Here is a 255883-nt window from a genome sequence, read left to right as displayed (position 1 = left end):
TGGCCCAGGACATTGAAAAATATATTTTTTGAGTGAAAGGTATTTCAAAGAGAATCACCCACTCTAACGAAAAAAAGTTTAACTTTTACTTTTAATGGTCAGGAACCATGACAAAAATTTAAAACGTTTCTGATAAAACACATAAGAATTGGTCACGTGATATATTGTCGGATCCCGACAAAAACTAATTGAGCACTTTATTTCACTGCTACTAATAATTGGCGGACTTTTTCGAGCAATGGCTCAAATGAAAGCTTGTTACTTTCTCGACCCCAATCAAAATACCTATTGAATTTTAAATTAATTTTTTTTTGTAAAATCAGCCAAAAATCTGAAATAGCATCTTTAAATGACGCATTGGTTGCGTTTTAAAATGTTGTTATGCTCGATGTGGACGGTCATCCCCTTTTAAAGTAATTAAGAAAAAGACAACTAAACTGTTTTGCGCTTTAGAAATTATTGTCTCACATTAATTTAAAAAAAGATAAACCTAAAATCAGGCCCTCTATCTCTATATTTTTTTTTTGCATGCGGACTCAGCAGAAAAGATGGTGCCTATAGCCTGGGTGCCTGTTTGTTTAGGGTGTATTTAATCATAGAGAAAAAATAGAGAAACTAATTCACCAAAACCTTAAATAGTGTCAAAGTATAGTGTGATGTGTCCACCATTTATAATTATCTCAAAAGTAAATAATGATTGGTGTGATGTGTCACTAGAACTCTTTTGGCGCGTAAAGTCATTACCGTACGATCAGTATACCGCCCTCTATCAATTCTACCCATGCGCATGCACGAACTTATCATGACCAATGTTTATTTTGAAAACAATGTAATTCTGGGGGGAAACACATGAAATTGAGTGTTATCGTGTGTGTGTATCTTTAATTTGTTAGGTATTAGGTTTAAAAACTTAAAGTTTTCGCTCTATTCGAAGTTACAGTTTTGCAGCAGTTTGTACGGCGAGCTACGGTCGAAATTTGCTGAAATCTCATTGGACAATTACTTTTGGACCGTCTGTAAAGCACAAGCTATTTGTTCAACAAATTTTATTTATATGGACAAATAATAAACTTAATTTGTTTTATTTTTCCCTTTCATAAAATATTCATTTAATTTTTAAATGAAATTGTACTAAAATATTTATCAAATACTCTTTTCTTTAGGTCACTTGAATCAGTTAATTGACCAATCGCAGCCAGCCTTCTGGCGCCTTTGGATTCAGAATTTAGGGACATTTCCCGGCAGTTGTTGCAAGAACTAACTGTGCATGAACTGTGCATGCGCTATACACACATGTGTTGGGGAAGGGCTGTACGAACGATCTTTTTCGTGGATAAATTTACAGATTGAATCCTGATTTCTGTGAACAAAAACACCGCACCGTCAACAGTTGAGACATTTGAGAGTGTTTGTTACAATTTAACTTTCAGTTAGTAAAGAAACGAAAATGGATCTCGTCACTATTCTTCAGCAAACAGTATCTCCTGGTAAGATTTTTGAGAGTTTCTGTGTACTGACTAGCACTGTGGTGTACGACATAAAATGAACATGTGAAATGTCAATGACAATGTCAACTGTGTGTGTGTGTGTGGCATTCAATGCTTAATGAACTTGGTTTCAAAATGACCTCAAAAGACAAAGATCCAGCTACATACGAAATTTACCTTTGGTCATTCAATCAGTGTATCAATCAGTGTAATGTATGGAACCTAGAAAGTGGAGTAGTAGGCAGTGAGAGTGCAAAATCAAACCAACCAACTAACTTGTGCCAGGTGGCAATTTCACAACTTCACTAAATTGAATTTGAAATTAAATATAAATACTAATTTAATTTGTATAACTATTTGTTACCTTTCATCAACTTAATTACTCAATTAAAACAAGCAAGATTAACAGGGCCGCTTTAAAGCCATGTTGTATTGTAAGGAAAAATGTCTGTTTTAATTCTGCCAGTTCCACCACTTTTTAAAAACTATTTGTTTGTTGTGAAATAAATTTAAGATCTAGTTTTACTTTAAAATGAGATATTTCTTTTGGTAAAAATGATTAAAACAGCGCAGTGATGGCAGGATACAGAAAACCTTTTCTCATCAGGACGAGTGTGTCCCTGTCAGTGTCAACGTCGATTGTGTTAACTGTTATAACTTATATTCTTTACTTTTTTTTACATTAATTAAACAAGTCTAAGTTTAGAGGCCCTACACTAGCTCAAATTTTAATTTTGTTTATTGTTTTGGGCATGCCACTAGGCCGAGTAAAAAATAAACATGTTTAGTGTCCGGATTTCTCAAAAAAAGGAAGGAGGAGGGGCTTTTTATTTTTCATTTCAAGATGGCTGCCATTCTTTTTAAAATGTAAAATATCCATTTTTTTTCTTCTACTGCTCAAACACACAATACATAAATAAAACAGATCGTTTTAGCTGAGATCGTTTAAAATAACCCTTTTTTCCCTTTCATAAAAATAAAAGAAAAAAAGGAGGCAGCCTCTAAAAAGGAAGCGGGCGGAACACTAAACAAGTTTCTCTTTTTACTTGGCCTTATATGATCCACCATCATCATCATTCAGGCTGTGTTCACCCAGTGAAGGAAGTAGCCCTCATGTAATAAATGTCATTAGTTTCTATTTCTTGCAGTTCTGGTCTATGTTGTTTCTTCATATTTACCCTGATGTCATCTCTCCCTCTTCTTCTCTGTCTACCTCTTTTCCTTGTCCCAGTCCCTGGTTGCCAATCCATTATTTTTGTTATCAATCTTTGTCATTTCTTCAGGCAGTGTATCCAGTCCATCTACATTTAGCTTGTTTTATTGTCCTTGTGATGTCTACTCCAGTTTTCTTTCAAATTTCTGTGCCATTATGAATCGATGATATACTCTAGTGGTTGTGTACATGGTTGACTTTGTTTCTGTCACAGCACCAGGAGCGTCACTGAGTGACGGACATGTGCGCTATATAAGAAGCCACAATTATTATTATTATTATTTATTGTTGGTAAAGGCAACTTTTTGATCATAATGAATGAAAAGTTGTGTTGGATTCTGCCTCAATTTCTCACCTTAGCTAGACGTAGGATGTTAAGTTAGCCTCTTTGTGCCATTCACTTGACTCCATTTTTTGGCCCTACTTCCTGCTCACAAAGTACATGTACTTCTAAAAACTACCGGTATACAAGTGCTCTCCCCTCAGACTTATAAAGGACAGTCTAGGACACCTCCATTTTGGGCTTCTGTATTGCTATAGCTAGTTGGGAACTATTTATGGGAACTATTTATGGTGCTAGGGCTAATTATGCCTGAATAACATTTCTTGCTTTTTATACAATCTGAACAGGCATTATTAGCCACCATAACTTAGTCAAATTCATAGTGTACTAATTGTGTTGTCTTGTTTTGTTTTTTACAGAAACACATGAATTGGAAGTTGCGCAACAATATTTGGAGCAGGCTGCTCAGAAAGACTTTGTAAGTGGCCATTTTTTCCCACCAAAAATAGTGATTCTGAACATAGTAAATGGCAACTGGATTTGGCACTTTGGAGCAATCAATTGTGGATCCTAGATTCACATGGAAATTGATAATGCCCGCTATTGACCTTTATCATGGTGCAGCCATCTTGAATATCTCCCATTGGTGACAATGATACCACACTGAGGCTGGACGAACACAATAGTCTGGTTTCTATTTGCAAAATGATTATTAGCATTGATTATTGTTATTCGATATGAGGAACATGACCAAGATGGAGGCAGCATGGTAATTTCCAAACAAGGTAATGTATTTCTGGTGATGCACAGAATCTGAAAACTTGTAAACTTATACTTGGAGGTCTAACACAGGGGGAGGGGTGGGGTCCAGGACCGCAGACAACTTTCATGAACATTCACATATTTTAACTTTATTCCCAATGAATGGACTCGGTGCTCTAATCAAGACCACAGGGCTTGTTTGTCAAAATGTTTACTGGACAAGATTTTCTTTTTTTTTACAATCACAAAGAACCAAGCTTGTTCTTAACTGCAAATCAATTGTAGCTGCTAAGTAAAGTGTGGTGTCACAATACAAATCACTACGGTAATACTGACAACTTTATCGTGCAATGACTTTGATTGCTTTGATCCGAGTGAAATCGGCCCTAGGTCTGAATCTTTGTCCAGCCTTCATTTTTTGATCTTTTTTAAATCAATTTTCAGATCTCTCGCATCAATTTTCAGATTTCTCTTATCACTAGCTCTTATTGTTGATCAAATTCAGGAGCAAACAGTCCAATCAAACTGACTTCATAAAACTTCATAAATATGATATTAATTTGACACCGTACTCTCTTCCAGCCTCTCTACCTTTTGGAACTAGCCAAGGTCTTGGCTAACCCTCAACATGACCCGGTACCTCGCATGGCTGCTGGACTTCAGCTCAAAAATGCACTCACGGCGAAGTGTCCAGTAGCACGACTTCAATACCAAGAGCGATGGCTACAGCTTGAACCAGGCTTACGTCAGAACATCAAGGATTTGGTAAGTGTTTTGATTTAGCATTTTGGGACTGGTCAAAAGTAGTGGTTTCTTATATCAAATAATTTCTGCGAGCTACAGTGATTATGTTTTCATTACTGTACATATACAATTTGAACCTTTTCTTAAACATTTTTTTAGTCAATTAGTAGGCCACACTTGTACATGTAAATGCCTGATGCTTCGCTGTTGAAATGGCAAGGCGTTTTTTTTCTTGGTAAAGGGCACCTCTCTGAGGAAATAGTAAATTTCGGAACAGTTCAAGGGGCACAGAGGCAATGACCAGGGCCCATTTTCATAGAGCTGCTAAGCACAAAAATTTGCAAAGCATTAAAATTCTTCCTTGATAAAAATAGGATAACCAACAAAATTTCCAATTGTTGCATATTGCTTGTTATTGATATTCAGCTGTTGTTTGCTCATCCTGAAAATCATGTGGAAATTTGATTGGTAATTCTGTTTTTATCGAAGTAGAAATTTCATGTTAAGCAAATTTTTGTGCTAAGCAGCTCTATGAAATTGGGCCCAGAAGCAACAGAGGGTAACATGAAGTCTATTAGGCCTTCATGTAAATCCATAGCACAAAATTATTTTGCAGGACAGAAAGACAAGGGTCTTAGACTTAGGAGTCATATTCGGAAAGTTTCTTACATGTGGAGGTGTCATGACCAAGCGGTTAGAAGCATCGATTTCAAACTGGTGTTTCTGATCAGCGGAGTGTGGGTTCGAGTCCCAGTCGTAACACTTCTGTCCTTAAGCAAGACACATAACCATTGCTTCATCCTTCGCTTTGGTCCTGTGTGTTGTGTAACGCATGTGAAAGAACCCAGTGCACTTATCACAAAGAGAAGGGGTTCGCCCCGGTGTTCCTGGCAGTGGCTGCTGAATGCGCCATAGCACCTTGTAAACCCTTATACGGTGCTAAATAATTGGGTCTCAAAATTCATAACTTTCAATAACCTCTCTTTCTGTACAAATGTATATACTCGGCGCCTTGAGTACCTTGTTGGTAGATATGTGCGCTATATGAGACGATATTATTATTACTTGTTTTCCCTATTTGTTTTGTGCAGGTCTTGCAGTCACTAGGAACAGAATCTCAGAGACCAAGTTCTGCCGCACAGGTAAGTTTTCAAATCTTGTAAAGTTTTTAATCTGAATGGAAGTGCGATTCATGTAAAAAAAAAAATGTTTAAAAAGTAAATGAAAGTTTAAAAGAAAGGAGCTTTGTTAACCTTCTCTTACCTCTGATGTGAAGTACAGCCTGATAACGAAACGAGTAACTCGTCCTAACTTAAGATGGGTGCATTGCATTCTAACGTCTATGGTTAAGAAGTTTACTTGTCCTTAGTTCTAAGATACAGTCACTGTGGTCAAGTGGTTAGACTGAAGGACTTGCAATCACAAGGTTGTGGGTTCGAATCCCCAGCTAACCGCTGATTACACAATCACTAGAATAAATATTGTCATCTAGTTAGTGAATTTAAGTTTCTTGATTTGTGTAATTCATAATCATAGACAATAAATCAATGTTTGTATGAGAGAGATTTGGTGTTGCCAGCTTAGTGTTTATATCCCTTTGTGGGAGTTTGCCAAGTTCCCTTGATGGGAAGATCATTCAATCGAACAAATAGATCAATCCTAAGTTAGAAAGAGTTTGGTGACTTCGACGGCAGGACAAGAAACCAGTTTAAATCCTGTTGTTTTGTTTTGTGTTTTTAATCTCCATGTAGTGTGTTGCCTGCATCGCGTGCTCAGAGATTCCAACCCAACAGTGGCCCAATCTGATCAAGAATCTTGTATTGAACGTCACCAAGACAACCAGCACAGAGTCACTCAAGGAATCGACACTGGAAGCCATCGGATACATCTGCCAAGATATCGTACGTTTACACAATCAGTTTTATTTTCAGCAGGCAAAAGATGTTTGAATTTACTCATGAAAACAGTTATGAAGATGGTGTTTCGGTTTTAGATGATACCTGCCAGGAGTCGTTTTTATTAAAGTGAGGTATGTGGTACAAGATGACTAGGAGCACGCTCGTCAAAACGTTGAGACCAATTTAAGAACTCTCTCCGCAGTAGTGTAGTTAATAAAGATCCTACAAGCTAAAGTAGTAGTCCTAGCCAATTTTCTATACCGTCCGCCCAGGTAGTAGTTAAAAAATGACCCAAGTCTGAGGGGTCGGGACTCGTTTTGTTGGGAAGGTTTAAATGCAGTTTCTATTTTTCCTTTTCAATGCATCAATAGGAGCCTGAACACTTGGAGGCGCAGTGTAATGAGATCCTTACAGCCATTGTACAGGGAATGAGAGTAGAAGAAGAAAGGTAAGATGTTGTATCTTCTCATAATGATGTTTTATCCTCTCAAGTTTTTCCTGACTTGCTTGCTACAGTTGGGACTGGTCCCAACTTCTGTTGTGACAATTCTAAAGTAGGGACGGAACAGAGATATGGGGATAGGAAAATAATCAAATTGTTTGTTTGTTAGTTTGAATGATCTTCCCATCAAGGGAACTCGGCAAGCTCCCACAAAGGGATATAAACACCAAGCTAGCAACAGCCAATCTCTCTCATACAAACATTGGTTGAAGGTCTGTGATTATGAATAACACAAATCACTAGACGACACTATTTATTCTAGTCATTGTGGAATCATTGGTAACAGCGATTTGATCCCACAACCTTGTGATTGCAAGTCCTTCAGTCTAACCACTTGACCATTGTGCTAGAGGGTTTTCTCAAAAGGATACGAGTCAAAACTTATCATGTTTAAAGGGGAACAAACTATTATAATATTGTTTTCAATTTTCATGCTTTTCTTTTTGTTTTTCTTGTGTCAATTTAGCAATGGGGTTAAGTTAGCTGCAACAACCGCTTTGCTCAATTCACTTGAATTCACAAAAGCAAACTTTGAAAAAGAGGTAAGCCGTCCTGTGTAATTATTACTTAGTCCCTTTTTTTTTTTTTAAGTGAGCATTTCACTGGCTTCCTGTTGGAGACCATATTATCTTTAAAAACACTTTAAAAATAAACAGTAATACAAAATATTGAGGAAACCGAGCGGTTAAGAGCACCAAATTCAAACCTGGTGTTTCTGATAAGCAGAGTTGTGGGTTTCATTCCCCAGCCGTGACACTTGTGTCCTTAAGCAAGACACAGAACCATTGCTTCGTCCTTCGGATGGGACGTAAAGCCGTTGGTCCCATGTGTTGTGTAAACGCATGTAAAAGAACCCAGTGCACTTATCGAAAAGAGAAGGGGTTCGCCCCGGTGTTCCTGGCTGGATTGGCAGCATATTGGGCCACAGCACCTTGTAAACCTTTACATGGTGCTTAAGGATTAGGTCTTATATCTCAAAAATTCGCCCCACTCCTTGCAGTAATAATACCTGGCGCTTTGTACCCTTTGGCAAAAGGCGCTATAAATACAGTTATTATTTGCAGACATGTTGCACTATAAATGTTCTGTTATTATTATTATTACTAATGGTCGATTTTATAACGCTGTAACAAACTTTGTCCGATTAAAAATCTCCTTTTTTTCTTCCTTTTTCCCCTGACAGACGGAGCGCCATTTTATCATGCAAGTAGTTTGTGAAGCCACACAGTGTAAAGATGTCCACATACGAGTTGCAGCTCTACAGTGTTTAGTCAAGATCATGTCACTCTACTATCAGTTCATGGAATCGTACATGGGACCTGCTCTCTTTGCCGTAAGTTCTTAGGAAATGTTTTCCGTTTTTAACTAACTAATTGATAAACTTTTGATTGCAACACTAGAATTTTTTTTACATGGGTAGGACTTGAAAGTTTGCATGGTGGAGATATCATCTAGTAAGGTTTGCAGTAACACCATGTACATGAGTAGGATTTGAAACGTTGTATGGTGGAGATACAATCTAGTAAGGTTTGCAGTAACACCATGTACATGAGTAGGATTTGAAACTTTGCATGGTGGAGATACAATCTAGTAAGGTTTGCAGTAACACCATGTATATGAGTAGGATTTGAAAACTTAAAATAAAACAAAAACTCATTCCAATTACACAACCCTGCCCCACGCCCAAAAAACCTGCTCATGGTTTATTATATCGTCATGATTACTTGTATTACGAGGCGAGATATTTTGCCTACTTAAGTCTTATTTCTATTTTTTGGGCCCTCATAATAATCAGCAAAGTTGTTTAATAGCCTGAAAAGCCAATTAAAGACTTGGCCATAATGATGTGTTATGAACATGTAGCTATTGTACACAAAACAATTTTCCAATATACTTTTTTATGAGGACCAAATATTATGATTGTGTTGAGGAAATTCATTGTGAAAATCTGCAATAGAATGATTTAGTTTGTTTAAATTTGAATGTTATCGATCGGTAGATTTCCGTTGAGGCAATCCGGAGTGACATCGATGAGATAGCGCTGCAAGGAATTGAGTTCTGGTCCAACGTTTGTGACGAGGAGATGGATCTTGCTATCGAGGCATCTGAGGTGAGTTTCACGAAATGTCATCCCATAAGGTTATTTAACTTGGTACTCAACAGACAGAGGCAGTCGGAGTCAGAGGCCTTCCGAGGAGAGGACCCGTGGGGGCCAGCAGAGCACAGTCCCCCACGAGCCTGCGTGACCAAATCAGTCCTGTATTTAAGTAGGACCGAGAGTGCGGGCAGGGCCCTAGGGCCTTCTTAAGAGGGCCACTTGCAATTACAAGCGTACAAACCGTACGTTGGAGGGGGAGGGGTATTGCCTGCCACATCTTGTTCACAGGAAATTCTGGTTTTGTATATCAATTTAAGATGTGTATATCTTTATATATTTCTTTCATCTGTGATTGTATTAAGCATGTGTTACTGGCTCTATTGTATGTTCTTGTGTTTATTTTCATTATTGTCTTGCTCTGTATTGTTTGATTGTCTTGTGTGAATGCCGAATAAATAATAATACTAATAATAATAAATTATTATATCTGCTACAGGCACAAGAGCAAGGACGTGTTCCGGAGCACACAAGCAAGTTTTACGCCAAGGGTGCGCTGGAGTACCTGGTGCCAATGCTTACACTTAAACTCACGAACCAGGTACGAGATTTTGTTTCATTTCATTGATTTATTCTGTTTTCGAAGCCAAGGACTCTCAGAGAATCCAACTTAAAGGGCCTGGGTACTTTTTGTAGGACTCAAAACACGATTTCCACAGATTCACACTAAACTAACACAGTTTGAAAATGATGATAGTAGAAAGCTTCCCTTAAAATATTACTTGCTATGTGATTTAGTTTTTTATTATTTTTTTTTCCTTTGTCTAATATGCAAACATGACAACCAAAAAGCCGAATTGCAGATGCATATACAAAGAGTAAAAATACTGCAATTTTAACAATTTTGTTTGCTGATTTCATCGAAGGATGAGGGTGACGACGATGACGAATGGAACCCATGCAAAGCTGCCGGTGTCTGTCTCATGCTCCTTGCCAACTGCTGCGAGAACGATATCATGAAGCACATTGTTCCCTTCATCAACGACAACTTTGAGAACAACGACTGGAAAAAGAGGGACGCCGCTGTGATGAGCTTTGGTAATTATTCATTTATTTATTTATTTATTTTAAAGACAACTGGACACTATTGGTAGTTGTCAAAGACCAGTCTTCTCAACATATGCATAAAATAACAAACCTTTGAAAATTTGAGCTCAATTGGTCATTGAATGAAGTTGCGAGATAATAATGAAAGAAAAAACACTGTGTCACACAAAGTTGTGTGCTTTCAGATGCTTGATTTCGAGACCTCAAAATCTAATTCTGAGGTCTTGAAATAAAATGCATGGAAAACTACTTCTTTCTCAAAACTATACGTTGCTTCAGAGGGAGCCGTTTCTTACAATGTTTTTTACTATCAACAGCTCTCCATAACTCGTTACCAAGTAAGGTTTTATGCTAATAATTATTTTAGTAATTACCAATAGTGTCCCTTGCCTTTAATAAAATCTTTAGACGTACACACAATGATTACAAGTTGGACAGGGGCTGCCGAGTTTATACAAAAGTATAAAAACTGTCATCTAGAGATGTGTAAAACAACTATTACATATGTTGTAGGCCGCATGCACTTGACGTCATTTAATAATAATAATAATAATTTTTTTATATTGCGCTGTTCACACCAGTAGGGCTTTTCAAAGCACTTCCATCAGTAGCACGCTGGGTCACTTGGCCATTTGATTTATTCCTTAAACCATCTCAGTTCCCAGTGGAGTATAGAGCCTGTGCAACAATTATGTGCTACTAAGCTAAATCAAACACAAGAACCACCTCTGCCCGCACAGGTACTCGAACCAAAACTCTGCTGAACAGAAACACGAGAGCTTGAGTTCGGTGCTCTTAAAGCCATTGGACACTTTCGGTAAACAGTATTGTCCAAAGGCCCACACTTCGTGTATCACAATTGATATAAAAAATAACAAACCTGTGAAAATTTAGGCTCAATCGTTCATCGGAGTCGGGAGAAAATAAGGGGGAAAACCCACCCTTGTTTCCGCACGTTTCGCCGTGTCATGACATGTGTTTAAAATAAATCCGTAAACGAGAATTGATATTGTTTCGATGTTTTCTCAAAAAGTAAAGCATTTCATGGAATAATATTTCAAGAGAAGTCTTTCACCATTACCTTCTGTAAACCCTGTAAGTTATTTAAAAATCTGTGAACTTTTTTTTTTTCCTGTGCCGAAAGTGTATAATGGCTTTAACCACTCGGCCCAACTCATGCTCCTTGCCAATTGCTACATTCCCTATGCACTAGACATGTATCGTACAAGATTTGTTGATTTATACAAATTGTTCTTTCCGTCCAATTACAGGGTCTATCCTAGAGGGTCCAGATCCTGAACAACTGAAGCCATTGGTAACTGACGCAGCAGAGAAGCTCATCGCTCGTCTGTCCGACGAGAGTGTTGTTGTGCGAGACACTGTGGCGTGGACGTTAGGCCGTATCTGCGAGCTTCTTCCGGAGGCCGTTCTGAATGACCAGAACTTCCCACCTTTGCTGATCGCCCTGGTGGAGAGCTTAGATGCCGAGCCGAGAGTTGCCGCTAACATTTGCTGGGTGAGTAGTTGACATTTTGTTGCGCCAGTGTTGTGGTGAGGCTGTCAATCACACTGGATCAAGTTTTGGTGTTTCTGAATAGATATGGGTTCAAGTCCCGATCATGACACTTGTGTTCTTAAGCAAGACACTTAACTATTATTGATTCGTCTTTTGGATGGGACATGAAGCCATAGTTCTCATGTATTGTGTTTTGTATGTTAAAGAACCCAGTTACATTTGGCGCAAAGAGAAGGGGGGTTTGTTTGTTTGTTGTTTGTTTGAATGATCTTCCCATCAAGGGAACTTGGCAAACTCCCACAGAGGGATATAAACACCAAGCTGGCAACAGCCAAACCTCTCTCATACAAACATTGGTTTGGTGTATTTGATTATGAAATGAACAAATCAAGACATTGGGATTCAGTAACTAGACGACAATATTTATTCTAGTCATTGTGAAATCAGTGGTTAGCTGGGGGATTGCAAGTCCTGCAGTCTAACGACTGGACCATTGGTTAGTCCTGATGTTTCTGGTTGTGGCTGCTGATTAGAAACCGCTTGGCCACAATACACAATTAGAGCAGGGAATAACCCCTGTGTTTTTGGTCCACATAGCAAGCACCCTTTTTGTTCACAGGTTTCCTCAGTCTTGCGAGCTACAGTGATTCAATTCACATTGGTCTGGTTAAGTGTCATGGTCGAGAGGTTAAGAGCACCGAATTCAAACGGTGGTGTTCCTGATCAGCAGAGTGTGGGTTCGAATCCCCAGCCGTGACACTTGACCATTGCTTTGTCCTTTGGATGGGACGTAAAGCTGTTGGTCCCATGTGTTGTGTAACGCATGTAAAAGAACATAGTGCACTTATCAAAAAGAGAAGGGGTTCGCCCCGGTGTTCCTGGCTGTTGCTGCTAAATGCGCCGTAGCACCTTGTAAACCCATATCAGTTGCTACATAGTTGGGTAAACAGAATTCTTAACTTTTAATAACCACTCTTTCTGTTGAAAATGTATATACTATAGCGCCTTGAGTACCTTGTTGGTAGATATGTTCGCTAGTTAGAAATATATAATGATAATAACAACATTTGTTTCTTTGGTTGACAGGCTTTTTCCAGTCTGGCTGAAGCAGCTTATGAGACGGCCATTGCTGTCTTGGCCGACGGTGAGGAGCCTGAGACCTACTGCCTGTCGGGAAACTTTGAGGTCATCGTCGATAAACTTCTGAAGACCACGGATAGGTAAATAAGGCAAACCTCTTTTTTCTTTAAAGGCACTGGAAGAATTTGAAAAGACTAGTATTCTCACTTGGTGTATCCCAACATATGCATAAAATAACAATTCTGTGAAAATTTATACTCAATTGGCCATCGAAGTTGCAAGAGAATAGAGAAAGAAAAACCACCATTGTTGCACAAATTTGTGAGCTCTCAGACTAAAGAAAGGCTTCAGCTGAAGTCTGTTAATATTTGAGCGAGAAATTACCTCTTTCTCAAAAACTGCTTTACTGCAATGGGAGTTTCACAAGGTTGTGGCCGTGCGATAAAAGCCCTCGCCTTCGGCTTGGGCCTTTATCGCACCGCCACGACCTTACCGGTTTTAAACGACCGTTTAAGAGCTCGTCGCCACTTTTTTATTCCCTTATTTATTCTATTTTCCACCCATCAGAACGGATGCACATCAAGCAAACCTGAGAAATGCTGCATATGAAGCCTTGATGGAGTTAATGAAGAACAGTGCACAGGTTTGTGGAACCCATTCCTCCCGTGTGTTGTGTAATACATGTGGAAGTGTCGTGGCCGAGCGGTCAAGAGCAACGGATTCAAACTCTGGTGTTTCTGATCAGCAGAGTGTGGGTTCGAATCCCCAGCCGTGACACTTGTGTCCTTAAGCAAGACACATAACCATTGCTTCGTCCTTGGGATGGGACGTAAAGCCGTTGGTCCCATGTGTTGTGCAATGCATGTAAAAGAACCCAGTGCACTTATCAAAAAAGAGAAGGGGTTCGCCCCGGTGTTCCTGGTTGTGGCTGCTTAATGCGCCACAGCACCTTGTAAACCCTTATAAGTGCTACATAATTGGGTCTCAGAATCCATCACTGCAATAACCTATCTTTCTGAAAGTTTGTATATATTCAGCGCCTTCAGTACCTTGTTTGGTAGATACGTGCGCTATACAAGACTTCGATATTATTCGATATTATGTAAACGAAACCCAGTACACTTTTGGTCATATGGGCCATCCCTTTCAAGGTGTTGAAGCAAATGCATTGTAAAAGAAGTGATGGAACCACTGAGCAAATTGTTTTCTTTATCCTCTACGCAAAACAAACATCTATTAAATATTATGATTTTTTTCTAGGATTGTTACACAACTGTTCAGAAGACCACCTCAGTCATCATGGAGAGAATAAGCATCATTTTACAAATGGAGGTAAGCACGTTATCTTTAGCGATATTCTTATGGTAATTCAACATGCATTAAATAGTTGATGGCCTGACGTTTCGACCCTTGCAGAGTTTTTCTTGAAGGCTAAAGGAGGGTAAAGGAGAAGGCAAGGAAGGACAAAGGGTTATCAGTCGTTTGCTTCTTGGATGTTCAGAACCATGGGGTTGAATGGTCTGGTTGACGCCTTATCCACAGTTTCTCCCTACTCAAACGAACAATCTCTCTGTGGTTGCCTAGTGCCTCTATGCCCTGTAAAATCATGTCAGAAATGGAGTGATTAGGAAGATTGAAGTGCTGTCCTACAGGTGTATCCAGCTTGTTATTAATGGCAATTGAACATAGACCTTTTCGCAAATACTGAGGCGTGCGCGTAAAGCGTGGAATTAGGTGCATTGTGGTCTAGCTGGTGATCAAATTTGATCCATATCTATCCCACCATGCACCTCATTCAACAGTCGGCGCATGCGCAATGGTATTTGAGAAAAGGTCTACGTTGTACATGCAAGCTTTTTGCTTCTTCCCAGTTGCTTTTGAAAACTCAAACAAGGGAATTCATTTTTTAACAGTAGGTGTTTAACCACTTTGGGTTGGTATTTGAAAATACACCACAATAGATGATCATAGTTTAACTAGAGTTTTCTTTTTTTCCCTCAGGCCCAAAAAGGTCTATGTTATACATGCAAGCTTTTTGCTTCTTCCCGGTTGCTTTTGAAAACTCCAACAAGGGATTCATTTTTTAACAATAGGTGTTACACCACTTTGGGTTGGTATTTGAAAATACACCACAATAGATGATCATAGTTTAACTAGAGTTTTCTTTTTTTCCCTCAGGCCCAAATCCAGTCTGCGTCAGATCGTATGCAGTACAATGATCTGCAGTCATTGCTATGCGCTACATTACAGGTAAGCAAGTGTGTGGGCTTATATTTGTGGCGTGTCACGGCCGAGCGGTTAAGAGCAACGTATTCAAGCTCTGGTGTTTCTGATCAGCAGCGTGTGGGTTCGAGTCCTGGATTTGACACTTGTGACCTTAAGCTTTCTGCTCTACCAGCCAGGGTTCTGATGGATGATACCCAAGCCTTTTATTATACATACTATGTTTTTGTATCTTTTATTCTACCCTGTATTTTTCTTTTTATAGTATTGTGCAAGTGCAGAAGTGTAATAAAATCAAATTAAGTAATTTGTTTTAAATATGTGAAGTTCAGCAAAAACAAGTAATTATCCGTTGGTAAAAACCAAACAAGACACTACAAAAGCAAAAAACAAACCCCACAAAAACAAAAACAAACAAACTACGGACAAACAAACAAACAAACAAACAAACAAACAAACAAACAAACATCAACGATGACTCATTCTTACTGTTTCTTATCTCACCCCAGAGTGTCTTAAGAAAGATGAAGCGGGAAGATGCCTTGATTATATCAGACCAAGTGATGACGTCCCTGCTCCAGATGTTTAAGTCCAGTAACATGAGGGCTGGTGGTGTACAAGAAGATGCGTTGTTAGCCGTTGGAACTCTTGTAGAAGGTGAACAAACTTAATATACATATACATTTCTGGTATATTTCTGGTATATTTCTGGTATATTTCTATGCAATTTGTGGGTAGCAGAGAAGTACATTTATCATATGTAGGCCAGATCTAGGTACACTAAATAAGAGAAGCGACATCGTCTACAAGTGCAGGCATCGGAGAGGTGTGGCTTGCTTCAGTGACTTGAACGAGTACTTGATTAGAAATACATTAAGATGGTACTTGTATTCTATTTTTGCCATTCTGCTGATGAATGCCTTATGGTAGGAAACAGTCTGTCCAGAAGAGAGATATGCCAAAGTTTGGTTAGCTCTTATTCGGAATATTGTATATTTCTGGTATATTTATTATCAACAAATTGAAATTCAAACAGATGGCTCGAAGGCCAAAATCGATTCAATGTACAAAGTTAAAAGAAAAAAAATTACAAAAAATACAGCTGAGGTCTGGAGTTCAAGCATCTGAAAGCACACAACTTGTGCGACAAGGGTGTTTTTTCTTCCATTATTCTCTCTTATCTTCAACGACGAATTTAGTTCAAATTTTTACAGGTTTGTTATTTTATGCATATGTTGAGATGCACCAAGTGAGAAGACTGGATTTTGACAATTACCAAATGTGTCCAGTGCCTTTAAGGAAGCTTGTGTATTGGACCTGATAATTCTTTATGTTGTTATGTCGGTGCAAAAATGTTGTATCTTCAAAAGTATCCTGATGCACTTACAACAGCTTAGGTGCCAAGTTACATGTTTGCAGTGTGCAAGATACAACGTTGATCACATTATAAAGATTTAGGGTTGAACAAAGACAAATTGACTTAAAGCAGGATTCGAACCAACAAACTCCGGATTGATGGGCTGGTGCTCTACCAAATGAGCTTTTTTGCCCTAGGTTGGTGGTCTCCCTATTTTGTCAATAACTTTGTATGGGGTGCCAGTCAGAAACCATAAAACCGTTAGCTGCTGGTAGCAATCAGGAAATCCGACACAAGTGAATATCGAAGGTAGTATTTGATTGTATATATTTTGTTTATAAACACCTCAAACGATTGTCGAGAATGATGCAAAATTGTATTTTTCTTTCAAATGAAACAACACCTATAAGAGATGTTAAATTTGCATCAGGGATAAAGAATAATAACACCCGCTGCCAAAACATAGGATTCGAACTGCCTCTAGCTACCGGGCAACCTCTGTAGTCTAGTTGGTATGACACTGCTCTAGAATTGCAAGGGTTGTGGGTTCGAATCCCACCCGAGTAACATGCATGTGATATTTTTTCACAGGACTCGGGAAAGTACCGAGTATACAGTGCTAACACACATCGGTGTATGGGTAAAAACCAAAATTATGAAACGACACCTGGTGAAATGATTTCACTGGATACTTGGTAATAGTATAGGTTTTCTCGGTCAATTTCGGCAAATGAGCAGCCAATTTAACCACCAAGCTATTCTATTTTGGCAAAATCGAATGCTACTGAAAAGGGTAATTCGATTTCGTTTTATGATTAGTCAAATGTAATGTTGTGTCATTCGATTTAACAAAATAATCATTCAATTTAACAATTCATCAAAGCAGCATTCAAATTCGCAACGCTTCTTGAGGCGTGTGTGCCACGAAAAAGAATGACGGTACGCTAAATTGAGTGCTAAAGGAATTTGAATTGACTTAAAACGAAATTGAATGGCCGAATTCTGATTTTGAAACGCAGTAACAACTGGAGAGGCAAAACAGCTTCAACTCGAACGCATGAAAATGAAATTGACTGCTCATTTTCTGAATTTGACCGAGAAAACCTATATGTACATTCGGCGGAAACATTTTATTTTCATCCCCCTCTCGTCTTGTTTTCAGTTCTCGGAATGGATTTCTACAAATATCTGGAGGCCTTCAAGGTGCATTTGTTCATGGGCCTGGAGAACTTTGTGGAGCATCAAGTGTGCGTAGTGGCCGTGGGACTCGTAGGGGATATTTGCAGGGCCATGAACACCGCCATCCTGCCCATCTGTGATGAAATCATGAAATATCTGCTCACAAACTTAAGGGTAAGCATAAATGTTTATTTATTAAATCCACACCTCTCCTGCGGCCATTGGTGCCTCTTGAACCAATTCCGTACGGACGCAGGGCCATGTCGCAGCAGTCTACACAAGTCTACACAAGTGGGACTACCTTGCATCTTCGCCCACTCTCTCACCTTGATGGTGTAATTGAAGCCCTTCACCGCGATGAGGACCTAGCTATAAACTTGCTTACGGACTTTAGAATGAGATCAGCGTAGCATACGACATCATCATCAATATATCCATTCTTCAGCTTCTCCATTCAATTGACAGGAGATCACATGGTCTTGTTGAAGCATTTAGTAATGTAATAGTGTAAACTTGTATTGCGCCAAAGTCCGCCTAAGAGATGTTTAAGGCACTAGTTGAGACATGGGCCCAATTTTTTATAGAGCTGGGCAATTCCAAGCAAACATGGACATGACACCAAAAAAATGAAATTTGTGTCACAACTATCTTTCCACCTGGAAGTTATAGCTTACATATAAAATCAATTTAGTTAAGTTGTTGCCAAGGAATGAACCCAATTTTGCCAAATTAGAACTTAGCTTGGGCTCTATGTAGGCTTGACTAAATTGACTGGAAAAACTGCAATGCGACTGACCGTAATGCGACTGACCATGGTTTTGCCATGTATACCTAAAAGTTCAAGTTGCTGACTGTTTATAAGTATCCTGTTGGAGACTCATGTATAAGAGTTGTGTGTTACATGTAGTAAAACTTTTGCAAGTTTTTTAGTTAGAGGAAACTTTTGAATTGTGACTAGTGTATTTTATACCATGTCCTTTCTGTATAATGCGACTGACCGCTTTTAACGATGTTATAACATCCAGAGTACCAAGCCCACAACGTTTCTAATACTATCACTTCAAAGCCTTGGGTGTCAAGTTCAAACCAGTCGATAAACTTAGTGGAAAAAAATATCTAATTTAGAACTACTAGCACCAAGATCAAGAAATGACACAGAAAAGTGTAATGCGACTGACCTTGGAGTTGCCCAGCTGCTTATGGTGAAATTAGTACTTACAAATTCTCTGCTAAGGTCGAAAATGAGCAGGGCCCAATTTCAGAAAGCCTGTAAGCACAAAAATTTGCTTAGCATGAAATTTCTTCCTCGATAAAAAACAAGATTACCAACCAAATTTTAATTTGTTGCATACTGCTTGTTACTGGCATTCAGCTGTTGTTTGCTTATCCTGAAAATCACGTTAAAATTTGGTTGGAAATCCTGTTTTTATTAAGGAAGAAATTTCATGCTAAGCAAATTTTTGTGCTTACATGCTTTATGAAATTGGGCCAAGGATACCAGTCACAGGTGATATAATGTGGAATGTACTGATATAATGTGGCTGGTAATTTTGAAAGTTTTTTTTATATTTTTCTTGTTTTGCAGAATGACCAAGTTCACAGGTCGGTTAAGCCACAGATTCTCTCGGTGTTCGGAGACATCGCTCTAGCTATCGGTCCAGAGTTCAAGGTGTACCTTCCCCTGGTGTTGGAAACACTGCAGCAAGCGTCACAAACACAAGTGGACAAGGTAAGCAAATTCATGTCAAATGTTTGGCTGCTCACATTCTATTTGTTTGCTTCCATTTTGTTCTTTCCTTTGTCCCTGTAGCTATATAATAATAATAATAATATTATCGAAGTCTTATATAGCGTTTAACTTGTTTTGCCTAAGACTTTAAAGTAGTGTTTGGACGTTTAACCTTAAAAACAAAAACACAATTGAAATCCGTTTCTAAACTCGTTACTGTTTAAGGCAAAGTATGTTTTAATCCTATATTAATGTAGAAGTATTCGACAAAACTAAAATGTAAAAATTTCACATTTTTTGCGATGTTGCTGAAAATTGGGAGCGGTTTTTATGTCCATGCACGAAGAATAATTGTAATTAGAATATACAATTTGAGAATTGTTTGTAAAAAAAGTTTTGTTTCTCAGATACAAAGTTTTGGGGGTTTCAATCTGATATCTTTGTCCATAACCACATTTCTCTGAAGTGAAATGATACTAGAAAAGAAGTGATTACCAAATGTGTACCACCCCTTTAAAGTAAAGATTGAGGGAAAAGTATATGCTAATCTTTATTTGAATGTGTACCTTTTTTGGGTTGTCGTTGCCGAGCGGATAAGAGCACCAAACTCAAGCTCTGGTGTTTCTGTTCAGCAGAGTGTGGGTTCGAGTCCCGGTCGTGACACTTGTGTCCCTGAGCAAGACACTTAACTATAATTGCTTCCCTCGACCCAGGGGTAAGTGGGTACCTGTGAGGTCAGAGATGGTTCTTGTGGTTAGTTTAGCTTAGTGCGCTACATATTTGGCGGCACAGGCTGTATACTTCCCAGGGTGCTGAGATGGTTTGAGGAATGAAAAGGCCCAGTGATCAGGGGTAATAATGTTGGAAGCGCTTTAAGACATGGTGTATAAAGCGCTATATAAAAACTGAATATTATTATGATTATTTTTATTATTAGTATGATTATTTTTGTTTATCTTATCCAGAGTGATTATGACATGGTTGACTGTTTGAACGAATTAAGAGAAGGGTGTTTGGAGGCGTACACAGGCATCGTGCAGGGTTTGAAAAGCGATGAAAACAAAAGCAGTCGTAAGTATGACACTTGCCACACTTTTCGTATTGCTATGTTTTATAGCCTATTGATAAGTTTTCTCTCTTGAACAAGTGCCACTGTGCAAATCTCGCACGAATTCAAATTTTCGGGGACCATGTTTGGCTCAACGATATTGAGTGCGTGAATCTATTTCTTCAAATACTTTATTGTGAAGCTTTGGGAAGAAATATTATATCATCTGTTTTATTTATTCTGAAAGCACCATTGGCGTACAAGTACAAACTTTTTTGTGTGATCAAAAAGTGTCGTCAATCGTACATCTCTGCCCTATAGTATACTTTAGGATGTACCAAGGCAACACAAATCAGCAAGATTATATGTTATGGAAAGGATTGTGGTAACAACATGTAATGACTATCTCTAATGACTTTGGGTGGTTCTGGAAGGAACTGTTCGTTTCAACTCGACGTTTTGATCAGTATGTTTTGATCGTCTTCTGCCTTCTCAAGAATACAATCAAAGCATACTGATCGAAACATCAAGTTGAAACCAATGGTTCTTTTCAGAACCACCCCAACTCATTAGAGATAGTCATTACATGGTGCTACCGCAAACCTTTTCATATTGTATTTCCACCATGCAAAGTTTCAAAATCCTACTTAAGATTATTTGTTGTTTTCTTAGAATGATTTACTTGTTCATTTGTTATACAGACCCATAATTATAACCTGATTTTTACTCCAAGTAGATTTTAAAATTTTGTTTTGTTCTTTTTGTTGCAGCTGAGCTTGACTTGGTGTTTTCCCACGTGTCTTTCATTATCGCCTTTATTGAACAGATAGCCGCTGATGAGGATCACACAGACGGCAATGTGGCTGCGTGCACCGGTTTGATCGGGTAGGATATAGTTAGATATTTGGAAATGGTGGGCATGGTTGGCTTATGCGTAAAGCACTCGCCTCTCGATACCCAGCCAGGGCCATATGTGAGTTGAGCTGTGCGCTCATTCTCTGCTGTGCCACAAGGGTTTTCCAGACCATCTGGTTTCCACCCTCGGGGAAAAATCAAACACTTTCGATCTCTGGCTGTGCTCCGTGATCATAATGGTATTTTTTTAAGGCACTGGACACTATTGGTAATTACTCAAAATAATTTGTAGCAGACAAAACTTACTTGGTAACGAGCAATGAGGAGCACTTTATAGTATGAAACAATGAGAGTAACGGCTCCCTCTGAAGTAACGTAGTTTTGTAGAAAGTGGTGATTTCTCACTCAGATATTCAAAGACTTCAGGCCTGAAGCCTTTTTTAGGCATCTGAAAGCACATCAATTTGTGCAACAATGACGCGTTTTCTTTCATTATTCTCTTGCAACTTTGATGACCAATCGAGTCCAATTTTTTTTTACAGATTTTCTCCGATTTATTATTTTATGCATATGTTGGGATACACCAAGTGAGAATATCGGTCTTTGACAAATACCAAAGGTGTGACCAGTGCCTTTTTTAAGGAAAAATTTCTGTAAAACATCGCAGCTTCACACTACTTCGGATAGAGATATTCAGACTGTTGAGGATGGCTACCGGCATGAAATTTGGAATTTCAAATAATCGAGTTTCATAACTGCAAATCCTGTCTTGATGCTGATTATGCTCATTCCAATTCCATTTCTCTTCCCAGTGACCTTTGCTCTACGTTTAAAAACGGCGTGGTTGAGCTCATGGATCGACATTTAGTTCAAGAAATCCTGACGGAAGGTCGAAGGTCAAAGGTCGGCAAAACAAAGCAACTTGCGCTGTGGGCCACCAGGGAGGTCAGAAAAGCCGCAACAATGAAAATAACCCAGGTTGGTACAAATTAAAATTTTGGTTTACCAAGATACACCGATGTGTGTAAGCACTGTATACTCAGTACTCTCCCGAGCTCTGTGGAAAAAAAAAATATCACAGGCATATTACTCGGGTGGGATTCGAACCTATGACCTTGGCAATTCTAGAGCAGTGTCATACCAACTAAACTACCGAGATTGTGCGGTAGCTAGAGGCAGTTGGAATCCTATATTTTTAGCAGCAGGTACTGCAACTCTATTAAATTAAAAAATATATTACACCCGTTTTAGACGGCGCTCCAGAGTCGTGCTGAACAAAGTTCTAAAACATAAAAAGTTCGACGTCTGAAACAGTTAGGAGCGACTCGGCACGCAAGAAGTCGAAAGATTGACTTTTGCAGTCGATCGGAATGATTCTGGAGCGCCTTGGTTTCAGACATGGATCTTGTTATGAGATGAACCCAATGTAAATGTTGTTTTAAGTTCGCCTGTCTGAAACCACAATTTTTTCGTCGACCTAGAGTCACTCCTGATCGATTTGGTTTGGCGCTACTCTGTCTCGCCAGTCTGAAACGGGTGTTAGCTTAGCACTGCAAGTTTGAAGCTACTATTTGTTCTGTTATTAATTTCCCCTTTGACTTATTGAGGAATTACTAAATGCAAAATTGTTTTGATTGATAAATGAGTGCCCTGTCCAATTCAGTGTACACTCATATACAGGATTTCAGGCATTGCATGGTGAGGTATCAATATACAGGGTGTCTCAAAAAAAGGTAATCCTACTTTAAAGGGTAAAGGGTATTTATGGCCAGACTATTATGTTGGCCTTCAGACAGAGTGTAAACCTAGGGTTGTCACAAATGGTTCAGCTAATAACAGCAGAGTGGTCAAGAAAAGGTATTAAACCAGAGGTTTGCTGGGATCTCTCTCACACCGCTCAAGAAGCCACTCACAGAAAGTATGTCTTCTTGCAAGATCAGGAAGCAGAAGTTCATGACGGATGTGAGGATGTGGAACAGATGGAAGTGAAGGTCCAGATGAGTGATCCGATCAAAAGTGGTGTGGCTCAGTCCAACACCATTCCGTCTTGCACTTGTCTCCCGTGGGTGGTCAATCAGTTGCTGTCGTAGGATAGCGATGTTTTCCTGAAATCTCGCTGTCCTTGGCCTTCCTGAACTTCCTTTGTTGCGATTGAGGCTGGTTCCTGATGTGCTTCATACTTTCTCACATTGGCCCAGATTGTTTCTTTGCTGGTGGTTCTCGATCTGGGAATGCTTCTCCAAATGCATCCTGTGTAGCCTACAAAAAGTTCTGGTTTCATACCATTTCTTGACCACAAATATTCTCTGTTCTGCCGTTAGCTGAACCATTGTGACAACCTGAGGTTTACACACTGTCTGAAGGCCAGAATGACAAGGGTTTAAAAGTGAACCAACTGCATTTTTGCACCACATTTTCAAGACAATGGTGCTCGCTGATGCATGACCCTGGAATGTAACCAAATGTATCATTGGAAAGCACAAGGTTTCAGCTTCAAGATGATGCCATACTTTCTGCTGGTAAACATAATAGTCTGGCCATAAAAACCCTTTAAAGTAGGATTACCTTTTTTTTGAGACACCCTGTATATTTGGTTTGCGGTAACACAATGGCAAGTAGGTACACACATGGTGTTACCGCAAACCAAATATATAAGGATTTGAGGCATTGCTTGGTGAGGAATCAATGTGTATTTGGTCTGCGGTAACACCATGTGTACATCTACTTGCCAGGTAGATTTTGTTCTTCTGAGAACTTGTCTTGCTATATTCTACCATTGCGGAGTAGATTTTCAGAATTCGGGAGACATCTCCAAGAGCTTTTTCCGAGGTAGTAGAATATAAAGGAGAACATAATCTACCTGGCAAGTAGATACACACATTGTGTTACCGCAAATCAGATATAAGTAATCACACAAACGTGAGTTGGATATGGGACGCAGACGCGCTATATTTGTTCGTATTCAACGAGCGCGCATGTGATAACACTTATATCTTCCAGTCTCACATGAAATGCGCAGTTTAAAATTTCAGAACGTTATTTCACGACGAACAGCATGCACACCCACAAAGTCCGTATACGGAGCATGACGCATTGACACTTACAATAAACGCACTGTGCAATCAAAACACTAGAAGTAGTATATAGGTTTCTGTACCACCCTCCAGTTCGAGCATCTGGTTGGTGGATTAGCGCGTACCGGAAGATAAATATTAATACCTTACCGCAAAATGCCTCAAATCCCATATAGATGAGGAATTCTTATGCAAAATTTTGTCCAAACCAAGTTAGTTTTTATAGTCATTCATTTTGTGGAGTTTTAACCTATCTCTGACCCTAATTTTAAGTTGTATAATCAAGTATTCATTTGTGTGTGCTTTGATTGCAGTTCACGCCACCACCAGCAATGTGATTGTTTACACACAGTGGTGGCTTCGCAAACAAACAAACAACATGAGATATAATCACCTCATGCCCTGCCAGCAGACCAAGCTGTGACGACGGACTGATGGCGACGGCAAAATAAAACCAAATGGCCATACAGTCAAAGCTGTATGATCAAGAGTGAGCTGAGTGTGAATGAGTGAGCGGGAGGTGTAGTATAAACTGAGTGAGGATGAACTGTTACTATGGTTACTGTGAGTCCAAATAAACAAAATGTGAGAGTTAGGGGCAAGATTTTTTTCTCATCTTGTGCGCTTTTGTGACTGATCTGCAAAAGCGTACTGAGTGAGGAAGTGTTACTATGGTTACTGTGAGTCCAAAATAAACAAAGTTTTCTTTTTGGACCGATACGTAAAGCGGTACTTAAAATGGTACTGAGTGAGGAATTGTTCCATGGTTTCTGTGTGTCCAAAATAAACAAAATTTGAGAGTTTGGGACAAAACAAAAATTTCATCTAGTGCTCTTTTGTGACCGATATGCAAAATGGACTGATCTGCAAAAGCGTACTGAGTGAGTAAGTGTTACTATGGTTACTGTGAGTCCAAAATAAACAAAGTTTTCTTTTTGGACCGATACGTAAAGCGGTACTTAAAATGGTACTGAGTGAGGAATTGATACTATGGTTTCTGTGAGTGTAAAATAAACAAATTGTGAGAGTTAAGGGCAGGATTTTTTCCAATCTTGTGCCCTTTTGTGACCGATATGTAAAATGGTACTACAAGCGGTACCGAGTGAGGACTGAATAGAAAGAAATATAATGTATATGTTTCATGACATTTAATGATGGAATTTATAAAACCTTGTGTTTCAAATCTCTAGTAGCAATTTTGATGAATTCCTTGGTTAAAACCCTGTGAGACTGCTATTGTTGTGCGATTAAGAATTTCAAGTTTTTTTTCAATGGCTTCTTTCATTAGGCAAAATTCAGAGGTGTCATTCAATAACGGACCTTGACCCACTTTTATGGGTCTGCTTACCATAAGCGAAGAATCAGCGCTTGCAGAAGCAGGGAATTCTGTGCGTACGGCAAGCGTGTTTCACGGGTTAGCAGGGAATTTTCACTTGTGTTTGTGCGTGCTTCACGTTACTAAGCACTTTCTGCTTACGCTGCTAGCGCAGAAATTCGGCGGTTGCCGTGCAAGCGGAAAATGGTGATCAATAAGAGCAGAATTTGGCGGTAAGCAGAGCCATGAAATTGGGCCCTGTTTTTATGTGGAAAGTCTGCTTGACTTCAAAGATTTGCTCTGCCAATGAATTTAGTCCTAAATACTGCTAAAACGGAATTTGTTTGGGTGCCTAGCTAGTTTGAAACAGATTTGAAAAAGTAAAGAACCGAAAAAGTATGAAACGTGAAAATTGTGCACAAGATTCAAGTGACGTAACATTTTGTGAAATATGTTGATGCACTAGAGAGACTGGTTCGACAAATTTACTGCAAGCCCGATAAGGTCAAGCTTTTTTTACCCCCCTCAGTAAAAATTAATTCTATAACGCTGTGAGGAAGAGGAAAATGTGAATTTGCACCAGAACAGTTTATTGTGGATTGAAGACGATGACAGCTGGCATTAAAACATTATACTGTTGTGCGTGTGCGCTGAGTATCTGGCCAGGGTCCAATTTCATAAAGCCTGTAAGCATAAAACACTTGCTTAGCACAACAACAATTTTCTTAACAAAAATATGTTGCCAGCCAGAACACCATACATTGACCATTGCTGCGACTGGTACCCTGGTAATTTTTTGCTTAGCCAAGAAATTTGCTTAGCAGAATTTTCTGCTTAACAGTTTTATGAAGTTGGGCCCTGTGACTAGCAATAATTTGCTTGATATTGTTCAGACTTTTGTTCTCGTATTTCATAAGCTTCTTCAGAGGAGAGCCAATTTCTGAATTCCTATTCCTCTGTTCGAGAAACAAACCATTTCTTATGAGGGGGTGACTGGCTTTGTTGATGTTTGTCCTTTGTGATCCCGTGCCTTTTGATAATGTGTGAAAGAAATCCTGTGTATAAACTGCAATATTGCAATGTAATTCAAATTATTACTGAGACGTTTTCTCGAGAGTTTCACAAGTATACATATCATCACGTCAGTGCACAAACTTTGTATCTTGTTTTTTGAAAAAACCTAAAAAGTTCTTCTTGCTAAAATGTTGTATCTCGGCGCAAACTTGTTTTTGTGTGTTCATCCAGGCTATTTTAAGCCAGATGTGATGGCAATTTCAAGCTCGCGCATAACGTTGGAGCTTTTTTTAAGGAGATATACAATGTTTTGTCTCTGACACAACGATATAAGGGTTGGTGTGTCTGATGTTGGTGTCTCTGAGTGGGTACGGAATCCAATTGTACAATATACTGTTAAAACAGTGTATAAAATGTTTCCAACCAGGGCCCAATTTCATGTCTCTGCTTACCATAATCAAAGAATCAGCACTTGCAAGGAACTCTGCGCTTACGTCAAGCATATTTCACAGGTTAGCGGGGAATTTTTGCTTGTGCTCGTGCATACTTCACGTTGCCAGGCATTCTACGCTTTAAAGGCAGTGGACACTATTGGTAATTACTCAAAACAATTATTATCATAAAACCTTTCTTGGTTACAAGTAGTGGGGAGAGGTTGATGGTATAAAACATTGTGAGAAATGGCTCCCTCTGAAGTGCCATAGTTTTTGAAGAAAAAAGTAATTTTCCACGAATTTGATTTCAAGACCTCAAGTTTAGAACTTGAGATCTCAAAATCAACCATCTAAACGCACACAACTTCGTGTGAAAAGGGTATTTTTTTCTTTCATTATTAATTCGCAAGTTCGATGACTGATTGAGCTCAAATTTTCACAGGTTTGCTATTTTATGCATATGTTGAGATAAACCAACTGTGAAGACTAGTCTTTGACAATTACCAATAGTGTCCACTGCCTTTAAGACAGCTAGCACAGAAATATGGCGCTTGCACGTAAGTGGAGAATCGTGATCATAAGCGCAGGATTCAGCGGTAGGCAGAGGCAAGAAATTTTGCCCTGATCTTCAAGTAATTTAGTCCCTCATTACACAAAAGTCTCTTTCTTGAGTACATTTGCTTTGAAGTTTCCATATCCTTTTCACTTGAAGTCTTAGTTTTATTTGTTCTAAATAATTTTGGCCAAATGTTTATAGATCTGGGCCCAGTTTCATTGAGTCGCTTAAGCGGAAAGTAGTGCTTAACAATTGTCTGCTAAGCAGAAATAAGCAGGACACCAGTTACAAATTGTACATGTGACGTGGTAGATTGGCTGGTAACCATTTTCTGGTAAGCATAGTTTTGTTGTGCTAAGCTACTTTTTGTGCTAAAGCAGCTCTGTGAAACTGGGCCCTGCTTGTTAACTGAAAACCTTGCTTTAAGGTATTTTGAAGGATTGGTAAGGATACAAAGTACAATTGTTTAACAGCCCAAAAATATTGGACGCTTTGTGGTGTCAGAATTACATGCTTCCACATCCTTATGCCTTACACTCTTTGTCTTCATCAATTGGTGAGAAAGCATGGGCGAGAAGTTGTGAGAAACGGTGAGAAATTGTGTGTTTTCGAGAGTGTGACAGAAAAAGTGAGATGTTGGTGATGGTCATGTGTGTGCTTTATTACTGAAGCCAGAAATAATGAATATATGCAAGCTTATGGTTGTGTTCAAACCAGTCTACGTTTTTCTATGGTGATTTTAAAGAAATGTGTGCGTAATTCTTTTTTTGATATTATCCACCCATTTTGAGAGTTTTATGAAAAAGAGTATTGTATATGAAAGAAAATTTATGCTAGTGGTTTTAAGATTGTGAGCGAGTGAGAATTTGGTGCGAGTTGTGTACAGTGCTAAGAGTTTAATCTTGAGACTACAATGTCATAATAATAAACGGTTATCCACATTTTGTCAATAATTATCATTAGTTTAAATACACAATTCATAGCTTGTAATGGGGTTGATTTTCTAGGTGATTAATATTAAAAACTATTTTGTAAAGTTTGTGTTTTGTTTTTGGAAAGAGCTTTTGTCGGGTTACTTATGACATTCTTTCCAATTGTGTTACACTTGATAGGAAAAGCAATTGTGTCCCCAATGTATGATCTTACTCAGTATGTAGCAAGTACTGACTTAAAGTTAAACAGTTTATTTCTAGTTTCATTTTCTTTTTCTTTTCTTAAACCGAGTTATACGAAGTAGTGTAATGAAGTAAGTAATTACATTTAAGATTAAAAAAAAGATATGTATAGATCAATGCATTGGTTTACCTTTACAATGGGTTTCGAATGTGTATGGAATAACAATAATTGCAAAATTAAATTTGGAATATTGTGTTTGTTTGTCTTCTACAAGTTTTATTATTTTTAAAGACACTGAACACTATTGGTAATTGTCAAAGACCAGTCTTCATAGTTGGTGTATCTCAACATATGCATCAAATAACAAACCTGTGAAAATTTGAGCTCAATCGGTCATTGAAGCTGCGAGATATTAATGAAAGAAAAAACACCCTTGTCACACGATGTTGTGTGCTTTCAGATGCTTGATTTCGAGACATCAAATTCTAAATCTGCTGGGGTCTCAAAATCAAATTCGTGGAAAATGAATTCTTTCTCGAAAACTATGCACTTCAGAGGGAGCTGTTTCTCACAATGTTTTATACTATCAACCTTACCCTATTAATCAAGAAAGGTTTTATGATAATAATTATTTTTAGTAATTACCAATAGTGTCCACTGCCTTTAAATGATAGATTCGCAATATATGCTCCCACCAACTTATTGTGTGACCTATCAAAAGTAAAGAACAAGAAATAAAGAGATTATATTACCAAAGATACTCCTAACAAACAAGCTTACAAAGACACAACCTTACATATCCAGTTTGTGGGGTCCTGCCATAGTTCTAGTATTCCCTTTTCTGAAGAATTACCTTGTGGGGTACATTGAAAGACCCCCACAAGGGCACACATCTCTGTGTTGCAGTCACTCTGTGGACATTCCTTTGTTCACTTCAGGAAAATCGTATTCTTCAACTCTGTAAATAGCACTGTGCGGACGTGTGTAAGTCCACATAGTGTTCCAAGACCCTTCACTATGTGGACCTCTTTTGTTCACATCATAGCTATGGGTGGATGTCACACAAAGTGTTTAAACTAGTCTCATCTCGATTTTTTTTTTCAATAAACCTTGAAGATATCTGGTTTAGTTTAAGAAAACTACGGGCCTTTTCGAAACTACGACATTGGTATAATTATAGGCTTAGGCTCGGTGATTTTGAAAACTACACTCGTCCGGCCTGTTTTTATGGGACTTCAGCAGGCAGCAGACGATGCCTAGACCATGCAGAACTTAGGCTGTTAATAACCCTACTAGTGACACAAAATGCATCTTGATTGCACCATAGAGCCTCTACTTAAAAAAAAAATCCCGGGCACGACATCGGCGGGCCCTCCTACCCTGCCATCCGCGCTTAGCAACTTAGTCCATAAACCCTTTTCAAGACCCACCCCCCGTGTTTCTCTGTCCTTTTACTCTATATGGTTAAACTAATATTCTTCCTCACCACGTGCTAATTAAATTGATTTTGGGTTTTAATAAAGGACGAAGGAGATTTCCTTTCAAGACGTAGTTTGCCGTTATCTTGATGATGCACAACCATTTAATATGCAACCCCTCAACCTCGGCACAAAGTGCCAAGTAAAAGTTCGTTCACCTTGACATTGCAATAGGATAAAGCACCCTTTGTATAGAACAAGTTTTTAACCGTCCATGTAGCCGACCTACGTCAGATATTAAATTAAAAGGAAGTATGTAATAAATATTATAATCGCCAATACGTATAACAATCAGAATGTGAAAATGATTCATCAACTAAAAATACTTTAAAACAATTCGAGATGGAATCTGCTGTTCTGTGAAAATGATAACTTTCACGGTTTGGGATGTAGTTAGTAACAACTCACAAAGAGTGCTAAGACTAGTCCTAAAAGTTAGGACCTTTGTGAAGATTGACCTCCTATTTCACAAAACTAGTCCCAAGTTTAGTCAAGACAAAAAGTTACTCCTCGAGATAAGACTAATCTAAACTCTTTGTGAAATAAGCCTAAACCAGAAACCTTGGTTTCGAAAACGAAAAGGGCAATGGATCTTTTTTTGACCATTGTTAATTTTCATCAATAAATAACATAATTTCAAGGCCATTGTCTCATTAATGGATACACATATTCAATGGCAATCCTGACACGGTCAAATAATACAATGGGTGAAAGAAATTCTGCCTTGACAGTAAACAACCTTTATTGTTCATTTTGTTATTTGTTTTCTTTTTGTTTGGTCGACCTCTCTCTAAACACGGTTGGACAGTGATGGACATGTACCTAGACGTATTTCCTCTTGTTGGAAGATATAACTTCGGATTGAAGAAGACCAGACTATTTTAGACAGCAGGCAAATGGCTGAGCTGGTGTAAAAAACTGCACACACAACCATGACGAATTAAGGCTCAAATTTGCTGGAAAAGAGCAGTTATTAGTTAATAGTTGAGCTCTAAGATTGCCGAAGTAATGTTTAATAATGTGGTGTTTTATCAGCGAGTCGCCATATAATGTGCGGGAGTATCATCTTCCCAAGTTTTCTAATGGACAAGCCTTGATGGATAAGGTAGGTAACGACAACGTTGGCACGGTTGGATACGTCGTTAGGCGAGGTTGGAATTAGAATTGGGCTTGATTTTTTACTCTATTCTTTAGTCTAGTTCTAACTTTCTCCTAAATAGGTATCTTGTTATTCTTTTGATTTATAAGTTATGCTATAATAGTAAGGCTCAAATTTTTGCTAAAAAATGTTTACCATGTTTATTGGGCCAGAAGTACGGGACCAGATTGAGAATCAAAACAAGAAAGAAAATCCTGATTCCTGATTCCTGGATTATACATAAATGTAGTACAGTGACAGTGTCAGTGACACAGGTAACGTATTTAACCTGTTTCCATCTGAACAATGACAAACTAAGCCACAGTTGAACCCTTATAACACCATTGAGAAAATAATTTGAAGAATAAGGACACAAAAAAACCAGATCCCGGAGCGAAACAGTCACAAGACACAAATTTCCCTGGTTGATATTTGAACCTGTACACTGTAGCATCACATGTTTTTTGATTTCCTGATATGTTCAACCCTTTATTTTTTGGTCACCAAGTGCTGAACCAGCAGGTAGTCCAGCCTGTTCGATTGAACTAAGCCACAGTTGGGAAAAGTTTCCGTATGGAGCCACCACTTATCATTCGATATGAAATAATATAGTATCTAATTTACCTCAATGATACTTCTAGAAACTATAAGGCTCCCCTGTGAGCCTTATAGGGGTCTAATATTTTGGGCCTCCTTGACGCTATACGTTTTACGAGCAGAAAGTAGCATTTTTTGATGATGTTTTTTAATATTACTCAACAAACAGGAAATACAAGCATTATGAATGTATATTGAGTATGTGGGGAAAGTTTTGGTAGTGTAGTACAAAAGAAACTTCAGATTGCTGGCTAACGGTTGTAAAACGTATAACGTTAAGGAGGCCCAAAATATTACACCCCTTTAGAAGTACCTCAATGAGATATCCCTTTTTGTAAAAATGAGGTTTTTTTTGTTTTGGTTTTTCAGCCTTGATGTTAGTTGTGATAATGTAACCTTCCTCCCAACAACGAGGAGGGTTACGTTATTGCAACTAACTCAATGTCAACAATTGATAGGTGTGTTACTATTCAAGATTTTGCACAGTGTACATGAGTAAGAATGTTGCTCAATTGAAAGACTCAAGATCGCTGTAATTTTACTGGCTCTACACTAAAATTACTGGCCTTTGGCCTGCATTCTTGTAAAATTTGAGCCTTGAATTTTAGGCTAGTGTTTTGTTTAGTCTAGTGTTTTGTTTAGTATAGTTGCGATGACAGAACCTTCCTCCTGATGGCGGAGCCGGCGGTTTACGAGCTAAATTCGAATCGTACAGGACGAAATGGTCAAACACGTACAATTTTGACAGCTAGTCAACAGATTTGTTCCATTTTTACCACTTTTGAAAATCATGACACAATTCTAGGAACATGATCTTAATCCTCTATGTCTAATGAATCCTTTTATAACACCATTAAGAAAATATTTTGAAGAATAAGGACAAAAAAGTACCAGATCCCGGAAACAGTCACAAATTTCCCAGTTTGATATTTGAACCTGTAGCATCACATTTTATTTTGACTTCCTGATATGTTCAATGCTCTATTTTTTGAACACCAAGCGCTGAACCGCAGGCAGTCCAGCCTGTTCGATTGACGAACAGCCGAGCCGCGGCCAAGTTGGACTAAACCATTCTGTGAGAGAAGTGTTACAAGCCAGTAAGGCAGTGTGGCAATGCGCTTTATGTCAGGGCGAGCTTGAACGGGACAATATTTTTACCTCAATATCAAAGCTGTTGTCCAAATAAGGACTGGAAATTATAGGCCTAAATAAGGACTGGAAGTTATAGGCCTAAAACATAGTTTAGGTCTTTGTGTAAATTGCCTATTTGTTGAATTCAAAGTAGAACTTGGGCAAGTTGGGAACTCTGACCTCCGTGTAATTTTCCACGAATTTGATTTCTGATACCTCAAGTTTAGAATTTGAGGTCTCGAAATCAAGCATCTGAAAGCACACAACTTTGTGTGACCAGGGTGTTTTTTTCTTTCATTAATATCTTGCAACTACGACAACCGATTGAGCTCAAATTTTCACAGGTTTGTTATTTTATGCATATGTTGAGATACACCAAGTGAGAAGACTGGTCTTTGACAATTACCATTAGTGTCCACTGTCCCGTCCATTGCAGCTTAAATCATTGGTGCCCTCACATCATAAATACATCAAGGATAAAATGACAAGACTTTGGCAGAAAGGGCACAGATTTATAATGACAACACAAACAATGACTGGCAGGCTTTGTATTTGTGCAGGCAAGTTTTAGACTAGCCGCGGTTCCTAACTTGTGTACAATTCTCCATCGTATAAATCGGACCAGTCCAAAGTGGACTGCAGGGGTGTGCAAAGAAATTTAAGCAGCCTGAAAAAAAAAAATAAAGGCCAATAAAATCACACAGTTTGTCTATCTGCTGAGAAGTGTGGCTCTGAACATCTTAATTCCAATTCCTGTACGGTGAAATGTTAGCAAGCTTAAATATAATCACATTAATCACTGGATTTATTTTCAAAGAACCAGGTCAGAAATCTGCGTTCCTGTTCCCAAACTTAAATTTTTCACATTCAAAGAACCAAACACAGTTTGGGAGATCATGCCTTTTCTATCACAGCACCAAAGATGTGCAAACATCTTCCTCAGAACATCAGGCAATCTACTTCATTAGCCAATTTCAAAAGTTTGCTTGCTCACCCTTTTTCAAAAGCCTATGATTGATTGATTGATAGAGCAAAGTGCTTTGCCAGTGTAGCAGTAGATTATGTCCCCCTCGGAGACTCTGTCCCCCCATATGGCGAACTGTGGACAAACTTCTTCTGATAGCGCCCTCTTTTGAACCCTCCTCCTTCAACCCATTTTAATTTACCATATGGGGGACAGAGTTCGGCGGACAGACTTCCCTGGGACACCAGCAATTGGAAAAAATTATTGCTGATAACCACAATGACACACTATGTGACTCAACTTCAGGATCATACCTTTGAGCATTCTCACTCTCATTCAAGTATTTTGAAAAAGCATCGGTGAAAAGTTTAATCTGACATAGTTTTTGATGGATTATTAATTTTGAGTCCAAGTTTGAAATAATACTAAAACAGTTACTACACTTTACACAGAGTTGTTAAACATCCTTTATTTTCAGGGGGATCAGCCTAGCTAGAAAGTTAACCATATTTCATGTATGACAGCAAAGGTCTACTTGTATTAGTTTACATGCCCATGTAAGGAAAAGTATTTCTGCAGAGGTCATGGGGCCATTGAGAAGGGCCCCCATATTGAGCTAGATCAGCTGCTGAGTTAACCTGATGAAGCCTATTGGAAAGTGTTCAGCACAGTCCCAGATATGATGAATGGCCACTCCAGACTTCAATAGTGGGAGAGGGGGGGAGGGGACTGCGATATGCGCCCAACTGACCACAACCTCCCATATTGAGCTAGATCAGCTGCTGAGTTAACCTGATGAAGCCTATTGGAAAGTGTTCAGCACAGTCCCAGATATGATGAATGGCCACTCCAAACATCAATGGTGGGAGGGGGGGGGGTACTGCGAGATGCGCCCAACTGACCACAACCTCCCATATTGAGCTAGATCAGCTGCTGAGTTAACCTGATGAAGCCTATTGGAAAGTGTTCAGCACAGTCCCAGATATGATGAATGGCAACTCCAAACATCAATGGTGGGAGGGGGGGGGGGGTACTGCGAGATGCGCCCAACTGACCACAGCCTCCCATATTGAGCTAGATCAGCTGCTGAGTTAACCTGATGAAGCCTATTGGAAAGTGTTCAGCACAGTCCCAGATATGATGAATGGCCACTCCAGACTTCAATAGTGGGAGGGGGGGGGGGGTACTGCGAGATGCGCCCAACTGACCACAACCTCCCATATTGAGCTAGATCAGCTGCTGAGTTAACCTGATGAAGCCTATTGTAAAGTGTTCAGCACAGTCCCAGATATGATGAATGGCCACTCCAAACATCAATGGTGGGGGGGGGGGGGTACTGCGAGATGCGCCCAACTGACCACAGCCTCCCATATTGAGCTAGATCAGCTGGTGAGCTTACCTAATGAAACATATGGGAAATGTTCGGCATAGTTCCAGGCGGCTACTTTGGTGGGAGGAGGGGGGGGGGTTGCCTACTAGACTTTATGTAACCAGACAGTACAAATAAATTGAGCTACAGTTCCCCAGCTCCCCTGGTGATGAAATCTACTCGAACATTTTCGCCTAATGTACAATGTAGGTTTCCCTACCCCCTACCCCTCTACCACAACCACTGAAAATGTAGTGGCCATTCATTGCACCTGGGACTATTCTGAACATTTTGCAACATATTTCATCAGGTTAACTCACCAGCTGAGCTACCTTAATATGAGGGTGGGGCAAGGGGTGGGGCAATTTGGGCGTGTCTAACAGGCTCCGCCCACCACTAAAAATGTGTCTGGCTGTGGCCTTTCAGGATACCTGGGAGTATGTTTAATGTTTTTTCAGTAGGTCTCATCAGATTAACTCACCAGCTGATCTAGCTCAATATGGGATGTTGGGGCCAGTTGGACACCCCCTAGACACACCTACCCCCCCCCCCCAAAAGTGTACATTTCAACCTAAAAGCCTTTAAATACTGCCTTTTCAAAGCATTTTACAGGCTCTTCCAGTTTAAAAAGGTCAAAAAGTCAAGAGGAGGTCACCAACATACCCATTTTTGTGGAATACGTGAGGCCCTTTCATATGATGTATAGATTGTCAAAATAGCTTTTGTGTTTGAGAAAACGTGAACTGATGAATAATGGCGACTGGAGAAGAGACTAACTAACCAGGAGGGAAATGTTTGTTGAAAACGCCTTGAAAACAGACTACGTACGTAAAGCCCTTTCATATGATGTATAGATTGTCAAAATAGCTTTTGTGGTTGAGGACATAGGAACTTATGCATAATGACGACTGGAGAAGAGACTAACTAACCGAAAGGGAACTGTTTGTTGAAAACACCTTGAAAACAGACTACGTACGTAATGCCCTTTCATATGATGTATAGATTGTCAAAATAGCTTGTGTGGATGAGGACATAGGAACTTATGCACAATGACGACTGGAGATTAGACTAACTAACCGAAAGGGAAATGTTTGTTGAAAACACCTTGAAAACAGACTACGTACGTTAAGCCCTTTCATATGATGTGATTGTCAAAATAGCTTGTGTGGTTGAGGATATAGGAGCTTATGCATAATGACGACTGGAGAAGAGACTAACTAACCGGGAGGGAAATCTTTGTTGAAAACGCCTTGAAAACAGACTAAAGCGAAGCTATTTATAGGAGGAAAAAAAATTTAATACAAAAATAAATAGTACAAATTTTGGTCGCCAAGTGGTCTCCCATCCAAATACTGACTGGGCCCGATTTTGCTTAACTTCAGTGACCGGACGAGAACGCAGACTAAAACGATCAACACGTGGTGCAGAGCGTGACTATGCTCCTCAATGCACCGCATACTTACACGTGGTGACCGCAATGCACCGCATGCTTACACGTGGTGACAAAGTACATGTACATGTAATTGTAAAATCTTTACGCGCAATCAATGGGGGAATTTTGTAGTTCTTTATACATGAATTTTTGAATTTTCAACCTCGATTTTGAACCAGAAGACAAGATCAAAAAGGGGTCATGTCTGTGAGGCGTTTAGGGAGTTTTTATTGCCCTTTCCGATGATGTATTGATTGTAAAAATCCCTTATGTAGATCAAAAGTTATGATTTTTTGAAATAATAAACTTTGAATTTGTGTATCTCGTCAACTGATGATGTCATCGTGACGTAACAACTTTTGCATCATCTACTGGTTATTGTCTACCTGTGTGCAAAATTTCAACTTAATGCAAGCTTCGCATCTATGCTTTTTCTTGCGGACAATCGACAGCGAGAAGAATAAGAAAAACCCCAAAAAACAACCAAAAAAAACGAACAAAATCAAAGAGTTGTTCGGGCTGTTGCCCGAACACCTAAAAAAAAAAAACGAACAAAATCAAAGAGTTGTTCGGGCTGTTGCCCGAACACCTAAAAATTGTGTCTTTAGAGGGCGCTGTTTGACTTGTCCATTAACTCAACACCCATGTTACTATTATACATACTAGTACACCATGTATGAGTCTAGCAGTAGAGTACAGTGTGTGTTTGTTTGTTTGTTTGTTTGTTTGTTTGTTTGTTTGTTTGTTTGTTTGTTTGTTTGTTTGTTTGTTTGTTTGTTTGTTTGTTTGTTTGTTTGTTTGTTTGTTTGTTTGGTTGGTTGGTTGGTTGGTTGGTTGGTTGGTTGGTTGGTTGGTTGGTTGGTTGGTTGGTTGGTTGGTTGGTTGGTTGGTTGGTTGGTTGGTTGGTTGGTTGGTTGGTTGGTTGGTTGGTTGGTTGGTTGGTTGGTTGGTTGGTTGGTTGGTTGGTTGGTTGGTTGGTTGGTTGGTTGGTTGGTTGGTTGGTTGGTTGGTTGGTTGGTTGGTTGGTTGGTTGGTTGGTTGGTTGGTTGGTTGGTTGGTTGGTTGGTTGGTTGGTTGGTTGGTTGGTTGGTTGGTTGGTTGGTTGGTTGGTTGGTTGGTTGGTTGGTTGGTTGGTTGGTTGGTTGGTTGGTTGGTTGGTTGGTTGTTTGTTTGTTTGTTTGTTTGTTTGTTTGTTTGTTTGTTTTTTGCTTGCTTGCTTGCTTGCTCGCTCACTCGTTTGTTCGTTCGTTCGTTCGTTCGTTTGTTCGTTCGTTCGTTCGTTCGTTCGTTCGTTCGTTCGTTCGTTCGTTCGTTTGTTCGTTCGTTCGTTTGTTTGTTTGTTTGTTTATTAGTTTGTTTGTTTGTTTGTTTGTTTGTTATGATGATCTTTCCTCCAAAATGTCCAAAGGAATTAGCCAAACTCCCACAAGGGAATATGAGCGCCAAGCTGGAAACAGCCAAACTCTTTGATACAAAAATTGCTTTTAATGTCTATGATTATGAATTGCACAAACCAAAAATGTTGATTCAGTAACTAGAGGACAATAGTTATTCTAGTCATTGTGAGATCAGCCGTTAGCTTGGGGGGTTTGAACCCACATGGGGCTTATTCGTTAATGAGTTTACTGGCCTGACGCTAAAATCACTGGCCTCAGGCCTGAGGTCCAGTGTTACTTTTCGAGCCCTGGGGAGACGCATACACCTGGGGGACAAAATCTCCTACGACACTGGCTCATAGGCCTTAGTGCACACTTTGTTTTTTGAAGGGGCAAGGGCACCAAGGCATTTTCATCTTGGTAAAGAGCACCCTATGAGGAAACTTCAAATTTCTATTGGAGCATTTCAAGGGCACCGAGGCAATGAATGACCAGGGGGAATGGAGGCAATCGCCTTCGTTGCCTCTGTGAAGTATCGGGTCTGGGCTCGATTTCACAAAGCAGAGTTCTTCATCGCTAGACAAATTGTTAGTAATGCCGTTGTGATTTGTAATGTGACATCACACTTTACTTAATAGCAGCTACGATTGATTTGCAGTTTAAGATCAATCTTAGCTCTTTGTGAAATCGGCCCCTGCCGGGTCTCAAAGTCACTGAAGTCACTCAAGCAAATCACTTATTTCATGCCCCCTTTCCCCACAGGTTTGCGATGATGTCGGCCTTGTTGAACGAGAATACTTTGGGTTGCGATACCGCTCCAAGAAAGGAGATTTGCTGTGGTTGAATCTGAGGAATCCGCTGAATCTGCAGCTGAGTACGAGAAAGTCGCATCACAGACTGAGTCTCCAGGTCAAGTTCTTTGTGACACCACAGGAGCTTCAGCAAAGCATCAGCAAGTATGTTGTCAGTTTTGTTTGATTCTTAATAATAGACCAATCCATTAGGCTCCGCCTACGGCGCTCGTGTGAACAAGAACACGGAGCCTCTCCAATGCCATTCTGCACAACTCTGCCGCGCGCGCCAAGCATATTTGCAGGCATGTCGGACCTTATTTTGTCGGACTTTGGTAACACAATGGATTGTGGTTGGTCAATACGCAATGGGGCTGAGCTTAATGGATTGGTCTTGTATGCTAACGGTCAACAAAATAGTCGAAATAATTTAATAACAATAACTACGCAGTTCTTGACACTTGTGTCCTGAAGCAAGACACTTAACCACTTGAAGCCTTGGGACTTGAAGCCGCAGGTCCCATGTGTTGTGTAACGCATGTTAAAGAACCTAGTTCATTGTCGTTAGAGGAAGAGATTTGCACGGGTGTTTTCTGGAACAGTCTGCACCTTGTACCAATGCATTCCACTACATGTGTACCTTGTAGAAAAATAATGAGTGCTTTATTGAGATGCCCTAGGTGTAATAAAGTGCTATTAAGAACTGCGAAAAAATTTGAGATGGCTAGTGATAAACTACTATTGTTCTGGCTAATAATATGCTAACCTTGTTGCACCTTGACCTTTAGTTTGACCCATTATATAACGGAGACCAAACCCAAATCCGTTTATTAGGCAATATCTGAATGTTGTCATGGCCGAGCGATTTAGAGCACCAAACTCAAGTTCTGGTGGTTTAGACATTGGGATGTGGGTTCAATCCACGGTCATGACTAGTGTGTCCTTGAGCAAAACTCTTCACTAAAATTGCTTCTCTTTACCCAGGAGTATGATAAATGGGTACATGTGAGGGTAGAGGAATCATTATTGTGTGTTTAAAAAACCTAAGGAGCGCCACGGCAGCTCGGGGCTGTATACTCCCGAGTGAGCTGAGAAAGATTAAAGAAATGTTACTGGCTCAGTGCCCAGGGCACTTATTTAGGGCCTAAAGCATATTTATATTTTTTGTAGAATAGGCTATTGACCCAAATCACCTGATGTAATCATCAGAATAATCTTGCATGCGCCATGTTGGTGGGCAATGTCATTGTGCGTTATTCAGTGAAGTGCGCATTTTAGGCAGCGCAGCGTTTACACATAAACATATTGCAAACCAAAATGGTGAGCGTGGCACAGTCGCCATGTGTGAGGTACATGCAAGGGGTCAATATTATTATTGTTGTTGCAGGTATGGCTAGGACTGTTGCTTAACGTTGTTGTTAAAGATGCTTTGTCAGATTTTTGGCCCCAAACATTAAAAAAAAAAAAATTTTGAGTGAATGGTATTTCAAAGAGTATCACCCGCTCTATCGAAAAAAAATTTAACTTTTACTTTTAATGGTCAGGAACCATTGCAAAAATTTAAAACGTTTCTTATAAAACACATACGAATTGGTCACGTGATATATTGTCAAAAACTAATTTTGAGCACTTTATTTCACTGCTACTAATAATTGGCAGACTTTTTCGAGCAATGGCTCAAATGAAAGCTTGTAATTTTCTCGACCCCCATCAAAATACCTATTGAATTTTAAATCAAAATTGTTGGGTCAAATCGGCCAAAAATCTGACATATAGCATCTTTAAGGACTTCCTATACTTCAACGCATGATGATGTGGCGATCTAGCCGTAGCCATAAGCTGGCTATTCGGACAAGGCCTTTTCAGCTTGACTGATTGGGACTATCGTTAGTTTTCTTTTCAGAGCTGAGAAGTCTCCCAAATTCTGAAAATCTACTCCGGGGTAGTAGAGAAAGCTCCTGAATTCCAAAAAATCTACTAGTGAAATATAAAGCAAGACAAGTTCTCAAGCAAGTAGATATACACATGATGGTACCGCAAATCAAACATCAGTTGATACCTCACCATAAGGTTTATCGCGATTCAGGTTTATCGCAATGCTTTGTGGGTAGGCAGATGGGGCATTTGCTACTGCGGTGTATGTTGTCAACCATGATAGGCGCACACATGGCCTATATCTTTTTGAGGGTTCAAAAGCGCCCTCTTGATATTTTGCTTTTTGCAATACCTCAATCCCATCCCATTCTTGTTGTATCTCTTGTTAGGCACTTGTACTACATGACACTGAAGAACAGATTACTGCTGAGCCACTACAGAGTGGAAGATGATGAGAAACTGCAGCTGTGCGTCTTGATGGTCCATGCCGAGTTGGGCAACGAGGGCGCTGTTCTAGATTCGCAGTATCAGTGCATCTTGCCTGAACTGAGGTGAGTGTATAATATAAGCACAATATTTGAACACATTCATTTCCACAACATTTATTACTTTTGTTCTGCTATCGTTAGGACGCATGTAGTAAATGCAGGTGTTAAATGTCTGTGGATAATTTTAAAAAGGTGGATTACAGGTACAGGCGCCTCTATAGCTGTTTTCACACTACTCTATCCCCTGGGGGCAACCCTTGGGAAAAAACGGCTAGCCCTTTCACACTTGGATCTCATTACCCCTAATCTACCCTGGCAGATGGGCATACCCTGAGGATTAGCATTCCCTGCTCTGGAGTAGGGCTTAGCAGTAAAACCATGGTGTATTCTTCAAATGTGCAACTGCAGCACCATGGAATAGAGACCTAGGTGGGGACAAGAGATACAGTGTGAAAAGGGCTTAGAGGGACACGTTGCCTTGGATTGGACGAGTCTATGAAAAGCGTCTGAAAACCGTTTGTTATAAAATGCATGGTTGGAAAAATGTTTTAAAAGTAGTATATAATGATCCACACAATAATGCCTCGAAAGTGCATGGTTTTCCTTATTTGTTGTGAACTAACATGGCACGCTTTTTTGTGGAGTCAAAATTTTGACTCCACAAAATGGCCGACCGTGTTACTTCGCAAACTAAAAGGAAAACCACGCAATTTCGAGGCATATTTTGTGTGGATCATTATATTCTACTTTTTAAGCATCTGTCTAACCATATGCATTTTATAACAAACTGTTTTCAAACGCTTTTCATTGACCAACTCGTCAGATACAAGGCAACGGGCACCTTTAAGTTGTCAGCTAATAGATGTCAGCTAATCAATGTAACCAAATCGAGGCTGAGGAAGTGACAAATGTTTTAGGGAATTACTAACTCTTCAAAATAGTTGCAAGATTAAAAACATGTTGACAATTCTGTACAAATGGAAAATGTCGGCTTTATTTCAGAAAAAGGGGTAAAAGCACAACAAAATTATGTTTACTAGAATATGGTTACTAGCCAAAATATCATTCAACATGTAACATTTGTGACTGGTATCCTGCTCAGCCCTGTTTCAGCCCCAGGAGTTGGTGGCAACGTACTGCTGGTGACAGTTGATTTGGGTCAACAGCCCAAATCAGTTAAGCATAGCCCTCATCTTGAAGTGGCTGTCCGGCCTTGCGATGTAAGGCGATTTATCATAAATGTTTTTAATTATTTTCTTTTAAATTTGTTATCAGCGAGTCCAGACTCATACAAGTACGAGAGGCCCATAAGAATGACGAAAACGAAGAACCGGTCACAAAGTCCCAGGCTAAAATCCAGTTCATCAATAAGATTAGCAAGCTGCAGGGGTATGGTGTCGAGTATTTCTCAGCCGAGACCATGGACAGGACGAGTGTCGTCATCGGGGTATACAGTGAAGGGCTCCAGATATTGAGCAAAGAGAGGGATATTATGGACAAGTAAGACACTTTTTTTTCATAGCTAAGGTTTCAACTTGAGTAACATTTATCCATTTGAAAAGATAGATTTTGTTATCAATTTTCTACCAGTTCAATTTAGGGTTTTTGTAAGCGTTGATTGTTTTTTGATTAATCCAATAAAACTAACATCTGAAAGGTCGCACTTTTGAGATATCGCCGAAAATCCGTATGCGAAATTATGTCCACACTGGAAGAATAATCCCTGATGGGAAAACACAATCTGAGAAGAATGATTACCTTTCCTTTAACCACTCCATGTCTGTACTAGAAAATGTTGGCTGTGCCCATAGAGTTATATATAAGAACTAGTTTGCGCACTGGCCTATATACGCGCTCCGGCATGCGCGCAGGCGGCCATTTTCTAAGTTGACAAAACTGGCATCTCACAGCGTGCGGCCATTTTGTAAGTTGAACAAACAGCATCGCGTGAGCGTTCAATAAAAAAAAACTCAAACGTGTATTTCATATTCAACGCGCGTGCAGAATGACGCGCTTGTCATCTTGCGGTCCCGTGGCGTTTGTGCACGAAGTATCACTTGTGCGCCCTCTAGTTCTTATATATAACTCTATGGCTATGCCCCTGAGTGGTATTATTTTTCAGAACTTTTCAGGGCTTCTTGAGCAACCTCGTTCCCAGGGGTGATCGATCTCGCCACTCCATTTTTTCCAAACATGCCTTGCTCGATCATAACCCCCTGGAAGTGTGACTTCAAAATATCCAAATATATGCAATATTACAATTAGTCCTTTGGTGGATCTGTTCTGTGTTGGGCATTAGTCGCGCACAGGCTGGATGCACAGTGTGTAATAAAAGTCATAAACTTGCCTTAGCGTTCAGTGTTGCGTGACAAAAAAGTGAATACGTACATCTTTATACGCGCACGTTTCGACGTATAGAGCTTTTTGGAGACGCACGGCGTTTCCAATTTTGCGCCAATCAAAGACACAGATCGGAGTTTCCCTCCCAGGGGTTAGAGACGTACGCAGAGCTAGCGTGATATGGCGCGCTGCTCATGGCGAGGTCGCTTCTGGAGTAATTGTTGTCTCAATAGAAACCCTGACTTGACAAAGTTAAGACAACAAAGGTTCTCATAATGAGCATCTGAATTTTTTGTTCTCTTCTGAAATATTGCAGTATCAAATTTGAAGACATCAGCAAGGTATCGTACCACCAGAATCGTTTCTCTGTGCACTTCTACTCCACATCAACGGAGACGGAGGAGACTGACGTAGTCTCTGTCCGGAAGTTCCGTCTCACATCCAGAAAAAGTGCCCAGGCCCTCTTCCGTGCCTTCACTGAATCTCACACATTTTTCAGGGTAAGCGTTTATCTGTGTCAGGCCGTGCTACATCTATGGCTACGGCTAGATTTCTGCGTCATTATGTGTTGATGTATAGGATGTCCTTAGCAACAGCCTAAGCAACCGCTGTAGCCGTAGTCGTAGTCGGATTTGGCCTTAAGTTAGGGTTGGGATAAGAATACCAGACTCAAGCTCTGGTGTTTCTGATCAGCAGAGTGTTGGTTAGAGTTCGAATCGTGACACCCGTGTCCTTAAGCTAGACACTTTTAAAATACAACACAATACAATACAAAAAGGCATTTAAATACCGCTGTTTCATTTAGATCACAGCGTTGCTTTGTCCTTCGAACAGGATGTAAAGCCGTTGGCCCGCGTGTTTGTGTAATGCATGTAAAAGAACTCAGTGCACTTACCAAAAAGATAAGGGGTTTGCCCCATACAGTGTTCTTGGTTTGATTAGCAGCAAATTGCGCCACAGCACCTTGTAAACCATTACATGGTGCTATGTAGGGAAAATACTGAATGTTGAAACTGATATCGATACTGATATTGATATGTGCGCTATATAAGAAGCCACTATTATTATATTGTTTTCTTTAACAGTGTGAGAATGTAGAGAGGGTAGTGCGTCAACAGCACTCCCATACCGGCTGGGGCTCCCTCTTTGCCCTCGTCAGGCCAGACACGGACTACGGTAAGATCTATCGATTTGACGTCACCAAGACGAGACGCCAGACTTATGACAACGCATGGCATCATCTCCACCATGACAGTAGTCCACCCCCGGTATGTCTCTGCTTCTTTCTCACGTCTAATTTGCTCAGTCATGTCAATTCCTTTTGCTTTAAATTTTTCAATTGTTTAATTTTCACTTTAGAATCAGAAGTCTTTTATTCCTATCTGAAAACACACAAATTCGTCAACATCGGTGTTTTTTCTCTCATCATTTTCTCGCAACTCCGATGACCAATTTAGCTCAAATTTTCACAGGCTTGTTAGTTTATGCTTATGATAGACCAAGGGCCAATTTCATAGAGCTGCTTAAGCAAAAAATCTGCTTAAGCACGAAAATAGCTGGCTTTGTTTACACATGTTACTGGCAAAAATGTCATGCCATGTACATTGCTTGAGACTGGTATTTAGCTGTTGTTTACTTAGCATAACAATTGAGTGGGGTCTTGGCCGATAATCTGACTTTACTAAGCAAGGAATTTTTTGCTTAAGCACAAATTTTTGCTTAAGCAGCTCTATGAAATTGGGCCCAAGTGAGAAGACTGGTCTTTGACAATTACTAAACGTGTACCTTCCCTTTAACCATTAAAAATACTTTAATGTAAGAATTGTGTGGTAACATCATGTAGTTAGATCTGTCTTTTGAGTATGTGTGGTACCGAATCCACTGGTTTCTTTTCGAAACTACATACACATACCCAAAACAGAGATTTAACTACACAGTGGTCACCAATGTTATTTTTTTTTACATTAGGCTTATTGTCCTTCCGCTTACTTTCGTTAATAAATTTTTCATTTTGGCAGCAACGCTTCTCAGTGGATCTGGACGCTCATCTCTCCAGCAATCAGCCCTACTCAACCCAGACTCTGCGAAGTACGCACTCCCAAGAGATAATGCTGAGTAGACAGCCGTCCCGCGTCGGTGATCTTCGTATGCCGCAAATCAAAGCACACAGGGAGGTTAACAACTCGGATGGAACAGCAGCAGAAGAGACTGAGGGAACAAAGGTAGGATAGCCAATGTGGCAGACATTACAATAGACCCCTTGCATGTGACGTCATACGTTTAAAAAACGCCCTCACTAGGGTCAAAGGAGGCCAATGATTGGACATAGCTGTTCTTTGTGCGTAAAAACGTGCGCAACAGTGTAGCGTTTCGCGTTATGCAAGGGTTCTATTACATTAAAGGCAGTGGATACTATTGGTAACTACTCAAAATAATTATTAGCATAAAACCTTACTTGGTGACGAGTAATGGGGAGAGGTTGGTAGTATAAAACATTGTGAGAAACGGCTCCCTTTGAAGTGGAGTAGTTTTCGAGAAAGAAGTAATTTTCCACGAATTTGATTTCTCGACCTCAAGTTTAGAATTTGAGGTCCCGAAATCAAGCATCTGAAAGCACACAACTTCATGTGACAAGGGTGTTTTTTTCTTCCATAGTTATCTCGCAACTCCGACGACCAATCGAGCTCAAATTTTCACAGGTTCATTATTTTATGCACATGTTGAAATACACTTCAGTGAGAAGACTGGTCTTTGACATTTACTAATAGTGTCCACTGGCTTTAAATTCAACCACTAAAGGGATTGTATATGTTTTGTTATTGGAACCCACTGTTCGTTTCAATCCTTTTTGGTTCAAAAGGTGCTAGTGTTTTTGAGAAATTGTTGAAAATCTGGAGCGGCCATTTTCTGGGAACTTTCCCATTCAATCCTGCGTCTATGTCTATCTCTATTTATGTACTTCCACTTCATTGCTTATGTTACGTTCATGTACATTCATGTACGTTGTGTTGACATTCAGCCTCGAGAAAGACTCTGCTAGGGTCAAAACCTCAGGCTCTTAACTATTAGCAACAGCTAATTTTACTAGATGTTTAACTTGCATCGGAGCTAATTTTACTTTCTAAAATTTCACATTTGTCGAATTTCAACCCCGGTGTATCTTTCTTGTTGAATCCAGGAGGGAAATAAAGAGGGTCCAAGTAGAACCAAGAGATCATCAGAGGCTGAACTCGTCAACTGCCTCCAGGACGAGTTGGCCAACATCCGCGACTCGCATCTCTGCCAAGTGTGTCTGGAACGTGACATGTCCACCGTCTTCTGCCCGTGTGGTCACATGATCTGCTGCGAGCGTTGTTCCCCCGAGTGCTTCCGCTGTCCTATCTGCCGAGCTGACGTAACCTACATTCAAAGAGTCTTCTTCTCTTGAAATGGTGGGTTCTGCTTTGTCTTTAGCCCTGGACCCAATTTCATAGAGCTGTTTTATATCCCGTTCACACTGCTTGTACGATAGTAGGGAGTTTTCGTTTTCGACGACAGATGGTTCAGCGACGGTTTCTCAGCCAACCGTTGTCGTTTTCAGCACACTGAAGATTCATCCCAAGTACTGTCGTAGAAATTGAGGGACGACCATCCTCAAAGCTGATGCATGCGTAGATGACGCCAAATGTCATCATTACCGTCGCAGAACCATCCGTCGTCGTAAACGAAAACTCCCAAATGGCATTCCTTTTCCCCGCTTAGTGTTGGCTATACCTAGCTCAGCTACATTTCTATCTTAGTAGAAGCAGCGTCTATGTGTAACCGGGGTGTAAGCAGAGAATTATGCTTAACACCTTCCTACTAAGCAAAAATAAGCAAGATACCAGTCGCAAATTGTACATGTGACATAGCAGTTTGGCTGGTAACCTTATTTTGGTAAGCACAGTTTTGCTTTTGCTTGTCAACTATTTTGTACTTAAGCAGCTCTATGAAACTGGGCCCTGGTTTGTTTTTTTCACTGTGAACCCCGTCGGTGTCTTTGGCTAATAAGAAGGGCCTTGTCACACGAGGGAACTTTTAGCAGGCAACTTGGAGGCAACCAACTGCAGTGCATGCTACAGGACCACTTTGGTAGCAAATGAGTAACTTTTCAAATAATGTATTAAAGGAACACGTTGCCTAGGATCGGTCGAGTAGGTCTTTGAAAAGCGTTTGTAACCGGTTTGTTATAAAATGCATACTATTAGATATTTTAAAAGTAGAATATAATGATCCACACAAGTATCACTCGAAATTGCGTGGTTTTCCTTTTACCCAGTCGACTAACACGGTCGGCCATTTATGCCTCCCATAAATGGCCGACCGTGTTAGTTCGCAAAGTAAAAGGAAAACCACGCAATTTCGAGTCAAATTTGTGTAGATCATTGTATTCTATTTTTAAATCATCTTTCTAACCATATGCATTTGATAACAAACGGTTACATACGCTTTTCAAAGACCAACTCGACCGATCCAAGGCAACATGTTCCTTTAGGGTCCCTGAGAATAATATGTGAACATTCAAATTTGTGTAGATTCTCTTCTAGGAGATTGCCTGGAACTGGTTGCCTGTAAATTGCTTTGTGTGACATGGCCCTCAAGACTGTGCAAGTCTTGCGCATATCGAAGCGTGAAAACAACTCAAACCAAGACTATATTTTTCTATGAAAATTAAAACTTTTTTTTTTAATTCTGTAAATACAATTTAAATTTTTATGTTATACAAATAATTTGTTCCAATTAATAATATTGAAACGAAAATAAAACTTGGAACGAGGATGCTTTTTATTTAAGAAACCCCATTTGCTAATCACGGCCAAATTTGTGTAGCAGTTGGGAAAAATTCTTTTTTTTTTTAATTTTTTTTTTTACAAATATCCGTAAACAAAGGTCAACTATTTTTCTCTGATTTTCTTCGTTGATTTGTTAAAACCTTTCCTACCTTTGTGTATTTCATGGCTAAATTTGTCTTAAGCCAAAAACCCTGTTAATAAGCTAAAGTATTGGTACCAACAGAATCATGCACACGTAAAACTCAGTATGGTTGGGACCAATGTGGTTCCAGAAATTTGATTATGCGCTAGACTTGCACAGTCCTTCTGCAGCTTGATTGTAAATTGTGTATGTATGCAATGTGAACTATGCAAAGTTGTTTTGTGAGGAAGAAGTGTTATACAAAAAGGAACACACTGCTTAGATCGGACGAGTTTGTCTTTGAAACGCATTGGAAACTGTTTGTTATGAAAAACATATGGTTAGAGAGATAATTTGAAAGAAGAACATAGTGATCCACACAAGTATCATTTGAAATTGCACGTTTTTTCATTGACGTCGCAAACTAACACGGTAGGCCATTGGACGTTTTTTCATTGACGTTGCAAACTAACACGGTAGGCCATTTGATGGAGTTAAAATTTTAACTCTACAAAATGCGTGACCGTGTTTGTTGGCGACGTAAACGGAAAACCGTGCCATTTCGCGGCATGTTAGTGTGGATCATTATATTCTACTTTTGAATTATCTATCTAACCATTCGCATTTCATAAGAACGGTTTCAAACGCCTTTCAAATACCAACTCGCCCGATCCAAGGCAACGTGTTCCTTAAAAGAGCAGTTGATTTGCTATAAATGCTGAGAACCAAACATGCGTTTTTATCTGATATGACGCAATTTATATAATACTTAAGTAGCAGTGAAAATGGTGTACACAAACTGATGTGATGTGTGGTGGTGAAAGTTTTCAAATGGAAATAGTTTGGGTAAAAATTGCTGCCGGTTAACTTAGCTTCAAGCTCATGGTTAATCCGGAGGTTGTTCGTTCAAATCCTCCGCCGTAACTTTTTCTTTCTTTGTTCAGCCCCAATTTATTTGAAACTTACCCGGTCAGTTTCGCTTGTGGTTTATTACTTGATATCAGTATTACATCGACTAGAAGAAGAAACAATCTATGACTCTGACTCTTTTTTTAACCATTTGATTATTTTAATCCTTAATAAATGTACATGTTCATGTATCCAAGAAAACTAACATGTGAACATTTCATTTCAAAAGGTCATCACGTTTTTTTTTATAAATATGGCCGAAACTCCGGAGAAAATATGTTCACTCAAGAATATAAAATCTCTTAAAGGAATCTACAATCTGCGCTACTTACATTCAAATTTTGGGGCATAAAAATTTAAATATTTTTACATAACCACATTTTTTAAAAGTGAAACGTATTTCAAAAATGCTTTATACTATCGCAAGCTGCTGTAAGCTTCTAACCAAAGAGTGTTTACTGACATTTTTTTATTTAAGAGTGATTACCAAACTTATACAGACCCTTTAAAGCCATTATACACTTTCGGTAAACAGTATTGTCCAAGGGCCACACTTCGTGTATCACAACTTATATATAAAATAACAATCCTGTGGAAATTTAGGCTCAATCGGACATCGGAGTCAGGAGAAAATAACGGGAAAACCCACTCCTGTTTTCGCGCGTTTCGCCGTGTCTTGACATGTGTTTATAACAAATCCGTAATTCTCGTAAACGAGAATTTATATTGTTTTACCGTTTTCTCAAAAAGTAAAGCATTTCATGGACTAATATTTCAAGAGAAGTCTTTCACCATTACCTTCTGTAAACCCTGTAAATTATTTGTAAATCTGTGAACTTTTTTTTTTTTTCTGTACCGAAAGGGTCCAATGGCTTTAAAGGGACACGTTGCCTTGGATCGGGCCAGTTGGTCTATGAAAAGTGTTTGAAACCGTTTGTTACAAAATGCTTGGTTAGAAAGATTTTTTTTAAATAGAATATAATGATCCACATAAATATGCCTCGAAATTGCATGGTTTTCCTTTTACGTTGTGAACTAACACGGTCACAGCATTTTGTGGAGGAAAGTTTTTTACCATAAAATGGTCGACTGTGTATAGTTCGCAAAGTAAAAAAAAAAAAATGTAATTTCAAAGCATGTTTGTGTGGATCATTATTTTCTACTTTTAAAACATCACTCTAAACATATCAATTTCATAACAAACGGTTTCAAATGTTTTTCATGGACCAACTCGACCAATACAAGGCAACGTGTCCCTTTAAGAACCAACATTTGTATTCAGAAATTTACAAGGAACTCTAATTAACTGTAGACATCCGAAGATTGTATTCATGCCATGTCGGTTGTCATTCTTCTTTCATGAGCCTTAGATTTATTTGAATCAAAATTATGATATTTTATTGGTATTAATACTGCCTTGTATAAATTATGATTTAATCTTATTTAAGTAGCCCACTTAATATTTTAAAAACAATAATAATGACAGTGGTGAACCTTTTATGAAATATTATAATTTGTAGATGTTAAATTTGCGTCAGGCAGGATAAAGTATATTGATTGTGGTTTTTACCCATACACATTCCATACTTAGAGGCAATCTCGATGGTCTAATTGGCATAACACACTGCTCTAGAATTGCAAAGGTCGTGGGTTCAAATCCCACCTGAGTAATATGCTTGTGATTTTTGTCACCGATCTCGGGAAAGTATTGAGTAAACAGTGCTAACGCACATCGGTGTACATGGATAAAAACCAAAATGAATATTATAATTTGTCTTAAATGCTTTTCTGAAATAACCCAAATGAAAGGTTGTCACAATATAGATGTGAAATTAGCCTATACAGATACAGGTAGTGAATATTTGTACTTGCTTTGTATTACTGTATTAGAGATAACTTTGTTTTTAAGATACTTTATGCACAGCTAGAGTAAAACTTTGGAGGGGGGGCAAGATGTAGAACACCAGCTGTAGAACACAGAGTTATTCCAACAGTTTTGTTCCTCCTACTGTCTCTTTGGAACTCCTTGCCTGGTTCATGTTTTTTTCTTTTTACACAACTAAGGGATGTAAAGTTCACCCCATGGAACCTTACAAGGCGTCATATAAATGGGTCTAATAATTGAAAGTAGCTCTGTACAGCGATATTTAAAACAAATTGTGTATTATTTTGGGTAACCTGTTTTGTCAACTTATTAAGGTTGGACCAATGTTTTATTTTATATTTTTAAATGATGTAAATGGCAGTGCAGCTGTAAAAAAAGGAAAATATTTAGAGCTCAAATTATCGCCTTGTAAATTCACTATGTGGAAAAATGGGAAATAAGAGAACAAAGGACATTTCATTTACTTGAAATCTAGAACACAAAGACACTGTTAAAATGTTTAATATTTCCAATGTTTAACATTACCAAGTGGCTAATTATGTACAATAATACAAATACTTCAACAGTAAAAACAGAAAAATCAATCCGTTGGACTTTTTATTTCTTGTTTAGAAATTATCGAGAAACAAAAAGAATGGATTTAATTGATGTTTTGTTTTTGTTTCAGTAGATACTAATGTTAACAGAGAAATTATTGTAAAAAGAAAAACATAATCTATTTTAAAAAGAAGGTGTTTAAGAAGGTATAAATTCAATTAAGTTAAATTTGTCATGGGTGCAACGTTTACAAACGGGGCTCTTGATTTAACCCTTGCTAGGTCACAGATACTATCCTTTTCCCCTGGTCACATTAATGTCACATTTAGTATGTGTAGGCCTACTCTTATACTGTTGCTACAAGAGCAGGGCCCAATTTCATAGAGCTGCTAATCACGAACATTTGCTTAGCATGAAATTTCTTCCTCGATAAAAACAGGATTACCAACCATATTTCCACATGGTTTTCAGTATGAACAAACAACAAGCATTATGCAACAAATGGAAATTTGGTTGGTAATCCTGTTTTTGTTTTTTTCAATGAAGAAATGTCATGCTTAGCAAATTTTTGTGCTAAGCAGCTCTATGAAATTGGGTCCAAGTCTTGTGTTTTACCAAACCAATGCTGTATGTTTCTTCCACAACATAAACACAAAAATTGTGAAATAAGCTTCAATTTCATAGTGAAATCCAGTTTTGTTATTGATGTTTTGTACTGAAAACCTACTTAACAAATTATTTTAATTTATGGTTTTTTTTTTAAAGGAACACGTTGCCTTGGATCGGTCGAGTTGGTCTTTGAAAAGCGTTTGTAACCGTTTTTTATAAAATGCATATGGGTAGAAAGCTGTTGTAAAAGTAGAATACAATGATCCACACAAACATGCCTCGAAATTGCGTGTTTTTCCTTTTACCTCGTCGACTAACACGTCGGCCATTTATGGGGGTCAAAATTTTGACTCCCATAAATGGCCGACGGTGTTAGTTCACACAGTAGAAGGAAAACCACGAAATTTCGAGGAAAACTTGTGTGGATCATTGTATGCTACTTTTAAAATATCTTTCCAACCATATGCATTATATTAAAAACGGTTACAAACGCTTTTGTTTTGACCAACTCGTCCGATCCAAGGCAACGTGTTCCTTTAATATTAAATAATACAAGTACCAGTCCTCTAGAGTTTTTCCGAAAGTAGTATTTTGGAATGGTCCAATTAAAAATGAGTCCAAATATGAATTGACACAAACTTATTATAAAGCATTGGCATGGTTGTTATTTCATTAAGTTTATTACTGCTAACAACTGGGACCATTGTAGACTACAACTTACTGTAATGGTTGCATGTTTACCATTGTGAATTATTCATTGTGTCTTATATATCACAACTGCTGCGCAGTTTTATCATTATTTTCATTTGTAATTGTAATTAGTATGACAAATAATGTAATTTAAAAGTTACTGTTTGTCTTTGTTATGCCTTACTTTATATTGTTACCTATGTACACTGTGTTTACTTTCTAGGATAAAAACAATCCTTGTTACATTATCATTTTTGATGGGAAGGGAACATCATCTTATGATAAGAGCGAAAACCGGCCTGTGATCTTTAAGAGGGCAAGGCCATTTTCATTTTACAAAGGGCACTTCTATGGAAGATCTTAAAGTCTGTGGGGACTTTTAAAGGGCTTTAAGGCCAATACCAGGGGAACAGATGTCACGGCCGGCCTCCGTGTAATACCATCTCTGTGAAAATATCCGTCAATCCAATTAGCCTTAAACCTAATATACATGTAGTGTCATACACTCTAAAAACTCCCGGGTCAGAATTGACCCTGATTTGGGTCCCAGGGGGCAAGACACATTTCTAGGTAAGTTTAACCCGGAATCTGTGTCAATTTGTCCTGGAATCTGAGTCAAAATCCCCGCTTTTAACCAAATTTCTGGTCACAATGACACAGATTCAGGTTCACACTGACACGGTTCAGGATCACACTGACACGGATTCAGGGTCAAACAGACCCAGAAATGGGTCTGGCCCCCTAGACCCAAAATTAATTTTGACCCGAGAGTTTTTACAGTGTATGACACAGTGTGTCCATCATTATCTCAAAATGGCTCATTGCATTTGGTAACCTTTCTGAAACCAATGATGTACAATTTCATCGAGACAAACAGTTGTCAATGTTTAAATGAATTGAATGTTGTCCGTTGTGTTGAACTGTTGAAAGTTTGTTTTGTTCGCTCAACAAAAGAGTCTGACGCACAGTGTATTTGTAATGTAAAATTTAATGCACTTATTAACATGACAGTAAAGCTATCAACGGACACTCCTATGTATGTTGAGGGCATGTTCAAATAAGACACGTATTCAGTTAAAGTTAAATGTCTTAGTCAAGGCAATTGACACTATTGGTAATTGTCAAAGACCAGTGTTCTCACGTGGTATCCCAACATATGCATAAACTACTATGTTTGTGATTTTTATTTACTCAATTGGTCATTGGAGTTGCAAGAGAATGATGAAAGAAAAAACACAATGTGTGCTTTCACTCAGATGCCATAAAAGGTTTCAGTCTATAAGTCTTAGTATTTGAGTGAGAAATTTCCTTTTCTTCAAAAACTATGTTACTTCAGAGGGAGCCGTTTCTCACAATACGTTATACCTTCAACAGCTCTCCATTGCTCGTTAGGCTTACCAAGTAAGTTGTTATGCTATTAACAATGATTTCGTGAGTAATTACCAATAGTGTCCAGTGCATGCCTTTAAAGACAGTGGACACTGTTGGTAATTGTCAAAGACTAGCCTTCACAGTTGGTGTATCTCAACATATGCATAAAATAACAAACCTGTGAAAATTTGAGCTCAATCGGTCATCAAAGTTGCGAGATAATAATGAAAGAAATCAAATTCGTGAAAAATTACTTCTTTCTCGAAAACTATGGCACTTCAGAGGGAGCTGTTTCTCACAATGTTTATGTTTTATACCATCAACCTCTCCCCATTATTCGTCACCAAGAAAGGTTTTATGCTAATAATTATTTTGAGTAAATACCAATAGTGTCCACTGCCTTTAAATATTGGATTACAAACCAATTTGCCAAACGACAGTGTATATATACAATGGTACTTCTAAACCTTTTAGTTGAAAGTAGTCGCCGGTATGACATATTTTTGTAACCAAATTATTATGTATAGCAGATATTAACATGGCGTTATAGAAACTCATGTTTATATTTTTTGTGGACACAGTGTGATGTCAAAATGAAGTATTTAAAATGAGTGGCCCATCATATTTTGTAGCATGCATTGTTATCTGGACTGTAGCATTGATGATGTATATTCACATAACATTATAACAAGTTAAGTAAATAAAAACAAAGGGTGTCTGAAATCTAACTTTTTTGTGTTGCGTTTATCATTAAAGTCACCTGGAAGTGGTATTTTTTCAAAATAAAGCTTTTGTCACTAATATATGTGTTTTGTTGAGTGGAATGTGAATAAACAGTTAACTAAGGTTTTAAAATATTAGTTCTTATGTTATTTACACATTTAAGAGTAGACCCCGACCCAAGAGGGCGCTGTTCGTGACGTAAATCGAGGCAGACTTTGCCTGTAATGCGTAGAGTAAACACAATTGCAAAGTACATGTACGGACCAAGTCGTGAGTTTGTACGTTTAAAAAAAAAAAAAAATTGTTTTTTTTTCCGGCAATGCCGACCAGGTGTATTGCTGCTGAATGCAGAAAAACACTTTTTGAAATGTACCAACTCACGACTTGGACGTACATGTACTTTGCACGTGTGTTTACTATACGCATTGCAGGCAAAGTCTGCCTCGATTGACGTCACAAAAGGGGTAGGCGGAGTCAGCCCCCCAAACAACTTTATATATTTTTTAAACATATAAATCGTGACAAACAATTACTTAAAAAATTGTGTTATTGTTCGTAAGCATGTACTCTTATGTTTGAAAGAAAAAAAATCTATTTCTAGGTGACTTTAAATTAAAATACTTCATGGAAAATCTTGCTCGTTGGTACGGGAGTATTGTAGTACAACAGGGCCCAATTTCATAGAGCTGCTTAAGCATAAAGTATTGCTTAACAACTCTGCTTAGCAGAAATGAGCAGGATACCAATCACAATGTTACATGTGACAGGGTAGTTTGACTGGTAACCTTATTCTGGTATATCATAATTTTGTTGTGCTTACTTTGTTGTGCTTTAAGCAGCTCTATATGAAATTGGCCACATAGTTCTCCAGAACTCCACTCTTAGTGTTTTTTTTTAATTTACAATTCAAATTAACAATGGCAGAGATATGAATACGAAACGTGTGTTGTGTCACGGCCTAGTTGAGAGCACTGGACTCGAGCGCTGGCGTTTCTGGTCAGCATGCAGAGTATGGGCTCGAGTCCCAGTCGTGACACCTGTCTTTTTTTTATAAGCAAGGCACTTAACCATGATACTTCGTCTTTCGGATGGGACGTAAAGCCGTTGGTCCCGTGTGTCGTGTAGCGCACGTATAATCCAGTGCACTTATCGTAAAGAGAATGGGTTCGCCCCCGTGTTCCTAGTTTGATTTGCGGCATATTGCGCCACACATCACCTTGTAGACCATTACATGGTGCTATGTAAAAGGAGCAGCAGATCTCATAATTTCAAACTTAGGGTGCGTTCCTTTAGCGTCCCTGGGTCGACCCCGGTCTGCCCCGGTACGTTCGAATAGCTTTGACGGTCACCTGGGTCAGCCCCCAGTGCCCTGCGTGTGAAGTGGGTCACTTGGGGATGACTGTACGCCGTCACCACGAGCTAGTGTGATCGTTCTATAAGCTCTTGTCAGGGTGTCACCCGAGTGAGCACTGCGGGGTCGACCCAGGGAAGCTAAACGAACGCACCCATGGTTAAACACATACTAAATGTTGAAGCACCTTGTATGAGCGATACTGAGTGACGGAATCACGAGAGGGTGAGCGGTTGTTCGATTAACTCGTGGGAGGGGCTCATACCCGGATGAGCACAGCAGTGTCAACCCGGGGAAGCTAATCGAACGCACCCACTAACTATTTAGTGTGATACTCCCGACGTTGGCAACTCTTGGAGGCGTGGAAGTGAAGGTAATACAGAGCATTTTCATTAAGCTTCAGTTTGATGCCCAGTAGTCATTGACATGTCCCTTCTAATGTTGTGTGTTTGGCATGTTCGCCATTTTTTTCTTCTTCTTACAGCTATCGTGCCTTGCATACCCCTATGGATTAATTTGAACTAACCGCGAGTGTTCATTGAATGCTTGTGTCACGACAGTAACTCTCGCCATTGTTGTACGGCGATTGGAGACCATTATTGTATTGTGTCGTATGATATGCCAGGTAATGCACTCCAAAAGGTTCCCAAATGGATGGTACATTTGTAAGAGGTGGTCTCTCGGGAGACCAGACAACTCGTCCGTCAGACAACTCGTCCATTCGGACAACTCGACGGTAGTTTGTCTTATGCGTTAATGTGGGTCCGCATTGCAAACAAACTTTCATTTCAATATGTATTCAAACTCCAGAAATTGTGACATAAAACAAAGGTTAAAACAAAGAGGTCGATAGATAAAATGATTGTTGATTTCTACCGAATAACTCATGTAAAATTTGACAACAAATCAAAGCAAATCGATCCAGGTGTAAATGGGTAGGAGCCTTGGGGAAAGATAGGTATTGTAGCACATGCTGTATTACACCTTTAGGTAGCCTGACTATCTCACGTCAACTCCGAGACCGGCGTATACGCCAGAGTTGCCCGGTAGTCCACGTCCATCATCACCTTTGACCCCTTATTGTGTTCACATGGTCCCAGAGGTTCGCAGTTAAATCAAACGTGTATTCATATAAAGTAAATGCACGTGAGCTCATAATATAAAGCCAATACCTGACTTTATCCTTGCGGATAACAAATAAAGACATGAGTCCAGTCTAACACCTCTGACAGCATAGAAGGTGTCAGGGAATAAATAACTGACCCAATAGATATCTGTGGTCGTCAATACGGGAGCCTAATGGTGCATCCGCAATGTCCAATTTTGTAATATTTATTTTAGCATTATTTATTTAACTACAAGTATTTCTTGTAGTGTGGGTTATGCAGGACGAAATTTTGAAAATGTGTCGTTGGTTAGACAAGCATTGCCACACAGTCACTCAGTTAAAGGAACGGGCGATTTGGTCTGTGACAAGCAGTTATAAAATGCAATATGGTTAGAAAGATGTTTTAAAAGTAGAATATTAATAGTTACACGCCAACACCCCCAACAAACAACTTACAAGCAAACAAACAAACAAACAAACAAACAAACAAACAAAAACAAACAAACAAACAGACAAACAGACAAACAGACAAACAGACAAACAGACAAACAGACAAACAGACAAACAGACAAACAGACAAACAGACAAACAGACAAACAGACAAACAGACAAACAGACAAACAAACAAACAAACCAATTCATACAATCATAAAAAATAATAACAAATCTATCGAAATGTAAACCAAAAAGGAAGAAGAAACAAAGAACAAAACCACGACTTATTCATTGAATGTCCAAGATGGCATTCACCCCATACTTATTGATTTATTCTTCTCGATTCTTCTCATCCACTTTTTCCCCCACCCATAAAATGTTTACTTCCGACAGAAAATCCAGCCACAATCATTAATCTCGTTAAAAAACAATCCCTCACACGCAATTCATTACAAATTAATCATATTTCACGATTTTATTTACGTTTAAGCAAAAAAGTCCTGTCAACTAAAACAGTCCATTGCAAATGGATGGACACTCAATCATAATAAATTATTTTAAAATGTTACTCAAAAAGTGAGAGATCTGGAATGAAGGATGGAACCTTTAACTTTCACTTTCAAATAAAATATGACATAATTTGTCTGTGTGATTTTGATATAAATTTTCGTGTACTTCACACACTTTTTTTAAACATAAATTGTCGACAATGTTATGATTAACAATATCAGAGTCGTGGTCCCCAAAATTGTCAATAGTTGTCACCGACTCACTGATGCTAAGCCGTTTGAAAATAGTAGTCACTGTACATCGCGTGTATACAAGGAATCGAAGCTGTAGTTATTTTTGGGGTGAGTCTCTTTCGTTCACACGTCATCAATCAGCAGAGCTGATCATATTATTTTTTATGAGATACTTGTGGTGTATACACAAAAGACTTAGTTGTCACCAGAAAAAGAAGAGAGAAAAAATTGAGTATAAAAGCGGCGTGGATTTGCTGGCGTGTTTTCAAATCGAGGTATCTCGGCCCGCTCTCTGACGACGACGAAATGGAGACGAACACAAGAACTATTTGCTGTTTGGTTTTGTTCGCTGTGACAGTTCTACCAATTGGTGAGTCTTTATGCGAGTTCTATCTCTATTTGGGGATAAAAGTTGAATACTTTCTCTGTTTGGGGATCTCAGTTGAGATACATATCTTTGTGATTCTTCTTACTGTTTTAGTTTCTTTTTATGTTGGGCTTTTTGAACTACTTTTGTTATAGTTATGGACTATTGTGAAATGATATATTGTTTTAGGCTTATGGTAGAATGCTCATACTTTTATGGAATTTCTTTTTCTGCTTGGGGATTTCAGTTGAGTTGTAAACAAATACATATCTTTCTTCTTCTCCTGACTGTTTAAGTTTTTTTTTATGTTGGACTTTTTGAACTACTTTTTTTAGTTATTGACTCGGAAGAAATCGTAAGTTAAATAGTAAACTTTTTGGTTCAAACATGTACAATATCTTATTTGAGGGAGTGTTGGCTCTGAAAAGAACCGGTGGTCTCAACGTTTTGAACACTCTGCTCGTCTTCAGGAGTAATAGATTCGTTGAATGATATCTTAATTTTGGGGGTTTTTACCCATATACACCGATGTGTGTAGCACTGTATACTCAGTACTTTCCCGGGTCATGTGAAAAAAATCACAGGCATTTTACTCGGGTGGGATTCGAACCCACGACCTTTGCAATTCTAGAGCAGTGTCATACCAACTAGACCACCGAGATTGCCCGGTAGCTAGAGGCAGTTCGAATCCTATGTTTTAGCAGCGGTACTGCAAACGATTTAATAGATGTTAAATTTGCATCGGGGATAAAGAATATTAATTTTTGGTTTTTACCCATATACACCGATGTGTGTAGCACTGTATACTCAGTACTTTCCCGAGTCCTGTGAAAAAAAAACACAGGCATTTTACTCGGGTGGGATTCGAACCCACGACCTTTGCAATTCTAGAGCAGTTTCATACCAACTAGACCACCGAGATTGCCCGGTAGCTAGAGGCAGTTCGAATCCTATGTTTTAGCAGCGGGTACTGCAAACGATTTAATAGATGTTAAATTTGCATCGGGGATAAAGGAATCGTTAAATTATATCATGCTGTAGGTTTGAATGTTCATACTTTCTGACTTAGTTAAGTTGCATGGCCAGTTTTACGTCAACTTATTTTCATTTATTTATGTGTTTAGTTACAGCAATTTTATTTTTTGAAATTTATCTTTGAACGAAATATGGCGGATAAACATACAGAACTGTCGCATAGGGTATGCCACGGATGCACAAAATACAAGTAACTTGCATACATGGTTTTTGATTCGGACAATACTTCATTATTAGGTTTTAATTAACTACCACTAATCATTGGCGGTTGTCTTTTATTTAATTAAATTATTTTCTTTCTCGGGGGAAAACACTTTTTATTCAATTGTGAAACGTACATTCCACTCGCAAATTACAATACGAAAAGGTTATACATATATTAATTGTACACAGAAGAAAAAACGTTATTTTATTAAAGAGGATATCCACTTGCAAATTGCAATAAAAGAGAAAGTTGTAAAATAAATTATTTATTGCATAAGAGTAGGAAAACAAGTTCTATTTCAAATCAAATTTGGCGAGTTTGCCAATATGTACCTTATATGAATTTTTTTAGCTGAAAGGACAGTTTTAATTTTTTTTCCAAGATTAAAAAGACTGTCTTAGGTTTCACAAAACTCTTTTTAACTTAGGATTAATCTTAGGACTTTCTGTATCCATAACATATGGGACGCATTTGAACCCATCCGAAGGATATGACGAGAACTCGAGATTAGATTAATCCTAGCGTTTCGGGAAATCGGGTGCAGGTCTCCCGTTCATCTTCATTCTATAGATACGGTATCGGCCTGCAATAGACCTTTCTTTTGTTGATAAACAACAAACCGCCTTGGTTGGCATGGCCGGCCGAATGTTAGTAAAACGCTCTATCATACTAACAGTTGTCTCAACCATAATTCAACACTTTCTGCAAACTTTAATACCTCCCCTTATTTCAACAAAATCAACACTATGTTTAATTGTTTAGCAACATTGTTACAAACAATTTAACGACCCGCTTTTGATTTGCATTTTATGGCTCTCCGTAGTTTTACGTGAACGTAAACGTAAAAAAATGTGTTGTTTTTAGGTGACGTCACCACTTAGTGCTTATTTATTTTCATGCTCACGTATGACACTGTGCACGAACGTACTTGACGTGGAAGTGGAATTTTCACGTATGCTAAAAGCGTGAGATTCTAATAACACAATGACTGACGTTCACGTTCACGTTGTTCGCGTACGTGCAGCTAAACCTCCCTAATGGTAACTTCACGTATGCTGAAAACGTGTGATTTTTATGACACCGTTTTCTGACGTTCACGTTCATGTTTGCTCAGAACGTGCAGCTAAACCTCACTATTGTCTCTGGTCCAGTTTTTCCTCGCGATCTTCACTATGTCATCACCATAATTTTGTGTTGTCTCTTATTGTTTGGTGAGGTTCCGAGCATTATTCTTTCCATCTGAGTGGTAAAATTATACTTTACTTTGCCCTTATACAAGGCACTGGACACCTTAGATTTTCAAAACACATTGTTATATCTCGGTAACAAACTGTGTAGTTTGATTGGTCGAGAACCAATCATGTGACGCGCAACAAAAACGCATGTTACATGGCTCGATGGGCCGGGTAACATGAAAGTGATGTACACCGGTGTACATCACCTTGATCGTTCCCAGCGTTGGTCGATTTCCAGCGCTGTGTACGAAACAACCGCGGGTTCGAGGGAGTTGTTTCTTGTTCGTCTGCTTAAACAATGAATAGTCCGTCGTAATAATGTTTGAAGATGACAACATAACTTCGAGAAGAGGAATAACAATTATACAAAGGTATAACAAAACAATTGTTGCACGTTGTGACTGGGGTCCATGGGTTTTGTACACCTTCGAGGGGAAATGGCACCCTCGGCTTCGCCTCGGGTTCCATTTTCCCCCTCGAGTGTACAAAACGCCATGGACCCCGTCACAGCGTGCAACAATTGTATAGTGTTTACACTTGGTGTATCCCAACCCAACATATGCATAAAATAACAAATCTGTGACAATTTTGCGTAATTTTTTTCATCAAAGTTGCAAGAAAATAATGACAGAAAAACCCACAATTGTTGCATTGTGTGCATTCTGGTGTAACAAAGGGTTCAGACCTAAAGTATTTTAATAATTGAGTGAGAAATTACCTCTTTCTCAAAAACTCTGTTACCTCAGAGGGAGCCGTTTCTCACAATGTTTTATGCTATCATTAGCTCCCCGTTGCTCGTTCAAAAAGTTTTCACGCTTACAATAGTCAAAATCAAAATCAAGGCGCACAGGGGCGGCACCCCCAGGACATGTCAGGCACGAAAAATACCAACGCGAGCTTAGCCGCTCGCGCTGGTCTTTTTTCGTGCATGCCATCTTGGGGTGTTACCAATAGTGCCCAAGTGCATTTAATGTGAAACAAGCTTGCTATTTGAAGGAAGCGAAGTAGTTACATTATCGATTGTTTAAAAAAGAATAGATACCGAAGTTGTAGAAGTACTTTTAGAAGACAGCTCGAGGAAAACAAGCTTTGGCGTGTCATGCGGTTTATTGCATCGGACTCAACTCCTGATTGCTGGGGCATCAGGGTGTGGGTTTGAGTCCCGCTCATGACACTTGTGTCCTTGAGCAAGACACTTGACTGTAATTGCTTCTCGTCCCCCGGGGGCTAAACATACACCTGTGAAGGCAGAGATGATTTCTTGTGATTGATTTAGATTTAATAGTGCGCTAACATGTACTCGGCAGCACAGGTTGTGTACTCCCCGGGGGAGCAGAGATGGTTTAAGACATGTATTTAATGGTCATAACGGATAATCATTTTCGAAGCGCAATGATTATTCTTTGGAATTGCGCTACCGGAGTCGATACTTATTATTATTGTTAATACGATAAACGAAATCAGTAATTTTAGAAATGAAATAAATTATGCTGTCATCTGGAAATATTCAAACTTGATAGGGAAACAAAAACAAGGAGATTTCTAAAACGATGCGTTGTTTCCACGAAGATTAACTTGCCAGCTCGGTTTTCATTTACTCAGATAATACGAACAATGCAAAGGCCGAAAGGTTAGAATGGATGAAATTTGTTGAACAAAACACACAGAGATCACGAACAAAAGCTTCCTTGATTAAAAAACCCACAAATTGTGTGGTTTTGAACACGTCACATGGGCTCCATTACTTGCCAAAAAAACCGATTTTGTATTTAATTAGCTCTTTGATTGTAATAAAGGCACATGACATGACACACACATTCATACACATACCCTTTTAAGTCGTAACAGTGTATCTGTGTGTTTTGGTATGACTCTTAGAATGAAAAACAATAAAATTAACATAAGAAGAACAGCCGCTTTGGATAGTATATTGAGAAACGTTTTAGTTCTAGGTAATGCAGTTACGAAAAAAATATCACTTTTTTTTTGTCCCGTAAAAGTTGAATATGAGAAGCGTTACTGAAATATGTTTCTAAGGTTGTGTATTCCATTTGCAGCTTAGGGAGTTTTCGTTTTCGACGACGGATGGTTCTGCGACGGTTTTCAGCCAAACATTGTCGTTTTCATCCCAACGAAGATTCATCCGAAGCCCTGTCGTAGAAATTGAGGGACGACCGTCCTTAAAACCGACGCATGCGATGACGCCAAATGTCATCATTACCGTCGCAGAACCATCCGTCGTCGAAAACGAAAACTCCATTATAGGGAGTTTGGACATAACCGCTCCAGAATTTCGTCAATATTATCTCAAAAACGCTACCACCTTTTGGAATGAAATGTTCACAGATAAATTTTGATATGGATTGAAACAAACAGCGAGTTCCAATTACAAAACTGATGAAATCCGGGGCGCACGAAACGTACTTGCACACACCACAAATCTAGAACTTCTCGGAGAATACTGTGCCGAGGGGCTCTACGGAACGGAACACTGGTTCATATTATGGGCCCCATACAGAACACTGTGCCAGGTTGAACACTGGTACATATAATAGTGTATATGGAACAGAACACTGTGCATAGGGCCTACGGAATGGAAGACTCATGCCTATTAGGGCCTACGGAACAGAACACTGTGCCAGAGCCTATTTTACGGAACGGAACACTGGTACATACAATAGTGCATACGGAACAGAACACTGTACATAGGGCCTACGGGATGGAACACTCATGCCTATAGGGCCTACGGAACAGAACACTGTGCCAGAGCCTATTCTACGGAACGGAACACTCGTACATACAAGTGCCTACTATACGGAACAAGACATTGTACATAGGGCCTACGGGGTGGAACACTCATGCCTATAGGGCCTACGGAACATAACACTGTGCCAGAGCCTATACGGATGACTGGTACCCAATAGTGCCTACGGAACATTGCCTAATAAAGGGCCTACGGAACGGAACATTGGTGTCTATCATAAAATTATAGGACTTACACGGAACAGAACACCGGCGATTTACGGAACAGAACACCGGTGCTTACGGAACAGAACACCGGTGCTGACGGAACACCGAAGAATCAAGCACAGTCCGTACCTTTCTCATAAAAATTATGCTCTGTCTTAGAAACTCACATTGCTGAATGCTCAAACACGCGTGTTTCGTGTTGTTTAATAAACCGCTTTTCCTTAATAAATTGAATATACTAATCCAATGAATACGTAGTTGTTTTATAATGCATCTATTATCCCTGCTTCCTTTATGGAATTAAAGCATAATGACCACATTTAATTACTGTCTCTCAAAGGATTTCTATTTGTAGAAACTGTAAATTTCGTTTCACGCATTTAATTAACAATGATAACAAATAGTAGTAGTTATTACAAATGAGCGATAAGATTTTATGAACAATTCTTGTTTTAAACAAAATTCTTGAGACAAAAACCACTTTAATTTGTTGTAAGTTTCATAATTTGTATAAATCAAGGAACTTCTTAAAATTAAGATTTAAAATGAAAACTTGGGATGAGGATGCATGTTCTTTTAGAAATCCCATTTTGCCAATCAGGCTCGATTTCGTGCGGCCATTACTTGGGTTTATTGTATGAACACCCGTTGGGAAAAACTTCTTTAGGCCTGTTGAATTTTTTATTATAAATGTTTTTATTTACCTAAAACGGGGTGAAGTTTTATTTTGGATTTTCTTTGTTGCAATATATTTATCTCATGCAAGGAAGTATTTTACTTTCTCAACTAATATCAAAAGCCATGAATGTTAAATCAAAAGTATTTGAATGAACAGAATCGTGCACAGATAAAGTTCCTGTATGTGTTTTAGACTTGACTCAAGTCCCAATCCTGTGCCATCGCCAGAAAACTATTGTTTTGTGATGCTCACCTGTTCCACACACGGGACAGGTTCCACTCTCGGGACCATAGCTACATTTTGACGGCGGATATGCTTAGGGACCTCTCGCACCAGAACGGGACTTGAATCAAGTCTATATGTTTCGAGACAGCTTGGTCCCGCCGTTGCTCTAAATGTACTTTCAAAGTCTATTAATATTTCACTCATTGTTTAAAATAATGATGGTTAATATTAATTAGTATTCTTTTGTGTGTTCTTTCCCGAATCCTCCTTCCCTCTTCTTCACATCCCATTTTCACCGGGAAGTCATGGCCGTGGACTGCAAACAGGCGCCCGATACCGGCCCGTGCTTAGCCAACATGGTCCGGTGGGCATTCGACTCGTCAAAGGGGAAGTGTGTGCCGTTCCCGTACGGTGGCTGCAATGGTAACTCAAACAACTTTCTCACGTTGAAGGCATGCACCAGCTCTTGCAGTAATGGTAAGATAAAAAGCGTTTTTGTTCTTTTTGACCTGAACATGTTGAGTTTTGAAAAAAATTGAGATTTATTGATAACAATTTCGAGAACAATTTTTAATCTTAAGCTTAGTTTATCAGCTACATAGAAAAACGTTTGCCATAAGGAGCGGAACCGAACAATTTAAAGACACACCGGACAATTACTTAAAGGAACTGTTTAGCATAAAAACTTACTTGGTAAACGAGCAATGGAGAGCTGTTGATATCATAAAACATTGTTGGAAACGGCTCCCTCTGTAGTAACGTAGTTTTTGAGAAAGTGGTAATTTCTCACTCAAATAGTAACAATTAATACTTCAGGCCGGAAGCTTTTTTAGGCATCTGAAAGCACATAAATTTGTGCAACGAGGGTGTTTTTTCTTTCATTTTTCTCTTACAGCTTCGTTGACCAATTGAGTCCAATTGTTCACAGATTTGTTATTTTATGCATATGTTGGGATACACCAAGTGAGAATGCTGGTCTTTTATCATAATACCAAAGGTGACCAGTGCCTTTAACAGATTGTTTCCGTCTTTTCCACCCCTTTTCTCTTTTTTCCTTTCGATTGTACAGTGAGATTTTACGCCAACAGACGCCCAAGAACGTGGATGTGGCCAAAGGAACCAAGGGACGACAACATGTTACTCACTTCATCAGAGACCCTATAAATTTAAAACGATCGGGATAGAACCACAAATTTTAAGACATCAAAATGACTTGGCGTATAGGATGATACAGCGATTATTTCACATGGCATTCCATGTCACTGTAATTAGTTTTGTGTTAATTAGTTTGTACACTAATTAAGTTAACAGTCAAGTGAACAGTTAATTAGTTTATAATTAGTTTGTACACACTAATTATCTCGAGGTATTTTGACAATTTTTCGTATGAAGCGACAACGAGATGAACATCTCCCGACGTATGGCTTGTTGTAAATACAAAACATCGGTACTAACAGACAGTTCTTATGGATCTGACATTACAAGCCTTATTCAAAACCACGGCTTCGGCTTCAGATTCGGCTAAGGCTAGATTGGCCCCGCGACTGCTTTGCGTATACATGCTCAGGGCTTCAGATGGGCTGAAGCTGAATAAGCCGAAGCCGTGGTTTCGAAAAGGGCCTTAGTCTTGATGTATTATGTTTAAAAAAGAACTTAGTGCGTTACACTGCCAATTAGCAACTGGCTAACTAAGCATTGATTGTAATATTACTCTGTGTATATATATTTAGTTAAAATCCCTGATTTTACCCGACTTCTATGAACACTTGAGAACCATGTTAAAGATTTAGTGGCGAGGGCAAGGTCGTTTACCCTCCGGATTGTTTTACAACATAGACCGGTCCGCTGTCTCAAAGGGAATTACACTGTGTCTCGTACACAAACGACCCTATACAGTCTGCCGTGCAGCAATAATATTTGTTGATATACCTGACCACACCCATGCAAATATTCATGGGAACACATATTCAGTAAAGGAACACGTTGCCTTGGATCTGTCGAGTTGGTCTTTGAGAACCGTTTGTAACCATTTGTTGAAAATGCATATAATTAGAAAGGTATTTTAAAATTAGAATATAATGATCCACCCAAGTATCACTCGAAATTGCGTGGTTTTCCTTTTACCTCGTCGACTAACACGGTGTGCCATTTATGGGAGTCAAATTTTTGACTTCCATAAATGGCCGACCGTGTTAGTTCGCAAAGTAAAAGGATAACCACGCAATTTCGAGACACATTTTGTGTGGATCATTGTACTCTACTTTTAAAACATCTTTCTAACCATATGCATTTTATAACAAACGGTTACAAACGGTTAAAGACGCTTTTCAAAGACCAATTCGACCGATCCAAGGCCACGTGTTCCTTTAAATTGTGAATTAAAGATTGTCATGTAGCGGTAATGGTTTTGTTATGTGTAATTTGATAAAGCTATCAAGTAATGAACGACTAGTCGTATGGAATGTTATTGACCCAATGACAATGACACTAATGTAAAACGTATTGAGACGGTAATTTTGGATGCGCTATATAATAATTGGCTATTAATATTATTAGTCAAAGTGCTATCCAAAATGCTTAAATGCATTATTCATAACAAGAAACGCAATTCTCGGTCCATAAAAGCAATGATTTTTTTCACATTTTGAGGAAACGGCGCTTTCGATTTGATACCGTAATTCAATTGGAAATACCCTCAAAAGACTATTTTATGTAGTTATAAGTTTGCAGGACAAAACATTCAATGTTCCCACAGTATAGAATCTTCCAAAGGAATAATCTTAAGTTCTTACAATATTTGAGGTCATATTTTAAAAAGAGAAAACGTCTAAACATTCAAGACGCCCCATTAAATTAGTAATTTCCAAAAATAATTTCCTGTTTTTTAGACTGATTTCAGGAGTATCGAAGGCGTGCATATCCGACAACTTTCCTCATAGGAGAAATATCTGATGGAAACCCGATGTTGTGACCATGTTCATATAGCTCATTTTATTATAAACACCAAAATCTAGCTAAGAACAAACCATTTGCGTGCTTACCGGTAAATGGTTATCATCCAAAACAACATGTCACTGTTTGCAATTTGTGCTAAGCAGATATATTTAATTTTTGCTTAGCAGATGTATTTAATTTTTCGCTGAGCATATAAATTAAATTTTTGCAAAGTAGATATATTTCAATTTAGTGATTTTTTGTTCTCTTTTTTTTCCACAGCTAGCTCTCAAAAACTTTTTTAGTAACAAAAAAAGTTTAAAATGTAAAAATATAAATAGAAATAATGACACTTGTGCGTGTGGTCCACTTATCTTTAGAAGTTAAATTATGTGTAACACGACAACCTTAATGTGTACTTTAACAAAAAATAAATAGCAAATTCAATAAAATAAGTTCCTCCAAAGAGAGTGTTATGATTCTGTTGTATTTTATTTCAAGAGATGATCTTCGACGAAACAATTAGTGTTGTTTGGAGTTTCGTTGTTGTTGTTATTATTGTTTTTGTTGTTGTCGTTTGTATTGTTTTTGAAGGACTCTGGACATTATTGGCAATTACTCAAATAATTGTAAGCATACAAACGTGCTTGGTAACGAGCAGTGGAGAGCTGTTGATTTATAAAACAGTGTGAAAAACGGCTTCCTTTGCGAAGCAACGTAGTTTCTTGAGAAAGAGGTAATTTCCTAATCAAAAAAATAAAAGACTTCAGGCCCGAAGCCTTGTAAGGTTTTTATGATGGATCTGGAAGCACACACTAATTTTGTGCAACAGGAATGTTATTTCTTTCATTACTCTCTTGCTCTTTCATTACTCTTTTGCAACTTCGATGACCAGTCCCAATTGTCACAAATTTCTTGTTTTTATGCAATTGTTGGGATACACCAAGTGATAATTTTGACAGCTCTCAAAGGTGTTTAGGGATCGATTTCACAAAGAGTTAAGAACTTAGGACTAAAATCCTATAGGATATATTAAAAACGTATGGCTATAGTCGTAAGTTATAGGACGAGTAACTCGTCCTACTCGAAATAAGACTTATGGCTTATTAACTCTTCAAAATAAATGGGGTTGGAGTTGAGGTGGTCACTGTTGGTGTGTTTCCTTTTGTGTTTAAAGTATGTAATGGCATGGTCTTACTTGGGGCAAAAGGCGCTGGGCTGACATGTAAGGGCCTAATGGCACATTGGACCCTGGCCCTAAAGTTACCCTTTCCTGTTTAGAAAATTATTCGACTATCAATAATAATGTATAGCACCTCATCAATTGTGTTAACCCATTTTTTTTGTAAATATTTGATCGTTTCCATAATCAATCCGTACATTATTTATGATTGTGAGCATTGCGCCGATCTGCTGTACAATCGTTCCCACAATGCATCATGACATCCTGAACCAGAATTAGTGGGTGCGTTCGTTTTATAGCTTCCCTGGGTCGACCCCGGTGTGTGGCGTTTTTGTTCTTCTTTTCTTTTCTTTCAGGACAAAAGTGGGTAATTATCTGCACACGTTCGTCTTGGGAAACAAAACCGCCACACTGGGATCGACCCAGGGAAGCTAAACGACGTACCCTGTATAAAGCACAAGCATCAGCCCATCCCAAATGTACACTGGGTGCGTTCGTTTAGCTCCCCTGGGTCGACCCCGGTGCGTGGCGGTTTTTTTTAACCAGGATGACGAACGTGGGTAATTATCTGCACACACTCGTCCTGGGGAAAAAAAAACGCCTCACACCGGGGTCGACCCAGGGAAGCTAAACGAACGCACCATAGATTGAGACTCGAACCCACAGACCGAGCTTTGCCAAATGGAAAACTATGGAAAGCCATGAATGCAAATTAAAAAAAGATCGCTGTATATGTATACTGTTTGTAACAACGTTACAAAATTATTCAAAAATTGCGTTGATTTTGTTGTAACAAAAAATTAATTATGAGAGTTATTTTATTAATAATATTGAAAGCTTGCAGAAAATTTTGAATTTGGTTAAAACATCTGTTAAAGGAACACGTAGCCTTTGATCGGTCGATTTGGTCTTTGAAAAGCATTTGCAAGCATTTGTTATAAAATGCAAATGATTATAAAGATATTTTAAAAGTAGAATATAATGATACACACAAGTATCACTCGAAATTGCGAAATTGCGTGGTTTTCCTTTTACCTCGTCGACTAACACGGTCGGCCATTTTCAAACTTTTGACTCCCATAATGGCCGACCGTGTTAAATCGCAAAGTTAAGGAAAACCACGCAATTTCGTGGCAAATTTGTGTGGATCATTGTATTCTTCTTTTAAATCAACTTTCTAACCAAATGCATTTTATAACAAACGGTGGCAAACGCTTTCAAAAGACCAACTCAGCCGATCCAAGGCAACGTGTTCCTTTAAAGGAACACGTTGCCTTGGATCGGACGAGTTGGTCAAAACAAAAGTGTTTGTAACCGTTTTTTTATAAATGCGTATGGTTGGAAAGATGTTTTAAAAGTAGAATACAATGATCCACACAAGTTTGCCTCGAAATTGCGTGGTTTTCCTTCTACTGTGCGAACTAACATGGTCGGCCATTTATGGGAGTCAAAATTTTGACCCCCATAAATGGCCGACGTGTTAGTCGACAAGGTAAAAGGAAAACCACGCAATTTCGAGGCATGTTTGTGTGGATCATTGTATTCTACTTTTACAACATCTTTCTACCCATATGCATTTTATTAAAAAAAACGGTTACAAACGCTTTTCAAAGACCAACTCGACCGATCCAAGGCAACGTGTTCCTTTAAAGGCAGTGGACAATATTGGTAATTACTCAAAATAATTATCAGCATAAAACCTCACTTGGTAGCGATTAATGGGGAGAGGATGATAGTATAAAACATTGTGAGAAACGGCTCCCTCTGAAGTGACGTAGTTGTCGAGAAAGAAGTAATTTTCGACGAATATGAGTTCGAGACCTCAAGTTTAAAATTTGAGGTCTCGAAATCAAGCATTTGAAAGCACACAACTTCGTGTGACAAGGGTGATTTTTTCTTTCATAGTTATCTCGCAACTCCGAAGACCAATCGAGCTCAAATTTTCACAGGTTTATTATTTTACGCATGCATATGTTGCGATACACCAAGTGAGAAGACTGGTCTTTGACAATTACCAATAGTGTCCAGAATCTTTAATACGGGTCTTTCACATAAGGAGACCCGTCCACCCTTCACCACGAGTCCCTTCCACAATGCCGATTATAGGTTGGAAGTATATATAAGCCGTAATGAAAATATTTGGGAAATGGCAGGGGTTGTGATCCACAGACTGTTTAATATAAAATCCATGTAAAGACTTGTCAAAGTTACCAACCAGTGTTTAGTAAAATGTGATTGGAAATTGGAATCTGTTTGGCAAATCCATATGATATTGACGAAAGTTATGACCAGTGTGTTGATGAGTTTGGACTTTCAAAAACAGCAGGATAGGCTACACTTTTTGTAAATGTCAAAGACTATAGTATTCTCACTTGGTCCGCCCAACATAAGCATAAAATAACAAAACTGTGAAAGGTTGGGCTCAAATCGTAAAAAAAACCGGCTCAAATCGTAAACAAAATGCAAGAAATTAATGACAATCATCTTTGTTGAGAAAGATTTCATGGCTGAAGCCTTTCTCAAATTCAAAATTTGTGACGGGTGAAATTATATACCAATTTCTCTTAAACTCGGTTACTTCAAAGGGTGTCGTTTCTAACAATGTTTTGTAAGAAGAAACTATGAATAAATAGTAAACCTGTGGGTACAACCATGTGTTAATCTCTCAGGGTGAGCGTTGGCTCTGAAAAGAGCCGGTTGGGTCTCGACGTTTGGAACAGTATACTCTGCTCGTCTTCAGATTCTCCTGAAGACGAGCAGAGTGCATGTACACTGTTCGAAAAGTCGAGATCCAACCGGCTCCTTTCAGAGCCAACACTCACCTTAAGATATTTACACATGGTCGTACCCGCAAGTTAACTATTTACTTATAGTTTCATCTTATGTCTCCACAAAATGCAAAGCATCAAACTATACTTCATGTTTTGTAATATCAACAGCTCATCAGTATCCTTTAACCAAGTTAGTTTGTATGGCCGTATGGACCGTTCCGGCTTTCCACTAAGCTCCGCCCACCGCGCACGTGAGCCAAGACACGTGTACGAACACTCCCAATGACATTCTGCACGATTCTGCCGCGCGTGCCAAATATACGTGCATGACCGAGTTTGTCCGACCACAATCATTGCTGTGATTGGTCAAAATGGGTGAACGCGCACAGTTTGATTGACAGGCCGGATCGGTCCATTGAAGTGATTGCCAAAGGTGTAACCCCCATAAGGTTTAATTGTTATAATAATTGCATGGGGATAAGAGAATATCGCTTTGGCTTGACTGTTACATTGATTAAAGACAGTGGACACTATTAGTAATCGTCAAAGACTAGCCTTCACAGTTGGTGTATCTCAACATATACATAAAATAACAAACCTGTGAAATTTTGAGCTCATCGAACTTGCGAGATAATAATGAAAGAAAAAAACACCCTTGTCACACAAAGTTGTGTGCGTTTATATGGTTGATTTCGAGACCTCAAGTTCTAAATCTGAGGTCTCAAAATCAAATTCGTGGAAAATTACTTCTTTCTCGAAAACTATGTCACTTCAGAGGGAGCCGTTTCTCACAATGTTTTATACCATCAACCTCTCCCCATTACTCGTCATCAAGAAAGGTTTTATGCTAATAATTATTTTGAGTAATTACCAATAGTGTCCACTGCCTTTAAGGTGATGTGTCTGGATACTGTGGGGGTAAACTCTAAAGACTACACCATTATAATTCGAACCCATGACCCCACATTATATGGAACAGATCGGATCCTGTTTGGCAAATGATTTTAATCGAAGCGATAATTGCATTTGGGGATAAAGAACACACGGATGTGTGATAAGTATTTTGTATTTAATTGTTTCTGAGGCCTGTGGGGAATAAAATTCACAGACTAATACCCGGATAGCCTGTGGAATTCAAAGGCACAGGACGTTAGGTAGTTAACCAGCAATGGAGAGCTGTTAGTGAACACATTGTGAGAAACGACTAATCCTACCTCCATGCTCTAAAGAAATGTAGCTTTTGAGAAAGAGTTTTTTCTAAAATATTCGAGTCTGGGTGAGAAAGCCTTCAACATATAGGCCTGAAGCCTTACGCAAATTTTGTGCAACAAGGGTGTTTTTTTCTTTCACCATTATCTTGCAACTTCGATAACCAATTAAGTCCAATTTTTCACAGATTTGTTACTGTTTGCTTATGTTGGGGTCGTCTTTGACATTTACCAAAGGTGTCCAGTGCCTTTTAAAAGATTTTTTTCCGTAATCACCCGTAAAATTAATGGTACTAAAAACCACCGAAAACTGACAGTTAAACGTCTCTCAGAGTGTGTGTTGTTATTTTTCCTTGGGGTGTCGAACTAATCGCTCTGGATTTTCTGCGACGTCTCAAATTTGTCCAACCACATTAATAATATAGGTTCAATAATAACATGACGTCACAACTGATTTCGAAAAGCGAATCCATTTACGTTAAAGTCCTCGGTTTCAACCGGTTGGTAGGGGCCTACAATGCACGCTCAGCCGCAGCTTGCTCTGTGTTGTTAGTCACTCTGTGAACATTTTCTATGTTACAAGTTTCAGGAAAATCATATTTTTCAACACTTAAACAAAAAAAATGTATGGACATAATGCATGTCCACATCGTTACACAACCCTGATTTGTGTGGACCTTTTTTGTTTTCGGGTCCGTGCACACTTCGTATAATGCCTATCAACATACACACACCGAATTTTCCACGTAGCGAAGTGGATCAATGATAATGACTCATTAAAAAGAATTAAATGATAGTTAAATGGAAAAAGCATATAATGCACTTTTAATTTCTAGTGTGTTTTGAAAGTGTTAAACAGAACAAATTGTATTAAAAGTTTTAATGCGTTAGAATAACGCAATCGTGCTCCTAAATTAAGTGCACATTTAGCGTCACAGATGACGTGCCCCTTCGTTATTCGCTGTTAAGAGTCAGTTCAGGTAAATAGTTGACATACTTGCTCACGGTCAAAAAATGAATTTTTAGGGCCAACAGTGGTCTTTCCATATCTGGTGTCAAAAACTTGGGCAATTGTATCCTGTTGTGACAGTACTGCCTCAAAACTAGACTTTTTTCCCAACAACATGAAAAATGCCTTTTTAAGGGTCTTTTCACATAATATCGAAATACGTGTCCACGGTAAAAAGAAAAAGAATATTTTTCATTTTTTTGTGGATGGTAGGATGGTAGGGACTTGGGGTCCAAATAAACAACATTTACATTTCAAATCATAATATAACACGTTGCCATGGTAACATGTGTGTTTAGGCCACTCTAGGCTGATCTTGGGGAATGAAAAACTGTTTTTTTAGTTAATATTTACAACTCCACCCCACCAAAAAACAAAATTATTTCATAAAACCTTTTACATCACTACAAATTATCATCCTTGGCTTTACTTGAGACAAAAAAATATTGCTGGTAACCGTTCATGTGTGTTTAGGCCACTTTAGGCTGATCTTGGGGAATGAAAAACTGTTTTTTTAGTTAATATTTACAACTCCACCCCACCAAAAAACAAAATTATTTCATAAAACCTTTTACATCACTACAAATTATCATCCTTGGCTTTACTTGAGACAAAAAAATATTGCTATAAATTTCCCCCTTGTGCTATTTTTAGAACGTGCATTAGAGTATGTTTTTAGAACTTGCAAAATCAACATTTTTACCATATTTTTTGCCCTCAAAATTTCATTTTTTTCAGGGGTCTCAGAATATTTTCCTTTCGGTTTTGATCAGGGCCAAAATTTGTCTTTTTTATTTCTGGTAAGAAAAACTTGGCAAGTGTATCCTGATGTTAACAGTACTGTCTCAAAAATAGACTTTTTTCCTCAAACAGAAAAATGCATTTTGAATTGTTTCTTCTTCATATTGAATTTCTAACATTAAAAAGTAATAATTCTATCAATCTTGCAGCTTTTCCTTAGCACTAGTGGATTACCCAACATTGATCAGGAACTGTTGATGACCTTAATTTTACAATTTGCCCGGCCCAGCCCCAATCATATTTCTTGACATTGCATAAAACAATGTTTTGTGAATAGCGCCTCTTTTTGTGAAAGTGTTCGGTTGTTATTGGTGTTTTCATGTCTTCTGGGCAGAAACACTGTGTTTATTGTATCCTGTTGTGACTGATCATGCCTTAAGTATAGTAATTTTTCCAAAAACAATGCATGCTCGTTAAAAATCTGGTACTGTTTCCATGCCCTTTGAGTAATGAACACAAAGTTTTTATTTAAACATAATGGTATCCAACCAAACCATAACCAATGCTTTGCCACTGAGAGTTCTTGATTTGGCTACTTTACCTATTGTACAGGTATGATTCCCATTGCAAGTAGAGTGCGATGAGCATTCTTTACAAGTTGTCTTTAATACAGGGCCTACTCTCCTTGGTCCCTGCCTGCTACCAAATGTAAAACTTTTCTTAGAGATAGAGATCATAAACAATGTAGTTTTTGTGCTTGCGGCAGATGGTTTGGAGCATCCAATCATATCCAACACAAACGTGGGAAATTAAAAAGCCCGCTTAAAAGTGTTGGAAAAGTTTGCCAAGATCTTATTAAAAACAATGATACTAACGATTTGCAAGATGAGCGTAAGAGATTATTTAAAAGGAACACGTTGCCTGGGATCGGTTAAGTTGGTCTTTGAAATGCGTTTGTAACGGTTTGTTTTAAAATGCATGGTTAGAAAGATGTTTTTGAGTGATACTTGTATGGATCATTATATTCTACTTTTAAAATATCTTTCTAATCATATGCATTTTTTAATAAACGTTTACAAACGCTTTTCAAATACCAACTCGACCGATCAAAGGCAACGTGTTCCTTTAATGAAACAACATTGAAAGAAGTTGTAAAAACTTGCACCTGCTGAACATAAATAAGTAAGATGCATTTGCAGTGACAAAAGTCTATTCAGGCTAGTTTGATATTTTTTCCATTCACTATCTTACTAATTCATAATTATTATATATGTCTCTAAGAACGACCAACAAAAAACATTGAATTGTTTATCACGTTAAATAAACCAACTCTTTTATTGTTTGCAACAGTACAATTGAAAGGAACCCCACCATAGATGGGGGAACTGCTTACAGAAGGCCAAAGCAGGTGAATGGCCATTTAGCCCTTTAGTCCCTGCACCGCCCGAGTTTGCTGAAATCCAATTTCTCAAGAGTCTTGCAGTAAATTACTGGAATCATAGTTCAAATTTTAAAGATAGCCATGGCTTAATATGTATGCACAATTTTTTACCCTTTCGGTAATATTTGTATAAAAGTTCTCATGGGAACAATAAATGCCTCTCGTTAAACGGCTACGGTAATTTTTATGGCGAATATTTTTGTGCACGGATAAAATGAACACAATAGCTTTTCAAGGCTTTTTTCTGGCTCAATGCTCATACTGATTAAATGCGAAGGCGTTATTTTTTGACAACATCATAAATAATGAACAGTTTCCTGTTTACAAATGAGCGTTTTATTTTTCGTAAGAGCTAAATTATTTCATATTCATCATTAGCTTCGACAAGTCAACTGTGAAGGGAGAATTAATAACGATCTATAACAACTATGATATATTAACAAATGCGTAGACCTACTAATGACTATCGAGTTTTCTTTTGATGTTCCTTTTTTCTACAAACACAAGCTAGCGAGGTTTCCTCGTACCGCGTTACAGTGTATCGCTATAATGCGGCTGGGCGGTACAGCGGCTAAATGGTTAGATACTTTGGATACAGTACTTGCTCACTTTTAGAGCCTCTTTGTTCTGATTATAGGATGATAATGTTTAGTTTGGTAGCGGGCAGGGGACCAAGAAGACTGTTATAAGGCCATGTAAAGACAAGAACAGTAAAGATTGCTCATCGCACTACTTCTCTTCTTGCAATGTGAATCATACCTGTACAACTAGGTAAAGTAGTTATGACAAAACAAGAACTCAGTGGCTTAAAGAGCATGGAAACAGTGCCATATTCTTTTAACAAGCATGCTCGTTTTTGTTTTTTATCAATTCAAACTAAGGGATAATTTCAAAATGCATTTTTACTGTTTTTGGAAAAATTACCATTTTTGAGGCAGAAGTGTCACAACAGGATACAATAAACCAAAGTGTTTCTCCCCAGTAGACGTGCAAACCATAATGATAGCCCATCAAAACAAAAAGGGAAATATTCCGAGAACCAATAAAACATTAAAGACAGTACAAACTTTCTTGATGTGCAAGGGGAATTAAAAAATGTGACTTTCAAAAAAGAGGCGCTGTTCACAAAACTGTTATTTTATTTTATGCAATGTCAAGAAATATGATTGGGCCAGGGCCGGGGTGGGGCAAATTATAAGATCCTGATCAATGTTTGGTAATGCACTAAACCTACAAAGTGCTTATAAAAAGCTGCCAGATTGATGGAATTATAGCTAACTTCTTCATGTTATAAATTCAAAATGAAGCAAATATTTCAAAATGCATTTCTCTATGTTTTCGGGGAAAAGGGTCTATTTTTGAGACAGTTCTGTTACATCAAGATACAATTGCCCGAGTTTTTCTTACCAGAAATAAAAAGACAAATTATGGCCCTGATCAAAACCGAAAGGAAAATATTCTGAGACCCCTGAAAAAATGGAATTTTGAGGGCAAAAAATATGGTAAAAATGTTGATTTTGCAAGTTCTAAAAACATACTGTAATGCACGTTCTTAAAATAGCACAAGGGTGAAATTTATAGCAATATTTTTTTGTCTCAAGTAAAGCCAAGGATGATACTTTGTAGTGATGTAAAAGGTTTTATGAAATAATTTTGTTTTTTGGTGGGGAGGAGTTGTAAATATTAACTTAAAAAAACAGTTTTTCATTCCCCCAATATCGGCCCAAAGTGGCCTAAACACAAATGAACTGTTACCATGGCAACGTGTTATATTATGATTTGAAATGTTAATGTTGTTTATTTGCACCCCAAGTCCCTACCATCCACAAAGTATAGGAAATATATTCCTTTTCTTTTACCATGGACACGTATGTCGATACTATGTGAAAAGACCCTTAAAAAGGCATTTTTCATGTTGTTGGGAAAAAAGTCTAGTGTTGAGGCAGTACTGTCACAACAGGATACAATTGCCCAAGTTTTTGACACCAGATATAGAAAGACCACTGTTGGCCCTAATCACAGCCGAAAGGGAAATTTTCTGAGACCCCTGGCAAGTTGACATTTTGGGGTCCAAAAATAGGGTAAAAATGTTGATTTTGCAAGTTCTAAAAACATACTGTAATGCATAATGCAAAAATAGCACAAGGGTGTTATTTAAAGCAATAATTTTTTATCTCAAGGAAGGCCAAGGATGATACTTTGTAGTGATATAAAAGGTTTTTTGAAATAATGTTGCATTTTGGTTGGGTGGAGTTGTAAATATGAGCTAAAAACCAGTTTTTCAGACCCCAAAATCGGCCTAAAATGGCCAAAAAACAAAATGAGCTGTAACCATGGCAACGGGCTATATATAGAATTGAAAATGCAATTTTGTTTACTTGCACCCCAAGGCCCTTCCACCCACAAAGTATAAAAAAAATTCATTTTTTGACCGTGAGCAACTATGTCAACTATTTACCTGAACTGACTCTTAAGAAGCTTCTTTTTTTTTTGGGGGGGGGGGGAGGCGCTTTCAAAATAATTCAATTTCTTTTCAAAATCACTTTAAATTTCGAGAAAGACAGCAACAATTGAGAAAAAACAGTTTAACTTTCTCCTGCTCAAAACCTAGCAAATCTTGTCTCAGTTTGGGGCAATAGTGAGACTCCTCACCGTTCATAATAATGACTCCATGACTTCGAGCCACCTTACGTCATATTATGATTCTTATGACCTTTTGCAACCCCATTTTAAACAAAACCTCTAATTTGTTTCAAATCTATTTCAGTCGACGTGCTTATTTGGGATGGACCACAACAAATCCACCACGACACAGTAACCATAAGGATTTCATAATAATTGCAGATCACCGTCCAGCCGAACTCATGACGTGCCTATTAAAGAGATCGGGTACTTTTTATAGGACATAGATTTCCATTAAACTTTCGGTTTGAAGAGAATAATGGTAGAAAACTTCCCTTAAAAAGTCACCTGGAAATAGGATTGTTTTCCTTCAAACATAAGAGATATGTTTCTGAACAATAAAGTAATTTTGTGAGTAATGTTTAAAAAAATAAATAACGTTGTGTGGGGTGACTCCGCTAACCCCTTTTATGACGTCAATCAAGGCAGATTTTGCCTCGATCGAACATCGAACACACGTACGTGCAAGTACATTCAAGTCCTAGTCGTGGGTTTGTACGTTTCGAAAAATGTTTTTTTTTTTTGCATTTTCCCGGCAATGTCGACCAGGTTTATTGCTGCTGGATGCAGCAAAACAACTAAAGATGCGGTCAAACGGGTCCGGTCCGACGTCTTTTCCAGCGCTGTGCAGCAAACACTTCGAGCCGTCGTGCTTCGAGAATCCGGAGTACACTGCACATTTTGACATGAAGAGAAAAGTTCTTTTCTAAAACATGACGCCATCCCAACAATTTGTCCAGCTTGTGGGGAAGTCGAAGAAGGTACCTGAAAGACGTAACGAACCTAAAGGAGCATTTGCCTAACACTATCTTGTGTTGGCACTACATGCGATTCATCGCGCCTCGATTGACGTCACGAACAGCGACCTCTCGGGTCGGGCTTATTTTCAAATTTGTAAATAACATGGAAACTAATTTTTTTAAATCTTAGTTAACTGTTTATTCATGTTCCCCTCATCCAAACACATATTTTGGTGACAAAAGCTTTATTTTGACAAAATACCACTTCCAGGTGCTGAAGTTTTTAAGAAATGAGTAATAAAATAATTTTCGTCTCAGGAGACCAACTTATTTTAGTGTATTACGCAACTCTCTTAAATAAATATCGCTCTGTGATTGTTAAAAAATTTTCTTTCTAAAAAACTTGACGACTGATGAACCTGAAATATCTACATGTCAATTATATTACATACAGTGCATCTTTATTCACAGTACGTATAGTTTCATGTCATGGCAACAAACTAGATCTACATAAGGTATCGAAACCCTTTAATGCAGAAAACACAGATCTCTATTTTTGGCGCTTTATTTCCTCGTCAAAAAACACATGTGACAAACAATATGCCTTTTTTGATCACAGGCATCGCGTTGTATAGAACGAACGGATTAATGTATGAGACTTCAATATCAACCCATCTAACGCGAATCATTTGATTTGACATAAACGTGGGTGGATAACGTATCTAACCTAAGATCAAAAGATCGGGAAGGGTGTTCTTTAGTTGAGCCCCTTTTGTGAAAAATGACGAAATGTTAACCGGCTCTATTTTGTTTATCAAAACTCTTTTAGACATTGTGTTACATGTTCGACCGAAAACGCATAAGCGCCCGATGTTTGTGTGTGCTTCTGTGTGGCCCTTTTTGAAATCCACAGCTTTGGCTTTAGATTCAGCTTCAGGCTCCGTTCTCTGGGCCCAATTTCATAGAGCTGCTTAAGCACCAACAAGTATCTAAGCACAATAAAAATATGCTTATCAGGGGAAAAGGCTATCAGCCAAATCCAACATTTAATAGTTGTCACTGGGCTCCTGTTTATTTCTTGTTAAGCAGCAACTTTTTTTTATAAACATTTTTTGCCTATTGGTAATTACTCAATATACTGTTTAGCTTAAAATTTTATTTGGTAACGATTAATGAGAAGCTGTTGATATAAATGTAAAACATTGTTAGAAACGGCTCCCTCTGAAGTAACGTAGGTTTTGAGAAAGAGGTTATTTCTCACTCAAATTATTTGAATTGAATTCGAGACCTCAACTGAAGTCTTAAATTCAAGCATCTGAAAGCACATGCACAACTTGTGCGACAGGTGTGCTTTTTCTTCCATTTTGCTCTCAACTTCGACGGCCAATTGAGCTCATGTTTTCACAGGTTGATATTTTATGCATATGTTGAGAAGACTGGTCCTTGACAATATTTCCAAAGGTGTCCAGGGATCGATTTCACAAACTTAGGACTACATTATGTAGCCCTTGGAGATATCAAAAACGGATGGTTAGTTCCAAGTTAGGACGAGAACCTTGTCCTAACTGGAGATAAGACTAGTCCTAGCCCTTTACAGGATTCTTCCTCTGTTACACAGATACAATACGAAAGTGTAAGACCACCAGGGCTAAGACTAGTCCTAACTTTTTTGTAAAACCCACCCCAGTGCTTTTAAGTGCCAGAGGTTGGTGTGTGCTTCTATAGGCTTTGGATTCAGCTTCATACAGGCTCCGTTCTCTGGGCCCAATTTCATAGAACTGCTTAAGCACCAAAAAGTAGCTCAGCACAATACAAATATGCTTACCAAGATAAGGCCTACCGGCCAAAATAAAATTCGACATGTAACAGTTGTCACTGGCAAGGTTACTGCTTATTTTTGTTGAGCACAAACTTTCTAAGCAATAGTTGTTGCTTGAGCATCTCTATGAAATTGAGCCCTGGTCTGAATCCCTGAACGTTGATAGCACGCGTGCAAAGTCAAGCAACTGAGGGGCCTAGCTATAGACCTTTATCACAGTGTGACCATCTTGATTTTACTCCACTCCAACTCATTGTAACCAAACTGAGGCTGGACGAAATAATAGTCTGGTGCCATGTTTGCGCAATGGATGTTAGCATTCATTACTTTTATGGAAACAGGGAACATGACCAAGATGGTGACAGTGTGATAAATGTCTGTAGGCTGAGCCGAAGCCGAGCCCGTGGATTCAAAAAGGACCAATGAAGAGTTGATCACCTTTTGTTGGAAAAGTTACGTAGACGACACTTTGGCCCAAGGCAAATAAAAAACACAAACGTCATAAGATGCATTTCTTTTTTAAATGGAAAATGTACGCCCTACTGTTAAGGGGCTTCACGCCGCATCATGGCCGATAGCTTTTAGCAGATGATTTAATAAATATATATTATCTTTTTGTGTATCTAACGTCTTGCATGTCCTTCAGTTGAGAAAATTGAATTTTCCTGTCGGCTTTGTCTTGCTGTGTTAACTAAATCGCGTCTCGCCTTTATCAAAATGATTCCATGGCTAACCCGCTAACATTTTAATTGTTTTCCCGGTATAGTTTGTTGAAAACCTTGAATTTTCTTCCTCAATTATCCGAGAAATGGGATTTGTATACGAATCATAAAACGCCTTTAGGGACGCTTGACAATGGAAATTCCAATTTCAGAAAGGTTTTACGGGGCATTAAGATAAATGCTGCAAAAGATTTGCGTGGTGGTTTGTTTTATACCGTAGTTTTGTTTTTATACTGTTTCATTTATTGATTGTGGTGGTGTCCTGTCAAGGAATTCAGTGCATATGAAGAAAAAGTGTGTGAGTGTGTACAAAGCACTTGCCATCGTCAAACATGTCAAATTCTGAGCCCAACTAAGTTATTTATGTGACAAATTGGTTGGAATTGCTGTGAATAGCGTCTGTGGAGTGGGCCGACGAATTTATAATTTACCATCGATATGGTTATCTGACATTCCCAAACTGTATTAGTTTCTTTGTTTTATGGGAGCATCTATTATTCAGTAATTCATGTAAAACTGTCATGCACCGTCATCAATATAGTCCTACCCCTCGAAATTATTAATCTGTGATGATAATAGAGGACAGGCTTTAAAAAAAATAGTTTGAATTTAAAAGTATCCATTGATTTATATACGTTTTCTTTCTGTTTGTCTTCCTGCTATTTATAACACAAAAACAGTGCGGTTTAAATCATTTTGTGGCTTTAAAGTCACCGGCCACTATTAATAATTATTTCAAATATTAGTCGTTTTTGAGAAATAAGTAATTTCTCACTGAAATCTTTAAATTGAATTCGAGACCTAAGATGGGGTATCGAATTCATGCATCTAAAAGCACACAACTTATGCGACAATGGTATTTTTTCTTCCCTAATTTTCTCGCAACTTCGACGACCCATTGAGCTCAAGTTTTCACAGGTTTTTCATTTTATACAACATGTTGAGATACACCAGGTGAGAATACTGGTCTTTGACAACTACCTAAAGTGTCCGGGTGACTTTAAAATGTTAAAAATTAGATCTACCGAAGATGTATTTACGGGAAAGGACCTACCTCCTCCTGCCGGCAATATTTGTCCTGTACACCAAAATTGCCACTGTCGTAGTGCTTTTCAACGGGGAATTTTTGTTCCTTTAAAATCGATTCCAAAAGGGGAATCCTTAAAATAGAAACCAGGAAAATTGTTGAGGATGACAATTTTATACTTCAAACAAAAAGTACTCACCGCCAGGGGAGCTCAGAGAAGATGCCCTCTCATAATAATGTAAATCATGGCGAAAGCATGGGATGAAAACTACATTATGTGTGGCTTTTATCATGCTAGATTTCGCATGAAAAAAACAGGTGCCTTATAATGAGTGAAAATTATATAGTGAGCTTTTACTGCCCCCAACCCCGACCCCCACCCCACCCCCTCCAAAAAAAAGGGGGCGGCCGGGAAATTGAGCTAGTAAATTAACGTTTTCTATTCAACAAATCTTGAGTCTGTCATTATAGTGTAAACACTATTGATATTATTTAATTGCATTTTCTCGTTTCAATTCCGTGTGTAATAACCTCAAAAGAGACAAATAGATCACCCAGTGATTTCAATATATTTCTCGTGATCTGTATCACTTTTCTGTGTGGAATTTAAACGCTAAAACGGATATGGCCTTAAAACTGAATGCTGATACAGGTGTAACTTAACGATGTAGTGTACTTTAAAGGCTGACAGATTTTGTTTAAAGGTTGGTCTAAATATCATAGCACAGTCCTAAATAGATAGGTCAATTCCCGTGAGTTTCCGACCACATAAACGAGGGAGCCATTTTGTTAAATAAAACTGTAAGCGCAATAAAAACATGACTGATTGTTTTCTTGCCTCAATTTCGGGCAATTTTCAGTTTGCAATCGGGTGATTCTAAAATAATCGATTTATGTCTCGTGTTTTTAATGAAGACAAAGTGGCTGATTTCGCATGATCTTTTTGATGTTGTCGATTAGAGTCCGTTTTGTGGAGGGTTTACTGAGTGAAATTCCAGGCCCTATAGATTTGTTCCTCCGAGAGCTTCGCATTATTGTTCTACGCCAAAAGGAAGAGTCGTTTTGATTGAGGCTATTTATGCCGGGTACACGAGGCGAACGGACTCTGATTGTGTTTTTTCTCTGGCAAACTTGTCATGATGTTTTCGGCCCCTTACAGGCACTGGGCACCCTTCGGTAATTGTAGTATTCCCACTCGGTGTATCCCAATACATACATGTAACAAATCTGTGAACATTTTGTATCAATATTGTTCATCGAAGTTGCAAGAGAATCATAAAAGAAAAACACCCTGGTTGCACACGTTAATTTGTGTGCTTTCAGATGCATAATATTAGGCTTCAGGCCTGAAGTCTTTTATTATTTGAGTGAGATAAAACCTCTTTCTTAAAAACTACGTCACTTCAGAGTGAGCCGTTTCTCACATTGTGTTATAAACAGCTCACGATTTCTCTTTACCACGTATGTTTTTATGGTAATAAATGTTTTCTTTTAAATAGTAATTTCCAATAGTGTCAAGTGCCTTTAATTTGAATGCAATATAGTATACCCATAGTTGATGTTCACGGCTTGAGTTACTAATGCGAGGATTATATTTATGTCGTTCTTAAAGACAAAACTGGGTTTTAGTTTTCACTTTGCTGCCGTTTGTGCATCGGATTATTGAATGGATTGTGATTGTGGCACATTGTTGCACATCATTGCGATTGTGGCACATTGCGGCACATTGTGGCAAATCAATTGCGATTGTGGCACATTTTGTGGCACATCATTGCGATTGTGGGTTATTGCGGCAGATTGTGGCACATTGCGGCACATTGTTGCACATCATTGCGATTGTGGCACATTGCGGCACATTGTGGCACATCAATTGCGATTGTGGCACATCAATTGCGATTGTGGCACATTTTGTGGCACATCATTGCGATTGTGGGTTATTGCGGCAGATTGTGGCACATCATTGCGATTGTGGGTTATTGCGGCAGATTGTGGCACATCATTATTGCGATTGTGGCACATTGCGGCACATTGTGGCACATCATTGCGATTGTGGCACATCATTGCGATTGTGGCACATTGCGGCACATTGTGACACATCATTGCGATTGTGGGTTATTGCGGAATATTGTGGCACATCATTGCGATTGTGGCACATTGCGGCACATTGGGGCACATCAATTGCGATTGTGGATTATTGCGGCAGATTGTGGCACATCATTGCGATTGTGACACATTGCGGCACGTTGTTGCACATCAATTGCGATTGTGGCACATTGCGGCACATTATGGCACATCATTGCGATTGTGACACACTGCGGCACCTTGTTGCACATCAATTGCGATTGTGGCACATTGCGGCACATTGTGGCACATCAATTGCGATTGTGTCACATTTTGTGGCACATCATTGCGATTGTGGCACATTGCCGCACATTGTGGCACATCATTGCGATTGTGGCACACTGCGGCACATTGTGGCACATCAATGCGATTGTGGCACACTGCGGCACATTGTGGCACATCAATTGCGATTGTGGCACACTGTTGCTTATTAATTTGGATCATTGAGGCACATTGTGGCACATTAATTGCGATTGTAGCACATTGTGGCACATCAGTTGCGATTGTGGCACATTGTTGCACATTAATTGCGATTGTGGCACATTGTTGCACATTAATTGCGATTGTGGCACATTGTTGCACATTAATTGCGACTGTAGCACATTGTGGCACATTAATTGCGATTGTGGCACATTGTGGCACATCAATTGCGACAATTGTGGCACATATATAAGTATCACCCAAATCGATGTCACACCTTCTACGACGCTCAGCTCTTGAGAAGCAGTGCTGCTTTGTAAACTTTAATAGCAAGTGAACTAGAATTTCATGGGCGTCGATTTCTGGGGGTAGCCGGGCGGGGCATGTCACCACCACTTTCTGATTGCACGGTGTGAAGACGGTGTAGCTTTAATACAGCATATTTGGATGAAATCTATAAAATTTAATGTTTAAACCTTCACAAAAATTGTGAAAGATGTTAGTTTGTGTCAAGTATCACAATTCTGCTCGTCGGAGATTCTGTCTCCCATATTATTGTTCAAGTGTTGTGGCCGAGCGGTTAAGAGCACCGAATTCAAACTCTGGTGTTTCTGATCAGCATAGTGTGGGTTCGAATCCCCAGCCGTGACACGTGTGTCCTTAAGCAAGACACTTAACCATTGCTTCGTACTTCGGATGGGACGTAAAGCCGCTGGTCCCATGTGTTGTGTAACGCATGTATAAATAATCCAGTGCACTTTTCGAAAAGAGAAGGGGTTCGCCCGGTTCCTGGCTGTGGCTGCTGATGCGCCGTAGCACCTTGTAAACCCTGATAAGGTGCTTAATAATTGGGTCTCAAAATTCATCACTGCTATTAGATTACCTATTCTGAAAGTTTGTATTATACTCAGCGCCTTGAGTACCTTGTTTGGTAGATACGTATACGCTTATAGGACTTCGATATTATGATTGTTACGGTGCTATTATGGGGTAACGCGGGCTGTGTTGAGGGTGTTTCACAAGGATGGCGATATAGAAGTAGTTTGTACACAGTTCACCATTATGGGGGCGGGGGAGGGGGCACATACTTTCCGGAAGGACAGAACCTCCTGTCACACCGAACTGAACAGTGCTTTGGGCTTACATAGTTCAGCTCTATGCAGACAGATCGCATGTTTCGTCCGAGACAATGAACAAACGTGCCCCCTTTGACAGCATACTTTATGTTGGCAGATACGCATAATTTTTTATACCTACTGGAAAAGTCAGCCTTGCTGATCATAATTTGCCGCGCAGAGAGCTAACACTTTCGGTCACAAAAACAACACACCACTATTATTTTAACAAAGTGACTGAATGTGAACGAAATGAATGAAGGGTGCTTATACTTGCATGCCCCAGTGGTTTAGAGAGGGCGCTCTTTACTTCTATCGACTGATTCTCACCCCTCGATCCCACTGATCTCTACAAAAGAGATGCTCGATCCCTACAAAGGAAAACAAACTCGACTGTAAAGGCAAATAAAACAAACTCCGACGTGAGGTTCTCGGACTTTATAGCTTGCTAGTCGCAAATAAATGACCACGCTGTTATTTCATAATATACTGACTTATACAACGTTGTATTTTTTTTAATAAATGGCCTTGGAAAAATCTCATACAGTAGGCCCACCGGTTTAGCTGAGCACGAAATACTGCTTATGCTTACCATAATAAAGTTACGACTGCGAAATTTGTGGGGTTTGAAATTACACACTGGTGTCGTCCTAATAGTATGTTTGCGGTAATTGCGGTAACACCATGTTGTTACCGCAAACCAAATATATATTGATACCTCACCATGCAATGCCTCAAATCCTATACACATAATTTTTTATGATAGATATCGGGATTCAAAAATGATCACCCCAAGGTGAAATGTTGATTTTGTTGTTTGTATGTTATAAGAATAAACACAAAATTTACACCATGGGTGTTGCCACATGGTGTACATTTTTAACACCCCGCCAGTTGTTGCAGTGTACAAGCCAAAATACCACGTCACGTGTATGACTGGTGTCCTACTGTACAATATGACACTGACTATAGCACTCATAACGACGTCACTGTCTTCACAATGCACTGGTCACACTCGGCCCTGGACACTTTGATAATTACTTTTACTTGGTAATAGCAATGAGGAGTTGTTGATAGTGTATACATTGTGAGAAACGGCTCCCTCTGAAGTAATGTAGTTTTTGAGAAAGGGGAAAATGTAACAAAAACTTTCGGCATCTGAAATCACACAAATCTTGTGCAATAAAGGATTCTTCAATTTCTTGCAGCTTCGATGACCAATATTGAGTCAAAATTTCACTCGACAACTGTCCTGATTTTTGGGAAATCAATATTATCTGGGTAAGCTACGTATTACAGGCCTAGCTGCTTTTTACATCCACTCTTGCACCCCTTGTAGTGTCCTTCCGATCATTTTACATGCCACTAGAGGGGAAAGACCTAAAACATTCTCCCGAGGTGCACAGCCGTGAACTCACAGTGAACGTCACTGTGCTGTAATTTAATAGTCCAAGAATCATGTCCGAAGCTTTGCATACAGTGCCTATAATTATGCTAATGGTAAGGAAACTATAGTGGTAAACTTGCGGGTAAAAACCATAGAGATAATAATGATAAAACCAAGTATTATAGCTCTGAGGGAAAACCACCGGGAAACAAGGGCCCAATTTCATGGCTCTGCTTACCGTAAGCACAGAATCGGCGCTTACGGAAGCAGAGAATTCTGTGCTTACGGCAAGCGTGTTTCACGGGCTAGCGGCGAATTTTGGCTTCTGCGCGTGCGTACTCCACTTTATTAGGCATTCTACGCTTACAAGGCTAGCGCAGAAATTCGGCGCTTGCACGTAAGCGGGGAATCGTGATCGTAAGCGCAGAATTCGGCGGTAAGCAGAGCCATGAAATTGGGCCCAGTACTTGTTTCCGCCGGAGATTCTGTCCCCCATGGTAAATAATTATGGGCTGAAGGTAGGAGGATGATTCAAAAGAGGGCGCTGTCAAAAGATTTGTGTGCACAAAATATATGTTAAAATAATATTATCAGTGGGCTTTAAAATGGCGTTCATTGACCAGCAATGTGATGAGTAAAACGGAGCGGGAAAAGGAGTGGGCTATTTTTTCAAAATGGAGTTAGGTCTGAGATGGTGCTTGGGGACATGGTCAGCAATTTGCAACCGTGAAGAAATCCAAAGCCGGACCATGCCACACTTCCATGCAGAGGGGTGCCAAAAAGGGGGTGTTTGTGATTAATTGGTCAGGAGGGGGCTGGACTTGATTTCAAATTTGAAATCGCGGTTATTTATCTTCATCAGCTAGCTATATACTACCAAAAATGCTGTCACACGCCCTTTAAACTCGCAATCTTAAACGGAGGTTAAGCCACAAGAGGGCGCTACTCAGGCTATTTGAGCCACAGAGTCTGTGATTTGAGCGGAGTGGCTACCACGAAGAAAATCCAGATCGGGTGTCTATGAGGGGCATGATAAAAACTTTGTCAACAATCCTTAATAGGTCTTGCCGGTTTGTCAATTCTCAATAGTAGATGTAAACAAAAATGATAAAACTATAGGCGGGAAAAAAAACCTGAAATTAACCCAGGCATTACCTCCCTATTCAAACAACATTATTAAAACAACAATGGGAAAAAAGTGCAAAACAAACCCTCTTTATCTCTGAAAAAATCTTTGGGAAGTGTCGCTCAGCCCATGGAGGAAAAATTAATTGTTCCTCCACACTCAGCCCTACCGGTGTTTAAATACCTTTGTTTTGTTCGATTGCTGAGCATGCTTAACCCCATGACCATGCACATCACAAAACATGAACCCTTCGTTATTTGTTTTCACTAAAACGGGATATGCATGGAGTCACTGCAGCGAGCGCCCTCTTGAAGATTTCGGTCTCTTTCAAATTCACTCCTCTAAACTTGTTTTATTATTATTATTTTGTTTTATATAATGTGAATAGCCCCCCCCCCCCCCACACACACACATACGCGAACCGTTCCAGCAAAGCAACAACGTTTGTCGAGTGAGGGCGTCTTTCAAATCAGGTTTTCGAGGTCAACATTTTTATCACAGCAAAATGTCAATGTGCTAGATTGGTGGTTTCTAGTAGCCCCAAGTTTTGTTTTGGCGCTAAAAAATAGCTTTACACGTATCTTCCGATCCGTTACCCGATGACAACTAAATTTACACAAGGAATTATGTTTACTGCAGATGGTATGAAATAATGCTCTTAATATTGTATGTGCAAGGCTTTTGCCCCTAGAAAAGAACACATACACGGTTTATTTACATCCGGCGAAGGACATTAGAAACCGTCGATATAAAATCAGTAGTATCTTTCATGGGTAGGTTGACCTGAGCATCCATCTTGGAAGTTTATTCCTTGTTTTCTCTTCAATTTCGTTGGAATTTTATGTGTCTTGGAGGGGCAGTGAAGCCACGGCAACCTAGATGGACAATACGTCCATTATTACTCAAGTCAATCGGGATGAGGAGCCCTTGAATACCTTCCCTACTGCAGATTCGGGTGAGTTTTTGTGTTGTTTCCAAAAATCGGAAGATCGTGTCCGTGTGTGTGGTTCACATAAATTGTTTTCGAATTTTGATAGCTCGTCCCTAGCTGAAATTGTTTTTTTAGACAACACACGGTGATTGTTAATGACCTATTTATTGAGTACACTAGTTATTCATTGTTTAGGCTAGTATTAGTCAGTGTTTCGTTTCGAGGTTTAGACAGGACGTATGTGTATGAAATGAAAATATTGAGTAGGCCTACATTCATGGCTGTTCATGTTTGTCACTTGTCCTTGCCGTGGCCATTCAAGCGAGATGATTTGCGTGGCCTTGGAAATGTTGGTCGTTTTATTTTTCGATGGTCAATCAACACTTGTTATGGTTGTGTTGTAGGTTTTATCTACCTCCATGGTATGGTTTTATCATGGAGAAATTGCTCCATGGTTTTATGGAGCTTGGTTAATAGGCTAGTTGTATTAAAGTTAACCCTGTCTTTAATAATTGACTTTGATTTTTTTGAGAAATGGTGTGTTTTTATAACGCCAAAGTATAGACTTTTGGTGTGGTTTAACCATGCCATGTGAACTGGTTCTTCCTACAACGTATCCTATTCCTAGACCTTACGACATTGTACGATACAAGTGATAAGACACAACACATTGGTGCCCATTCGGTAGGCATCAGACCTAAAAACCTAGTGTCTTTTATTTGACTTATTACAGCCTGCTTATTAATTTAGAATGTTTACTTGTATTTAGTTGCGATACGGGAAAGTAATCCTCCGGGAGGAGGGCTACATTATCGCAACTAGTTTAGTATGGACTGCGCGATTGCAAATATTGATGTAATTATTGCTAAAAACAATTTCTTTTGGCAGGTTTGATAAATTTGTTTCTTTCATTCAGGAACAGAAGTTGGTTTCAGTCCAACTCTAACTCTAGATTAATGTAAGTATAACCGTGGTCTAACTAAGTAAAGATACAAAAAATACAATGTAAGTTTCTAATGTGGAATATTTTAAAACTAAACAATATAAGAAGGATACCAATGACAGGGGCAGCAGTGGCGAGGGGCATGTACATGTACTCCAAGTTGACTGACATCAGCATAGAAACTGCTGTACTGCCTGACTGACACACTGTAAACATCAACTGCACTGTTTTTACCTTATCCCCCTTCACCTTAAAGCCATTGGACCCTTTCGGTTCAGAAAAAAAATAAAAGTTCACAGATTTACAAATAACTTACAGGGTTTACAGGAGGCAATGGTGAAAGACTTCTCTTGAAATATTATCTCGTGAAATGCTTTACTTTTTGAGAAAACAGCAAAACAATATAAATTCTCGTTAACGAGAATTACGGATTTATTTTAAACACATGTCATGACACGGCAAAACGCGCGGAAACAAGGATGGGGTTTTCCGTTGTTTTCTCCCGACTCCGATGACCGATTGAGTCTAAATTTTCATAGGTTTGTTATTTTGATATAGAAGTTGTGGTACACAAAGTGTGGGCCTTGGACAACACTGTTTACCGAAAGGGTCCAATGGCTTTAAAGGGGCACTGTCATCATGATCAAAGCAGGCCTAGGGCTGTACAAAGAAACTATGAACTCTTACGCCGTTACTGCATGCGCCCCCCTCCCTTCATTAATGGAGGGCACACGTGTAGTAACCGGGTGGAAGTTCATAATATACAGCCACAGGCTTACTTTGATCATGATGACACTCATGACCAGTGTTGTAGCCATGGTGGGCGGCGCCGCCGGGCAGGCCTCCCCTAAACTACAAATTTCAGCCAGCACTCTGAGCAAAATGCACTATGCTGCCCCCAGCACAGATATCTCATAGATTGCACTTTGAATAGCAATGATGGCCCCCATATCTAAACATGAATAATTTTGTTGAACCGCTCGCCCATGGTGGACTTAAAGGAACACGTTGCCTTGGATCGGACGAGTTGGTCAAAACAAAAGCGTTTGTAACTGTTTTTTTATAAAACGCATATGGTTAGAAAGATGTTTTAAAAGTAGAAGACAATGATCCACACAAGTTTGCCTCGAAATTGCGTGGTTTTCCTTCTACTGTGCGAACTAACATGGTCGGCCATTTATGGGAGTCAAAATTTTGACCCCCATAAATGGCCTACGTGTTAGTCGACGAGGTAAAAGGAAAACCACGCAATTTCGAGGCATGTTTGTGTGGATCATTGTATTCTACTTTTACAACATCTTTCTACCCATATGCATTTTATAAAAAATGGTTACAAACGCTTTTCAAAGACCAACTCGACCGATCCAAGGCAACGTGTTCCTTTAATTGGATTTAGAGCCCACCACTAAAATTGGTCTCCAGCTACAACACTGGCTGCTCATCATGACAGTGCTCCTTTAAATGTGGACACTAAGGTGGTCAAGTAATCTGTTGCATGCATCGACGACCCGACTGACCGTTTTGTTTACACCCGCCGCGCATGAGTGTTTTGCATCCAATGGCGAGCTATTTTCTACGAGGACACCACGAATCTTCAAACATATGACGCCTGTCAATTGACAAGTTCTTTGAATGTGTTCCGTTTTTTGTTTCTATCCTGGTGACTCGGAATTGTACTGAACACTTTTCCTAATCTTCTAGGAATGTAGTACATTATTTTAAATTCCCTTAAAATATTTTGCACTATAAGTTGTTAGGTGAGGTTGGGTGTGATATGGACTTTATCTAGTCGAGGAGTCTGTATCAAGTGACGGCGCTATGTCCGAATGTTTCACTGTTCACAACTGCAGAATCAAGTCTGTAAGTTTACTTTAAAAAAGTTTTTGAAAGTAGGGTCATACATGTATGAAAGTGGGGTCATACATGTATTTCTTGAGAACTTTACTGCCAATAAATCAACATTACATGACAAAAAACCACATCATGACATCACCTTTAAGCACAAGTGGAGCATTAAAACTAGTGTACCATATTACCATATAACTGTCAGTGTTACATTGTCTCTGCTCTTGTGGTTGTGTTGTGTTGATTTTTTTTAACAACAGAGAAACATAACACCTTTATTGTTGACCTGGGATTAAGGCCACATCAATCACCAGGCACCTCACCACATCAGTAGCCTATAGTTTTCCTGATGGTTGTTTTTTTTGGCCATGCAATAGTATAATTTTGTTTGTGGTATTTTTGAATGTTACTGTTATAAATTACTTAATCCTAGTACGACCACTGTCAAGTGTTCCTTCTTTTGGGTTAAAAAACTACAGACATTTTTAACCTTTATTTTAAAACAAAGATTGAGTGAGCACATTCAAAATAAATTACCTAATTAAACAACTTGTTTATAAAGACTTTATGAATTAAGTATTATGAAACATTTTTGAAAAAAAAAATTAATGTGTGTTTAAGCCCTATTAGTAGACACTTGAAAATAAGGTTACTTAAAAGTACTACAACTAATTAAATAACAGGTGATAACAATTTGTATTGTTAAAATCAAATTAAATAACACATTCCAGGATGTTTGTTTTATGAGTGCAACTTTTGATGCATTTTCACCTGTGTCAGTTTATGAACAACACTTCCTGTCTGATTGAGACAAACTCTTCAGAGGTTTGCTCGTCCAATTCATTAAGAATGTACTATTCAAAGTATGGCTGCATGAAATGATACCCAAGTTGAAATACAATTTCTGTTATTTTTTACTCCCCAATTTGTCAGTTAATTTTAAGCAGGGTGGTTCTTAGTGTGAGAAGAAAACATCAAACAAACAACAATGCAAATAAACTTAACTGAAAATTAATTTAGAGTTTTACAAATAATAATCTGGGCTGGGTAGAAAAATGCTTGCACATAATGTGGGTGCATGTATATGAGAAATACCACATGTAATCCTCCAACATGGAGTACGACAAACAAGTTTATTTTGTTCATCAGCTTCTTAACCAGATTTTGTAGGAAATAACAAAGCAGGAACAGAAAACCACAGAAGTACATGTACATGTAAAATACTCCACCACATATTGACAGCGTTAGGCCTGGGTGACTTTCTGTCCCACAAAATGTGGACCAGGCTGTAGTACTAAATGAATCCCAATGGTATTGTGGTATTTTCCAGCAATGCTGTTATTGTTATTGTGTCAATAGTTTTAGTGAGACATTTCTATTCAGAAAGTTGTTGGGGGAAGAGCTTTGATCAGGAGAAGAAGACTTGGTTTGGGCGATGGTTTGGGTTTGATGTTTTGGGGGCGTCAAGAAGAGGCCCTGGGGGCGCCAAGAAGAGGCCCTTGGGGAAATTTAGTAGGAGGAGTGGCTTTATTGAAGGTAGGGTCAACATGTGGTAATGACCCCGTAAAAACAAATTGTATAATTTCTGAACTAAAAGCTTTGAAAATATGATAGTGGTAGAGGATAACAACCATCCTGAGAAATTATTTTGTCTGAAATGCCCCATTGATTGCCCCTTTGATAAAACTTTTGAATCTGAAACGATTCATTTATAAATCGTTTGTTTCTCAGATTTCTGGGTAAAATGCTGTGTAAAGAGATGCATTTGGTACCTGCTGTCGAGAGTCACCTTGCTATACATGGATGATTCAACATTTATGTAAAAATATTGTGACAGGTTTTTTTTGCATAGCAAGTTGGGAATGTATTCAACTGAAACTTTCACATGTGATTTTTATTATGTTTCTTCCCAATTTTGCCTATAAATATTAAATAAGCATTACGTTGACAAACAACTAACGATGACCCTGTTCATGGAAATGTACCTTTAAAAGGAAAAGGTTCCTCAGTCAGTTGTGTCTAACTCAGAAGCTTCATTTTTTTGTGTGTTAAAGGCAGTGGACACTATTGGTAATTACTCAAAATAATTATTAGCATAAAACCTTACTTGGTAGCGAGTAATGGGGAGAGGTTGTAGTATAAAACATTGTGAGAAACGGCTGCCTCTGAAGTGGAGTAGTTTTTTGAGGAAGAAGTAGTTTTCCACGAATTTGATTTTGAGACCTCAAGTTTAGAATTTGAGGTTTCGAAATCAACCATCTAAACGCACACAACTTCATGTGACAAGGGTGTTTTTGTCTTTCATAGTTATCTCGCAACTCCGATGACCAATCAAGCTCAAATTTTCACAGGTTTGTTATTTTATGCATTTGTTGAGATACACCAAGTGAGAAGACTGAATTACCAGTAGTGTCCACTGTCTTTAAAGCTAAAATAATTTTGCTCAAGTGTAAATCTTCCAGTATAGTTCGTTGAATCTGAACGTATTTTCCAGTGATTGATGACATTGGGGACCACACACACAAAAAGTATCAACTGTGGCGCAGCTGTGGCTTGCTGGCACAGTGGGTAAACAAGAATTAAAGGGGCTATGTCGTCATGGTCAAAGCATTCCTTTGGCTGTACATGGAATTATTAATTCTCATCCAGTTACTGCACACGTGCACACCTCACTCGGTATCACCTATCAGGGATCATGTGACTTCTACATTTTTAACCGAAAATCCGTTTTTTTTTACCATCACCTCCCCCCCCCCACAAAATAAGAAAATAATTATTATTTATTTATTTATATATTTTTATAAATAAGATTGCAGAGTAGGGCTTTCAAAACCAAAGATAAATGTATGTTGAGCGGGCTTCGCACTCAGAAGGTTGCGCACTCGCAAGCTGTCATGCTTTGCGCTCGCAAGCTTTCACGCTTTGTGCTCATAGTCAACAGCCTATCACATCCCTGATCTACGGAGAGCCCGCGCGCTGTTATTTTATTGTTGTTTTACGTTATACAGCCACAGGCCTGCTTTAATCATGACAAGACAGCCCCTTTAAAGGTATAGAGCGGGGCTTATGCAATTCTGTGAATGCATCATTCCAAGCCTATTCAAATATACAGAAAAGGCATTTGTTGGTGAGATCTTCTGATCAAGGATTGTGCCCATTGTTTTTTCTTGGTAAACATGTAGCAGTTGTGTGAACCACTGGGTGAAGGAAGGATTGTTATCACATGCTTTAATGATGCTCCACAGATTACTGTTGTTTTCAGTAGAAAAAATATCCACCTTTTAAAAATACATATATCAACACATAGAACAAGATATTTTTGGGTCTCACCAAGCGTTTGGCTTAGCTAAGGGCTGGTTCATTGCATATAAAGTAAGCCTGGCATTTAGGTGTATTTTTGTAAGCCGTTTTAATCGTCCATTTCAGAAACAATTTATAGTTTCAAAAACTTCTTCATTACAGCATTTTGACTTTGAGCGATCGTTCCATGAAAAAACATAGCAAGCATAACGAAATCAAGAGGTAAACAAATGTTGCATTAAATACTGTAAAATTATGCTGTCTGCACTTCATGGCCTTTATGGTGACTTTTTGTAGGGTTATCCGAACCATACAAATGTAACTATGTAGGCCTAATCGGATGATCAGGCGTTTAACTGTGTAGCCGGCACAGGCTTTATTAATATGTAAATCAATACAAAATATGCAGAGCACATCTCAACGAGGGGTTCGCGTAGATTCTAATGTGTTTAACTTCTGAGTCTGACAAACACAGAATAATTGTCCAAAATACAGAATTTTTGTTTGATGTCAACAACTTGCTGGACAGTATTCACCATATGTAGTACCAGTGGGAACCATGGAACTTGTGTACTGGTTGAACACAATTACATTAACAGCCTTGGCTGGTTGCCTTGGCATGGCTGGGCAGGGGTACTTGATTATTGTTGCGTTCACATACCTGTTGAGTGGTAGACCTATAATGTGTACAATTCCTGTGGTTTGTGGTTGGTAAGCCCATAGCCCACATTAATAATAGGCAGTTATAAACTACAAGGTGACCATGCCACTATTGTCATAAGCTTCATTCTATTTGTTATACATGGGGCTTCATGGTTGCAGTCATTGTACACTACAATGTGGAATTTGAACTGGCGATGATAGCGCAAGGACTTTTACAAAAGACTGTCCCCAATAATGTCATAACAACTGGCAGCTAACAGTACATGTCCTTGCATGTTGTACATGTACACTCAAAGGAGTGTGCAGAGACCTGATAAAAGTTGGCTCTTTGTGTGTACATGATGCATATAGCAACTTTGGATTAGTGTTAGTATTAGCATCATGAAAACTTGTTTCCTTTCTCTATGGTGACACAGTGTTTTTTTTATGTGCTGGTCATGCTTGAGTACTTTATCAGTTGACTGCAGATATGTTGATATGATAATGAATGAGGTACATATGATATTGTAATTAACATTTTTTTATGGGGGAGCTAGGTCTTTCCTTGATGATTCTAAGGGGTTGGGTTGAGCTGGGGGTTGAAAATGGGATTTATCTCGAATAAGTTTAAAGACACCTTCGGTAATTGTCAATGACCAGTCTTCTCACTTGGTGTATTATAACAAATCTGTGAAAATATGAACTTAATCGGTCGTCAAAGTTGCTAGAGAGTAATGGAAGAAAAAACGCCCTTGTCGCACAAGTTGCATGCTTTCAGATGCTTGAACTTGAGACCTAAGCTTGAAGGATCAAATTCAATTCAAATATTTTAGTGAGAAATTACTTTTTTTCCCAATCACTCTGTATACTTACAAAGGGAGCTGTTTCTCACAATGTTTTATACTATCAACAGCTCTCCATTGCTCGTTACCAAGTAAGTTTTTATGCTAACAATTATTTTGAGTAATTACCAATAGTGTCCAGTTAACTGAACTTGGCCCAATTTCATAGAAATGCTTTAAAAAGGGCTGATTTTGTGCTTACTTCCAGAGTTTCCATTTTTATAGCACTGTTAACGGTTAGCACACAAAAAGGCATGCTAACCTTCTGATGATGAGAAAGTTTGCTGAAGATTTGGTTCGATAATTAAATGCTTTGTCAAAGTTTTCATGACTTTATGTTATCCTTTATTTTCCCTCCCCAGCACAAACAACAGCGAGGAAACCTAGAAGTAGAAGCTTACATGTACTAAGTTCATTCTTCTGCTGTTTCGGATCAACGAGTCGAACGCCGCCCACCCCAGTTGCACCTCCTGAGGAAAATGGACAAAAGGTAAGGGTAGGAGTTGCAAGGTTCCATTTTGGGGGCTTCCAAGACCTTGTTTTTTGGGTACACCTTGGAGCAAGTTCGAGTGCGCAAGTTTAGTCGACTACTGACCAGCAACATACATGCGCAGTAATGCACTCACTCGAAACGACTTGTATGGAAGTCTAGTCAACCATACATGTAGGTACAACGGTGTTCAACACTCACTGGTTCCCCTTTACACTTTACACATGTTAGCATGGAACAGGCTATTGGGACCAGAAACCATGGTCATTAGGCTGGTTCCAAATGGTCGACCACACTAGTCAACCAATGGTAGGCTAGCCTGGGTTTAAGTCAAAATATTCAACCTTAAGTTAACCACGGTGTGCACTTGAACTTGCTCTAGGTTTGAAAAATGTTACTTAAGCTGTTTGAATTGTGCTTTGGAAGCCATTTTGAAGCTGTGTGTTTGAATGATTAGCCTGCAGCAACAGTCAAATACTTACACTATTTTCAAAAGTCAATCCAAGAATTGCTTGACTAGGGCAGCTGTTTTTTTTTCTTTTTTTTTCCCATGCATAAACCCCCATTCCTGGAAAATAACCCATGGCGTCCACACCAATTTTCAGGGTGCCCTGTGTTTTTTGCGATGGTTCCCTTCGCAATGTTCCAATTTCAAATTAAAATTGTCCTCATAGAAGTAAGCCCATCTTCTGCCAGAGAAAAATTGCTGTGCCCCTTCAAGAACAAGTTTCAAGAACTGAACACAGATAGGCCTTGCCATTTGTTTGGTCTGTTTGCATTGACTCTAGTTTGATTATTGTTTTACTTCTTCATGTTCGGTTTAAATCTTATCTGTCATTGAACAGATATGAACATAAGTGGGCGTTCTGTCTCCTTAAAGATAAGATTCCAAGTTATGTAGAATTCCTTCCCAGTCAAGACCATTTTTTTGTTTTTATTTGCATGTACATGTATGTATACCATGATGTATTAACTCTTCATTATTCTACAACATGTACATGTTACTGCAATTCATTCACCCAAACCATGCATGGTAAACTACCGTTATCACCCAGATTTGTGGCAGCTGCTGCATACTGAGCACAAGGGCCTATTCCGCTGAAGCCGTGTCGCAAAGTGTTAACTAACCAAGTTTACGAAGAAGCTGCATAATTGTTATTTTCCATAGCAGCGCAGAGTTGATCAAGCATAATTAGGCCGATACGTTGCACCAAATAAAACAAAAACAAACATAATGATAAAACCATTTAGAATGCCCTAGACTGCACAGTAGTTTTTTTTTTAAATCATAATATACTCAAACGGTCAAACTTAAAAGTTAAGGTCTATAATGGCGGTAAAAAAAAAAAAAAAAATCCTGTTTTTCATTTTCAAGATTATTTTGCCTTTTTTTATCTCAAATTAATCATTTGCGAGACCAACACCTTTTACTGCCCAACTGGTGTATTTTTTTTTTTGCAAATGTCTTTACCAAGTTGGTACAAAAAGAAATGGCCGAAATAAATTCACCAAAGAGTTGAGCGTACTTTTGCTGATTGTGTTTAGGTATGATGATATTTATGTCAAACATTAATGCAGAGTGAGTACTGAACTGCCATTTGTCGATGCATTAAAAGCTCAAACATCAAATTTATTTATTGACTTTTAGACCTGTTGTATTATGTATGGGCAGTGCTTTATGTTTGCACCGATCGGTCCTATTGTACACATCTGCATAATGAATGAATTTGCGAATATATTTAAAGACGAACCCTTTTTGTGATATCTTTTTAAAATTTGAGAAAATCTTGTTCAAAATGTTAATGATCTTCCTGAAAGCCCCAGTGAAACAGTTCAGCATACTCCTGTATGCATCGTTTTGAAAGAGCAAGGGCACCAAGGCATTTTCTCCTTGGTAAAGGGCACCCAATGAGGGGGCATGGAGGCAATCACCTTCGATACCTCAGTGTAGTATCAGAGCATCATGTCCAAGAATGTCCGAGAGGAACTCAAATTGAATTCTGGCAAATTGTAACCTTTTCCCCGCACTTAACTTGAGCAGCAGCCGTCCCAGAAAAATAATGTGCTTTTGATGCTACCGCTCCATCAAAGTCTCCTACTAGTACACACCCCCGCCTCCCCCAGCTCCCCCCCCCCCCCCCTTCCACCCGACAGCTTTTGATGTTCCAATTTTCACAGCATTCTGTGTTGCCTGTGACTCGGAAATTCATTGCACCTCCCATCAGTACATGTGAATGTGAGTGCGTGTGTATACTGTCTGTGTGTGTTGTAATGTATGTCCCATTCTTGTCGCTAATTCCGTGTCAGTTCGCTGTGCTTGACTCCTTCACTTTGTATACATTTGCTCTATTTCAGCTGCATGAGCCTGCATCAAGCTATGTCCCCTGTCCGGTAGGTGGTCACATGTATTATATTTTTTCATAAAAATCTAGTGCTGGCTGTTTGCAAGAAGTGGGGGGGGGGGGGGTGGGGGGAAATATTACAAAATGATCAGTCTTTAAAGGCACTGGACACTATTGGTAAATACTCAAAATAATTTTTAGCGTAAGAACTTACTTGGTAATGAACAATGGAGAGCTGTTGATAGTATAAAACATTGTGAGAAATGGCTCCCTCTGAAGTGACATAGTTTTGGGTCTCTCAAATATTAAATTAAAAGACAGACCTAAAGCCTTTAATTAGGCATCTGGAAGCACACAAATTGGAGTAACAAAGGTTTTTCTTCTTTCAATATCCTCTTGCGCATCCGATGACCAATTGAGTCAAAATTTTCATCGATTTGTTATTTTATGCATAAATGTTGGGATACACCAAGTGAGAATACTGGTCTTTGACAATTTGGCCTACCAAAGATGTGTCCATTGCCTTTAAGTGTCCCCATGATCTACATGTACATGTTCTGTAGGTACCTAGTTTTAAAGCTGGTAAAAATAGCCCTTTAAAATTGGACTCATGCAGTCAGCAGGAAATCAACATAAGGTTAACATGGGATGAGACCAAGCATGGCCATGTTTTGAGTGTAGAATCAGATACTGTTCGGGATTTGCTTGCTAATTTCACGAGGGATTCATTTACTCAATGTAATTTTACTTGATGCGCAAAGATGGATTTGCTTTTGTGTTCTTGTCACTCAGCGCTATAAAGAGATAAAAAAAAAACTTGGGTAAAAGGAAAAAAAAAAATACGGAAAGAAAGAGCATGTCAACCTCATCAAGAACAATTTGTTTTGACAGTGTATATTATATGAAGAAGAAAAAGAAACACACACACAAAAGGAAGTAAATAACCATTTGTGCATCGATACCAATATGTAGGTCATTTTGGTTGGTAAGCGGTTAGCAACAGCTAATTCTATTTTCTCATTTGTTTGAACAATTATAAACACTAAGCTGATGACACTTATTTTTTTTTATGTAGGGGGGGGGGGGTTGTGATTTTTAAAGAATTAGAAACCAAATTTTAGCACAGTATCTGGAATAGAACCATTCAAAGGCGCCGGTCAGAAACATTTATGAAGTGATTTTTTCTCTCTTTAGTATAATGGGTTCGACCAAACAGCCAGCATTTATCTTCCCTTGAGTGAGGGAAGAGTAGTGTGTGTTTTAACAAATAACAATCTTGCACAATGCACTTTCACATCACTTAAAATCATCACCCTGTTTATAGTGTTGTCATTTTCTTGATTCATAATCACCATAACAAAGGAGTTAAAGCACCATACACGTACACAATGGTTTCACAGCTTCCCAAATACCCGTATACATGTAAAAGCCCACATTATCACGTTTTCCCCAGTTCATTAAAAATAAACATGCAAACCCTCATACGTATCAATCAAATTCCACACTCAACACCGTCACCCGTGGTGAAATCTAGGGGTTGCGTTTTGGCGGTCGTAACCATTAACCATTTCGGTCATTGGCCAGTGGTTAATCCAAGGGCCAATTCAACCCATACTTCATTGGTTACGACAGTTTTATGAATCGGATTCCTATGTGGACTATGCAGTGCGAGTTTTAAGTGGCATGCGAGTGGTGAAAAATTCAGAATTTTTTAGATTTGTTTTGACTGCTGAAACGGCTAACCATAGGCGGACTGTTGCAGGGTGCATTCTTTTACCAGGGCCCAATTTCAGAAAGTACTGCTTGACAAATTGCTTGGCTAAGCAAAAATTGAGTGGGACACCAGGCACAAAAACTTAAACTTAATGTAATTTTGGCTGGTTGACCGTGACTGTTACAGACAGTGGACACTATTGGTAATTGTCAAAGACCAGTCTTCTCACTTGGTGATCTCAACATATGCATAAAATAACAAACCTGTGAAAGTTTGAGCTCAATTGGTCGTCGGAGTTGCAAGATAACTATGAAAGAAAAAAACACCCTTGTCACACGAAGTTGTGTGCTTTCAGATGCTTGATTTTGATAGCTGTTGATAGTATAAAACATTGTGAGAAAGGGCTCCCTCTGAAGTGATGTAGTTTTCGAGAAAGAAGTAATTTTCCACGAATTTGATTTTGAGACCACTATAAAACAAGTTAAAAGACAACAGTTTAAAAATATTGTTTAGGAGTAGTTCCTTTTAAAAAGAAACACTACTGCTATCTTGCTCTTAAAGACATTGGACACTATTGGTAATGGTCAAAGATAACAATCAAAGACCAGTCACTTCACTTGTATCTCAACATATGCATAAAATAACAAACCTGTGAAAATTTGAGCTCAATTGGTCGTTGAAGTTGCGAGATAATAATGAAAGAAAAAACACCCTTGTCACACGAAGTTGTGTGCTTTTAGATGGTTGATTTTGAGACCTCAAATTCTAAAAATAAGGTCTCAAAATCAAATTTGTGAAAAATATGAAAAATAACTTTTTTTTCTCAAAAACTATGTCACTTCAGAGGAGCCGTTTCTCACAATGTTTTATACTATCAACCTCTTCCCATTACTCGTCACCAAGGTTTTTTGCTAATAATTATTTTGAGTAATTACCAATAGTGTCCACTGTCTTTAACCCTCCCTCAATGGACCCTTCCCATGAAATATGCTAATCACATTCACGCATGCGTACAGACCCTGTTGGTTGGCAAACGCCATAGAGTTGTGCACTAAACAGACGCGCAATCGCGTCTGCGACACGCACCCATTAGCCGTGTGCAAAACAGCGCGATTTTCCCTCATTTTGCCAACCAAAACGTTAGTGCGCACGCGCTATGTGCAATTTACATATTTCATGGGAAGGGTCTATTAGGAAGTTTGTTCAACAAATCGTGAGTAAATCGAGATGGCACAAATAGTTTCTAATTAAACCAAGAGAATATTGTGCCAGTTTTACACCATTTACTCACTGGTTGATTTACACTGTGATACATTTATAGCATTGCAATATCAAGTTCTAACACAGTCGTGCAGTTGTAGTCAAATTTCTATTTTACCTTCTAAGGAAGTAATTTAAATATAGATCCCTGTCCTAAAGGAACTACACCTTTAATACGTACACCAAATTTGTTTTGAAGTGTGTGTTTGGATATGAACTAAACAATGTAGGTTTAACGCCAGCTTACATAATTTACATGTGCAAACAAGGAACATACATGTATGTACATGGGCAGTGTACATTACACACACTTAGTCGGCCAATACTAGTATTTAAACAAGTGCTGCACGTTCAGAGTACATAGTGCATTCAAGTTTTGATTTACTGTTTGTTATGGGTCGGGAATAGTTTGAATCTGAGCTCATGAGCATGTGATTTAAACATCAGATAAAAAGTTGGCAATTTGAAACACACCTCTATGAACTTTTGTGTATTGTACCAAGTACAGATGCATCAAATGTGCTTTTAAGAACATGGATTTTAAAGCAATAGGATAGTTTGGTTGTTAGGTATTAGGCTAGGATAGTATTAATCCTCGGGGGGGGGGGGGGGGGGGGGGGGGAACGATTAATATCAATATGACTACTAAGGTACAGTGTGCTGTTCCAGGCCTGGAATAACAGGCAGGCCTTGAAAGCCAGCCTCTGTTGCCCTGGTCTTGGTCTTGGCCTTGGTGTCCCTTCAAAATGTAAATGGCCTTGCCTTTTCAAAGATGAAACTCAAGATCGATGGAGAAAGTAAAAATCTTTGAAAATTATCCAAGCCAATTAACATACTCCTGACTGTTACCTAGCTAGATATTCGCTGCATTTCAGGACCAGACATCACTGCCTATTCCGATTGGGCAGCAATCAAAAAAACATGCTATATACGTTGTTTGCGTGCACAAAACTAGAAGAGAAAATATGACCTGATGAAATTTTCACCTAGGTTGATTTCTTGTTGCTACAATAAAACAAAATTTCCCTCTTGGTTGTCCTCCAGCGGTGCAATTCCAATGTCTATTGAATGTTACTGAAATGTTTATGATAAAAGATGGGTCTTCAGGTTTCTTTTTGAAAGTGTGTATTGTCTGGATGGCTCTGTTGGAATGGAGGACGGCCATCAGGATCATGGCATCAATGGCAGCCGTACTGGTTGTACATTGATGAACTCTAACCTAGTTACTGCACACTTGCTTGCACTAGCCGTCACATCACAATATAGTAACGGTGGCGCCCTTTGTGATATTTCAATCGCATGTTCGCGTGCAGTGACGGGTTCGAGATCATCATTCTTTTTACAGCTATAGACCTGCTATACGACAGGGCCCCTTTAATGCATCAGATGTTTGTTATTGCAAAAACTGCAATAAGGCCAAGAAAAATAAATAACATGTTGCTCGTCCTCGCCCGCTCCGAAAAAAGAAGCTATTTCAAATGTATCCTTAATTTTTATTGAGCAACTTCATCATCTTTCTTTCATGTAGGCCTAAGACATTACTATTTCCCCAACACAAAGATCTTGAGAAAATCACAATTTTCTTTGAAACATTTTGCCATAGATCTTTGCACCAGGGCGCGATGCCACACACACAGAATAATTTTGGAGCAAAAGCAGGGACTCTTGGAAAGAATACAAACTTGTATCGAAATGGACACAGAACGTGTCGACTTTAAACTGAATTTGAGGACATGCCGTAAAACCATAAAACCATCTTCAAATACGATATGGCGGCCATCTTACATGTAGATGGATGCCTTCTTGAAAAAAATTACAAAAAAATTGAAAACAACAAATAACAAAGACCTCTCTCTCCAACTTTTCAAAAAGTCTGGACGAGCAACATGTTATTTATTTTTCTTGGCCTAGTTATTATCCGTGAGCTTTTGCTACAGTACCAGGACTACCCGCACATGTTGATAAGAGATTATTGTTCAGGGTTTTTAAATCCAGTCAAAAAATGTGTAAATGTTTTTGGTATGGCCCTGTTTTGACCTTAGTTTTTTTCAGTGTAATATGATGGTACTATTATAATTATTATAACAACGTGGGTATTTTTAGTATTTTTAAATACCAAGTTTCAGTTGACAGATTTGGCGCCTTAGTTCATAACCTAATTATTATTAGTTATTAATATTCAAAACATGTATACCGTACAGGTACTATGTACAGTACAGTAGTTGTACTGTACATTGTACTGTATACATACATGTACTTGCACCGACAGCCAATACAAAGAAGACAAATTATTTTTGTATAACTTCAGATGAAATTCACAAAAATTGGCAAGATAATATCAATGCTCCAGATTGCTTTTAAAGCCATTGGACCCTTTTGGTAAACAGTGTTGTCCAAGGCCCACACTGTGTGTACCACAACTTCTATATCAAATAACAAACCTGTGAAAATTTAGGCTCAATCGGTCATCGGAGTCGGGAGAAAACAACGGAAAAAAACACCCTTTTTTTCGCACGTTTCGCCGTGTCATGACATGTGTTTAAAATAAATCCGTAATTCTCGTTAACGAGAATTTATATTGTTTTGCTGTTTTCTCAAAAAGTAAGAGCATTTCATGGAATAATATTTCAAGAGAAGTCTTTCACCATTGCCTTCTGTAAACCCTGTAAGTTATTTGTAAATCTGTGAGCTTTTATTTTTTTATCTGAACCGAAAGGGTCCAATGGCTTTAAAACCCAGACAAATAACAAGTAGAAAACATTCAGTGGACCTCATTTCTATTGAGTGTGCTTTGGCCAAATTTAAAGACACTGGACACTATTGGTAAGTGTCAAAGACCAGTCTTTTCACTTGCTGTATCTCAACATATGCATAAAATAATAAACCTGTGAAAGTTTGAGCTCAATTGGTAATCAAAGTTGCGAGATAGTAATGAAAGAAAAAACACCTGTGTCACACGAAGTTGTGTGCTTTCAGATGCTTGATTTCAAGACCTCAAATTCTAAATCTGAGGTCTCAAAATCAAATTCGTGGAAAATTACTTCTTTCTCGAAAACTATCCCTCTTCAGAGGGAGCCGTTTGTCACAATGTTTTAAACTACCAACCTCTTTTCATTACTCATTCCCAAGCAAGGGTTTATGCTAACAATTATTTTGAGTAACTACCAATAGTATACACTGCCTTTAAAATTCCTTCAAACATTTCAGCGTACAAAGGATTTCAGATCCAACAAACTACACATTAAGACAATGCTTACATAATGATATTTTTTGTGCTGAGGTTTTTATAGAAAGGGCTTACTACAAACAAAGAGTGCATCTTATACAGAACATGTGTGCACCTCTTACTGCGTTTGGTTGCGGAATTTACATGTATTTCACACACTCACAGCTTTATTGTTATAAAGTGCACTCTAGAGTACATGTAGGTCCGAGAATTTAATGAGTGGAATCACCAAAGAAAATGATTTATTTAAAATTTGCTGTGACGACACATTTTTCCCCTTATTAGATTAGATTAGATTAGATGAGTAGATTAGATTAGATGAGATTTATTTATTCATCATGTAAACATGAAAATATTTTCCCCCCAAAAACAGACCTAAAAATAATCGAAATAATACAATCAAGAGTAGGTAGCAGTATCGCAAAGCGTTAAACCACCATTACCAAAACGGCAAACATTTCGCACAACGATAACAAATGAAAAGAAAACAAAAAATTTCACAGACGGAAAAGACTGGGTGTTCGCCAGGGTGCAGCGCCCTCTTGAGCAACAGTTGTATTAAGCAATAGTTACTTTCCTGTTACTTTACTCTTCTTCCATGGTAACCCTTCTTTTCTCTTTGCAGACCACTCACAAGTACCTGTTGCCACCGTTACGACACATCGACGCCCACAAAAACTGTATAGTCATCGACCTAGATGAAACCCTTGTACATAGTTCGTTTAAGGTGAGTTTTCAAATTTTTTTAAACTTAAGCCTTATTCCCATTGGACTTTTTCTTCCGCTGCCCCGCGGAAAGTTACCGTGACTGGCTTTGGTGGAAATCTACCTTGCGTTCGCACTTGGACGTATGTGGTCGCGGTAGGTTTACAGCGCGGAGCTGTTCCCATTGTACTTTTTAGCAGCCGTGTTATGTTACCAAGGCTGCATGGAAGTTTTCCGCGACTTCTTTTGCTTGTGAGTTTTACATCACAGTTGCGAAAGTTGTCAAAGAGGGCAGTTTACCATGCATCCCCATTGGATTTAAATTTGTCAATCTACAGAATATTTGTGATACTTTTACAAAAATGCAAACACAGCTTTAGAGAATTTCAGATGAGATTGTTTACCAGATTTGAAATGTATGGCTAGTCTTAAAGGCAGTGGACACTATTGGTAATTGTCAAACATCAGTCTTCTCACTTGGTGTATCTCAACATATGCAAAAAATAAGTAACCTGTGAACATTTGAGCTCAATCGGTCATCATGAGATGATAATTAAAGAAGAAAACACCCTTGTCACACAAAGTTGTGTGCGTTTAGATGGTTGATTTCGAGACCTCAAGTTCTAAATCTGAGGTCTCGAAATTAAATTCGTGGAAAATTACTTCTTTCTCGAAAACTATGGCACTTCAGAGGGAGCCGTTTCTCACAATGTTTTATACCATCAACCTCTCCCTATTACTCTTCACCAAGGAAGGTTTTATGCTAATAATTATTTTGAGTAATTACCAATAGTGTCCACTGCCTTTAAGGACGTGTAACTCTTCCTTACTTGAGATAAGACTAGTCCTACCTGTGTGAAATCCACCCTAGGGATGTGAACATCAGACTTTCATGTGAATTTAGACCTTTTTATGTCTGCCTGATGAAAAAAAAAGTAGCTGAAACTTCTTTGCAAATAAATCCTCCGTTGCCCTTGTCTTGGGCTTGGTGCCCCTTCAAAATATTCCCATAGACTTTAAGATTTTCCAACGGAAGTTCCCTTTTGCAAAAAAAAAGCAAAAAAAAAGGACGGAAGTTCCCTTTTGCAAAAAAAAAAGCAAAAAAAAAAGGCCTTGCCCTTTCAAAGATGGAATTCCAGGCCTGTTCTCATGTAATCCCCAAAGCATTAATACGTCAAAAAAATGTTATCCTAGACACTTCCTGGTTGAGCTGAGAATAAGACAAATTATCCCACAGTTTTATAGACTGTTGAAAGAAACATTTTCTCCGAATTTATGGATTGGGTAAAAAAAAAACACACCTTATATCAATAGTGTTGTGGCTTTGCTGTTGCAATTGACCTTTTGTGTCCAGACTATTGAATTGAATGAAGCCTTGAGCTGTGTCTGTCTGAATTCATTTGGGGGTGGAGGGGGGGGGGGGGAGGTCAGGTTTATAAACACACTTCTACAATTCCCTGGCTTTTGTGTATTAAGTAATTTACAGCACCCTCCTTATCTTTCTGACCATAAGGGTCACTGGTGACACAGAATGTCAAAGGTCAAACCAGTTGTGCAATGTCTGAATATTGTAACGCTGGCATTACAATGAGCTGTCGTTGAGAATTTCCCTTTTGCAGTGTTCTCTGATCCAAGGAATGAATTTCTTAAGGGAGGTTAAGGGAATTGCCACGGCAATGATTTTTCATAATGTTGCTGGATGACAAATACAATTTGGGGTGTAAAAATGGTGTAAAATAGAGGCCAATTTGAAATACCATGAGTTGCTTTTGCAGCATTGTTTGATCAGACGAATGAATATCTTAAGGAAGTTTCAGGAATAGCGCGGCAATGAATTTTCATAATGATGCTGTAAACAAATGACACAAACTATGTTTTGAAAGAGAGTAACATGTACAAAGAAAACCATGGCGTAAAAGAGAGGCAAAAAATTTACAAAAATTGTATCAGTCCTGGATGTCTGTTGGGCTTTATTCCCTGCTTACTTTTATCAATCATGTAGTACCTGGAATTTTCTTCAGTGTCTGATTAAGGGTTTGGGAATAAATTCTTGGAACATGTACATGTATTAACTTATGTGAGAAGCCATGTTGTAAGGTAATGCATGATAAGAAATAATCATTAGACTTGAGTTAGTCTGCTAATGGCATACTGCTACATGTACAAGTAGCTTTATAAGTAGCTAAAAATATGGGGCGGGGGGACCCAGAAGAACTGCACAGAGCTGCCAACTTTCTGGATTCTGCAGAAAGTTCTCTGAAAAATTCAGAAATCTCTCCATGTCCTGATTAAAAAACAATATTGAAATTCTCCCTGATTTTGGAAACCTTTTCTATTGTAATGTTGAATATGTACTTAATGTAATTCTAAATATTCAATCTCTCCCTGATTGTTGTACAATGTCACCCTGATTGCAAGATGCAAACTGTTCGCAGCTGTTAATCTATAAGAAATTTGCATACATTAAGTGCAACGTGAAAATCTTTGGAGTACAGGTCATCAAGATCCAGTTTGTGATAGTTTTCCAATGTCTGATTATGATTAAATGAAGATATGAATGGCATGCTGTCTCATTAAAGGCACTGGACACTATCCGTAATTACTCAAAATAATTGTTAGCATAAAAAACTTAATTGGTAACTAGCAATGGAGAGCTGTTGATAGGATAAAACATTATGAGAAACGGCTCTCCCTGAAGTAATGTAGTTTACGAGAAAGAGGTAATGTTTAGTAGACTCAAATAATATTAAAAGACTTCAGGTCTGAAGCCTTTTAAAGGCATCTGAAAGCACACAAATTTGTGCAGCATTGGTGTTTTTTCTTTCATGATTCTCTTGCAACTTTGATTAACAATTGCACTGGACACTATTGGTACTTACTCAAAATAATTGTTAGCATTTAGAACTTATACTTGGTAACGAAGAAATGGAGAGCTGTTGATAGTATAAAACATTGTGAGAAATGGCTCCCTCTGAAGTTACGTAGTTTTGGGTCTCTCAAATGTTAAAATAAAAGACATCAGGCCTAAAGCCTTTTATTGGGCATCTAAAAGCACACCAATTTGTGCAACAAGGGTGTTTTTTCTTTCAATATTCTCTTGCAAATTCAATGACCAATTGAGTCCAAATGTTCACAGATTTGTTATTTTTGTTTTATGTTGGGATACACCAAGTGAGAATACTGGTCTTTGACAATTACACAAAGGTGTCCAGTGCCTTTAAGTAGTATTTTGTCCTACCCCCACCCCCCCCCCCCCCTAAAATTTTAACAGCAGAAACCATTTTATTTGTAAATTGAGGGTAACTCCAAAAACTGAAAACAGTGTATGTGTACCATACCAGAAGCTTGAAAACTCTGTACCTTTAAAGTGAAGGTACACGTTTGGTAATTACTCAAAACAAATATGAATTTAAAAACTGCCTTGGTAATGAGCATTGGAGTGCTGTTGATAGTATAAAACATTGAGACAAAAACTGCTCCCTCTGAAGTAGCGTAGATTTTGAGAAAGGGGTAATTTCTCACTAAAATATTAAAAGACTTTAGCCAGAAGTCTTTTATTTCTATCTTTGAAAGCACACAAATTTGTCCAACAAGGGTGTTTTTTGTGTCATCATTTTCTCGCAACTTTGATGACCAATTGAGCCCAAGTTTTCACAGGCTTGTTATTTTATGCATAAATGTTGGGATACACCAAGTGAGAAGACTGGTCTTTGACAAATCACCAAATGTGTTCAGTGCATTTAAGTGACTGGTACTTTGTTCTTTGGTTGACCAGCAGTGTTGGGACGGATGACTCACGCACGTCCTGTTCTTATTCTTTAATAAAACACATTTAAATACATAGGGTTCCAGGAAGTGTAAATCCTCTGAGGACAACAAAATGTTAAATCACAACACTGTTTCCCTCTCACATCTGTTTTTGAGGTCCCAGCATCCAGTCACAATGCACAATGTCACTGTCGCCTCAGTAGTTTTGGCACAGATTTTTAGCATTGGAAACTTTATTCACATATTGCATTCAGGATGTTATTCTGTTATTACTGAGTTTACTTTATTCAAGGAAACTACTGTCAGTGTCACAGAAGCATGTATAATGCAAATGTATAAACCCAAAGCTGAACGAGCAAATATTTGATCATTCAATGCGTCAAGAACTAGTAAAGTAGGAAAATAAATTCATCAGCGGGTATTTAGCCAATCTGTCTCATTCAAACATTGGTTTAACGTCTATGATAATGAGTTGCACATACATGTATTAAGAAGTTGTGATTCAGTGAAGACAACACTTATTCTATAGTCATGGGGGATTCAAACCCACAAGCTCGTACGTATTGTAAGTCCTGCAGTCTAACCACTAGAACACAATGATGCCAAAACAGGTTTATCAGGCCTGATACTTCGCTGGGGCAAACAAGGCAATTGCCTCCATGCCCCCCTGGTCATACATGTAGCATTGGTGCCCTTTGAATTCTCTAGTAAAAATGTATAATTTCCTCATAGGTTGCCCTTTACTTAGGAGAAATGCCTTGGTGCCCTTGCCCTTTCACGGAGGCATCAAAGTGATGGCCTCCATGCCCCCAGGTTGCCTTGGTTCCCTTGAAATGCTCCTGTTGAAATTTACAATTTCCACATAGGGTGCCCTTTACCAAAGAGAAAATGCCTTGGTGCCCTTGCCCTTTCATAAACGAAGCATACAGACCTTGGTTTATCGATCAATCAACCCAATATTAATCCTCCCACATGCTTTTTTTGCCCGTGTGGGTGACATACGGATAAAAAAGTCAATGCCTCTTGCGTATTCAGTCAAAGGTCATGGAGTATAATGTGTTGGCATGACCCCCCTAGCTACAGACAAATAATATATCAAACTACAAGGTTAGGATGGGGTTCATGTGCCTTCTGGTAAATAAATGGGAAAAATTATGGAATTTTAAGTCAGGGCCTGGGAACGATTAAAGGGGTGGCAGTAGGATTTGTTATCGATTCAGAAAAGCATTTGAAGCGGCAGGCAGGAAGAAAATAGCAAAAATAGGATTTGTTATCAATTCAGAGAAGCATTAGAAGTGGCAGGCAGGACAAAATAGCAAAAATAGGATTTTTTATCAATTCAGAATAGCATTAGAAGTGGCAGGCAGGACAAAATAGCAAAAATAGTGAATGGGTAAAAACCAAATGTAATATTCTTTATCCCCGATGCAAATTTAACATCTATTAAAATTTAACATCTGTTAAAAATAGTAGGCCTATTTGTTATCGATTCACAAAAGCATAAGAAGTGGCAGACAGGGAAAATAAAAAGCAAACATAGGATTTGTTAACATCACGTACTAGCATTAGAAGTGGCAGGCAGGGAAAAAAATAGCAAAAACAGGATTTTTGTCCAATCCAAAACTAGCATTAGAAGATGCGGACCGGAAAAAAATAGCAAAAATAGCACTTGTTATCAATCCGGTACTAGCATTAGAATTTGCTGGCAGACAAAAATGGCAACAGTTGGATTTGTTATCAATCCAGTAATAGAATAAGAAGTGGCAGGCAGATTTGTATTATTTTGTTTGCAACAAAACGCTTAAAGACACTGGACACCTTTGGTAATTTTCAAAGACCAGTCTTCTCACTTTGTGTATCTCAACATATGCATAAAATAACAAACTTGTGAAAATTTAAGCTCAATTTGTCTTCGAAGTTGCAAGATAATAATGAAAGAAAAAATACACTTGTCACACGAAGTTGTTTGCTTTCAGTTGCTTGATTTCGAGACCTCAAAATCTAAATCTGATGTCTCGAATTCAATTCAAATATTTCAGTAAATCTGATGTCTCGAATTCAATTCAAATATTTCAGTAAATCTGATGTCTCGAATTCAATTCAAATATTTCAGTGAGAAATTATACTTCTTTCTCAAAAACAACATAACTTCAGAGGGAGCCGTTTCTCACAATGTTTTATTTTATCAACAGCTCTCCATTGCTTGTTACCAAGTAAGTTTTTATGCTAAAAACTATTTTGAGTAATTACCAATGCCTTTAAAGCCATAATACACTTTCGGAACAGAAAAAAAAAAAGTTCACAGATTTACAAATAACTTACAGGGTTTACAGAAGGTAATGGTAAAAGACTTCTCTTGAAATATTATTCCATGAAATGCTTTACTTTTTGAGAAAACATAAAAACAATTATCAATTCTCGACATCGAGAATTACGGATTTATAGTAAGCACATGTCGTGACACGGCGAAACGTGCGCAAACAAGGGTGGGTTTTCCCGTTATTTTCTCCCGACTCCGATGACCGATTGAGCCTAAACTTTCAGAGGTTTGTTATTTGATATATAAGTTGTTATACACGAAGTGTGGGCCTTGGACAATACTGTTTACCGAAAGTGCCCACTGGCTTTAAGCTAACTTTCATTTCAAAAGGTGGTTGCTTTTGTGAGACATCTGGAGCGGTACAATAATCCACGCAGTACAATAAGCCTCAATAGGAATCCACAATCTAAGAAATGTTACCCAGTAACGCTTCTCCGAATCAAATTTGTGAGCCTAGCAACTTCAATTCAATTAAATTCAATTCAATTAAAAAAACTTTAATCATACTCAATTGGCAATTACATCAGTTTGCCAGCTCCATATAAAACATTAACGATATCTTTTTACACGGCAGTTAGCGGTTGTATGGCTTCTGACTGGCACCCCCGAACAAAGATATTGACAAAACAGGGACACCGCCAACATAGGGCTAGATAGCTCAGTTGGTAGAGCTCCGGCACGTTAATCCGGAGGTCGTTGGTTCAAATCCCACTCTAGTCAATTCTTTGTTCAACCCCCAAAATGACATCTTTTTAATACATAACTAAGATAACCACATTGTACCTGGAAGTAAAATGTTTCTCAAAAGCTGTATAATATCGAAAGACGCTGTAAAATAATAGGCTTCTAACCAAAAGTTTTCATGGTCATTCATTTTTTAAGGAGTGATAACCAATTGTATACATGTACAACTACAGCTTCCCTTTAACGACACTGTGATGTTCATGTTTAGAATATAAATGTTTATCGACTGCAGTCAGCGGGGACTTGTTGTTCATTTTCTGGGGCTCTCTGATCCAACCTTGGTCCTTAACGGCACTAGACACTATTGGTAATTACTAAAAAAATAATTAGCATAAATCTTACTTGGTAACAAGCAATGGAGATGATGTTGATAGTATAAAACATTGTGAGAAACGGCTCTCTCTGAAGTAAAAATTTTTTTTAGAAAGATGTAATTTCTCGCTCTTTTCTTCAAATACTTCAGGTCACAAGCCTTTTATTAGGTATCTGAAAGCAGACAAACTGGTACAACAATGGTGTTTTTTCTTTCATTGTTTTCTTGCAACTTCGATGACCAAATTTTCACAGATTTGTTATTTTATGCATATGTTGGGAAACACCAAAGGAGAATACTGGTCTTTGACAATAACCAAAGGTGTCCAGTGCCTTTAAAGACGTTGTGATGTTCATGAATAAAAATTTATCGACTGCAGTCAGTGGGACTTGTTGTTCATCGGGGCTCTCTGATACAACCTTGGTGCTAAAAATGACTCTCTACTCGGATGTGCCGACTCTTAGCAAGTAGATTCTGAACCTTGAAGGGGTGTGAAAGCTCTCCCACCCTCACTCCTCAGGCCTAACCCTCCCCTCCTCCCCTCTAATTTCTCCTTCCCTACAATCACTGCTCAGGATTAATTCTTCTTCACAGTGAAGGACCCGGCAATGTGTGATTATTACATTGGAATATTTACCGTAGACTGCGACTGTTTTGATTTCGGTCTCAGGGGAGGCCATTTGTCTTCCATAACCGCCCACTCGGTGTGAACATTGGACTATTTTTTTTTCCATTGAATTCTTTGTGCTGTTGACACATCAGAAAGGCAGTGATACAAATTTTTATGATACAAGTTCATCTTTTACAAGTAGACTGTACAATCAATGTTTATCTTGTGTTTGGGGTCATGGTATTTGAAATGTAGAGAAGTATTGCAATTGATGATTTTTTATCTACTACATTAAAACAGGGCTCTCCCAGCATATTGTGCCAGCGCACGCGAATTGCGTGCCAATTTTGGCCAATATCGAACAAATTTTATAATAATAATAATATTAAACTGTAATGACAGAAACCAACTTGACTATTATTATTTTTATTTTATTTTTATTTTTATTTTTCTTGTGGGGGGGGGGGGGGGTACTTCAGATCAAAATACAGAAAAAACATGCATAGCGGTACATAAAACCAATTTTAAAAAAACAGATTGCACAATAGGGCTTCTGAACAATGAAGAATTAAATAAAAAACATTTCAGGGACCTTGTTCCAATTCAGCGTGCTTCAGCCAAACTTCCAAAATTTTGGTCTGAAATGCCCAACCCTTTTGGGAATCTTACGGGAGAATCCTGGTTTGAATACAAATTTTTAACAATTTAAAGTTGTCCATGCAGTTACCCCACTAACTAAAATGGAGTGCTGATTTTGTAATGATTTGTTGTTGCTGAAATTTAGCTAATTAAATTGATTTCTTGACGATATCGTTATGTAAATCTAGTGCTGTAATGCTTATTTTATTAGTCCATAAATGTGTTTGAAATTACCAAAGGTTGACAAGGTTTTTACCTGGCAGTGTTTACTGTACAGAAAGGTCAATATAATTCTGGGCACACTCAAACACCTGGTAGTTCACCTGCCACCTGGTAACTGTGAACCATTGTAGTGTAGTTAATACATTATAATGTCCCATCTCTGTCGGACCGTTATTTATTATGTGGCTTCTGATTTGTGTGTCTAGTCTAAATATTTACTGAACCACAAGAACTGTTTAATATTGTAAACTAACTTAAAGGAACACGTTACCTTGGATCGGGCGAGTTGGTCCATGAAAAGCATTTGAAACCTCTTGTTTTAAAAATTGATAAGGTTAGAAAGTTTTTTGAAAAGTAGAATATAATGTTCCACACAAACATCCCTTGAAATTGCATGGTTACCTCAACATTGTGAACTAACACGGTCAGCCATTTTGTGGAGTTAAGTTTTTTACTCCCAACAAATGGCGGACCGTGTTACAATGTAGTTCGCAATGTAAAAGGAAAACTGTGCAATTTCGAGGCATGTTTGTGTGAATCATTATATTCTACTTGTTAAACATCTTTTTAACTATATCGATTTCATAACAAACGGTTTCAAATGCTTTTTATTGACCAACTCGACCGATCCAAGGCAACGTGTCCCTTTAATTTTGGTTTTAACCTTAATACATGTACACGGATGTGTGTTAAAGGAACACGTTGCCTTGGATCGGTCGAGTTGGTCTTTGAAAGCGTTTGTTATAAAATACACATGGGTAGAAAGATGTTGTAAAAGTAGAATACAATGATCCACACAAACATGCCTCGAAATTGCACGGTTTTACCTCGTCGACTAACATGGTCGGCCATTTATGGGAGTCAAACTTTTGACTCCCATAAATGGCCGACCGTGTTAGTTCGCACAGCAAAAGGAAAACCACATTCTAGGTCAAAGATCCCTCAATGCAATTTACAATTTAAAAAGACTATACTTACAAAGATACACTTCAGACAAAAATAACAGGTCAGTTGTATACAAAGATTAAAAGTGTAGAGCCCTAAAAATCACATAAAAGAATAAATGCATCGAACCACGTTAATAATACATTGCATGACTTCTTTCAAAAGCTGGCTAGAGAAGTGACAAGCTAAGAAACATGTAACCAATACACTAGAAAACTTAGTAAATAAACACACCTTAAAGAAACACGTTGCCTTGGATCGGTTGTGTTGGTCTTTGAAAAGTGTTTGAAACCGTTTGTTATATTTTAAAAGTAGAATAAAATAATCCACACAATATCACTCGAAATTGCGTGGTTTTCCTTTTACCTCGTCGACTAACACGGTCAGCCATTTATGTTTGACTCCCATAAATGGCCGACCATGTTAGTTCGCAAAGTAAAACAAAAACCACACAATTTTGAGGCAAAATTGTGTAGATCATTGTATTCTATTTTTAAAACATCTTTCTAACCAATGCATTTTATAACAAACGGTTACAAATGCTTTTTAAAGACCATCTCCTCCGATCCAAGGCAACATGTTCCTTTAAATGAGTTAGAACACAAACGGGGACTTTCTATCCCCACAATTTGAAAACTACAAAAACACAAAAAAATAAAAAACTCCCTTTAAAATGATATCCCAATTATGTATAGTGAGATATAACTCTAGCATCTGGTTTTAGTGCATACGTAATGCACAGTATCGCTCAAACGCCATTCAGTTTGCACTTACCCTGCTCTCACTGCCAGCTGAAAAAAACTTTGAAGGGAAATGTGTCAAAGATTAACAGCATTTGTTTTAAGGGCACTGCCTGGCAAGCACTCTCATTAAGTTGTCAGTTTGAATACAAATCAACTTCACTTAAAAGCAGTCACTGAAGAAGGAAAAAAATGTATTGGTAAATGTAAAGTGTTGAAGAGTTTTTCGGGACTGATGCTTTCGTTCCTGAGAGGGCAACGGCCAGGCCTGATACTTAACGGTGGCAACAAAGATTGCCTCCATTGCCCTGGTGCCCTTGTATATGTAGGGTGCCCTTTATCATGAAGAAAATGCCTTGATGCCCTTGCCCTTTCAAAAACATAGCATACAGGCCTGAAGGGCACCAACCTGACCACAGTGTTTTCTTCTTGGTAAAGGGGCACCTTTATGGGGAAATTGTACATGTTTTAGTAGAATATTGCAAGGGGCACCAAGGCAATAGCCAGGGGCAAGGAGGCAATTGAAGTGTCGGGCATATAATTAAAAATAGTTTTTATATGTTATTAGTAGTGTGGTTATGTACAACATACAGTTGACATTTATTTTGCATAAATTAAAAAGTGTAAAATACAGTAAATTTATTAATAGGCCCCTGTATGTTTCATGTTGAGGGACTACACAAAACGAACTGAGTTTGTACAATTTTTTACATGTAGGTTAACTGTGTATTTTTTAATTGCCGTTTCTTTTGTATAGATTTTCTTTCCTTTTATCCAAAACATTGATCAAAACAAGTGCATAGACAAGTTGAAAACGTTTCAGTTTCAGATGCATTCAGGCCTGATACTAAGTCGGACAAGTAATAACTGAAATGTTCTTTATATTCGTTTTGTCTTTTTGTTTTCTGCAGCCCATAAGCAATGCAGATTTTATTGTTCCAGTAGAGATTGACGGCACGGTCCATCAGGTCAGTACAAACCATGTTTTGTTTTTTAATGTAAATGATGCACATAGCCTGTGAACGTCTAGACTTGATTCAAGTCCCATTCTCGTGTTAGATGTCCCTAAGCTATTACCTCAACTTACTATGAACCAACCCCGTAGCATACAGTACAGTGCGCGCTCGCCGTCAAAATGTGGTCCCGAGAATGGGACTTGACGAAGTCGTTTCTTACTCTGCACGTTGTTATTGGAAAATCTCCCCAAATGGGGAGATGTACAAAACCAATGGGAGCGTGGAAGCGCTGCCCTGCCGGTAAAATATTCATTATACTCTGTGACATCACAGTAGAAGACGTTGTAAGGCACGCGTCTACACGCGACACGCACGTGGGTCGGGTAAACTCATTAGCAGGCAAGGGGGTGTCGGTGTCATAAGTCGTTTTATTGCACTTCCCAAAATTCAAATTTTGCAAACAAAACCGACCCCAAATGTATGTTACAACATATTACTTAAATTCAATACACATTTAGTGCTTTCTTTTTTATAATTAATTGGTTATTAAAAAATGTATTTCAATCATCAACTAAGTACTTAACCCACAGGTGACAAATGAACTAGTCTTCTTTTTGGGTGCGTTTGATTGGTCAAAACGTATCACGTAACAATGTTACATTATTCATAAGTGAATATATTTACATACCAGGCGACTGCGACATCGTCAAGTCCCTGTCCCGCATGCGGAACAGGTTTTGGAATTCAGAGCATCACAAAACAGTAGTTTTCTGGGGATGGCACGGGATTGGGACTTGAGTCAAGTCAAGTGAACGTCTGACGCCATGCTTTGAGGCTGGTGAATAACAATAGACCGATCCATTAGGCTCCGTCCATGGCGCACATGTGAGTAAGAACATGTGAGGAGCCTCTCCAATGCCATTCTGCACAACTCTGCCGCGCGTATGCTTGGCACGCGCGGCATGCATGTCAGACTTTATTTGTTATTTTGTCGGACCTTTGGTTGCGCGATCAGGGTTATGATTGGTCAATACGCAATGGGGCGGAGCTAAATGGATCAGTCTATTGCGCAAGAAACATGCCTTGAGCCTACGAGGATCCTTCTAAATGCACCTTTTGACCTTGTATTCATTTGACATGGAGATTCACAGTCATAACCTAGGTACATGTACATGTATACATACATACAAAATAACATGCTTGTACAATGTACATGTACATACTGTATACAAACATTATGCACACTGCATTAGTGCAGTGCAGCTGACAAACATCACCTCGGACCAATCACAAACATGGAAAGCTATTATACTTCACTGCACGTTTATCCAATAAAATCATTGCCTGCCAGAAAGGCCCTGGAAAGGTCACTCTTTTTGTATGTTATCTTGTTTGATAATTATTTACTTCATCCAGCACTTTTGCTTAGCAAAATATTTCAACTGAACAGATTTTGTGCAAAGTGATTGATAATATTGAGTAGCAAATGGGGGATTTTTGAATGACAACTGACACATTTTGCGTAACATTTTGCTCTGTTATAGACCGTATTGAATATTGAATATGACGTCACCATTCAACTATCTGCCCTACAACATGGCATCTGTGCGCGTTCTCATGGGTGTGTGCGTGCATGTGCTGTAGAAAGCAAACTGGGAATGCTGCGTGCTTCATTGATGTACGCGTTTGGACGCGCATACTGTTTGCCCTACAAGATGTCGACTTTCATAGCAAAAAGGGGTTATTCAATACGGACTACAGTGCTAAAAATGGTATTCTTGAACAAGAAACACATCTTATTTTAATTTTGGTTTTACCCATACACCGATGTGTGTTAGCACTGTATACTCAGTACTTTCCCGAGTCCTGTGAAAAAATATCACGGGTTTCAAGAAAACCATTTTTAGCAGTGTATACAAGGGAATTTGTTCACTGCTTTAAAAAAAAAAATAGATCTAGCTGTTGCAAACTGCCTACCAACCAAAAGGAATAATTGGGAAAATAGCCAATGTCCTGACGTTTTGACCCTACATGCAGCATAGCATAGTTTTTCCTGCAGGCAAAAAAGAAGTGACTTTCAAACTTCATTGATATCTTGTATTGTCTGTTCTATTCTAGGTGTATGTTTTGAAGAGGCCGCACGTGGACGAATTTTTAAGACGGATGGGCGAGCTCTATGAATGTGTTCTGTTTACCGCCAGTTTAGCAAAGGTAAAGTTTCAAGAATTAATGAGCAAAAAATATGTTTTATTTTCAATTAGAGGTACACTAGATTACTGGATCAATGGCGGCTTGTTTGGATGGCAGGTGGCCACTTTTGGCTGTTGGTGTTGAATAAAATGTTTCAAATGTGAATGTTAGCTGCAGTAAATATGTAAAACATAGTGTCCCAATTTCTAAAAACAAAACATAATTTTCTGTTTCACGTTATTTTTTCTGTCGACATTTTTGCTGAGAATTTTTTTTTTTTAAGAAATGAAGAATATTAGCTATGTCTTGGCGTTTTGTAATAAATTGTACAGAATTGAATGGTCTCTAAAAAGTTAAGATCGATCTTAGCTGTTTGTGAGATAGAGCCCTGGCTTTGCGGCAACAGTTTATATTTGTGCGTACCTTTAAACAAAATATTATTAGAGCCGATGACCCTGTGATTGACAGTAAAGTACTTGAACCCAGGGGCCCAGTGCCTGTGTCCCCTTTCCTTAAAATAAAAATGAGGTAATTTATCAAAAAATTTAAAAATTAACATCTGACAGCCGACCAGTAAGTAATCAAGCTCTTAAAGGCACTGGACACTATTGGTAATTACTCAAAATAATTGACAGCAATAGCATAAAAACTTACTTGGTAACAAGCAATGGAGAGCTGTTGATAGCCTCAAACATTGTGAGAAATGGCTCCCTCTGAACAGAAGTACATGTAACGTAGTTTTGGAGGAGGTAATTTTTCACTCGAATAACAAAATACTTCAGCTGAAGCCTTTTATTATGCGTCTGAAAGCAAACATAGTAATGCAACAATGGCGTTTTTTCTTTCATTATTCTCTTGCAACTCAACAAATTGAGTCAAAATATACAGGCTTGTTATTTTATGCACGTTGGGATACACCAAGTGAAAATACTGGTTTTGACAATTGCCAAACGTGTCCAGTGCCTTTAAAGACACTGGACACTATTGGTAATTGTCAAAGACCAGTCTTCTCACTTGGTGTATCTCAACATATGCATAAAATAACAAACCTGTGAAAATTTGAGGTCAATTGGTCATCGAAGTTGCAAGATAACTATGAAAGAAAAAACACCCTTGTCACACAAAGTTGTGTGCTTTTGTATGCTTGATTTCAGGACCTCAAAATCTAATTCTGAGGTCTCGAAATCAAATTCGTGGAAAAATACTTATTTCTCGAAAACTGCGTTACTTTAGAGGGAACCATTTCTCAAAATGTTTTATACTATCAACAGCTCCCCATTACTCGTTACCAGTGCCTTTAAGAGTTCTACTTCGTCAAGCATGGTCATCTAGAATGTAATCTTGACAGCTGGTGCGTACAAAAAACCCTTATTGGAGAAACATCAAGTACTCACTCGCAAGATAATTTTTTAAAAGGGGGCCCTGTACATTCGCATTATGTGAAGCCTGCACACTTTGTGACATCAGTACTCAGTGAGGCAGACCTGTATGCTTCGTTTCTGAAAGGGCAAGGCCCTCCTTGGTAAAGGGCACCACTATGAGGAAATTGTAAATTTCTACTTTTTAAGGGCACCAAGGTGGCATCGAGGCAATCGCCTTCGTTGCCTCCGCGAAGTATCAAGCCTGTAAAGAAGTACAACAAATAAACTAAAACAGCTACTCTTAAAATCTGCATAAAACGATTTGACAGAAGTTGATCGCATTCAGACTTGCGTGAACAAGTCACAAGAGAATTAATGGGGACAATTTTGAACTTTATTGCTCTCGGAACATACATGGGTTTAATCATAAGATGGCAATGTTAGCGTGAAATTGAATGATTGATGTCGTGTGCGCTCATAATAATAAAAAGTGAGGTCTTTTAAAGTGCTAGTATCTGCAACAAAATAAAGCTCAAGGGGCTTGCTCATGATAGAGGTCTCGAACTCAATTCGGATATTTTAGTGAGAAATGACTTCTTTCTGAAAAACAACGATACTTCAGAGCGAGCAATATTTTATACTATCAACAGCTCTCCACCGATTGTCACCAAGTGAGTTTTTATGGTAACAATTATTTTGAGTAATAACCAATAGTGTCCAGTGCCTTTAAGTGCTTTAAAAGTTTGGTATAATCTTGGTTTAATCTAGAGGCATTTCAAATCCTTTAGAGGGTACTACAACGTCCAATTACTAGATGTTAATTTAACATCGGGATAAAATGATTTGTTTGTAAACAAAACTCTGGTCAAACTTGACATTTGATGAAATAATTCATCTTTTATTTAGTGTTTCCTTTGATCTTCTTTTGATAGTATGCTGACCCAGTAGCAGATCTTCTTGATAAGAGTGGGGTGTTTAGATCAAGGCTGTTCAGAGAATCCTGTGTGTTCCACCGAGGCAACTACATCAAGGTATGATAAAAGGGTATATGTGGGATAAAAAAGGTTCGGTGATTGGTAAGGCTTGTGGGTAAGCTGGGTGGCTTTGGGATCTCGTAGGTGGAGTTTGGGTTTACTGTTTAGAGAGAGAATCATGTGTGTTCCACCGAGGCAACTACATCAAGGTATGATAAAAGGGTATATGTGGGATAAAAAAGGTTCGGTGATTGGTAAGGCTTGTGGGTAAGCTGGGTGGCTTTGGGATCTCGTAGGTGGAGTTTGGGTTTACTGTTTAGAGAGAGAATCATGTGTGTTCCACCGAGGCAACTACATCAAGGTATGATACAAGGGTATATGTGGGATAAATAAGGTTCAGCGATTGCCAAGGCTTGTGGGTAAGCTGGGTGGCTTTGGGATCTCGTAGGTGGAGTTTGGGTTTACTGTTTAGAGTAGGGATTTTGTGTGGTCCACCGAGGCAACTACATCAAGGTATGATACAAGGGTATATGTGGGATAAAAAAGGTTCAGTGATTGGTAAGGCTTGTGGGTAAGCTGGGTGGCTTTGGGATCTCGTAGGTGGAATTTGGGGTTATAATGTTTAGAGAGAGAATCCTGTGTGTTCCACCGAGGCAACTACATCAAGGTATGATACAAGGGTATACGTGGGATAGTTAAGGTTCAGCGATTGGCAAGGCTTGTGGGTAAGCTGGGTGGCTTTGGGATCTCGTAGGTGGAATTTGGGTTTACTGTTAAGAGAAGGGATTTTGTGTGGTCCACCGAGGCAACTACATCAAGGTATGATACAAGGGTATATGTGGGATAAAAAAGGTTCGGTGATTGGCAAGGCCTGTGTTTAAGCTGGGTGGCATTGGGATCACGTAGGTGGAATTTGGGATCACTGTTTATAGTAGGGAATAGGAGCCCTCTACTGTCCAATTTCTGGAGGTATTGAACTATTGTTCAATGTCAGGATATACATTGTACGTGTACATATATTGATTATTGTTCAAGGGAGAGTACATAGCTTTATTGTACTATCTGTCAGATCTGAGACGTTGAAATTAATATCTTTCACGACGGAACATTATTTGAAATGCATGCATCATCTGAATCAGAGTGCTGTAGAGTTCATTAAGGTACCATGTGAAATCAAACCGTCAATCCACCTATCCACCTACAAGCTGTATCTATGGCAACACAATCGACAATGCACCAAGGTTTTTGTTGTTGTTGGGTGTATCATTGCGTTTTCAGCCCAAAGCGCAAAGCGATGTCAGACTCGTCTGGGTGTTCCAATCTATGACATCTTAAGTGGAACTGCAACTATCGCCCACGTTTACTGTCAATTTTGTCTGAGAAGTAAACGATATCGTCCTTGGGTGTCTCAGGCAATCACTCTCCTTGAATGTCACTGGCAGTGTCCTCTACTACGCCCCCTTGGTCTTAACCTTCAGACCCCCTCAACAGATTTTGAAAAGGACGTCATTGTCTCTCAAAATCCAAATCCTATCTCTGCAGTGGGATGCTGACCTTGCTTGTAAATGAATCGGCTTGCCAGGCCTAGTATCCGAATGCCTTTTGTTAACAACAACAACTGATGAGTTTTGCGTCACAAAAACAGTGTGGGGTATTATAGTGAATGCTTTGTGTCTCTGATGCTAAATTTGGTACAAGCATGACTTCCACAGTCTTCATTGTGTTGGCTTTAAGTTTTGAGATTGAGGGATCAACAAAAACTCTAATGTTTGTACAATACAATGCTCGTAGTCAAATTGCATGTAACAATCACTATTGTACTGGTATTCTAAATGTAGATTTTTTTTTTTGTACTTTTGCGCAGGACCTGAGTCGACTTGGCCGCAAGCTAGAACGAATACTCATTGTAGATAATTCTCCTGCTTCTTATATCTTCCATCAAGACAATGCGGTAAGTGAGGAGAAGCTTAAAGCCCAGGGCCCAATTTCATAGAGCTGTTAAGCGCAACAAAAATTGCTTAGCATGAATGTTTTGCCTTGGTTAAAAACACGATTACCAACCAAATTTTTATGTGATTTTCAGGATAAGCAAACAACACATGAATACCGGTAACAGGCAATACGATACAAATGGAAATTTGGTTGGTAATCCTGTTTTTATCAAGGAATAAATTTCATGCTAAGCAAATTTTTATGCTTAGCAGCTCTATGAAATTGGGCCATGGGCTAATTTTTTGTTTTGGAAATCCACAAGACCTCAGGACGTGTAGCTGAAAATGTTTACTGGACTAGAGTTTCGTGTTGCTCAAAATGTTTACCGTTTTGTATAGTCTCCTTTACTCAGGGAAGACAAATTTCATGTTTTTTATCATGACAATAAAATATTTTAATCTTTAATCTTTAATCTGGACTGGAATTGATGTTAAGAAGTCCAGAGTTGAAATGAGGAAAAAAATACGAAGAGATAAATACCATCTGGTGCACAGGTTAATGTTTGAACAAGAACTGTTGAAGATGTATCTCGTTTGAATTATGTATAAGTATTCTTCAATATTCAACACAATTGAAAGAAATTTATCAGACTAAAAGTCGACATTTGAACATAAACACAAGACCGCCAGACTTGTCCAGTCATGATTTGACTGACCCATTGCTAAAAGAACTGGCCTGTGGTATCATCCACTAGGAGCCTGGCTAGTAAAGCAGAATGCACAACCTTCCAAAACTTTTTACAAAGCAATCATGGTTAAGTGCCTTGCTCAAGGGCACAAGTGTCATGTCTGAGATTCAACCCCACACTCTGCTGCTGACAACACCAAAGCTTGAGTCCAGTGAACTAGACAGCTGGGCCACGACACACTTGCTAGTGCCACGACCAGGATTCGAACCCACACTCTAGTGCTGACAACACCAGAGCTTGAGTTCAGTGAACTAGACCACTTGGCCACGGCACACCTGCTAGTGCCACGACCAGGATTCGAACCCATACTCTGCTGCTGACAACACCAGAGCTTGAGTCCAGTAAACTAGACCGCTTGGCCATGGCACATCTGCTAGTGCCACGACCAGGATTCGAACCCACACTCTGCTGCTGACAACACCAGAGCTTGAGTCCAGTAAACTAGACCGCTTGGCCATGGCACACCTGCTAGTGCCACGACCAGGAATCAAACCCACACTCTGCTGCTGACAACACCAGAGCTTGAGTTCAGTGAACTAGACCACTTGGCCATGGCACACCAGCTAGTGCCACGACCAGGATTCGAACCTACACTCTAGTGCTGACAACACCAGAGCTTGAGTCCAGTAAATTAGACCACTTGGCCATGGCACACCTGGTAGTGCTACAACCTGGATTCAAACCCACACTCTGCTGCTGACAACACCAGAGCTTGAGTCCAATAAACTAGACCGCTTGGCCACGGCACACCTGGTAGTGCCATGACCAGGATTCGAACCCACACTCTGCTGCTGACAACACCAGAGCTTGAGTCCAGTAAACTAGACCACTTGGCCATGGCACACCTGCTAGTGCCACGACCAGGATTCGAACCCACACTCTAGTGCTGACAACACCAGAGCTTGAGTCCAGTAAACTAGACCACTTGGCCATGGCACACCTGGTAGTGGTTCAACCAGGATTCAAACCCACACTCTGCTGCTGACAACACCAGAGGTTGAGTTCAGTAAACTAGACCACTTGGCCATGGCACACCTGCTAGTGCCACGACCAGGAATCGAACCCACACTCTGCTGCTGACAACACCAGAGCTTGAGTCCAGTAAACTAGACCACTTGGCCATGGCACACCTGCTAGTGCCACGACCAGGATTCGAACCCACACTCTAGTGCTGACAACACCAGAGCTTGAGTCCAGTAAACTAGACCACTTGGCCATGGCACACCTGGTAGTGGTTCAACCAGGATTCAAACCCACACTCTGCTGCTGACAACACCAGAGCTTGAGTCCAGTAAACTAGACCACTTGGCCTTGGCACACCTGGTAGTGCCACAACCAGGATTCAAACCCACACTCTGCTGCTGACAACACCAGAGGTTGAGTTCAGTAAACTAGACCACTTGGCCATGGCACACCTGCTAGTGCCACGACCAGGAATCGAACCCACACTCTGCTGCTGACAACACCAGAGGTTGAGTTCAGTGAACTAGACCACTTGGCCATGGCACATCTGCTAGTGCCACGACCAGGATTCGAACCCACACTCTGCTGCTGACAACACCAGAGCTTGAGTCCAGTAAACTGCACTGCTTGGCCATGACACACCTCAAAAGATTTGAAAAGAAAACCGCTCCAGCAATCTGAGATTAGCACTGGCCTTTAAATTGCTATTTTGTGTTGCTTCTGATGAACTTTGGTTTGATTTTTCTTTGACCTGCAGATCCCAGTGTCATCATGGTTTGACGACATGTCCGACAGAGAGCTTCTGGATGTTCTTCCTCTTCTAGAGCGCCTCGCAAAAGTAGACGACGTTTACAAAATCCTCCGCAGAGAAAATCACAACCATATAGTCGCATAGCATCTTCACAGCAGAAGGTTCCAATATTATTGTGTTTTTTGGGTCTCTCTTGTTATTATTCATTTTTTTTTTAAAGTATCAGTATTTTGTAAACGAAATGTGAGATCGAAAAACAGCAGAGGGAAAGGAAAGTAGACAAAAAATGTTTCTTTCTTTTTTTGAGACATGAAACAGTCGTATGGTATGAAATGTTGTCATAACCCAGGGTGACTCCCCGAGTTTGAAAGGGATCCAGCGGCAAACGAATTATGCAATCAGTCCATTGAGGTTGAAACGCTGTCGTAGCTTGTTTCAAGACAGCGTCTGAGTGCTGCTAATTGCCCAATTAATGAGCTAATTGTTGTTGTTATTGTTTTTATTAATAGAATTTCTTCAAGCAATTACCTAAGCTCGGAGAGCAAGATGGTGTCTTTATTTGCTAGTCGTAAAAACAACGAGTTATATATTCATTAATATGGGAAAAATTGCATGCTTCGACCCCCCCCCCCCCCCCCTGCTAATTTTTTTTGCTTAAAGGGTCTGCTGTGTTACAAAGAAGAAACAAAAGAACAAAAGTAGTAAATACTGTAAAATATCTAAATGCAGCATGCACTTACAACATGTTTAGCATCATTTTTACACTTTAATCCTAGTAAATAGTTCATTTGGTGGAATCGTTTTAAGTTTTGAAGCAGAACGTTTCCGGATGTTTGCAGGTCTTCTGTCTTCTCTCAATTAAAAATGTTTTCCAAACGCAAACCAAATTTTGCTGAACGATGCGAAAAAGTTTTTTTTACAAACGGCCTTGTGCATCTCTCGTGTTGGCATCGAAGTTCGCTTGAGGGTTAAATTATTTGGGCCTCTTATGGGTGTGTCAAGCAAAGGGAAAAAAAAAAAAGAGAAAAAAAAAGGAACAAATAAATAGGTGTTCATTTTGGGTAGGAGGGCTCTGGCAACTGGTTCCAGATTGGGAACAGAGCTTTGTTTCTCCATCAATATGTTTTTGTTCTGAAACCGAAACCGTTGACTTGTTCTAAGATTTTTGGGGTTGAACAAAGAATTGACAAGAGTGTGATTCGAACCAGCGACCTCCGGATTAACGTGCCGGTGCTCTACCAACTGAGCTATCTATCTAGCCCTATGTTGGTGGTCTCCCTATTTTGTCAATATCTTTGTTTGGGGTGCCAGTCAGAAGCCATACAACCCTTAACTGCTGTGTAGCCCGGAATCACACCCAAATTACTTGTAATAAGATAATATAAGTAAAGCCATAATTTTAATGTCTGTCAGTGGTGGCACCTTGTAAGCATTGAGTTCCAATAATGCCTTGAGAAAATTTAAGTAGCTGGTTTGAGATTTTTTGTATTATTATTTGTATTTGTTAACGGTCATGGATATATGATTAATATTAAGAATTTTACTTTATCACGCAGTACATGTAAGACTTTATCAAACTGCGCTGCCTGCAGTAATCTTTACTGAGTGTTTCATTTAGAGACACTCAGTCAAAGACTGGGGTGCGTTTTGGCGGCGGTTGTTGGTCGTTGGTTCTGTTGTTCAGACTGAACGGTAAGCGAGTTTTGAGCTCGGTTACCATTTTGGTTATGACGTCAGAAACAATTATTGGTTACAGCCGCCAAAACGCACCCCTGATCTCTGTTTGTATTACCCACACCCCCCCCCCCCCCTGTCTGTATTAACCACACATACTTGGGGCTTAAATTTGACTCTGGACCGCATGCCCGAGGCCAGTGATTTTAGCCTCAGGCCAGTTAGCCTGAACATTTGAAGTGGCACTTCAAGGCTCGTGAATAACCCCAGAGACCTGCCTCCAAACATACGTGTACATTCACCTTTGACCTACATTCATTTCACATAGAGATTCGCAGTCAAATTCTATGGCGGGCGTGATAGCAGTGTACTGTTTGGGCATCTATGGAAAGCTCATGACACTGCACGTTTTTCCAATATCATTGTATCCAATGGAATCACTGGATGTAAATAGCAGGTACCTGTCTTTGTCCTGGCGGATAAAGACAGGGGCCGAGTCTACTGTCCAGTAAACTCAGGACCTGACAAATCCAGTTGTCTTGTGTTTTTCAGTTGAATAATAATACGTCCTTATTTAATATCTGGTACCACAATTTCGTTGAGTATCAAAATATACTAACCCTATAAACACAAATGACTGAGAATTTTGATCCAGTCTTAGTGGTTCTTCAAATAAAAAAGAGTTATATGTTAAACTCTGTTGAGAGCTCTTGGAAATTAACAACCTGGTCTTGTAAAAAATACTCTGGTCCAGTAAACATATTTATCTACAAGCCCTGCTTTTTTTTTTCAATTTCACGCCAAATTTGAGCCCTGCATGATACCCCTTAACAAATGGTCTTCGAATTAAACAAATTAATAGCAGTAAATCTAAATGTATTGATTACTGATTTAGAGAAAACAAAGAGCCACAAACAATTGTATTTATTATACCGGATGATTATAGAATCTCTTTACTGGGCATTATTCGGTTCATGTATGCATTATGCCTCACAAAGGACTTTGGCATTTGACGTTTTTTTACGTAGAAAACTACATTCACTTTAACTAAACACTTGTTAGAATAAATTTCTCAGCATCAATTCTTATGATAGCAGGTTGCTTACTTAGGCATGAAATGTTCACCAATCAACATGTCCCAGAACTTTCATTATTTTGTTTGGTCGTTTCTTGAGTTGGGTGGGGTGGGGTGGGGGCAGATATCTCCAGGTAGGTTATTCAAATGAGCACTTTATTTGTTTTGCGTCTCTCACGTTTATCTTTTGAATCGGCATCCATCCTCGGCTTTGACTTGTTCATGTTCCTCTGAACAAGGAAAGTGTTTCTACCGAAACTGTAAACGACTTCCCCCAAAGTTGCTCGTAAACAAACCATGAGAAGAAATCTCGGTTGGAAACTTTCAGAGAAAAGTAGATAAATCGGCTTGCGATGAATTTTCATGATGGGTTCCAGACAAGACAGCACAAGAAACTCATGATTCATACAGGGCATTATGAATAACATTGTTTAAAAAAAATAGAAGAAAAAAGGGAAAAAAAACACAAAAAAACTTAAAACTGTCTACTGTCTGCAGTAAATCGCATTGATACGCTGTCCTGTTTGTCCTTAAGGTAGTCTGAAAAAACACACAATTGCACTGGTAGTGTGTATATAATACGTATAAATATAACTGTAAATCGGTTTTGTCTGTTATAGGAGGGACTGCCACAAATTATTTTTCCTACTGATTTTTCTATGAGAAAGAGAAAAAAATGACACAAAAAAAAGAAGAAATTGTTCGAAGAAAAAAAAGAAAGAAAAAAAAAAAAAGTGATTAATCTAAGAGTATAATAAGCAGTTGATTGTTGTGGAATTGTTGTAGGAAATTAAATATTAATAATTATTTTTTAAAGTAGAAACGCACAAAGGATAAAGAATTAGCTTTGTGTTTCCCAGTATAACCTATCCTTTAAAGTGATATAAAGACATTTACCCCCCCCCCCCCTCCCCAAACAGATCTGTATATGCTTAATTTGTAACCAGTTTATGAATGTGTATAGTATTTTCTTTTTGTTAATAGTTTTCTTTTGCTAATCGAAGAGTGTATCAAAAATCAACTCGGGAACAAATTCTTCAACTTTGGGTTTTTATGCAAGCTTTAAAGCACAATTGAACATCTGTAGTTCAATTGCAGTAGGCTTGGTCTGTTTCTTGCAGACAAAGGAATGGGGGACTTTTAGGACGCTAGGTGGCAGCAGACTAACCTGGTAAATCCATTGTTCTCTGTAATGTGCGCATGCTCAGAACTACATAAACAATGACATGACTATTTACCTCGTAAGTCTGCTGCCACCTAGCGTTCAAAAGTCTCCTTCTTCGAAACATGCCTCTGGGCAAATCAAAATTTGTCTTGCAAGTAGATGAACAACAACAACAAAATAACACAACAAAGACCTGCTCTGTGTGAAAAGACAATCCCCATAACATGATAAAGGCCTGGTCCCATTGCAGCGATAACAAGAATGATAACAATAACGACGCAAAGAGAACACATTCTATTGGTTGAATGAGCGTGTGCATATTGTGCGTGGAGCAATTCAACCAATAGAAGGCGTTCTCTTTGCGTCTTTGCGTCGTGATCGTTATCGTTCTCGTTATCGCTGCAGTGGGACCAGGCCTTAAGAGTCGCAGCGGCAACCGTTTCTTGAATTCTTTCCGAGTTGGTTTTTGATAAAGGAACCCATGTAGAGATTTGTTACCCAAGGATTAAATATTTTATTAAACAAGATTGTTATTATCTTGATTATTATTATTATTATTAGAATTATTAATTTTATTTTAATAACTCTTCTCTTCTCTAACCGATTCGAGAAGTAAATTTGTTACACTTTTATAATTGGTTTTTAAAACTCACCTAAGTGAAGAGGCCCGCCTCAACCCATGTTGACTGAACTAGTTCTATTCTTACTCTGGAAGAAAAATACCTATGGATAAGAATTGTGAATATACTAACAGTGGCAGGAATGTTTTCATCTTTATTTTCCTCTTTTGTAGAAACAAATTTTGTGAGACCTGCCTAAAAACAGACTACAGCACTGATAGCGGACTGTACACATTTGCCTTGATTCTTGAACAGTTGTTTCCGTCAAAAAAACAAATTAAGACAGTTTTAATAGATGTAAAATTTGCATCCGGGATGAAGAATATTCATTGTAGTTTTTACCCATATACACCAATGTGTGTTTAGCACTGTATACTAGGTACTTACCCGAGTTCTGTGAAAAAAACTCAAATGCATATTACTTGGGTGGGATTCGAACACATGACCTTTACCACTAGGTAAGAAAAGGTCCTGGGTTCGAATCCCACCAGAGTATTATGCCTGTGATATTTTTCACAGAACTCTGTAAATACCGAGTATACAGTGCTAAACACACATCGGTGTATATGGGTAAAAGCCATGATGAATATAAGTTATGACAGTAAAAGAAAACCACCAAGATGATTGTTGTAGTTTATCCTCTTCAACTTCAGATTGTATCTAAGATTTGTCGGACATATGATGCTTTATAAGTTAAATTAAGAGCTAATGTCCAATGTCTTTAATAAGATCTTATTTTGTATCAATGTTTTTTCAAAGTTGTGTAACTGTCCGCTTGGATTGTCAATAATTATGTAGTTCAAAACCTCGGTCTGAGGTAGTTTGGTGACCTTTAAAATGGCAGTCACACTCACAGATGTCTCTAAAGGTAATTTAAAGGCAGTAGACACCCTTGGTAATTGTCAGAGTCCAGTATTCTCACTTGGTGTTTCCCAACATGCATAAAATAACAAACCTGTGAAAACTTCGACTCAATTGGTCATCGAAGTTGTAAGGGAAAAAGAAAGAAAAAACACCTGTGTTGCACAAAAAGTTTGCTTATAGATGCCTAAAAAGGGCTTCAGGCCTGAGGTATTCTATATTTGAGTAAAAAATTACTTCTTTCTCGAAAACTATGTTACTTCAGAGGGAGCCAGTTCTCACAATGTTTTATACCATCAACAGCTCTCCATTGATCGCTACCAAGTGAGTTTTTATGCAAACAATTCTTTTGAGTAATTACCAATAGTGTCCAGTGCCTTTAAACAAAAATTTTATTGAGAGATGTTCAGTCCTTTCACATGTTGTTTTGATTCCTCCAATTGATCTTTGTGATCCTCTAGAGAAATTCCTTGGACAGAAATTCCTTGGACAGAAATTAGACTTAACTGAAGAAAATATCCTTTGAGATGAAAGTTTATTCTGGTACTTTGAAATGGCTTAATCAACACCCATTAAGATTTGCTTAAAAGGCTGACTGTTTTTGTCTCGGTAATTCAGATTTTTTGAAAGAAGTGTTCAACATTTTTAAGTAAAGGGAAATCGTGTACATTTTAAAATAACTTGGGGGTTAAACAAAGGAAAATTTATTACAGCAGGACTTGAATCTGCAACCTTTGGATCATTGTCGCCTCTAACAACTGAGCTGTCCATAGCCCTCTGCTGTTGGCGGTCCCCTCAAATTTTGGTGTCGGCCAGCATTATTGTTATAAAAGATGTGGGGGGTTTTGGGCAAACCTGAAACCTCATTGAAACACAGAGCTTTTTACACTTGTTGAAAACAAACAAATTGTTTTTCTGTTATCATGACGCTTGATTATTTTTTTTTAAAGCTGTATTTATCCAACTGTTTTGCTGTGACTAGGGCATATTCAGACTGCGATGCTGTTTTTAGATTCAGGTTCATGGTTAGGATTACATTGGTCATGATCATGTACACAAAAAAAAGATGACAATTTAGAACTCTGAACGTTTGCCAGGTCTGATACTGTTGGCCAGACTTAAAGCTCAATAGACTGTTATCGTGCTGTCACCATTTTGGTCTTGTTCCTTGTATCTCATTACAGCAATGGATGCTGTTTAAAAAAAAAAGGAACCAGACTATTTCTCCTTCGTCCAACCTCGTTTTGGTTACATTCATTTGAATGTGAGAAAATCAAGATGGCCGCACCATGACAAAGGTCTATAGACTGTGTAAGACTTGCGCATATTCAAACATTGGGAGCCTTTAAAGTGCGCAAGTTTGTTTCCCTCATGCGAAAAGCAGTGTACATGGGATCAAAGTGGTACCATAATTGTTAGAACATGCTCGAGACCTCATGTTGTTTCTCCTTCGAATTTCAGTCATTACGTACATGCATCTGGCCCTGGAACATTGGTTTTAGTTTTGTCTGGTTAACCTGTTTCAAGTGTATTTTAACACCCCTGCCTCGAAGTTAGATAAACCCAATTTAGGTATTTGAATCACACTGTTGTACACCTTTGCTCATTTACAGATGTATTTAAGTAATGTCTTTTTGTTGGGAACACATTTTCAGGGCAGTTGCCAATCTAGGCAACTCAAGTTGTTGAAACTGTTCCGATTATATTTTATGAAAAGAGCAAGCAAAAATACACTGTAAAAACTAAATTTGCTAGGGCTAATTAAGGATTTTCGTGTTTTGTAATCTTAAAAATAAGTATACAATATCGGATTTCAACATTTGTTTTACCGATCAATGACGTTATCACTTTGCAGTTAATTACCCTCAAAACTGCCACCAGTTTGCACTATGTTACCCTGCTCAAGAATTAAATGCACATTTAATTCTTTTTTTTCTTTCTTTTTTTTGTCTCTTTTTTTTTGTCTCTTTTTTTCCAAGATTAATTCAAACTGTACAGTTTAATATTGATTAACACAACATATATATTTTTATGTAGAGGCAATAAAAAAAAGAAAACTGTGTAACCCCAAAGTAAGTTTGAATGATTTCCACATTTGGGTTTATGTGTGTATAGTATTTTCTAATAAATTCAAAGACTAAACTCATGTGTATATATATAAAATAGTAGATTTCCATTTTTTTGAAAGTTGGTAGCGGATCTGGGCCTTATTTCATGGCTTTACTTACTGTGGCTTTCTGTGGCCCAAAACACTGCATTCTACGGAATTCTTACCCAAGCCATTTAGCGCAAAATCACACAGATGCACAATAAAAAAAAACTCCTTGCTGAATTGAAATGGGTCTTGAGTGTAGAATCTTCTTCTACCCACAAAACTTTTACAAATAGGAAGTGAAGCCCTGAAGTCTGGCCCTGAGATCACTTTAAAAAGACAATTGTTGGGAAACTGTTAAACATGTACAAAGAAAATGTATAAGGACATGACATTAGAACTAGTTTTAACCTTGATATGTTTTTCTATACATTAGGGATTTGTTAGGAATATAGATCTTGATAATACTTATACTTATGTTTTTTTTCAGGAGATAACCTTTTATCTCTCTTGTTGTTCATTCGTCACTGAAAAGGTTTAATCATGTGGGATGCTGGGACCAATTTCATGGTTCTGCTTACGAATTCTGCGCTTTTTTATAGTCTTGCACAGAAAACGCTGAATTTCTGAGAACCTTAAGCAGAAAAAAAGTAGTGAAGCACAACAAAATTATGCTTACCAGAATAAGGTTACCAGCCAAACGACAATATCACATGTAGAATTTGTGACTGGTATCCTGCTCATTTCTGCTTAGCAGACAATTGTTAAGGAATATTCTGCTTAAGGAGCTCTGGAATTGAGCCCTGGTGGGAACTATAATTATATGGTACCGTTGTAATAATTGTTCCACTTGCTTTCCCACATTAATAAAATACATAAAGAATTGTCAAACTGTTTCTCTGCCCACATTGACAGCAGCAGTTTCCTGGTAGGTTATGAATGGTAGCAAATCCACTGTTTAGAGTGTGTTAAACTAATATCTATTAAAAAAATGTGAAATCATTTGAATTTTGTAAAACTAAAGCATACTTATTTCATCCGTCATTGTACAGACATAACCAAACCGAGGGGTGCATTTCAATAACTGTTTGAATCGAGAATAAAACTATATATGGCTTGATATAAAGCTCTGATCAAGAAAGTGTTTTATTTCTGTGAGTGTATATGTGATTTTCATGTAATTATCCACCCAATCTCAAACTCAGACTAACTTAAAGGAACACATTGCCTTGGATCGGACGAGTTGGTCTATAAAAAAGCGTTTTTAACCGTTTGTTATAAAATGCATATGGTTGGAAAGATGTTTTAAAAGTAGAATACAATGATCCACACAAGTTTGCCTCGAAATTGCGTGGTTTTCCTTTTACTGTGCGAACTAACACGGTCGGCCATATATGGGAGTCAAAAATTTGACTCCCATAAATGGCCGACTGTGTTAGTCGACGAGGTCAAAGGAAAACCGTACAGTTTCGAGGCATGTTTGTGTGGATAATTGTATTCTACTTTTACAGCATCTTTCTACCTATATACATTTTATAACAAACGCTTTTCAAAGACCAACTCGACCGATTCTTTTGCTTAGCAACTAAGCAGTATTTTCTGCAAACAAGCTTTATAAAATTGGGCACAAATCGCAGTCAAGGGTGCACGTTTTATTCTTGGCCGAATAAATTTGAATTCTAACTCACTATTTCAACAATGTTATGATTATAGTGGTACCTTATTGAAAAAATTGAACCAGGTTCAACATTATGTACAAAATGTTGTTTGCAACATGTGCCAATGTTTTTGATTGTTTTTCATTTTGAAACAGCAATATTTTCACAATTCGTTCAGGAACGAACCAAAACACTTTTTTTTTCAGTGCAAAGCAAACCGGGCCATGCAGCCCCCTAAACACATCACCAGTGTGTGTTTCAAAAACAAAAACAAATTTCTGTTTATCTCGTTTTATCCTGACATTTCTTAAGGAAAATTGTATCCAAACCGAAGGGGAAAAAATTCTGGGCGTATGATGAAGAGAATTTTTTTAAAACTAATTGTCTCTGAAGGGTAAAGGAATATAAACAAGTTACGAAAAACCATTACAAACTGTGCATCTGTGTTTAAACATACTTGTTAAAACAACCATGAAAATACCATAATGTTTAAATAAATATGAAAAACACATAACTTAAGCAGTTTGAACAAATTCAGGTTCTCAAGGCAGTATCCACATTGGCAGATATGGCTCCGGCTCCAGCTATGGCTAGATCGCCGCATCACCATGAGGTAAAGTATAGGACATCCTTAGCAACACCCTTAGCAACAGACGTAGCCATAGCCGCCAATTCGGACACAGGCTAAGGCGGCAAATATGAAAAAAAATGTCGATACAAACAAGTCATTAAAGGATATCCTACTAATATAAAATAGAACAAGTACTGTTTTACATGCAACTTGGATGCAACCACTTGCACTTTAGGCACAAGGAACACTTTAACAGCACAAGAGACATTCTTCTACTCACTATCTCCCTCAAATAATAAGAAAACTGAAAAGTGATCGCCTTCACTTCTAATTGCTTGCCTTGAACTTGAGTTCATGGGGTGCTGATTTTAAAGCAATGCGGTCATAACTCTAAAGTCTGCCATAGTTATATCTTTTCCATGTGTGTGTATACAAAACTATATTAAATCAATTTTGTCAATGCATTGTCGAAGTATATAATCACTCAGTGAAATCTGGCTTTTTCCATTTCACTCGGCTTTGCCTCATGAAATGGAATAGTCCAGATTTCACCTCTTAAAATAACCAATATTTATATGTAATGCATAATTATATATGTATAGTACAAAGGTAAATACAATTTAAAGAGGGGTTCCGAGATCAAATTCAATTTTGTGATTTAGTATGGGTTCAAAGGAATGCACAGACCCAGTGGTTTTTGAGGTCACGCTTCAAATTTCGCTTTAAAAAAAAATATATATATATAAAATTAAATGTTACCTTTTTTTATTACCGGCAGATCTGATCTATTATTTCCTTTTTATTTAGTAGTTGGAAGGGATTTCTCTCCTAAATAGTGATGTGGTGTGGTTCGTATTTAGGGATAATGTTTAATTAATTTCATTGTTTATCCTGTTGCGCTTGGTATTTTTAACCAGAATTAATCAAAATCAGCCAGAAAGTGCATCATTTAAATACAACTCATTAACTTTGCGCGGGAGACTCTACAATCTACCAACAGAGGGCGCGATTCCTATTTTAATACCTAGTCAGATACCCTAAACCAAATTCAACGCTGAACGAATGGGTGAATTCAGGCTTGATAAATCGTTTGCGTCTCATTCAGAAACGCACGCTGGATTCGAATTTCTTAAAATTATGGAAGGAGAGGAGTGAGTTGCGATAGAACTTCGAGAGAATTTTGCCCGCAATTTGGCTCCATTTTACCGTTTCCTGAAAAAGGAACGGTAGTTATGAAATGCAAGACATGTCTACACAAAGTAGATGCAAAAAGTAAGTTTGGAATATATATATTTATTGTGGAAACCGGAGCTTGTAAAATTGTGTGTGATAGCCCCCTTGGCGGCATTGACTTGTGCGTTATTTATAAAAGGGGTAGGCGGGGTCGGGACGTGGTCAAGGAGGCGGTGGGGGAGGACGCTGCTGATGCATGATCGCAACATTCAGACTTTGAATATAAAAATACATTAACGCAGATTCAGCTCAATGACTGTGAGTCTGATGATGTAAATGACATGTGACTGATAATTTTATAGTTTTAAAACAAAACAAAAATGAACATTTTTTTTAGTTTCTTTTTTTTTTAAATAACAATATAAATAATTTTTTTAGTAAACTTACTAAGTTTCAATATTAATTTTGTAATTTATATTATATTGGCCTACTACTACTAGGCCTCTCTGTAGGATTAATGATTGCCTTTTATATCATCCCCTTTGTAATTAATGATTGCATCCTGGTGGATCATCCGCCATTGTTTGGTCATGTTAGTATAATTTATAATAAAAAAAAATATTTATTAATAAATTCAAAATCTTTTTTAGTTGCGGTAAAAAAAATATAAAAAAAATACCCTTGGCACAACCACTTTTTTGTTCGATATAAAATAATATAGTATCTAATTTACCTCAATGAGATATCCCTTTCTAAAAATGAGTAAAAAAAGTGTGGGCACCATATGGAAAGTTATCCCCATTAACTGTCTGACTTGGGTTTTTTTTGGAAATGAATGTTACAGATTTTCAAATGTTGATGAAGCATGGTTTGTGCTTTGCAACCTGCTGCGATGTTGCCGGGCACTCATGATTACAAAATCAATCACCGACACATTGTTTAAAAAAAGTTAAAATTGCACAACAGTGGTGGCGCCATACGGAAACTTTTCCCTAGAATTACATTCCTTTCACAGATTTTCAACAAAATGTAACACTTGTGTAAAGTTGTGTTTATTAATATTATCAGTGAATTTTGTTCTTTGTATCAGAGGTGACCAAATTCTTTTTAAATTTTTATTTTATTTATAAATATTATTTTATGTTTCCTTTCCTGCAAGCTAGGTTTTTAATCAAATCGAAACAAACTAATCAAAGAACACAATAAAACTATTTGTTTTACCCTATCAAAGGAAATGTTATCAATATTCTAACATTTTGAGGTGCAAAACAATGAAAACTAGGCTTAGAACTAGCTATAAAGGTAAATTAATCAAAACTCACCTTTTTGTAAAGACAACATCTATCATTAGCACAGACAGCATATTTTTGAATGAATGAAAAGTCACTTATTGCCTTCTTCCTTCTCATTACAGCTGCATCACATGGTGTGGTCTATCATTCATACCTGCGTCTTAACTCTGGCAGAACTGTTGAAGGTCGTCATGAGTTAGTCAGCCAGAAAGACCTAGGACCACTGGTGAGTGAAACACTGGAGTTTTATCTTAGGAAATATCCAAATTGTTTAGGTTTATATCTTGCTGTTCAGGCCAAGTAAAAAAAGACACATGTTTAGCATCCTCGCCCGCTTCCTTTTTACAGGCCGCCTCCTTTTTTATTTTATTTTTTATTAAATTTTTTATGCACACTGTTATTTGTATTATTATTATTTTTTTTTTTTCTAAAGGGTTATTTTAAACGATCTCAGCTAAAGCAATCTGAATGTTTTGTCTGAATGTCTTTACCAAAATGTTTCCTTTATGAATTGTGTTTCAGCAGTAAAAAAAACAATGGCAGCCATCTTGAAAAATAAAAAAATTAAAAAAAAAGCCCCTCCTACTTCCATTTTTTGAAAAACCCGGACACTAAACATGTTTTTTTACTCGGCCTAACCTCCAAAACATGTTGTTTTTATTTTTTCTTTCAGAGGTTTCATCATTTATATTTAACTCTGAATGAATAAATAAAATGTACGATTAAAATCTGTGAAAAGGGTTCACCACCCACAGGGAAACTTCCGGCCATTTTTGAAATCGGTTTATGAAAAAAAGATGCACAAAAGATGAAATTTATTAGGTGATTTATTTCATATGGTTTCTTTTGAAGAATATTACCCCCAAATTATTTAGGTGCACCGTTTTATTTTATTTCAGGAAAGAAACAAAAACAAATCAGTGTAACGGGTTTGCTACCTGTAGGGGAACCTCTGGTCAATCATGAAATTGTTTGAAAGTGAAATGCAAAACTTTGTTTTGAATAAAAGGTGGTTTATCATTTGGTAAATTTTGAAGAAAAAAAAAAAGCAACCCCAAAGTTCTTTGTTTACACTTGTTTATTTTGTTTCAGAGATTTTATCCCTCGAAAAAAGCAAAATTGAGTGACAATGGGTTCACCACCTGTAGGGTAACCTCTGGCCAATTTTCTAACTGTGTTTAATTGAAAAATGTACCACTTCATTTTAAAACGCAATTTTTTTTAATCTTTTGGTAATTTTTTGAAAATTACCCTCCCCCCCCCAAATATTTGGTTAGAAATAGTTTTGTTTTATTTCAGAGGTTTTATATTTAACTATTAAGCAGAGCAAAATTCAGTGATATGGGTTCGCCACCCATAGGATAACCTCTGGCCAATTTTCTAACTGTTTAATTGATAAATGTACCACTTCATTTTAAAAGGTGATTTTTTATATATTTTTGGCCAATTTTTTAACTGTGTTTATTAATTGAGAAATATGCCACTTCCTTTTATTAGGTGATTTATCATTTGGTAAGCTTTGAAAAACAAGCCCCCAATTATTTGGTTTTATTTTTAACTCTGAAAACAGAAGAGCAAAAACTCAGTAACCAAGGGTTCGCCACCCGTAAGGAAACCCCTGGCCAATTTTTTTATAGTGTTTGATTGGAAATTGCGCCACTTCAAATTAATTTGAAAAATAACGTAAACCCCCAAATATTTTGATGTACAAGTAGGTTCATTTTATATAAGAGGTTTTATATTTTACCTGTGAAAACAGGAGCAAAAATCAGTGACAAACGGTTTGCCACCCGTATGGTAACCCCTGGCCAATTTTTTTTTCAATGTTTGGGAAAAAAAGCAAATTTAATTTGTTGATGGTATCGAGATCTTTACTTCGGATGGATTCATCGCTACTGTGACAGGTTTTTTATAAGTTTTGAAAAACAAGCCCCCAAATATTTGGTTTTATAAGCCCCCAAATATTTGGTTTTATATTTTTAACTCTGACAACAGAAGAGCAAAAATTCAGTGACAAAGGGTTCGCCACCCATAAGGAAATCCCTGGCCGATTTTTTAACCGTGTTAGATTGAAAATTGTGCCACTTCAAATTGAAAGTTGACATTTGGTAAATTTTGAAAAATAACGTAAACCCCTCCAAATATTTTGATATACAAATAGGTTCCTTTTGTTTCAGAGCTTTTATATTTTACCTGTGAAAACAGAGGAGCAAAAATCAGTGACATCCCTGGCCAATTTTTTTTTAACTATTTCGAAAAAAAAAGCGAACATAATTTGTTGATGTATCAAAATCTTTACCTCGGATGGATTCATCGCTACAGTGACAGGGTTTTGCTTCTTTCTGTTTTCTCAGAAAGTAAAACCAATTAACCTATTTTGCTGAAAATTTCACTGTTTTATTTCATCTTTCTAAGTGAAATCTACCCCAGGATGGTTAGGGTCAAAGGTTCATTTTTTATGTAAAAGTAATTTTTTATTTTTTTATTTTTTTTATTTACAGGCATCAAGAGATTGAATACTCCTGAAGAGAATCAACATCTTCGGATCAGTCTACACTGAGAGGAACTCAAGGCAAGAGCTCACTGGAACGAGGAGATGAAATCACCACCGACAACAACGACAACGACGACCACCTGATGCCAGAGAGATGTCTTACTGATGAGGAGGCCGATTTTTTGACTGTGTTTATTTATTGAAAATGCGCCACTTCATATAAGGTGATTTATAAGTTTTGAAAAACAAGCCCCCAAATATTTCGTTTTATATTTTTAACTCTAAAAACAGAAGAGCAAAAATTCAGTGACAAAGGGTTTGCCACCCGTAAGGAAACCCCTGGCCGATTTTTTAACCGTGTTTGATGAAAATTGCGCCACTTCAAATTGAAAGTTGACATTTGGTAAATTTTGAAAAATAACATAATCCCCTCCAAATATTTTGATATACAAATAGGTTCGTTTTATTTCAGAGGTTTTATATTTTACCTGTGAAAACAGAGGAGCAAAAATCAGTGACAAAGAGTTTGCATCTGTAAGGAAATCCCTGGCCAATTTTTTTTTAACTGTTTGGGAAAAAAAGCGAACATAATTTGTTGATGTATCGAAATCTTTACCTCGGATGGATTCATTGCTACTGTGACAGGGTTTTGCTTCTTTCTGTTTTCTCAGCAAGTAGAACCAATTAACCTATTTTGCTGAAACTTTCACTGTTTTATTTCACCTTTCTAAGTGAAATCGACCCCAGGATGGTTAGGGTCAAAGGTTCATTTTTTATGTAAAAGTAATTTTAGATTTTTTTTTTTTTTTGATTTAAAGGCATCAAGAGATTGAGTACTCCTGAAGAGAATCAACATCTTCGGATCAGTCTACACTGAGAGGAACTCAAGGCAAGAGCTCACTGGAACGAGGAGATGAAATCACCACCGACGACGACGACGACGACCACCTGATGCCAGAGAGATGTCTTACTGATGAGGAGGCCGAGCATCCATCCCAGTATGGGTACTTAAATAAGATCTGGATCCTTTATCACTGACAGTGCCATTAGGATTGTCTCAAGAAACAAAATGAGGCTCGACAACAAAATTTAGTCTGGTTCCTTTTTTCAAATTTTTAGAGTTTAGAGCGGGTTTTGATCGGTACACGGGAACCAGACAAAATGGCCAAACTGTGGTAAAGGTGTTTTGAAACTGTCAGTGTTGCTTACATTAGTTTGCGATAACTCGTGCTTTATGGCTTGTTTCAAAAAATGAGTATCTGAAATTGAATTGTTTACCGTCATCAATTGTTGTTATTGATTGATCCTCCCCTAACCCCTGGGGTGGGTTGATCGCTTGTAAGAACGAACAAGAAACTTGAGTGCACACCTTTTATGATAAAAGCCTTCTAGCTCTGGTTAGGATTATGGCATACTTTGTAACTTATGGGTCATGGCAAGACTAAAACTCCCTTTTTCCTGAGAGTTGGTCATTGCACAAATGTCATCCTCGATACTGTTACTACGACACGCCTGATGCATTACGGAGGCAACATTGCCACTGGTCATTGCATGGGTGCCCCTTGAAATGTTCTTGCAATTATTCCATAGAGGTGCCCTTTACCAAGAAAAACCACCTCGGTGCACTTGCCCTGTTTAAATGACTGAGCTGTCCTTTTCTGCTAGGGGTTTGCGTCATAGCAAACTAGGAACCTATCAATGTGTTCTCTAGCAGTGGCTTACTGTTGTACCACTACCATGGTGCATGACTTTCATCCCTTTCTGCTAGGGATTGTGTCGCAGCAAACTGAGTAACGTTTTACATTAGTGGCTTACTGTTGTACCACTACCATCACACGTGACTTTTATCCCTTTCTGCTAGGGATTGGGTCACAGCAAACTTAGTAAAGTTTTACATTAGTGGCTGACTGTTGTACCACTACCATCACACGTGACTTTCATCCCTTTCTGCTAGGGATTGTGTCGCAGCAAACTTAGTAACGTTTTACATTAGTGGCTGACTGTTGTACCACTACCAACACACGTGACTTTCATCCCTTTCTGCTAGGGATTGGGTCACAGCAGACTTAGTAACGTTTTACATTAGTGGCTTACTGTTGTACCACTACCATCACACGTGACTTTCATCCCTTTCTGCTAGGGATTGGGTCACAGCAAACTTAGTAAAGTTTTAGTTTAGTGGATTACTGTTGTACCACTACCATCACACGTGACTTTCATCCCTTTCTGCTAGGGATTGGGTCACAGCAAACTTAGTAACGTTTTACATTAGTGGCTTACTGTTGTACCACTACCATCACACGTGACTTTCATCCCTTTCTGCTAGGGATTGGGTCACAGCAGACTTAGTAACGTTTTACATTAGTGGATTACTGTTGTACCACTACCATCACACGTGACTTTCATCCCTTTCTGCTAGGGATTGGGTCACATCAAACTTAGTAAAGTTTTAGTTTAGTGGATTACTGTTGTACCACTACCATCACACAGGACTTTCATCCCTTTCTGCTAGGGATTGTGTCGCAGCAAACTAAATGTTAAGGTTCATATGTACATACATGACCTTTGCCCCTTCCTACCTGGGGGAAATGACTGGTACTTAATATTAATCCACCTGCCGTGTGACCTCTGACCCTTCCTCTGTTGGGTAAGGTTACTGTAAACCTTTGCGGCTGCATATCAGAAATGGCCACTTGCCATTTTACCTCTGCCCCCCCCTTCCCACCTGGGGTATTTGTTGCAATAACACAATGATAAATCTTGAATCATGTGTTGTGAATTGTTTCTATAGACTAACAGGCCTGTATGCTTCTTTTTTGAAAAGGCAAGGGCACCAGAGCATTTTCTCCTTGGTAAAAGGCACCCTATGAGGAAATTGTAAATCTGTACTGGATCATTTCAAGGGCACCAAGGCAATGACCAGGGGCATCGAGGCTATCGCCTTCGTTGCCTCCGTGAAGTATCGTCCTGGATTTATTCACGATTGTGCATTTGAATGCATCTGTGATCCAACTTCACAAAAAGAAGAAGACAAATCTTTTTGTGAAACATTTCGTTTATCATTCTTTGTGTTGGCCACACACGCAAAATAAATTGTTGTTAATCAAAGCTATTCTTAATTTTGGCTTTAAACATAATTTTGGGACAGGAAATACGACACTGCAAAAAGATTTGTCCATTTTGGTGATTTGGGTCACAACTGCAAAATATTTGTGTATTTTACATAAATTATCTTAACACTTTATTGAGACATTCCCACGAAATGAGTTCACATTACTTTATATACAAAATGCGTACATTTTTCATATAGAACGTTCGACTTTACTTCCCAAAATACAGAATTTTAATTTTATTTTTTTTACTCTCTTGGCAAATTTTTTTTCCCCTACTACTTTTAAAACTTTGCTCACTTTAAAAACTCTTCTTTTCTAGATTTTTCCCAGAGTTGGAATATCTTAGCAAATTTTACAGAAATGTTTGTTTTCCTGTTTAGGAAAACAAAACTTTCTGTAAAATTTGCTTGTGACTCAAATTGTGGGAGTGCCTCTGGTTCTATATTGATACTTTGATGATTGTGAAGCCAAGTACAACTTGCACTCAATACAATTAATGCAAGCGGAACACATCCTAAAGTTGTATTCTTGGGACCAATCTTCATGACATACAAGTACATCATCATTTTAACTAAATTTATTCTATTTTGGCACGACATGTTAGGATAAGTGTGATGCACACCTGCCCAAACTCAAAATGAAATACGAGTACGTCATCAATTTAACAAAATTTATTCATTTTAGGCATGACATGTTTGGATGAGTGTGATTTACACCTGGCCAAATTCAAAATAAAATTGATTAAAAAGTACAATATTTTTTACAAAACAGTCACAAACTTCATTTGAAAATGTTGTTTTTTTCTTCTTTGCATTGCTGTGACAGTAATAATTAACAGTTCTAAATTTTATTGAATTTTTTTTGCATCAGCTGATACAAAAAAAAATCTAATTTCAGAGATAACTTTATTTCAACTCAAGGATTGTAAATGTTGTACTTGGCTGTTTTTATAATTTGAAAAGTTATGTTGTAAATTAATTGGTTATCATTCATTAAATGCTATAGAAAGCACCACTGAACTGTAGAAGCAGCAGAGTTGTGCAAACGTGTGTGCCGGTCGGTGTGGCCAACTACTATCTGGAAAGTGTGACGACCTAATGATCCAAGAGTTAATGGTTGGGTAAGCATTTTATTAAGTGAAATCTTGTTAATGTGGCGCTGGTAGTCTGTCTTACCGGTGTCCTACCTTACATGATTGACAAACTATTTCAACTTTCTCGATCTCCGACAAAAAAACGAAACCTAAGAAAGAAAGGATTTGGTTGCCTGTTGAAGTCTTTGGGGGCCTGTATCAAAAGTGTCAAGGACTGAGGACCATTGCACTTTTTTGCACATTTTTTACCTGATCATTTTGTTATCCTAAGTTGGTACCCGTCTCTCTATACTGTTCCTGTGTAAACGGGTCTGCTTTTTGAGCAACTTCTCAACACTGGACATCCTCTTCTGATCTGAGGGAGCCTCTGAACTTGACGGATGACGGAGACTTCTACCCAGATGTTGGTGTGAGGGTCGGAGAAACGAGATTCTGAACATGGCTATTCACATTTCAATCAGGTACTCAGGCTTTTACATTGGTTTCACTTGTGTTAAGAAGTTTTGACTGTATCAAAAGGAGATATCAAAGATGACATTGGGATTGTGTAGGAAGTTAACGGTCCTTTATAGAAGAAACATCGTCGCTTAGATAGATGCCGTTGTGCATTAGGTAACTGTTACCGGTTCAATTCTCAGCCACATTAGGTTGTATGTACACTCCTTCATCAGTTAAAATAGTGTTTAGATTTTAGATTTAGTTAAAACCTCTGTTGAACTGGTTGACAATATTCAGTTTATGACGTTAAAGGAACACGTTGCCTTGGATCGGTCGAGTTGGTCTTTGAAAAGCGTTTGTAACCGTTTTTTATAAAATGCATATGGGTAGAAAGATGTTGTAAAAGTAGAATACAATGATCCACACAAACATGCCTCGAAATTGCGTGGTTTTCCTTTTACCTCGTCGACTAACACGTCGGCCATTTATGGGGGTCAAAATTTTGACTCCCATAAATGGCCGACCATGTTAGTTCGCACAGTAGAAGGAAAACCACGCAATTTCAAGGCAAACTTGTGTGGATCATTGTATTCTACTTTTAAAACATCTTTCCAACCATATGCATTTTATAAAAAACGGTTACAAACGCTTTTTATTGACCAACTCGTCCAATCCAAGGCAACGTGTTCCTTTAACTATTCCTCTATTTCAGTGACCAATTAACTTGGTTGTTCATTGTAGGTTTTGAGTGGTCAGCTTTATGACAGATTCTACAGTAGGTATGTTAACGACAATCAGTTGAGGAAATGATTTACAAATGATGTTGACCAATAGACATTGCTTTTTTAACAAATACTGCCACTGTGGTGTGCATGATTTGTATACATTTTTCATAAACATAGAATTTAGGTGCAGTAGGTGTTTTCAATCCTTCAGGGTATTAACTATTGATAATTGTGAACAGTTTTTACAACTGGTTAACCCTTTTCTAGCTGAACATGGTGACGACACTCAGGCGGTTTACGAACACTCACACTTTGTTCAGCCGCAATGTTTGAATCTTGTTTCTCTAGTTATTTAGGCTGTTAAAGTGACAAAGACACTTGGTCATTAATATTTTGACAGGTTCTAAAAAGAGTAGGCAAGTTTAAGATATTAAACCCGTAGAACTGTTGGGAACAAATGCAACCTACTAGTTTTTTGTCAGAATAACAATTGTATTTTTTTTTTTTTAAGATCTCTTTAAAACAAAACAAATTTTGTGCCGTGTCCATCAATTATTTTAATTCTTTTATTAGCATATTAGCAGTATTAGTGTAGACTTATTCAGTTAAATAACCTCAGAACAGACAGTAATTTGTCACATGGCTAGGTATTTATAGGAAGCATAAACACTAGTCCAGTATTAGTGTAGAATTATTAAACAAATAACTAAATTAGTTATTTCTCAATTTGCTTGTTAGATTGATTTTGTTATGAATATTATGCCAAAAAGACACAGCAGGAATAGGTATTCTAAATAAGACGTCACTTTGTTACTTTAGTCATGCACTGTTTGCAGAATCACAGGTGTCTTTTTAGATGGAAAATACACCAGGTTATCAGCGATCTTATCGTCACTGATAAAACCTTAATTTTCCGACATCGACGTCAGACTCATTTTTATGCAAAAATATTGTAGTTTATAATTGGTACGAAATCATTAGTATGCAGTGTTTGGTTTGCAGATTTACATGAAGTTAATCAGTAGTAGTTGTTGATCCTAGATGTTCAATACTTTATTGGGACTTCATCAGCAACTTGTAGTTCTGTAGGATTTGGATCTTTGTTGTACTTAGGATCTTATCACCACTGATAAAACCTTAATTTTCCGACATCGACGTGGGACTCATTTTTATGCAAAAAACATTGTAATTTTAAATTGGTGCTAAAATCATTAGCATGCAGTTGTCGGTTTGCAGGTTTACATTAAGTTTATCAGTAGGAGTAGTTGTTGATCCTAGATGTTCAATACTTTATTGGGACTTCATTAGCAATTTGTAGTTCCGTAGGATTTGAAAGTTTGTTGTACTTAGGAGTTTAGAATTTGTTTAGAGATAGGTTGAGTTTTTTTTTCTCAGTCTAGTTATCCTCCATAAACCCAATGTCATCTACAATATCTCCTGCAATGATACTCAATGCAATGAAGATGCAAATCTGATGTTTGTGTACAACCTCACTTTTGACTTTGAAATTTGACTTTGATCGTTTGAACGTGTAATCACACGCGATGTTTTTACAAATCCAAAACTTATGATTGATTTGAAACAAATTTATGAAAAATTGTAGTACTTCGAATGCAAGTGAAACCAATACATTCCTGAGTATGCTGTTCTGTTTTTTGTGCTTGTTACAAAAATTCACAAAATTTTTCAAGTTCAGCCGACATGTTGGAATCTTGTTTCTCTGATCAGCGCATCATCATCTGGGTTGAAGTCTTCGTTATTCTGATGGTACAGGACTCAATCGGTGACGGAGTGGAAGCGTCCTTTTACACTTCAACCAAAATTCAAACTTGAAACTTTACTCCAAGAACTTAGCGACGTGTTTGCCCGAACAGGGGGAGACGTCCGATGGTACACTTGATACAGATTCATCAAACATTTTAACGGGCAACAGAATCCTTTCCGACTTTTGTTTTGGACTTTGAAAAAAAAAATCTTTAGTTTGTTTTTGGCTTCGGACTTTGAAAAAAACAATCTTTTTAGTTTGTCAATCATGTAAAGCAGGACTTTAGTAAAACAGACTATCAATGAAACATTAACTTGATTTAACTTAATAAAATGCTTTCCTACCATTAATACTTAGATCATTAAGTCGCTTCACTTTCTAGATAGTAGTTGGCCACACCGACCGGCACACACGTTTGCGCAACTCTGCTGCTTCTACAGTTCAGTGGTGCTTAAAAAAAATCAAAATAATCCCTTAAAAAATGCCTTTTTTATATAGACTAAGTCAGCCAAAAATATTTCTCGTGCCGTTGTACGGTTCGAAATTAACTGCGTAAAAACTTTGGCCCTACCCCCCCTATTATTAAAATCTTGATCAACCAAGTGCACCCCCTATAGGGGTGCAGAAGAGACTGTATCCCATAGTAATGTACACCAACAATGTAATAAAATAGAAATTTGCACATGACACTTATACAAGGCGTCAAATTCAAATTACCATTAGATTATATAGCTAGGTACATCAAAATGGAATGCAGCCCCTTGTTAAAGGTATCGTCTTATAGCTTGTTGTGACTTTAAATAACAATAAAATGGATTCCCATTGTGGACTTAGTCATTTTTTGACCAAATCACTAGCCATTGTTTGTACTTTGTCATTTTTTGAGCAGAAACTCATAGTCAATGTTTGTACTTAGTCTTTTTTGGACTTAGTCATTTCTTGACAAAAACACTTAGTAATTATTGACTTTCTGTGTCCTATTGTGGACTTAGTCATTTTTTGACCAAAAAACTATCCATTGTTTGTACTTAGTAATTTTTTTGAGCAGAAACCTATAGTCGATGTTTGTACTTAGTCTTTTTTGGACTTAGTCATTTTTGACTCCCTGTGTCCCTTTGTGGACTTCAAAAACTTTCCAAGATTGAGATTATAAAGTCACAGAACAAGCTATAAGATGCGGCCTTTTCAGAAGATACAACATTGGTAGTGACGCTATTGTGAATTGAACTTATAAGTTTAATGCGGGAATTTAGTGAACATGCATTACCTTCAATTTTGGTAAGCATGCAAGTAAACATTCATCTAAATGTCCGCTTGATGTAAAAACTGATGGAGTTAAACAATAAATAAAGAAATTTGTTTTGAAAACGCTGCAAGTTTGAGATAAAGTTTTTTGTGTCAAAATTTGTGCACTCTATATGCAGTATATATATGAATACCAATGTTGTACCTTCTTTATAAGTAAGAAATGCAACCTGTAAACCATAAAGGAGTCAAATTTAATTAGATTTGTTTGAAAAGAAACAAAAAACGCTTTGATTCTGTAAATATTCTGAGTTCTTGTAAGATGAAGAAAAAGCACACACAAAATATTTTGCAAGTTTGCAGAAACCAAATAGTTAATTCATGAGACTAGTTTTTTTTGTTAGCAATGTGGACTCCTTTTGGATAAAACAGGTTACATTTCTTCCTTGGTTGATCATTTATATTTCTTAGCTATGGTTGTAATTTGCCAGCTGATATTTTGGGGGTTTAAGTTGAATTTTGAAACTACACATTTTCAATACTTTTAATAAAAACAAGTATGAATTGAAGGCTGTATTTGATTTTACAAACACAATTTTTGAATTGTGGCACTTGACAAGTGCATTAAAAAAGAGAAGACATTTTGAAAAAATTTCAATGAGGTTTTCAAAAAGAAATTAAACATCAACTGGCATATTTCCAACCATCAATTTAAGCAACTCAAAATGAAAAGTAAGGAAGCAATAGGAGTGCCAAAGCACCCACAAAAACAAAATTTGTTTTAATTAAAACATAAAGGAAACATAAAATACAGCATAGTCATAATCAAGTTCTTGAGGTTGGGGTGGGTGGGGGAAATGTCTAACAGTGTGGATGCACTAATTGAGTGTTATTGTTTTCTTTCTTTGGAAGACATTTAAAGGTTGTTCAAATAAAGTCTTGAAAATTCAAATAAACAATCTAGTCTGGTTTGCTTATTATTTTCTGATGGATCCTAATATTTTGACAATTATTGGTTCTATGAATAGCTTATAACTTTGATGCCTTCTTGGTGTTGATGAATTAATTAAAAATAACTTTTAGAAAATAATTAAGGTTGGGGATACTTTTGGTAATTATCAAACAACAGTCTCCTCACTTGGTGTGCCTCAATAAATGCATAAATACGAACCAATGGAAGTTTTGGCTCAAATGGTCATCAAAGTTGAAAACAAATTATGAAAGAAAACCCAATATTCCATGCATGAAATTGTGTGCTTTCAGATGCATGAGAAAGGCTTTATGCCTGAAGCCTTCCTCAGATTCAAATTTTTGGGTGTGAAAAAGAATTACCACTTTCCCTAAAACTACATTTTAGTTCAAAGGGTGTTTTTCCAGCAACATTTTTGTAGCATGACCAGTGCTCTAATGTTTTCATGGTAATTAATTTTTGGAGTAACTACCATTCAGATAAACTGTACTGCTATTTAATAGAATGCTTTATTATTAAGCTAATTTTTTTTCTCTCAAAATCCTTGAGGGCTGACCTAAATGAAAGTTGTTAATAGAAATTTAACTGATTCTTCGGAGGCCCCACAAAAAAAAAGTCATAAATAATGTGGGTCTTAGGAGAAAAAAAAGTATGATAGAAATTTTGGCAAATGTGTTGGTATAAATTATTCTGGCCCTACAGCTAGTAATAATAGAAAATGATACATTTTGGTTGCCTTACAGAATGGTTGAGGCTTTGTACCTCAGTGACTGCTGTTGTGGCTGGAAAGACTGCTAAGATGCAGGGAGAGGCAGCATACACTTGATGAAAGGGAAACATCAGATTCCACGAACTATGAAATAGAAAGCATAAGGCATTGGGAAAATTACTTCAGGACAGCATGTTCAGGGGCCTTTAAATTGTCTCCACATAAACATGACATGTACATGCCCAGGTTGGACTCCTCCGATGCAGGCAACGCGACGGAGTCCAGGGTATAAAGGTCCCATACCAATGCGAACAAATTTACAGTGGCACCGACTGATGACGTCCTACCAGGGCTAGACATGTACAGTACTTCATGTCGTCAAATCTAATTCCCAACACACAAGAAAACAATTAAAGGAAAAATATGTGCGCCCTGTGATTTTACTCCGAGTCTTACCACTTGCATTGAAGGAATTGAAGAAACAAAAAACGTATAGTGCAACGCGTTAGAATTCATCATCAGCAAAATCGATGTCGCGGGGTAAATGTTTCAACAACAATATTTTCCTCACTTGTATTGAGCGAGAATTCAGTGGTTGAATAAATTGTAACACTATCTACGTTTCTTCGATTTGTCTTGGGTTATATCATTAGCTGACAATAATAAATTTGACTGTATGTATTGCCAAGACAATCTCGTCTAAGAAACCCCCTCAAATTTCCTATTTTGCATCAACACATGAATCACTTACCTGGTTTAGAAGATTCTATGAACATCCGTGCAGTTATCATCGTGGAAGTTGTTGAATTTTGATGTCGGTTTGCGATGTAAAATGTCGCAGAAAATCTGCTTTTTCACCACACACGTGGAGCTGAACACACCATGTCCGTGCTCAAAAAAGAAAATGGCCGCGGGAGTAAAGGGGTACACAAACCTCGTTCTCAGGGGTGATCGATCTCGCCCATAGAGTAGAGCTATATAGCTCTATGATCTCGCCGCTCCATTTTCCCCCAGCATGCCTTGCTCGATGTGCATGCGCTTGACGTAGTACGAACGGCATCCTTTTATTTGGCCGAAATTTGAAAGAATCTTAGGGGGTGAGGCCAGCACTTATCTCAACTTTTGCCTATTTTGTTGTTAAGGTGCGAACTTGTGCTCTTCATGATGCAGTAGGCTTTTCTGAAGCCTTTTTGTATTGAACAGAAGCCAATAATAATATTTGAAGCAATTATTAGGAAGTTGTGATTTTTCATTTTTACTTGAAAGTTGGGGCGAAACTTAAAAAACTATAAGGGGTAAGGTCCAGCATTTTTATCATATAGAGCCGTATGATTTTTTTTAGCGAAAAGTTCACAAGGCTAGCCTTATGATTTTTTTTTTCCAAAAGCGAAAAGTTCATAAAGCTATAGCCTTGTGATTTTTTTCGAGCGAAAAGTTCACAAGGCTTATGATTTACAAGGCTTGTGAACTTGTCAAATTTTGCTTGAAAAGGTTTGCAAGGCTATAAGGCCATGTGATCTTGTCAAATTTTGCTTGAAAAAGGCTATAATAGCCTTCGCATTTTAGAGCAAAATTAGACAATTAATACACACAAGGCTGCAGATTGTACATTTTTATAGCAAAAGTTTGATAAATACACAAGATCTTGTGCATTTTAGAGCAAAAGGGATAAACACACACGGCTATATAATAACATTTCAACGGGAAAAATTAGAGAAATACAAATTAAAATCAAAACCAAAACCATTTAAAGACAGTGGACACTATTGGTAATTGTCAAAGACTAGTCTTCACAGTTGGTGTATCTCAACATACGCATAAAATAACAAACCTGTGAAAATTTGAGCTCAATCGGTCGTCAAATTTGCGAGATAATAATGAAAGAAGAAAAAGTGTGCTTTCTGATGCTTGATTTCGAGACCTCAAATTCTAAACTTGAGGTCTCGAAATCAAATTCGTGGAAAATAACTTCTTTCACGAAAACTACGTCACTTCAGAGGGAGCTGTTTCTCACAATGTTTTATACCATCAACCTCTCCCCATTACTCGTAATCAAGTAAGGTTTTATGATGATAATTCTTTTGAGTAATTACCAATAGTGTCCACTGTCTTTAAGTAAATTCAAAAGTTTACACACAAAAAAGGTTAATTTTAATTTTACAGATCTAAACTATATTAAAAGATCACTTTGTTGTTGTTGCAATGTTCACAAATTGCTTGAGGTGAAACATTAAGACATTAAAGTTTGGTATGCATGGGTATTTAAATATAGGTCTTAAACATTAAGACATTAAAGTTTGGTAAGCATGGGTATATAAATATAGGTCTTAAATACATTTACCACTTTTATGGTCCAGTAACCCATCCTTTCATACTAAACATCCTTTGTCCTCGCCACTTCACTCCTATTGGGTTCATAGCCACCAATATTGTTTCTGAAATAGACTCCTTTGTGAAGATTAAAAAAGGGTAACGGTTAGAGGGTTTGTTTTTCGTTTTTCCTTTTGAAGATTAAAAAAGGGTAACGGGTAAAGGGTTTGTTTTTCGTTTTTCCTTTTGAAGATTATAAAAAAAAAGGTAATGGGTAAAGGGTTTATTTTTCCCTTTTTCCTTTTTGAAGATTAAAAAAGGGTAACGGGTAAAGGGTTTGTTTTTCGTTTTTTCCTTTTGAAGATTACAAAAGGGTAATTGGTAAAGGGTTTATTTTCCCTTTTTCCTTTTTGACGATTAAAAAAGGTAGCGGGTAGAGGGTTTGTTTCTCGTTTTTCCTTTTGAAGATTAAAAAAGGGTAATTGGTAAAAGGTTTATTTTCCCTTTTTCCTTTTTGACGATTAAAAAAGGTAGCGGGTAGAGGGTTTGTTTCTCGTTTTTCCTTTTGAAGATTAAAAAAAGGGTAATGGGTAAAAGTTTCTTTCCTCTAATTTCCTTTGTGAAGATTAAAAAAGGGTAACGGTTAGAGGGTTTGTTTTTCGTTTTTCCTTTTTGAAGATTAAAAAAGGGTAACGGGAAAAGGGTTTGTTTTTCGTTTTTCCTTTTGAAGATTATAAAAAAGGTAATGGGTAAAGGGTTTATTTTTCCCTTTTTCCTTTTTGAAGATTAAAAAAGGGTTACGGGTTGAGGGTTTGTTTTTTCGTTTTTCCTTTTGAAGATTACAAAAAAGGTAATGGGTAAAGGGTTTATTTTTCCATTTTTCCTTTTTGAAGATTAAAAAAGGGTAACGGGTAAAGGATTTGTTTCTCGTTTTTCCTTTTGAAGATTAAAAAAACAAAAACGGTAAAGGGTAAAGTTTTTTTTTCCCCTTTTCCGTTTTGAATATAAAAAAAAAACATATTGTAGTTTATGACATATTCGACATTTAATAAAAACGTGACCCCATGACCCTGCCGTCCGGTCCAAAACAGAAACTTTAACTGTAATTTAACTTGTCATCAAGTCATAATTTGTGTGCCATATAGCTTATGCCACATTTAGCAATTTTGAAAACGTGCCCCATTTCTGACCTTCCTTCCGGTCCAAACAGGAAGTTCATATTTAAAAAATGTCAACTTCTGAACCGAACCAGGTGGGGTTGGGGCACGAATAAGGGTCCTAAGTTAGAACGAAGGTAAAGGTTAGGGTCAGGTTTAAAATAAGTTTTCGATTCAGTCAGAATGTTGATCAGGTTTAGGTTTTTGGGAACACTTAAAGTCAAATAAGGGCCAGTCAAAGGTGAATGGTCTTACAACGAGTCGGAAAACTTGAGAGGAAAAGCTTTGTATTTGACTTAAAGACACTGGACACTATTGGTTATTGTCAAAGAAAGATCAGTTTCCTCACCAGTGTATCTCAGCATACGCATAAAACAACAAACCAGTGACAATTTGAGCTCAATTGGTCGTCGAAGTTGCGAGATAATAATGAAAGAACAATCTAATTCTGATGAGGTCTCGAAATCAAGTTCGTGAAAAATTACTTCTTTCTCGAAAACTACGTTACTTCAGAGGGAGCCATTTCCCACAATGTTTTATACTATCAATCCTCTCCACATTACTCGTTACCAAGTAAAGGTTCTATGGTTATAATTTTGAGTCATTACCAATAGTGTCCAGTGTCTTTAAAGACAAGAACATAATGTCTAGTTTTTAGTTTCCAAGCAAAAAACCCAAAATAATGAATCTGAGATTGTCAATACAATAATGCATACTCTTATAGTTTGTTTATTTCAAGGAACTTTTCCATGGCATGGCATAACTAACTTTATATCTATACGGCATTGCAGAACCAAAACACATGCAGTAATAATCTCTCTCAAACAAACGAGAAGAGTTAAAGATACAATACATGGGGGGGGGGAACAAGCAGCCAAATCTTAGCTTAAGTCAGGTAGCTCTTTTTCTCTACTATATTTTGGATTCAATGAAAATACATTTTCCGGTTATAAGTTGTGTATTCTGTAGATCCTGCTAACTTATGTCACTTTTCTATAGCATCGCCATGTGGAGTTGCGTTTCATAGCACAGTCTATCGTGTATACATTTATATTGTTATGTGTAAATACTCCAGCATGGCTGTGATGAAATAGTGACGCCATCTCAGAAAGGTCTAAATTCTGGGGATGAAATAAGTGTCCTGCACAATTTTAAGAATTTGTGGCCAGAATTTTGAGTTGAAAAACTGGATTGTCACAAAGACATAAACCAATTACAATTTCATGAAAATGGCTTTTGAGAGATTATCAGATTATATTTTCTGGAGAACCTCATGTAATAGGATGTTTTATTAGTAGATGATAATAAACTATGGATTTGAAAAATATTTGATAGCAGCACAGAAATATGTTATTTGAGTGCACAATTATACTCCACTCACAAATATTTTGGTTTCAATGTCTACCTTTTTCTATTACCATCACCATGTAACATCTCTGCTCAAATACCCCAATAGGGCTTTATAGGCCTAGCAAGTATTAAAGTATCTATCTATTAACATTTCACCAAATATACAAACCAAAACAAAACTAATTCGAGATTTTCCAAAATAAAAACTTGTTGATACTAAACAGCAAACATTTAACTAAAACGGAATAATCTAAAAAACAGACTTTAACTGTAATAAAGATGCCAAACGTCACCACAATTCAAACAAAAAGAAAGTTTTTGAAAAAAGGCAATTTCATAAAATACAACTAGTTCATTTAAATGTTCCAGATGATTATGTTTCTTTTAAGTATAAATCTCACAGCATTTTCACATGTACATTTTTTCCTGAACCGTTGGTATAAAACATATCAGCATTCCTTGATAGAAAAAAAGGCATTTGATTTATTACTGACTCCATACATCCTTGATTTGATTCAACGTACCTTCCAATTGTATGATACAAGGCATTTCATTTTAAGCAGTTTCGAGAAAGCTCAAAATTTTTATGATAAAAAAAAATTAAGTATCCCATCTCAAGATGATTATGTACAGTAATCCATCCCTCAACCAACGATCAAAATGTAGGTCATAAATATATCGGCACAAACATGTGAAAATTATTGGCTAAAATACTCGCGTACAAAGAGTTGGATTGGATAAACAATTTTAGAAGCTTCGCATGATTTCAAACAAGACTTTCTGTCTCGGGAAAATTCCTGTTAGTAAAGATTTGTTTGTCTAAGATGGAAATCTTGTTTTCGTCGATTAAAAATTTATCAAAACTTAATTCATAAAATCTATCTCTAAAAGCTTTACTCTGAATAATCACGTGAATATTATATTGCTATACTTTTTCTTTCTGCTATAATACACATTTCATTCTCTAATTGCATTTTAAAAATATAATTCCTTCGACATGAAGAATGAACTTCAAACACTCACTCCAAATAGTATTATCCTTCAAACAGCATTCACATTTGCGTATATTGGGTGCGTTCGTTCAGCTTCCCTGGGTCGACCCCGGTCTGCCCCCGGTTCGTTCGATTAGCTTTGGCGTCATTCCAAGGGCTCACCGCACCCGGGTCAGCCCCCAGTGCCCTGCTTGTGGAGTGGGTCACTTGGGGGTGACCCGAGGTGCATGGCTTCACCACGACAGGGCGAGCATGATCATTCGATTAGCTCTCATCAGGGGTTCACCGGAGTCGACCCAGGGAAGCTAATCGAACGCACCAATAACAAAAGACAATTCTGCATTTATCATAGTGGATTAAAACACCACTCTTATATCAAGACTTTCTGTGTTTGTTAATGGACTCTATACAAAGGCACTCTATTAAACAAAAACATGTTATGATGACATTTGAGAGTTAGCGCTGTTTTGTTGTTATCCAACACTAGCTTTTCATGAAAGCTTCAAATTCACCGAGATTGAAATATGTCCCTGTAAATACACACACACACACACACACGCACACACTAGGGAAAATCAAACGAGGAAGAAAGGGATAAAAAAAAGGTTTTGAAAGAATCTTCATTTTGTGAAATAAGAAGCAGCGGACATGAGAAGCACATCCTACCCAATTTCAAAGAGCTGCTTAAGCACATGAAGTACATCTGTAGCTATAAGCACAACAAAACTATGCTTACCAGTAAGGTAACCAGTTAAACTACCATGTCACATGTATGTGACTGGTATCACAAACCTACCACAAACTTCAGTACAGCAATAAGCAAATGATGTTGCGCACCCCTGCTCATATTTGCTTAGCAGAAAACTGTTAAGCAATATGTTTTGCTTAAGCAGCCCTCTAAAATTGGGCCCTGATTAGGAATTGGGTAAAGAGCTTTGGAATGGAGTAACAAGAAAGACAGTGGGGGTGAATATTTGAAAGACAGCAGAGCCAAGGCACGGTGGCCACTTTTTTAGTCCGCTTCTCTTTTCATTCTTTGAAAGCATTCGTGCTCCAAAAGATGACTAGTTCTCATAAAAAATAACAAAATGACAACAATGGATTCTAAGATGTCACTGACTTTAACTACTGGTTGTGGAGACTACTCTCTGTCAAATGCTCAACACAACATACCACTTGACCCCACATAACAAAAAGACATCCTCAGAAAAACACACATTCATTCATATAATAAAATCAAACTCACTAATAATGCTACTTTAAAAACAAATTGACAAGAAAAAAAGTCTGTTAACCTTCCAAACCAGGAGTGCGCGCTGTCTGCAATTGCATTTAGAAATTTTTTTCTAGCAAGCTCCATTCTTGAAATGGAAAATCCAACATGATTTTGAGAGGAACAGTCAATGGGCTAATCTCGGTTAAAACTAGATCAACTTTGAGAAAGTTTGAGTGCGTACATTTTGTTCCACCTTAGTGACGTACTCACTTTAACAACTTGTTTGGCAGTCTATACAGCCATCGGTACAGTATTCGACACTTCCATTGCTTTCCGCGGTGTTCATTACTTCCATTGCTTTCTGCCATTTTGTTGTAGCGTCACTGATTCCCTTCTGTGCCTTATGTCGGTTAGCAAGAAACGAGGCTACCGAGACAGAGGAAGAAACCATAGTCCTGAGGCTGATTCCAAATCAACCTTTAGTAAAACGACCTCTTGGAGGTTATATGTCAAAGAGTGACCGCCGCAAAGGTCAAAGGGTAAGAAAAATAGGTTTGCCAGACAACTTATTAAAAAAAAACAGAATTATATATTCATGTGCTTATGTGAGTTATCCGAGTTTGTTCTAATATTTCAACATCACCATCTTCACACTATCTTTCTGCTCGCATTAGGTAAATTAAAAAACTTAAAATCTACATACAAAATATTTACCGCAGCAAACAAAACAACGACTTTCTATCGTGTAAATTTAAAATGTATTAATTTTATGTAGTTATTGAGTTCTGAATGATATTGAAAAATAAGATCATCAGCATTGATTGTTTTAAAAACCAAGGTAATAATCAAGTAACCGCTACTACAGAATCCTGAGTACTTCTAAAAAGCTCAAATCTATTCCTTTTTGTGGCATGCAAGGTTAGCATCCGGCTGTTAAAACTCTAGCTTAAAAATTCAACTCAATTGCCTTGAATAATTAACAACACTACATTTTTAGATTCTCTTTCCCGCATGCAGGGGCTCTTTGAAATATTATTTTCTTGGTTTTTTTACGCCGTACACGTAAAGTAGTCAAATTACAAGCCATAATTGTGTGTCCGTTTTAAATGTGAAGACCCCAAAAAACAAAAAACCATCTCAGAATAACTTGTTGGCTTTTCGCAAGTTGTTTCTCTTCCAGCCAGGTAACTTGATGTACGCCTCAAATTTCATCTTGAAGACCTTCTCAAAGTCGGCAGCGGACAGATAATACTGCATTTGCAAAAAACAAAGATGGAAAGGAAAAATATGAAATTTTGTTGATGTTAAAGGCAGTGGACACTATTGGTAATTACTCAAATAACTTATTAGCATAAAACCTTTCTTGGGGAGGAGTAATGGGGAGAGGTTGATGGTATAAAACATTGTGAGAAACGGCTCCCTCTGAAGTGCCATAGTTTTCGAGAAAGAAGTAATTTTCCACAAATTTGATTTCAAGACCTCAGGTTTAGAACTTGAGGTCTCGAAATCAAGCATCTAAATGCACACAACTTCGAGTGACAAGGGCGTTTTGTTCTTTCATTATTATCTCGCAAGTTCGATGACCGATTGAGCTCAAATTTTCACAGATTTGTTATTTTATGCATATGTTGAGATACACCAACTGTGAAGGCTAGTCTTTGACAATTACCAATAGTGTCCATTGTCTTTAAATTTGTTTCTACTGGTTTTCAAAAGGGATTTGAGGCATTGCATGGTGAGGTTTGGGGTAACACCACTACCTTTTTTTAAAGGCGAAAATGGAATTTTGCTCGACAAAAAACATTCTTTGGTTCTATAGTTTGATTCTTTGACTATGTAGGACTACATGTACTGTAGATTAATCAAGAATTCCTAAGGGGGCTGAGACATAAACCAGCAGTTCCATCCAGGACTGCAGAATTTAGTTTGTAGTTGTCTCAATATTTCTAATATCATTCTATTGATCCATTTCACCTGACGTCATCATCAGAAAAATCTTGAATGCGCCATACTGGTGGGCAATTTTACTGTGCGATTTCATATATAACTCTATGCATAGAGTATGCTGTGCGTTATGCAGTGAAGCGCGCATTTAATACACGTAAACCTAACTGCCAACCAACATGGTGAGCGTGGCATCAGTCGCCGCGTGTGACGCGCGTGCAAGGGGTCAATACTATCATGGAGGCAGCATGACCCCAGCGGCGCATTGGACATCCGTTAGTTCCAAACCTTATACTCTTCAACTTTGTAGGGAAAACTACATGCACATAGATAAAATTGTGTAAGCTTAAAGCTGATTTGCAAGAAACGACATTGCGTGGTTGATCAATACCAAAGAAAAATAAATGTGCAATTGCGTTAGAAGATGTTTTCTTCAAGGGAAATATATTTTGCTGTGTACATAAATGTATTGCCGATGTTTCAATTGTTTTGGTTGGTTAGTTCAACTTATAGATGGCCGTTGATAACGCGAGAGGTTGCCAATTACTTGAAGAAAAGGAGTGAGAGGATTTTAATAGATGTAAAAATTGCATCAGGGATAAAGAAAAATATTTGGTTTTACCCTAACACTGATGTTTATAAAGCACTGTATACTCAGTACTTTCCCCCGAGGTCTGTGAAAAAAAAAAATCCACGGGCCCATTACTCGGGTAGGATTCAAACCCATGACCTTTGCAATACTAAAGCAGTGTCTTACCAACTAGACCACCGAGATTGCACGGTAGCTAGAGGCAGTTTGAATCCTTTGTTTTGTGAGAGTACAGAATATAGAGGGTCTGGGGGGGGGGTACACACATGTAGTAGAAAGATCTAGAGATTAGTATGAAGGTGGCAGGTACAGTTTATAAAGGAGGGAGTGTGAAGAGGTGGGGTAGGGTTGGTGGAAAACAGGTAAAGGAGGGTAGCAGCTGGTAAATGGGGGTGTGGAACGGGAAGTTTGGGCGTTTCTGAGAGGAGTGAATCAAAGATGATGATTATTGGGGGTATGCGATAGGAACTACAGGCTGGGCGAATAGTTTTGTTGAGAGGTGAGGTAATGACTAGGGGGCAGCCGGGTAGAATCTGTTATATACCTCATGGATAGAATCCTCTAATCTGATTGGTTAAATGTGGAGTGGTGGAAATAGCTATGCCCCCTTTTTCTATCAAGAAGACGTCATAGTGACTATGCCCGCGGCATAGTCAAATTGACTATGCCCGCTCTAAAAATAACGCAACTATGATATGTATAATGTACGACTAGCGTTCCGTGTCACGGCGCGACCTTTCTTCGCTGACAACCTTTCAATGCATAGTCAGAGTGTTGTTGATTAGAAGAATCTTTATTCGGAATCGGTGTATGAAAGAAATATTGACTGCTTAATAATCGGGGAACAGTTAAACTTGAAGGCCGTCAGTGATGTAAAACCATGGCTATGCCCTCAGCTTCGCTTCAACTTGGGCCTATAATTTTAACTGTGCCCCTCATAGTAGTCATTTTTTCCATACTATCAGTGGTTATATTACCTCCTTCTTGCTATGGTCAATATCATCAGGCAGGTCGGCTGATTGGAGTTTCTCCAAGGAGTATTTGGGAAGTTCGTTGAAGTTCTCTCCTTCATCCTTCTTGGGGACCTTAAGAAACAAACGACAGAGATGCCACATCAAAATACAATTAGCATGAAATATGACTTAAATAGTCAGGTGAGTGTAAACCAAACAGGAAGTTCAAGTCACCAAGATTAAAAGATGTGCTTCTTTGTCATACTTGAGCCTTCTTAAAGGCAGTTGACACTATTGGTAATTGTCAAAGACCAGTCTTCTCACTTGGTGTATCTCAACATATGCATAAAACAACAAGCTAAATTGGTCGTCAAAGTTGCGAGAAAATAATAGAAAGAAAAAACACCTTGTCACACGAAGTTGTGTGCTTTCAGATGTTTGACTTCGAACACTCAAATTATAAATCTGAGTTCTCAAAATCAAATTCTCGAAAAATTACTTCTTTCTCAAAAACTGTGTTGCTTCAGAGGGAGCCGTTTCTCAAAATGTTTTATACTATCAACAGCTCCCCATTACTCAATACCAAGTCAGGTTTTACGCTGATAATTATTTTGAGTAATTACCAATAGTGTCCACTGCCTTTAAGTCTCAGTACAGTGTATAAATAATTGCAGTTTGACTTGTTAAGTATTGTGCCTCCATACGCAATCACCGTTTGTTAAATATAGCAATAAATGTTCATATCAGGGACATGACAGGCACTGTGAAAATAAACACAGGGCAGTCTGTTCTCGCCAGTTTAGTCAACCAGCTCTTATCAGTCTGCTCAAAGTATTATTACTCAAAGGTGAAACAAACGGCATCGATTTTCATTGACCATAAAGTACCCTGCTTTGGAAAGCATCAGCGACCTAATTTGCATATTGATCATAGGCCTTTGTTACAATGGAAGAAAAATTTCATAATTTTTTTCTAGAAGAAGCCAGATTTCAAGCTGATTAGACTGAATTCAACCTGTATGAATAATTTTAGTCATACAACTGATAATCTGTGGAGGAAAAGTTTTGAGTTTGTTGGATTTCCCCCTGTTCTGTAACTTTCCCCCGTTTTAACTTTCCCCCTTCTGTAACTTAACCACATTCTGTAAGTAACTTTACCACATTCTGTAACTTTCATCCATTCTGTAACTCTTCCCATTCTTTACACTCTACACCTTGCAGTAATTTTCCACAATTCTGTATCTTTTCCCCAATTCTGTAACTTTCCCCCCGTTCTGTTAGTTTCCCCCGTTCTGTAACTTTCTCCCGTTCTGTAACTTTCTCCCATTCTGTAACTTTCCCACATTCTGTAACTCTCCCCCTTTCTGTAACTTTCCCACATTCTGTAATTCTGTTACTCTTCCCTTTTCTGTAAATTTCCCCCATTCTGAAACTTTCCCCCATTCTATAATTTCCCCACATTTTGTAACTTTCCCCCTCTCTAACTTTACCCCTTTCTGCAATTTTCCCCCATTCTGTAAATCTCCCCCATTCTGTAACTCTCCCCATTCTGTAACTGTCCCCTGGTGTGTTACTCTCCCCATGCTGTTACTTTCCACCATTCTGCAATTGTCCCCCGTTCTGTAACTTTTCCTGAATCTGTGACTCTTCCCCGTTCTGTAACTTCCCCATTCTGTGACTCTTCCTCGTTCTGCATGTTCTGTAACTCTTACATTCTGTAATTCTTCCCAATTACTGAACTTCCCCCATTCTTTAACTTTCTCCCATGTATAACCTTTCCCTGTTCTGTATCTCTCCCCTTTCTGTATCTTTCCCCGCTCAATAAATCTTCCCAACCTTCTGGATCTTCAGGTATCTCACAATAACAAACAGTAACAATTACAACCAGATATATACAATCAACGACAAAAATAATTATGTTGACATATAAATCAATCACTACAAAAACCAAATCCACATACATACACAAATAAGTTAACAGCACAAAATCAGGGTAAATGCAGTAACTAACAATACATAATACATGATTTAAGTATTGCTTACCACAAAAAAATTGTAAAATTGATATGTCATTTGGGATATTAACCAGTTATTGTAAAAATTGTGTTTCTTTAAAGTTATATTTGTCTGTGAATACTTGCAAGTTTGACTTCATGCAATCCTGTATTATGTTTTAATGATGTTCTAACAGTTCTTGTATTAAATGATATGACTATGGGCGGTAATTTTGTGGTTTAAAATATATCAAATTTAGCATTATTCTGATCCAAAGATACTAGAAATTTACAGAGTGGATTACAGTGAACATGCAAAGAAGTGAGGAAAAAAAATGTAAAAAACAAACTTAATTTTTCCTACGGACAATACAAATTGTTCTTTGTTTTGAAATATGAATCAATTCATGCTTTGTCATATGTGGTAACCATAGCAACCTACCTGATCCATTCTCATTGTGATCGGAGTCAACTGCAGGATTAGAGTTAACAAACACAAACAAACAAATGCAGAACAAAAAAAAGGGTTAAAAGGTCAAGACGTCAGATTTGGGGGCAACTCGGAGAACTAGTGCAAGCAGAGAGATTTGTAGGCAGAGTGGGGAGGAGTGCACGACGTAACAAAGATACTGGGGGTTGAGTGGGAGGACATTTTCAAAGTACAAGAGGGGTCGAATTCAGTTTTGTTTCATAACCATTTTCCATTAGACAGTCCTCAAGACAGAGGAAAAAATAAATTTCAATCTCTAACCTTGCGTTAAAAAGGTTGAAATGCCATTGTATACTTGATACTCTGGGTTTTTTTTAACCAGATGAATAATCTTGAAGTTGCATCAAGTTTGTTTAATGTTTCAGAATTTGGCCTGTGCACAAAAAATAAGAAATAACTACAAAATCTCTGCATTCAGGTACTGTTTTATAAAGATAAATCTTCCACCACAATCAATTGATTTTTCCATTTTAATCATGAATGTTAAATGACATTAGCTATGAGACTAAAACATTGTCACTATGATGTCCACTTTGATTTTTCTCTCGTTCTAGTAAGTGTGTCTTAGAGTAACACTGACTCTGATGAAATGATGGTTGCTATTAGGGCAAAGGTGCAAGACGCTTCTCGTTTTCCTTTCACGCACAGCGCGGTCAACTCACCAACAGCACCACATCGACCGCCCCACACATCGGCTACCTGACTTAGCCCACTCACCGCCCCGCGAGGCAGTGAGTGGGCTAAGTCAGGTGAGTGTGTGGGGCGGTACATGCAGGTGCTGTCGGTGAGTTGACCACGCTGTGCGTGAAAGGAAAACGAGAAACTTCTTGCACCAAGACTACCAAGGGAGTTGAAGTTGGGATTGGGATACAGTACACAAGAGGGATACGTTTCTACAAACACAACAATGGACATTACACCACAAACACTACATGAAAGTGATCTCAGGAATGGTTGATTGATAACATGGCTACTGTCTGCCTATGGTCTGCCAACTGGGAAATCTAAACATAATGTAGACACAGTGCATGCACACACGTCACCTAAAACGGGCACTGCAAATGGTTACATGAGGAAATCCGACTCCAAAAATGCCGCAACCAAGATTGATTGTAATTTGTTTTTACTTGCACCGATATGTATTTTAATACCTTAATGGCACTGTGGACACTATTGGTAATTACTCAAAATAATTATTAGCATAAAACCTTACGTGATAACGAGTAATGGGGAGTGGTTGGTTGTATAAAATATTGTAAGAAATGGCTCCCTCTGAAGTGGAGTAGTTTTTGAAAATGAAGATGTTTTCCACGAGACCTTATATTTAGATTTTGAGGTCTCAACATCAAGCATCTGAAAGCACACAACTTCGTGTGACAAGGGTGTTTTTTCTTTTATTATTATCTCGCAACTTTGATGACCGATTGAGCTCAAATTTTCACAGGTTTGTTATTTCATGCATACATGTATGTTGAGATACAGCAAGTGAGTAGACTGGTCTTTGACAATTACCAATAGTGTCCAGTGTCTTTAAAAGGTTACTCTGCATGAAATGAGCTGAAGGAGTGAAGTTCAGAAACCAATGTTGTGCCAGCCTTATGGCAATATCCTCGCACAATAAATGGAAGTGGGAGTGAAGTTAGCCCCCTTTCGGTTGCAGTAGTACAAACGAATACCGGAAATCTGATGTTTACCAAGCCAATAGACCTTATGCATTGATGTCATCCAGCCGCCATCTTAGAGGAAAAACGGTGACGAAACAATCGAGACGCACGGATTTGTACGCGCGGCGCACAGTATTGGCCAATGAACAACCTCCTTTTGACCTCTAGGTGAGGGCGCCCTACTGAAATGACGTCATGTGCATAAGGTCTATGAGTGGCGAGGAATGGGAGATGAGGATTAAGAAGTTATACAAATCCAGTAAGAGCAAGGTTGTGCACAGACTGTATGCACCATGTTAGTCGAGCATCTGCATCTTTGAATGGATTGAGGAATGGTGTCTTGTTGTTATGATGAACGATTACTTTATGTTGCCATGGTAACATGTTCAAACCTTCCTACCTTTACCTGATGCAATATGGGTGCTTTCTAGGTGGAAAACATGTTGTGTATCTTACATGAAGCATGCTTAAATGTGTGCGAATACCATTGGTAAAATTAAAATTACATAACCTTTTATTCTCCAACATGTAATTATGTTTTTACACGTTTTGAAGATGAACTTTAGTAATGTACACTACCAGTAAAAGCAAAGTATCCATTCTCAAATGGACCAATGACTGGTCATGATTCTCAAATGGACCAATGACTGGTCATGATTCTCAAATGGACCAACAACTGGTCATGATTCTTCAATGGACCAACAACTGGTCATGATTCTTCAATGGACCAATGACTGGTCATGATTCTCAAATGGATCAATGACTGGTCATGATTCTCAAATGGATCAATGACTGGTCATGATTCTCAAATGGATCAATGACTGGTCATGATTCTCAAATGGATCAATGACTGGTCATGATTCTCAAATGGATCAATGACTGGTCATGATTCTTCAATGGACCAATGACTGGTCATGATTCTTCAATGGACCAATGACTGGTCATGATTCTTCAATGGACCAATGACTGGTCATGATTCTCAAATGGATCTATGACTGGTCAGGTTTCTTCAATGGACCAATGACTGGTCTTGATTCTAAAATGGATCAATGACTGGTCACGATAATCCATGTGAGAATGTTAACACATTCTAATGGGTGATTCTGAGTTAATAGTATACTAAACGTATACGTTACCTTAAAGGTCATGAAGTTACATGATACATGTACTCACATTACCATGGTTGGGTTCAGAATGATGATACGTAACCACTACTTTAATCTAAAACATGAAACTCTCTGTGACTTCTTGTAATATTAAATGAACCAATCCATGAAGCACCGTACCTTAATGCTTTGACCAGTCACACGAGCAAATGCGCATTCAAAGTCCAACAAGCTCAAAGAAGCGTGTTAAAATGCCAAAGCGCAAACAGCTGCTTTTGCAGGCAACCTCTGCTTCAATGCATCTTAATGAGCTTTGCATGGTGTGGAGAAATAAGGAGAAACTATAAATAAATAGTAAACTTGCAGGTACAACCATTTGTGAATCTCTTAGGGTGAGTGTTGTCTCTGAAAAGAGCCGGTTTGGTCTCTGAAAAGAGCCGGTTTGAACAGTATACTCTAATCGTCTCCTGAACACTGTTTGAAACGTCGAGACCAAACCTTTTTACGTGTATTTATAGTTTTTCCTGATCTTTGGTTGGTTTGTACAGCTGGAAGGTACGGGCAACATGGTAGTCCATACACATGGTTGCCACAGAAAACTAACACTACACATCTAGGCCTTCAACTTCATTCTTGACGGGCACAGAATTATCTTAAGTGCAGAATTCCTTTCCTTAGAGGGAAGGGATTGGGCATTTCAAGAAGCATCAAGGCAACGACCAGCTGGGATTGGGGTAACTGTCCTAACTTCCTCCTGGGTATCAGGCAGTCAAACCAGGCAGTGTTTGGTGATTAAAGATAGGGTCATAGAATGGTTTTTGTTAGGAAAGTGAACGTTGCCCTGTCAAGAATGAAGCTCCAGGCGTTTGAATGAAACTATGTGTGACTTGACAACAAATTTCCTGACTTACCGTGATCGCTATCTTCTCGTTCTCTTTCTTGGCTTGCGACTTCATGTCCTCAAGATTAGGGAGGTCCTGTCCAAATATAAAGAGTTTGTTTAGTTCAACTTCCGGGACAGATTGGGGGATGTCAAATAAACCATCTTCAAAAATGCATCCATGCATGTTGTTGCCAAGCATCATTGAACTGTCAAGCTCAATGTTCAGTAATTTGCCCACATTTGCTTCCCTTTATGCAACTTTCTTGTATTACATAATTTTTTCCCAAAATGTTGATGCCTCTGAAGAAGGTCCGGTTTGGATCAAAAGATAATGCCATCTACCCTACTCATTTCATATATTTTTTTCAAAATATGTTTTCCATACACTGATGTGTTTTCCTTATCCTCAATGCAATTTTTACATCCATCCACTGCTTTTTTGTTGTTGCTTAACTTCCATTTTTGTCTTAAAGTTTAAGGTGCAATCTTTTCTCCTCTTAAGGTGACTTCCTCTCCTGCTGCTTCCCAGGTTGTATCCTAAACTTGGATGTGACCCCTGGCTATATCGCAGTAACAGCTTGAATGGCTTCTGACTGGCAACCCCAAGCAAAGGTATTGACAAAATAGATAGCTGATTTTTTAGTAGAGCCCTGGCACGTTAGTCCAAAGGTCACAGGTTCAAACCCTGCTCTGGTATATTTGTCTTTGTTAAACCCCAAACAAATTCAAAACCAAAATATGATCAATGCATTTCCAATATGCAACTTTGAAGAAACAAGCTCTGATTTCAATGCACGTTTTAAAGGCCTTTAAACAAATTAATTCCATCATAATTCATCGTTTGAAAAAGAACCATGCCATGTAAAAGTTTGTAATTAATAAATCAGCTGAAGACTGACTCACTCTTTTATATTTTTCAATTTTTGTTGACACTCAAGTAAGGCCTGGCTCTTGATGCCCTACATATGAGAAAAATGCTTGTGCTACCACAACATTACATGCATGTATGGTCGCAATGAAATTCAGATGTTTTGGATATGTTCCTTGTTCCACCGGTGACGTCACATCATGAGCAAGGCGACAGACCCGTTATTGTTGGTTCCCAAAGACCATAATTTCTAAATTAAATAATTATTTTAAATAAAGGAGTACGGCTTGGTTATGCTCTGTCGCTTTCCCCCTTACAGATAATTTGGCTACAAGATTTCTCGAATCAAATCCATTGGGGCAGACTTCATGTTGGGTCAGGTTAATTTGTTAATTTTCACATGCAGACGAACACAAATCAGAAATCATAAAAAGAATGTCGTTGAGTTCCGATCAAAAACATAAACGTAGATATTCCTTGAGATGCAACTTGCTATGTATACAAGAAGTAAGTTGTTGGTCTTACAGGTAAACGCTCCGTGTTCTTCATAGCATTGTATTTAGCATCTAGCTCCTTGAGAATGGGAAAGTACCCCGTTACTTATCTTAATAGTGTATATTTATAATGAACATTCAGGGGTCGAAATTAAGTGCATTTTCATGGTAGTCAGCAGGGCTAGTAACCAAGAACTTTTAGGAGCTCTGATTCATTAATTATTGTTTGTGATGATGGTTTTTGCATTATTTCTCACTAGCCCGTCAGGCTATCAAAATCAAACTAGAAACATGAATAGCCAGGCTGTAAATTTGGTAGTCCTGGCAAGCGGGCTAGTGGCAATTTCGACCCCTGACATTTACAGTGTTTGTCACAAATGACACTCCTCGCACTTGAAAATAAAACTACATAATCTTCACATGGTGTTATCAACGTTGGGTTTTAAAGGCAGTGGACACTATTGGTAGTTACTCAAAATAATTATCAGCATAAAACCTTACTTCGTAGTGAGTAATGGGGAGTTTTTGATAGTATAAAACATTTGAGAAACAGCTCCCTCTGAAGTAACAAAGTTTTTAACGAAAAAAGTAATTTTCCACAAATTTGATATCGAGACCTCAGAATAAGAGTTTGAGGTCTCGAAATTAACCATCTAAAAGCACACAATATCGCGTGGCAATGGTGGTTTTCTTTCTTTATTATTATCTCCCAACTTCGACGACCAACTGAGCTCAAATTTTCACAGGTTTGTTATTTTATGCATATGTTGAGATACACCAGCTGTGAAGGCTAGTCTTTGACAATTACCAAAAGTGTCGGGTGTCTTTAAGCATAGATTATGCTCTTTTTTAAAGTTTTTTTTTTTTTTTTTTTTAATCACCTGGGTTGACAAACGACTCACGAAATCTAAAAGCGTGCATGACTCAGAAATGGCTACTTTTATGAAAGTTTAATGATGAAGACAAAGGGGTGAGAGGTAATTATCAAACATGCTAAAACATTTCGCGTTGGTAAACATGATTGTAAGCATCTGTATAAAAAAAACAGTCATTGGAACAAAATTGTTTGCAATTAGTTTGAAAATAGCTGATGTAGCATTTATCTCATTGTTACATTTTTATATCAATTGTCAATGGCTATGTCAATTATGAACAATTTCAGTTTGTCGAATAGAAGATCTGCAAAGAGTTCTTAAACATTTATCTGTTGTTTACTGGGTGTCTTTGTATAAATAAAAAAAAAACGAACTTCATAATCAGGTTAAATTTGCAATAGCACCACGCGTAAACCTCTTTTGAGGCGCTCGTTGTCAACCACCGGTTCATTTTAGAACTAACGCTACAAAAAAGAGACTTACACATAGTGCTAAAGCAAAATAAGTAAGCTTTGTAGACTAAAGGCTCGGTCACACAGGCCCCGATAACGAGAACGAAAATGATACGATAAAAATGCACGCCCTCGATTGGTTGAATGAGCGTTGGCGTATTCTGCGTGGAGCAATTCAACCAATCGTGAGCGTGCATTTTTAGCGTTATTATTTCGTTATCGTTATCGGGGCCTGTGTGACCGGGCCTTTATCCTAAACAATGATGTTTTGCTGACAGATCCTGTATAACACCTTTAACCTGTAAGTAAGATTTTCGTGAGGTGTATATTTTCAGTGGTCATTTTGTTGGAGGGGTTATCAAAGCAGTGGCTAAAATCTGAGGGGGGTCATTTATTGTTATCATTAGGATTTACCTTGAAATAGTTTGGATTCCATGCGTGGAAGTGACCGGTGAAGTGCAGCGGCTCGTTCCCTTCCATGATCTTGATCAAAGATAGGGAATCGATGTCTCTGCCACTCGGATCAGACAAAATGTACTCCTGTAAACCAAGAAACAATTTACGTTGACTCTAACATCAAATGGTAAGACACAGTAATTTCCATATAGGATTTGAGGCATAGTCATTTTTACCTGTTAGAAAGCATTCTTTCGGTTTTTGGGGTAAAAATCCAAAAATTATTCTTTATCCCTGATGCTTATCAAGAGATTTAAACTCGACTCTCGTCACACTGGCCAGTAGCCAATAGCCAACAGCCAACCGCCAGTAGCCAATAGCCAATAGTCTATAGCCAGCAGCCAATAGCCAATAGCCAATAGCCAATATCCAAAAGCCAACATCCAGTAGCCAATAGCCGATAGGCAATAGCCTGCAGCCAGTAGCCAATAGCCAATAGCCAACAGCCAGTAGCCAATAGCCAACAAACATTAGCTAATAGCCATACATAGCCCTAGCCATTGATTTTGATGCAGCTTTCTGTGTTATCCCTTATAACAGTGGTCGGCTAGCCAACACCTGAGGACCAACCAAAGTTTCTTCAAAGTGGTACAGCTGGCTAACTTACATGTAGTGTTGAAAAGTGTCCTTATTTAGTGCACTGATCATGGACCAATGGAAAAACTAAAGGACTAGTGAAATGTCAACCAAACTGGGCCCAATGTCATGGCTCTGCTTACCGTAAGCACAGAATCGGAGCTTACGGAAGCAGGGAATTAGTCAGTGTGAAAAAAAGGGAATTTCACGGGTTAGCTGCGAATTTTGGATTCTGCGCGTGCGTACCTCGCGTTACTAGGCATTCTACGCTTACAAGGCTAGCACAGAAATTTGGCGCTTGCACATAAGCGGGGAATCATCATCGTAAGCGCAAAATTTGGGGGTAAACAGAGCCATGAAATTGGGCCCTGGTCCTGCTGGCTAACTACTGAAAAAAATCCTGGCAAAACATTAGTCTTTCTGATGGATGTTTGCTACTATGTATAGGAGTGCACTGTGTGGTTTGGGTGTATACCAACGGACTTACCTAAACTCAAAATGGCTGATGTCTTTATTCCCATTTATGAAAAAACCAAAAACCCAACCCATGAGAAGGTTCCAATAAAATGGAGCTGGTTTAGTCTTTTAAGTGTATACAGGGTACCAGACTACCTACCTGTGCAATCTTAATGGCTTCTTTTCTCTCTGTGGCGTTAGCTCCTGATCCAATCCAAACAAACACCTATTCAAAGAAGCGAAATCACTTGATTAACTCCAACATTTTGAAAGTAGTGATGTGAAGTGGCTAATAATTCGTCTGTATATAAAACAAATGAAGGGAATGATGATATGAAGTATTTAGTTGATCTTACCGTGTGGTAGGCATCCAGCAACATGACGTCATCTTGAACCATGTCTTCCTGGGAGAAGTCGTTGATCTCCTCAACAATGAAGTTACCCTTGGCATTTGAACACTGGAAGAGGCGGGGTGGAAAATCGGGCTCCTCGACCTGTCATGAGGCACAAAGAAACATAGTCAAACAATTGGCTAACGATGTGTGTTAGCATTGTATACTCCGAACTTTCCAGAGTTCTCTGAACAAAATCACAGGTCTATTACGAGAGTGGGAATCGAACCCATGACTTTTGCAATTCTAGAGCAGTGTCTTATGTATATTAGTAGTCAAATGCATGCACTATTAGTAACTAAATGCATGCACTCGACCTTGATCCTATTTGTTTATAATTTTTAACAGTTATTCTATTTCAGATGTGAATGCATTTTTTAAATGTGTTAAATTATCTTTTAGGTTTGTGACTGTAACTTCATTTAACCAATCAACTGGTTGCAATCACTACTTTTTATCACACCGATAATCAACGACAATATATATTTATAATCAGGGGTCAGTTTCATAAAGATAGTCCTAGTTTAGGACTAATCCTAGGAGGTATACAAAACTTATGGTTAGTCCCAAGTACTCGTCCTAACTCAAGATAAGACTAGTCTTAATTTTTTTCCCTGGGGGTGGGGGGGGGGGGGGGCAAGTAGATGGCACAGTTTACTTGCTTGATGGGTAAACTCGCGCAAGGTCCAATAAATTTGGGTGGTAGTTTGAAATACTTTTTCGACACTAAGACTGTGGCTCTTCCTTTTGCTTCCAAAAGACTGTGGCTCTTCCTTTTGCTTCCAAAAGCGTGTAAGTCAGAGCTGAAGACAAAGTAATACCTCCATTGTTTTGCTGGTTGCGTATGGTGCCTTGCCTCCTAAGGCACCCCAGAAGCTTGTTGGTTCTTGACTCTCGGGCACCATGGTGTAATCAGCACTTCTGAAATGTAAAGCAAAAAATACAGCTGGTGAGATAAAACTCTTACTTCTCTCTCTTCAGTTCAGTGTCGCAAATTGGACTGCGGTGGTCATCACAAGTTCATGCAAAAAATCTTGATCTGCTTTTGGTCTCGCTGCAGCTGTCATTCCCTGTTTAATCCACTTCTTTATGTCGTGCGTCCATGATGTTGCTGGATGAAATCTCCATCTATTTCCCTCTTCTCATGTAACCCTGACTACCACCAAGTTAACTGAATAACATTTTAAAACTAGACAGTCGATAATTTCTGATAGATACATGTAGAGTAACTTGTTATACAAAAGTTACTGCAGACTTCGACACAATAAGGTACTCTTCAAGAAGACAATCTCATCGCACCTGGGAGTCAGATCATTTTCTGTTGCAGCACAACATCTTTGGAACCAGCTACAAGTACCCCATTCACATGAAATTATCAAATTGTAGAGATTCAAATAAGACACATTCTGACCACCAACCATTATACTCAAACCAAAAGTAAGGGCTAAAAACCTTAAGAAAGGGTTGTTGAAACAGAAAGAAACAAAAATGACTGAAACATAGTGAGTTAGACTTACCTTCCAGCTAATGTCTTGGCCACAGTCTTAGCGAGTTCTCTCTCATCACCACTGCCTCCCTGTGTCACAAGTGAAGATAGTCAGACAAAAGACAACATTAGGGTGAGGCAAATAACCAAAGGGTGTGGCAAGTAACCAGGGTGTGGTCGTACTTTTTTGAAAAAAATCATCGAAGCTGGTGGGTGTCCACTTTGTGTTAGTTTGACTGAATTTACCAGCCCTCTAAATCATAGGGAGAACTATGTGAAGTTGCATGGCATGACATGGCATGGCATGGGGTGGTATCCACCTTGTAGGGCCTTATCTAAACACTATTCATAGCGACCCGAACAAAGATATTGACAAAATAGAGATATTTTTTTCCCTCACAGCATTGGCGCTACCAGCTCAAATTTGTGTCAGTGTGGCAGCCCACAAACCATCAGTCATATCATTTATGACTGCCCCGACTTATACTAAAGGACTAGCAGGGACTAATACATGTAGACCTTGACAAGGATACCACCAAGTGGCTTGAAGTCACTAAACTACCAATTTGAAGTGATTCAATTTTCACCTTACTCCAGAGATCAAACGAAAGAAGATTGTCTCCTCTCCCGAGTTATTGCCTCGGTGCATTGAAACAATTGAGAAAATACGCTTTATAAAATGCTTGTAATATTATTAATATTAGTTTTTGTATCCTTACCTTACCACACCATAAGTAGGTCTCCTTAGGCATCTTGAGAACAAACACATCGTTGGAGTTGAGAGAGCTTGCTCTCGCTGGAACCTACGAAGAAGAAAAAGGAAAGAACTCAGTCTAATCGTTGCATTTGGGATGAACACAAAATTGTTCTCCAGTGACTGCTTTACTTCTTTCCAAAAAATAATAGAGGCTCAAGGCGATTTTGAAAGGCGAAATCTGGAAAAATGCTGAAAAATGATGTGCATACTTTACAATGGGGTGTGATAACCTTTCCAATCCCTGGGCTAAGCCAGCAAAAGAAGAAAAAGACCCCAAAACAAACATTTAACTCTTACAGCGCAAAGCCAAATCTAGTCACCCCAACAACTCAAGACTAAACAGTTACAGTAACAGTGCAAGGTCTGTATGTAAGCATGATAAGGAAGGTAAATTGATTCAAAGTAGGTGGAATCTACATTGACTCACCTCTACAGCCTTTGTGTTCAGCTCATTGGTTCCTCTGACTTGGTACAAACGAGCTGTAGACTCGGCCTTGTCTTCTTCTTGCCGATTCTTGAAGCCGCTGGCCCTGCCTCCCTGAGATGCAAAAAGAGGCAAAGAATTTCATTAAAATATGAATGGACACAACCTGTAAGGAATTTCCCATATACAAGATTGGAAAAATCTAAAAAGCTTATCCTTACTTTCTCTTGAAACAAAGACAAAGAGGTTGAACATCTATTGGCTAGTCTCGATGATTTTTACATCGCATTAAATTCAAAAATTAAGAAAATGTTTACGACTTATTTTGCACTAAAATGCAATCTTGACAATCAACATTTTTAAAAGAGTTTGTAAAATCGACCTTTGAACCCAAGCCCTCCACTTTGTAAGAGTTTGCTTTCACGCTTGAGTGGACAAACAATGTGGGCACCAGCAGTTGTTTTAGAATTTGAGAAAGTAGAATTAGCTGTTGAAAACTGCTTATCAACCAAAAGGAATTATGGTATAAATTGCAAAAAATAGTAAATGCCCTGACATTTCGACCCTAGTAGATTCTTTCTCATAGGCTCGTCAGGCCATTAATTATTTTGTGCAATGTCCATTGATGAAGGAATGAGTAGGGTCAACGTACCATGTGGATGATCATCTTGCCTTTGAAGATCATCTGGAAGTGCCGTGGCTCTTTGTTCTGAACAACTCGTACCTGGACCGGAGCTCCGCCCATTTCATCATCTATCCTCTGAGCATGGATTGCAGACGCACCCTTCTCATCAATGGAAGATTCCTGGCCCTGTGGAAAGAGATCATGAATATTCAATAGATGATGAATAATTCAACAGTATATCATGTGTCATTTAACACACCCTTCTCATCAATGGAAGATTCCTGGCCCTGTGGAAAGAGATCATGAATATTCAATAGATGATGAATACTTCAACAGTACATCATGTGTAGTCTATTAATTTTTGGTTTTTACCCATATACACCGATGTGTGTAGCACTGTATACTCAGTACTTTCCCGAGTCCTGTGAAAAAAATCACTGAGGGAAAGTACTGAGTATACAGTGCTACACACATCGGTGTATATGGGTAAAAACCAAAAATTAATATTCTTTATCCCCGATGCAAATTTAACATCTATTAAATGTGTAGTCTAACACACCCTTCTCATCAATGGAAGATTACTGGCCCCATGGACAGATCATGAATATTCAATAGATGAATATTCAGTTAACCGTTAATTATTCATCACCTGACACAACTTTCTCATCAAAGAAAGATTACTTAAGCCCGGGTAATATTTCCTGCAAATGCGATACGAACTTTGGCGCCACAATCTTGCATAGAGATTAACATGGGTAAAACCATAATGAATAATTATAAACGTATTATTATTATTTACCTGCCAGAAGAAGATGATGTATTGTTCCCTTCCTTTGACCTTGTAGGTGTAGAGAATCACGTAGCTATCACCGCCAAAGAACTGACCATAGAGGGCTTGATCCTGCTCCACCAACTCAAAGTTCTCAATGCGCCAGATCTGAAGGAAGAGAGGAAAGAATAAGCGTCTGTTTAAGCTGATTCCTTTTATTGTGTGATTGTTAGCTTGGAGCGTGTATAACTCGCAGCACTGCCTGTATACTCCCCAAGGAGCTGAGATGGGTTAAGGAATGATTTAAGGCCCAGTGGTGACCAGGGATAATAATGTTGGAAGCACTTTGAACCATCCTTCGAGCTGTGATAAAGCGCTATATAAAATTTGATTATTATTATTATTGTTGAGTGGCTTTAACCCTTAAAAGACTAGAGCGGCTGCAAGCGGCTTGTACCAAAATGCCCAGAGCGGCAGCAAACATCTGCAATATTTGGCCAACTTTTGCACAAACACTGGGGTAAAAAAAAGGTTTGCGACTTAATTTACATTTTTCAACGTTTCCCATGTAAACATAAAATCTACAACTCGAAAACAAAACCATGTATTTTTGTTTCAAATTAATTTTTCCTGACATTTTACCTGATAATAGCATTGCAAAAAATCAACCAGATTAGCAATGTCTGTGACAACTATGGTACAGATTATACAAAAATGGTCTCTAAGCATGGATCAACAATAAGATCAACCTGACAGCAATCATAATCATGGGTATTCTAGCAGCTTCCCTGATGTTACCCAAGCAACATCAAAGGGTTATATGGAGGAAAATACGTCCCTCGTGTGTGGGTAACTAGGAACAGTGGAAATGTCAAAGGTCAATGTTCATCTTAATTTAAATTCAACCTAAGACAATAATAAAGTTTTATCAGACTTTTCTCTTGTGGTAGTTGGGGGGGGAAGTGTTGTTACTTGAAATGCTGTGAATCACACTTACCTTGACTGTGCCAGTGCCGTCATCGGGCATACCGGACGAGGCAGCCAGGGATGGGTCTGCCACAAAGTCACTTGTGCTCTTTTTGTGAAGGGTGCTGGCGTCAAACTTCTTGTGCTCAATTTTAGCTGCAAATGGTTAAGCCACAAATTTGTAACTAAATGTTTTAAGTACATGTACTTAACAACTGACAGAAAACTGTTCAAATGCTGGAATTTCAATCCAAATTACTCATCACTTAATATTGGAAAAATTACCAACGATTTATAACTTCCAAAATTATCTATATCTATCAACCTTGAGTTATTATTTAATTTAGTTGAAAACCAACTTAAGTAACAACTTGCTAATCATTGTGGTTTACACCATGAAAATGTGTCTTCATTTTTGTAACAGGTATTTGATTTAAAAACAGAATTGCCATCACCTACCTGTGATCAACTTAAGGAACAAAATTGCAATAGGTTTTTGTTTAACTGCATATTTGAGTATTAAGAGGGTATGAGTGAGTTTTGAATTGTAATGCTTCTAAGTTTTACTACAAAGCACGATTTCCCTTACAGGCAGCCTTTAGATCAAAACTAGTTCAATCCAGCTCCGACCAGTTTAAGCAGGGTCCCTTAACTTACCAATATTTCCTCTTGAGTGAGTTTTACCCATTCCTTGTGTAGTGTTCTTCCCTGTCCAGTTCTTAAAGATAAACTTGAAGGCCGTCGGTTCGGCTCCGTCGTTGACTGCCATGATCTTAGTACCGTTGGGGTACTTCTTGGCTTTAATGAACCCCTGTATTCCGTCAAAAGAGTCTCAGAAAGATTAGCGCAAAATTTAAAGCAATATCAAGGAAGAATTATATGCAATTGATTTTATCCAGAGAGTGTGCTTTTTGGGTAAAAGAAAAAAACAAGTAAAGGGTTACAGTAGTTGTTCATTAACAAATAGGTACAGAGGTCATCGTTTCAGTGCAACCAACGGGGTTGTAATTTGAATATGCAATAAGGTCGTATCTTGAATAATTTCTAACCTTGCACAATTGTATGAACCTAGATGTACTTGCTAATTGCACCAAGTTCGTGTCTTGATTATGCACCAAGGTCCTATCTTGATTATGCACCAAGGTCCTATCTTGATTATGCAACAAGGTCGTACCTTGATTATGCACCAAGGTCCAATCTTGATTATGCACCAAGGTCCTATCTTGATTATGCAACAAGGTCGTACCTTGATTATAAACCAAGGTCGTATCTTGATTATGCAACAAGGCCATATCATGATTATGAACCAAGGTCGTATCTTGATTATGTAACAAGGTCATATCATGATTATGAACCAAGGTCGTATCTTGATTATGTAACAAGGTCATACCATGATTATGAACCAAGGTCAGATCTTGATTATGCAACAAGGTCATACCATGAACATATTCTAACCTTGCCCAGATGGGATTGGTTTTGGTGTAATAGATCATATCTCAATGTTTAAGGTTTATATCTTGAATGGTTTCAAGTAATACGCAAATGGGATTAGTACGGGCAGCAAACAATAATCCACACTGTAATGTGCGGTCAGAAGTTCTTAGCAGGAGACTACCTTATTGCATTTACAGAGAAGTATTTGTGTTACATGGTCATACCGAGTTTTGCACTGAAACGAAAACCCTTCAAAATATGAAGCATAAACTGAACGACTCATGACTGCAATGGCCTTAAGGTTTGAAATCAGTGCAATGGGGTTTCTTTTAAATCTTCAAGTTTGCATGATTTCAGAAGCAACTCATGGGAAAAATCCACCATGGGTCAAAAACATCAATGTCTGAATAAAGCCCTTTTCACACTACAGGTATTTCCCGGGAAATTCCCGGGAAATGTTAGTCGATCTGTTCACACTACAAAAAAACTCCCGGGAAATAACATTTTCCCGGGAAATAATTTACCCAGTTAAGGGGTAGGGTTAAAGGCGTTAACCCCGGGGAAAAACGTTTTTCCCAGGAAAAGCAGCTAGTGAGAACGAAAGCGGGTCTAACTTACCCCACCTTTTGCTTCAACTGTGTTGAGACGTCATTAATCTCGAAAGGTCACAGACGTCAAAAATAGCGCGCCAAATAATTCACGTGGTAACAATAGCCCTTTTTTGTTTTCTCTTTCTGAAAGTGTTTACGTTTAGGTACGAAAATAAAAGTGAATAACATCTGTAATTTACAAATAAATATATGAATTAAAAAAATTGACCACGTGAATGGAATAGGAATAGAATAAATAGTTGGCGTGAACAAGCTTCCTTCTCGTACACACGCCATGTGTGTATGGTATTTCGTATTTTTACATGTACTTGGCCGTTGGTGGACTTGTGTTGTCCAGAGTCAGATTTGAGTTCATCGATCGACATTGCTGTCTACAACCTGACAGTAAATATTTTAGCTCAATTTGTTGCTCAATTTCTTACGATGGGTAGAAGTGACCGATGGAGTGATGATGACATTTTGAAACTAGTTGCATTTTGGGCCCACGATGCAGTCCAAAAACAGCTAGATGGGCATAGGCCTACAAGTCACGAGGAAAGTTTTCTCAAAATTGGCGGACTGCCTGCGTGGTGCTGGGTATGAACGGACCCCTGCTCATTGCAAAAAAACTGAAAACCTTGGGTAAAAAAGACTTTAGGTCGGTAGGATACTAGTTTTGTTTTTCAAGGCCTAAATATTTTCTATTGCATAAGTGTTCTCTTGCAAACATTTCTTTTTAGAAGAAACATACATTTAAAAGTCGTTATGAAGCCATGAAAAAAATGCTGGCCAATATAGGGTTAAAGCCTATTCAGTGTTCTTTTTTTGCACGATGGGAAAACAGCACTGTTGATGTTGGAAGGGAAGATTGCTTCGTCTGCTTTCTACTGCTATTGTCAGATTGTGCAAAATCGACCATGCGGTGTTTTTTCTATAAAACCTTTAATTATCTTGGCCCTAACATCATGGACGTTATTATGCAATCCTTCGAAAATGCCATTCAGAAAATGTCTAGGCCTTACCCCAGGGTTGATTCCCTTAACCCTGCCCCTGAGCAGGGTGAATTTTTTCCTGGGAAAACATCATTTTCCGGGAAATTCCCGGGAGTATTTTTGTAGTGTGAACAGATCAACCAAAAGTTCCCGGGAATTTCCCGGGAAATAACTATAGTGTGAACAGGCAAAAATTGAGATGAACGCCAACACAAAACCTCTGGGTAAAACACGGACACAAAAGTCCATTCAATTACAGTTCTCAAAAGAAAGAAAAAAAATTGTCGCAGAGTAGAAAGCTCCCTTTCGCTTTTTCTAGTAGCAACTTGCTCCCACCACCAGTGGCCGCTCTTCATGGTAGACCAGATTGACCTTTGACCAATACTTCAGCAAGTGCCATGAAACCCGTCAATCGCACGACAAATTCCATCCGATTGTTATACCGCATGTCTTTAAAACACTGTCACAGCAATCGTCTTCTCCTGACAAGACGTCAGCGACGTCTTCCCTGAACTGCAAGGCTTCTTCTCCGCCGTAATCACACAATATATTATAATATATATAACAACACGCAAATACACAATTTATGTGCAGCCATTTTGGGTCGCATGTGGCAAGGTTTTTGCAGCCGGCCGCGTGGCATTATGGGAACGGACTTCCGTCCACAAACATTGCAACTTCCGCATGGGCTGACCTGTTTACCACATTTCCTGGGGTTTGATCGTAAGTGTGAAACGACCGTGCATATTCCTGGGAAATAGTACTCCCGGGAGTTACCAAATTGGGATAGTGAGAACGGTTGCTAGGGTGGCGGTGGGGTTAAAAACTCCCGGGATTTTCCCGGGAGTTTATTTCCCGGGAAATGGCTCTGTAGTGTGAAAAGGGCTTATGAGACATGATTTCTGAACAGTTGTTATTTATAATTAAAATTAAAAAAAAAAAAAAAAAAAAAAGTGAAGAGCCGTGGATTAAAGAGTACAATTCTCTTGTGTATTAGAGCCCCTTTCACAGGAATATTTTCCACTGTTTGGGAATAGTGTTAAGCAAGATAACCCCAGTGATTACCATACTGAGTGTTCAACTTCCCCAGGAAAATTTTCCTGGGGCAAGTGTGAAATGAATGTGGGGTGGTGGTGGGGTTAAAATTCCCCAGGAACTTCCTGGGGTTTTATTCCCTGGGAATTGGCTCTGTGGTGTGAACCCTCTCTGCTTACATACCAAAGAGGGCGCCCTAGCAAGTTATGAGTCTACAGCTATGCACATTTACATTCCATACTTTGGAAGTATGAGTTCTGAATGTACTACACACAGTAATTACCAATAGCTGTTAACATGGTTGATATTTCTGACTGCATAATATATTGTACAAACCAATTTCAGAAAGTGCAGTGCATTTGCACGCGTCAATACTGTCCGCCATTTGGGTGTCAAATTTGTACACCAAGGAATCGACTCCCGAAATGGTAGAAATGCATTGTGCGGGAGTGCGTTCCATGTAGTACTATGGGTCAACAGACTCAACATTCTAGAATGTAAATCTGTGTACATAGACATAAATACAACATTCTAAATCGATGCTTATGAGATTGAACTTTGCCCACAGTGGTCTACTGACAATGAAAACAGACTGGTTGGGCAGATCGCGTTTCAAAGCAAAATTAGTTGTGTTATCATTCACCGGTATGATTTTAAGTTTTCCATACATTGATGCATAAAAACCCAATGCGACAATATTCTTTGAATTTTCTTCCTCAAATCATAATATTTGAAAACAAAGGGAAAAAATAGCACATTTTTTTAAGCATTTGTGCCAAAACTTAACACTGTGAAAGATAACAAAACCAAATATCCACAACCTACTCATCAGAATTTGGATGTACAATTACATACTCCTTCAAGAAATATCAACCATTCAAACAGTAACAGAATAAAATTGTGTTATTTTTAAACAGAACATTGCTACATGACATACATACATTATAACGTTAATTTCAGTGTCATTTTTGTTATGGGGTTGATTAATATTTAATCATTGTGTAATTACGTATCATTGTTTTTTCCCAAGGTTACTTTGTCCTCATCTCCACCGAGTATGATTAAACAAACATAAAAAAGTTAATTTCCAGAATATGACTAGTAGTGTCTAGAAAAAAATCCATTAACAACTACACGCTGAATTGACTCATAAAAATGGCTTATGACCGGGCTATAAAAAAAGGAAGAGTTTATTGAATGAAAGGGACGACTGAAGGGAACAAATAAAGGGAGTGAATGAAGGGAACGACTAAACAATCTTGTTTTTTTAACATTGGTGTTTTATATTTGATTGTTTTCTTGTATTTCAAACTCTTTGAAATGTGTATGTTTGATATCTGAGGCGGTCTTTTTTTTTAACAAACCATCTTCAAATCAATATGAGAATTATCAAGTAGCTAAATGCAGCTATTGATAGCACAGTTGGGCAAGGTTTCAGCCAAAATTGGGTAAAGGGTTTAGAAATTTGCTGGAAATTTAAAAACTGGGTGCCCAATTTTTTTCACTTATAATTCATTACATGTAAATGACAAACACAACAGGGTAACCAAATTTAAAACAGGGTGTCCAAAATACACCACTTGCTAAAAGGGTTTCAAAATTTGCATATTTTGAAACTGGTTGTCCCAATTTTTTACTTACAAACAGTAACAATACATTTACATGTACATACCAGATGAGATAAAACAGGGTTTCAAAGTCTAATATATGCTATATCAGCCATTGCTTGTTGCTAGATGCGTCTTACACATTCCCCATAACATCAACGTTACAGTAAATAACATGTACATTTTCAGCACTACTTGATGACACTGAAATTATCGCCATTTACAAATTGCTGCCTCAAAATAAACTAAATTTAAAATCTCAATTCCATTTTGATTATTACAAACAGTTGTTTGAAAATATTAGACAATTAATTGGATTAAATATTATCAATTGAATTATTCATATTATAACAACCTAATCAACCGTTCTTAAAAATTTTTCCCCATGTTAATTTGATTTCATATTATAAATTTTGGTTTTTACCCATACACCGATGTGTGTTAGCACTGTATACTCAGTACTTTCCCCGAGTCCTGTGAAAAAATATCACAGGCATGTTACTCGGGTGGGAATCGAACCCACGACCCTTGCAATTCTAGAGCAGTGTCTTACCAACTAGACTACCGAGGTTGCCCGGTAGCTAGAGGCAGTTCGAATCCTATTAACATCTATTAAAAAACATCTGCCAAAACAAAGGATTCGAACTGCCTCTAGCTGCCTCTCCCTCTGCCTCAGGCCTGTGATATTTTTTCACAGGACTTGGGGAAAGTACTGAGTATACAGTGCTAACACACATCGGTGTATGGGTAAAAACCAAAATTAATATTCTTTATCCCCGATGCAAATTGAACATCTATTATGATTTCATATCATTTGTTACGTTTTTTCTGGAAAACTTTTGAGCAAATATTGGTTTGTGTGTTTGCTGGGCCCATTTTCATAAAGCTGCTTAAGCTCAAAAAACACAATTAAGTATAAACCACTCTCGGCAGAGCAAATAAAGGTTACCAGCTAAAATGCCATGAAACATGAACCATCCATCACTGGTATCCTCCTGATTTGAGCTAAGCAGACTTTTTCTGCTTAAGGATCTCTTGGAAATTGGGCCCTGGTGTTTATTCCCATTGTATTCTCCTTCATGAATGTAAGTGTCATGAAGTTGTTTGCAATATCCAACTGCGTTTTCACAGTACTGTCAAAGCTTTCCTTTTTGAAAATAATTTGTCTCAAATAATTTATACGAATACCAAAACAAAAAACATCTGTCAAGCTATTGCTCCAATGTCTAGACAGAAATCAAATGTCAATAGTCAATACTCAGATCCAATTAAATAAAACCACAGATCAAATAAATAAGTTGTATTATTTACATTAGAATATATACACTTCCCACGAGTACACAGAGTAGTTCATTCAGATATTAATACAACAACAAGAAAAACCTCCAAGGTTTTCTAAATATTTTGAGAGGCAAATAACAGGATTTTATCACCGGGTTGGCGATGTAATTAAGGTATCACCTGCTACTAGGGTCTCGCTGAGGGAATGTCAAGATTTTGCAGTCAGTTGGAGGAGCAATTACGAAATTGACTTTAAAGGAACACGTTGCCTTGGATCGATCGAGTTGGTCTTTGAAAATGGTTCTGTAACCGTTTGTGGTAAAATGTATATGGTTAGAAAGATATTGCAAAAGTAGAATACAATGATCTACACAAACATGCCTCGAAATTGCGTGGTTTTCTTTTTACCCTGTCAACTAACACGGTCGGCCATTTATGGGAGTCAAAATTTTGACTCCCATAAATGGCTGACCGTGATAGTTCGCGACGTAAAAGAAAAACCGTGCAATTTCGAGTGATACTTGTGTGGATCATTATATTTTACTTTTAAAACATCTTTCTAACCATATGCATTTCATAACAAACGGTTTCAAACGCTTTTAATAGACCAACTCGTCCGATCCATGGCAACGTGTTCCTTTAACCTGCATGCTTTTAAAAACCAGAGTTTTTTTTTTAATTTGCAAAAATTTTAAATATATATGAACATTATAGGTTTGTATCAAATTGCTTCTATTGCTTCGTGCTTTTCACAACAAGATTAAACACTTGTTCCAATTTACAACATTTTGTGAAAATATGAGTCGCTAGAAAAAAAGAGATCTGTATTGGTCGCCATACATGTAGCTGATGATACGCGCATGTGTGAAGAGCTATCATTGGCCAAGAGTCGAGCGCAGCAGTGCACGCTTTCAATTGTTTGTTCAAGAAATGGCAGTGAAATTGTGTAATTTAAAAAAAAAAAAAAAAAAAAAAAAAAAAAATGCACAAATTTTCTTTCAGTATTATCTCCTCTGCACGACTTACAACATCAGGCAATTCCCTCCACCTTGTTGTGTCACTGAAACTGGTTATTGTTAAAATGACCCGGAAATTTCCACGATTAGTTAGTCAGTCATTAGTATAATCTCACGCTGGGTTGAAATGTTTATGGGTCTCGATACCCACCCATGGCAAAATTTTGTAGGCTTGTTAGACAACTAGGGACCACCAGTACAGCACTGGTTTACAAGATACTCTCTTTGAATCAAGATAAGGTACAGCACTGGCTACATTGGTACGTGTGTTTTGCTTAATGACTTCTCTTTCAGTCTCAATACAGGTAGGATACTTGTTCCTCAAGGCGTAGGCTTAAATGGGCATTTCAGGCTTTTTATTAAAAAGCTGGGGACAAATCGTCATGACTGTCATGGCAACCAGCCAAAATCAGAGATCCCTGATAATTGTGGGTCATGTTTTCAAGCATTGTCACATTCTAGTGAACATTAGTTCCCATTTTCTGCGGAGTGTTTCAACAAATCTCATAGACAAAAACATCTTCACAAAAAAATTGATGGCTACAAAAAGTACATAAAACAACCAAGTGGAAACTTGTGAGTTTTACATTAGCGTTTTTTTGGAATTTGATCCAAAATACTCACGAGTAACCAATGCTGAGCCATATCTTGAGGAGAGTCTTGAGTTTGAGTAACTTTGAGTTAGTAACAGTATTCCACCCACTACCATACTAAAGAGAGAGAGTCTACAAGACAAGTCAAAAGACTCCTTGGCCAGTTTATGTTTTTTACGGGCCACATTTTGCCAAGACTATCTTGAAATGGTTAGGTTGGTTTTTGTTTTTTTGTTTTTTTGTTTGACTTGAAAGTAGTACTTTTAAAATTGGTTTAGATTTTGTTTTTTGGTTGCTGCAGTAAACTTACGTCTCATTCCAAAAATGATCTGCGAAACAGATACATGTGCAAAAATCATAACAAATGAGGCATGAAATGACATAATTATGAAAAAGCATGTAATTCGAAGAAAAAAATCTACAATTAATATGAGCTGGAATTATGAATCCTCGGAAAGCATGAAAGAGAAAAATGAAACACGACAAATACAAATTATCTTTGTCATAAATTCAGTCATCCATAGTGGTTTTGTATACACATAAAATCCCAGCACCAATTAAATGGTTTGCAAATGTTTTATTTTTGTATTAATTTTGTTCATGAGAGATTGCCTAGCATCACAAGGCAAGACCGGTTGGCCAATTCAAGTTGAGGAATACACTTAAAGGATTCGGGTACTTTTTGTAACACAAAACACAATGTCCACAGATTTACATTAAACTTTCACCGTTTGAAGATAATGATATTAGAAAGCTTCCCTGAAAATATTACTTGCTGAGGTGCTGTAGTTTTTGAGAAATGAGTAGAACAATGTCATGAAAATACATTTTTACATGCTAAAATAATTTTCATGACATTGTTTTACTAATTTCTCAAAAACTACAGCACCTCAGCAAGTAATATTTTCAGGGAAGCTTTCTACTATCATTATCTTTAAACTGTGTACATGTAAGTTTAATGTAAATCTGTGGACATTGTGTCCCTTTAAAGGCAGTGGACACTATTGGTAATTACTCAAAATAGTTAATAGCATAAAACCTTACTTGGTAACAAGGAATGGGGAGCTGTTGATAGTGTAAAACATTGTGAGAAACAGCTCCCTCTGAAGTAATGTAGTTTTCAAGAAAGAAGTCATTTTCCACAAATTTTATTTCAAAACCTTAGAATTAGATCTTGAGGTATCGAAATCAAGCTGAAAGCACACAACTTAATGCGGCAAGGGTGTTTTTTCTTTCATTATTATCTCGCAACTTCGACGACTGATTGAGCTCAAATTTTCACAGGTTTATTTTATGCACATGTTGAGATACACCAAGTGAGAAGACTGGTCTTTGACAATTACCAATAGTTTCCAGTGGCTTTAACTATCAACTGCCACAAAAGGCATGTTGCCACCTACTTCTGGGGCTGAAACAGGGTTTAACAGTCCGTAAGGATGTAGGCATGGGTATCATCCATTAGGAACCTGGACAGTATAGCAGAATGCACTACCCTCCCAATTTGTTTGCAAGGCAATTATGGTTAAGTGCCTTGCTCAAGGGCACAAGAGTCATGACCAGGTATCGAACCCACATTCTAACGTCAGAGCTTGGGTCAAGGTAACTAGACCGCTTGGCCATGAGACGCCACAAACCGCAATACACAAGAATAGTTTTAAAATACACTCCAAAGTTAAAGGAACACGTTGCCTTGGATCGGACGAGTTGGTCTACAAAAAGCATTTGAAACCGTTTGTTTTGACTCCCATAAATGGCCAACCGTGTTATTGGACGAGGTAAAAAGAAAACCACGCAATTTCGAGGCATATTTGTGCAGATCATTGTATTCTACTTTTTCTACTTTTCAACATCTTTCTAACCATATACATTTTATAACAAATGGTTACAAAACGCCTTTCAAAGACCAACTCGACCGATCCAAGGCAATGTGTTCCTTTAAACATAAACATGTGAAATGAAGCAGAAATATAAAATACAGGTTAATGTATAAAAATGTTAACAAGATGGTAAAGACGGTATAACATAATACACGATGCTAAAAAAGGCTAAAATTTAAGTAGCTAGCATGCAAACAAATCACAAAGTGAAATAATGACACTGCAATGAAAAACCATTGTGGAAAATAATCAGGGGGTGGATGGTGCCTACATGGAATGACAAATTAGCAGAGTGCGAAAGGTTAATGAATGGAATGTTGAAGAGAAATGTGGTGTAAAACACTTGAGACATAAGCTAAATTAATGTTGGAACCCTACCATGCAAAACATTTCATTTTTTTTTTTCAAGGATGAAAGAAGTTTCTCAACTATGGGCCAGCACCAAGGTCAAAACAAAATTATTGTAAAGTTGAAAGCCATGATTGAAAAAAAAAAGAAATGAAGACGGTAAAACCAAGTAAGCTGTTAAAACTATACTGCATGACTTATTAGCTACAATGGTGAGTTTGGGAATATCAACTACTGACACCGCACCCAAACAAAATTGAGAGGTTAAACAAATTACCAATCTTAGTGCGGGAGTTAGGAGGGGAGGGGGGCTAGACATGCTAGAGTAGCGGTGGGGGGTGGGGATCGTCAGTGACAGACATGGTTGTAGAGACTTTGGGGATCCTGGTGATACCACAAAGACAGCGTCATCCAAAATGATAAAACCCTTCCAAAACCATCAAGAAGAAAAATAAACAGGCTCAAGGGGGGTCAAGGGTCAATCCTTTAACTTATCCGCTTTTAAACTCTGATTTTCCCATTTATATGACTGTTCATCTTCAAAATAGATAGGCCCTTTTCAAAACCACGGCTCAGGCTAGCTTGACCCTACAGTTGTTTTGACAACTGCGCTTGCTTTACGTACTCGCTCAGGGCTTCAGACGAGAGAATGGAGCCTGAAGCTGAATCCAAAGCCTCAGCCCTGGATTCGAAAAGGGCCATAAGAAAACAAATTTAATCAAACTCTGATTCAACAACAGTAATCCAAATTTTGATAGATACTGAAAGAAGACGCACAGGACATTTTGGATTGACCTTTGAACCCCAGAGACTGCTTCAGTGCAATGAAGAAGCCCTCTATTGATAACAGACTGTCCAGCTTGATTGCTGCGACAGCTGTTGCCGTGGTAATACTTCACCTCGGCATTCTTCATGGCCCTGACTTTCTCCCTTTGAGTGGCCGATTTGCCCTTCCAGACGAAAATACCGGCTCCTCCTTGATCGATGATGTAACAGTCCTGTGGACAGATCACGGAATGGAAGATTGAGATCGAGATAACAGTGATAAACTAGGCACAACAAAATTATGCTTACCAGAATAAGGTTACCGCCCACACCACCATGTCACATGTACAATTTGTGACTGGTGTATTGCTCATTTCTGCTTAGCAGAATGTTTTTTTTTTTCAACATTTCCTACTTACATGTAAGCACCTCTAAAGCTGCTTAAGCACAATAAGTCGCTATGCACAACCTGTGACTGGTAACCTTTTTTGTTTGGCAGAAAAAGTTTAAGTTCTGTGTTCTGCTTAATCAGCTCTATGAAATTGGGCCCCAATTGAAGCAACAATACAAAGCACTGAATCTTGATATCTGACTTTTGAAGTGTGACACATTATGGGTAAGGGCGTAAAATGGGAACCTGGGCATAAAATGGGTACAAAGGTTTATAATTGCCTAGTATTAGTAATGGCGGAAATAATACTTGGGATATACAATATTGACCTGTACATATTCAGTAGTCTAAAAGTAACTTACATCGGAGTTAAGCAGGTCTTGGGTCAGGGGACTGATGGCTTTTTCTGTAACGACTAGAGCACCAGACTCGTCAGTAACACTGAAGAAGAGAAAGTGAAAACATCAATTACAGCAAGCAATTTGTTTTCTACACAGCCCCAATTTACTACAAATAACAACATTAAGTTATGTGAGGTTTGCGGTAGGACCATGTGTTATTTTCTTTTTAACAGTGTTGGTTCTTTAAAGAACGTTATGCTAACAACACAGTTGCTGGGGTTTAGCACTTAATGTAATCCACCATATACATAAACTGACAAACCTGTAGAAGTTTGAGATCGATCAACCATCTGGGTCACGAGAGAATAGTGAAAACCGATTACACATTTTGCGTGATATCGTTTTAAAAAAAAATATATAAAAAAAACGCTCACTGAGCAACAAGTTCCTAACGGGAAACAAGTTTTATTTATTTCACATCAAATATGACATTCCAGACAGAAGTATTTCAAGGGATGTTTTCTACTATCATCATCATTAGACCGTGTAAGTTTTATTTAAATCTGTGTTCTTCACGATTTTTTTCCTTACCAATTCTGTAATGTTCCTCTAAAAGAAGCGGTGGTTGAGAACTCAACATCTCGATCAGTATGCACTGATCGTCTTGAGGAGCATCCAGCAACAGAGTCCAGCACTCTCCTGAAGATGATCAGAGCATACTGATGGAAACGATGAGTTCTCAACCACCCGGTTCTTCTCAGAACCAGCACTGCTCAAAAGAGATTTACACGTGGTGCGACCGCAAACTTCACCTATTCATACTCCCACCATGCAAAGTTTCAAATCTTACTAACAAATTAAAGGAACACGTTGCCTTGGATCGGACGAGTTGGTCTATAAAAAGCGTTTGTAACCCTTTTTTATAAAATGCATATGGTTGGAAAGATGTTTTAAAAGTAGAATACAATGATCCACACAAGTTTGAATCGAAATTGCGTGGTTTTCCTTTTACTGTGCGAACTAACACAGTCGGCCATTTATGGGAGTCAAAAATTTGACTCCCATAAATGGCCGACCGTGTTAGTCGACAAGGTAAAATGAAAACCGTGCAGTTTCGAGGCATGTTTGTGTGGATCATTGTATTCTACTTTTACAACATCTATCTAACCATATGCATTTTATAAAAAACGCTTACAAACGCTTTTCAAAGACCAACTCGACCGATCCAAGGCAACGTGTTCCTTTAAGCTTAAATTGCTTAAAAGCGCTTTGAGAAACTTGTAAGTGACTTACTGGTACAGCTTGGTGTTGGACACATGCTGCCTCACGAACGTCTCATCATCAGACTCGGACTCTTTGAAGGTCTTCGGCGCAGGCCCCAGGGCTTTGATGACTTCGTCGGGCATCTGGCTGGATTCGTCGAGGTAGACAATGTGTGCCTTGCCACCGTACATGTCATCCCTCACCATCGTTCCATACTGACCACCCTACAATAGAGTGAATTCAAACACTCCAGAAATTAGCTGATTTGCTGGGTTTAACCCAATGTGTGATAAGTACTATATACATGTACTCACTGCGGGTCCTGCGACAAAAAAAAACAGGCTCCTTATTCAAACCCACGACCCCTGCACTGTATTCTGTCTTTACCGCTAAAAACACGGCAAGTCGTGGAAAAGCGTATAGACTCAATACTTTGTCCAAACACAAATATAATTCAGTTTCACAATGCAGAGGCTATAGCTGACTAATACTCCCTTTTTCCCAAATCCTTTGCCATGAAATTTTGAGCCAAATAGGAATTTCCCTTTTTTGTTATTTTAAAAATTTAACAGTGAATCAAGTAGAATGTTAAACATAGTTTATCTATCCACCTCCAGCCTTGAATTACATGGAGGCCACAGCCTCTGTTGCCCCTGGTCTTGGCCTTGGTGCCCCTTCAAACGTGTCCCAAAGACGTCAAGATTTTTCAATGGAAGTGCCCTTTGCATAACGAAATGGCCTTGCCCACTCATAGATAAAACTCCAGGCCTGCATCTATCCATCTATCTTTCTGATTTGGACATTTGAAAATAAGTTGTTGTTTTTTTTGTTTTTTTTTTCCCTGGAGGGGGAAATTTATTCAAGTTTCTTCAATGTACAAAAGCTACACAGACTACTGGTAAAACCAACTACTTATAGAACGATACTAAGAGAGAAAGGCAAATTGCAAAAACAGGAAGTTTGATGATTATGCAAGGCATTTAGTTGGTACATAGCAATACAAAAGGCTCCCATTTGGTATTGAACTTATCTAAGTTGTTATTCTTAACAAAGATCATTTTTTCCATTACAAAATAGTGATTTATTTCCTTTTTGATAAGAACAAATGAAGGCTTTCTGTCGTTCATCTTCATCCGATAAATATGAAAACGGCAAAGAATGAGAATTAAATTGAGAGCAGACCATTTTCTATTAAGGACACCAAACAGCTTAGTCGTGTTGTCAAAATTAATGTCAATGTTCAGTGTATTAGTCAACCAGTGTTTTATCTGACGCCAAAAATACAGAGACACCTTGCAATTACAAAACAAGTGGACTAGTGTCTCTTCTTCCCTTTTACAAAAAGTACACAGATTAGAATTCCTCCGACCAATTTTAGAAAGAAAGGAATTTACACCCAGAATTCTATGCACCAATCTAAACTGGAACCAACGTAACTTGGTGTCACATGTACAGTTAAAGGGTAAACCACAGAAAATGTGCCATTGAGGAATCGGAAAAATCACGCCAATTTTTTCTTCCCATTTAACAATAAACTTGTGCACAACTTTTTTGCTGGAGGTGAAAACACTGTACAGACGGGTGGAGCCCTTTATATCCATCAACAAAGTCTCAAAATTAAATGGTAAAAAAGGGCGAGCAATTTCTGTGGTTTCTCCATTCAGTACATTACGGAAGGAATGTTTGATTGCATTGACCACGCCCCCGTACTCTAAAAAATTTGCTCTGACCCTGAATTTCCTTTGAAATGCCACAAGAGAAAGAGCCACACCTTGCGTGTCAAAAATGTCACACACGAAGTTCACACCCTTTTTGGCCCAGTGTTTATAGTTAATGTTTTTGTTACCGACCATAATATTCTGATTATGCCACAACACATTTTTCAAAGCGTCAATTTGACTGGCAGGTACATGACACTTAACAAAGCTGCACCAAGCATTAAGAACATCAATCCAAAAATGGCTTTGATTTGCGGCCCCTTTTAAATAGATCAGCAATGCCTGGTGGCCTCCCTCGAGTGCTAGAGGATCATGAATGTTCGAAATCTTCAAAAAAAGAGTGACCCAACCCAAGTTATTTGAACTTAGAAATCTGCGGATCCAGGTGACCTTAAGGGCTTTTATATACGAATGCATGTCAATCATTTTAACTCCTCCATGACTATAGCCTTGAATCATCTGGTTCCTGGACACACGGTCATTCCCTTTCCATATAAAGTTATAGAACATACAGTCTAATTCTTTGATAACATTGCTAGGCGGGTTGGGAAGAGTTAAAATAAGAAAAGTAAGCTTAGATAAAAGGAGCGACTTTGTTACAGTAACTCTCCCCAGCACCGTTAGGTTACGTTTAGACCACTGCTCAATTAAACTTTTAATAGCAGAAATGACCTTGGTGTAGTTCAAATTCACCATACTAGCAAGATTAGTGTTAAAGTCTATACCAAGGGCTCTGAAAGAGTTTTCAGCCAAAACCCAGTTGACTTTGATGTGCTCACAAATCCCTTTCTTACGCCCTTTGTTGCTACCAATCCAAACCGCATTAGTTTTGTCAATGTTGACTTTTAAGCCAGACATTCTAGCAAAGGCTGCAAGTATTTCAAAGGACTTTTCAAAGGAGCCTTCTGAGCCGTCTAAAAAAAGAACTGTATCATCAGCATACTGGGAAAGTCTGAATCCACAACCGCTAGCCATTATGCCTTTAAGCACTTTGTCTTTTCGGATCAACATTCCGAACACTTCTGCACATAAAAGGAATAGGTAGGGGCTCAAACCGTCACCCTGTCTACAACCTCTTTCAATCTTAAAAGATTCGGAAAGAAAACCATTCACAAGAACGGAAGCTTTCGCCTCGCTATAAAAAACACTGAACCATTTCTGAATGGAAGGGCCAAAATTAAATTGTTCAAGAACCTTCAAAATGAAACTGTGTGAAACTGAATCAAAGGCTTTTTCAAAATCAATTAACAAAAACATACCGGGAATATTATTGTTTTCTGTAAAATTAAGCAGGTCGTACATCAGCCTAATGTTTTCTCCAATATACCGGCCACTAAGAAAACCCTTTTGTTCTTCATGAATAATGAAAGGAAGAGCTTTTTTAAGTCTATCAGAAATGCAAGAAGAGGCTAGTTTATATGAAGTATTCAAAAGTGAAATAGGTCTCCAATTTTTAAGAAATTGGCGTGGCTTGTCCCCCTTAGGCAACATCGTAACAATACCATACTGTTGCGTAATTGAAAGACTCCCTGAGGAGTATGCATAATTTAAAGAACGCAACAGGTACCATGCAATATCAGAAAAGAAAAACTTATAAAACTCGAAGCTGAAACCATCAGAACCTGGAGATTTGTCATTTTTGCTCCCCTTTAGGGCATTTAGGAGTTCATGGTATGACAAAGGACCTTCCAGACTCTCCCGCAGTTTATCCGAGAGAACTGGAACTCCAGTAAAAACAGAGCTCAAATTGCTGTCGTTCAAGTTTTCAGCCTCGGAATAAAGTTTTTTATAGAAAAGCCTAGACTCATTTAGGATTTCACAGGAGGACCTAGCATAAGTGTTGTCATCTCTGACAACAGAACTGATAGTTTTATTAATCATCTTGCGTTTTTCCATGTTCAAAAAATACCGTGATGGTTTTTCACCCTCTTCTATCCAGCGGGTCTTAGATCGAATAAGAACACCCTCCATTTTCTTTTTACGCAGATCAATAAGCTCAGTTTGTTTTGACTTAAGCTCTTCAGTGACTGTTAAGTCCCCCTGAGAAATTTGATAAGAAAGATTTTGAATCGCTGTCTCATTGTGGGACTCTCTCTTATTATTGCTTGAAAATAAGTTGCCTGGTCTCTCCCTCAATGCACCAGGATAGATAGCCTGGCAACCTTACCTTAATCTTTTCTTGTCGGTTAGCCTGGGATCCACTCCAGACATAGATGACTTGATTCAGCTCCAGAATAAATACATCGCCGTTGTTGAAGGAATCCCACGACAATGGAACCTAAAATCGAACAATCATCTCTGTAAAGCGTGCTTTATAAGTCTTGTTTATTATAGGTTTTCTCAGCCAATTTCAGAAAATGAGCAGCCAATATAACCATCAAACTATTCTATTTCGCGCAAAATCGAATCTTACTCAAAAGGGTAATTCGATTTCATAATTTTTTAATTTTCATAATTTATAATTAGTCAAATGTAATGATGCGTCATTCGATTTAACAATATTTAACAATTCATCAAAGCAGCATTCAAATTCGCAGTCGCTTCTCGAGGCGTGTGTGTCACGAAAAAGAATGATGAAACACAAAATTGAACATAGTGCTAAAGGAATTTGACTCGACTCAAAGCAAAATTTAATGGCCGAATTCTGAATTTGAAACGCAGTAACAACTGGAGAGGCAAAACAGCTTTAATTCGAACGCATGAAAATGAAACTGGCTGCTCATTTGCCGAATTTGACCTAGAAAACCTATATTATTATTATTACTATTGGTATTTGGTTACTAATGATACGAAAAACTGCATGGAACCAAAAGGTGTTGTGGAATAGAATGTGCAAGTTTGGCTCGTATAGACCTATCATGGTGTGTCCATCTTGATTTTTCTCCAATCTAAATCAATGTAACAAAACTGAAGCTGGAAGAAAAAAAATAGTCTGGTTCCACTTTTGGATATTAGCAATCCTTACTGTTATTGGATATAGGAAACATGACCAAGATGGTGGCAGCATGATAAAGGTCTCTTCAAACTTTTGGGACCCAAGTTGGTGCTAACCATTTTGAGTTTGATGTGTGCGCTATTCTGTTTCTTCAAATACTTTAGTTTACAGTAGTTTGTGGCTATGCAATTTATATCATATTGTTGGGAAAGTAAAACCTAGCCATGAAAATAAAGTAAAATTAACAAATCAACAATGAAAACCCTTTAACGAGTCTTAACCTCCATTTCTGGTTCCTTGTGAACAATTGAGAATTTTGCCCAACTGGCGTTCATTTTATCATTAAACCTACGTACATGTAATGGTTGTTTAGTAGCGTGTCCTTTGCTGGAATATTTTATTACTAAATGAAATTACGAAAAGTATTACGAGCTTGGCTGCTTTGCCTGTTTGTATGTAAACAAAAAGAGGGCAATACTTGTGCAAAAAAAAAAAATTACTTTAAAACTTGTAGGAATTAACTAATTGGCTTGTAGCTGCGGTTTGCTATTAGCTGTGTACCACTGCCAAATAGCACACCGCAGCAACAAGAGTCTTAGGAAAAGCAATGTCAAATAAGTGTCGAATTGAAAACGAAAGTTGGTTGTACTGAAAGCAATAGTTGTTTAAAGAACAGTATAAATACGACTGGTCGGTTAGTCTGCTGTGCCTGCTCAGTAGAAATACGAAGTGCGAGAGTGAGTGCGTGTGCAGTCGAGCTTTATATACCCGTGGAGTTGGAGAGGCGCACATGGCGTGACGTAATGAAAATAATGTATGAGGGCCGCCTGGGCGTGTTTAAACGGGACAAAGATAAATACTGTAAGGGATACTACAGTTGCACAAATTAGGGCATGGTTCGCAAATGGGATTTCTAAAAAATATAACCCTCGTCTGCTCGTCCATACTATGTAGTTTTAACAAGATTCACTTACAGGAAGGACTCTGACACTTCGCTTGCCCTTGACCTTTGACAGTTTGGGGTCGTGCTTATTCCTCTCCACGTGTTTGAAGCCAGACGCAACACCACCAGCCTTATAGCTGTCAAGAAAACAAACAAACAAACAAACAAATGAATAAACAGCAAAAGAAACAATCCTAAATAAAAAAAACTAAGAAAAGCGTAAAACGAAAATGGCTGAATAATGTATGAGTGGACTAATCTCTGATCCTAGTGCAGGTAGATCCAGTAGTTACATTTTATATTTATTTCATTAATTTCATTTCTCGGGTAGATAACAAGTACAATAATGCACATTAATTAGGTAACAACATTTAAAAACACAGCAAAGATAAATTTAAATACAGGAAGGAAAAAGAAACAGCTTGAGTACGAAGGATTTCCCTAAAAGAAACTCAGTTCCCGTCTAGAGGATCTCCTCAATAGTTAAATATTTTCTGGGCTCACTAAGTGACACTTAGGTAACCTGTGCATGTGGAGAAGGGCTACTTTGGGTTCACATGGGTATCAATGACGTCACTTTAATTTGCTATTTTGAGATATTTTAGCCTACATTTTTAGTTAAACACAAATTGTTGCTTCGCAAAGAGTTGAAAACAGTTAAGGCCTAGTCACACTGCAGCGTTAACGAAATATGATAATGATCACGACGCAAAGAGAACGCATTCAATTGGTTGAATTGCTCCACGCAGAATACGCACACGCTCATTCAACCAATAGAATGTGTTTTCTTTGCATCATGATCGTGATCGTTATCGCTTTCGTTATCGCTGCAGTGTGACTCGGCCTGAACGGTCTAAAAGTTTGCCCGATAAACAGGGATAATAATCTTGAAAGCACCATCAAGGTGAGGGATGTACAGAAGGAGAAATATGAATAAAACCTAGCAGAAATCCTTACATGACTCCTTTCTTGAAGTAGGACATGAAGAGTTTGGATTCATGTTCCTGTACTTCCCGATGCTGGGTAGGGGAACCCCCTAGTGAGTCGTCCAGCTCTGTCGTCTTGTAGGCTGCCACACCAGCCTCATCCTACAAAAAATCAATCAATTTAAAGATTCAATGCCAGTCTGTTTATATTAAATTGAAAGAGATTGATTTAAGATGTTTGTTAGCGTCAAGGAAGACCAGGGCCGATTTCACAAAGCAATAACATTCATCGAAAGACAAATGGCAGTATTACCATAGTGACTTGTATTGTGACATCACACTTTACTTAGCAACTATGATTGAACTGAGTTAAGATCATTCTTAGCTCTTTGTGAAATCGTCCCCTGAACATACATCTATGTGACGCTGTATGCCACAACCAGGCACTTCCTGCCAGAACTCGAAACTGGGTTTATATTTATCTCAAATTTATTTCTCAACTTATAGAATGTTTAAGTTATCACATCACATTGATATCAAGGCTGATGTTTCGGTTGTCTTTACTTTATATGCCATTTCCTTATTTCCAAGAAGTGCGTGATTTTGCCATGGGTATGTTGAATATTCCAGGCATGGAAATATATCAAATAACAGTTTCTGTATCTGCAGTAGTCCTTGTGGTGTGTAATGGGCAATCTCTGGCGTTTCTGATCAGCAGAATATGGGTTTGAGTAGCCTGAACTTCTGACGTCACACCTCGAGGCTCATGAGTAAACGCCAGAGACCGGCCTCCAGCCGGCGTGTACATGCACCTTTGACCTACATTCATCTCGCATAGAAATACGCAGTCAAATTCTACACCAACATTACATGCAAGTATAAGCACATATGCATGGACTGTATACATGTACAATACACACACACGTACGTGGACACAGCATGCAGACGACCGAAAGTACGCTTTCCATATCTGTGTTTTGATTGGTCGTCTGAGGTGACATCAGACCAATCAAAACAAACACAGGTACGGTAGCTTTTAGTCACTGCATTTATCCAATGATATCATTGTATTCAATGGAATCACTGGATCTGAGTAGCAGGTACCTGTCTTTATCCTTGTAGATAAAGACAGGGGCCCAGTCTAGGGTTTGAGTCCCAGTCTTGGCACTGATGACACTAAGTGCACATCACTTTTTGCTTCATCCTTTGGATGGGACATTAAGAAGCACCATACTGTACCTGAGATGTTTCTTTGCCGAGCCAGAAATGGATGTTCCACACAAAAGTAGATCCTGATGCTCTGGTCTGTTTAAATAAAAGAGGAACATAAAGTGTAAGATATCTTCACACATTTAAAGTTTCTAGAACGTTCACCCCATACAAACTGTCCTTATGGACAACCTGTTTGGAATTCAGTCAGTTCTTTGACACAATTTTAAAATTTGTATGTAAAAGTATAGCAAGCAATTTTTAATAAATTGTGTAATTAACAGGAACTACAAGAAAAAGACACCCCTTGGGCCTAGTAAACTCTGCATTGTGCTTGCCCCGAAGAAGTTATTGCAGCCAAGATTTTAAACTTTAAAAAGGCTGTGATTACAAGTAGCTTGCACAGTTTTTACTAGCCAACATGGCAATTTGAGAAGTAGTGCTTACAAGCCCAAACCGGATTACGAAATAATGTACGCCAGGCTCTAGTATTAATAAGGGTGAGCCCTGCTCTTTTGATAGATTGGCTTATGCCATAGAGCTACAAGATTAGCATTGTCTCAGTAAGGAGGAAATAATGTGTTTAAAAATATTTGCGAGGCAAGTAGCTGTATAATGGGATGTTGAATATTGGTCATGGGGAACTGTACAGTACCTTCTCGGTTTCTCTTAGTTCTTGCTCTTGGCAAGAAAACAAATACAGTGTTATAAGACCAGGGGTGGATTTTACAAAGAGTTAGGACTAGTCTTATCTCGAGTTAGGACGAGTTACTAGTCCTAACTTAGGACTGGCTGTACATTTTTGATATCTCTTAGGACTAAGTTAGGACTTTAGTCCTAACTCTTTATGAAATCGACACCAGATTTGCAATCACAAGGTTGTACAATGTTCGAATCCTACAAGCCAAACGCTGATTTCACATTGACTGGAATAAGTACTGTCACCTAGTAATAACTGAATCACAACTTCTTGATTTGAGCAACTGCTTAAACAACAGACGCTAAACCAATGTTTGTATGAGAGAGATTGGCTGTTGCCAGCTTGGTGTTTATATCCCCTTGTGGGAGTTTAAAGAGTTCCCTTAACAGGAAGTATGAAAGATAATCTAAAACGATTCATGCTATAAAATGTTGTAACATTCCTTTCAAATGATGTCAGTAAATGCATGGTAAATTGCACTACAATGACAATATTCTCAAGGATCTTGGTACAAAGTGCCAAATAAACACCAATTTACAAATCTGCTTGTACTTCAAAACAAGGCAGATCTGGCGAAGGTCTCAGGTCATGGCCTTTGAAAATTTGTTGAATTCCGGTTTTCCCCAACTGAAGTACCCTTTGCAAAATGAAGAAAAGCTTTGCCCACTCTACTGTGAAATTCCACATCTTCCATGTCTGCATTTACACTTTTCAATTGAAACAGAAATTGGATAGGTTTTCTTTATTTGTAATCAAGATCTGCGTTTATCACATTTTCATTATCTCAAACATTGTAGGACATCCTGACCGCATTTTTCTGACTGCCAGAAATCAACAGCACATTTAAAGGAAGTAATCAGCCTACACAGTTTTTTTCCTTTCATCAGGACTTTTTTTCTTTCATCAGAATTTGTTTCCCTTTCATCAAGACTTTCAAGTGAAGCAATTCTTGTATGGCAATTTTCAAAGCAATATCAACACTGTAGATTGTTCACGCTTGATTCATTGCCTGGTATTTCAATTCGACATAGGAGATTTGCTACCTCTCTCGTGTTACAAAGAAATCAATGTGTTCACTGTTGAATGACATTCTACAATGTATGTTCAAGAAATTACATTCATTGTGAGTTTGTCAATCTTTATCAGTACAAACACGGACTGGTCTAAATGTTTATAAAAAGTCTACTAGCCTATGAACCATGCACGACTACATGTAGGTCTCAAAATAACCCACTGCGCCCACAGCAAGTGCCGTATAGTGCCCTGTGCTTTTTCTGTGGTCTCCTTAGCAAAGTTCCAACAATTTTCCTCATAGAGTGCCCCTCTACTAGAGGAAAATTGCTATGTCCCTAAGAGTGCAGTTCAAGACCTGCGCGCCCAATGTTTCTGTTTACACGAAGCTGTGTGCTTTCAGATGATTGATTTCAAGACCTCAAATTTTTAATCTGAGGTCTCAAAATCAAATTTGTGGAAAAATACTTCATTCTCAAAAACTACGATACTTCAGAGAGAGCCGTTTCTCACAATGTTTTTTTACTATCAACAGCTCCCCATTACTCATTACCAAAGTAAGATTTTATGCTAACAACTATTTTGAGTAATTACCAATAGTGTCCACTGCCTTTAAAACCTTTGCTCAAAGAAGTCAGAAGAAAGTGGCCAACAGGAACTACTTCAGAGTCAAAGTGCATCACCATGATGACATATAATGTAAAATCAACATTTTTCTGGGCCTTTAGACAGGCCCTGCACCCCACGCCATAAAGGCTTCAAACCGGCATACCTCGATGAGCCAACAGTTAATTTTTAAAGTTGGAGAAAAGGAGGGAAATTAAAATAATATCTGATCTCATATAACAAGTTGGGGAAGAACAAAACAAATTGACTTTGGCGGGATTTTAACAAACGACCTCCAATTAAGCTGACTAGCCCTATTTTGGCAGTCTCCTTATAGGCCTATTTTGTCAATATCTTTGCTCGGGGATGCCAGTCAAAAGCCATACAAATTTACCCAGTCAGGTTCCCTTATGGTTTATAACTTGATACTCATAGCACGGGCACACTTTCATACCAAGTAAACTATTTAATTCAAATCCTAAATTGAAAGTTGAATGCCTTTCTTAAAGGAACACGTTGCCTTGGATCGGTCGAGTTGGTCTTTGAAAAGCATTTTGTGACCGTTTGTTATAAAATGCATACGGTTAGAAAGATGATGTAAAAGTAGAATACAATGATCTACACAAATATGCCTCGAAATTGCGTGGTTTTCTTTTTACCTCGTCCAATAACACGGTCGGCCATTTATGGGAGTCAAAATTTTGACTCCCATAAATGGCCGACCGTGATAGTTCGCGACGTACAAAGAAAACCGTGCAATGTTGAGTGCTACTTGTGTGGATCATTATATTCTACTTTTAAAACACCTTTCTAATCATATACATTTCATAACAAACGGTTTCAAACGCTTTTAATAGACCAACTCGTCCGATCCAAGGCAACGTGTTCCTTTAAATTGAAAATCAAGATGATACTGTACATGTACATGTAACTGTACAAGGGGGACATGCAGCTTATGCATCATGATGAATAATACATGTTCTACCTTTAAAAAATGGTCATTAAATGGTCATGGTCTTGGACCGTAGAGAATAAACTGCCATCGTTCTAATTGCAACTGCTCCCCTTATGCCTAAATAGAACATGCAATCCAACATTTTAGGGAACATTGCCTTCCCATACATGTACAGAATGTACAAAGGTAGCAATGCACACTTTAAAGACACTGGACACTATTGGTAATTGTCAAAGACTAGTCTTCACAGTGTGTGTATCTCAACATATGCATAAAATAACAAACCTGTGAAAATTTGAGCTCAATCGGGCGTCGAAGTTGCGAAATATTAATGAAAGAAAAAACACCCTTGACGCACCATGGTCACACAAAGTTGTGTGCTTTCAGATGCGTGATTTCCAGACCTCAAATTCTAAATCTGAGGTCTTGAAATCAATTTTGTGGAAAATTACTTCTTTCACGAGAAACTACGTCACTTCAGAGGGAGCTATTTCTCACAATGTTTTATACATCCACTATCAACCTCTCCCCATTACTCGTAATCAAGAAAGGTTTTATGATAATAAATATTTTGAGTAATTACATGTACCAATAGTATCCACTGCCTTTAATATGTTCCAAACTTCCAATGTTCAATGTTTGCACGCCTTCCAACATGTTCACCATGAACGGAGCTTTGGGCAATTCTAAAGCCACACTAGTTTACAAGCACCATCCAGCACGCTCAGTCAAGTTGAGTTCATTCAAATAAATGAAATAAAAATTCTGAGTGAAACCAGTTGCTCTTAAAAATATCTCAAGCTAAAAACTAAGTACACTTGAATGGCTTTAAAATGACAGCTTTGAAGCAATGCTCATTTTGAACAAATATTCCTACAAAATGTGTAACCCTCCTACGGTCACTGGTGAATGTTACAGTAATTAAATATTGTGTTTAGCTATAATTGAAATCTGAATACACACACAATGTACGGTATACGAAATGAGGACTGCACATGTATCATGTAGTCTTACATGTAACCTATGGGGAACCTGGCTGTCTTTTGGACCGGTCTTGAACTTTTGGACACACATTTTTTTATTTTTTTTATTTACAGCAGATTTGGAAACCATTCATCCAAATGTTGGCTCAAATCCTGTGTTTGTTCTAAAAAGTATCTTTGCAGCATGATAGTTGGCATGTACACAAGTAGGCAGTTCCATTTCCTTATGACATCCAGCGGAAACTTTGCCAAAAATATGCCTGTTTTGAAATGATTGGTTTTTCCTGTGTATCGGGTTTGTTTACTCAGATAAAGCTGGAATTTGGAAGCTCTATTGTTGTACAGTCTAATTATACAAAAAAGGTTACCTTATTGAATTGAACCCTTAAATGTCGTCTGGCAGACGTACGTCCATCACATGTGTAATGGAATTGTGCCTTTGATGATACAAGCATGGCATTTTGAACATCTAGACATGATGTGTCATGAGAAAGATATTTGGCTCTAGGGCATCGCAAGTTTCTCCTTTGAAAAAATTTAATGTAAAATTTGTTATTCTGCGATGGGGATATTGCCGAAAAGCTTTCTCATGGCATACTCTAAGTGCAAAGTTCTCTGCTTGTATCATAACACAATTCCCTGAATAATTCATGACTCGACAGCTTTTGAAATGGAAGTATTTCTCTGGGGTATTGGTACTGTTTCAGACTTTATAATCAGTGAGCTTTCAGTTTTATATGTGGGATGAAAACTGAAAAGAATTTATTCCTGGGAAAACTCATGCAGTCAGGTACATTTAGGGACTTAAAGCCCAATCCAAGAAGGTCCCCTCCCCCCTGCGTGATTTGAACCCGGGTCCTACAGGTCGAAGGTCAGCAAAGGTACCACCCGCACACCAATAAAAACTAACTCATTTTTGGGTTTTTTACCATTCCCCCAACAAAGATAATTGAAAAATAGGGATACCGCCAACATAGGGCTAGATAGTTTAGTTGGTAGAGCGCCGGCATGTTAACGCGGATGTCGTTGGTTCGAATCCCACTCTAGTTAATTCTTTGTTCAACCCTCAAAACCCTATATTTGATCCTAAATTCTTTATTATTTCCCCCTAAAAATAGGTATGAAAACTGTATCAATTTTCGTGCAAGCTGTTGCACATTTACAATAAGTACACACGTGCACAGGCCTACATTATAAAATTCCATTCTCTCACCACTAATCACACATGCCAACAGACATGTGTGTACATTATGCAACAAAGCATGAGAAGAAAAAACATATTTTTAAAGATTTTACACATTAAAATGGATTCATATCACTCACTTTTGTAACACATAAATAAAAAAGGAAGAATATCATGCCTGCTCACACAGCATCCCTCAATGAGGTCAAAGGAAGACCTACATTATCATTGAATGATTGATTGTACTCTTTCAAATGAAACGATGAATCGCCTCAAAAAAAAAATTCAGACACTTTTGCTTTTTACAGAAAACAGTATTAATTTTTTTTATTTCATAGGAGGCATCCGGGCCCAATTTCATGGCTCTTATTATAATAGATGCCAAATTGTCTACGCTGCGGATTTGACTTTTAAAAGGCCCTTTTTTTACTAAACGCAGCCGGTTTAATTTGCTCCATCCTTCACCATCCATCAAATATTTAATACGTTATTATCACTAACAACAGATTACTTCAAAACCGCTAATGTAAAAATAGTAATTATCCATTGTGTCATTTACAACAGGACAAATGGTTCTAGTATGGGGGGGAAGATTTCATGTGTCATTTACAATGGGTAAAAATTATAATGAATGTATGTATGGAAAGACTTCATCATCAAACTGGATGCCTACTGAACCTACATGTACATCAAAACTCCCTTGCCAGCAAGGTGTTTTCTAGGCGCCCAGCTAAATTCGTCAGAATGCACCGGTGTTTTTAAATGAAAGCCATGCTGACTGCACAAATTTATTGAGGTTTTTTAAAGGCCCTGCATCCTGCTTATTGCATCAAAGTGCAACAAATTATTGGATTTGAAACTGCGAATAACCAAAGAGCAAGGGGACACTGTCCTTATAGATAGTTTACCATAGGTTGAAACAACTTAAATACTAACTTGGTGCATTTGGGTACATTTTGTTGCACAATGGTAATCAAGGTTCTCAAGCGATAAACAAAATAACTTGTTCTTGGCGAGTAGAACAAAAATAACGTCGATGGATGCATGGTTTAATCAAATGCAGTGGTATACATTGGATGGGTTTCACATTTTGAGTAGACACAAAGCTGATCACTATTTGGTTTTTAGTACATTTGAAGGCGTGTACGAATGCTTCATTTTTGAAAGGGCAAGGGCACCAAGGCATTTTCTCCTTGGTAAAGGGCACCCTATGAGGAAATTGTAAATGTCTACTGTGCAAGGGCACCAAGGCAATGACCATGGGGCATGGAGGCAGTCAGGAAGTATCAGGCTTACATTTGTCTTTACATACACAAGTACATCACCCAAACCCAACTGTGTACACTTCTCAAGTGTCAACTACAAAATGTAGGCCTACTATGTACTGTCGACCATACATCAAAAAAGGTTATCAGACTGGCCCAATTTAACCAGGCCAATTAAACATCCTACTCTTCCATTCAACAAAACCATAAAACCTATGTATCAATACAGAAATATTGGATACATAAACACAAGTAGTATTTAAGGTTTAAAAAGCCTAGAATACACAGATCTTATCATAATAGGAATTGTTGTTCTAGGGCCCAGAGTAACTGTGATAATTTCCTGAATTAGATTGCAATGTGGCCTTGTACACGCTGTTATTACACTGCCTTTATCTATGGGAAACTCCACAATCTGTGCTCCAACCAATACGTTGTATTGTTATCATCTCGCAATGTGTATTCACTTTTCACAGGGAATATCATTTTGAGCCTCAAATCTTAAGCAAATATCAGTAAAACACTGGTTAGCCTGTAGCTTGGATTTGCAGCTCAAAAATGTTGGAAACAGATAAATTTGCAAGACCATTATTTAGAAAGACTTCCTCTAAACTGTCACCGAGTGTATTTATTTAAAAAGCATATTTTAAAATATAGATAAATATTTTGTTCTTCCGTTTAAATGTGTACACTGTACATAGGGAACTGTTTTAATTTGAAACTGTGGCTTTCCGAACTCAAGCCTTAATCACAGAATTACAAATGTAAGCGTAAGGACAAAGACAATTTGAGAAAAATTATCATACAATAGACCTTATGCATTGACGTCATCCAGCCGCCATCTTTGAGGTCAAACGGTTGATGAAACAATCGAAATGCACATAGATTGGCCAATGAACAACCTCCTTTTGACCTCAAGGCGAGGGCGCCGTACTGAAATGACGTCATGTGCATAAGGTCTATAAAGGTACAATTATGTCAAATTATGTTTTCCAGCATTTAGATCCTTTTGAACAATACATGTAACCTAAGTACCAAGCCGTACTTACATGCAGTACGATGTAGGAGTCACCGGTGAAGAAGTAACCGTAGTCCTTCTCTGGGATCTTGGCTACCTTCATCTTCTCAATGCGCCATATTTTTAGTCCTTCCTTCTTGCCGGCTCCTTGGAACTCTGGGTCTACCATCCCCATCTTATCACTCATTCTGGTCTAACTGAAACTCTTGAAGAAAGCTGTGGATCAAGGTAAAAAATAAAATCGAGATTTAGTGATAATAAATCAAATTTACTCCGGAGATCTAAACAAAGTTGATTTCCCATGTACAGTGTACCCTTGTTCCAACTTCCCTTCTTTTTCCCCTTTTGTATACCCCTTTTGTATAACAGCATACCACTCGACCGAGTCACTAATCCAAATGCAATGTTTTACGAGGAAGGAAAACATTGCAGTATGCATTAATAGCAGTATATACACGTGATCAAACACTAGAACATGTATGTATCAAAAACTAAGAAAAGGATGGGACCAGCCAGATTTGTACACGTAGGCCTACATGGAACAGCAACTAGTTCTACCGTACACTGTACTTCCTCTGGCCCACTCATCAATGGTTTGTTGACAAAGAAAAAGTCCTTTGAGTTTTGATACAATCAATGAGTTTCAACATCTGTAAAAATAACGGAACTACAGTAAACTTGTTCATCTAGTTCCTATAGCAAATTTACTGGTTTCATAAATTCACTTTGACTTAAGTTATTTGGCCTACATACATCTACGTACAATGTATTCCCGATAAAGTACACTGCAAGTGCAATAACCAATTGCACCTAAAACATCTGCATCAATACATTCATAAATCCATCACTTAATTTACAATCAGGTGCCCACCACAGGGCGCCACTGATAAAGTGAAAAACATATTTAGTTAAATCAGTAAAATCAATATACTTTCTAATCAATGAAATGACTATGATCATGAATTTCCAGTTGAGTCACAGAGCTTCTGACCTTGTAGCGTACATGTAGGCCAATGCTGTCGCAGGAAGTTCTTTGGGTTGTTTTCTTTCCACAACAATAAATGCCTACTTGACCGAATCTTCCTTTAACTCATGCGTACTAGTTTTTCATTTAAATACTAAATTGTAAACTTTGCAGATATGGTATGAGGTTGCCTCTTTATTAGACTAACATAGTCTCTCCAGGGACTGCATGACTAATGCATGAGTCTGATGCCAGCTAGGGTTCATTTTCCAAACAAATACATGGGTAAATTTAAACAACTTCTTTGGAATCAATATCAATCATAGAGACTGCAAATTATTAGTCCCATTTAGTGATATTACAGATTGATTTTGCAAGCTATGTAAACAATTTAAAGCATTTTGAAGGATTCAGCCATTGATTCCATCCATGGATTAAAAAAAAATTCCCTTAGCTACTAGTTCAGAACAGACTGGGCAAGTCTACCATTGAAGGGCTACACAGTAGAGACTGTCTGGCTGGCACACCCACCAACTGTGCAAGCTACTATCGAAGAGCAGCGTTGTAGTGTTGCCCTATATGGACATTGACCTTGGGTAGCTGAGAGCTCAGTCAATGGCACACCTACCAACATACAGTGTACCCTGCGGTTAACCTGGACAATGAGCCATTACATGTACATGTAGGTCTACGCAAATAGCAAGGGGCCTGGATCCAAACAGAGGTGTTTGCTGTGGCACTTGTTGTAGTCAGCGGCAATGTACTTCTGTTTTTAGATTTTAATCAAATCGAGATGAGAATAGTAGATCTGTTGATACACATACTGTAGTTTGTAGGTATGTAAAAACAAAACAAAACACCCCAAAACCCCAAGAAACTGCCTTTTAACACTCAAACTTTGAGCAGAGTTTTTCAGTTTTCTATGGTGCTCGTGAAGTTAACTAAATATTTTCATAGAGCAAGGAACTTTAGGATATAAACCACAAGGGGAAATTGACTGGGTAAATTTTAAATGATTTGTGGTTGAACAGAAATATAACTAGAGTGGGACTCGAACCAACAACCAGCAGATTCACGTGCCGGCGCTCTACCAACTAACTGAGCTACATAATACATATACACTATATAGCCCTACTTTGTTGGCGGTCTTTGTATTTTGTCAATATTGGTTTTTTTGGGTGCCAGTCAGAAACCATTCAACCGTTAACTGTTGTGTAGCCATGGATCACACCCACATTACGATACAATCTGGGAAGAAGAATTCCGCAGATCAGCTGAAATATCTGCCTGATCACAGGACTGAGCCCAATGTGTAGACAACATACACTTGTACAATGTGTACATTTCCTTCTCACTCCATCTGCACAAATGACAAAACTTAGGCCCTGCTCTTTATGAGTATGAAGCTCGTAAACTTGATAACACAGGATGACACAGGATGTCCCACTTGGACTCTGATTACAGTGGTTTGCTGATCCATGAAAAGCCTATTTAATCAGTTTGCTCAAACATTCCTCAGTTTAACAGAATCAAACAAATCATAAAAATAAAATAAAAATTGGAAGGCTTAGGAAAACAACGGTACCTTAAAAGAAAATCCTGAAATTAGGAAAAACCCTGACAACTCACAGATCTGGTTCTAATACAATTTGGGACCTAAAGTTGAGAGGTTCATTTGCATAAATTTCCAGTGTCCATCCAAGTTCATTCCAATCGACCCGATAAAAGCTTTGGTTGAGTCAGCATGTATTAAACATGTGTAGGGATCACAGAGGAAGAAGTACCACTATCCATTTCTTTCCTGCATGGATAGTCTTACCTAAATCTTGGCCCCCGAAAATTGCTCTCTGAGTTCCATTTTACATACACAATACGACAGCAGCCCATCCCTACATGCAATACACATTTATACGGTGTACAAGGAAAGTATACAATTTCTGATTAACAAATTACATTAAATTGCATGATCAAAGATTGTGGTAAACACTCTTAAACTAATGGTCGTAAAAACTTACTTGGTATGAAGCTGTTGATACTATAGTTAACTATTAATAAAGGATTCACTTCAAAATATTATTAAATGTATAATGATTTTTTCAAATACAAATCTTTGAATCTGAGAATAATTTCATGTGAATCGTACATCAGATTTCTGAGGGTTGACCAACAATTCAAATTGCAAAACAAAACAAAAGAAAGCTTTGTTAAGCTTTTCCATGCTGAGTTACTTTCGTGGTAAAGAATTAAGACCTGCTTCACTTCACAGGTTTAATTAGATCCATTGTTGTGCTCCATTTTGTTCATCAAATCATCAGCAGTGAACCTCGCAAATGAATCTTTCTAATTTCCATAACACGCAATCTACACAGTTCCTTTCTGTTCACCCTAAATCCTGTCATAGCCTAAACTTGCAATTTCATTCTTGACCGCAGAGGAATTTTGGTTGAGTCACTTTCATATAAAATATCCTTTTAGCCTTCCTACATATAATCATAAATTACATGCAGAATACATACACATGAATTGCATCCATTGCAACAGGCAATGAGATTAAACAAACATGCACATTGTACCATGCAGGTTACGAACCTGTTCTAACTTCTAAGTATTTATCAAAATGCTAATAATGGTGGGACATTACTTCATCAACTCAGATAACGCCCTGCAATGGATTTAATTGATAAACTTTGAGCACTTCAAATATCCCCTCCCGCCTTAAGTACACAAATGAAGTCATTACTAAGATCATGTTAACATTACATTAGTGTTATCCCATTCTGAATGTCTGAAGTATGATAATGGAGTTAAAATATAAATCCTACCAAGCCATGATACAACGGAGAAATGATAACTAAATCTCCTCTACGTTTGTAAAAATAAACTCTTTAATACTCTCAAAGAAGTCCTTGAGCTACATATTTTTAGATTTATATGCAATTCATGTCATGATTTGATAGTTTAACCAGGCCAGTGACCATCTTAAAAATACATCTGAGTCATTGATGAATGTGGCTGACGATGAAAAGAGTTCAATGAAGGTCTTTGAGTCAAGAAAGTGCAACGGACTAAAACGAAGATAGAATATGGGCATTACAATAGTTCCAATCGACCCGTTTTATTGTTTTTATTTTACTTTATACATTCAAATCGTCTTAAAAAGGGATAGTGTAGTTTTTGGAACTGTTTTATTGTTTTAATCCTACGTATGTAAAATGTGTCATAAAACTAACCTGTGAAAATTTCATTTTAAAATGTTTTTGAGATCGCTAAAAATACAGAGTGATTATATCCCTCGCTTTCTATCTGTATCATTGTCTATTAGAAATTAAATAACTCGGTTGCATGAGATGCAAGTATCTTTCCAAGTCTAGACTATCTATTAAAACAGGCCAGTAGTTGATGATCCCTTGATTTCATTACCAGTAATGATATTGTAGCTATTGTAACGTTAGACAGAAGAAGTTTTTCCTCCAGCAATCATGAAATGTGCACGTATGGACTTCCTGAACTGAGCTTCTGGACTGTATCAGTATCACACAAAGGAAAACAGATGTTTTTTAGACCACTTTGATTTGTCAATTGCCAAAGGAATTTTTTTTTTTACATATTGGCATGAATTGAATTTGGAGCTGGCACAAATTGGCTTGGAAAGAAAACTGGAGCTGGTGGTACGAAGTGGAGTGCAGGACTTGACTTTTTAAAAACCATCTCCAACAGACCACATATTTTGCATGGTTGAAGTATAAGAGAGGTTAGCGGTAACATGTGAATATCGCAAAGCAAAGGCCTACTGATTTAAACATTTAGTCGTTACCAACCGGTTCTTTCAGAACCAACACTACTCAAATGAGTTATTCACATGGTGCTACCGCAAACCTCTCTTACACCATAAATTTTTAGTGCGACCAAGTATTTTAAATACAACTACAGGACAAAAACATATTCTAGCTCTCTCTTTAGTCTTGGAAGAGTTTTGGACTCTAAAGCTGAAGTACACCCGGATTTATATATTATGTAGCAAATCTTCAAACAGTTCGGAAAAGTACTAGTCCGTAAGCTTGGGCGATATCACAATATTATCGAATATCACGATATTAATTTGGAAACGATTTCGATATCGAATGGATTTGGTTTTAATCGAAATATCGATACATCGCGATAATCGCGATATATTGCGATATCGATTAAATATTGCGATGTATTTGCTAGCTGAGACATCTTGCACCCCATAGGTTTGGAGTAAAACCAGAAGAATAGGTCATTAGAACACCTCTCTTATGCTATGACTGTCTCTTCTACAACTTTTACTTGGAGTTTGAAGACTGATGATGTCAAATTTAATTAATCGCGATTATATCGAATATCGCGATATATTGTCGGCGATATATCGTGAATAAAATGAATCGATATCGCCCAAGCTTACTAGTCCGCTGTCCCTACTGATGATTGGACTCCAGCCAGTGGTCCTGTGTGGATATATAAGCCATGTTGAGTAAATTGGCAGAAGATGGATCTGGCAAGAGAATGAGTTGATATCAAACTTGCCATACAACAAGTTGGCAAAATGATAAGATAATTACAAGTTTGGAAAAAAATTTGTCCTGTGGGATATTTCTTCCAAGGGCAATTGTTTCTCACTTAACTTCCTTGTCATATTTGTGTATGTATGTGCCCAATACATTGCCGTCATTTCTTTAGGCTATTTATAGTAATGTATAATAGTATCCTGCATGGCGACAACACTACAGTACACACATATTATTGTAATGTGCCCAAACATGTACAGATTAACTATCATATCAAGTAAGAGTATCTTCACATCTTGATTATTTATAACATAATTTTTTTATGGAAACTATTTTATTAGGAACTGACTGTCACTTTTTCATTAATTATGACCCAACCCCGCAGTTATGCTTTTGCTCATGTAATTAGTTTACACGGAAGAAGCCTGATAATAATTTTAATTTTACCATAACAAGTGAAAAACATTTAGTCACCTTTTGGAAAATATTTGTATTATTAATTACATCTACTTGAGTTGTTATTGCATATATGATTATGGGGAAGGAAAAGTTTCCGTATGGCGCCACCACTTTTTCATTCGAAATAAAATAATATAGTATCTAATTTACCTGAATGATATATCCCTTTTTGTAAAAATGAGTGAAAAAGTGGTGGCGCCATACGGAAAGTTATCCATGGGGAATAACTAGACCCAGTAACTGGGGCGCTATATTCCTTTTTCGAAATTGTGACATTTTCTGTCATACTACGACCGATATTAATGTGAAAATTCGAAAAAAAAGGAGTACAGCGCCCCATGGATAGTTACTCAACTGGGTCAAGGGAATAACCAGATATTCGATAACAAGAAATTGCTGTATCCCTTGCCACTTTGTCTCAGCATCACTTTGGTCCTTTCTCTATAAAATAATGGTTTTTAACAGTACAATTGTTGGTAAATAAAAAGGTAGACACAGGGGGCATAGTATTTAGTAACTCGATGACTGGGTTGCTCTACTTTTTAAATTGTTTTTGATGAAATGATGCATCTTTTTGGGAAGATGTCAAAACTGTACAGCGCCCCAGTTATTACTGGCACTAATAACAATTGGTATAATATAGGGTCAGTGACAACTGTACCGTCTTTAGCAGTGTCTCACTATAATAAAAGTAAGAAAGGGTCAAGACGACCACACAATCATACACCCATACCGCGGCCAGGAACCGGCCGGAAGTTATCGTCCCCACCACACGTACTCAGATGGGTTTCGTGATATGGTCAAACTCAAAGTTTGTACCGCGTTCGCATTTTCATAATTTATTAACAGCAGAGTCGACACCAAATAAAACACATTTTACAAAATGTCAATCTAACATAAACAAAAAATACAATTATTCACAATTCACAAATTTATTTAAATGGTTTATAAACGGGAATTGTTGTTGCACTTACCTGAATTTTCAGACGAAAACCTGACAGAAGCTGTACGCGAACTGTTGACGGTTTCACGGTGACACACTCACTCTTCACCACCGATGGTGTACGGCAGTCAATGTCACTGAACTCATGTGTTTAGTGAAGTGAACCAGTGAAAGGAACACACCCAATTAAAATGCCGTTTGATCATCAAGGGTTTTCCACCCGTGTCGTCTGCAAAAAAACAAAAAACATAGTGCATCTCTGAAGTTCAATTTACTTTTTGTCTGAGAAACTTGAAAGAAAGTTCTGAACAAAACTTGTTGTCTCAACATTTGATGAATTGTTACAATTTCAAACAAACGTTTGATTTGCATATTCTAAAATAATTTGTAGCACTAGCAGAAATAACAATTAACTGAATTTTGAATAAAGTCTAAGAAACGATAATGTTAAAACTCAATTTAACTTAATGTAATCATCACTTTGAATCAACCCAAATTTGGTTAACAACAATAATTTATGTAAGAATTACGGTAATTTTGGTATTTATCGCCCCCCCCCCCATCTTGCCGGCCCCGCCCTCCCCTCATAAATAACCTCTGCTGCAATTTGTTCGATCTCTTTACTACACTATGTCAAACGCCACATCAACTAAGGTTACGAGGTTATGACAAGAAGAACCTGCCCACCACTACCCAGACTTCAATAGGTACATTACCCACACAGTTCTGGAAGGGCACCAATCTATGAGAACCAAAACAAAATGGCAGACTCCATGTCCGAAGTAAATTCTGCTGATGATGATGGAGTAGCTTTAACTGGATTGGCGAGTGCTTCTGCTGCAGCAATGAATCTAGATGTTGATTTGTCACTTGATGATGTTACGGTATGTGTTGCTGTGTTTAATTGATTATCACAAAGCCTACAAATTGTTTAATTATTTTGATTTTAAAAAGTTCTGCAGAGCGCAGGAGGATCGATCGAGGTGGGCGGGGTGTGAACCGTGTACCCATCGCCCGTACATGGTACATGGATCCTGTACGGTCTAGTGGTAAAAATTGCCACTGCACTAGCCTGCCCTAGCCGGAACTACCACTACCAGATTTACTCCCGGGCTGCTCATTTTTCCAGTTCAATAGCCTGGCGGGCTATACTCCTAGAACTATTTCGGTTTCGTCCGGCTATCGTCTCCCGTAACCTCATAGGTTTATATCTCTCACGCGTTAAACGACCCATGGTTCAATGAATTTCGGCATCAGGAATCTCTCTTTTTTTTTTTTTTAATCTTGCCAAAATTAGGCTCTATGTGTCCTTTGATGTATCAATGTGTATTCTTTTGACCAGAGAATCCACTCCACAATCTCAAAAATTGTTAAAAATGATAAATTCTTACCGTAATTTCAGATTCCCTATCTACTGTACGTGTTACTCCTCTGCCAACAATAATTGAAAATTACCCGACCTCGTTTTGCGAAAATGCGTCACGAGAGGGCGGGTACGATCTGTGATTTGTGTACAAAACATACACGGAACCACGAAGCTCGCACAGGGTACCAGTATGTAAACGGCTGTGTGCAAAAAGTGTACATACTGGTACCCTGTGCGAGCTTCGTGGTAAAATATTTTAAATAATCAAATTAAATGCAGTTAATTATTGAATTGTTGTACCTTAATCAAACTGTACAGCACATATTTTTGTTAAATAAAAAAGTAAACATAAAGCCGAATAATGAACGGTAGTACTGCAGATCTTTTAATGAGCTCATAATTTTTTTTGTAATGCTTTAATCGGTTCCCTTTATTCATCTTTTTGTAACAGTCACCATTGTAGAACTTATTATGTTTTATGGATGTCAATTTGAATTACATTATCTTTTTAATGTTTTAACTCTTAATAATGATTCCTTCATTTTTAACAATATTTTCTGTACTTTTGAATGTCTTTTGAACTGGTATATAAATAACAATATCAAATCAATCAATCAATACAGATTGTGACTGTTTTTTTGTCCACTTAGAATTAGATTAGGAAGTTGACTATGACAGCAAAAGTGTCAACATTACATTGTCCTGTTACTTTATAATTGATATGAGTCTGAGGAGATGGGTATCAGACAATTTCAACAAATGTTTTTTCATATTTTGACCTGATCTACAAATGGACAGATCGTTTTATTACATCATTATGTTGCTTTTCATCCCTTCTGGAGGACAAAATAGTTATTAATTAAGTGTTTTGTCCAAGGATACAAGTGGTCAAGAATCAAGACCGGGACTTGAGTCGAACCTACTCCTAGAGCTATGAGGTTTGTTCCGATAGTGGAATGAACCTCATAGTTCTAAGAGTAAGTCGAATCCACCCTCTGCTAAACTGATGTACATACAACATGTATGTGCACCAAAACTCGAGTTGGGCTAGGACTTTGCACTAAATTTTTATATTAAATTCAATTCGATTCAATTCAAGTAAAACTTTATTTCATATTACATTTCTTGAAATAAAATGTAAACAAAATATTACATAGATAATACTAAGCAAGATAATTGTCACAGAAAAGCAAGTGCTTGAATGTAATATGAATATCCTTTCCATCAGTTGGTGCAAAAACTTGTTAAGGTCCTTTTTAACTTGGTGTAAATATTCATGATGGGTTTTGTGCCAGGACCCAATTGGCTATGGTTGTACGGGGTCATTATTAATTATTCATTATGCGCAAGTTTGACCCAGAGGGGATACCCCAACATGAGGAGCAGTGAACCTCAAGTTTAACCTTACAGTTAATTTGCATAATCGGGGGTAAGTTTACCATGAGAAAGGTTCAGGGTGTTGGCTGTGGAGTGAGTGTACAAAGAATTGTGTGTGAAGTATATAAAAAAAAGGATAGTTTTGGAAGAAATATTCAGTAGAGTCTTCAGTGGTGAAGAGTGCAAGCCAAACTTTCCATGCTCTGTTGCATAGAGTGTAGTACAAAGAAGTATGTTTGAAGTATATGAGAAAGGATAGTGTTGGAAGAAAAGATATATAGTAGAGTCTTCAGTGGTGAAGAGAGCATGCCAAACTTTCCATGCTCTGTTGCATAGAGTGTAGTACAAAGAAGTATGTTTGAAGTATATGAGAAAGGATAGTGTTGGAAGAAAAGATATATAGTAGAGTCTTCAGTGGTGAAGAGAGCATGCCAAACTTTCCATGCTCTGTTGCATAGAGTGTAGTACAAAGAAGTATGTTTGAAGTATATGAGAAAGGATAGTGTTGGAAGAAAAGATATATAGTAGAGTCTTCAGTGGTGAAGAGAGCATGCCAAACTTTCCATGCTCTGTTGCATAGAGTGTAGTACAAAGAAGTATGTTTGAAGTATATGAGAAAGGATAGTGTTGGAAGAAAAGATATATAGTAGAGTCTTCAGTGGTGAAGAGAGCATGCCAAACTTTCCATGCTCTGTTGCATAGAGTGTAGTACAAAGAAGTGTGTGTGAAGTATATGAGAAAGGATAGTGTTGGAAGAAAAGATATATAGTAGAGTCTTCAGTGGTGAAGAGAGCATGCCAAACTTTCCATGCTCTGTTGCATAGAGTGTAGTACAAAGAAGTGTGTGTGAAGTATATGAGAAAGGATAGTGTTGGAAGAAAAGATATATAGTAGAGTCTTCAGTGGTGAAGAGAGCATGCCAAACTTTCCATGCTCTGTTGCATAGAGTGTAGTACAAAGAAGTATGTTTGAAGTATATGAGAAAGGATAGTGTTGGAAGAAAAGATATATAGTAGAGTCTTCAGTGGTGAAGAGTGCATGCCAAACTTTCCATGCTCTGTTGCATAGAGTGTAGTACAAAGAAGTGTATGTGAAGTATATGAGAAAGGATAGTGTTGGAAGAAAAGATATATAGTAGAGTCTTCAGTGGTGAAGAGTGCATGCCAAACTTTCCATGCTCTGTTGCATAGAGTGTAGTACAAAGAAGTGTATGTGAAGTATATGAGAAAGGATAGTGTTGGAAGAAAAGATATATAGTAGAGTCTTCAGTGGTGAAGAGTGCATGCCAAACTTTCCATGCTCTGTTGCATAGAGTGTAGTACAAAGAAGTGTATGTGAAGTATATGAGAAAGGATAGTGTTGGAAGAAAAGATATATAGTAGAGTCTTCAGTGGTGAAGAGAGCATGCCAAACTTTCCATGCTCTGTTGCATAGAGTGTAGTACAAAGAAGTATGTTTGAAGTATATGAGAAAGGATAGTTTGGAAGAAAAGATATATAGTAGAGTCTTCAGTGGTGAAGAGTGAAAAAGGGGTGGCGCCATATGGAAAGTTATCCCTATTATTTATTGTAGTTTGGATTTGGTAAGCGAATGGGTTAACTCTTTGTTCTAACAATAATCAACACGGAAAATGAAGTGGAGACCAAAATATAAAAGAGAGTTTGAAGCTGTCAGATTAAGTGAAGGCTTGTTGTAGAAGAAATAGTAGACGGGCAAACTACAAACTTGGAGACAAGACAAACATGCGATTATAGAAACAGGCAAGCTTAGCTGTTATGTTTCTGTGTTTTTTTTCATGTTATTTTCTAGATTGATGATGATGAGTTTGACATTCCAGAGTTGGATTCAGCTCCAACATTAGACAGTATCTTGAATGAGGTAAGTAATAGCATGGACGGCCTGTATGCTTCATTTTTGAAAGGGCAAGGGCACCATTTTCTCCTTGGTAATGGGGCATTTCAAGGGCACCAAGACAATGACCAGAGAGGTTCAAGGCAATAAGCCTTTTTGAGGTATGGCAGACGTGATACGCGCGCGTCACACGCCGCGACTGATGCCACGCTCACCATGTTGGTGGTCATTAGGTTTACGTGTAAGCGCCTTGTCGCCTAAAATGCGCACTTCACTGAATAACATACGTTCTATTTCTATGGTCAATACGCACAAATTTACCACAACTTTAAAGTGTTGTAGCATTGTGTTGGCCATATCTCAAAAAGGCTTACTGCCTTTGATACCTTCGTGGAGTATCAGGCCTGGCATTGTACAAGGGCTGATAAATAAGTAGAAATAAGTTTGAATTATCTTTGGAAGTCTCATTGGGATAGCACCTTTTCACCGTAAAGGCCATGTCATATGAAGCCCAATTCCGCGCCACAACCATGTACATTACAGTGGCGTAATTGTGTGGCTTCACCCGTATGACAACCATGCACATTTAATGCTGTGGTTGTGTGTCTTCACATACTGAAGCCACAACCACGGGTGACTGGATTCTAGGGTGAGGGTTTGGGGTAGGGATAGGGTTAGAATATAGGGTTAGGGGTAGGGTTAGGGGTAGGGTTGGGGTAGGGGTAGGGTTAGGGTTAGGGTTAGGGTTAGGGTTAGGGTTAGGGTTAGGGTTAGGGTTAGGGTTAGGGTTAGGGTTAGGGATAGGGTAGGGTTAGAGTTAGGATTGACAGTAGTGTGTGGGGGAAGGTTGGGGTTGGGTTAGGGTAAAAAACATTCCCCCTCCCCCTTTCAGCTTGGATGAACCCAACCACGAGAGCGCGGAATTGGGCATCATACGTCGTGAAGCATATATGCCTCCAGTTCACACAGAGTAATTTTCAGGCAACTTGAGGCAACCAACTGCACGCATGCACAAAAGAACACTTCATGCAAAAGTGTCCGTATCACTCCACCACTTTTACATTCGATGTGAAATGATATATTGTATCTAATTTACCTCAATGATATATCCCTTTTTGTAAAAATGAGTGACAAAGTGGTGACAGGATATGGAAAGTTGTCCCACTTCAGCAGCACAAATTACTTTGAGTAACTCACAACCTAAGGAAATAATGAGAAAACTGTGAATGAGTTTTCTTATCTGAGATTGTCTGGAACTGGTAGCCTGTGCATTGCCTCAAGTGACATGACCTTATTGGCCAATATAACTTAGAAATGGATTTTAGCTTCTGGTCAGCGGCCGCATGGAATTCTGCAACCGAATGGATGGTAGTTCAATGGCTGATTTCCCTTGTTTAGCAGATCAAATTGCTACACAAAATGTACCAGTTGCTACTCAACAATCATCCTTTGAGATTCAGTTTTCAGTGGGCACCAAACAAATTAAATCTTTACATTTTGCTATGCAAAATTGCTGGCGAAAATCGTTCACTGGAATTATTCATCATGGGCCATTGCAGAAGTGGCCCCAATGTAAAAACCAGGTCTGTAAAAAAATACCCAAACTTTGATATATTATTTTTTGTTAAATCCTTTTAGAATGATGAGCCGTTTGATATCGATGCACAGTCTTTGAGTCTCTATGGTCAGACCAGCGATGGTTCAGCCCCAGTATCTGAACCCAACACACCGAGCAGGTCTCCTCATAAATAGTGAGTACAAAAGGCTTTCTGCTTTGTCTTACCCATACACTGTGGCTTTGGTGAGATAAAGAACAAAGAGCCATTCCAACAGCTTTATCCCATGTACTGCGTCTCTTTGGAACTCCTTGCCTGTGCATATTTCCCTCCATCCTACAATCTTCATACATGACTGTTTTAAGAAGAATATCAATTCCTACCTTCAGCTCCCAGTCTCCCCTGGGTTATTTTCATCTTTAATATTTTTTTCTTGGAGCGCCTTCAAATTAGGGTAGTTCTAATCAACCATGCCAATGCACTAATCAAACAATTGCTAGATTTAATCAGGAAAATTGGAAACAGATTTGAACAATTGTTTACTGTTAAAATGTTAACTGTCCCAACCCTAGACATTGCTATGGTTGAAAACTCTGCGTTTTTGTGTGATTGTACTCCATCATAAAGTGTCATATTGGGCAAAGTTGTTAACCTTTTTGATTTTGATCTTTCCAGTGGGAGGAAAAAGAGCGTACAGTATCCGAACCATGGTTCTATCATCCGACATGTTGTACTCAAGAATATCTCATCCCAGCTCATGTCTGCATCAGTAAGAATCATAATTTTTTTTTTAAAGCAAAGTAGACCAGTCCATTAAACCCTGCCTAGCACATGTTGCCACCATCTTGGTTATGTTCCCTGTGTCCTAGTAATGGATGCTAATATCCGTTGTACAAAATGGAACCAGACTATTTTTCCTTCCAGCCTCGCTTTGATTACATTGAGTTGATGAATGGGAGAAAATCAAGATGGCCGCACCAAGATAAAAGTCTACTGCCCCTGAAGTAGATGGACAGGGTACAAATTATCCACAATGCAGCTATCCTTGTGACAGCAGGTCGCATCCCCTTTGAGTGCTCCCTATAAACAAAAAATCATATTTCTTTGTTTATTGTGCACAATTACTGCTTCGAATACCAAACATAATAGCAACAGTGTAACAATAGACCGATCCACTAAGCTCCGCCCCATTGTGCATTGACCAATCACAACGCAAGGAAGGTCTGACAAATAAGGTCCGACATGCGTGCGCATATCTTGGCGCGCGCGGCAGAGTTGTGCAGAAAGGCATTGAAGAGCCCCACGTGTTCTTGCTTACACGTGCGTCATGGGCGGAGCCTACTGGATCGGTCTATTCCTTAAGCTGGATGATTTGATTGGCTCTTCAAAATCTGACCGGAAGAGGTATTTACAAATGCGTGTGTTTTTTGTCATAGGATCGTGTACAAGCAGGAAGTCCGTCAGCCATGGCAATCTCTCAGTACATAGCAGTAGGAACCTCACATGGCCTTATTCTTGTCTTTGGTAAGTTTTTTTGTTTGTTTGTTTGTTTGTTTGATTTTTCTATTATATCACCACTAGAGAATCTGTTAATAAGGGAATCAATGTGTGCCGAAGAGGTTTTCAACTAGTGGTTTAAACCTGCGCCGAGGCCTGGACTTGATAATTTTACTGAGACGAAGTCGAGGTAAGTTATCAAGAATCTGATTCAACACACTTTGATTCCCATTCATAAATACCTTTTTGGTCAAAAAACATCAACACTTTTTGGTCAAAAGGTAAAATGAATGCAAAAATTATAATTGTTCAATGATTTCTTTCAACACAACACCCCTCCAGCTCTGAAATGGTTAGGCCCTCGAGTAAACTCCTTATAAAGAGATGCTGTGCACGTCGCGCGTATTGCGTGATGTGGAACAACTGTTGCGGCTGTTGCTCTCGACCATTAGGAATGAAGAAACTGTCTTATACACACAGGTGCAAGCGCGCATGTCACGCCCCATGTTATAACACTTTTTACTGGTGTTATGTCATCCGTTCAAACAATACCTCGTGATGCCCTCTCGACCAATCAAAATAGATAAACTGTCTTAGGTATTTATGAATATGAATTAGACACAAATGATGTCAAAAGTAGGACACCATAATAAAGCCAAGGCCTATATGGCTTATAATACAGGCTTTTTGATCATTTTCACAAAGGGCTAAGGTTGATCACAATCAAGGTTGTAGCCAGGGCAAATTGGATGCCGGCTAACTTTGTCGAGAGCTTGGTCGAAAGGGTGGGTGTATGGGGGCAGCGTAGCACCTCACAAACCGGTGGGATCAATGGGCAGTGTCTTTGGAAGCTGAAGGGTTTTAGGTTTTGTTTAAGCTTTGATGGGTTCCCCAGGCTCTCTCTCTTGCCCATTGTGCCTTTGACATAGTCAGTGTCAGAGGAAAAAAACATGTCCAGGGGGCCATAGAAAATAAATACTTATTACGTTTTAAGTGTATATTTGTGAGTAAAATCCAATCCTATCTTCAGCTTCCCCAAGTTGTTTTCTTGTGTCCCTATACCAAGAGTTGCATTTAGCCTTGTTGTGGGCAAACTTGCACAGCAATATTAGAATAAAATAGAATTATATCAAGTAAAAATTATGGTTCCTTGTTTTTAAACAATGTATCTTTCCTTTGCTTTAGATCCAAATCAAGTGTTAAAATGGTGTCTTGGGAGTACAGCACTAGGAACTCAGTATGGTGCAGTATCAACATTGGGTATCAACAATGATTGTAGTCGACTTCTGGCTGGGTTTGCTAGAGGACAGGTGACTATTGCATTTTGTAATGACTGTCTGTTATTCATAAATACCTCAAACAGTTTCGCTATTTCTATTGGTGGAGAGTTCGTCCCGTGGGTGTGTATAAACCTTTGTTTATGACCGGTAAAAAGTGTTAATTCATGGGCGTGACACGCGACCTTGCACCTTTTCTTATAAGACAGTTTCTTCATTCCTATTGGTCGAGAGCAACGGCTGAAACAGTTGTGCCACATCAATGGAGAGATGTTGATAGTATAAAACACTGTGAGAAACGGCTCCCTCTGAAATAACGTTTTTAAGAAAGAAGTAATTTCTCACTAAAATAATGTCAAAAGGACAACCATCGAACAGGCATACATGCCCACTAAACATTAGAGTAAAACAAACAGACACGGAATAAATATCATACCTGTCTTATGCTTTTTAGTGAGTATTGTTCAGCAAATTGGTTTTTCTATCAATTTTGTGTTTTTTCTGTATTACATGTAGATCACCATGTGGGATTTAACTAGTGGCAAGCTTCTACGCACCATCACAGATGCCCATCCCCCAGGTTCTGCAGTCCTTCATATTCAGGTATATACGCAAGAGGAGTTAACAACAGTGATTCGCTGGCCAAATGCCTTCTAAGTCAAGTAAAAAGAACATCAAGATGTAATGATAATAGTTTATTGTTAATTTGGTTTAATGAGATATCATCGAACACCACCGCTCAACTGATTTGGGCTATCAACCCAAAACAACTGTCACCGTGAGCATGTTGCCACCTACTCTTGGTGTTGAAACAGGGTTACCCCCTTTACAGTCCGTCTTTTTACAAGGCATTTGCCTAGCTGAAGTGCGTTAAACAAAAATTTGCTTAGCATGAAATCTCCCTCGATATAAAAACAGGATTATCAACCAAATTTCTATTTGTTGCATATTGCTTGTTACTGGTTTTCAGCTGTTTGCTTATCCTAAAAATCACGTGAAACTTTGGTTGGTAATCCTGTTTTTCACAAGGCAACAATTTCATGCTAAGCAATTGTTTGAGCTTAGCAGCTCTATGAAATTGGGCCCAGGATTCAAACCCACACTCTTCTGCCGACAGTAATAGGTTTGGGTCAGGTGATCTAATAGATTGCTCAACCATTTATATTAAGTTATTGGTTCTGTCTCTATAGTTCAGCGATGATCCCACGATGGCGATCTGCAGCGACAGCGGTGGTTCTGTATTTGAGCTGAGCTTCAAACGGGTCATGGGAATGAGAACGTGTGAATCCAGATGTCTCTTCTCTGGCAGGTATGGTAACCTGTGTCTCTTTACCCGTGGGCAAACTGAAAATCAGTGTGTAATGGATTTCTATAGTAAAGGCATCAGCCTGTTCTATTGTCAAGCTTAAACTTTGCTTCTGATAGAAATTAAATTGAATTTTTTTTTTTCTTTCTGAAATTCGTTATTTTAACAACTTAAAATCTAAGTTTTCCTCTATTATCATGAGGACTCTATTTATTGCAAATTGAATGGATCACATAACTGAATTTGACCTTGAAGCCCCTCTTAAAGGCGCTGGATATCTTTTGTAATTGTCAAAGACCAGTATCCTCACTTGATGTATCCCAACATATGAATAAAATAACAAATTTGTGAATATTTTGACTCAATTGGTTATCAAAAATGCAAGAGAATAATGAAAGAAAAAACACATTTTTTGAACAATTAATTTGTGTGCTTTCAGATGCCTAGACAAACATAAAAGACTTCAGGCCTGAAGCCTTTTAATATTTGAGTAAGAAATTACCTCTTTGTAAAAAAAGAACTACACTACTTCAGAGGGAGCCGTTTCTCACAATGTTTTATCCAATCAACAGCTCTCCATTGCTCGTTACCAAGTTTGTATGCTAACAATTATTTTGAGCAAGTAACGATAGTGTCCAGTGCTTTTAAAGTTTTTAAGACATAAATGTTTTACCATGTCATGATAGTCTTTTTTTATTGCTGGTAGTCGTGGAGAGATGGCGACCATAGCACCCCTTCATGTTCACAGTACAATCAAGGAACATCCTATGAAGGAAATGGCCATCCTAGCCATGGCAACACTCTCTAAGGTATGAAGACTTGAGGTTTTTTTATGCCTACTTTTGGAGGCGTCTCGAACGTCGGGCATGTTTGAGGTATGTCCCGTTGAGTATGCCAGTCACAGATTCATGCATCATGAATCATTTTTGTTGTGGTTAACTACTTCGTTGACAACAATGAGGTCACCCAAAGAACATGTCTGCCCCCCATCAACCTACTAATTCAACGCCGCCGCCCTGCCTTCTTCGGTCATGTCGCTCGCCTAGCTGACAACATCCCAGCTAAAAAAGCTCTAAGCATTGCCATCAACTCCAGGGAAGGCCTAGCACCAGCTCCTGGCTGGAAGAGACCTAGAGGCCGCCCACGAGTATCCTGGGCCCAACAACTTGGCTGGCCTAGTGAAATCGACCACATGTGGCGTGAGGCTGTAGGACGTGGACACAGGAGATTTGGCGCGACAGACCGTTGCTGTCTCTGCGGTTGACTAATTGATTAACTCCTTTTTGTGCTTAAGCTCTATGAAACTTGGCCCACTTTGTCTACATGTTGCACTGTGTTTCATCGGACTTCAAGAAAATGACACTGGGATTAGGTTTAAGAAAAAAAGTGTACAGACATGAAAGAGAAAGATAAAAATGAAATGTGAAAAGAAATAATTTGGCTGTATATCTGAACATGGAGTAAGGATGATTGCTCAGATGCAATGAACAGATCCTTATAGTCCAATGTTTTTTTCTTGAAGTAGTGATTATATTATTTTTTATTTAACAGGTTTTTATTGTCAGTGTTCGGCCGAAGCTAACTGTGATATTCACAAAACAACTCAAGGTAGGTTTTTATCTGATTGTTACCACCTTTTTAAATGATACTTGAACATGTTAGTTTTATTGTATAATATCTACATTTACAGGATTAAAACAATCGAACGTTTCCAAAAACCTTTGCCTTTAAAAGGCACTGGACACTATTGGTAATTACTCCAAATAATTTTTAGCATAAAAACTTACTTGGTAACAAGCAATGGAGAGCTGTTGATAGTATAAAACATTGTGAGAAACGGCTCCCTCTGGAGTAACACAGTTTTTGAAAAAAGTAATTTTCCAGTAAAATATTCGAATTTGATTTTGAGACCTCAGAATTAGATTTTGAGTTCCCAAAAACAAGCATCAGTAAGCACACAACTTCGTGTGACAAGGGTGTTTTTTCTTCCATTATTATCTCGCAACTTCGGTGACCAATTGAGTTCAAATTTGCACAGGTTTGTTATTTTGTGCATATGTGGAGATACACCAAGTGATAAGACTGGTCTTTGACAAATACCAATAGTGTCCAGCCGTCGATTTCACAAAGAGTTAGGCCTCGTCTTATCTCGAGTTGGGACGAGAAACTCGTCCTAACTTAGGATTAATCTTAAGGTCTGCATGCTACAATGCAGGGTTGGGATTCGTCCTAAGTCATAAGATTAATCCTAAGTTAGGAAGAGTTTTGTGAAATCGATGGCAGTGTCTTTAAGTGCTGTTTTTATGATGTTTTTGCACTCAAGCTATTATATATAAGCTTGGGCGATATCGATTTATTTTATTCGCGTTATATCGCCGACAATATATCGCGATATTCGATATAATCGCGATTAATTAAATTTGACATCATCAGTCTTCAAACTCCCAGTGAAAGTTGTAGAAGAGCATAAGAGAGGTGTTCTAATGACCTGTTCTTCTGGTTTTACTCAAAACCTATGGGGTGCAAGATGTCTCAGCTAGGAAATACATCACGATATTGCGATACTTAATCGATATCGCGATATATCGCGATATATCGATATTTCGATTAAAACCAAATCGATCCGGTATCGAAATCGTTTCCAAATTAGTATCCCGATATTCAAAAATATTGGGGTATCGCCCAAGCTTAATTATATACTTTTTATGCTGTTTTTTCTCAGGGTGATTCGTCCACGCTACCTCTCCTGGCATGGCAGTTTGTCGTCATCCAGGGAAAAGACACTGATCGGGTTGTGGATCCAGTGCTGGCATTCGCAAGGACTAACATGGTCTACTTTTACCAGGTACCCCCAAAAAATTAACAAATTTAGTTTTTGAATGTCTCTGAACCAAAAACTACATTCAAAACCTTTCATGGATTTGCTCCATCTTACAAACAAGACCTGGGGCCAATTTCATAGAGCTGCTTAAGCAAAAAATTTTGCTTAAGCCTGAAAGTAGCACGCTTATTTTACACATGTTACTGGCCAAAATGTCATGCCATATACATTGCTTGTGACTGGTATTTAGCTGTTGTTTACTTAGCATAACAATTGAGTAGAGTCTTGGCCAGTAATCTGATTTTACTAAGCAAGGATTTTTTCGCTTAAGCAAAATTTTGTGCTTAAGCAGCTCTATGAAATTGGGCCCTGTTACAACTTCACAACCTACTCCCAGGCCTCGGATCTTCTTCATCACACATTTTATCTGTTCCCAAAACTCGCCTGGCAAGCTAAAGGACCGGGCCTTTTCCAGCAGTGTGCCCTGTCTCTAGAATTCCTTGCCAGATGAGTTCAGGGACACTTGGGCCCAATTTCATAGAGCTGCTAAGCACAAAAATTTGCTTAGCATGAAATTTCTTCCTCGATTAAAACAGGATTACCAACCCAATTTACACTGGTATTACTGGTATTCAGCTGTTGTTTGCTTATTCTCAAAATCACGTGGAAATTTGGTTTGTAACCCTGTTTTTATTGAGGAAGAACTTACATGCTAAGCAAATTTCTGTGCTTAGCAGCTGTATGAAATTGGGCCCTGATCTGTCATTATTCAATGCCATCTTAAGACCTATCTTCTGAATCGCTCGTTTGAACCACAGTGATTTTGATTTTTACCGGTGCCTTTGACTGGTCGTCCAGATCCCTGTGCACCATATAAATCTTTTGATGCAAACTTAACATCTCTTATATCGTTGCGGTGCCAAAACATAGGATTCGAACTGCCTCTAGCTACAGGGCAACCTTGTTAGTCTAGTTGGTAAGACACTGCTCTAGAATTGCAAGGGTCGTGGGTTCAAATCCCACCTAAGTAATATGCCTGTGATATTTTTTCACAGGACTCGGGAAAGTTCTGAGTATACAGTGCTAAAACACATTAATTATATACATTTTTTGTTGTTGTTTTGTCTGCAGGTTTTGTACAGTGAAGATGGATTAGTGAAAGTAGTTCCTCTCCAGTCAATAAAGCTTCCATACAACTTGATTGCCCTTCATGTGAGTTACTTTCAACATACATTCTGCTAGCTTGGCAATTTATTTGTTATGGGATTTGAGGCATTGCACGGTGAGGTACATGTATCAATATATATTTGGTTTGCGGTAACACCATGTGTGTATCTACTTGCCAGGTAGAGTTTGTTCTTTGAGAACTGTCTCGCTTTATTCTACTACCATGGAGTAGACTTTTAGGATTTTTGGGTAGGCTTCTCAGTTCTGAAAAAAACTGTCCTTCTTTTTAACTAGGTAGAAAATCGGCTTTGGCTACTGCTTTCGCTTGTAGGATTGTTATTAACTGCACTACATGTACAACGGAGTGAGTTCTTAATTGCTCTCATCGTTTCGACTAGCTTGCTCTAGTCATCGTCAGGAAGTTATTTTTTGTTAAGCAAATTTAGCGGGACACCAGTCATATGCACTTTAACAAAGCAATTTGGCTGGTAACCTGTATCTGCTAAGCAAGTTCTCTCAGTGCTTTGCGTTTTGTTACGTGTTCATGAAGTTATACCTTTGCAGGCCTTGAACTTTGCTCTTGAAGGGGCACAGCAATCTCCCTCTCTGGTAAGGGGCACCCCTATGAGGAAAGAGTAAATTTGCGCAGGAACCTTGCACAAGGCACTACAGCAGAAGCACAGGGCACCACGGCAATTGCCAAGGGTAATTTCGAGGCCTGCCCTTGACAATGGGCACATTATTTAAAATTAGTAATCACACAATTGTGAATGGAATACAAACCAAATTTAAGTGCTTCTGTGTCCCATATCCAACGAGGCAGAACATACACGCTATTGTTCCATTTTCCACAAGTGTGCATTTGATAACAAATTTATCTTCCAAAAATTAATATTCTTTATCCTCGATGCAAATTTCCATTTATTAAATTTATCTTGTTCACAGTGGTTCAATCCCAAGACGTTGGTTGCCATAGATACCACTGAACGTCTGCACCTTGTAGACGTGAGGACGGAGGAGGAATTAGAGGTCGTTGACCTGGTGGACATTGAACTGGTGTACGGCAGTAGTTTTTTCAAGTCCTTAGCTACGGGGGGAAACGTTAGCCAAGCAATGGTAAGTGCAGGTCAAAGGTCAAAGTAAAAGAGCTATTTGACTTATTGAGAGTGTATTCCTTTTTTGACTGGTTTAAGGTGGATACATTCTGGAAAAATACAACAATTCTGCAAGATAAAAACAATTCTCAATAACTACAAATGTGAAATACTTTACAAAGATGAGGATAATTATTCAAACAGTAAAAACACTTGGTAAGAACGTATGTGGGATTTGAACCGAGGACCTTTGCATTGCTAGCTATTGAAACATTTGTTGTATCATGTACACTAAACTAGTACACCAGACTTGAGTTCTTGTGTTCTGATCAGCACAGTGTGGGTTTGAGTCTTGACACATAGTTTTTGTTTTTATTTCTGACAGGCTCTTGCAGGTGAGCGTGCTTGCTATCAATCCATCTCATCCTACAAAGGACAACTTGTCATTCTTGGAACAAAGGTAATAGTAATAATAGTGGCTTCTTATATAGCACTCTAGCCGTCACTCAGTGGTGCTCAAGGCGCTTTAACATACAGTATTTTCCTACAAGGTTTCAATTCACATTTATTTCCACAAACACTTTTCCACAATTTACAGAACTACATTATAATGCACAAATATAAAAGACAGAAAAAGAATAGACTAGCGAGAAAGCACAAGGAGGCAAGGCCCAAAATAAGCCAAGTAGCTTGTAGCAGCTTGCCTTTACATAACAAGGTACATAAACAAAGGTACATGCTTAGGAAAATACAAAGACAAAACAAACAGGTAGACAGACGAACAAGCTACTTGAGAAAAGGGCAATGACAAAGTACGCAAAAACTTTAAGGAGAAGAGCTGTATAGAAACTTTTTTTTAAAAGGTTTCTCATCCTGAACATTTGTTTACCCAAAATGTTTGGAAATAATTTGGAAGGTTGCATTGTTCTTAAAATTGTCCAAGTTAAATTGGGGAAAATTAGCTTTTGCAAACTGCTTTCTAACCTAAAGGACCTATACTATGAATTCAAAAAATTGATGTGTCGACTCTAGCAGAATCTTTCTCGAAGGCTAAATGTGGTTAATTTATGACTTCGTAAAAGCACCAGGGCCCATTTTAAAAAGCATGTAAGCTCAGAAACTTGCTAAGCAATAGCATTGAAAAAACCTGCTTCGAAGAAAACGGTAAGGAACAAAAATTACGTAGAGATGACATAGTTGCCACTGATTCCCAACTCACAAATTTGCTAAGTAGTATTTTTTGCTTAATGGCTTTATGAAACTGTGCCTGGATCTATAAGGAGGAGCTCCATTCAGTAGCAGATTGTTTCCTCCTCCAGACCATTCAGTGTAACTGATTTTCTTAATCAACCCGCTTTGTTATAACTAAGTTCATATCATGGCTTCCTTTTGATTTGTTATCTCCCACAGTCTCTACATGTTATGACAACCAGAGCATGGAGTGAGGTAATAGAAATTATCAATTTATCAGAATACTTAAGATTTCTTTCCCCCATTTTAAAGTGGTCTTATATCTGGACCTAAATTTTCTCAAATTTAACTTTTGTGCAACAACATTGAAAAAAATGAAACGATTTCAAATGAACATTTCAACCTATCGATCTAAGATGAAAATCTTGATTTGTTAAATAAAAGTCTTGTCAACGAATATTTTTGAAATCTTGTCTTATATTTGTTTCGTAAAGAGGCTCGATATCTTGGAGAAGGAAGACAAGTACAAGGCTGCCCTGGCACTGGCGTTGTCCTTCTACAACGGCAAAGCAAAGGCAGTTGTGGGTGAGTGTTGAAATGGGAATGTTTGGTTTTGTTTGTCGTCCCTTCACCATCATTTTTTTTGTCACAATGATTTGTATGGAAGGGAAACAAGATGGCGGCATCGTGCTAAAGGTCTATTGATGCTGTGTATAAAGGTGGTACGCTTACACTCGTTTCAGACAGGCCTCTGACGTGCTGCACCAAATAGATTAGGAGTGACTCTAGGACGACCCAAATATGTTTTGTTTTTAGACAGGCAAACTTAAAGGCACACGTTGCCTTGGATCGGACAAGTTGGTCTATAAAAAGCGTTTGAATTCGTTTGTTATAAAATGCATATGGTTGGAAAGATGTTTTAAAAGTAGAATGCAATGATCCACACAAATTTGCTATGAAATTGCGTGGTTTTCCTTTTACTTTCGACTCCCATAAATGGGGTCTGTGTTAGTCGACGAGGTAAAAGGAAAACCGTGCAATTTTGAGACATGTTTGCGTGGATCATTGTATTCTACTTTTACAACATCTTTCTAACCATATGCATTTTATAACAAACGGTTGCAATCACTTTTCAAAGACCAACTCGACCGATCCAAGGCATTGGTTCCTTTAACCTAATGTTTACATTAGCTCGGCTTATGACAAAATCGACGTCTGAAACCAAGGCGCTCCAGAGTCGTTCAAAATAAATAATAATAATAATAAAAAGTATCCCATGTTTTTCCTGATTGTCTCTCGTTTGTCTGTCTGTCTGATCAGGTTTGTTTGGAAATACAGAGGACAGAGGTAAAACAGTGGGTGAAAAGGTAAGTTTAAATCAATGTGGTATAGAAAAATGTGTAACAGTTGTAATTGCACTTGTTTTGGGGGAAAATTTCTCTATAGTTGGTTAAAATTCATGAGGAAAATTTGATGACTAACTTTATTTTGGTGTTGCAGATTTTGGAGCTGCTGTTCACTTACGTCGATGTCTCCATGAAGCATGGGCCTGTCAGGGGGGCAATCCACTTGCTGGAAGAGCATTTTCAGGTAATCTAATCTAATCTAATCATTTGTTGTTAAAAAGTGAACCACATACAATTATCTCAGCACACTGTACAAAGTGACAATTAAAAGTTAATGTTAAAAAAATGAACAAGAAGAGTAAAAAACTTATAGTAAACAGCGACTACCAAGAACGAAGAACGAAACAACTGAGTTTTAACCAATGACTTAAAGGTGAAGCTATTCTTGTCATTGACCACTCGGGGGAAAAAAACAAATGTTTCAACTGATGATAGTGAAACTGCATATAGATGGATTACACATGACGTCATTGACCACCAACTTTGATGAAACATGCACGGCGCCTACTGTTTTATAAAACTTTTTACCTTTATTTCTTGTGTTTGTTTTCATCAGAAAGTTGTCCCAGTATGTGTGGATTACTGCCAAACGCTTGACAGAAGGTAAATAATAATAATAGGTTCCTATATAGCGCTCAACACACCTTAAAGGGGCATATCAAAATGCTCAGTATTTTTCCTGCATGGTATTTGGAGCTACGTTAGAGACATATTCCTTTAAAGCACCATGTAATAGTTTACAAAGTGCTGTGGTGCAATTTGCTGCCGATCAAACCAGGAACACCGGGGCAAACTCCCTTCTCTTTCTGATAAAGTGCACTGGGTTCTTTTTTTGTGTGTTACACAACACACGGGACCAACGGCTTAACGTCCCATCCGAAGGACGAAGCATCATGGTTAAGTGTCTTGCTTAAGGACACAGATGTCACGACTGGGACTCGAACCCAAACTCTGCTGATTAGAAACACCAGACCTCGAGCCCCGCGCCCTCGTTGGTTCTCTGCTATGCCAGAAGGGTTTTTCAGACCATCCTGTTTTCCTCCCTCGGATCTCTGGTTGTTTGCTCCGTGGTTATAGTGGGTCGATCTGGCTGGCTGCCAAAAGCGCCCTCGCATGCCTGCTTCGCAAACAAGTTCTAGCTGCGTCCTTTGCAATTCAACTCTTAGCTGCGAGTAAGGAAGATTAGCCTCCCAAATGATTGTTATTAATCCAATACACGCCATTGTAAAGGCATACCATTGAGCCACTATGGCAATTTTATTTCTCAGTTATTTGCTAATAATATTTATTTGTTTGAACACTTTCTCGCAAATTTTGCAGGGATATTTTGTTTGGTCCGATCTACGACCGTTTCCAGCAGGACAGCATAGCTAAAGGCGTCTTCCTGGAATGCTTAGAGCCTTACATCCTCAACGATATGCTGACGTCCATCACTCCAGGCGTCATGAAAGATTTTGTGGACCACTATAAGACCAAGGAGATGGTTCATAGTGTTGAAGCTTGTATTGTACACATGGATATTGCTAGCTTGGATATTCACCAGGTGAGAAAAGTGTGGTTCTATTTTTGTTTTGTTGAGGAGCAAGAAACCCTAGGTACTTCTTATTAGAGCTAAATTCTACTCAGAAAAAAGTAATAAACCCACAGTTTATTTGCCAGTGGATATTTTTCGCAGAACTCAGGAACCCAGTATATACAGTGCTTAATACACATTGGTTTGCGGGTAATCAAATTGTAGTCTTTATCTTCGATGCGAAATTAACATCTATTAAATTTTTGCGGTACCTGCAGCTAATATATAGGATACTAACTGCCTCTATAGCCACCAACTGTGCTTAGCACTTAGTTGGGAATCTTATGTTGTCAAATTCTATTGACCCATTTCACCTGACGTCATCATCAGAAAAATCTTGGTGGGCAATTTCACTGTGCGTTTTTATGTACAACTCTATGCTGTGCGCATTTTTAGGCGACGCAGCGTTTATACGCATAAACCTAACTTGCCCACCCACATGGTGAGCGTGGCACCAGTCGACGCGCGTGCAAGGGGTCAATAGGCGTTGAATCACCAGGCTTCTTAGACATCTGCTCTAGCAGTGCAATGGTCATACATGTAGGCTTGAATCTGACCCGAGTGATTTGCCTTGTAAAAGAAGCCACAGGTAAATCACTTTGGTGGGATTTGAACCAACAACCTTTGTATCTTGCTAGAGCAGATGTCTAACCACTAGTCAACCAACCCAGCCTGGTGGCTAGAGGCAGTTTGAATCCTATTTGTTCAGGGGTAAAGAATATAGTTTGTTTTTACTCTTACTTTGTTATTCTATTGTTGTATTTAGGTGGTGTCACTCTGCTGGGCCCATGGTTTGTATGACGCCATTATTTACGTGTACAATAAAGGGATGAACGATCACATCACTCCGTTAGAGGATCTACTTCAAGTCTTGGGGCAGGCTGTGACGTCAGGGAAACAACTGACTGGTGAGTCTTTGTACATGAGAAATAGCTGCCATCAATTACCAACTATGCTTAGCGCTTTGTTGGTTAAACTGTTGAATCACGAATTTTAAAGGGTTTTTGTCAGGGTAAGGGAAAGTCAAATAATGATAGTAATTCTCAGTTTTATATAGTACTTGTTCACACCTGATGGCATCTGAAAACGCTTTCTATTTTTTCTCTAAGACCCATTTTACATCTTTATTTATTTGTGTAACACCTTGTAACGGTACAAGGTGCTGTGGTGCAAACTTATCCCCTATCTGCCGAGCTACATGATTATCCAAAGTACAAACAACAATTGAAACACCCATCTAGGGATAAGCATTTAGATTTTATAAAGCAAAAAAAACATTTCACCATTGCTAAAACCTATTTGCCCCTTGATGGTTGTAAAGTATCGCAGCAGCATCATGATGTCATGCTATTTGCCATCCACGTTTTTTTGCGTCGGACATGACTTTTGCGTGCACTTTGGTTTAATCGATTAAGCTTGCAATATTTGTCAACAGTTATTAGGTTCAGTGAGTCATCAATGAATGTCTACATTTTTTTTCTTTTTTCTTTCAGACCAGCAGATCAAGCTTGGCAACAAACTGCTTGTGTATATAAGGTAAGGATTATGAAACCTCTGCAAATTCAATTTTTTTTCTTCATATTCTGACTTAGGAGCGAGCTTTAAAGCCATTGGACCCTTTCGGTTCAGAAAAAAAAAAAAAGTTCACAGATTTACAAATAATTTACAGGGTTTACAGAAGGTAATGGTGAAAGACTTCTCCTGAAATATTGTTCCATGAAATGCTGTACTTTTTGAGAAAACATTAAAACAATATAAATTCTCGATAGCGAGATTACGGATTTATTTTAAACACATGTCATAATACGGCGAAACGTGCGGAAACAAGAGTGGGTTTTCCCGTTATTTTCTCCCGACTCCGACGACCGATTGAGCCTAAATTTTCACAGGTTTGTTATTTTATATATAAGTTGTGATACACGAAGTGTGGGCCTTTGGACAGTACTGTTTACCGAAAGTGTCCAATTGCTTTAAAACATTGAAAGTTCTAGCTGCTTGTAGGAGACATACTTTAGCCCGAGCTACCAATAGCACGCAAATGCTGGTGTTTTTGGTCAGCAGAGTTTGGGTTCGAGTCCCGTTCGTGACACTAACGTACTTAATTGAGCAACCGTTATTAATGGGTCCTTTGGATGGGGCGTAGAGCCGTTGGTCCTGTGTGTTGTGTAATGCATGCTAAATAATCCAATTATGGTAAATAAATGAGTGTCTTTATGAAAAGTGTGTCTTATTTTATATTTCAGTTGCTGCTTAGCCGGGCGTGCCTATCCACTAGGTGACATTCCTTCAGATCTCATCAAATCCGTCAAAGAAGGGGTACGTTCCATCAAAACAGATTTTTATTTCCACTGAAATCTTCTATTTCAAATTTCATTTTATATAACACTCATAAAATAACTAAACATGTACTGTTTGTTTTTACAAACGCTAGGTGTTTTTGGTATAGACATGACTGAGGTGGCAGACCTGGTGTTTGAATGTTAAAAGAGAAAACAATTGTGTAAACATGTCTTTTTATGAAATATTGAAATACGTAAAGTGAATGGTGGCTTTTAAGATTTGCATATTTGAAATAAGAAACATTCAGAAACTTTAAAACTCATGGCGTCATTATTTTTTCAAAACTCATTTTAAGAAAAGATCTTTGATTACCCTAACCATATGTTCAATAAGCACTGTGAAAACTGTATATTTAGCACTTTTTAAGAGTTTCAAGAAAAAAAAAGGAACAAAACATCAGGCAAATTACCTAGGTGTGATTCAAACCCACAATTGCATTACGGACTGCCGAACACCTAATTAATGCTTTGAGACAGTCGCAGACAAAGTGCCATTGTCACAACACCAAGAGCTCTTGTCTGGCCTATAGGCGCCCACTTCTGCGAATTGACTGCATTGATAGCTTACCTCAGGAATAATTCAAACATTATCCTATCGCAGGTCTGGAAGTGTCTTACGTCCCTTCACACTAAGCAAGCCAATGAGGAGGAGCATGTCTATCCTTACCTCAGAACATTGCTTCATTTTGACACCAGGGAGTTTCTTAACGTTCTTGCTCTTGCCTTTGAAGAACCAGAGTTTGCCTCTCAGGGAAGGTGAGTAGAACATTCAAATCCGAGATTCATAAATACCCCAGACAGTTTCGCTATTCCTATCGGTTGAGAGTCTGTCACGTGGGGGTGATTAAACGGCTGATAAAGACAGCTTTAGCTGTTTAAGACCGACTGGCTTTGCATGTTTGGCGTGCAAGCTTATGTATGCCAATTTACTTCTGCGGAATGCAACTCATAGCTATTAGTACCTGCGCGTGATCTATTTTGTAAAGCGCGTAAACACATCCCAACGCGCTCAAAACATTTTTATAAAAAATTTAGAAAATTTACAAACTTTGAAATTTGCTAAATTTTGTTGTAAGGGGCCAATTTCAGAAAGCTGCTTCACAAAATCCTTAAAAATTTACACACTTTGAAAATTCGCTAAATTTTGTTGTCAGGGGCCACTTTCATAGAGCTAACTTAAGCAAAAAATTTGCTTAAGCACGAAACAGGCCTAGAAATCCGACGCGAATCGATTCGCGCGAAGATTCGCGCCCGGCAAGGACGCCGCTAATCTAAGTAGATTCGCGTGAAATTGCCAGCATTTAGAAGGGGAAAATCACTTTCTCAGCTTAACATTTGGGTCAACATGAATAAATTTGTACTTAGACCCACTATTTTTATTTTTTTAGTTCCGTTTATCCGACATAAAGTTAGTTTTTAAACCATTCACGTCGCTGTCGAGTCGAGTCGTCCTCTGATCCTTAACCCTAAACAGCCGTCATCGTTCGTTCGTCATTTGGGAGAATCTTGGATTCTCGCGAGATTCTTCAGCGAGAATCCATTTTGATTCTCGCGGAGTCACGCAAACTTCTAGGCCTGCTAAAGTAGCTCGCTTATTTTACACATGTTACTGGCCACAATTTCATGTCATATACATTGCTTGTGGCTGGTATTTAGCTGTTGTTTACTAAGCATAACAATTGAATGGAGTCTTAGCCAGTATCTGATTTTACTAAGCAAGGAACTTTTGTGCTCAAGCAAAACTTTGTGCTTAAGCAGCTCTATGAAATTGGGCCCAGATATTGTCTATAATTGTGAAATTGTCGGGTTCGTGGCCATGGGATACAGGCCCTCGCCCTTGGTCGTTTAGGAACTGGTTGCCTACTGTTTTATTCCGTTGTTCACTCAAGTCATTCTGTAACAAACTGAAACATCTCAGCACAATTTCATTAGCAATAAAGCAATACATTTTTTGTTTCTTTTGTACAGCTCGTACGCAGCAGGTCTTCAATCCAAGCAGCGTATTGTCGACATCTTACTACAAGTCATGGTGGAGAGCATCGGCTTCTCAGTAAGTGTCTCAACATCTTAAACTCCGTTCTCTTATATCACAACCAGCCTAAAATTCTCCACTGTCTATTTAGTCTACGTTGTATAAATCCCTAAGTCGGCAGGCAATAGAACGATCCATTAAGCTCCGCCCCATTGCGTACTGACCAATATCAACGCAACGAAGGTCCGACAAATAAGGTCCGCCATGCGTGCGCGTATGCTGGGCGCAGGCGGCAGAGTTGTGCAGAAAGGCATTGGAGAGGCTCACGTGTTCTTGATCACACGTGCGTCGTGGGCGGAGCCTAATGGATCGGTCTATTGGCTAAGAATAAGCCATTTGCGTGTTAGATTTGAGTATCGTCTAGTACATTGACGTGCTTGATCACAAGTGAACGATCAAATTTGAGTTCATTATAAACCACAAGGGAAACTGACTGGGTAAATTTGTAAATGATTTTTAGGGTTGAACAAAGAATTGACTAGAGTGGGATTCGAACCAACGACCTCCGGATTAACGTGTACAAATTTGAATTCCATAGACTGTAGAGATAGTTGCTATGTCACATGTTTTGGGGCAAGCTTTTCGTAAAAAAGAGACGGTGAACACCCATACACGATTCTGAATGGATGTGTATTGCACAATGATACCAGGGTTTGCTCATCTGGAGGTTGTTATACAAAAGCTTGCCATGAATCATGTGACATAGCAACTGTCTCTATAGTCTAAGGAATTTAAATGTAAGTTGCAGACTAAACTCGCGAATGGCTTTTTTACAAACATACGTACGCACAGCTGTGTTTATGGTGTCAACTGAGGACTTCTCTTTGTTCTCTCATTGTTTGGACATAGTTTTTTTTTCAGATGTCCCATTGGTTTTGTACATGAAACTGAATCAAGGACGCCCTCGGTGTTTTTTTTTCCGGGTCCCTTTTGTTAAAACTCGCTCCATGTCCTGTGGTTTGAATGCGTAGACATGCCCATGCTAGTGTGTGAACACCTGCAATCAGGCTCCTATTGGTTTCGTACACATTTTCCAACTGGGGACCTTTGCGCAACCTGGGACTTTTCCGCACTCGGGACCCTATTGTTCTCTTTTGTTATAGGTCCCTGGATAAAACCAAATGATAATATTGCATTGTTTCCTAGTGGAACTTTCTCTGCCAAAATTGACAGTTTCACCTGAAAAAGTTTGTTGTAAAAATACTTGTTTTCTTTGATTTCTGTTTCAGCCGTCTCAGGTTGGATGTCTGTTTACATTCTTAGCAAGACAGATGGCCAAGAATGATAACAACATAGTCGTCAATCGACTCCTCTTTGAACAGGTACATTAATTTATTTATTTTTGGGTGGCGCATTCGTTGGGCAACCGCCGGTTTTCCATTGATCCCAGCTTGGACGGAGACACAATCAAAACTTGTACACATAAAATTTACACAAACTTTGATTTTGTTTTCAACGAATGTTTTTTAAGTAAACCATTTCAATCAATCAAAAACTACTACTTTAGCTTTAAGTGAATCGTTATAAAATTCACTACCGCGGAGTGAGTTCTTAATTGGTCTCAATGTTTCAACTAGCCTGCTCTAGTGGTGTATATTTTTTTATTTAAAGGGAGGTCACTTTATGAAAAACAATTGATATTTTTACCATTAAGGTTGTTGAGTTTCTCTCCAATCCGGCTGACGAGACACGTCACGAGGAGAGAGAGCAAGCTTTGCTGCAACTCGTCAACGCTGGAGGACTTGAACAAGTTGATCAACAGAAGCTTCTTCGGCTGGCAGAGGGCGCTAAATTGTGAGTCTTGTTGAAGCTGTGTATTGATTCATGTCGTATCCGAATTTGTAGCTACAGTTACATTCGTACGACCGGGGTATTAATGTTTGAAGCACCATGAGCAATTGGCTTTCCCTGGCTTTCCCTGCCAGGGTTCTTGTGTTCTGTTTTGTCTCAAGTGTTTTGTGTTCCACCCCCACTGGAGGTGTTTCCTACACAATCCTTGTATCTGCCCCCGGCCAGGCTAGGTTTCTCAGTAATTTGCAATTTTTGTATGTGTTTTTTCATGTTTGCTGGCAAATAAAATGAAATGAAATGAAATGAGTACCATATAAGAAGCCAATATTATTATCATAACTATTTTCATTATAATGGTTGTACGGTCCCCAGGGAGTTGAACAAGTTAAAATAAACTCCTTGATGAGGCAGGCTACATCCTGTAGCCTTAGATCTCGCAAGCTTCTCACTGTTCTGAAAAGTGACGCATTCTGGAGCAGATCTACACTTACAGTCCTGTTTGATCTAAATGCTTCTCCAGTGCCTTTGGAACGGCCATAGCTAAATTATAAACCAATCACCACATGCTATCACTACTTGAGCAATACAGGTAGACCTGGGGCATGACTTGGACATATTAAGCAAATTGCAAGATATACCGCAATAGACCGTATTGAATATGACATCACCGTTCAAATATTTGCCCTACTAGATGGCGTCTGCGAACGTGTGCGTGTGTGTGCTTGCTTGTGTCGTAGAAATCAAACCGGGAATGCTGCGTGCTGCAGGTTTCTTTGATGTACGCGTTTAGACGCGCATACGGTTTGACCTACAAGATGGCGACTTTCATAGCTGCAGAGGGGTTATTCAATACCGTCTATTTACCGCAGATGTACACAGATTTCATGGTTTACATTTATTGTTTTGCTGCAGTTATCGTGTGAGCGAGCTTTTGTATGAGAAAAGACGTCAGTTTGATAGGATTCTACTCTGCTACCTCAGGGATCCAGCTAGGAAGGTGAGTACCAGGGAAACTCTCATTGTGTGCGTTTGATTAGCTTCCCTGGGTTGACCCCGGTCTGTTCCCGGTACATTAGAATAGCTTCGACGTTAGTCCAGGGGCTCACCCGGGTCAGCCCCAGTGCCCTGCTTGTGGAGTGGGTCAATTGGGGGCTTGCCCCAGGTGCATGACATCACCACGAGAGGGTGAGTGATCGTTCAATTAGCTCATGGCAGAGGGCTCACCCAAGTGAGCAACAGGGCCCAGTTTCATGGCTCTGCAATTTCCTCTAAGTCATCGGGATGTGGGTTCAAATCCCAGTCATGACACTTGTGTCCCTGAACAAGACAATTAACTATAATTGCTTCTCTCCACCCAGGGATAAATGGGTACCCGTGAGGGTAGAGATGGTTCTTGTGACTGATTTAGCTTGGTGCGTTAGGGGGGGCTGAGATGATTTCAAGAATGAAATAAATAGCCCATTGGCGGGGTAATAATGTTGGAGTGCCACGAGCAGCACTGAGTGATGGATTTGATCAATGTATAAGAAGTAATTTTTATTTGTATAATTATTATTATCATTCTTATTAATATAACTATTATAATAAGTTGATTGTGTTTATTGCAGCATGCTGTCTTTACCTACATCAACAATGTGATGATGGAGAGCTGTTATACAGACCCTGAGAAGGAGGCTGTGCAGAGTGAAGCCCTCGAAAACCTCCAGGTATTATTGGTCAACAAACCTATCACTATTCATAATCAACCGACCAATTACAGTTTCTGTAACTGATCACATAATGGCCAATCGTAACTGTTGCATAGTAATGAAGACGCCCTTTCTATCTATGTGTTGGTTTGATCACTGTTCTATATTTTGTGACACTTTTAAGGAAAAAAAACCAAAACCAAAGGAGTTAATTAAAAGCAATTCCCAACAGATTAGTTTTTAGCCGTTTCTTAAATGTTGATATGCTGGTGCGTGACCTAATGGGTGATGGTAAAGAGTTCCAGAGACGAGGGTCTGCTGCAGCAAAGGATCTATCCCCCCCCCCCCATGATCTGTTCGTTCTTAACTCTACCAGCTTCATGTCTGTCGATGAAGAGGCGGACTCTTTCAGGAACAGAATGTTGGACATGGCACGATAAATATTGCGGTGCTTAACCAGACAAAGACTTGTAGGTCAGCAAGAGAATCTTATAAACAATATGCCCATTGATGGGCAGCCAGTGAAGCAGCCTGTCGAGGCTCGTAAATAACACCAGAGATCGGTAACAAAAAACGCTGTAGTTTGACCTTTGACCTCCCTCGTTTCACATAGAGATACGCGACGACAGGCGGCAGTACTGCATGTACAGTTTGGGCATGGAAAGCTCATGTCACTGCACGTATCCATAATATCGTTGTGTTCAATGGAATCGCTGGATCGAGCCGCGAGGATCTGTCTTTATCCTTGCGGATAAAGACAGGGGTCCAGTCTACCAGTGAAGTTCTTTAAGTGATGGATGCTGACCAGCTTGCTTGTACAACAAACAAGACGGGCAGCTGAGCTTTGTGTCTTTTGCAGTGTATGGAGCAGATGGAAATCGGTACAGTAGTGCATATAATGTGCATCGTGTACAAATATTGTGAAATGCGCTTTATAAGAACTAGTTATTACTCGAATTAGGATTCGAACTGCCTCTAGCTGCCAGGCAACCTCGGTAGTCTAGTTGGTAAGACACTGCTCTGGAATTGCAAGGGTCGTGGGTTCGAATCCCACCCAGGTAACATGCCTGTGATATTTTTTCACAGGACTCAGTACTGAGTATACAGTGCTAACACACATCGGTGTATGGTTAAAAACCAAAATTAATATTCTTTATCCCCGATGCAAATTTATCGTCTATTATATAGTTATTACTATTTTTATTGTTATAAAATCTCCTATTTGTAAAGTCTGAAATGGTTGTCTGTGTTTGTCTACCCAGGATTTAGTAGCCATAGACAGCAAAGAGACAGCCCAGTTAGTCCTCAAGGTGTTTGCCAACTCACTGGATGAGGTTATAGACAAACTTCATGACCGGTTAAAGCTTCAGTATGAATTCCTGCAGGGTGTCTTTGATTATCGGGACGCAACAAGTACAGCTCTCGGACCAAAGGTAACCATTTTAAGTTGGTTTTTACCCTTACATCAATTTGTGATGACCATTATAAAAATAATATTAAAGGAACACGTTGCCTTGGATCGGTCGATTTGGTCTTTGAAAAGCGTTTGTAACCGTTTGTTATAAAATGCATAGGGGTGGAAAGAGGTTGTAAAAGTAGAATACAATGATCCACACAAACGTGCCTTGAAATTGCACGGTTTACCTTTTACCTCGGCGACAAACACAGTCGGCGATTTATGACTCCCATAAATGGCCAACCATGTTAGTTCGCAAAATAAAAAAAACATGCAATTTCAGGGCAAATTTGTGTGGATCATTGTATCCTACATTTTATAACAAAAAGTTACAAACGCTTTTTATAGACCAACTCATTTAAAGTTGTCTCCAGGTGCTTATTGTTGTTTTTCTCCTTCTGCGATTTTAATGCAAAAATGTCAAGTTGTGAGTTCAATTAATTTGATTTTGTATTTGTTTAGATGTTAATTGATTCCGGTTGTGAAGTCAAGGACTCTCACTAAAGCAAACTTAATCACTGTACTAGCCAAGAACCCCAATGGAGAGAAGACAAGGAAAGAAGTTTTAGTTTTAGATGCGGGAGGAAAACCCCAGAAAAGTATTCCAGGGAAAACCCACGCAGTCAGGCAGGGACTAAAAACCCAATTCACATATAGTGCCCCCGAGAGGATTCGAACTGGGGTCCCAGAGGTGCAAGGTGAGGCAAGACACCACCACGCCAACCTGTGTGATGTTAAAGCCATTATACACTTTCGGTAAACAGTATTGTCCAAGTCCCACACTTCGTGTATCACAACTAATATATAAAATAACAAACCTGTGAAAATTTAGGCTCAAGCGGTCATCAGAGTCGGGAGAAAATAACGGGAAAACACACTCTTGTTTTCGCCTTGTCATGACATGTGTTTAAAATAAATCCGTAACTCTCGCTATCGAGAATTGATATTGTTTTAATGTTTTCTCAAAAAGTAAAGCATTTCATGGAACAATATTTCAAGAGAAGTCTTTCACCATTACCTTCTGTAAACCCTGTAAATTATTTGTAAATCTTTTTTTCTTTTTCTGTACTATATGGCTTTAAGTTGGAATGTCTACAGAGTTAAAATAATGTTCCAATTGATGATTCTTTTGATCTCAAGGAGCAGTCACAGTCCGACCCCGCCATTCATGAGAAGTACATTGACCTGATGTGCCAGTTCAACCCTAGTGCCGTCCATCATTACATCAGGAACGTAGAGGGATATCGCCTGGAGGAGACTCTGCAGGTAGGTCAAGATTAGCCTCAACGTCCGAGTTCTCACTTTGAGTTTGAGTGCGCACGATTTTTCTTTTTCTTCCTTACAAGTGCTGCTTCATAAGTGAAGATTACATACAAACATTATGCAAAGTCAGCACAGTCAGCATATGGGACGCAGACGCGCTATATTTTCCGTATTTCCACGAGCGCGCGTGTGATAACATATTTATCTTCAAGCAAACTTGGCGCGTGACATAGAACACACAATACGCATGGTAGTGATATTAGCCGTGCAATATAGGTTTTTATCACCACTCCATTCTGCGAATCTGATTGGAGGATTAGCGCGTACTTGAAGATAATAAACATTATAATTCAACAAATATGTTATGGAAAACAATTTTTAAAAAGGTAAGTGTTCAGATACATGTAAGATTTAAAAATGTCAAATGTATTGGCAGATTGGATTGCTACTGACAGCCTGTTCCACAAACGAGGGGCATGTATTGAAAATGAATGATCATCATAATATTTAGTTTTGGCTACAGGCTGGTTTAAAGCCATTATACACTTTCGGAACAGAAAAAAATAAAAGTTCACAGATTTACAAATAACTTACAGGGTTTACAGACGGTAATGGTGAAAGACTTCTCTTGAAATATTATTCCATGAAATGCTTTACTTTTTGAGAAAACATTAAAACAATTATCAATTCTCGTCGTCGAGAACTTCAGATTTATTTTGAACACATGTCAATACACGGCGAAACGTGCGTAAACAAGGGTGGGGATTTCCGTTATTTTCTCGACCAATTGAGCCTAAATTTTCACAGGTTTGTTATTTTATATATAAGTTGTGATACACGAAGTGTGGGCCTTTGGACAATACTGCTTACCGAAAGTGTCTAATGGCTTTAGTTATACCGGACCAGAGGAAGATGAGCGAAGAGTACGAGTAGTAGATTTCTGCAATGACGCAGCTATCCGACTGTAGCCGTAGCTGTCAATTCAGACAGGACCTGAAATCACACAACCAGAGTGGGCAGTTCATTCTTTCATTTTGAAGTAATATGTTTTCGAAAACATTTCTTTGTTCTTTTAGATTGTGAGACGTCGCAAGATAGCAGATGCCACAGCTTACCTCCTCGAGATGGCTGGTGATATACAAGGAGCTTTCAGGATCATGCTGGAGAGCTTGTCCAGTAGTATACGCATCCTGTTGGATACAATGCAGTCAGACAAAACGGGCGATAACACTAAAGGTACATGTGAGGGCACTGTTCATTTAGCTTTCAGGATCATGCTAGAGGGGTTGTCCAGTAGTATACGCAGCCTATCCGATACAATACAGTCAGACAAAACAGCCGATAACACTAAATGTACTTGTGGGGGCGCTGTTCATTTAGCTTTTAGTTCTAAGAAGGAGAAAATAGAGCCAAAAAGACGAACTTTATTTGTAGTAGATCTGCGTCAACATTATAGAAATAGAAATGATATCTCATTTTAGGAAAAGAAATTGGCCCTTGTTGTTTATCTTTCCAGGTTTATATTTTCTCTTGAACTATGCTTTTGTGTGTGTGTATTGATGTATGCTTTTACCCGTTTATAATTTCTATTTTCTTAACTATGCTTTTGTGTGTGTGTATATTTGATGTATGCTTTTGCCCATTTATTGATAATATATATTTTCTTAACTATGCTATTTGTGTGTATTTGATGTATGCTTTTACCCGTTTATAATTTCTATATTCTTAACCATGATTTTTTGTGTTTATCTGTTTATTGATAATTGATATTTTCTTAACTATGCTTGTGTGTGTGTATTTGATGTGTTCTTTCCCTTGTTAATTGTAAATGTAAATTTTCTTATTATGCTTTGTGTATTTGATGTATGCTTTTATCCCTATTTATTGTTCATATTGTTTTCTATTTTCTTAACTTTTAAAAAGTTTAGATGGTGTCTACCTTTTGGTAGTTTATTATTTCAAATGAAGAAACCATTAATAATTTATTTAAAAAAACAGGAATTTAAAGAGCTTCTTTGTAACTTGCAGATCCGAGTGTTGCCATCTGTGGCATGCAAGCTGGTTTAATGGTCATTATTCAACTGTGTCAGCGAAATTCTGCTAAGCTAGATGAACCAGAGAGAGAGGTGGGTATACCAAAGTACCAGGGCACAGTTTCATAGAGCCTGTAAGCACAAAAACGTGCTAAGCACAGAATAGTATTGCTTAGCAGAAACAGGTTACCAGCCAAAATTACATTAAGTTTGCATCATTGTGGCCGGTGCCCCACTCAATTTTTGCTCAGCAAAGAAATTTGACAGGCTGTGTGGTTTCCATTAATGGATCTGATGATGGTGTATTGGATGAAGGTCAAGTCAGTTATGGTTATGGTTTTGGTTGTGGTTATGAAAAGCCAGGTTTGAATTGTTCTGTGTGCCTTAACTTGGTTTAACTTGGTTACAGGCTCTGTGGTTTCCATTACTGGATCTGATGATGACTTCATAGAAAGCTTCAAATCGGTTATGATTATGGTTATGAGCAACCAGGTTTTAATAGTTACTTGTGCTTCAACTTGGTTTAACTTGGTTACAGGCTCTGTGGTTTCAATTACTGGATCTGATGATGGTTTAATGGAGGAAACTCAAGTCCGTTATGGTTAAGGTTATGAAAAGCCAGGTTTTAGTAACTATGTGTGCTTTAACTTGGTTTACCTTGATGACAGGCTCTGTGACTTCTGTTATTGGATCTGATGATGGCTTAAAAGAGGAAAGACAAGTCGGTTATGTTATGGTTAGGCTTAGGGTTATGGTTGGGTTTATGGTTATGGTTATGATGATGGTGTTAAGGAAAGCCATGTTTTGTAATAGTTGTGTGTGCCTTAACTTGGTTACAGGCTCTTTGGTTTCTGTTACTGGATCTGATGATGGTTTAATGTCAAGTCGGTTATGGTTATGGTTATGGTTGTGGTGGTGAACAACCAGGTTTGAATTGTTCTATGTGCCTTAACTTGCTTTAACTTGGTTACAGGCTCTGTGGTTTCCGTTACTGGATCTGATGATGGCTTCACAGAGGAAACTCAAATCATCTCTCAGAGAGGACCATTTTGAGGGTATGTCATCTCAATATGAATAATAGTAAAAACACAAGTAGTTAATTAACTTTAAACATTTCGAATTAGTGTTGCCATTATATCTTGTTTATTTGTGATTGGGAAAGAATAGAACTGTCTCAATATTTTGGATTATATTTAATTAAAACAGTTACTTGGATAGTGTTTGAACATTTAAAATGTGTCTGTCATAAAAAGGTTTGTCTTAAAACCTTTTTTGTTTTGCTACATTTTTGCTTGCTATAATAATTTTCAATCCTTATCTCTTTTTAAAAGTGGTTTAACGTTGCTTTCGCTTTTATGCCCTTGTATTGCATACGTGTATGTGTAATTTTGTATGCAAATTTTGTATGCGTGTTTTGTTGTTTGTTTATTTATATTTTTATAAATTTTCATATTTCAATTTATTGTTGTTCTCTTTAGGACCAGCTGGAGAGCTTTGTTTCTTTTAGGCAATCACACAGGCTCCAACTGTTTATTTTTCCTTCCTCTGTATTGAAACTGCTTATTGCTGTATTTTTAAATGTTTTTACCTAATTAATGTCCATCATTGTACTTTTTATCTACCCGAGAAAATAAATAAATACAAATATAAAAATATAAATACATTGTCTTTTTACAATTTACTGAAAGTATTTTAAAGTCTTTTGTACATTGATTTGGTTACAGCGTTCAAGGACCTGACGAGACACGTGTTAAATAGTATGATGGGATATATTGCACTGCCGGCCGTCTTACAGAAAATCATGCAGGTAAACGCAGCAACTTTGATGACGTTCTTTCTTTTATTTGAATAAGACTGTCCAGTTCAGTACCATGGTCTTTTCATTCGGTGTGTTTAAAGGGTATGGGTACTTTTTTGTACGACAGAAAACACAAACTTCCACAAATTTACATTCAACTTACATGGTTTACAGCTAATAAAAGTACAAAAATTCCGTTAAAATATAACTTGCTTAGGTGCTTTTTTTTTTATGGAAAAATGTTTGTGCTTGTACAACGGATTAACAAGACACTCCTGAATACATTGCACTGTGAATTGCACTTTTTTTTTCTCAAAAACTTGCCAATTAATGAAGCTGAAACTTCTACAGGTTAAATTATATTACAAACATCTTCATTCACAGTGAGTAGGGATTCATGTCATGGCCATTTACTTGATCTACAAAAGGTATCAAAACCGTTTAGTGTTCACTCCATTTATGTTGATTCCAATGCCATCAAAATAAAAAGTAAAACTTAATAAAATGAGGATTACTTTTTTGAGTGTGTTTACCTTCATATGGATTACAGAGTAAAATACTCAACCATTTTCAGATACTAAACATGTTTCGGCAGTTATTAAGACAGGAATGGGAAAAGTGTTTTGCTTTTGTCTCCTAAGGACCCGACTTACAGCACGGGGAAATTTGGTGAGATCAAGGAACTGATACTTGGGATGCTGGACACCTACAACTACGAGAAGGTAGGTTTACTCCTGTTTCAAGAAAAGCTTTACTGAGACCCCAATAATAGTTTGATCGAAAAAATTACCCCATGGGAATGCCTGGTACTGAGATAGCTTAGAATTTCTTGTAGCTACATATAAGAGATTTTTTGGGGGCCAGTGCGTAAAGCACTCACCTCTCAGCACTGTGGCCCTGGTGCAATACCCGTCAAAGTCCTTCTCTTCTATGTGAAAATGGTTTTTCTCCAGGCCCTCTGATTTTCCCCCGTCAGGAAAATCAAACACTTTAGATCACTTTGGCTGTGCTCTGTGGTCATATGTGGGTAGATATGGGAGACTGCCAGAGGCACCCTTTAATGCCTTGAGCCTGAACACATAGCCGCGTTCTTCGTATTTCAGCTTCCTAGCTTTCTAGTAAAGGATGACTAGTCTTCCAATTTGTTCTTATTATATTGCCTTCATTGCTTGGAGGATGTTGAAATGGAAATTCCTTCTATTTGTCTTTTCCCAATGTTTTCTGTATTATGAAAGAAATTGTACGATACATTGGTCAAAGTTTCACAGATTTTAGTATCTTATCTGAAAAGAACAAATATATTTTCTTTACGAGTTCTGAGGATAAAACATTATGAATTGTGTTGCTAAGTACATATTCTCTGCTTTTAAGTTACAAAAAAACCAAGTGTAATTTAATATTTGTTTATGCTAATCTCTCCTTCTTTGTTTTTTGTAAGCTTAAAATTGTTTTAACCCTTCCTTAGGGTATAAAACCATTATGAATTGTGCTGCCAAGTACATATTATTTTCTGCTTTTCAGAAAAGGAAGCCGCCAACCATATTTTAATGTTTGGTCATGCTAAACTCTCCTTCTTTGTTATGCTTGAAGGCAGTGGACACTACTGGTAATTACTCAAAATAATTATCAATAAAACCGTACTTGGTAACAAGTAATGGGGAGAGGTTGATAGTATAAAACATTGTGAGAAGCGGCTCCCTCTGAAGTGACGTAGTTTACGGGAAAGAAGTAATTTTCCACGAATTTGATTTTGAGACCTCAGAAATAGATTTTGAGGTCCCGAAATCAAGCATCTGAAAGCACACAACTTCGTGTGACAAGGGTGTTTTTTTCTTTCATATTAACTCCGACGACCAATCGAGCTCAAATTTTCACAGGTTTGTTATTTTATGCATATGTTGAGATACACCAAGTGAAAAGACTGGTCTTTGACAATTACCAATAGTGTCCAGTGTCTTTAAATATTTTGTTATTGTTGTAACCCATCCCCAAGGTATGGGGTCTGTTCCGTTATTTAAAATACAATTAATACTATACAAAGTTATTTTGGTTCTTCTTGCAGGAGCTGACAACATACATAAAAGTACAGCAAACATTATTGTAATAGTATTGTATCACCTTCCCTTACAAAGATTTGCATTTTTCTTATAGATTGCAGAGTTCTATATCCCAAAGCTCTGTGTATTCTTAATGACAGAATTTTAATTTTATGACTGCATTCTGATTTTTATTCATAACGTGCTGATTTTAATATTTTGTACTTCACCTGTAGGCCTATATAATATTGAAAGGTTTGCGGTAACACCATGTATTGACTATCTCCAAATGAGTTGGGGTGGTTCTGAAAAGAACTGTTGGTTTCAACTCGACGTTTCGATCAGTTAGCTCTGACTCATCACCAAGCTAATCCGCCTCCCAGTACTTCAGCAGCATGCAGCATCAGAGTCCAGCCTTCTCCAGAAGACGATCAGAGCATACTGATCGAACAATCGAGTTGAAACTAAACGGTTCTTTTCAGAACCACCCCAACTCATTTAGAGAAAGTCACTATATGGTGTTACCGCAAACCTTTCCATACGATAATTCCACCATGCAAGGTTTCAAATCCTACTTAGGCCTATGGTATTACTTTTCATAAATATTTGTAGTTTTCTATACATTTTTGTATATACATGTACATGTGATAGTTATTTTTAGTGTTTGTATTTAAGTAAAAACATGTTTTTAGACACGCAAAACCAAATGCATTTCATTGATTATTTTTTTAAATGCGACAATAAAACATTAATAATAATAACATCTTTCCTTTATGCAGACGTTACTAAGGACCACCAACAATCTCCTGGACCATGACCTTTATTGGTCGCTGAATAACTTGACTCAAGCAGTCAGTCGTGGGTTGATTCCTCGTAAGGAATCGTGCTTCATCTGTCATCGTAACTTCGCTAAGATTGGAGAGGATGAAGCAGTCGTCGTCTTCAGGTACCAAATTATATATTTATATTTTTACCTATTTGAATTATTATTTTTACTTGTAAATGTACTTTTCGGCCTGTTCGGCCGCCACTGCAGTATACTTATAAACAAACCAGATTACGATTTCTGTTGGTAAAATACAACTTTTGGGATTAAATAATACATTTTTTTAACACCAGGTCTGTAATAATAATATTTTTGCTTGACATTGACTGTTCTGAATGTCCCCTAAAGTAAAAACTTCCTCTGTCTTTACAGCTGCGGCCACACCTACCACACCCAGTGCCTGCATACCTCAGGTTGCTCCTCCATGATAGAAGGGAAACAACACTGGACATGCTACCAGTGTTACAGCACCAGGCGGACGGGCAAAGGCAGGCTACTCAACGTAAGGAAATCAGAACACTTTGCCAGCGTGGCTGGGGAGAAAGGAATGGCGGAGAGGGGATCGGTTAAGAAGAGCGGAGCTGCCGTGGCAGGAGCCAGTGGGAAAAATGAGGTTACTTCCTTTGAAATGTTCATACTACAGACTGAGAGGCTCTTTTACCTGAAACAATTTTTAACAAGAGACCCACATCAAAATCACATCAATGTTAAAAAATAGCAAATTCAAGTCGTGTGAAAGCTATCCTTCTTAAATAATAATCAAGGACCCTTGTTATTTTTAAAAGACTTCCACACTTACCAAAAAATAATAACAATGTTATAAGATCACCTTTCTTTAATACATGTATTTTACAGAAATTGAATCAGACACGTAAAACTCAATATGGTTGGGACTAACTTAGTCTCGGAAGCTTAAACACACCCTAGACTTGTACAGTCTGTTGTACTAAACTTGACTTTATTTTTGTATTGACAGAGTGTACAGATGGACCCAGAGCAACTAGCAGCGTTGGAGTTACTCAAGAAGAGACTAGAAGGCCCGTCTAGGGTAAGACTCCATATTTTGTGGATCTTATTTTTGACCTTTTAATTATTTAGTTTTTGTGGTTAAAAATGTAATTTTTTATTGTTGTTAAGCGCCTGGGAGCATTTTTAATGGATTTGGCGCTATATAAATGTTAATTATTATTATTATTATTATTATAATTATTATTATTATTATTATTATTATAACTGTCGTAGCTGGTTTTGATCCAAGTTAGATTTATGATTGGTTGAACCCAAGAGTTTCCATCTCAACACTATGGTATCTATTTTCCTTCAGCTCGCGGTGTTGTGTGAGGTCACTAGAGCGTATCGTGATCAGCCATCGTCAGCCAGTGGCTACGTCCGAGCAGACAGCATGCTCCTATCAGATAGCTTCAAACTCCGACTAGCCCCGCCTCCTTCAGAAGATTGACGGGTCAGGGGTCATAATGGATCGTCCGAGCAGACAGCATGCTCCTATCAGATAGCTTCAAACTCCGGCTAGCCCTGCCTCCTTCAGAAGATTGACAGGTCAGGGGTCATAATGGATTGTCCAAGCAGACAGCATGCTCCTATCAGATAGCTTCAGACTCCGGCTAGCCCTGCCTTCTTCAGAAGATTGACAGGTCAGGGGTCATATGGACTCAGACAGCAGCATTTTACATTATCACTTGTAGTTAGCAGAATATTTGTCAATGTTTTGCCCAAGACATGTAAAGCTCCTCAAACATGGAATTTCGTGCCTCACTCAGTTTTCTTGATTTCCCTGAATTCCTTGCCAAGTAATAAGCTTAAATTGTCTCAATTTCTACATACCATAAATTGTCCAAAAAATGTATATATTACTTCATACAAACACATGTATTCTTTATTTACCCATTATTACAAATGTACATAACTTAAGAATATTTAGTACATGATGAAGTATGACCTAGGACTGATTAAGTTTTGTAATTTACATGAATTTCTATGTAATTTGAGGGCATCTGTGTTACTTTTCTACAGCTCAGTTAATTTTTTTCTCTTTCATCTGCCATCTTGTATCATTTTAATAATGTTAATTTTTTATGTGCAATTTATTTTTGTAAAGACTGTTAAATTGTTAGTCAATGACCTTAGATTCAAATACTTGGCAACACTAAGCACAGTTTCTATATCTGAACTGCTGCTAATGTAAGAAAGGCACTCTCATTTGCTGCTGGTCTTGTGAGCAGGCAACGATTCAAATCATTGTGAACGCCTGCAACCGTGGACCTCCTACTGTCCCTCTTTTGTTTATACTCTAACTATTTTGCAAAGGTTCCAATTGGTTTTGTAAGCGTTTTACAACTGTGCACCTTTCAAGTTCAAATCATTGTGAACGCCTGCAACCGTGGACCTCCTACTGTCCCTCTTTTGTTTATACTCTAACTATTTTGCAACAGTTCCAATTGGTTTTGTACACGTTTTACAACTGTGCACCTTTCAAGTTCAAATCATTGTGAACGCCTGCAACCGTGGACCTCCTACTGTCCCTCTTTTGTTTATACTCTAACTATTTTGCAACAGTTCCAATTGGTTTTGTACACGTTTTACAACTGTGCACCTTTCAAGTTCAAATCATTGTGAACGCCTGCAACCGTGGACCTCCTACTGTCCCTCTTTTGTTTATACTCTAACTATTTTGCAAAGGTTTTGCCCAGCGGTGGTATGCGCGTGAATCATGTTATGGTTTTCGTGTGACGTCAGAGGTCACATCGTCAATACCTACTCACACCCACACACATGTCATTAAATCAGTGCACTTAGATGCATCTAATACATGTATTTGTATAATGGTTGCATTGACTTGAGAATCATCGTGGAATATTTGGTCAGATTTGTTGATTATTGTTTGCATTTCGATCTTTCATTGAACGGTTGTGTTCAATTTCTTTGCTGTAAAGTTCTTTGTTCAGTTTATAGTCTGTGTAATAAAAGGTAATTATTTGAAACAAAAAAATTGTTTTTGAAACTGATGGTTGATGTTTTTAATTGTTGAGTGTACATTGAAAACCTTGCAAGTGTAAGGTTCGCCCCGGTGTTCCTGGTTGTGGCTGCTGTATGCGCCGTAGCACCTTGTAAACCATTATAAGGTGCTAAATAAATGGGTCTCAAAATTCATCACTGCAATAACCTATTACTCTAAAAGTTTGTATATACTCAGCGCCTTGAGTACCTTGTTTGGTAGATACGTGCGCTATATAAGACTTCGATATTATTATTATTATTATTATTATTATTATACCATGTTGTGGTTTTGCGCACAGAACTGGTGAGCGAGACACCGTAAATGCTTCTTGTTACCCAGGAGTAAATGAGATTGTTGACAAGAATGATTGCCAACATGTGTGCCCATTTGGCTGCCGGTGCTGCATTCTCATAATGAGTTAATAATAAATAGTTATTAATAATAATTTGGGGGGCTAAAATCATCCTTACTCGCAGCTGAGACCTGAATTGCGAAGGACGCAGCTACAACGTGTTGGAGAAGCAGGCATGCAAGGGCGCCTTTGGCTGTTGGCCGCATCAACCCATTATGACCATGGAGCACAGCCAAAGATTGAAAGTGTTTGATTTTTCCTGAGGGAGGAAAACCATATGGTCTGGGAAAACCATTGTGGCACAACCGAGAACCAACGCACAACTCAACTCACATATGGCCCTGGCCGGGAATCGAACCAGGGTCACCTTTGTGAGAGGCGAGAGGGGATGGTTTAGGAATGCTTAGAGCCTGACGGACAGGGGTGATATTGTAAGATGCTCAAGTTAAGACAAGTTACTCGTCTTAACTTAAGACTAGCC

The 255883-nt window shown here is 38.3% G+C and overlaps 6 protein-coding genes, 1 long non-coding RNA gene and 1 other non-coding gene across 12 annotated transcripts; 6 read left to right on the top strand and 2 right to left on the bottom strand.

Annotated features, from left to right (window-relative positions):
- Positions 1–1264: 1264 nt before the first annotated feature.
- On the top strand, positions 1265–28813 carry LOC139939525 (importin subunit beta-1-like). Its single transcript, XM_071935522.1, has 23 exons — positions 1265–1487; positions 3403–3461; positions 4328–4510; positions 5581–5631; positions 6241–6390; positions 6759–6835; positions 7356–7431; positions 8073–8222; positions 8889–8999; positions 9484–9585; positions 9911–10082; positions 11363–11607; positions 12694–12827; positions 13255–13330; positions 13948–14019; positions 14866–14937; positions 15420–15567; positions 17430–17620; positions 19032–19175; positions 20141–20246; positions 20994–21108; positions 21891–22056; positions 24467–28813. The coding sequence occupies exons 1-23, from the start codon at positions 1448–1450 to the stop codon at positions 24488–24490; spliced, it is 2664 nt and encodes an 887-aa protein (XP_071791623.1). The 5' UTR covers positions 1265–1447; the 3' UTR covers positions 24491–28813.
- Positions 28814–30969: 2156 nt separating this feature from the next.
- LOC139939737 (E3 ubiquitin-protein ligase MYLIP-like) lies at positions 30970–47756 on the top strand. The gene is made up of 8 exons (XM_071935834.1): positions 30970–31170; positions 38835–39028; positions 41128–41289; positions 42502–42726; positions 43883–44066; positions 44652–44834; positions 45585–45788; positions 46745–47756. Exons 1-8 carry the CDS (start codon positions 31084–31086, stop codon positions 46991–46993), a joined length of 1488 nt encoding a protein of 495 aa, XP_071791935.1. The 5' UTR covers positions 30970–31083; the 3' UTR covers positions 46994–47756.
- An 8863-nt stretch (positions 47757–56619) lies between these two features.
- On the top strand, positions 56620–67184 carry LOC139939831 (PI-stichotoxin-Hcr2m-like). Of its 2 annotated transcripts, none has more exons than XM_071935974.1 (3): positions 56620–56946; positions 65879–66052; positions 66645–67184. In XM_071935974.1, the coding sequence occupies exons 2-3, from the start codon at positions 65881–65883 to the stop codon at positions 66737–66739; spliced, it is 267 nt and encodes an 88-aa protein (XP_071792075.1). In that variant the 5' UTR covers positions 56620–56946; positions 65879–65880; the 3' UTR covers positions 66740–67184. The 2 variants fall into 2 exon arrangements, with proteins under 2 accessions (XP_071792075.1, XP_071792073.1); XM_071935972.1 differs by lacking the exon at positions 56620–56946 and adding an exon at positions 59117–59229.
- Positions 59814–59887, bottom strand: Trnas-aga (transfer RNA serine (anticodon AGA)). Its single transcript has one exon. It is a non-coding gene; the product is annotated as a tRNA-Ser (tRNA).
- A 23359-nt stretch (positions 67185–90543) lies between the features above and the next one.
- On the top strand, positions 90544–137044 carry LOC139939361 (CTD small phosphatase-like protein). 3 transcript variants are annotated; one of them, XR_011786289.1, is made up of 10 exons: positions 90544–90976; positions 98887–99014; positions 101370–101405; positions 108182–108283; positions 119474–119530; positions 121637–121729; positions 124002–124100; positions 125908–125994; positions 128444–133788; positions 133840–137044. XR_011786289.1 is itself a non-coding variant. In XM_071935174.1 (9 exons), the coding sequence occupies exons 1-9, from the start codon at positions 90901–90903 to the stop codon at positions 128579–128581; spliced, it is 816 nt and encodes a 271-aa protein (XP_071791275.1). In that variant the 5' UTR covers positions 90544–90900; the 3' UTR covers positions 128582–137044. The 3 variants fall into 3 exon arrangements, 2 of the variants coding, with proteins under 2 accessions (XP_071791275.1, XP_071791276.1); XM_071935174.1 differs by having other exon boundaries at positions 128444–137044; XM_071935175.1 differs by lacking the exon at positions 101370–101405 and having other exon boundaries at positions 128444–137044.
- A 2254-nt stretch (positions 137045–139298) lies between these two features.
- Positions 139299–143284, top strand: LOC139939956 (uncharacterized). Its single transcript, XR_011786368.1, has 3 exons — positions 139299–139425; positions 140741–140844; positions 143120–143284. It is a non-coding gene; the product is annotated as an uncharacterized lncRNA (long non-coding RNA).
- Positions 143285–157350: 14066 nt separating this feature from the next.
- LOC139939282 (advillin-like) lies at positions 157351–215456 on the bottom strand. Of its 2 annotated transcripts, XM_071935033.1 has the most exons (24): positions 215322–215456; positions 208430–208614; positions 200708–200773; positions 199500–199630; positions 198574–198679; positions 196832–196942; positions 192977–193170; positions 191705–191783; positions 191086–191184; positions 180071–180224; positions 179445–179569; positions 178478–178615; positions 177706–177864; positions 177057–177167; positions 176592–176675; positions 175904–175962; positions 175208–175307; positions 174351–174488; positions 174155–174220; positions 172921–173046; positions 169846–169911; positions 166117–166146; positions 163706–163813; positions 157351–161446 (listed from the first exon to the last, which is right to left on the bottom strand). In XM_071935033.1, the coding sequence occupies exons 2-24, from the start codon at positions 208583–208585 to the stop codon at positions 161333–161335; spliced, it is 2520 nt and encodes an 839-aa protein (XP_071791134.1). In that variant the 5' UTR covers positions 208586–208614; positions 215322–215456; the 3' UTR covers positions 157351–161332. The 2 variants fall into 2 exon arrangements, with proteins under 2 accessions (XP_071791134.1, XP_071791135.1); XM_071935034.1 differs by lacking the exon at positions 166117–166146.
- Positions 215457–216031: 575 nt separating this feature from the next.
- On the top strand, positions 216032–255003 carry LOC139939864 (vacuolar protein sorting-associated protein 8 homolog). Its single transcript, XM_071936016.1, has 40 exons — positions 216032–216174; positions 219843–219911; positions 221523–221635; positions 222116–222209; positions 222877–222964; positions 224123–224247; positions 224731–224817; positions 225405–225523; positions 226227–226329; positions 227072–227128; positions 228243–228365; positions 229473–229553; positions 230454–230624; positions 230988–231062; positions 232013–232048; positions 232288–232378; positions 233114–233160; positions 233294–233383; positions 233756–233802; positions 234520–234742; positions 235539–235680; positions 236266–236308; positions 237016–237088; positions 237713–237867; positions 239080–239161; positions 240373–240465; positions 240798–240937; positions 241847–241931; positions 242542–242640; positions 243885–244055; positions 245219–245344; positions 246418–246577; positions 247370–247467; positions 248348–248429; positions 249099–249181; positions 249814–249894; positions 251988–252154; positions 252407–252647; positions 253011–253082; positions 253359–255003. The coding sequence occupies exons 1-40, from the start codon at positions 216052–216054 to the stop codon at positions 253491–253493; spliced, it is 4290 nt and encodes a 1429-aa protein (XP_071792117.1). The 5' UTR covers positions 216032–216051; the 3' UTR covers positions 253494–255003.
- The last annotated feature ends 880 nt before the right edge of the window (positions 255004–255883 follow it).

Source organism: Asterias amurensis, chromosome 7 (genome assembly GCF_032118995.1).
Source record: "Asterias amurensis chromosome 7, ASM3211899v1".
Classification (NCBI taxonomy): Eukaryota; Metazoa; Echinodermata; class Asteroidea; order Forcipulatida; family Asteriidae; genus Asterias; species Asterias amurensis.
The sequence above is the reverse complement of the archived record's forward strand: the minus strand, read 5'-3'. Positions and strand labels throughout refer to the sequence as shown.

Coding starts and splice junctions, on each gene's coding strand:
- LOC139939525 (XM_071935522.1), top strand. CDS start 1,448: ATGGATCTCGTCACTATTCTTCAGCAAACAGTATCTCCTG. Junction 3,462..4,327: donor AGGCTGCTCAGAAAGACTTT/GTAAGTGGCCAT, acceptor ACTCTCTTCCAG/CCTCTCTACCTTTTGGAACT. Junction 6,391..6,758: donor GATACATCTGCCAAGATATC/GTACGTTTACAC, acceptor ATGCATCAATAG/GAGCCTGAACACTTGGAGGC.
- LOC139939737 (XM_071935834.1), top strand. CDS start 31,084: ATGTGGTGTTTTATCAGCGAGTCGCCATATAATGTGCGGGAGTATCAT. Junction 39,029..41,127: donor CTTCAGCAAAGCATCAGCAA/GTATGTTGTCAG, acceptor ATCTCTTGTTAG/GCACTTGTACTACATGACAC. Junction 42,727..43,882: donor GAGAGGGATATTATGGACAA/GTAAGACACTTT, acceptor GAAATATTGCAG/TATCAAATTTGAAGACATCA.
- LOC139939361 (XM_071935174.1), top strand. CDS start 90,901: ATGGACAATACGTCCATTATTACTCAAGTCAATCGGGATGAGGAGCCC. Junction 119,531..121,636: donor TTGACGGCACGGTCCATCAG/GTCAGTACAAAC, acceptor GTTCTATTCTAG/GTGTATGTTTTGAAGAGGCC. Junction 121,730..124,001: donor TTACCGCCAGTTTAGCAAAG/GTAAAGTTTCAA, acceptor TTCTTTTGATAG/TATGCTGACCCAGTAGCAGA.
- LOC139939864 (XM_071936016.1), top strand. CDS start 216,052: ATGGCAGACTCCATGTCCGAAGTAAATTCTGCTGATGATGATGGAGTA. Junction 225,524..226,226: donor AGATGTCTCTTCTCTGGCAG/GTATGGTAACCT, acceptor TATTGCTGGTAG/TCGTGGAGAGATGGCGACCA. Junction 247,468..248,347: donor TAGATGAACCAGAGAGAGAG/GTGGGTATACCA, acceptor ACTTGGTTACAG/GCTCTGTGGTTTCCGTTACT.
- LOC139939282 (XM_071935033.1), bottom strand. CDS start 208,585: ATGAGTGATAAGATGGGGATGGTAGACCCAGAGTTCCAAGGAGCCGGC. Junction 196,943..198,573: donor GAAGTGTCAGAGTCCTTCCT/GTAAGTGAATCT, acceptor GTTCGATTTTAG/GTTCCATTGTCGTGGGATTC. Junction 191,185..191,704: donor AAGACCTGCTTAACTCCGAT/GTAAGTTACTTT, acceptor ATCTGTCCACAG/GACTGTTACATCATCGATCA.
- LOC139939831 (XM_071935972.1), top strand. CDS start 59,166: ATGGAGACGAACACAAGAACTATTTGCTGTTTGGTTTTGTTCGCTGTG. Junction 59,230..65,878: donor TGTGACAGTTCTACCAATTG/GTGAGTCTTTAT, acceptor TTCACCGGGAAG/TCATGGCCGTGGACTGCAAA. Junction 66,053..66,644: donor CACCAGCTCTTGCAGTAATG/GTAAGATAAAAA, acceptor TCGATTGTACAG/TGAGATTTTACGCCAACAGA.